The 281,265-nt window shown below is 43.4% G+C and overlaps 2 protein-coding genes across 2 annotated transcripts; both read left to right on the top strand.

Annotated features, from left to right (window-relative positions):
* The first annotated feature begins 31,461 nt into the window (after window positions 1-31,461).
* On the top strand, window positions 31,462-163,132 carry LOC147430004 (L-arabinokinase-like). The gene is made up of 29 exons (XM_086496202.1): window positions 31,462-31,719; window positions 31,835-31,945; window positions 54,302-54,370; window positions 54,448-54,531; window positions 54,606-54,682; window positions 77,329-77,395; window positions 96,056-96,113; window positions 103,523-103,590; window positions 103,671-103,733; window positions 103,924-103,977; window positions 104,065-104,167; window positions 104,388-104,497; window positions 104,687-104,806; window positions 104,887-104,943; window positions 113,099-113,283; window positions 113,371-113,539; window positions 134,818-134,901; window positions 135,002-135,118; window positions 142,856-142,989; window positions 143,064-143,145; window positions 143,211-143,298; window positions 143,792-143,835; window positions 143,898-143,993; window positions 144,075-144,151; window positions 159,827-160,030; window positions 160,100-160,265; window positions 160,365-160,436; window positions 161,297-161,497; window positions 162,726-163,132. Exons 1-29 carry the CDS (start codon window positions 31,624-31,626, stop codon window positions 162,840-162,842), a joined length of 2,973 nt encoding a protein of 990 aa, XP_086352328.1. The 5' UTR covers window positions 31,462-31,623; the 3' UTR covers window positions 162,843-163,132.
* LOC147430005 (uncharacterized) lies at window positions 119,077-119,961 on the top strand. Its single transcript, XM_086496096.1, has one exon. The coding sequence runs from the start codon at window positions 119,077-119,079 to the stop codon at window positions 119,959-119,961; it is 885 nt and encodes a 294-aa protein (XP_086352222.1).
* Window positions 163,133-281,265: the final 118,133 nt, after the last annotated feature.

Consider the following 281,265-nt stretch of genomic DNA (forward strand, 5'->3'; position numbering starts at 1 on the left):
GTGTCTCTCTCTCAATTAAAAATTAAAAAATACTACTGGAAACAGTCCGCGCTGGTAGTTTTTTATAGAGAGCACGACTGGCCATGCTGATGAGAGAGAGAGAGAGAGAGAGAGAGAGAGAGAGAGAGAGAGAGAGAGAGAGAGAGAGAGAGAGAGAGAGAGAGAGAGAGAGAGAGAGAGAGAGAGAGAGAGAGAGAGAGAGAGAGAGAGAGCTAACGAAGGAGACTGATGCAACATGGGTTGCTGTTGGCGCATTGTGTGCACTTGGAATGGCTGCCGCTTGTCTGGAGAATGTACCCCCTTTGCATGCCCGATTTAGCTACACTTCCCATTAGTGCAGGTTTATTTGCCTTCTTGATGGTGTTGCTACTTATTGTGCCATCATGGATGAATGTCTTAGCAAGGCAGATGCCTTCTCTTTCTTGCAGAAGGTGGGTATTGGGCTCTAGGAAGCAGGTGCGAGAATTTCTAAATGAAACCCGCCAACAACGCCGTTGTGTGTGTACTGTGTGTGTGTGTGTGTGTGGGGGGGGGGGGGGGGGGGGGAGAGAGAGAGAAATGCATGTAGCGGCATCTAGCTTGTTGCCTATAACTCGTGCTGTGCAGTCAAAAGAGGGGAGAGAGAGAATGCTCTTCCACAAGGTAAGCTTGGGCTGGGGAACTTGTTCTGCGTCTAGAAGCCATCAAAGTTGAGAGATCCGGCCCGGACTGTTTCCAGTGGTTTTTTTTTCGTTTTTAATAGAGAGAGATGCACATTAATTGATGAGAAAGAGAGGGAGGTGTGAAAAGGCCGAAGAGCAAGAGAGAGCGAGAGAGAGGAGCAGAAGAAGTAGACAGCATGCAGGCTCCTTGACGAGAGGGTACGATCACTAGGGGCCGAGGTGAAGAGAGCATGGGTGGCCATGCTGACGAGAGGGCTCTAGAAGCCAATTCAGCGTTGAGATTTGGTGTAGAGGGGGAAAAAAAACTACTGAAAACAGTCCACGCCGGCGCGGACTGTTTCCAGTAGTTTTTTTTGTCCGTTTTCAATAGAGAGAGATAGGGATACACATTAATTGATCAGAGAGAGAGGGGGTGTCAAAAGCCCGGAGAGAGAGAGCGAGCGAGAGAGACAGAGGAGCAGAAGAAGAAGACAGCGTGCAGGGCAAGCTTCCATAGCCTCACATGCTGGGGAATCTCGAGCTCATTTTTAGGAATCTCTCATGCTCCCGGCACGTTACCACAATAGACAGACGTGGACAAGAAGCGCTATTTCCTAATATTCCAGTAGGTGTTACCCAATTTTAAAAAAGTAATAGGAGACGAATCATGGCAAGATTCCATGCATGCATTAGATATACATTTGATGTCGAATCGGTATGGTACATACTACAGACAAAGAGAATGTTGGCAAGACTTGGTAGGGTAGAGGCATTTACAAAACGTCTAAAAAACTAAAAAAAAAACTTTCAAACAAAAACAGTTTTTTTTATTCCCATCTAGTTACAAAAATTTTCAAAAAAGGGGACTTAGTTTTTGTCTATTCCCTGAAGCAACACATTCCCAAGGTTAAGAAAATGCAAAACGGAACATTTATCATTGAAGATGTATTTCCAAGTGGAGCAATTTAGTTGTCCACTCTAGATGGTGAACCAATGGCTAATTGGATGCCATTTAAAGAAGTATAATTTGTCACTAACCAATGAATTGCTAGAAAAGATGCATGCAGCAAAGCAAAGAAAGATAAAACGACAGCAGGTTATTGATGAAGCCCAAGAGGAAGCTCGGCTTCGAGTACTCAAAAGGAAAGCTGCTCTCATAAAATCAACAAATACCTATTCTTTTGAGTTGCTTTAGCCTCGGCCCACTTGGTCAAATAATCTGTAGCTTAGTATGAACCTTGTCAATGCTTACAATGTTGCACTAGAGTAAGCAAATGTAAATGCTTTCTAAATGAACAATGTTTTTGTCTTATAAGACTAATCCTCTTTTGTGCTTAAATTTAAATAGTATGCATGCTTAGAATCATGTTTGTGATGACAACGTCACTCAAACACCAAGTAGAATTTGTCACTCTACTTCGGGAGTATGATATGGACTAAAGAGCAGACATGCTTGCGGCAACTATGTCTTCCAAGCACCAAATGGACTAGTCATCCATTCTGGAATGATGTCACAGGGTGAAAAGGGATCCTCTACCCACTAAGAAATGTAGACTAATGACTAAGAGGTTATCTCTTCTACCTCATAGTCGAGGACGACTATGATTTCAAGAGAGAGATAATGTCAATATCTAACCAACCCAAATGATTTTCTCATAGTAAATTAATCATTTAATGTGGGAGAATAAATGGAAACGAGGGTTAGAATATAGACATGTGCTTATGGATCTGTCTCAACATGGGACCAAGGTTAAAGGGGTCCAAATGAGAGATGGTTGTTAAAGAGCAATGCTACCTAATGGAGCTTAAAGACCTTAGGGTTATCTTCGTTAAAGACCTCCAAAAGTTAGTGTTAAAAAGTCCTTTGATCTTCGGCAAGCTAGGGGTGCTGACCTTGAGGTGGGAATCCTACCCAAGCATGAGGTGCTTGTGAGCTTGCTAAGTGCCCAAAAGCTTGAGGTGCTTTTCACATGCTTAAATGACTAAGGTTCTTGAAGTGTTCAATTCAAAGATAAACTCTCAAGAGGCATCAATGTTTTTCATGCTTGATTGACTAAGTGCTTGAAGTATTCAATTCAAACCAAATGACTTAAAGCATAAAGGACACATGTTCAAATGATCCTCCACATGTGGCCCTCATGATGTGCTTGAATGCTATTGGATAGGTTTTAAAGGTGTCCAATAAGAATTTAGAAAAATAAAAATGAATAATTAAGTTCTTTCTCTCAAAGAGGACACATGTCCAAATGAAATAAGTAAGTAATACGAGAGAGAGAGAGAGAGAGAGAGAGAGAGAGAGAGAGAGAGAGAGAGGTGGACCAAGCATGAGAGGGGGGTATATTCTCCCACACACACATACACATTCTCTCATTGTGTGAAGTGCAAAGTGCAAGAGCTCCATCTCCTTCTCCAAGCTTATTGAGAAGTGGAGAGCCTACACCAACACTCTTGGCTATGGAATTCAAATCCAACCAAGAGCCGTGCTTCAATGCTTAAGCTTGCCATCTTCTTCATCTTCATTACTATGCTATTATCCTATGCTAATCAATAAGAGTGATGATAAGTGAGGAACTATTTCTTTCTCCTATAAATGATTCTTCTTCCTCTTTCCTACCCTCATTCCCCGCTAGCTTTGTCCACCTTTGAAGGTGTTTGAGGCCTTGGGACTGAGGATTGGGATAGTTAATGCTTTTTGCAAAGTTTATGTTATGCTCGTGATGCATGAAGATTTGTATCTTCATAGTATCACCAAGGTCACAAGGAACACAAAGATTGTATTGTACCAAGTCTCTCTTGATGGGAGAATCTATACAAACGTCTTTTGGAGGGGGGACCGGCTCCAAGTAAATCCGGTCCTCAGCTTTTGTCGTGTTCTTTAATACTCTCTCTATTGCAAAAGTATTGTTCATGCCAAGTTAATTAAAGTACTATGTTCATGTTGCTACCATCAATTCAGTTCACCCACTATGTTCTCAAAGTGAACTCACAAAAATGCTCACTTTAATTTTCTTAATTCCGCTATTCTCAAAGTTCATAGGCCATTTCCATTACAACTAGACACAAATCTAGACTCATGAGATGAACTTGTGGACCTATTCCATATCAAACCAATAGAGACACATCAATTTCCAAAACCAGTTACCTCTACGATAACAACTTCAGTCCAGACTCAGCAATTGGCAAGCCAGTACGGTTCCACTCTTTCAACAGTCACAAGCAACACTCAATCCAGATTCACACATGCCACAAACTGGCCTGGCCAGTCCAATTCTTGAGGAAAAGCCAGTAAGACCAATGCCCTATAACAATCATCAGAGGGAAGATTCCACAATCATTAAGAGAATCCTATCACTAAGAACTATCGAGGCCGGCTAATGCACGAACGACATGTCACAAATGGCATACGAAATCTCAAGAGGAAAGGAGTGGAGAATTTCACGTGTGAAGATAACAATGCGACGAGTGCGCTCTTCTTGACTTTACTCATGCAATCTTGTGCCACTAGCACCCTACCTTACAGAGCTTTGTCCTTCGCCATCAACAACTGCGCAACTGCAGCAACAAACCTCATCACCTCTCACCCCTTATCCCTCAACAATTGTTGTTGCTCTACTTGATATGCCTCAATGTTCCTTCTTTGGATTGCCTACTTCTACAAGTGAGTGCACTTTCTCTACACAAGATTATTCCCTTGAATAGTGCATGGAAAAGAGAAAAATGTTAGAAAAGATGACTAATACCATAAACACCATGTATGCACAAAATGAATCACTATTGGCATCAATAGCTGAAGTAGTCGGTATTGTGGCACACAACAAAATAGGCAAGGCCACAAGACTACCTTCCAACGCAGACATCACCCAATAGGTTCTCAATACCTTTAAGGCTGACAAGGGAACAACATAGGTGAGTGGTGTGTCACTGGAGTTGACCACATAAGAGCTAGCTCGTGTCCTCAAGATACCAGATGCAGCCAAACCCACACCAACCACTGCTGATGAAGTCAATACGTACCTAAAGGAAGATGAACATGCCAAAAATAAGAGGAAGGATTGGGTAGAGGGCATCCCAGTAGCAACAATAGAATGCACACTATTATATAGGTATATTGCTGAAGCAATCAGCTTGAAGAACAACCCAACATATATCTCTGAAAAGTTGTTTGCCATGCTACTAGCCAAGACTATTGACCAAGAGACTAGCATCAACATTAGCCAATTCCTCTATTCGGCAAACTGCTCGCCACCACATTCCAACATTCAAATGGCTTGGGACAAAGTAGCACATGAGAGGACACTAAAGATAACTTTATCATCTTTTGAAGACACCGAAACGTAGAAAATCGGTAAAGGAAAGGGCAAGGTGACAAACGAAACAAAAAGATCAATGCCCAAAACGGACATAGGATCAGTAGTCAAGAAATCAAAAACTTTAGATCTACTTAAGAAGTTTCAAGTATGAACACAAAAACCAGCCATTACATCGACCCTCTAGTAGACATAATTAAAGGGAAAATCAGTGCACCAACAAATCCTAAGAAAAAAAGTTAATTTAGACAAATCTCAACAACTACTATTGTTCCAACTTAGAACACTGCCAAGCCAAATGCGAGCAAAGACCAAGCATCAAGGAGTGCTACAGAGCAAGTTCAGGCCATATACCAAACACCACTACCCATAATCCAATTGGACAAGCTTCAGCGCCTCCATAAGAAACCGCTAAAGAGGAAATTGGTTATGAAGAAACCGGACCAAGCTTTACAACCTTATGCATTTCCCATGATAGTATATGAGACTAATCACATTGACCCCTCACCCAAGGATTTGCAACAACCATTCAATTTGGTTGGAACACCATTGTCAACTCAATCGGGCAAATGATGGAATCCCATGTATCTATCTCCAGTAAAAAGCTGGAAATAGTGAAAGAATAATTACAAAAGACCAAGGGAGAAATGGATATACTGAAAAAAGAGATGACTCAATAAAGGTAAGTCTTTGTTACTAGTTGGAATAGCAACAGAGTGCACAAACAATATCTAGTCTCAAAAAGAAGATTGGCAAGCTCACAACTAAAAATGATATCACCAAAAAAGAAAAGCACGGTGCCCAACAATCGGCCAAGCGCTTCCAATCCATCTTGAATGCAAAATGGATTGATTACAAGAGTTTGCATCAGAATCATGAAGTACTGGAAAAGGCCATCATTGAAAAATACATTCACCATTCTCTTGTCCAGATAGTGTACATTTGTCCTTTCATTGGCACACATCTTCGGGGCATATCATCAATGCCTAATGTGTACAAGGATCCCCCAATGATGGTAAACTTTAGACTTTTAGTAATCAGTGCCTTTTTCTTATTCTAAGACCAGTACTTTGGAAATCCCCCCTTTCAAAGGTAATTATATAGAAATCTTGCCATTCTCGACCTAGTCCATCATGTGCTGAATTCTGGAAAAGTTTAGCATCTATTGGCTCGTCTCATAGAGATGCTCCAGAATGTCCTTATGTACTTTTGGAAAGTGATCGGCACCACAATAAATCTTGCCTTGATTGTGGAAGATCTTGAATTCAAACTTCATCAAAAACATCATCCATCTAATGAGCCTTACTTGAATGATCACTTTGTCAATTAGAAAGCAAAATACATGATGGGTCCACATAGAAATGAAATAACTTTCCCAGTAGATAATTCATGAACATTGTAGCATTGAACACCATTCCTAGTGCTTCTATCTTAGTGGTTGAATAACCTTGTTCAACAAGGCTAAATCTGTGAGACTGACAAAGTAGACTAGGTAGTCCGTCTTTCTATCAGGCGGAGCCAGTATGGCCCCCATCGCCACTCCAGATGTATCAACATGCACATGGAAAATCCCAATTCGGTTGGCAAAGGGTTGGTGTCCTCTTGATCACATCCTTTAAGCATCAAAAGCTCTGATCTCATTTTAGGTCCAGATGAATTTGTTTTCTTTCCAAGTTAGTTCATACAATGGCAAGGCTTTCATTGCAAACATATGAGTAAACCGTCTATAAAAATTGATATAACCCAAAAAAGAGCTTAGCTTAGATAATGTTGTTGGCACTCTGGCCTACTTAACATACTTGACTTTGTCATTAGCCATCTCTCGTTTCTAGAAACAATATGTCCTAGAAACTGCCCCTTCTAGACCATAAACACTGTATTTAGACATATTCTTTTTTCTCTACACCTCTGAAAGACTATCTCCAAAAATAATAAATGAATTTCTTTAGTGGAGAAAATGTTAAAGTCATCCACAAATATGGCCAAAAATGTATGTAGAAACTCTCTGAAAATTTCCATCATGCACCTTTGAAAAGTCGTTGGAGCATTGCACAATCCAAATGGCATTATCAAATACATAAACGCTCCCATTTAGTGATGAATGTAGTTTTTGGCCCTATCTTCAAGTGCAACCCTGAGTTGATTGTAGCCATCATATCCGTCCATAAAACTATACATTTTGTGGCTTGCAATCTCTTCTAACATCATGTCTATAAAGGGAAGTGGAAAAGAATCCTTAATATTTTGTGCATTCAGCTTTTTATAGTCCACACATCTCGTGTACCACAATGTGATATAGAGGGTAGTCATTGTCGGCATACTTCCTTATCGCATTGTGGTGCAACATTTCCTTGTTGCACCACAACAACACATATAGCGTACTCTCCCAAGTTGCTATACTTGTGTCACGTTGTGGCACGACATAGTTTAACATTACCTTAAGCATCATCACCAAGGACCAAAAAATGCAACACTAAGACATAGATAAAAGAACAAGTTGGTATAGATATTGCATAGATTCAAAGCAATTCCTACTTAGAGTGCCATTATGCTTTTAAGATAAGTACAACCAATGACCAATGCACTAGTTTATTTCTTCCTTTCTACTATTCTTCTTTTTTCTTTATCTTTGGTGGTTTCTTTGCACTGTTGTCTCTAAAAGCCTTTGCCTTTTGAGCTGCTTTGTTCTTTTTCTTCAGCTCCTTTGGAACTAGTTTTGACTTGGAGAGGGTTCTTGGACCTCCCTCAGTCTGCCATCAGCCTCTCGAAAAGATTCAATTTCACCTTCTTTTTGTCCTCCATTCTTGTCTTTTGTATAGATCTAGGCGAGGCTACGTTTGTGCACTTAAGGTGCTGTATAGGCATGATGGAGGTCAAGTCATTTATATATCTCACCTAGTCAAGCACGTGTCATATGGTGTGGTTGAGCTTAGGGCGGACATTGTGCCACATTCAATGCACCGATGTTAATGCAATCATTAGGACAACTAAAATAACATGATGGAATTTTTTAGACTTCTATAAATATGAGATTTTCCTTCACCTTCTCGTACTCTCCAATCATAGAGAGAGTCTATCTATTCAATGCCCTCACCTTTGTAGGTTTTCTTGCCTCCTTTCACAAATGGATCCCTTTCAAAAATTGAGATAGATGAGGAGTTGCCATTCTCTAGTGTGTCACCCAAGGACAAGCTCTTCTGTTTTTAAATTAGCCTTCACTAGCAAGAGCAAGATATCAAGCCAATTTTTAACCTGTCTTCTTATCGCAAGAGTGGGTGGATTTTGAAAGACATTTCTTTGTAGAATTTCTTCACACCTACCAACAAAATACAATCACCGGCACATTTGAGCTTGAGGATTCTTGATATGTCCACATGAAGGACATTAGTTTAGAGAGTTCTAAGAAAGATATTTTCTACTGAGGTAGTCTCAAGCTTTCGATGCATTTGTGTAGGAATGACATCAAATGTCATGTACATAATCATAAGTATTGTTTGGCCGAATACTATGTTGGATTCATACTATTTTTGAATGTAAATATAGACGACCACCAACTCACAATGGAGGAGGCAGAGAGTTGTCAATCTTTAGTAATAAGTGATGGGTTGGTCTCACCACCAAGTGCTGCTTTACATATATCAGAGGTTGTACATCTTCCGAGGGGAGCAGGAGCTTTGAAAATTATATCAACCCTACCCTCCCTGTCAGTGATCATCATTATGTAATTCTTAATACATCATGAATGTTTTTAACTTGAGATAGGACTATTTCCTCGCTATAGCTGCCGAGAATCTACAAGAGGATGATAGTATAATTGACCCTATCAATGACAAGTATTCTATCATGGATGCTCATATAATAGTAGGTGAGTTTGTTGAGCAAGTAGAGGTACTAGGATGTAGCGGCACATGCCACAATGCTCTCTATGAATGTAGATCTTAGGGTGATGCAAAAAAGTCTTAAGAATGAGTAAGTTGTGGAGAAGTCCTCCATCAATGTCATTGGTGCACTCCTCATCCTGCTATGGAGAGCTCTCTTGACCTATGTAATGGTGCATTAGTCAATTACAACGATTATTATTTCACCGCTCTCCTATTGGCATTGACTTAATAGGAAACCTCAACATCGAATGGCAATAAGAAAATTGCTTATACCCTCCTCTCGCACATCAGTAAATTTCCCATGCATTAACCGAGTAAGCATATAGGGCCGCATTACATGGCATGCATTAGCACATATTAATACCCATGCACAACACATACCCTAGGGCAATACAATGTCATCCGGGAGGACTCCGACTAGGAGGGGGGAAGCATTCTCAATGCGAACCTGACATAGTTAGAAAGTACTAAAAGGGAATTGTTTTCTTTATTTTTGGGTTTTGTTGCATTTGATTGCAGAAATTTGTTGGTGAAACCAAGTATATATGCCCTTCTCTAATGTGATTCTACAGAGATATGAGGACAATTGTCAGAAATGAGCCTTTAAGTGAGCAATTCTTATGCAAAAAATGAGAAAAACGGAGCAATCCGGCCAAAAATATCACGAATAAGTGTACATAGCCGTTTATTTTGCTATTTTTTATTTATTCAAATTTATTGATTTTTTGAGTTAATTTAGTTATTTTCTTTTTATTTTTATTAATTATCTAGACAAAAACAAAGAAATTTTGAAAAATCAAGTGAGATGGAGACGGAATGATAAAAGAAAAATACGGGAGTGATCAGTAAGTCAAGGGCAACATATGGTGAAGTCTGGGTGCAATTATTGAAAAAAGTTGTGAAAAGCCCGATTTGACCAGTTTTTGGACAAAATGACAAATTTTTCGGAAATGGAGCAAATGGAGAAATTTTTTAGCCTAAAGTGCATTTCACGATGAGATAGGAGCACATGTCATATTTTGTGGAAAGTGGCCTGGGGACCCCCTAATATAAGATATTTTGGGTCCCACTTACTACCTCATTTTCACTATTCACAGTTAGAGAGAGCTTGAGAGACCTAGAGCGTGTGGATCTTCTACGGCTTTGTATGACACTCACAGGACTCCGACGGTGCCAGACATGAGAGGTAGGCTCATTACCATGTACTCTTCTTGTTCTATGACGCAAAAAGCTCACGAAAGCGGCAATGTGGCATCGTCGGGAAGAGACTGAAACGACATTGTAACTCAACAACCGCTAACCTGATAGCTACAAAGCTTGATAGGTAGTTAACCCCAAGCTAGATGAGCATGTCTATGTCCTCCTATGTTAGTTTAGGTCAGCTAGAAAAACCCTAACGTCTCGGAGCCTGCAAAAGTCAATGTGGAACAAGTCATCAGATTGGCGCCAAACTTTATGAGTGGGCGATCCGTGAGGTTATCTACAAACCCGTGTAATTGCCTCCATGTTCAAATTGTTACCATATACATGTGGTAGTGATGTGTGTGAACACACTAGGACCGCCGGGGCATTTTTTCCCTCTTTAGGAGGTTTTTTCCCCCGTGCATTGTATATACGCCCATCACTCTAGGACTATCTATCTTTCCATTGCACACTAAGTAATACACTCTCTATTGTGTGCCTTGATCTTCCTTCGTCTTCTCCAAGCTGTGTGTGTTTCTCTGCAACCCTAATTCCAACAATTGGTATCAGAGAAGGTCACGTCCTCCTGGGCTTAGTCGTCAGCTGCTCCAGCACACGCCTGCTCACTTTCTCCGATTTCAGTGAGCTTTGGCGAGCGTTCGCAGGTTGACAAAACTTTTGGGTAAGCTCAAAGAGCTTGGTCTGCTCAGAATTTTGATTTGGGCTCATTTCGGCCTCCGTTTCCACTACAGGCAGTACTGCACAGGCTATTTCGTCATTTTGTGCAAAATTTCTGTCATTGCCGTTTTCTGCATAACAAGTGCCTTATAGTCTTCTACGGTTTGTGCTATATAGCACAGGTTGTTCCCACTCCGTTTCTCCTATTTTCGGGCAGTTTTCACATCAGGTGCAGTATTTACCATGGCTAACAACAACAACACAGATGTGTTCAAGATGTTTGTTGTTGAGGACAGGTTGGATGGGGACAACTACCCTATGTGGGCTTATATGATGCAACATGTTCTTGTGTCAAAGGGTGTTTGGAACATTGTGCAGGGCATTGATGTACGTCCTGGTTCTGAGGATAAAGGCGATGTTGAGGATGTTGCAGGTCTTGCTGCAAGGATTGCAGCTGTTAGAGTTGTTTTGCCTACGGCAGAACAAGCTCGTTGGGATGTTAAGGATGCGCAGGCTCATACATTGATTGCGTTGTCTGTGAAGGGCACCATTGTTCCTCACATCCGTTCAGCAAAATCTGCAAAACAGGCTTGGGATATTTTAGCAGGTCTTTATGCAAGCCGCAATGAGACTAAAATTGCTTTTCTGTGTAAAGAGCTGGAGGCGAAGATTATGCATGAGGAAGATGATATGGACACTTTCTTGCTAGTGTCAAGGATATCAATGAGCAACTTATTTCTGCAGGTGAAGTCATTTCAGACAGTTCCCTTGTGCAGACTGTTCTTGATGCCTTACCAGATTCCTACCAGACTTTTGCTAGTACTTGGAGACTGATGACCCAAGGAGATCCTGAAGTTTTCAAGTTTGATGCATTATGCACATTGCTGTTGCAAGAGTCACTTTCTAGAAAAAACAGGACTAGCCAGCGTGCAGTCGAACAGGCTTTTATTGCTTCTCAAAGAAAGGGTGGTAACAGTAATGCAGCCACTTCTTATGGTTTTACTGCGAGTGGCAAAAATCCTGTTCCTAATGCTTCTACTGGCAGCACTTCGTCTGGCAATTCTGGTGATAAGGGCAAAAAGAAGATGCGTTGCCATTATTGTAAAGCTAATGATCACTTGATCAAGTTGTGTCCTAAGTTGAAGGCCAAAGAGGCTAAGAAGAAAGAAGGTGGTTCCACTGCAAATGCTGGTTCCACTACAAATGCAGCCATTGTTGAGTCTTCTGTGAAACGAGATTGTGTTGCTGATGTTGATGCAGAATGGGCTTTTAGCACAGAGTGCACTTACAATCTTGCTATCCATTATGCATGCTTGTCAGTTGCTGCAGATTCACATGTGTGGTATTTCGACAATGGTGCTACAAAGCACATTACCTCACATCGTGAATTGTTTACCTCTCTCGAGTCAGTCCCTCATGGGAATTCAGTCACTTGTGCCAACAACGCCTCTTATCCAATTCAGGGAGTTGGAAAGATTGTGCTCACTGCTGCTAATGGCAGTTCCTTCACACTTGTTGATGCAGTTTATGTACTTGGGATCAAGAAGAATCTCTTGTCTGTATCCGCACTTGCTAGACTTGGACTTGTAGTCAACTTTGTGGATGACAGATGTACAGTTCATGATCTCAGTTTTGGTGATGAAATTGTTGCATCTGGGCTTTTGTGTCGTGGGCTGTATAAGCTTACTTTGTATGACAAGTGTGGAAAAATTTTTGCAAATGCTGTTGCAGATGAAAGGGCTATTTCAGATGCAAAACTTTGGCATTCACGTTTTGGTCATCTGACTTTTGCCAGTTTGTTGCGTTTGCAGAAATCTGATATGGTTGCTTCTTTGCCACCTCTTGAAGCACCTGCCAAACATGTTTGTGAAGGCTATATTGTGGGTAAGATGCAGTGTTCTAAATTTCCAAAGGATGGTTCAGTTCAGGCCACATGCAGGTTGCAGCTTGTGCATAGTGATGTTTGTGGGCCCATGCAAACTCCGTCCTTGGGCAATTACCTGTACTTCGTGACTTTCATTGATGATTACTCCAGGCATGCATGGGTATTTCCGCTTAAAGCGAAGTCCGAAGTCTTTATGTGCTTCAAACAATTTCTTGCTATGGCTGAAAATGTCTCGAAATGTACTATGGGCACCCTCTGCTCAGATCGAGGGGGGGAGTATATGTCTCATGAATTTAATGCATTTCTGGCTAGTCGTGGGATAAAATACCAATGTACAGTGCCTTATACGCCTCAGCAAAATGGTGTTGCTGAGAGGAAAAACAGGTCACTGACGGAAATGGCACGATGTATGGTCAAAAGTCAAGCTTTGCCGAATTCTTTTTGGCTTGAGGCCATCATGTGTGCCACTTATGTACTTAACAGGTGTCCTACGAAAGCTTTGCAGTCTATTACTCCATATGAAGCATGGCATGATAGAAAGCCTTCTATTGAGCACATGCGTGTTTTTGGCTGTTTGGCATATGCTTTGGTGCCACAAGTGCAGCGCAGAAAATTGGATGATAAGGCTGTCAAATGTATTTTTGTTGGTTATAGTGCTGAAAGCAAAGGTTACAAGTTGTATCATCCGCAAACAAAAAGTATTCTGGTTTCACGGGATGTAGTGTTTGTGGAAGATTCTGTTCAGCCCTTGCTGTCATGTACTAGAGACAGTAATGTAAGCTCACAGGACAGTTATGACACTTTGTTGCCTCTTTTCAGTGGTGGAAATACGTATGTAAGTTCCAATGAGGCAAATGTACAGCCTATGGGGGTTTCTGAAAATGTTTTAGAACAGCCTATTACTGATGCAGATGTACATGATGTACTTGATGAGGAAAGGGCTGAAAATGAGCAGGCTAGAGGTATGCCAAAATGGCTGGTGCACACTTTGCGTGACAGTAAATTGGATGCACCTTTATCTAGTCGTACTCGTTCAGGCTCTCGCCATGCATCTTATGCATCAGATTGTTATGCCTTGGCTGTGTCTAGTTTACATGATGTTGAGGAGCCTCTGTCTTTTGATGAAGCACAGAATTCAGAAAATTGGATTGCTGCCATGAAATCAGAATATGATGCACTTATAGAGAATGACACATGGACTTTATGTGATTTGCCTCCTGGCAAAAAGGCCATTGGTACGAAGTGGGTTTACAAGTTGAAACGCAAGCCGGATGGTGAGATCGATCGCCATAAGGCTCGACTTGTTGCAAAGGGTTATGCACAACAAAAAGGCATAGATTATGAAGAGACTTTTGCTCCCACTTGTCGTATGACTACTGTGCGTTTTCTATGTGCATTGGCAGCTCATTTTGGTTGGGATGTACATCAATCAGACATTGTTATTGCTTTCTTGAATGGTGACATATTTGAGGAAGTTTATGTAACGCAGCCTCGCGGTTTTGTCATAAAAGGACAAGAGGACAAAGTGTGCAAATGTAACAAGGCTTTGTATGGGATGAAGCAATCTCCTCGTGCTTGGTATGAGAAAGCTGACACTCATTTGGTCAAATAAGGCTTTCGTAACAGTCCACTAGAAAGCACATTGTATGTAAAGCGTGAGGGTGATGTACCTTTCATTGTGGTTCTTTATGTTGATGATTTGCTGATCACTGGACCAAATGAGAGACATATTGCTGAATTTAAGGCTGATTTGAATGCTACTTTCAAGATGAAAGATTTGGGGCTGTTGCATCATTACTTGGGTATACAGGTTAAGCAGTGTGATGGTGGCATTGCCTTGTGTCAGAAAAGTTACATAGAGACATTGCTATGTAAGTTTGGACTTGAGGATTGCAAACCTATTGCCACTCCCATGGAAACAGGTTTGAAGTTGAGTCTACATGATGCTGGCGATCCTGCTGATGTCACTCTTTACCAAACTGCTGTTGGCTGCCTCATTTATGTATGCAACACGAGGCCAGATATTCAGTTTGCAGTCTCGCAGGTCAGCAGATTTATGCATAGCCTTGGGTCTAAGCATTGGCACGTTGTCAAGAGGATTTTCCGCTACCTTAGTGGCACTTTACATCTTGGCTTGTTTTATCCCAAGTGGGGATCATTGCTGCCAGACTTACATGCTTTTTCGGACTCAGATTGGGCTGGTTGTTTTGACACGAGAGTGTCCACAAGTGGTTTTTGTTTCATGCTTGGCAGTTCATGTATATCATGGTTGAGCAAGAAGCAACCTACTGTGGCCACTTCGAGTTGTGAGGCTGAGTACAGGGCAGTCTTCACAGCTACGGTTGAGTGTGTATGGCTCAGACGCCTTATGGCTGATTTGGGTGTTGGACAGGACACTGCCAACACTATCTACAATGATAGTCAGAGCGCATTGGCAGTTGCGAGGAACCCAGTTTTTCATGCTCGCACAAAGCACATTGAGGTGCATTACCACTATGTCAGGGAGAGGCTCTCAGCAGGAGAGATTAGCTTGGCTTATGTGCCAACACAGGACAACCTTGCAGATCTTTTCACAAAGGCATTGTCTCGTGAGAAGCTTGAAGTTTTCCGCAAAGCTTTGGGCTTACTCCCCTTTGTGGACTGATCCTGTCCTCAGGGCATGGCACTTCCCTTTACTCATGTGCCAGCTCTCGTTCACCACATCACTGTAGAGGGGATTTGTTACCATATACATGTGGTAGTGATGTGTGTGAACACACTAGGACCGCCGGGGCATTTTTTCCCTCTTTAGGAGGTTTTTTCCCCCGTGCATTGTATATACGCCCATCACTCTAGGGCTATCTATCTTTCCATTGCACACTAAGTAATACACTCTCTATTGTGTGCCTTGAGCTTCCTTCGTCTTCTCCAAGCTGTGTGTGTTTCTCTGCAACCCTAATTCCAACACAAACTACAAGAAGTAGGTCAAAACATTGAGCTTGGCTTCGAACACGAAAAGCGTCATTTGGCTCCCACGGCCAAGCGGTGCGTCTGTTTGCCACCAAACTTCATGACCATCATCGACATACTATTGAAAACCAAAACATATGGTCAAACATCAAGGAAAATTATCGCCAAACATCTCCTGACAAAAAGATGCAATTTGAGCGACAAATCGCCAAAAATGGTATTCATAAGGCCACAGGCTACACCGAAGCCATGGAAATGTGCCCTACTGCATCTACAAGCTTGGGTGATCAAGCTCAAGAAGAATCATTGTGGAAAGTCATCCCCAAATGCGAAAATCCATTTTAGAGCTTGAAATTACCAAAGAGGAAGTTTCTATGAAAAATATTTGACTTTTTAAGTTGAAAACTAGCAATTAGGTCTTAGGGCACTGGCACACATCGTCCCCATGCATCAAAACCTAAATTTTTGCATTCTAGACATCATACGTGTATGATGTTTGTCTGGCACATTTATACTTGCAAATGTTATTTTTTCCACACCAGCCTCTTCACCATGCATCATACAATTCACCTACTAGTCTCATGCAAATAGGACCACATGAAGTCACCATTTAGCCAAAAACTGCAAAGTTGGAGTCCTTGGGAAAAATATGGACTTATCCATTGGAAAAATGTTCCAAAATCATAGAAACTTGACACAAAGCATGCACATAGCATATACATCATACCCCAATGCTCAAATATCCATTTTACAAATTAGACATCATATACGTATGATGTCTAAACCTGTCATGGAGAGGTTCTGTCAACATTTTGAGTATCCATAACTCATTATCATGTCATATATAGAGTCTACACCAAATTTGGGCATGTTTGGATATGTATTGTTATTATACACCCCATTTTTCAATTTGAAGTGTCTAAAACACCTCCTATGGCCTTGGGCACATGAACACTTGTCCAAATTGATATTTGCACACATCCGAGTAATGTACACATGATTAGAAAGCTATACATCAAGTTTGAGTGCAAAATGCCAACCTTGACATCATACACGTATGATGTTTAGACCCCTTAAATTGAAATTCTACTATGTTTTTGACAACCCCAACACTTTTACCACATCATTATTAGCTTGCCAGTAAATTTTCATCACATTTGGATATCATTTGACGTATATTTACCCACAAGGAGGAAATCTAGACGCACAAATCTCATTCATGGCTTTTGACATACATTTTTAAGCTCAATTTCAAATCTGAGGCTATGGGCATTATGCACATGCTATAATCATCTTGTCTTATGAGTTTCAAGCTATTTGTAGCCGAAAGACATCATACGCGAATGATGTCTCAAAGTGTCAAATTGGTAGTTTAATTAGATTTTGACCTATCTAATGCTCTTATGAGTTTGAAAAGAGTTTCTAAGCCAAAATCTTGCTTATAACATGTTCAACTCCAATTCTAGGCATACATCCATGATGTACATGCTATGAGCTATGCACATATAAAAAATCACCTGATTCTAAGCACTTGGACATCATATGCGTATGATGTCACACAACATAATTCAAGCATAAAAATGCACTTTTGTCAAGTTGCATAGCACGCTTAGGCCCTAATTAGCTTATGTTTCAATTTTGAAGTCATTTGGATAGCTAGAACAAAGAAAATGCTAAATATCTTAAACAATGCTAACTTTTGCACTTTGAGTGCACCCAGGATCAATGGAAGCAGGCAAGTCACCTGTAAAGAGGAAAAGGCCTACCCTAAAGGATATTATGGCAGTACCAGAGCCTTTTACGGTCCCAAATGAAACACTAAAGCAAATTAAAGCTTAGATGGACGAAGCCACTGCAAAAGTTTCCAATTCTATGTCCTCTTTCAATCACAACCACTCATTTTGTGTGGGTGGGTTTGGCCATTGTCCTCTAGCTCCAACTACTTCATATGCAATTTTTGTCAAAATTTTTGCACCATCGATGTATTTTGGCTTGTCTATCCCCAAGCCCACTACCTGCTCATGTATGTAATGGGCGTAGTTCACGTCTTTTGATATTTGTGCCTTTTTCTTAGAGGAAACACATGAGATGCGCATAGAGAAGAAGGGAAAGATTGTATACGCGGCTCAGGTGAAAGCTCGAGACTGTGCAGGAAGATACAATGGAAGAGCCACCAAAGAAGAAGGGAAAGGTTGCAATGATCAAGGAGCAAGGACTGAAAGAGACCAAGAGTAAAAAAGCGGCCTAGATTTGGAGGCTAATAGAACAATTCAAGTCTGAGAGAGCATTGAAAGGAGACCTTGAAGAATACTGGGTGACAAACCCAGAGAAGATATGAGGCACCTCCTCAAGGTTATGAGAAGACTAATTTGATCACTACATTAGGGCATATGAAGAGTCATAAAAATTATAGAACAAAAGAATCTAGAGCCTTTCACAACTGAAGAAGGACATAAGGTTAAGAGAAAGCTGCAAGAATAGCCAAAAGAGCAAGGAGAGAAAGAAACAAAGTCATAGATGGAAGGCGATAGCAGACCAACCCCACCCTCTTCCCCAAGATACACCCAACAACCTTTAAGCCCAAAACCCGGAACATCTCAACGGAAGGATTTTCCAAAGAAGAAATCAGAGCCCAAACCAATGCCGGAGGACAAAGAAAAGGGCAAAAGATGCACCTATGATGACCTCCTCAAAGCTGGATATTCACCTGCGGATGCTTCTGAGGCAATTTATGGAACATCTAACCCACCATGGGCTACGAATAAGGAAGAGAAAGCTGGAAAAAAACCCAGGGACTGAGGTACACAAGAAAGAGCAATGAAAATGCACATATCACCGCCTGTAGTGCCAGGGATGATGCAAATTCCACCCATGCCATGATGCAGACCTCAAGAGAGTCCATGGTGTCCCCCTCCAGTGGGAGTATTGTTCAGTATGGGTCACCAAGTCTCCTTAGCTGGACCATTGCCAGAGTCTACTACCAAAAGTGTGGTGACAGCCAACGAAATAGATGGTAGAGTTGCACACCAAATTTTCTATCGAATCAGGACACGATCTCTCTCTGCAGTGGAAGAGAACAGCATGCTCAAAAGACGAGAAGAGAATATGATGAGAGAGCATGACACTATTGAAAGAGAGTGGAAAGGATATATGCAGAGAGCAGAGAACGCTAAAAGAGAGCAAGAGACACAAAGAAAAGTGTTACAGGAAGCTGAGGCTAAAAGAGAATCACTGACTTTGCAAATAGCTGAAGTGTCCAAGGATATCACAAAGTTGCAAGAGGATAAAGACAAGATGTAAGATGAGCTAGAATCAGCCAGAGTTGAGATCGTGGAGCTAAAGGACAAATTAGTGCTCCAAGACCTCACCATACATAGGCTCAATGGGACCCCAAGGGTGGCTAGAGCAAGCGCAGGAACCGACAACCAGGCTGTACAAGCCTTGGAGGCTCAAATTGCAGTCCTCCAAAGGGAATTAAGGTTAGAACAAAGACAAAGGCTCCACATGGCAGAAGGATCTTTGGCAACAGAAGAAAGACTAAGGAAACAATAGCAAGAGCTCCAGGATGAGAATGACGAGCTAAAAATGCAAATAGAGATTATGTAAGAGCTACTGCTCAATAATGCAAAAGAAGCAACAAAACAATATGGAGAGGTGTAGCAACAACTAGCTGACCTACGACAAGAGGTAGAGAGGGCAAGAGGCCAAACTACAGATCCCGATCCAAGTGACTTTGGAGTCATCACCGAATATGAGCCTCTAGAACTCCGCAAAAGTTCAGAAGAACCTTTGTTGGTGGAGATACCTCCACAAATCCAGGAAGAAGAACACATTTTAACTGCAGAAGAAGAGGCTCGCCTTCGCATTCTAATAGAGAAATCCATTGAAGAAAGTGCAAAAGCTGCCATAGAATGGGAATAGAGGATGCTACATTCCATGGGTGTCCAAAAGCTTGATGCCATTGTGATCAGAGAGGAATGGATGCAGCCATCCCTTTCCTACCCTCTACTCAAATATGAAGTGATGACAATTGAAAAGCGCATCCAAGCAGAGGAGCCAATACCACTCTTTGGTGATATCAAAGATCAAGAGGACTCCAAAAGGATAATGGACTCACAACCTAAATGGCGAAGAGGATGGCTCTCCAAGTATCCAACATACCTTGTATGTCTGGTTGAGATGCCAAAATCAGTAAGGGATAATGTCTCCTTCTACCCTGTGCCCAAATTTAGAACCTGGAAGGATCATTAAAGATTGTTAAAGAAACATCCAAATTGGCTAAATTACCCTAAGCTTCCACAATCTAAGGAAGGAGAGAATAAGTGGAACTTATATGGCAAAACCCCTTACGGGCGCCATTAAGCTTTTCACTGGCTTCCCTGACTTGACTTGTGTAATGCTTAGGAAGATATGTAAAACATTGTTTGCATGCCTCAATGTGTTCACTCCGTCCAAGGCAACGGACTTAACATTACTATCAACGGGCGACACCATCACCAAACTGACCTATGATCTGTCAAAGCAGCCATCCTCGGAGATGTTGCACTTGTTTTATCAAAGAATAATGTTATTGCCAAGCTACCATATCTAAGCATTTGAGAATCCTTCTACATCGGCTTTTTCACTTACGACAGCAGAATCTTCGGCCCTACAATCACAATGGGCAACAACAGATATGAGTCCTATCTTAAGTTGTTAAAGCCACTAGGTTTCCATTGACGGAAACAATAGAAGACTAATAAAAAATCAAAAGACAAGGTCCCAAAGCACTACAAAGACAACGCCTCGACACATGGAAAGATCATGTCGAGGACGACATGGACATGGAGGGGGGGAGTGTTGATAGCTGAACACGAGAAAGCTACACCATTTTTTGTATTATTTAATTTGACGGACTCAATTATAATTATTTTTTGTGACTCAATTGAGTTTCTAGATTGTAACTTATTAAATATACGGATCAACGGAACCCATGGTAGAAATTAGGAGGTAATTTTGATGAGTTAATACCTCCAAGGCTGAGGTATATAAGCCATTTTTTATAATTCTAAGGACAAATTTTGAATTAATCATCTTTTGAGCTTAACTAAGCGTGTCGTGACTATGTATTTTGTGTGAGAGAGTGAGTGAGGTCTTCTTCTACTCTCTACATCCACTACGAAAGCTACATTGTGAAGGTGACAACACCATTGCGTTAGCAATGGTGAGAGATACGCTTCAATGCCAAGCTTGAACGATTCCGGTCTCTTTGCGAAGAGCTCTCTCGCGAGCTTCGAAGTGATTTTTCTCTCTAATCGTGTGTCTGTTTTGTGATTGTTTTATGTCATTGCGTTCACAACGTGTTAAACTACACTTTGGACCTAAGTACATTGAGAATCAGTGACCATTAATTTTTGGTTCTTCATACGCATTTTCCACACCGAGTGTTTGCAGGTAGTAAATTGGGTTAGAGACTTTAGTGTAGTGTCCTCTAGGTGTGTAGAGGTTACTCCTTGAGTTTTGTGACGATTCAATAACGTTAGGTCATGTTTTCAAGAGCATAAACATCATAGATAAGGTAGCAATTTCATATGCATAGTGTGATTTGAGATGATTTCCCTTGGTAGTGATTATCTCTAGAAGGTTGAGTAGGTGACTGACACCCATCCATTTGTTTCCATGTGCCTACGGGTCAAGCACCATCCTTGGTTGACATCTTGTTTGTTGGCCTAATTCTCACTTTGCTAGCAACTGTGAGCAGTGTATCTGTTTGAAAACATCCAGTAACTTAATTACGTTTCCAAGTCATTTTATAAAAGTAGTTTCTTCCCAGCAATGAAGATGATTTAAACTAGCAAGCTTGCGATGAATGTTTCATGCATACATCATCCCTCACCAATTACATTTCCCGCTATCAAGAAGTGATCCTTAACCTTGATACCCTCAACAATTATCAAGAGGTATGCTATTTTCTACAAGGTTTACGCCCAAATGTAAAAGCTAAGATTACTCACTTGTAGCCTAAAACCTTGAAGGATGCCATTTCTGAAGCTTTGGTATATGATGCGGATGAAAAAGGGTTATGAGTGTGATGCTTCAACAAAAAAATTCCACTAATTCTCACAATAATCATTACCATAAATGCAAGGCATCTTTTCATGACTCAAAAGCTATTAAAAAGGCCAATGGCCCTTATGATCCTTTGTCGACTGCAAAATTTGCCAAGGCTAAGAAAGATAATTTGTCTCGAGTGCCATTCAAACAAACACACCAAGCATGATTTTTCATTGAACGCAGGTAACCAGTAGGGAGTAGCGAAGGGCAAAGACAAAGAGACAAACAAAGGTAAGGAAAAAGCTTTACACTCTATTCAATTACTACACTTGAACCCATCTGCAAATTATACTCAGGTGGAAGTTGCTTATTTAATGGAATCACACGAGCGCTTACTTACAACTTCCATGTGACAACAACCAATGGGTTCACATGAATTAGTGCATCTGCATGGCTACATTAATGGGCACAAGGTGTGTGTACTTATTAATGATGGGGCAACCCATAACTTTTTCAATTATTCTTTGGTAAAGCTCATGAAGCTTCCATAGACAAAAAGCACACACAATTATACATTATCTCTTATGCAAGGCCAAACAACATATATATGGGACATGCCACTCAAGGTCTATAGCCATCTTATGAGCGCATCAATTTTTTGGTTATGAACATGTTAGGATATCATGCGGTTCTTGGGCGTGAGTGATTGTATATCCTAAGACCTACTTTAACCATAGTTATCATCATAACAATCAGCAATTTGAAGCTGATGGTAGTCATGTTTTACTATTTGGAGGATGGGATGTCCCTTCTTCTCTCATTATATGTACAACTAACTTGTATTTACTCCAAAAAGAAAATGAATATTTATTTGTGTTATTGCTTCTTTATCTCTCTATATGTGAAGACGAACACTTTGATATATTTTCTCAATGTGATAAATTTGATCAAGTTTTGCACAACTATAAAAATGTTCTCAAATGATTTACCTATTAATTTACCTCCAAGGAAGGAAATACAACATAGTATTGATGTATAGCTAGAACGAGAGCTAGATAGTAAACCTATAAGAAAACCTACATATAGACTTAGTCAGAGTGAAGCTAAAGAATTCGAACACCAACTCTCAGTAAAAGTTTCATTAGACTTAGTTCTTCTCCATAGGCATTCCTAAGGCTTTTGGTGAGGAAGAAGGATGGTTCTATTACGAAGATCGATTTACAATTGTGATATGATCAATTATGAATTAATGCTAGGGATACTCGTGAAACAACTTCTCAAACATGGTTTGAAGATTTTGAATTTCTTGTGCCCTCCCTTTGGGTTGACAAATACTCCAGCTTCATTCATGACACTTTGGGTAAACTTGCAGTTGTTGTTAAGTATTGTTTCAAGGAAGAACACTTAGATAATCTTTCACACATTTTTGGTCTACCTAGGAAGCATATTATATATGCCAAGAAGAGAAAATGTGCATTTATGCAAGTAGAGGTGCAACGTCTTTGTCATATTATCTCCACTGAGTGTCTTTAGATGGATCCTAGCAAAGTCAAGGCTATTTTGAAATAGTGTTCTCCCAAAAAATTAGAAGAGCTTCAAAACTTCTTTGGGCATGGTTGGCTATTACCACAAATACATATAGAATTGTCCAAGGAAGTTGTGCCTATAAACTGACCAATTGAAGGGTCAGGGTCGTCAATTTACTTGGTAATCAAAATAGCACAGTTGCTTTGGTAAGCTTCAGATTGCTTTAGTTACTCCTCCCATATCATAGATTGTCAATCTAACAAAACCTTTTGTTTTATAGACTAATGCTACCATTAAGGCTATTGGTGTAGTACTACTTCAAGAGAGTGGACCAATTGCCTTTGAGAGTAAGCAATTAGATGGTGCTTAGTAGAATTACTTTGAGTATGAGCATGAATGGCATGCCATTATTCATGCCCTTCACAGATGGATGGATTATTTATATGGTGTAGAGTTTGAACTTGTATTTGACCACGAAAGCATTAAGTGATTTACCAATTAAACTAATTTAAAGGGTCGCAAGGCTAGACGGGTAAAGATCCTTCAAGAATATGATTACTCTATATGGTATCTCAAAGGTTGGTACAATGTGGTAGCTGATGATTTAAGGGGGATTTAAGCCACATGCCAGATATTAATGCCCTTTCTTTCATGAAAATTATGAGAAATTTATTGGCCTCTCTTCGAGGGAAATGCGAGCATGATCTGTTATACAAAACAATGTGGAGTCATGTAAAAATTAGCAATCTTTCTCATTCTAATGGGAGTGCATTAGTAAACTCTACAAATGGTTCTACTTTCTCACAAGCATAACTACAATGATGGAAGAATTTCTCTATCGAGGGTGGGTATCTGCTACATAAGGAGAGAGTATGTGTACCCAAGTATGATACTCCCAATGCAGGTTATCATGGTATTCGAAAGACATAACCATTATTATGAAGGCAATTTTGTTGGCTAGGTTTACACAAGGACATATATGGGTACATGATGTATTGCCAAATATGTTAAGTGAAAAAAGCTGAGCATATCAAGGTAGGTGGGCTTTTACAACCATTAGAGATCCCAAATGGAAAATGGGAAATCGTCTCTTTGGATCTCATTATTAGTCTACTTATGACAGTTTGTGGCCATGCCTCTATTTGGGTAGTAGTAGACTGCTTAACCAAGATATGTAGGTTTATTCCTACAAAGAAAACGACCAAGGCTCCATAATTAGCAGGGCTATTTGTGGAAAATTTGTATAAATTACATGGCCTTTCCCTTAATATTGTTAGTGATAGAAATTGAAACTTTGATTGCCATTTTTGGACATAAGTACTCCATAAACTTGAGACTTCTCTTAACTTGAGTACAACCAATCTTCCAAATAGATGGACAACTGAACGAGTAAATCATGTACTAGATGATATGTTACGAGCTTATGTTAATAAAAAGTAGATAGATTGGAAAGACCATCTGTCTATTTTGGAATTCACTTACAATAGTGCAAAGCATGTTTCTATTACGTTTATCCCATTTATGCTAATCTATAGTTATCAACATAGGTCTCTAATGGCCATTGGATTAGCCAATGAACTCATACATTTGGCTAAGGATTTCTTATAGGAACATTTTGATATGTTGAAGATTGCTAAGAGAAATGTTAAACAAGATCAGGACCCTTATAAGAAGTTTACATATGAGAAACAGTGCCAAGTCTCCTTCACAGAGGGAGAGTGGGCCTTTCTCAAGGTTCTAGAGCATTTAGATAGTACGTACTGGAACACAATTGTCATAATTGCGAGATAAAATATAATCATAATCAAACCTTTTCTCATTGAATGAGACACTCCCCCTAAGAAACTTGCAAGGGACTCTTATGCCACCATGAAAGCTAGGGCTCTCTTCACCTAAAGCACTCTCCACCCATATTATTGCATGGACCTTTTTTCTAATACAAGCATTAAGCCCACTTAAGAAATAAATGATGATGTAAAGTAATGGACATGAGCCAAGCAAGTAATTGGTGTAGACAGGGTAAAAGACCTTAAAACAATCGATGGTGCTTCTAGAATATGTTTTTAGATCTCTTATGAGTTTTACAAATTGACAAAGAAGTATTACACAAATTGGATTAAACCCGGAGAAGAGATACACACCACATTTCCTCCATGAATGACATCAATGGCTAGTAAATGTGGTAATTCAACCTTAGGACTAAAGGGCATATGGTATGGATGGGAAGCTCAAGCGACCCATCTACAACTGTCAACTTGGGCTCACTAGGTGCTCACAAAACCATGCACAACTATTCCAACCCCCACAAAATGCTACCCCAAACAAACTTTTTGCAACACAATGAGGAATTTTTGTCCAAAACAACAATATATAACATTGCGCATGGTGCCAGAGAAAGTGGAGAGAGCTCGCTAATTGCAACATACCATAGCTGCTTAAGATTCATCAATATGTGTGACTTTTCACAAAGGTTAGAGCTAAGTCGCACCATGGGTTAGTAGGGTGAATGATTATTAAACAGATGGATATCCATGTTTTTGCACAAATATAGAAGATTTTACTCATAATCTCCACATGTGGAATATGTCTCATGTAAGGATGTCTCAAAAAAGAACATCCTTCCAGCACAAGATGTACTTGGGTGTGGAGATAACTGTAAACACGCAGGCGATGTGTGTGAGAGAGGCCCTCATTATCCATGCTCCACACTGGCTGAACCAAACTCCTTGATTTCCTACACCATGTTGTATCCCATGTGACAACATGTGCCAAATCAAACCCTACAAGTGGGTCTATAACTGCGGAATGCAAAAATTTATTGTGGATACTAGAGTCAAATTTCTTGGCTCTTATGTAACCTTGTCATCATGCTGAAGAGAAAAAATGGATGAAAACATAGAAGTTTATTCATCCAACTTGAAAAAGTAAAGCAAAGCATATGCAAAAATGGAAATAAACCAAATCAGATGCGTACCTAAAGGTTGAACATAGTGTTCACTTACTTGTTCTCAAAGGCACCTACCCAAAATTCTCGCCTACAAAGGCCTTGGAGTTCTATCTGAAAATTAGTGATGTGCAAGTTGTATTGCACATGTAGCCTTAGGTGTTTCCTTTGCAATCCAAAGCCATCGGTTAAAATTGATATTGTCAAACTGCGTGGTTAGACTTTGTAAGGAAACTGCTCAACTAGCAGCCAACAATATCTGAATTCAACTTTGGAAGTTGAAATTATCCACTAGCCTTGGCAACTTATGGACGTCTTTCCTTGAAAGTGCAAGTGTGATGGTTCCAAGAATTGACTATCAACACTTTAATAAGTGATTTAGTAATCACGAGCTGAGTGTTGCCCCAAAACTGTACTCATATATACACTCTTAATGCTATAGATAAAATAGGAGTCCATTGAAGTGGGAATTGCATTCACAAATGGATCTTTTCTTGACCAAAAAATCCATAATCTTGGATTTTGTGAACAGTTGTGGAACAGTCGTGCTGTCTGAAATGATGGTTGTATCTATACACCTTGGTAGAGATAAGCCCTTACGAGTTAAAGACATTAAAAAACTCCAATTGATACTAACACGTAAGGCATGTAGTGCTACAATCATGCACAAAAAATTGCTAATGGTAGGATGCTTGCTTGTCCATTATAATCAATGGGTACTCCATCGAATACAATTGTTCGAGATTGAAAGCAATCACTGATGGAGTACAAACAAATGGCTCTTAGCCATTCCAAACTAGGTGGTAATAGGCGGCTCTTAGCCCTTCCTATTGCCTCTTAGCCCTTCTTGTTACCATATTGACATAAAATCATGCCTAGTTTCACCTTGCCCGCATAGAAGGTGGAAAGAGAGAGAGAGAGAGAGAGAGAGAGAGAGAGAATGCTGGGTTGAGGAAGACCCCTTAGTCTAATGTGTTGTATGTCCCCTGTGTATACCTATGTGCAAACAATGGTTGTGTGGTAGCTTATCCTAGAAGCATACAACAATGTACTGGTACCATGCTCTCGTAGAGAGAGGTACTAGTAAGTCACATCTTGACTCACTTAACTTGTATATGATCCTGACTGTAACAGGGTGCATATGCATGGCACATTGCATGTGAATAAACATAAACACAAAATATTTTAAAACATCAATAACTGAGCTTGTCCTTGATAGAGTCGCTAGTGCTATAGCGAAAGTGTATGCAATGTTGGGTGTCGTACATCCATCATACTAGTATGCAATGCATACATTAAAAAAATTAGAATAATAAGCCATTGGCTTGAATGACTTTCTCAACCATGTGAGCTTCTAGTATACGTGCCTTGCACGATCACATTGGCATAGATACATCACAGTGCGGCATTGCGTAAACTTGGAGGTTATATCCATGTAGTGCCAAAGATACGTGCCACTATCATTGATCTGAAATCAATCGAGAAGACTATGGTACATAATAGAAGCCGTGCTTCACATGAAGTTGGACAAAGCACTTTGCTTTGTACAACGGCTTCTTATGGAGTCAGCCCAAGCACTTTGCTTTGCAAAGCAGAGAGATCTTTTCCAAAATAAAAAACAAACATAACTTGAAATGTACTAACCTTGTCACCCAACTTTGGCCAGGTTTCTGGTAATTTTATCAAATTTGGCTCATAGCCATATGTATTGCTTGAGCGAGTTAGCATATATATCATATACACCCTCATGATTTAAAAACCTGTAGACATCTTGGCAAGTTTCCCCAAGTTTGTATGCTAATAGCATATATCCAAAATTTGGAAACTTCTATGCAAGATGTCCTGAGAGAAGCCTTGCTTCACATAAGTTCATCAAAAAGATGAGAGAAGTATCCTTAGTGCTCATAGCTAACAAGTGGCCTTGTTGACATAGATATGTCAAAGTAGAGAAGAATTGACCTTGTTGAAATTTCATAGAGAATCGGCCTTGCCGAATCGTGCAACTACGAGAAATGATAATGTATCCAATGCGTGGAGCCGTGCTCTTGAAAGATTTACTTCCGTCAAAAAGATATTGTCCAACAAAATCTTGTTCCAGCCTCTTGATTAACACCAGAGGTCTAGACAAGAGATATAGCCTTGCAGCCATATCTCCTAGGAGCCATACCTTGGCATGCATGATCAAAACTAGCAAAAGGCCTTGCCTTTGTAGCAAATTGTGAACTTGCCCATTTTACTTCTCGGCATAAGCCGCGCTTTGTATTAAGATCGGTTCACAAAATCAAGCCTTGCCTGACAATTGTCTTCACACCACTCCTTGGTGTTTGTTAATGCTTAAATAATAACAAAAAAGTTTGCTATGGCAGCACACACGTCTGGTGCATACCATGACCGTTGATCGTATTCTTAAAAAAATGTGTCAACAAGATCGAAAGTTACTGCGTACCTTTTTAATTACTTGCGTTGACTTGCCTCGTCAAGCATTGGCTTGTGTGCCAGATCTGTCGTATTGACAATCAAGCAATAAACACCCTTTGAGCCGTGCTCCACTGGGGACAAGCTTTCATGTTTACCTTGAGTTCAATAAAGCCTTGCTTCTCCACCACCATGCTCGGCATGGATTCTACATAAGTTCCGTTCTTGTCGCCGCCCATAGTTAAAATATTTACTAAAATTATTTGCTTGCTTCAAGTATTGCCCTCCTTGAGAGCTCCACTACACATGGCGGTGCTTTTGAAAAATTCCATATCGAGCCTTGCTCCTTATTCCAAAGTGTGATAACCACAATTGTAAATTATCAAATTCTCGTGTCGAGGTTAGATCTCATACGCTTTATTGCACTCTTGCAATATTTGCCGATATAGAATTACCTTCAAGGTTTTTCCCTTCGACTTGCATGAAAACCGGTAAAAGATTTGATAGCAGGGAAAATTCTGCAACTCAAATATTTTTTGTAGCTCATGGTGCTCTTGGCGGCTACAGTATCGGCCTTGCCGACTATCCCTTGTTGTGTTCCAGTCCCATGAAAGGGGGGGGGGGGGGGGGGGGGGGGGTGTATGCCCCTTAAGGCCTTTTAAGAGTGGCCACCCTTTGACTGTGGGCAGCCCCCAGGTGGAAAAGGAGGAGAAAAATAGCATGGAGGACGGCAACAAATTTGCGTGAGGGAGAATGCCGGACGCAGAGGTCCCTCTGCTGCAAACCAGGGTTCGACCTTGTGTCGAAAAACATTGTGTGCTTCCTTGCGACCCTAACGAGCCTGACCCTGTCTGTTTCTGTGCACCTCAACTTTGCCCGCCTCCTCGGCACTAAAGGCCCTGCACACAATCCTTCCCCCATTCGACTTCCCTACCTAGCTGGAAGCATTGCACACGGCCTTGCTGTGCATGCATGCAAAAAAAGTATGGCTCTCCACGCCCTATGCCCAAAATAGAGCTCTGATACCAATGTGAAGCCCTGGGTGGGACTGCCTAGGAATGATCCTCCCAGCCCCCTGAGCCTCATTCCCTATCCACACTCGTAGCCGACCCCTTGGGCCTGGTCCTTAACCACCGGGCTTTGCCCCTGGCATGACACGACCTTTGCGCCTGCATCTTGATAGGCAATCGCCCCTCGATGGCGGAGTTTGTGCACCCCTACTACTCTTTGCCCTTCTTCGCACGGCACTTGCATGTTTCCCTTAGCGCATCTCGCTCCTCTAAATCTCCCTCAAGCATCTACTTGTGATTCTCAGTTATTTTAGAGTAAACTCTAGCTCCTCTAAATCTCTCCCAAGGATCTGCGCGTGATTCTCAACTATCTTAGAGTAAAATCTCGCTGGTACATCCTACTCCCCTTCACGTACATACTAGCATGAAGTTAAAAAAATTCAATACTTAGAAAGATCCCCCCCAGCCCACATACCTCCCTAGTACGCCTCCCTGCTTTCTGCCACCCCGTCCTCCCTTTCACTTGCTTCTTGCGTCCTATCAAAGCCTCTTCAATCCTCCCTCCACCTTGCCTCTTCCCTCCTCCAAGCACTCGATAACTTGTGTTCATAGAGCACATGAAATAGAATATTTGCCCTTGTTCATAGAGCACATGAGGGAGCGTATTTCCATCAGATAGCCTGCCGCCCGCAATCCTACACAATAGGCCTTTTCCACCACTACTCCATCTTTGCTTTCTATGACCAAGCTCAAGCTTCTCACACACCTGATTTGCATGAGGAGATTATTTCGGAGGTTCCATTGTAGTAAAAAACAGCTCATGCAATTAAGAACAGTTCCACTTCTCTAAACCTCCCAAAGAATGATTAATTCTATTCGTCTAAACCCGGCGAAGAATGATTGAATTGGTTAAAGCAAGCATATGCTAAAGATTCTTACTAACATACATTTCTTTTAAAGCGTCCACACTTTTACTCCCATACTGGCTCTCTAAAACTAAAACCCCCCATTTATTGAAGATACCCAGTGGATATTCTTTGTGCTCCTCCTCCCACTTTCCACGTGAGCATCCCGCCAAACTCAAAGAGAGATAGAGCTCTTCGCAGTGACGCCTTCCTTTCCCTTAGCATGGCCCTCTGTCGCCCTCCCTCATCGTGCTCCTCTATCTCCCCCCAGCTACCTTCGCCAGCTATTCTATGGGCTGCACACACACAACCCTTCCATAGCTAGTCGTCCCCGCCTCAGGCTGGAGCTGGAGAGAGAGAGAGAGAGAGAGAGAGAGAGAGAGAGAGAGAGAACACAATCCCTTTATCCTGCTTGCAGCCCGAGAAAATCATCCCCCTCCCTTCCCGAACCGTGCTCCGAGAGTAGACAACGAGCTCTTGCCATGGCTTAAAAGCCTGCAGTACCCGCCGCCCACTGTCTCTCAAAGAGGCTTCGAGAAAGAATCAAGTGGTTTGTGAAAATCGCACGACAACGAAACACGTGTGGGGAGAGAGAGAGAGAGAGAGAGAGAGAGAGAGAGAGAGAGAGATTCAAAACCAAGACATCATCCCGTTTGGATTTTGAATTTTTCTAAATAGTGCACACATACTCCCATGATCTCCTTGCAACCCTTGGCACCCATCTTTAATGCGGGGTGGAGTAATGGGATCGACGGTCCGGGTTGAGGGGCGGGATCTCGAGGCACACTAAACACGGTTGCACAAAAAGCTAGATGAAGTAAACCTGCCAGCGGAAAAAACGAGGCGCGTTGCTAGGATTTCAACCGATGACCTTGCAGTACGGGTTTAGGGTCACATAGGCTAACCACCTCACCCATGCACGCATCATGTATGCATAGTCGTTTTTATGATCTTATATTGTGAGGTGACATGCATTCCCCAAGTTGTCCAAGTTTAGTGCTCGTCCAGTTTTAGTTTTTGATTTGACTATTACGGTTGCGATCTCGAGGGCTTCCGACGTTACTTAGTGTTGAGGCCTTGCAACGGCAGCGCGTTCGGGCACTTTATGGAATAAAAGCAAGCGGACTTTTTCCGCGATTTTCGCGAGAAAAGGCAGGTCAGCGGTGAAAATCAATTTTGCACGCCTACCTGAGCACGGGCTTGCTCTGTTGTTTGCGCGTGCGCAACTGGATTTGAAGACCGAGGCTTAACGGTCTACTTGCAGCCATGAAGAGCTCTGAACAATTGGAGAAGAAGAAGGCCTTTGTGTTCGCTTATTACGTTACTGGCCATGGCTTTGGGCACGCCACTCGTGTTGTGGAGGTTATCTTTGCCAAGCTGCCTTGATTACTCTTAAGTTCCACACACACACACTCTTTTTCTTACATATGCTCTCCTCGCATTTGCTCTGCCTAAACGCTCCCTCTATCATGTTCAGGTAGTCAAGCACATAATAGCTGCCGGGCACGAAGTGTATGTTGTCACTGGTGCTCCTGGATTCGTCTTCAGAAGCTCGATCGCAGATACAGAAAAACTTCACGTCAGGAAGGTAACAGCAACCAAGTGCAATAGTTTGTTTCTACCCTGATTGTGAGAGAGAGAGAGAGAGAGAGAGAGAGAGAGAGAGAGATTTGTTGATCGGAAGCCACCCTTGCTTAGAGAGAGAACCAATTCTCTATAATCTGAGGCGCTTGCCACCGGCCTAAGAACACCTTCATCGGCTGGCAGTTGAATTGTATGGCAAGGCTTGGTATCGTTTGCCTCTTTGATTCCATGTTGCCACAATGCAGCCAGCTTCTCTCTTTTTGTGCATTGCAACATTGATATCATATCTCTCGTTGGTATGAAGGTATTTGGGAGCAACTTCGTGGTTTCCTTTCCCTCTTTCCATGTGTTGCTCCCTGCCTTGCTTGTTGATCAGTGTTGGCAAGATTAAATTACTAATAGTTCTTCAATTTATGTATCACTCTCTTATTGGACAAGCATTGGTTGGCTGACAAGGCCAACAAGGCTTGGCGGGTCAAAAATTCCCGCTACTTGGTGGAGAAATGTATTGTTTTGAGGCTGACATACTAAACTCAAGAACTATAACTAGAGATTTTGGGAGATGTATCGAGCAGTCTCCTTTTTCAGAAATTTAACTCTGAAGGATGAGGATGAGAGGTACACTTTTGGGTTGCTTTTACCGCTATAGGAGATTGCCTTTTATAAAGGGCTACACTATGCAAGAACTTATGGACCATGCAATAGCTTGCTAAAGGTTGTTTGGTAGACACTTTGTTTGAGAATACTGGTTGGAATTTGCATGAATCTAACCGATCTTGTTTCCACCTGTTTTCTGAACCTTTTTGATATTGATAAACTTGTTTGGATCTGTCTGAACCTTTTGACTTGTTTGGACTTGATAGAGATTATGGAGTCTATAAGATTCGCTTTGAGCGTTTTAGAACCGGTGCAATTGTTGGTTCGAGTCCAAGACTTGTTGTTATTTTGTACTATTGAACAAGAATCCTGTACCTTAGATTTGGCATAGTGGTTGAAGAGAGTTCAGGACGTTTACAGGTAGTCAAACTTAGCTGAATGGTTGGACACACGTTCAGGTTCTATCTTGACGGTTTTTACTGAAGAGTGGCCAGGACTGTGAATTGCATTGCATTTGTGGATCATTAACTCTAGAAATCTCAACTGTAGTGTATCAAAAGTTCTAGCTTGGATGAGCTGACTAGATCGATGGTAATTTCAATGCATCAACTCTTTTTAAACTCTTTTTAAAAGGATGAGGTGGCCAAATAGATTATTGCTCTAATGTATAAAGAGTTCCGAAAGGATGAAATATGTGGAACTGGATCTTCTATAGATGCATGCTGGTATGATCATTGGCATGCTTGCAAGAAGTGTGTTTGCTTAAGGATTGAATTTGTAATGGGGGGCGTGTAGCGCAGATAATGTGTCGTGCTCTCTACAGTGGGTGGTCCTCAGTGCAATGTGCGTGACAATCTCACTCAAACAGACTGAAAAGAAAGAAAACAATAGACATCAACAGAGCTCACAAAGGGCACAACAGCAGACCAGAACATATGACTCGACTATCTCAAAGACTGATACAGACTCTGGCGTGGCAGCACACTCAGCTCCAGCCCAGGACTCACAGGTACAATGGGGGTGTCGAGGCTCAGATGTGCCGGGATGGTGAATCAGTGCTCTGTGTATAGACTCTCTGCTCTCGACGACGATGCTGGACCTGAGGTGAAGAAGATCATCGTGATGGCCAACCGCTACTACTCATATGTACCACCATAAAGAGCCACCAACGGCTCATAAATGTCAGCCATGTGGTGACCTGGCCACGATGTCCACGAGACCACCATCGGTACCCTGCCATGTGTCACTCCCAGCCCAGAGGAACCTCAGTATGATTGCCTAATCCAAGAATCCCAATTGGCAAAACAAAATAAAGCTCCACAGAAAAGAGATATGCTCATTTTGGATCCAGCGCATCTTTATCCTCCATAACCTTAGTGAGAGGAAAATGAACTGGTCCATCCTTGCAGATGAACCTTGCAACACTTTCTAAACAGCATTCCTCTTTAATGAGAGATACCCATAAGGTGGAGTTACACCGCAAATAAGATTAAGCTCCATAGTGATGGCAGAACGAAAAGTTTTAAGAGCAACATGATGGCAACCAGGTGAATTCTTGAAAGCCACATGGAAACAGCCAAAAGCTCTGATGTGATTCGATTACAGGAAGCTGCTTGCTCTCCCCTTTGTGTCGCTAGCCCGAGGAATCAAGGGAACAAGGCCCAAGGCACGAGGCCCGCTTGATTGCTAAATTACAGGTCTCCGGCTCCTAACCCGAAGGGGCGAGGTGGCCTTGGTGAGAAAAGGGAGCGAGGGGTAAGGGGAGTAGGGCGAGGGGGACTAGGACGAGGGGTGGTGAGGGGGGCGAGGAGGCTGGGTAGGGGCGAGGGAATGTGAGGGGGAGGGTAGGGGCGAGGGGGGCTGGGTAGGGGGGTGGGTAGGGGCGAGAGGGGGAGGGTAGGGGCGAGGGGGAGTGAGGGGCGAGGGGGGCTTGGTAGGGGCGAGGGGGGAGAGGGGAGGGTAGGGGCGAGAGGGGAGGGTAGGGGCGAGGGTAAGTGAGGGGGAGGGTAAGGGCGAGGGGGAAGGGGGAGGGGAGAGGAGGGGGAGGGTAGGGGCGAGGGGGTGGGTAGGGGCAAGGGCGAGGGGGAGGGTAGGGGCGAGAGGGGGTGGGTAGGGACGAGGGGAAGTGAGGGTGTGGGTAGGGGCAAGGGCGAGGGGGAGGGACTAGGGGCGAGGGCGAGGGGAAGTGAGGGGGAGGGTAGGGGCGAGGGGAAGTGAGGGGGTGGGTAGGGGCGAGGGCGAGGGCGAGGGGGAGGGACTAGGGGCGAGGGAGGGACGAGGGCAAGGGCGAGTGGGTAGGGGGCGAGAGGGATAGAACAGGGGGGGGGGAGGGGGAGGGAAGGGGGCGAGGGCAGGGAGGGGGTGGGGTGAATAGGGCGAGAGCTGGGCAATGGAGAGGGATAGACAAGGGGGACGAGGAGTGGCGGGGGATGATGGAGCTGCTCTCCTCCACCAGCCTGCATTTATCGTTTAAGCTTTAAGCTTCTTGCTACAATCTGCAGCTTTAGAAGCGGCCTGTGAGTTATACTGAGCTTCACCATCACTTACCGTTACTGATTGTCACAAACATACGGAAGCGTAAACTGACTTTTAATTGTACTTCAAATACTCAAGAGAATTGAAGAGAGAGAGAAAAAGCTTGACACTTCATTGGGGACCAGAAGATGGGCTGGTCCCCCCCCATAAAGAGAATATCTTTATTACTAAGGGAGAATCTTTACAAGCACAGGAACGGGGCGAAAGCCCGTCCTCTATTCTTTCTTGTCCTTTTTCTGCTTCTGACTGAGAGAGCTTCCGTATTTTTGAGACAGTGGTATCAGAGCAAGGTCATCTCTCTCTTCCTTAAGGGATTGACGACTCTTCGCACACTGCAGAAATGGGAGGATGCGAGATAGAGTTCTCTCTCCTTCAACAACAGGTCGAAGAGTTGCAAAAAGATCTCTCCCATCCAGAAGTCCAAAAGATTCTCCATACTCTACCGATGGGGTCAGGAGAAAATACCGATGGGGTCAGGAGAAATCCCGCAGAACCCAAAGGCGCCAGAACTAAGGAAAGATCCTTTGATTGGAACCTCCCGCATGCACGAGAGGCACAGGAAACCTCCAAAACGTCATGTGCGGTTTAACCCAAAGGTTCAAGAGCAGGATGCCCCTGATTCCCCTCAGTTCTCTTTCATGAAGGATCTGGATGACATCGTTGCTCCGGAAGACATGTTTCTTGATGATCCGTCGCAGCAAGAAGTGCATTCAAGGGAAAAGACTCCTGTCCATAAGGAGTCTAAGCATAGAAAGAAGGAGCACCATAAGACGAAGCACCACAGGTAGAAAACATTCAAGTCGGGAGACAAAGATGTGAAATTCGACACCTACAATGGGCGGCGTGATAATGACAAAGCGTTGGCTTTCATCCGCCAATTCGAAGTTGCATTTGTTGAAGGGAATTTTAAAGAAAGATCCAAGCTTCGCCATGTTAGTATGTACCTGAAAGGCACCGCCAGCAGTTGGTGGTTAACCCTTATCCTGGAAGATCGCAAACCCCAAGATTGGATTGCTTTCAAGAAGGAGTTCTATGCACAGTTCCTTCCTCCAGACTATGAGGAAGAGGTAAAGAAAGAATGGGATTGACTTTCACAATCGGAGAACGAAACTGTTCCACGCTATGTGGATAGGTTTTGGGACGTTCTCTTGAAAGTCACTCCATTCAAGAAGATTGACGAGTCGGAGAAGATGCGCAAGTTTGAAGCAGGTTTGCATGAAGCCTTGCAAAAGGCTATGAAGCTTTACCCTCGAGGTAACTTGCAGATACTTATGGAATCAGCCCGTATAGCTGATGGAATACATGACAAAGGTACTCCCAAGAAGATGGAGCAAAGCACTTACCATGCCAAGCAGAAGGCTCTCCATGAGCAGTCTACCTCTACTTCTTCTTCTCAAAAGAAGAAAAGAACCGCCTCCGAAGCAGAAGCAAAGCCAAATCAGCCCAAGAAAGGGAGATATCTCTCTCCTGCTGAGTTGCGAACTTACATTAGTGAAGGAAGATGCTTCAAGTGTGGACAAGTTGGTCATGTGAAGGGTGGTTGTCCCACCAAACCTCCACAACCACCCTCTTTCAATGCAGTCCCAGATGTACAGGGAAATACAACCAAGGATGGAAAAGAAAGAGCTCTTCTTAAAGCATGGGGTAGCATCAACAACCAACGGGCTCTCATTTTGTTTGACCCTGGCAGTACAGACAACTTCATCTCTACCAAGCTAGCTGATGACCTGAACTTGCAGCCCGATCGTTTTGGAGTTTCTATTCAAGCACAATCCGCTTTCAAAGGGCAGAACTCAAACTCTACTCCAATCATAGGGAAGTTGAATCTAAAGGTCGATGACTACAAAGATCAAGAGTCTTTCTTACTAGCTTCACTTGAAGGATGCGATGTTATCTTGGGAATGCCTTGGCACTACAAGATGCATCCCATTCCGGACTATGTTCAGAAAACCTTATCCTTCGCTCATAAAGGAAAGGAGTATCTTGTACTTGCAGATGTAGGTGATTGGCGTATTCCCATCGCCAATCACATTGCCATCAAGAAAGAAATGAAAAAGTGTATTTCAGCGTACTTGATTTTTGCAAGAGAGAGAGATGTGTCTGTTTCACAACTTTCTTCCTCTTTAGAGCAAAAAAGACTTAAGTTATTAGAAAGATATAAAGATTGCTTTGCAGATGAACTTCCAAATGAACTCCCACCTTCGCGACCTGAGGATCATACAATTGATTTGATCCCAGGAAGTTCTCCTCCAAATCAGCCCCCTTATCGAGTTAGTCTAATGCAGCAAGAGGAAATTCTCAAGCAGGTTAACGAACTTTTGAGAAGGGCTTAATAAAGCCTAGTACTTCTCCATATTGTTCACCTGTCTTGCTAGTACAGAAAAAGGATGACACATTCCGCATGTGCATAGACTATAAATCTCTAATTAAGATCACAATCAAGAATCGATTTCCAATCCCTCGGATTTACGACATTCTTGACAAGTTACAAGGAGCAAGTATTTTTAGTTGTATAGACTTGAAGAGTGGTTATCATCAAATCCGCATAGCTCCTCAAGATGTGCATAAGACTTCATTTAGAACAACCTTCGGGTTGTATGAATTCTTAGTGATGCCTTTTGGACTCACTAATGCACCAGCCACATTCAACAGAATGATGGATAGAATCTTCCACTCATATAGAAGCTTCACAGGCGTTTTCTTTGATGACGTCTTAATCTTCTCAGAGATGGAAGACGAACACTATAAGCATCTCGTCTTAGTGTTTGAAGAATTACGCAAACACAAATTATTTGTGAATGCTAAGAAGAGTGAGTTCTTTCTAAAAGAAATCCACTATTTGGGCCATATAGTATCTCACAATCAGGTGAGAATGGACCCTGATAAGATTCAAGCAGTTGTAGAATGGCCTACGCCAACTACAATACATGATGTACGAAGTTTCCTTGGCCTCTGTTCTATTATCGGCGTTTCATTCGAGCTTTTGCCGCGATAGCAGGTCCCCTCCATGACCTGACAAAGAAGCGGATTCCATTCCATTGGGGATCTGGACAAAAACAAGCTTTTGAAAAGCTCAAGTATCTACTCAGTCACGGACCTGTTCTCACCGTCCCTGATCTTCGCAAACCTTTCGAGGTATACTGCGATGCATCTGGAGATTGTGTAGGAGCAGTTTTGAACCAAGAGGGTCACGCGATAGCCTATGAAAGTCGGCGCCTTAAAGATGCAGAGTTGCATGTCTCCATATACGAGAAAGAGCTAATGGCAGTAATTCATGCTCTTTCCATTTGGAAACACTATCTATTAGGAGCTGATTTTATTATCAAGACAGATCATCAAAGTCTTCGCTACTTTCTCACACAGAGAAAGTTATCAGAAAAGCAGATGAGATGGGCCAACTTTCTTTCAATGTTCCATTTTCAGATTTTACACACTTCTGGAACAAAGAATGCAGGTGCAGATGCTCTCTCCAGGCGTCCAAAGATCAATGCACTAACAACAATTTATCATGAGGAACTAGAATTTCTCAGCGAGATGTATCCTCAAGATCCAGACTTTGCCACAATTTGGGCAGATCTTCAAGCTGGTGACTCAAGGCCACCTTATTCCATCAGGGATAATACGCTCTATCGTCAACAAGCAATATGCATAGCTCAGCCCTTACGACAGAAGGTGATGGATGAAGCACATAATTCTCCTTATGCCGGGCATCGGGGAATTGCTTCCACCACTAGTGCCCTCGAAAGGTATTTCTTTTGGCCAACACTCCGTGCGGACATTGAAAAACATGTACGTGAGTGTTTAGTCTGCCAAAAAGTAAAATATGACAGACATAAAGTTTATGGCAAGCTTCAGCCACTCTCTGTGCCTAACACGCCATGGGAAAGTATTGCCATGGATTTTATTACGGATCTTCCTCGATCCAAGAATGGAAATGATGCAATCTGGACTATAGTAGACAGATTTAGTAAGCTAGCACATTTTCTTCCAGTAAAGAAGACGATCAAAGCTGATCACATGGCTAGAATATTTCTAGCTCAGATTTTTAAATACCATGGATTGCCAAAGACTATTGTCAGCGATAGAGATCCCCGCATGACTAGTCTATTTTGGCAAGCATTGTTTGAAAACTTGGGAACTAAGCTTGACCTTTCATCAGCTTATCATCCTCAAACAGATGGTCAAAGCGAAATCGCTAATGCCACTGTTTTAGATCTCCTCAAGTGCTATGTTTCCGAATGACAATCCGAATGGGAACAGTACTTACCAATAGTTGAGTTTGCGTATAATAATACCATACATTCCTCAACTGGTAAAGCTCCCTTTGAAATTATTTATGGGAAGCCACTCTTACTTCCTATTATGGTTACCAAAGAAAACATCTTTGCCGTAGATGAATTTGTGCACAATATTGATATTGCCCATCAACAAATAAAGCAAGCGATTCTTCGTACTCAAGAGCAACAGAAGAGAAAAGCGGACAAGCACAGAAGGAATCTCAATCTAGAAAAAGGACAATATGTCCTGCGTCGGTTTGAGAAAGCTAGATTGAAAAAGCGGGTCGGACAAGGGAAAGTTGTCAAACTTTCCCATAGATTTTACGGCCCTTTCAAAATTACAGATAAAGTCAATGACGTGACTTTCAGCTTGGATTTGCCTTCTCACTGGCGCATCCATAGTGCTTTTCATGTCAGTCTTCTCCGACCATATGTTGGACCTCCTCCAGTGGCGCCAGTACAAGAAGATCCTCCAGAAGTCGAAGAGACTGAGGAAATCCTTCAACCTGAACAGATAATACACCACTCGGAGAGACAACTCAAGTCGGGGAGTCTACATCGGAAGTATTTAGTCAAGTTCAAGAATTACACTCCTTTAGATGCAAAGTGGATGACTGCGTCCGATCTTAAGGACTACCCAGACATCTTGCACAGTTATGTTGACGCTCTACAGTTGAGGTCAAGTGTTTAGAACCAAGAGGGATGTAACTATGTCAGACTTTGTAAATAATTAATTTATTTACGAGAAAAGAATTATCTAATTAGTTGCGTGCACATCAGAATAGATCTAGCAGTTTGTGGGGCCTCAGGTGCGCCCAAGTTTGGGCCAGAGCACCTCAGGGAGAGCCTAGCAAAAAAATACATGATACCACTGTCACAAAAATACGGAAACGTAAACTGACTTTTAATTGTACTTCAAATACTCAAGAGAATTGAAGAGAGAGAGAAAAAGCTTGACACTTCATTGGGGACCAGAAGATGGGCTGGTCCCCCCCCCCATAAAGAGAATATCTTTATTACTAAGGGAGAATCTTTACAAGCGGGGCGAAAGCACGTCCTCTATTCTTTCTTGTCCTTTTTCTGCTTCTGACTGAGAGAGTAGAAGAACTGCTCTCTGACTACTGAGAGGATCTATCCTCTTCTGCGAGATTTTGGGAAGCTCTCGTAGGGGAGAGTCTACCTTCCACAAAACTCATCGGAAGCTCTCACGAATGAGGGTCTATCTTCCGCTAACTGTGCCACTTTGGACGTAATCATTCCTGCAATCAACCAACCACAGAAACATGCAAAACACACACACACACGCTTGCTGTAATTTTTTGCACATAACCAGAAATTGTTACCTAAGCGCGTTCCAAACTTGGTGTATGTGTAGAGTAGGTAGTGGGGAATGAGATTCTATTAAGACTTTGCTGAAATTCACCCTAATTCAAGTGATTAGGGGCTGAAAACAGGGAATTTGTAGCAGTTAGACAAGGGAGAAAGAGAGTTTTCTACTACTTTACGCGATGAAACTTCTCCCAAAGCTGCATGCAACCATGAGAGGCCATGTTCTAGGTGATGGGTGCTCAGCTTGGGGGGGTAGTGCATTGCCAACCTGGCAAGAGGAGGAGGGGCTGCTCTCTTATAGCCTCCCAGAAGAGGGGGCGCTAGCATGAAGAGAGGGAGAGAGAGAGAGAGATATTGCATGGGAAAGTGTGCCACTTGGCACACTTACTTTAAAATTTAAAAACCATTCAACTTTTGACTTTAAAAATCCTATGCTAGTTAATCAAATGTGCAATTAAGTGCACAACTGCACACATAGATGCAACAAATGAAAACTTTATTTGCTCCCTAGTGCATTGCCGTACCAGCAATGCTCTGGCATTACCTGTTCGCACTTGTTTGGCCATTTGGTCCAGTGCAAAATCATTTAAGAATACTTTTAACTAACTTATCCTAAGGCCGTAAAATAATCAGGTCTTAGGGTTATTATTCTAAGGACCCCATCTCATTCCTGTGCTTGCACTAGCGCGCGCAATTTTTTCTGAGCGTGAAATCTGAGGCTACTATCTATCCCTTTATTGAAGACCCGATTTCCCAATCACTAGGGCTTCAGGGTATTTTTCTGTTAGGGTCTCCCTGAGGTGCTCTGGCCCAAACTTGGGCGCACCTGAGGCCCCAGAAACTGCTAGATCTATTCTGATGTGCACACAACTAATTAGATAATTCTTTTCTCGTAAATAAATTAATTATTTACAAAGTCTGACATAGTTACACTGATTGCAACCCAAAGTCAACATGAGAAAGGATATGCCAAGGTGACACCGCCCTACCGCACAGGCGCTCATCATGCTTGTCCCTGTGAAAAGCGACAATTTCATCTGCTGAACAATAGAATGGAGGAACCGGCACCAAAGGAGGATTCTGTAGGAGCCGGCACCAATGGAGGAGGGCCTGCCGCCAGGAGCCTACAGCAGCAGAGGACAACATTGGGGAGAACATTAGTGCCTGCTCTATATTGTTTTGGTGACTCATGTAGATGATGGGAACAACAATGTTCGGTGCTCTTGATGATCTCTTTGCCACAGCTGTGAACCCTAAGGATGTAGGGGCGAGGAGAAGTGAGGGGGAGGGTAGGGGCGAGGGGGTGGGTAGGGGCGAGAGGGGGAGGGTAGGGGCGAGGGGGGTTGGGTAGGGGCGAGAGGGGAGGGTAGGGGCGAGGGTAAGTGAGGGGGAGGGTAGAGGCGAGGGGGAAGGGGGAGGGGAGAGGAGGGGGAGGGTAGGGGCGAGAGGGGAAGTGAGGGTGTGGGTAGGGGCGAGGGTGAGGGGGAGGGACTAGGGGCGAGGGGGAGGGAGAGGGACTAGGGGCGAGGGCGAGGGGAAGTGAGGGGGAGGGTAGGGGCGAGAGGGGGTGGGGAGGGGCGAGGGGAAGTGAGGGGGTGGGTAGGGGCGAGGGCGAGTGGGTAGGGGGCGAGAGGGATAGAACAGGGGGGGGGGGGGGGGGGGGTGAGGGGGAGGGAAGGGGGCGAGGGCAGGGAGGGGGTGGGGTGAATAGGGCGAGAGCTGGACAATGGAGAGGGATAGACAAGGGGGACGACGAGTGGCGGGGGATGATGGAGCTGCTCTCCTCCACCAGCCTGCATTTACCGTTTAAGCTTTAAGCTTCTTGCTACAATCTGCAGCTTTAGAAGTGGCCTGTGAGTTATACTGAGCTTCACCATCACTTACCGTTACTGATTGCAACCCAAAGTCAATATGAGAAAGGATATGCCAAGGCGACACCGCCCTACCGCACAGGCGCTCATCATGCTTGTCCTTGTGAAAAGCGACAATTTCATCTGCTGAACAACAGAATGCAGGAACCGGCACCAATGGAGGAGGGCCTGCCGCCAGGAGTCTACAGCAGCAGGGGACAACATTGGGGAGAACATTAGTGCCTGCTCTATATTGTTTTGGTGACTCTCATGTAGATGATGGGAACAACAATGCTCGGTGCTCTTGATGATCTCTTTGCCACAGCTGTGAACCCTAAGGATGTGTGCATTCTGATTGTGGGTAAGGTCGAGGGGGTAAGGGTAGATAGGTACAAGTAAGGAGCAGACAACTATCATGAGCAAGACAGCTATCATGATCTTGGAATTCATCTTGCAGAACGGGCTCTGAGAAGGGAGTTTGCTAGACACAGAGGAGAGCTTTGTTGTGGTCGGAGAAGCAGACACCAAAGGGGTTGATGTTTGAGGGGGAGCGAACTCCTGTAGAGGAGATTTCTTGCTGCTTCTACGCTTCTTCATAGGCTCAGGTGGCTCATTAGGTTTAGTTACTATGGAAACATTTGAAGAGGGTGTACCTTCAGGCAAAGAGTGAATAGAGACTCCATAACAAGGCATAGGTTTGGTAGCCTCCAGCCACTCCAACAGATCTTTGTCGGACCCTTCAGGTGTAGTAGGCTGTTCTTGTTCAGGGTTGGTTTCCATTGACAAAGAAACTTGTTGCACCACTGGATCCATACCTCCTTCTAAGAGTCCTTCTAAGAGGATGGGTTGCATCGGGGAGCCAGAAGTATGTATCCACATTGCATCGTTTCTGCAATCATGGAGTGCTTTAGTGTGTCGCAGCCATGGTCTTCCAATGAGCAAAGGAAATCCGCCCTTAACCTGGGGAAGACGAACCACAACAAAATCCAAGTTAAAAGTAAAGTCTTGTACCTGCAGAGGCACATTGTCCACTATGCCCACTAGGTAGACTGTCCGCTGGTCGGCCAATGTAATTGTGAAGGGAGCAGGGCGAGTAGGTTGTAGACCTAGAGCTAACATAGTGAACTCAGGCATCAGGTTGATGCCAGATCCACCTATCACTGCTGAGAATTGCCGACCTAAAACGGACACTGTCAGGCGAGGGCTTCTATAATCAATGAGTGGAGCAACGGGATTGGATATCATATAGGACTCTGATGGTCGCACTGGGAGGTGCCCACCACTAGGACGTGCTCCAGGATAAAGGGACTGAATAACAGCAAGGGTGTCACTTCTAAAATTTGCATCTAGCCGCAACATGTCATAGAGGGACACTTGTTGGAAAGAGTTCTTCAAGATTGTCTCTGCTGTAAGCTTCTCTTTTTCTACCTGTTGTTCCTTTGGTACCTTGATCTTCTGTAGATCGGAAACTGCTTCATCAATATCGGAGAGCAAAGATTTGGATTCTTTGATGGCACTGGGGGATGGCTTGTTAACAGCTGCAGGCAGGGTATCTATTGGTGTGAGATTGTGTGGGGGAGTTGAACTTGATGGAATGCTAAGATCGAGAGTGGCTCTCTGGGCCCGGGTGAGGACGCCCGATGGCTCCTCTGCCAATTGCGGCGGCTTATTTAGAGGGGTAACCACGTGGGTAGAAGGGGGCGGCTGAGAAACAATGCTCACTGCTATCAAGTTGAGCTTGGGAAAGGCAAACTCATTGTGGCTTTGACTTGAGTTCGAAGCCGTGGATGCACGAAGTTTAGGGCAATCCTTACTGGCAATGACGGCAAGGATGGGACCCTTCTGACAGGGGGCATTTGCTTTGGTAATGCCCATATTCCTTGCATCTGTAGCACAAAATGGGCCGATTCAAAGGGCGAGTCGAAGGGCGAGGTGGACCTTGCTCTTGGTGCATTGAGTTGGAGGTGGAGGCATAGAAGCTTTGAGGTGATGAGGGAGCAAGGGTATGATAAAAGCTCTGAGACGGAAAAGTACTTGGCATACCTTGCACAGGAGGGGCCACAAGGCGAAACCATGTTGGATGCAGGTGCTGGCCCTTGTTGAAGAGTAGGACCAAGACTTTGCTGTATTTGTCGCAATCCCTTGAGGTAGTAACAGTTCTTGTCCTCATGTCCAGATTTTTCACAGAAGTGGCAGTAAACCCGAAGGGGGCACTCCTGTGGAGGGTGCCCTGGAGAGCGGCATGAGCTACACCAAACCGTAGCCTTAGTCTCTTGCTGACCCTTGAGCTCTTCTAGCTCGCGCTTGAGCTGTTCCAATGCCTCTAAATGTGGAGGCTTCTCATGTCTAAGAGAGCTGTTCCAATGCCTCTAAATGTGGAGGCTTTTCATGTCTAAGAGAGAAGGACCTCTCCTCTTGAAGAGCTCGCTGTAACTTTAGGGCTTCCAGTTCCCTGCGTAAAGAAGTTAAAGGATCAGACTTTCCAAAAACACAGAGGGGGTCTCTATGTGAGGAGGGTTGGTGAACAGCTTCCTAGCCCCCTCTATCCTCGTAGCAGCTGCGATGAACTCCTCCAGAGTGGCGTCGGGTCGGAGACTCTCTCGTAGCTTTTGCTGAGAAGTTTTGGGAATCGCCTTCTCCACCCACTTCTTAACCATAAATTCACTTGGTTGCTGGGGAAGCTTGGCAACCATAGACTTGGTTTTCGTTATAAGTTCGGCAAACGTCTCCTCTGGCTGGAGCACCATGTTGGCCAACTCATCCAACACCTTCTCTTGGTAGTCACCTGGCCTGAAAGCTGCACAGAACTGTTGTCTTAAGGCTGCCCAAGTTGCAAAATGGTTCTTTGCAAACTGGCTGTACCATTTGTCTGCTAAGCCATCCAAGGTGGATGGAAAGAGTACCAAATAAGCATCTTCCCTGTTAAGACCACGACCCCTACAGAGAGATACAAACCTCCTTGCATGGTCGTCAGCATCTTCTGAAGAGAGTCCTTTGAATGTAGGGAACTTGATGTTTACCTTAGCCAAAACGCTAGCCAACGGCTCCATGGCCCCTTGCTGAGCCTGTTGCTCAGTAGCCTGCTGTAGCAGAATAAGAGAGAGTTTTACTGGAGAAGGTGATCTGGAAGATGTGGAACCGGAGGGAAGAATGGGTGATGTCGTATGTGGAGGTATGGGTGATGAGGTTGAAGGCATAGTAACAGGGAATGGCCGTTTTTAGGTCTCCGTTCCCCGTTCCCATTCCAAGTTCCCGTTCCGAATTCCCGTTCCGTGTTTCAAACGTGAGTACCCGTAACAGGGAATGGCATTTTGTTCCGCGTTCCCGTTCCCCGTTCCCGTTCCGGTTTCCCGTTCCTGGTAACTATGGTTGAAGGACTTCTAACAGGTTCCAAGGGTCGTCTCCTGTTGTAGTACTTCAGAGGACTCAGGAGTGCGCTTTGACGCTCGACTGACCGCCTTGTAAGGGTCATGCAGGGACCACCAAACCAACCAAGCTTTGGGCAAGAAAATCTTGAAGTGGCTGCAAACTGGTCTAGACTCTACTAGACCAGGCAAGTGACTAGACTAGGCTAGGACGAGGAGGACTAGACTAGGGACGAGGAGGACTAGACCAGGGTCGAGGAGGTCTAGACCAGGGACGTGGACATGTTGGACCAGGGCGAGAGAGGACTAGACCAGTTGAACGAGGGCAAGAGAGGACTAGACCAATTGGACCAGGCGAGAGGAGAACAGTGCAAGGCAAGGTCGGCGAAGCTAGGCAAGGCAAGGTAGACGAAGCTAGATAGACCCAGCTAGCTTCAAGATTTGCACCTCACAGAGTGAGATTTCAGTTGAGGTCCCACCGTGATCGCCAAAATGAGAGCACCTGTAGCGCAAATAATTTGTCGTGCTCTCTACAGTGGGTGGTCCTCAGTGCAATGTGCGTGACAATCTCACTCAAACAGACTGAAAAGAAAGAAAACAATAGACATCGACAGAGCTCACAAAGGGCACAACAGTAGACCAGAACATATGACTCGACTATCTCAAAGATTGATATAGACTCTGGCGCGGCAGCACACTCAGCTCCAGCCCAGGACTCATAGGTACAATGGGGGTGTCGAGGCTCAATTGTGCCGGGAGGGTGAATCAGTGCTCTGTGTATAGACTCTCTGCTCTTGACGACGATGCTGGACCAGAGGTGAAGAAGATCATCCTGATGGCCAACCGCTACTACTCATATGTACCACCATAAAGAGCCACCAACGGCTCATAAATGTCAGCCATGTGGTGACCTGGCCACGACGTCCACTAGACCACCATCGGTACCCTGCCACGTGTCACTCCCAGCCCAGAGGTCCGTCGAGTGGGAACCAGCCTAGACCAACTGTACTAACTGTGTCCTGTGAAAGTGACACTTTAGCCTGCTACAACGCGATTACTATTCTCTTGGGGGGGGGGGGGGGGGGGGGGGGGGGAAGGTATGTCACAACTGTTTAACATGGCATGACTCACATCAGACCGGAGGGGAAGAGGAAGAGCTTACCCTGAAGCTTGCCGGAATAAAGAGGAGCAAAGCCAAGCCAGAGGGAGCAGTTGTATGGCCCGCAAAATGCACGATCACTACGCTCGTTTGGCCAGTCACAGTCTCTCTCCCTCTAGAAAGGTGGTCCATTCCAATCTCTTTGTCAGAGCCAGAATCCTCTACCCGTATTGATTCTCTCTCTCTCTCTCTCTCTCTCTCAAGGTTATGGTGTTTAATACCATCTCTCTCTCTCTCTCTCTCTCTCTCTCTCTCTCTCTCTCAAGGTTATGGTGTTTAATACCACCCCACAGTGGATCAGGAGGTCAACACCTACATTCACATACGGCCAGGAGACTGTGGAGTACATAAACGCTTACACTTACCTTGGAGTCGTTTTCAGCGGACCCACATTCTCACTCAGAAGAGCAGCAGAGACCAGACTGACTAGAGCCCATGCAGCACTGGGTAGATTGGAGAGGATGTGTTCGCAGGTTCAGTTTTAGGAGCCCCGGACGAAGCTCTGGCTCTTTGACACCTTGGTGGCCTCAACATTGCTCTATGGGGCCGAGATATGGGGGCCCTCTTTGGATCACCACGGGAGGTCGGGTCGCACAGACGGATGGGGGAACATGGAGAAACCTCTCGTCTCTATGATCTCGCGGCTCATTAGAGCCAAGGCATCAGTACCACGGGCCATTATCTGCGCAGAGCTAGCGGCCCCCCCACTAGTGGTGGCGGCGCTCACCAGATCAGTCTCCTCCATAAACCGCACATGGGAACTTCCCAGAGACAGATATGCTCGCATAGCACTTGAGTCCTCTCGACAATTAGCCATACAAGGAGATCCAACATGCTGGTATGGGGAGATGACATCATGGTTTCAGGCGCATGGGTTCAACATAGACAGGCTGCCACCATTCTAGTACTCGTTGGATGCACCATCTCTCATTCTTACACGATCGGAGATCACCAAGCTCATCCGCCAAGACCTGACCCAGCTAGACACCAGGAGGACATGGATACAACCAGCACAAGAATTGGGCACGAAGATGGCTTTCTACAGAGACCACGTTCTCCAACTTACGGAAGATGGTTTTGTGACAAGACCAAGATACATGGATACCCACTTGTCTCATGGGATACGATGTGCTATTGGCCAACTACGCACATCGTCTCACCAGCTGCGGATTGAAATTGGGAGATACAACGGAGTACCGGCAGAGGCCAGGACATGCCCCTTGTGTGACATGGAACCGGAGACAGAGTTGCATTATACATGCCGTTGCCCTGTCTACTACGAGATACGAGGCCGCTTCCATTGCTTGTTCAGAGAGGGTTTTGGACCACTCGCAAGAGTAATGGGATACGAAGATCAGAGATGCCCAAGTTTGTTCTTGCTCGACCTGCGCAGACACAGAGAGAGCCTGATGAATGGCAGGGCTAGCCAGTCTCAAAGACGGATCACAGACTTCTTCAGAGCAGACACAGGACAGCCGCAAGAACCACTCCCACAGCAGAGCTCTCCCTCGTCTCACACCAACGGCACATTGATCGACCGAGCGATTGAACTGGGGAAATCCAGGCGCCCACGACTGCGAAGGACTACACAGCACCGACGGAGGCTACGTCAAAAGATTCGGAGCATGCTGGCCAGGCATGCACGACGCCCGATCAGACTACTAACCATGGAGGAAATTGATGAGATTCGCCAACGACCGATGCTAGATTTTTTGTAATAAACCGTGAAGGGGATCGGGGAGCACCACAGATGGAGAGTGAGAGAGAGAAGGAGACACACGACACACAGATATGGGTGGGGAGACTCCAAAGAGTGAGCAGCCCCCTATACACTTATGCTATGTATAAGGTATACAAGTCAGTGGGCGCCCAGACTCTGGGCGGCCGGGCAAGGCACAGACGCCTATACCCCAACAACCTCCCACTTAAAGGCGACTGTGCCTTTAAGCAAGAGAACCTAGTCTAAAGACTACAAAAGGCGAGAGAAAACCGCTCTCAACCGATGCCCACTGGCTGGCTGTGATCGTGTGCATCCGGTTGTCCTGCTCCCGTGTAAGTCCATACACCACCAGACGTACTGCACACGTACTGCAAGTATGTATGCAATACCTGCATATCTCCCTCGTGCACTATACCATCATCAGTCAACAAACGACTGACAATCCCAACTGCAAATGCTCCCACTGCAGCTGCGATATCCGGTCTCAAGATCAACATCTCATACATGAGACCACCGAATGCCGATGCAATGCTAGCGGGCCCTGCTAGCTCTACGGAGCATGCATCAACATATATATCCCTGGCAATAGGCATCTCTGACTGACAAGGCGTGTCAGACACATGCATCTCCTGACTGTCCGCAAAAGACGCATCAACCTGTCGTGCAACCTCAGAGAAAACCAGCTGCTCTAGGTGTCTACTGGAAGACATATCCTGCACAACTATATCCCCATGCTCACTGTCGAGCATAGAAAGGAATGACTGCATAATCGCTGACATCTCAGCCTCCTCTGCAATCATCCACTGCAAACATGACCACTCAATCTGTTGTGACTCACTAGAGCTCTCATGCTCTAACTCTATATGCATAGACTCTTGCACAACGTCCTCCTGTCGTGACTCACTAGAGCAAGACCGCTCTACCTGTCTATCCTGCATAGAAGTATCTCGCACAACTGACTCTCTGCTTTGCTCAGTCACTAGCAAAGCATGCATGTCTGACTCTGTCACCTCTCTGTGTGACTGCTCAAGTCGTGCCCCAGCTGTGTGCACAACGAGCTCACTACTCTGCACTCCATGCAAAGCACCCTGCAGACCGTAAGCAAAAGAGACTCGCCTGCTCTCGCGCTGTCTACCTGGCTGCATGATCACAGAGACAACACTGTCTCTCCCGTGATCCACATGCAATGGGTAGCCTGTACCACTCCTGACACCTCTCGCAATCACTAGCGAACCCAAATGCATCACAAAATCTCGCTCTCGTAGCGAAATCTGACATCCACAATCTCTAAGCTGACCAATCGAGATCAAACTCACTGTCAAATCTGGTACATAGCGCACATGTCGTAACAAGTAAGATGCACCACTCGGTAATGACAGTCTCACATCTCCTGCACCTGCTATCGCATGCACCGATCCATCGGTCAAACGTACACTGCCAAGCATCCCGCTAGAATAGCTACAAAACCATATACGATGCGGCGTGACATGAAACATAGCATCTGCGTCTAGCAACCACTGCGAAGGGAGTGCACTATCCACATGTATAGCATCTCGTGTATAGGTCGAGATAAAAGTGACATCCCCGTCACTAGTATACTCCGACACTACATCTGCCTCAACTGTCAAAGCAACTGAGTCCATGGCATCACTACATACATCTCTGAGACTGCCATGTCTCCTACGATGTCACATACGACGAAAACAACGCCGTCTAACGTGTCCAGAATGACCACAATACCAACATGTCACCTGTCGGCGTACTCGTGAATGTACATGTCTCACACGAGTCCTTGATGACTCAGATCTATCATACATATCATGTAATCTGCGCCAAAGTGCTCTCGAAGTAGTCTCATACATAACAAGAGCATATACAGATTCCGCAAGGTGCAAAGAGAGTGTAGATAGTGCCATCTCCTCTAGCTCCTGCCACTGATCGTCAGACATGTTTGAAGGTCTACCTGCATCACCACTCAATGGTCGATGCAACCCTCGCTGTGTCAATGCATCTAGCATACAATCTCTCCATGCTGCAAAGTCTGATCCATCAAACACGCGCATCTGTGAGAGGTCACAATTTGATCGATCACCTGTCTCTGCCATGAGCACAATGTAGCAAACTAGAAAGCAAAACCACCTCACCAACAACACCTGAAAACTGTCTACCAATATGGCCAGAAACACAATGTAAAACCTGTGAGACACACTCCAAAATAGAGCTCCCGCAATGTCAATACAAGCAATCACACTGAAAACTGTCTACCAATATAGCCAGAAACACAATGTAAAACCTGTGAGACACACTCCAAAATAGAGCTCCCGCAATGCCTCGCATGCTCTAGTATCACACTGCAATCTGTGAGCTAATCACCAAGCCCACACTGTGCGGTATTGATGCATACACACGCACAAATCTCCCACCTGCAGAGAACACCGCACGCAAATGCTGAGTGCAACCTGCAATCTCTACCTAGATCGCATAAATGATACGCATAAAACTCCTGGGAAAATTTCGCCAGAGTTTCGACGCACAATGGCTATCAACACAAAATAACCATTGTCCTGCAAGCTCAATACAATGAGCAATCAATGCGCATCAAACTACACTCAACATACATGGATAAGCTCTGCAAAACTATGGCAAACAATGCTCGAGATCACAAGACTCTCCCACCCGAGAGCAAACCACTGTCTCAAGCAAAGAAAGATACACAACTCCTCACTCTTGCAAGAGTGGATACAAAAACACAAAACTGTGTCCAAACTGACAAAACCTGTCAAAGTGAGAGTAAACACTCGATCACAAACTATGGCGAGAATCTGGGAAAAATCCGACAGAATTTCCCATGAAAACTGAGCAAAAAACTCAAGTACAATCTCTACCATAAACCATAACACTACTCAATGCCAATGAGTAGAAATGCCAAAATGGCTCCACATTTTCACATACAATGGCAATCCGCACTCAACGTACATCAACGGAGTGATTGCGCATAAGCAAACGCCAAAAGATTTGCAATCCGGAAACTTGATCAATGCGAAAACAATGCTCTCAAGAGAGCTTACCGGCACTTGAAAGTGCTCGCCAAAATGCATATATAATGGGCATCAACCATGTGCCATAACCATATGCAAACCATCCTCAAAGACCATGAATCCAAGCACAAAATCACTGCCAAAGTATTTTGTGAAAACCAGTGAAAGAAGCTCCACCTGTGTGCTCCAAAAAACTGCGTCTCTCAAGAGACCGCTGCGGTGGTGTGTAAACGCCTCCGTACTTCGTTGCCCAAGTCTACCAAAAAACCCTCAAACCACAAGCTTAACACAAGCTGCAATTGCATCTTCAGCTCAGAATTTATGCACTCAATTTCAAGCATCTCCCGTGCTTCCAAAAGTGCATCAAACTCGCACACAATGCGACAACAGAAAATCTGGAATTTCTGTATACAGTCAGTCTGAGCTGAATATCAGCAAAACGGTGAGGAATTTGCAAAAAGTTTCTTCTGCAAAGTTGTAGACCGCGTCGAAACGGATGGGCTTTCTAGAGAGAATTCTCAGATCTGCATTCTACAAGGAGAAAAACGAATCTGAAAATGTGCTGCTGCGCACACAGTTTTAGGGCAGCACCTTCACTTACACACAATCTTCCACACTCCTTTCTGAGCTTCCACAAGAGCATACATCACTCTCAACTGAGCTCACAAGCTCCCATTGCATTCTCACAAAGCTTCCAAGCTTTCTTAATCTCTCCACCGTCGAGAGAGAGCGAGCTATCGCCTCGAAACTCTCAAAGCCGTCGTGCTCTCCGCGGTCACCATAGCTCTGATACCAATTGAAGGGGATCGGGGAGCACCACAGACGGAGAGTGAGAGAGAGAAGGAGACACACGACACAGATATGGGTGGGGAGACTCCAAAGAGTGAGCAGCCCCCTATACACTTATGCTATGTATAAGGTATACAAGTCAGTGGGTGCCCAGACTCTGGGCGGCCGGGCAAGGCACAGACGCCTATACCCCAACAAACCGCCCATTTTTGCTTAGTCTTTTGCTTAGCTCACATCGACCAACCTAGGATCCCATAGTATATATCTTTGTTTTGTACTATTGTTAGGTTATTTTTGTTACTCTGACTTTGTATCAGATCCACCACCTTGTAACTTTCTGGTCTCATAGGTCACTATGGCCTTTTGAAGACGTTAATATAACATTTCAAGCCTTTTGAAGACGTTAATATAACATTTCATTTCATTTCATTTCTCTCTCTCGCATATTTTCTCTCTTTGAAAACGAGTTTCCTCTCTCTAAAATTGAATATAAAATAACGTAAAAAAGCGCTTGTCTTCTCTCTTTTCAGGCAAAGGGGGGGGGGGGGGGTTGTTTTTGGAGAGCCCTGCTTTTTCGAGACTTTCTATTGCTGTAGGTTCTGTGGGCCTATAAAAGCGACCCTCTTGGGCATCACTTGCACACACACAGAGATCACTTTCAGATTGACACTGCTTGATTGCATGAGCACTAATTCATGGATTGCAACTCTCCGATCCTTATACGAGAAGAGTTTAATTAGATAAAGAAATACCCGAATGGGGTGCTGACATTGGCAGTTCAGGGTCACCAACTGTGTATAGGGGCATCCTGTTTTGACATCTTCTCTCTCTCCCTCCACTCTCTGTTTCAGTTTACTTATTCAAGTTGTTTAAAGTGATAAAGTGTTTCCAAGTTTTATAGATTATACTTTGTCTTTGTGTTTCTATTTGATCCCCCCCCGGAAGTGATTACAATGGTATCAGAGCTCAGTTGCTTCCTTGCCATCTGCAAATCGAAGCACGATTTTAACAACATGGACAGAGAACATGGAGATCACATGGACAAGACGGAAATCCACTCGGTCCTTCCACCTAGAAGCATCAAGAGGAGACCCATTCTCAGTACATGGTTCGACAATTGGTGTATCTGGCCGAGCAACAAAAGCAAAACTCGACGCATCATCAGATTGATTTGGAGGCTATTTGGGTTCTCTTAATCCTCCTGTTACCCCTGCTTTCCCTTAACAAGATTCTCAGATCTACTCTTCTCTTCCTCCTGGCCTTTCCCCTTGTTACCTCTTCACGCCAGAGCTCCGAACGCAAGAGAACGGACGATCTAATTGAAGCACAGAAACAAGGAGATAGCAGCAGATTGCGGAGCGACGACGACTTAGGAATGAATTCTAAGTGTCATTTATGATTGTTGATGTGGACTGTGCGGCTTGTTTCTTAGCCACTTCAATCCATGCATTTTCCTCATGTTTCACTATGTCATTCCTCCATGCAAGCAATCCTTGTTTTACATGCGTTTTCAAAGTTTGATATCTGGGGATTCAGTAGTTTCTTCTCTCTTTTTATGCAAGCTGTTCTACTTGTGATTTGCATGATGAGTTCTCCATTTTAACTCTGCAATGTCAGCCCTTAGGCCAGGAATAGTTTAACACTTCTCCTGCAAATGCTGACTGCACATACTGACCATCTTATTTGTGTGATATGTCGAAGGTGCTCCTTGATTGTGGGGCTGTACAGTCTGACGCTCTTACAGTTGATCGCTTTGCTTCTTTAGAAAAGGTGTGGAAATCAATTCTGTAACTTAAGTAACTTGGATTCACATCATACACAGACACTGATGTAGTTCTAGTCTGCAGTATCGCCAAACTGCAGTCATTCCTCGTGCCTCAATTTTAGCAAGGGAAGTTGAGTGGCTGCAGCATGTGAAGATAGATCTTGTGGTTAGTTATCTCACTCTATGTTGTGCCTCGCTTTGTATTTCTATATATCTGTCTAACATTGTGTTGTCGAGTAGCTCTCAGACATTGTCCCTGTCGCATGTCGTGCTGCTGCAGAAGCAGGCATTCCATCTGTGTGCATCACAAATTTCAGGTAATACAAACTTAGAGCTTGAAACTTAGTGCTTGGTATCATCTAATGAATTTTTGAAGGTTACATACAGAATATAACTATAAGAAGCCATTTCTTATCAGTTCCATTGCAAAGAGCAAGCCGTTACCGTCTTGAATGGCCTTGCTGGTCTTGTTTCCGTTTCCCATTTCATATGACTATGATCACGACGTAAAACGCGCCTCGTTTTGTGGATTGCTGTCACGGTAGCGCCTTATTGTGCTGATGTGGCAATAGGGATGGGTGGCTGCTATTTGGTCTCCATTTTTGGTGGCGTTGACTGTTGGGTGCTATAGCTTTTAGGTTCAGGCTGCTTTTGGGTGTATGTGCCTTTGTGAGTGTGCCCAGGGGGTCACTCTGGCAGATCATGGTTGCAAGATTGCAAAGCGACTTTCCGACAACTGAATCTGTGATCATGTTAATGGGTATGCCCACTAACTGGTAGTTGCCGGTCACCCGTGCTGGTAGATAGCTCCACTTCTTCAAATCACCGTGCCGTTGCATTGGTGCAGTTCTCTTTGTACAAGTTATCCATTTCGATGATTGATATAGACTACAGAGTTTCATTCCCAATACACAATGTCTTGCCTTTCTCCTCATTGAGGTGCACATTGCACACCAGTACATTGCACAAGTGTGCAACTATTGCACCGTGTTGTTCCCCAGGGAACAACATTTTTGGCAACCACGATGGTGCATTAATGCTGAAACTACGGAGTCCTATGTTAACGTTGTGCATGACACAGCTTCATGTCCAATGCTGCACGTCCTTTAGCAAGAACAGTGGATGGGTGGCGCAAGAACGTATCCGGTTCCCAGAGTCCGAGGAGGAGAGAGATATGGAGGCCGTACTTGAATTTGAAGAGGCACCCGAGAATGATCAAGACCAGCACAATCTCCGTGACGTTTAACACGGCAATGAAGGTTCCACAGAGAATCAAATTGGTCCACCCGCTCCTACATTGCCATTGGTATCTCATCCTAATTCTATCATTAGATGTGTTAAGCCAGGTCACCAGCTGGTTTCCTCCATTCATACACGCGGCATTCCTCGCTGCTCACACCAACCATATCCTTCCCGATTCACTTGTTCTACTAAGAGTCTTCTGAGTCCAAAGAGTCTTCCGAGTCCGAGTCACCCTCGACTCCCCACCTCGGCACACCTCTAAGTTCATGTCACAAAAGGATGACGTGGCAGAAACTGTACGGACAGCAGGCCCGGAATTTACGCTGACAGGTGTCACGTGGTAGCAGTACGGATTTCCGCATAACGCACTGACATGCTGACGTGGTTACTGTACGGAATTCGGCAAATTGTGCTGCTTGCGTTTTAGGGCAGATTTTTGACCAGATGCTTTTGGGACTATTTGCTTTTGAGTTTAGAAGCTTTTGGGGCATCCCTTGTAAGAATAAATAGACCCTTTGGGGCCTCACTCTGCAGAGTATCCGTACGCACAGTCTGAGAGCAGAGGACCTCTTTTCTCACGCATTAATATAATAAAGAAATAGCAAAAGGGGCGCCAAGTTTTGGGGTCAACACCTCTGGGCACGGAACTACGCCGGGCCGTGTCGACTCAAATTTTAAAGTCGTGAAGTATTTTAAGTGATTCTCTCGTGTGTTGTGCCAGATTTCCGACTTGGGGTGCCCAAGTCTGTGACAGTGGTATCAGAGTGTCAGGCGTGTGCTTTTCTCAAAGTATACCGGTCCTATAAAAGAGCAGATAGGGCACTTTGAAAATTGTTATTGAAGAATTTTCGTAGCCGGACCCCGGACATATTAGCCACTCCCACCCTTACTTCATCACGCATCGGGCGCACTCCTGTCTTCATCACTCTGTCTTAAAGGGCATAAGCCATAAAGAATCCCAGATTACATATGGGTTCTCGTGGAGAATTTGACAGAGATAACACCTCTCAACGGGAAGGCAAAGAAAAGTTGATATCCGGCGCGGGAACTGAAGAAAAGAATGAAGAATACGATTTTTTTTTGGCAAGAAAGTTTGCCAGAAGACCTTTAAAATCTCTTCGATGGCTGAGAATTTGGATATGCGACACAAGGCAAAATTGATCCTTTGAACTTCCATAGAAGAATTTTGATTTCTACCATATCAACTGCCCTGGGTAAAAAGAATGGCCTGGTGCAAGGTTTGATGTTGCATTACTTATTCTTTTACTGAGAAAGTAGGCCCATATCTAATGGGCCTACTATACTCATTAGTTATGGTGCCTGGGTAAGGGAGGGCGCGCGTCTGCGCGCGCGCGCACACACACTCACACATGCTACTGTTAATACAAGGATTAAACTCCTTCTGGATATAGGAGTGGCTTGTTGCCATGGCCTCGGTGTAATTAACTGGGGATTAGCCTCAACATCTTGTATTGACCTAGGAAATCTCTTGTAAAAAAAGGGTTTGTATTTACGAGGTGAAATTCTTAATAAGAAATTTGTGGGTGGTTGTTGTACCTAACACGTAGTGAGTTAAGGAAGATAATGGGTTTTAGACGAGCTAGCCCGACTCTGTATAATGTGTCCTCATATGCTTGATGATGTGGTGGCTCCCTCCTGCGGCATCTGTCACAAAGTGATGACGTGGCTACGGACAACAGAAACCCTAAAATTCCTGCAAACCCTAATTTCTGCTAGAAACCCTAATTTCCGAAAATCGCGGAGGCTGAATTTTTTCTTTTTTTTTGGGGAAATTTTGAGCAACGCAAATCTCAGCTTTTTGCTATGATTTGGGAGAAAGAGAGATAAAAAGAGAACTTGCTTTTTACTGACTCTCATTGAGAGAGAGAGAGAATTTGCTTTTGCTTTCAAACTTTTGGGGCTCTGCTTTTGGGCATCCCTTGTAATCTTTAAATTAGTGGTGAGGGCCTCACTTCTGAGAGCATCTGGACGCAGAGTCTGAGAGTGAAACCGTAACCGCTCTCTTGTACTTTGATGATTGATTAATACAAAAAGAAATACCGAAAGGGGCGCCAGTCTTTGGGGCCAATATCTCTACACGGAACTCCGCCGGGCCAGTGCAAATCTATTGTGATCTGTGAATTGTTTGAAGTGGTTATTTGGTGCTGTCGTGATTGATTCTTGACTTGGAGTGTCCAAGTCTGTTATAGTGGTATCAGAGCACGGCCGATTTCTCTTCTAAGGGAAATCCGATCCCAAATTTTTTTTTTTCCGCGGCACCTATGGCTTCACGCAAGGATCAGTCGACTCCCTCTGCATCTGGAGATGCGGGCTGGGATCACAACGAAGATTCAGACAGAGTATGGTCCGGCTCGGCCTACTCAGGCGGAGCAAAGAGAGATGAAGCGTCGTCAATTGATCGGCGATGCAACGAAGATGATGCTCAATTTTGCGAAGGACCCAAAATTTGCAAAATATATGAGCGAGACTTCTTTTCAAGAAGTGCATGATCTGTGGAAGAAAATCACTACACCCACTCTCAAGAAACCTTCAACTCACAAGAAATATTCAGAGAAGGAATTAGAAGAGGTGGTTGATGCACGGATTGCTCAGCTTTTTGACGCGCAAAAGAAAGTCAAAAAGCACGGCAAAAAGCAGAAGAAAAGCATTGACTTCCCGGGATATTTGGGTCGTCAGTCGACTTTTGACAAGGCAAAGAAACAGAAGAAGCGTGTTCGATTTGAAGGAGTACCCAATTCTTCTTCTTCTGACAGTTCTTCTAGCTCTTCAGATTCGAGCAAGAAGACAGAAAAGGTAAAAAGCGAAGCAAGAAGCAACGCTTCGGAAAGGGCAAGAGAAAGACAAAGAAGGCTAAATCTCGCCCAGAGACTGACAGTTCTATTGAGGACTCGTCTACAGACAGCTCAGATTCCGATGACGGAAACTTTTATGCGAACAAGAAGAATTTTTACAAAGCCAACCAGTATGACTTTCTCGAAGATAAAAGCAAGAAAGTCCGAGAGTTTAAGGAAGGTGGCCACTTGATCAAGTTTGATACTTTTTCAGGATACTCAGATGCTTGGAAGGCTTTGTCTTTTATACAGCAGTTTGACATCGCTTTCACGGGAGGACGCTATTCAGAGCACTCCAAGATTCGGAGAGCTGCCTCTTACTCTAAGGGGAATGCTCGTACTTGGTGGTCCACTCTTCTTTTAAACAAGACTGCGCCAGTTAAATGGCTGAAATTTAAGAAGCTTTTTATTTCTTCTGGGTTGACGCAAGAGTATGAACGAGATGTACGAGCTGCTTGGAACCATCTTTGGATGACCAAGAAAGATACAATCAATGCTTATTCTGAAAGATTCTGAAGCTCTTTTCTACCCGCCTCTTCATTCAAGAAGATCTCATTCAGAGAACAGATTGAGCGGTTTACCTTGGGTCTACCTACAGAGATTCGAGATCACTGCTTGGAACAGAAGTCAGCTTCTATTCAGGAGTTGATGAGTCATGCGAAGCGGGGCTTTGCCATTCACTCTGGCAGTCTGACCTAACCCACAGAGGAGGCCATGACACAACGAGCCGAACAGACTTCCGGGAATGAAAGTAGAAAGAAAAAGAGCAACCCAGAGAAAAAGGATGCACGACCCAAGCTTACTCCTGAGGAGAGAGCTTGCTTCATCAGAGAGGGGAAGTGCTTTGGATGCGGGGAACATAGGCATATCTCCACGAAGTGCCCTAAAAAGGCACAGAAAGAACAAAATGATAAAGACGACGACAGGCCTGAGAGTTCGAGAGCAGCTGAGGAACGTGGCAGAAAAGGCAGATAGAAAAGCAGAACTGGTACCACATGGCGTAGGACTTGCATCGAATCAAATGAATGAAAGTACAAACTTTACCGCTTTTTGGGACAAAGTGAAGGATCAGGAAGCTCTTTTGAAGGAGCCATGGCCAACTTCTTTTCACTTGGAATTGGCGGCTCGTATTTGGAATTATGCCCGAGAGACTGACGCCACAGGCAGAGGTAGTTCAACTGGCACCCGGATGGAATGTTGCCATTACACCGAGCATTGGCAAACTTCGTTTGCAATGACAGGGGTGTTCAAGGCACGCGAGTGACGTTCTACTCGGAATCCCTTGGTACCACCAGAACTACGCCGTGGTTGACTACCGGGCCGAGAAAGCGACTTTGACAAATGAAGGGTTCAAAGATTGTACTTGATGAACTGCAGTTTTCTTTACTCATTCTTTTGGTAGAGAACTGAACGATGGATAAAGGTTGAATATGTTTTGACCTGAACAAAAGAACGCCAAGATTTTTCTCCACACTCATGCCGATTGCTTTTTAGAGGGCTTGAAGATCAGACCATTGACCTGATACCTGGAAGCACGTCAGCGAACCGGCCACCTTACCGTGTGAGCCGAGTACAGATTGAAAAGATTATGAACCAAGTGAAAGACCTCTAGGAAAAGGGTCTTGTCCAGCGTGGTACTTCACCGTACTGCTCTCCACTGTTGTTGGATTTGAAGAAAGACTGATCTTGGAGAATGTGCATTGATTATAGAGCTCTCAACAAAATCACCATCAAGAACAGATTTCTAATTCCTAGGATCGATGATATACTCGATAGGTTAGAGGGATCCTCGTGCTTTAGCAGGATTGACTTGAAGAGTGGATATCATCAGATCCGAATCGCGCTGGGAGACGTCTACAAGACAGCCTTTCAGACGACTTTTGGGTTATTTGAGTTTTTGGTGATGCCTTTTGGTTTAACCAATGCTCCTGCGACATTTAACCGGATGATGGATAGGATTTTTCCAGAGCACTGGCTATTTGTTGGCACTTTCTTTGATGATATCATTGTTTTCTCCAAGAATGAGGCAGAACACAGAGATCATTTGCTTTAGAGATACACTTTTTGGGACACTTTGTCTCAGCAGCAGGAGTGCAAGTGGATACGGCCAAGATAGAGACTATACGTGATTGGCCCGATTGGAAGAATGTCCATGAAGTTGGAAGCTTCTTGGGACTGTGTTCGTACTACAGGCAGTTCATACGAAAGTTTGTAGAGGTTGCTTCCCCTTTGCATATCTTGACACAGAAAGGAGTCCCTTTCTCGTGGGGATTCACAGAAGTGACTGCCTTTCAGACATTGAAAGAGAAATTGACTACGGGACCAGTTTTGACTTTGCCGGACTTGCAAAAGTCATTTGAAGTATATTGTGATGCTTGTGGTCGTAGTCTGGGTGCGGTCTTGATGCAAGAAGGCCATGTCATTGCTTACGAGAGCCGATTGTTCTCTAGGCCGGAGATGACGGCACATATATATGAGAAAGAGCTTTTGGCAGTGATCCATGCTCTTACTCAGTGGCGGCACTACCTACTCGGAGCGGATTTTACTGTCTTTACAGACCATCAGAGTTTGCGCTACTTCTTGTCACAGAAGCAGCTTTCGGAAAAGCAGATACGATGGGCGAACATCTTGTCATCGTTTCACTTCCAGATTGTCCATGAGCAGGGACAGAAGAATGTGGTGGCAGATGCTTTGTCTCGGAAGCCGTTGGATTTGGCTATTTCCGCGATACATCATAGGAGCTTCGAGGATATGGTCGATCAGTATGCCACAGATACAGATTTTGTAGATATTTTCACACGGATACGGGATGGGGAGACAATAGCTGGATACTCCCTTCGGGAAGGCTACTTGATGAAAAAGACTATGTTGTGTGTTACACAACCGTTGAGGGAAAAGGTTATGACTGAATGCCACTGTCCACCTTTTACGAGTCACCGCGGCATTGCTACCACCATGAAGGGGGTAGAGAGAGACTTCTTTGGGCCGAGACTCAAAAAGGATGTGGAAGAGTTTGTGTGCAGTTGCTTAGTATGCCAGAAGGTCAATTTTGACAGGCATAAGGCACAGGGATTGTTAAAGCCTTTACCCATACCCACCCGCCCCTGGAAAAGTATTGAAATGGATTTCATTTTTGATCTCCCGAGAACACAGAAAGATCACGATGATTTTCCGATTACATGGCACGTTTGAGACGATTGTCTCCGACAGAGACCCCAGATTTATGAGTTTGTTTTGGAAGGCAATTTGGGAGAACATTGGCACGCAGTTGCAGTTCTCGTCATCGTTCCACTTGCAGATTGACGGGCAATTTGAGATTGCCAATTCAGTGATTTTAGATTTATTGAAGTCTTGTATCTCGGATCAGAAGACTAAATGGAAAACGAACTCACCTTTGGTGGAATTTGCCTACAATAACACGATACACTCTTCGACGGGGAAGACGCCATGTGAGATTGTTGAAAGTGCTGCGAAGGTTCCATCCTTCTTGAGCACGAAAGATTAGATATTTGAAGCGGATGAATATTCGCGAGATTTGGATACGGCTTTTGCCAAGGTTTGCGAGACTTTGCAGGAGTCTCAAGAACAACAGAAAAAGGCAGCGGATCGCCATCGTCGCGACTTGAAATTGAAGGAGGATGATTGGGTGCTCTTACGTTTTGAGAAGGCACGCCTACGAAAGAAAAAGGGAAAGGAGAGGCTTTTTCCAAAGCTTAGTATGCGATACTACGGACCTTTCCAGATCACTAACAAGATAAATGATGTCTCCTTCCGATTGAACTTGCCAGATACTTGGAGGATTCACAATGCATTGCAAGTGAGTCTCTTGAAACCTGTTAAGGGTGATGTGCCTGATGATGGGGAGCCTGATGAGCAACCCGAAGTGGAAGAAAACGAGGAGATCCTTGTTCTTGAACAGATTTTGGCACATAACGATACGAAGAAAGGTAAAGTCCGAAGGCGGTTCTTGGTTAAGTTCAAGAACTTTCCTGCATTTGATGCGAAGTGGATGGAGGAGGAGGACCTAGCAGATACTCCTCGAATTGTGAAACTTTACCTCGATGTTTTGGTTTAGCATAGTCTACTCCAAAAGGAACCCAGAATGCAGCTTGGCAGGAGATCTGGTGCAGTGGGATGCACAAGAGGGGAGTCACTCCGCTCCCTTGTCAACAGATGCCTTGATTTTGATACTAAAGTCACTGATGTCTCTTTGAGCTTCAAGGATACTGAGAGCTGACAGTATTCTGCTCGATGACTTTATGAAATGGAATTCTTGATGATCTCGAATAGACATGGTTGCAATAGGAGTTAGTCAATCGGACATCGATGAGGTCCCGATTGGACCTAGATGTGATTGCTAGCTACATTGCCGATAAATCATGCTCTAAGATCCTAATGAATGTTGAATGTCATGTGATGTCCTGTGATGTTTGGTGATGTCGTGTGATGTCGTGTGATGTGACTGTCGATTTTGTACATGTGCTAGATGTGTATTCCTAGTACGTAGGTACTAACAGTCAGTGTCTGCTAAGACGGTTTATGGATTTTGTCGGTTTTGCAGGCGTAATCGCGGTCGATTACAATGCTTTCAAGAGGGGGGTATGTCACAAAGTGATGACGTGGCTACGGACAACAGAAACCCTAAAATTCATGCAAACCCTAATTTCTGCCAAAAACCCTAATTTCCGGAAATCGTGGAGGCTGATTTTTTTTTTTGAGCGACGCAAATCTCAGTTTTTTGCTATGATTTGGGAGAAAGAGAGAGAAAAAGAGAACTTGCTTTTTACTGACTCTCATTGAGAGAGAGAGAGAATCTGCTTTTGCTTTCAAGCTTTTGGGGCTCTGCTTTTGGGCATCCCTTGTAATCTTTAAATTAGTGGTGAGGGCCTCACTTCTCAGAGCATTTGGACGCAGAGTCTGAGAGTGAAACCCTAACCGCTCTCTTGTACTTTGATGATTGATTAATACAAAAAGAAATACTGAAAGGGGCGCCAGTCTTTGGGGCCAATATCTCTAGGCACGGAACTCCGCTGGGCCAGTGCAAATCTATTGTGATCTGTGAATTGTTTGAATTGGTTATTTGGTGCTGTCGTGATTGATTCTTGACTTGGAGTGTCCAAGTCTGTTATAGCATCTGCTCTACACAGCACCTTCCACAAATATGTACAAATTCCACCCTGTCTGTTCCAACAAACCAAACTTTGCACACCAAATTTGAGACGAGGCCGAAGAAGATAAAAGGGCCGCCCTACTGCTGCCAAAACCTGTTGAAACGAGGATTCAATTGTGAACCCTCTGAAGTCTCACCCCGCACGTTCTTCAACTGAAACCCACACACCCTCACACTGACTCGTACCCACACACACACACACACACCAAAACTAGACAATACGTGAACAGAATACGCTGAAAGATGACTGCACAGGGGGGACTGCTCGCTGCTGCGCAGAGGGCAACACACCCGCAGAGCAGGTCACGTAGATGCAAAAGGAGTAGGGCGCACCACACACACACACACACACACACACACACACACACACACACATACATGCACACACTTTTTTCTGGTAAATGAATTTGATTTATCTATCTGTGGGAAACCTGAAAGAGAGGAAAACCCACCAAAAAGATGTACAAGAAAAGGAACACAAAAGTGTTTGTCTGTACAAAATAGCTAAAAGCATTCATAGGAAAGCTGATGTATCTCTACAGTGATATCACCAACTTCCAAGGCGAACCGTAAAGACTGCCTAAGGGAAAGCTTGAAGAAAGGAAGGGGATCTGCATGAATGCGATGGAACATATAGCCATTACGCTGTCGCCACAGGCTCCAGTACACGCAAAACCTGACCCACATGAAGAAGACTGCAAAGCACTGCAACGCAGGTGAGAAGATACCAAAAACCCAAAACTGCTTATGGAAGACCGTCATGGGAAAACGTAACCGCATACACGCCGATACCCGACGAAGGAAATCTCGAGTAACACAGCAATCCCACAAGAGGTGACAAACATCCTCTTCGGCGGATAAGCAACGGACACAGGATGGAGTCTGAGTCCAGATGCTCTTAGTTGTGAGAGGCCTGTTCACATATTTAAAGGTACAAGGGATGCCAAAAGCACAGCCCCAAAAACTGTCCTAAAAGCTGAAAATCAAAAGCTTGAAGATTTCTTGCTTTTCCACAAGCTCTCTCTCTCTTGAGCCAAAATAAAGCAAAGAGGCTTCTCTCTCTCTCTCTCTCTCTCTCTCTCTCTCTCTCTCTCTCTCTCTCTCGCTCTCTCTCTCAGTAAAATAAAGCAAAAGCTGGGTGTCTCTCTTGCAATTTGCGTAGAAAAGCAAGGCCCAAAAGCTGTCCAAATCTGCCGCAATGTGCGCCGCAAAGCATTTCAGGGTTAGGGTTTCAACAAAATTAGGGTTTTTGATTTTAGGGTTGGGGTTTCTTGCAGAGCGGGCAGCCACGTCATTACTTTGTGACACGCTTACAGTCCCTCATGTCCAGTATTTTAGAGCATTTTTGGCGGACCTCCTCTAGCACGAAGGGTCTTCGGCTTCTATCTATGGACAAGTTGTGTTCTCCCAAGCGGCTTGGAGGGTTAAATATTTTGGACTTGCGACGTCATGTTTTGGCTCGGAAAGCTATGTTGTTGCCAGTTTTGGTGGAGCATCAGCAACCCTGGGCTCTCATGGTCACACGTTTGTGTACGCACTTTGTCACCCCATCCTTTCGTCATTGGAAACCAACTTATTGGGATGTTGTTTTTCTGAAGCTTGAAGAACACATTCTTGGATGTCCCTTTAGTTCTTCTCTCATTGTTGATTGGAAGGTTGTCACTTCGCATTTGGCTTTGCATGGTGGACAATCCTCTATGGGTCACTCCCTTCGTTTGGAGAGTCTGCATTGAAGTAGGGCCTTCGCTTCGATTTTGGTTTGACGGTCTCCTCGCCAAGCGTATTTTCTTTCCCAAAAGGAATCTATAAGGTGCATCAGGTAGTTGATGACTCCGGTTATGTTCTTTTGTTTGCTGATGCGGTGTCCCGCTTTCGGTTGGGTCCTCACTATTCTCCTCTTTGGCGGGAAATTCAAAGGATGCTTGCTGATCACTCACCCATTCCTCCTTTAGATGTGGACTCCCGCTTCTTCGATTGGAATTTGGCTACTACCAGATTGGACTACATTTCAGCTGGCAATGTCTATGCCATCCTTCAGTCTGATGTATGGATTGTGCATCATGGTAATCAGTTGTGGTCGCTTTTCGAGTCATCCTTGTGGTGGGAATACACATTGTCTCGCATTTGGCACAGTCATCTACCTTTGAAGGAACGTGTTTTCTTGTGGCGCTGCTTGGTGGGAGCTCTACTTGTTGGTAGTGTGTTACATGCACGACATATTGCACCTTCCCATTGCCTCAGATGCCTTGAAGCTGAGGAGACCGTGCCACACTTACTGTGGCGTTGTCGCCATTCCAGAGCCTTCATTCGACAAGTGTCGATTGCTCTTCGGTTGCGATTTCCTTCCGGCTTTTTTCACAGACGCTTTTGGCTTTTTGGGGTGCTCTAGTCACCGCAATCTCAGTTTGCGGTGTTCTTTACTTAGGTCAGATTTTGAACTTTGTGGGCCATCTAGCACCATAGGAACTCCTTAATGTTCCAAGGCACGTATGTTGACCCCTTTCCCTATTTCAAATTATCTCTTGGTCAAGCGCTGCATTTCGCTTATGACGCTGGAGACATCACTCTTGATACCTACAGGATTTACTTTGACTGTTTCTAGCCTTCGGAGCCTCATAGTGCTCCGCTTTTTGTATCCCTTTCTTTCTGTGGGTTTTCCTCGCCTTGAGGTTTCCCACCTATAAAATCTATCAAACATGATTTACGAAAAAAAAAAGGTGTGTGTGTCATAACGTACACAGAGCATAGTGCCATTTGCGTACTCCTGATCCAGCAAATCTCGCAATTCATCCTAAGGCATAGCAAGACCACACAAACGTGTGGTGTCATGCGGTGCAAGAAAAGCGACAACCTCAGCAAAGAATAGAAATAAGTAAGCTGCCAAGGGACAGGATCGACGAGATGAAGGAAAACTCTACGTAATGTGGCCTCTCTCTCTCTCCCCCCCCCCCCCCCCCCCCCCCCCCCCCCCCCCCCACCCCCGGCTCCTTTAGAGTACAGACTCAGCAGTCAAATGAGCAAGCTTCACAACAGACTTCAAAGTCTACCTATACAAAAGGTATAATGATTGACAGACCCATTGAGCTTGAGAGAGCTAGACGGCCATGTCAACAAGTGCTACCACGACATCGACGGAGGCTCCATCAAAGGATCAAGATTATTCTAGCAAGGCATGGGAGACGTCCAGTACGATCATTTACCAGCGCGGACATTCACGATATTCTTTAGCGACCAATGCCCCTGTGTGTGTGCGCGCGTATATGGTTGGCTGATTTCTGACCCCTGTCTGACTCTGAAATGATGGAGCTATGTGAAGCTAAAGTGTGTATTCAACAAAATGATAAGAGGAAAATTGCTAAATGGCAGACGTGCACGTCAACAGGCTTTTATGGATAAAGGTTGTGCTTCAAAGAAATTTTTTAAGCATCTGCATCATTCAAGGGTCTCACAGTCAATTAAGCGGGTTATGCTTCCTTCGGGTGCTTGGACTTCTTCGAAGCGGGAACTTGCTGAGGTTATGGTTTCACATTATCGTCAAGTGTTTGCTGCCCCATCTCAGCCATCTTCGGCAGCTTGTCAAGCGCGTGAATTGTTGCTTTCTTATGTTCGTCCAATCCTGTCTTCGCAGGAGGCACAATGCCTTGAGGATCCTTTCTCTGTTTCCAAATTGCATGGTGCCTTGCTTGCATTGGGCCGTTGGAGATCTCCCGGCTGGGACGGACTTACTGTGGAATTTTTCCTATGCTCTTAAACAGCCCCTGCTTTTCATGTTAAATGCGGATGGGAGAAACAGGATCTACCAGTCTCATGGGGGCTTACTTAAATTGTTGCCCAAGCAAGCGCTTTGCGAGCAGTTCTCTCATTGGCGGCCCATAACTTTGATGCCGGTGGTTTACAAGATTTTGGCTAAAATGTTGGTCCACCGCATCAAGGACTATCTGGTTACAGGACTTCATCAGGCTCAGTATGGTTTCATTCCTCGTCGTCAAATCATGGACAATTTGGCTAACGTTATGATTGGCATGGTGTATGCTAAGTACACGCAACAAGATGTGCTGGTCATGCAAGTTGATATTAAAAAGGCCATTGACATTGTGCAATGGGACTTCATTGCTGCCACAATGAGGTGTCTAGGATTTGGTCCTAAATTGGCCAATGTGGTTTATTTCTTGTATGCTTGTAGTACGTCTTCGGGGATCTTGGAAGGGGAATTGACAAAATCGTGGCCGCTTGGTTGTTCGGTTAGGCAAGGTTGCCCCCTTAGCGCTTTGCTGTATGCAATTGCCACTCATCCTTTGTTGATGTATCTTGATCACTTGACCTCTGCACAACGTCTTCATGGTTTGCAGTTACCATCAGGTCATACCTTTATTGGGCAGGCTTATGCGGATGACTCGTTGTTTATGCCCCGCAATCAGCAAAGAGATGTTCAAGTGATTATGGAAGCTTTGGAATGCTCTGTTGTGGCCAGGACAGACTGTTCCTCCGAATGTAATCACTAGGCATTTGGGTTATCCAATTGGATGGAACGTCACTCACATGCAAAAAGTGGACTGGGTTATGCATCGCTTGAATGTTAAACTGCATTACATGAAGCTTTCTACTTGGCTACTGCATGTTCGCTTGCGAATTTGTTAGAGTATCCTTATGGCTTATATTCAGTTCTTTTTGCCATTGTTGCACTGGCCTCGCCATTGTCTTGATTCTCTCATGTCGGCCATTTTGTCTCATTTGTGGCGAACTCATGCTCACAAAAAAGGCCTGTGTCTGATGTTAATGGAAAAACTTTGTACACCAAAGCGCTTTGGTGGTCTGAATATTTGCGTAGGCATGTCCTTGCTAGGAAGGCTATGCTTTTGCCTACACTTACGCAACAATCTCAGCCTTAAACTCTTATGTTTGCACACTTGAGTCAGCATGTGGTTACATCCTCATTTGGTCACTGGCAATCATCCATTTGGGAGGTGGTATTTGGTAAGATGGACGGTCATATTCCTGGATGCCTGCTTTCTTCCACCTTGCTCTCTGCTTGGAAACAAGTTATGATTCATCTATCGTGGAATGCTCGGAGGGAAGGAAATTCACTTTGATTGGAGAGCCTTCATTGGAGCCGAGCCTTTTCTCTTACTTTGGTTGACCGCTTGCCTCGCCAGGCGTATTTTCTCTCCTGCCGTGGCATTCGAGTGGTTGAGGATGTGGTGGATGCAGATGGTTTCACTTTGGAGTTTCCATTTTCCGCTCGCCGCTTTGGATTGGGCATGCATTATCGCCAGTTTTGGAGAGAATTGCAACAAATGTTGATTGATTTTTTGCCCGTTTCACCTTTGGTTGATGGTGATCGCATGTCTGACTGGAATCTTCGCGAAATGCCTTTTCAAGATATTTCTGCCGGTCGCACTCTTGTACTTTGAACTCAGATTAATATAAAAAGAAATACCGAAAGGGGCGCTAGTCTTTGGGGCCAATATCTCTAGGCACGGAACTCCACCGGGCCAGTGTTGAATCAATTGTGAACTGTGAACGGTTTTGAAGTGGTTATTTGGTGCTATCGTGGTAGATTCTTGACTTGGAGTGTCCAAGTTTGTTACAGTGGTATAGAGCACGGCTGATTTCTCTTCGACGGGAAATCCGATCCCAAATTTTTTTTCCCGCGGCACCTATGGCTTCGAGCAAGGATCAGTCGACTCCCTCTGCATCCAGAGATGCGGGAAGGGATCACAACGAAGATTCACGCTAGGAGTATGGCCCGCCTCGGCCTACTCATGTGGAGCGTCAAGAGATGAGCGTCAACGATTGATCGGCGACGCAACAAAGACGATGCTTAATTTTGCCAAGGACCCGAAAATAGCAAAATATATGAGCAAGACCTCTTTGGAGGAGGTGCACACGCAGTGGCAGAAAACCACACCACCCCCAAAACCCGCTCTCAAGAAACCTCCTGTTCCCAAGAAGTATATAGAGAAGGAATTCGAAGAGGTGGTGGATGCACGACTTGCTCAGCTTTTTGACGCGGAAAACAAAGCTGGAAAGCACGGAAAAAAGCAGAAGAAAGGCACTGACTTCCTGGGCTATTTGGGTCGTCGGACGACTTTTGAAAAGGCAAAGGAACAGAAGAAGCATGTTCGATTCAAAGGAGTACCCAATTCTTCTTCTTCTTCTTCTTCTTCTTCTGACAGTTCTTTAAGCTCATCTGACTCGAGCGAAGAAGATAGAAAAGGCGAAAAGCGAAGCAAGAAGCAACGCTTCGGAAAGGGCAAGAAAAATACAAAGAAGTCTAAATCTCGCTCCGTGACTGACAGCTCTACAGAGGACTCGTCTGTAGACAGTTCAGACTCTGATGAGAGCAACTTTTATGCAAAGAAGAAGAATTTTTACAAAGCCAACCAGTATGACTTTCTCGAAGACAAAAGCAAGAAAGTCCGAGAGTTTAAGCAAGGTGGACAGTCAATTAAATTTGACACGTTTTTGGGATATAGAGATGCTTCGAAGGCTTTGTCTTTTGTACAGCAGTTTGACATCGCTTTCGTGGGAGGACGTTACTCAGAGCACTAAGATTCGGAGAGCTGCCTCTTACTTTAAGGGGAATGCTGGAACTTGGTGGTCTTCTATTAAGCAAGACTGCGCCAGTTGAATGGCTGAAATTAAAGAGGCTTTTTATTTCTTCTTGGTTGACTCGATAGTATGAACGGGATATTTAAACCAAGAAAGAGACAGTGGACGCTTATTGCGAGAGATTGTGGAGCTCTTTTCTACACGCTGCTTCATTTAAGAAGATCTCGTTCAAGGAACAGATTGAGCGGTTTACCTTGGGTCTACCTACAGAGATCTGAGATCACTGCTTGGAACAGAAATCAGCTTTTATTGAGGAGTTGATGAGTCATGCGAAACGGGGTTTTGCCATCCACTCTGGCAGTCTGACTTACCCCACTGATGAGATCATGACACAAAGAGCTGAACAGACTTCAGCAAATGAATGTAGAAAGAGAAAGAGAAACTCAGAAAAGAAAGATGCACGACCCAAGCTTACTCCTCGCTTTATCAGGGAGGGGAAGTGCTTTGGATGCGGGGAAACTGGACATATCTCCGCGAAGTGCCCTAAAAAGGCACAGAAAAAATAGAATGACAAGGATGACGAAAGGCCTGAGAGTTTGAGAGCAGCTGAGGAACGTGGAAGAAAAGGCAAGATGAAAACAGGACCGGTTCCAGATTGCGTGGGTACCAATCACAGCACGGTGGACGAGAGTACTGAACTTTGCCGAGCTTGGGGCAAAGTGAGACCAAGAAGCCCTGATCTTCTTTGATGGAGGAGCCAAGGAAAACTTCATTTCACCGGAATTGGCGGCGCGGCTCGAGATCACTCCCGATCGGATGGGACCACTTGCGGAGGTAGTTCTAGCGGCACCCGACAGGGAGGTAGCCGTTACATCTGTCATTGGCAAACTTCGGTTGCATTGTCAAGGGTATTTGGGGCATAACGACTTCTACATAATGTCTTTGGAAGGTTGTGATGTCCTCTTGAGAATTCCCTAGTACCACAAGAACAACGCCGTGGTCGACTATCGGGCGAGGAAAGCAACATTGACTATAGAAAAAGGGCAGAACCATTGTACTCGATATTAAACTTAAGGGCGAGTCTGTCCCTATTGTATCGGCTTCGGCCATTTCAAATTTAATGAAATCCAGTCTGTTTGTTTACTCGATCTTTTTGAAAGAGTTGAGTGATGAGGATAGGACAAGTATATCTGAACTTGATAAAGAACACCAAGATTTTCTCCACTCTCACCACCGAACCGGCCACCTTACCGTGTGAGCCGAGCCCAGAACGAAGAGATTATGAACCAAGTGAAAGACCTCTTGGAAAAGGGTCTTGTCCAGCCTAGTACTTCACCGTATTGCTCTCTAGTGTTGTTGGTTTTGAAGAAAGATGGATCTTGGAGAATGTGCATTGATTATAGAGCTCTCAATAAATTCACCATCAAGAACCGATTTTAGATTCCTAGGATCGATGATATACTCGATAGATTACAGGGATCTTCGTGTTTAGCAGGATTGATTTGAAGAGTGGATATCATCAGATTGAAATTGCGCCAGGAGATGTCTACAAGACAGCCTTTCGGACGACTTTTGGGTTATTTGAGTTTTTGGTGATGTCTTTTGGCTTAACCAATGCTCCGGCGACATTTAAACGGATGATGGACAGGATTTTTCGAGAGTACAGGCTATTTGTTGGCACTTTCTTTGACGACATCATTGTTTTCTCCAAGAATGAGGCAGAACATAGAGATCACCTGCTTCAGGTCTTTCAGGCATTACGAGATCACAAGTTAGTGATTAAAGCGAAGAAAAGTGAATTTTTCCTACCAGAGATACACTTTTTGGGACACATTGTCTCAGTATAGCAGGAGTGCAGATGGACCCGGCCAAGATTGAGACTCTACGTGATTGGCCGGATTTGAAGAATGTCCATGAAGTTAGAAGCTTCTTGGGTTTATGTTCTTACTACTGGCGATTCATTAGAATGTTTGTAGAGGTTGCTTCCCCTTTGCATATCTTGACACACAAAGGAGTCCCTTTCTCGTGGGGACCTACAGAGGTGTCTGGTTTTTAGACTTTGAAAGAGAAATTGACTACAGGACCAGTTTTGACTTTGCCGGATTTGTAGAAGTTATTCGAAGTATATTGTGATGCTTGTGGTCGTACTCAGGGTGCGGTCTTAATGCAAGAAGGCCATGTCTTTGCCTATGAGAGCCGATTGTTTTCAAGGCCGGAATTGACAGCACAGATATATGAGAAAGAGCTTTTGACAGTTATCCATGCTCTTACTCAGTGGCGACATTACCTACTCGGAGCCGATTTTACGATCTTCATTGATTATCAGAGTTTACACTACTTCTTGTCACAGAAGCAGCTATCGAAAAAGCAGATTTGGTGGGCTAACATCTTGTAATAGTTTCACTTCTAGATTGTCCATGTGCAGGAACATAAGAACTTGGTGGCAATGCGTTGTCCCGGAAGTCGTTAGTCTTGGCTATTTCCGCGATTTATCATAGAAGCTTCGAGGACGTAGTCGATCAGTACGCCACCGATCGAGATTTTGCAGATGTATTCTGTCAAATACAGAATGGGGAGGTAGTAGCGGGATATTCCATTCGGGATGGCTACTTGATGAAGAAAACGATGTTGTGCGTTACACAACCGTTGGGGGAAAAGGTTCTAACCAAATGCCACTGTCCACCATTTATGGATCACTGCAGCATTGATACCACCTTGAAAGTTGTAGAGAGATACTTCTTTTGGCCGAGACTCAAGAAGGACGTGGACGATTTTGTACGCAGTTCTTGGTATGCTAGAAGGTCAAGTTTGACAGGCATAAAGCACAGGGATTAATACAGCCTTTACCCATTCCCACCTGCCCTTGGGAAAGTATTGCTATGGATTTCATTTTTGATCTCCCGAAGACACAGAGTGGGCACGACGGTATCTGGACTATTATTGACAGATTTAGCAAGCAAGCTCATTTCATTCCAGTGAAGAAAACAGTCAAGCCCGATCATTTAGCGAGACTGTTCATTGCCCAGATATTCAGATTACATGGCATGCCTGAGACAATAGTCCCTGACAGAGATCCTTGATTCACGAGTTTGTTTTGGAAGGCTATTTGGGAGAACATTGGCACACAGTTGCAGTTCTCGTCATCTTTCCACCCGCAGACAGGTGGGCAATTTGAGATTGCAAATTCAGTTGTACTGGATTTATTGAAGTCATACATTTCTGATTAAAGACTCAATGGGAAAAGTTTTTGCCCTTGGTGGAATTTACCTACAGTAACACAATTCGCTCTTCGACGGGGAAGGTGCCATTTGAGATTATTGAAGGTGCTACGAAGGTTCCACCCTTCCTAAGCATGAAAGATAAGATTTTTGAAGCCGACTAGTATAGGAGGGACTTGGACACTGCTTTTGCCAAGGTCCGGGAGGCTTTAGAGAAATTTGAGGAAAGACACAAGAAGGCAGCAGATCTACACCGTCGCGATTTGAAATTAAAGGAAGACGATTGGGTGCTCTTATGTTTTGAGAAGGCATTCCTGAGAAAGAAAAAGGGAAAGGAGCGGCTTTTTCCAAAGCTTAGCATGAGATACTATGGACCTTTCCAGATAAAAGAAAAGATAATTGATGTCTTCTTTAGATTGAAGTTGCCCGATTCTTGGAGAATTCACAATGCTTTTCATGTGAGTCTCTTGCAGCCTTATAAAGGCAATGTGCCCGATGATGGGGAGCCTGATGAGCAACCCCAAGTGGAGGAAAGCGAGGAGATACTCGTTCCAGAATAGACATTGGCACATAAAGATAGAAAGATAAAAGGTAAAGTGATAAGGCGGTTCTTGGTTAAATTCAAGAAGTATCCCGCATTGGATGCGAAGTGGATGGAGGAGCAGGATTAGCAGATATTCCTCAGATTGTGAACCTTTACCTTGAAGCATTCGGTTTAGCATAGTCTACTCCGATAGAACCCCGATTTCAGCATGTGCGAATCTAGTGCAACTGGTTTGCACAAGAGGGGAGTCACTCGGCTCCTTTGTCAACAGATTGCCCCGATTTTTTGATATAGAGTCACTGATGTCCCTTTGGGTTTGAGGGATACGGCTGAGCTGACAATATTCTGCTGTATGACTTTATGAAATGGAATTCCCGATAATGAAAATGATACTGATTGATTTGTACTTGACTTTGTTTAAGTGCAGGAACTGATAGATGAAATGGCTGCGATATTTCAGTCTCATAAATCTCTATAGACATGATTGCAATATGGATTAGTTAATCGGACATCTGTGAGGTCCCGACTGGATCTAGATGCGATTGCTAAATACATTGCCGATGAATCATGGTCTGAGATTTGGAATGATTTTGAATGTGATTTATCATGTGATGTCCTGTGATGTCAAGTGATGTCCTGTGATGTCTTGTGATGTGACTGTCGATTGTTACATGTGCTAGATGTGTTGTGCCCAATGCGTTGGTACTAACAGTAAGTGTCTGCTAAGACAGTTTATGGCCTGTGTCTGTTTTGCAGGCGTAATCGAGGGTGATTACAATGCTTTCAAAAGGGGGGTATGTCACAAATGGGTGACGTGGTAGACAGTACGGTTCCCCGCAATATGCGCCGATAGGCTGACGTGGTATCTGTACGGAAATCTCGGAAATTGCGACGTAAATTTCGCTGACATGCTGACGTGACAGGCGTACGGACAACAATACGGAAATTCCTGCTTTTGCGTTGATTGAAACTTACGCAGACTGAATTGGCAGCATTTGGATAATTGCTTTATTTTAAAAGCTTTTAAAAGATGAATGCTTTTGGGGCTCTGCTTTTGGGCATCCCTTCTAACCAATAAATAAGTGGGCAGGGCCTCACTTCTTAGAGCATCTGGACGTAGAGTCTGAGAGTGAGCACCCTCCCACTCTCTTGTACTTTGAACAAAGATTAATACAAAAAGAAATACCGAAAGGGGCGCCAGACTTTGGGGCCAATATCTCTAGGCACAGAACTACGCCAGGCCGTGTCGACTCAAGTGTGAATTGTGAATTGTTTTGAAGTGAATCTCTGTTGTGTCGCGGTAGAATCTTGATTTGGGGTGTCCAAGTTTGTTACAGCCCGCCGCCGCTGCCGGTCCTCTCTGCTGGAAAGCTCGTCAGCAATCTGAGCCAGAGAGTGGCCCTGTTGTTTAAAGGCCCTGAGGGCTTCTCAAAAGAAGTTACATGAAAAGCTATTAACTCAAAAGCATTGGTTCCCAAAAGCTACCAGCGCTTCTTGCGGAAATTTCGTACTGACTTGCCGTAAAAAGCGAAATGTCCTACGGTCTGCCATGCCAGCCAGCCAACGCGATTTGCGGAGGGCTTGTACAGCTTCTACGTCAGCACGTTTTATGCAAATCCCTCTCTCTTTTATCTTCTAGTTGTCCCTAGGGCCCCATCGGATGGGTCCCTATAAGTTGGACAACTTATAATCTTGTCATTAGGTCATGACACGTCATAATTTTGTGACAGAGGTCTTCTTCTTTGAACTGCTAGATTGCTTTTTGTGCTTTCTAGACTTTTTCTTGGAACTGCTTTTCTTGCCCTTTCTCCGCTTCTTCCGCTTTTTCTCATCCTCGATTGAACTAGAGGAAGAGGAGTTGTGTGGAAACAAACACGCTTCTTGGATCTACTAGCCACCTCGAAAGTGGGTTTCTGGCCCAAATAAGTGGGGGTAATTTGCTGAAATAACCGAGATAATCCGCTGATTTGGTTTTCTTCCAAGAGTTCATTGTGATTTTTATCAAGTGATTGATCTTCTTGTCAAGAGCTTTGTTAAACTCTTCTTGTGAGTACAACTTCTGCTTTTCTGCACTCAGCCTTGCTTTGTGCTTCATTGTCGACTTGAAAGGAGGGATCTTGCTCTGTAAGTGAACCTCGTCAAGAGTGATTTTTCAGGTGCTTTAAATACTAATGTACTTGATCAATCTTTTCACACACGTGTCAACTTGCAGTTGACATCTGTACTTTGTCTTGTCGGGATACCTCACTGGAAATTTGCCAGTCTCCTGAATCATTGGAAGGAGCCTTGCTTCCGTTGGTTTCTTTTGTTCCCTCGTTGGGTTTTGGGTGTCCTCTTTGTCGGATTCACTGCTAGAACCCATGTGTGCTGTAGAAAGGATTAGATCCTCTGTAGAAGAAGAATTGTCTGAGCTCTGATACCACTGTTACATGCATGCTTGGACTCTCCAAGCGAGAAATCAATAGCAACACATGAACGGAAACTGCAAACAATCGAATTGAACTTAAATAGGCAGAGAGAGAGAGAGAAGAGGAGAGTTGACACGGAACGGCACAAAGGTACAACTCCCTGAGGGTCCAGCTCTCGAGACTCTACATTCAGATGCTCTCTAAGAGTGGCGCCAAGGGATGCTTATAAATTGTACAAGAGATGCCCAAAAGCAGAGGCTCAAAAGCATCTCAATTCTAAAAGCACCTGCTCTCCAAAAGTTGGCGCTAAAACTGATCTCTGTTGTCCGTACATGCCACGTCATCAGTCAGCAGAAATCACAGAAAAATCCGTACAGCTCTGCCACGTCAGCATCAGCCCGCGTTTTTCGGAAATTCAGCCAGTCAGCTGCTTTTCTTTATGCTTGGTCTTTGTAGGGTTTAGGCCCTCGGCCACAAGTTCTCGGGTTTACAGTTTTTAACTATAACCCTATGGTCCTCTCGGCCAATCTTTGGGCATGCCACGTCACAAACTTATGACACTATCACATCAAATTGGAGTTTCTGGGTGATGCACCTAATGGTCAGCAGCTAAATGCTCATTGGCAGCCTGTTAGTGGTGGGCTCTTTAGAGAGCCGCTCGTGTTGACCCTGTTTTCACTATAGAGGAGGCACCACTTTGGATATTGTGGGTATGGCAGGGAAGGAGCCGCAGAAAGAATTTGATTTTTCCATAGGAACTAGATCTATTTTTTAACTTTTGTCATTCACTATATGGTTTGAGAATGGTTTTAATTTTTAGCAGCAAGGTGTTTTCAGACGAGGTGTTTTGTTTTGAAAACTGCTTTAAAACAAAACTGCTTGCGTTGACCTAGGATTTATCTGGTGGTTAAGGTGGTATGCAGTTCTTGATGGTTTTCCTTCCTAATGAGGACCTTTTGTGTTTTGATTCTTTGCAGTTGGGACTTCATTTATGCTGATTATGTGATGGCTGCTGGACATCAGTACAGATCTATTGTGTGGCAGGTATAACTGTCTTTTTGGGTAATAGAAAAGTTATGTAAAACAATCAACTATGTCTATTCTTTGCTTTATGTATAATGTGTACATCATGTAATACTCGAGAGGTTATTGGCAGAACGATGCATTATGAAGAAAGTATTCACAAACAGCCTTAAACAGCTTTATTTGTCCTTTGGAGCAGAATTACCACCTGTACAACGCTCCAACCACACATATTAATACCCAAGAAACACACAAAACCAATTTACACATAAAATCAAAGCTGGTTCTATCGCAAGGTGATGCCATTGCTGGAGCTTGCATGAATGTCACTCGTTGAGGAAATGTTTCCGTGAAATTATGCTCTCCCACTCTTTCTCTTCCTCAGACATGCATACATGCAACCATCTCCTCACACTTGTACACACTCTCTTTGTCACAATCAGATGATGTGGCATAGCCACTGAGCAGGAGTAGAAGAGCAAATAAACAGGAGATGAGAGAGGGACGAAAACCGTAGACGTGTACTCATAAATTGCGTCACAATTACCATTACAAAATGTGGCTCGTACTGCCAGCTGATGATATGTCAGATTCTATGTCAGCTTTTCCAGCAACTAGCAGATGCTTTTGACTTCTTTTTGAGATCACGTTGGGTATAAATCATGGTCACTATGAACGCGTTCCAGCGGAGGTGAAACATTGAAACTTTGAAACTCTTGAAATGTTTTTAGGTGGTCTCGAATGCCCCACATAAAACCTAGGCTGAAATGCCCCTTATCTTTTTACCACAGGTCACAAAGTCCACAGGTCACAAAATTGAGCTGTTTCGGGCAATCTTCTTTTGTATGGGATAAAATGTTTTGTATTGGAACTCTGCATTTCGGAATGAAAGGATTTAGGGGCTGAAACATTTTGTGGTGATGTTACCATAAATTAATGTCCATAGTGCCTGTTGTGACCAGAAAGGGCACCATGTGCCATCGTAAGATAACAACTAGAAACGACTTTAATACTTTAAGCACTTGGACAAAAAGAACACTTTACACTTCAACTGAGGCATGGAGTGGCGGCCTGTAATTTGCGGCACAATTTACCCATGAATATACCAGCGGCGTTTGTGCTTTTGGGTCCACACTTTCAGTGCCTATTCCGGTGATTCTATCCTCTCTTCAAGTCGGGTCCATGGTCGTGCCATGTCATCGCTATGTGGCATACCCCCCATTAGAGAAAGGTAATCGCCCCAAAAGAAATCCGATTCTTGAGCAGACATTGACTTCATGCATACATGCCAATGGCCATCCCCACTAAACAATACATTCTGTAGCATTCAACCACACAAAATTCAGTTCCACAAACAGATTCTATCTAGTCGTCTCATCCTTTTCAAATCTCTTGATATTCCAGAATAGTGATCTTCTTAGTCACTAAATCTGATCTCTGACAAATATCTTGATGCACTAAGACCACTCATCTAGTTTATTTCATCTAAGTCGGAATGGTTGATGCACTAGAGCTTAAAATGCTTCAAAAATGCGATAAATTGCCATGGCCATGTCAATGCAAACGCCATAGATACACAAGCTCTTTCAAAACTACTCAAACATGTGCTCCCATGGCCTTATGCTTTTTACAAAAGGCTAAAACCCTAAAACGCAAAAGTCAATTGCTTTCAAAAACTGGCGGAAAGCTCTTGGTCCACCAAAAGAAGAGACCTTTAGGCCCTCGATTGTCAACAGAGCAATGAGCCGAATACTTAAGGGAGGGTAAATGTTACGGTTACAGAGAACATGGGCATGTTTTAGCCAGATGCCCTAATAAGGCACGAAAAGACAAGTTTGAGAGTTTAAGAGCAGTAGAGGAGCGAGCAAAGAAGGAAAAGACAAAAGCTGGATTGGTAGCAAACTTTGTGGGGACTAACCCTGAGCAAATGGACGAAAATACTGAGCTTTGTAGAGGGTGGGGCAAAGTACCAAAAAGAAAATGACAAGAAAATGTCAAATTTGTCCGACCTTAAGAAGGTACGACAGGAGTTGCTGCAAGCTCAAGCTGATTGCTTCTTAGAAGGCTTACCAGGGGAGTTACGTCCTCAACTTCTGAAGATCACAAGATTGATTTGATTCCACACAATACGCTACCAAACCGCCACCTTACAGAGTAAGCAGAGCCCAAAACAAAGAGATTATCAACCAAGTGAAAGAATCGTTAGAAAAAGGATTGATTCAAACTGATAGCTCGCCATTTTGTTTGCCTATGCTTTTGGTTCTAGAGAAAGATGGATCTTGGAGAATGTGCATTGACTACAGAGCTCTCAATAAAATCACCATCAAGAACACATTCCAGATACCCAGGATCGATGATATACCAGACAGGTTACAAGGTTCTACTTGTTTCAGTAGATTCGACCTAAAAGGTGGCTATCATTAGATCAGGATTGCTCCTGGAGATGTGTACAAGAACGCCTTCAGGACATCCTTTGGATTGTATAAGTATTTGGTGATGCCTTTTGGTCTCACAAATGCTCCTGCAACCTTCAATAGGATGATGATTTTTTGCAAGTACAGGTCATTTGTGGGCACCTTTTTGGACGACGTCACCGTATTTCCAAGAACGAGGCAGAGCATAGACAACATGTGCTTCAGGTATTTCGAGCACTAAGGAAACACAGGCTGGTGGTGAATGGAAATGGAAAGAAACGTGAGTTTTTCTCACTAGAGATTCACTTTCTAGGACACATTGTCTCTGCGGAAGGTGTTAAAATGGATCCGGCCAAGGTTGAGACTATCAGAGAGTGTCCACATTTAGAGAATGTTCATGAGGCTCGCAATTTTCTGGGTTTTTGCTCTCACTATCGGCGGTTCATACAAAAGTTTGCGGAGATTGCTTCCCCTCTGCATGCTTCGACACAGAAAGGGCCATGTAAGATTGCAACCTTTAAGACTCTCAAGCAGAAGTTGACGAGTGGTTCAATATTGCCTTTGCTAGACCTGCAAAAGCCTGTAAAAGCCATTTGAGGTATACTGTGATGCGGCCGCAGCTTAGGAGCGGTCTTGATGCAGGAGGGCCATGTTGTAGCCTACAAGAGTAGAATGTTTTCTAGACCAGAACGGGTTGCACAGATCTATGAGGAGCTGTTGGCAGTCATCCATGCTCTTACACAGTGGCGACAATTCTTACTGGGAGCGGATTTCATACTGTTCACACTGACCATCAGAGTTTACGATATTTCTTGTCTCAGAAACAACTTTCAGACAAGCAGATGCGGTGGGCAAACATCTTGTCACAATTTTACTTTCAGATTGTGCATGTTTAGGGACAGGTGGCGGATGCACTGTCTCGTAAGCCTTTGGTTTTGGCTATTTCAGCAGGTCATCATCACAACTTCGAGGATATGGTAGATCAATACGCCACTGATCCGGATTTTGCATACATCTTTGACCGGTTATAGAGGGGGGAAGCAGTTGCGGGCTATTCACTCAAGAAAGGCTATTTGATGCGGAAGAATTTGTTGTGTATTACACAAGCACTGAGGAATAAGGTTTTCACAGAGTGCCATTGTCCTCCTTTTTCGGGCCACCGAGGCATTGAAACCACCTTGAAAGGTGTGGAGTGGTTTTTCTACTGGCTGAGGATGTGGACGGGTGTGTTTGCAGTTGTTTGATATGCCAAAAATTTAAGTTCAACAGGCATAAGGCAACAGGACTTTTGCAACCTTTACCTATACCTAGTTGACCTTGGGAAAGTGGATTTTATTTTTGATCTTACCAAGACTCAGAGTGGGCACAATAGCATCTGGATAGTCATCAACAAATTTAGCAAGCATGCTCACTTTATTCCAGTCAAGAGGACGGTCATCTCACTAAAGTGTTTGTCTCGCAGATATTTCGACTTCATGGCATGCCTCAGTCTATAGTTTCAGACAGAGATCCCCGTTTTACTAGCTTGTTTTGGAGGACAATCTGTACTCGGTTACAATTCTCGTCCTCTTTCCATTTGCAGAGATCCCCGTTTTACTAGCTTGTTTTGGAGGACAATCTGGGTACTCGGTTACAATTCTCGTTCTCTTTCCATTTGCAGACTGATAGGATTGTGAATTTAGTAGTTTTGGACTTTTTGAAGTCTTATATCTTGGATCAGAAAGCTCAATGGGAGAAGTTTTTGAACTTGGTGGAGTTTGCCTACAACAACACAGTACATGCGTCTATGGGGAAGGCGCCATTTGAAATCATTGAGGGTGCTAAGAAGGTTCTACCTATTCTAAGCACCAAGGATAAGATTTTTGAAGCAGATCAGTATGTTCAGGATGTGGAGACTGCTTTTGCAAAGGTGTACGAGGATCTTGAGAAGTCTCAAGCTAGGCATAAGAAGGCAGCGGACAAGCAGCGATGTAACTTGCAGTTGAAGGAAGACGATTGAGTGCTTGTATGGTTTGAGAGGGCACGCCTACGGAAACAAAAGGGTAAGGAGCAACTTTTTCCAAAGTTGAGTATGACATACTATGTCCCTTTCCAGATTCAAGAAAAGATAAAGGATTTATCCTTCAGATTGAAGTTACGTGATACTTGGAAGATTCACAATGCATTTCATGTGAGTCTGTTGAAAACTTTAAAAGGTGAGGTGCCAGTGGACAGAGAGCGTGAGGAGCAACCTGAAGTGGAAGAGACCGAGGAGATTCTTGTTCGAGAACAGATACTGCCTCACAAGAAAAGGAAAGTGAAAGGAAAAGTGATATGCCAGTATTTGGTTGAGATTCTCGTTCTAGAACAGATACCGGCTCACAAGGAAAGGAAAGTGAAAGGTACAGTGATACGTCGGTATTTGGTTAAGTTTAAGAACTATCTGGTGTCGGATGCGAAATGGAAGGAGGAGGTGTCACAAACGGGAGCGCACACTAATACTCAACAAGCTGAAAATAAATGAACTCTCAACTAAAAGAGTCGGGGGAGAAGATCCACATAGTATTTGGGACCAGAAGATGGGCTGCCCCCGCGCCCCCCCCCCCCCCCCCCCTTAAAGAGAAGCTTTATTAGGGAGAATCTTTCTACAAGCACAAGATGTAACAAACTTGGACACTCCAAGTAAAGATTCTACCGCGACATAGTAGAGATTCACTTCAAAACAGTTCACAGTTCACAATTGATTCGACACGGCCCAGCGGAGTTCTGTGCCTAGAGATATTGGCCCCAAAGACTGGTGCCCCTTTCGGTATTTCTTTTTGTATTAAATCTGTGCTCAAAGCAGAAGGAAGTGGGACGGTCTCGCTCTCAGACTCTAGGTCCAGATGCTGTGCAAAGTGGGAGCCTTGCCCACTTATTTATATGTTTACAAGGGGTGCTAAAAGCAGAGCCCCAAAAGCTTCAAAATCAAAAGCTTCATTTAAAAATAAAGCAAATAGCCCCAAAATCAGCATTGCATAGGATTTCTGCCCAGCTTTTGCGTAGAAAAAGCGTCCATACAGTTGCCCGTAATTCACGGAAAATCCGTACGCTCAGCCACGTCACCTTGTCAGCGCGTTTTGCGGTGGTATTGCCCGAAGTCCGTACAGTGGCCACGTGACACTGTAGCCAGCCGGGGCGGGGGTGTGTGTGTACTGTGGGGCAGCCATGTCACCAGTTTGTGACACAAGAACCGGAGAAAACCCCTCCATTCTAATTCTTAGACTCGATGGTTGTTCCTTCCCGTGAGGGAAATTCCCGAGAGATGAGCTCTCAATTTTGTTCCATCTGTTTCTAGAGTGTGTAGCTCTACAGACTTTTCCGGATTCTGTTCCTGGAATCTCTGAGCATAGGCCGAGGCCTCGTTGCTCCTCCTTTATGGAGGCCGTGCAAAAACACAAACACGAAACAAGAACGTGAATCACAAATTCGTGATTGATACCTGTCGCACCTTGCACGAAAAAACGACCTCCGTGCTCCGTAGTGTCGTGAGATCACTTGAGTCTCCTTCCCTGTAGAGTCTTCCTCCAAGCTAGCGAGGGGGCGTGTGGTGCTTTTATAGCTCCCTGGCCACGACAGGAATAGCCGGTCTTTTTGCAGCATGAATAGCGAAGCCATGTAGCCCTAGGAATAGCCGGAGGAGAGAGAGAGGCCTTGCGGCAGGTTTAGAGAGAGGAGAGAGAAAGTGCTGGCTGTTTTTGCAGCCGTAAGAGGATGCGTTGGTTATTTTTTGATGAGTCCTTTAATTTAAGTGGGCTGCCCACTTATTAAGTGGGCGGCTGGTCAGGACAGAACTCCATAAAAATTTGATTCGTTGTAATCACGTTCCAGGTGTCCCTGGATGCAGTTCTCTAGCACAGATGCAACGCAGACACAGGTTCCTCACGGGAGAGCATTTGCTCTTCCCGGAAAACTCTTAAAAATATTCCGCTTTTTAGAAAAAGCTTCTCAAAACCCACCTTTATTCTTTGTGTCTTTACGTGTATTCCTTTTTCCAGTTCGGGTTTCCAGCCAGACCAACAGAATATTCCCTTTTCGATGCTCCCGTCACCCATCACGTGACGCATCAGGAATATTTGTTTTCCGATCTCTCCTACCAAACTAACGGTACAACCCCTTCCCGATGCTTAATGTCACCCATCATATGGCACATCAGAGTTGTCCGTTCTTGATGGATTTTAATAATTCCCATAGATCTTCAATTCCTAACCTTACGGTTCAAATGCACACATTTAAATATTCTGATTTCAAGAAAAGAGAAATTACTCAGAAAAATAGAAAATAGTCCATTTAGCAACAGGAGGAGGACCTAGCAGATACTCCTCAGATTTTGGAACTTTACCTTTAGGCTTTTGGTCTAGCTTCGATTATTCCAAGAGTTATTGATGATCAGCTGGTTGAATCTGGTGTGGTGCGGATTGCACAAGATGGGAGTTACTCCGCTCGTTTGTCACAGAATACCCAAATGGATTAAAGTCACTAAATTATTTTCAGAGATCAGGGGTACTGATGGGCTGATAGTATTCTAATGTATGACTTTAAGAAATGAAGTACTTCGTATGGCGTAATGGGAATTCCTTAAATGATTTTGATGTATGTGCTCTTCATGTGTGTGATGCTTGAGTGCATGATTGAAAGACGAAATGACTGCAGCAATTTGGTCTTGATTCACCTGAGGGGTGATGTGGATATGATAGTAACAAGATTTAGTCCCGCGACATCCGCTAGAGATTGGTGAGATTTGGATGTGATTGCTAAATACGTTACGATGACCATGATTCTCATCAAAGATCTCGACGAGGATAGTGATGTGAATGTCATGTGACTGTTCAGTGATTGTCGTCTTCGAGTAAGTACTGGATATGTGTTGTCTAGTGCATCGGTACTTAGAGTCAGTGTGAATTGGTTGGCGACTTATGTTGGTTTTGCAGGCATAATCGAGGGAGATTACATTTCTTTCAAGAGGAGGGTATGTCACAAAGTGATGATGTGGCACGACCTAAAGGACAAACTCCGCATAGAAAGAGGTCAAAGCCCCGCTGAAAGATGTAGAAGAAGTCGTGACAACTTGCAGAGCCAACCCGAGAGGCCAATATGAAAGGACACCCAATTTCATAAGTTGTATCAACTTTTTGGGGTACTATCCGATGGGGCCCAAAAGACACAAAGGCTACAAAGACTGGCGTAAAAGATTGATGACGTGGTAGTTGGACGGACCTCCGTGTTTTGCGTTGCTGATGTGGGTGTTGAACTGGCTGCCATATAGAAATTTCGCGATCTCTGTTGTGGTTGAAACTCTGGTAATAGACCTAGATAGTAATTGTGACAGCTAGACCCTCACCGAAGTTAGCTTGTGCACTTTTTGGGTGTATGAGGGGAACGGCCGGGAGTGCCCAACCATTCAGAGGCTTATAAGCAAGGACTTGGAATGAATGCCGGGTCATTCACTTACCCTACGGACAGGATAGTATCCACCTCAAGAGGGCAAGAGTCTTCTAGCGAAGTGAATGAATTAGGGGAACCGGATGAGAGCTCATTGCACGATTCCGGAACAGTAAGAGAATCAGATGGTAGTGCATCTGAGGGTTCTGAGGAACTAGGGGAACCAGATGCAATTGCATCAGAGGAAGAAGAAAGGGGATCAATTGATAGTGCGTCTTAGGGTTCCGATGATTGAGATTGACGTGCCAATGGACAGGTGAGGCTAGTGAGGTTACCCATAGGTCCGAGGGCATAGGAAAGAAAGTAGAGGGAATTAGCTGGTAGATCAGAGAATTCCCCAGATTCAGATTGAGGTGCCAAGGATAGGGAGGCCAGAAGGGCTACCAATAGGTCAAAGGGCACAAGAAAAGAACAGAAAGGTAAGCTAGGTCAAGGGTACTTTTTGGCCCTCGATGCAAAGTGGATGGAGGAAGAGAACCTCGCAAATTCTCTTCTGAGAGAGCTGTACCTTGAAGCTTTTGGTGCATTAGCAGTGTCTATGCCAAACATTACCGATGAATAAGCAGATTGAATCTACTACGCCATCATGATCATATGCTCTCCCAGACCTCTTTCTATCAATGGCCTTCTTCACCATCTCAATGGTGAAAAAGCACATGTCTGTGGGCATGGCTCGAGGGGGTAGGGAAGAGGCTGCTGTTCAAAAACTGTGTACAAAGATGATGCATATTGGCCCCAAGCCTCTGTAGAATTAATGGCAGGAGGGGAGGAGTGCTCATGAAAGAGTCGCCATGCCTCACCTGAGTCTTGACTCAAGAATAGCTCATATAGATCCTGCTCTAGTCGAGTCAAAAAAGCCCTCTTCTTCCGCGAACTAGGCGTCAGAAGGTAATCGTTGATTGTATGTGAGTGATGTCTCCCAAAAGCACCTCCCCCTGAAGCTTGGCTCTAGTCTCGCAGCACTCTTCATCATATCAGCTGTTCTGGGGCATGCTCCCAAAACGTTGTCTTTGTTCTGGCTGGGTGTGCGGGTATGCCTCTGCTGTTGCATCATGCAATGTCTATGTCAGTATAGTAGTAAGCTCCTCCAAAGGTTTCCCTGACTCCTCGATGCACAAGCGTCTGTAGATCCCATCTATGTGGACAGAGTCCGTCTCCGTGTAAAGGTGTAGCGAGTAGGGGCTACTATCAGTGGTATGTGTGCTACACTAAACTGGAAAGAGATGGTCATCGACAGAAGGGCATGATCTACTACCACACCAACATGTCTGGGTCCAACTGTGAGGTCCTGGATACTAGTGATAAAGCTCGGCTCTGCCATGATATAGTCCAATGTGCTGGCTCCATGTCTGTGTGGAAAGCATGTAAAACCTCCCGTAGCGGGAAATCTCTGTAGCCCATTCAAAATGGCCAATCTATGGGCAGTCCCCATGTCTATCAAGTGTCATCCATACTCAGATATGCTCCACATCTTGTGATAATCTAGATAGGCCCATCTCTCTGAAGTATCATAAAATACTATCTGGTGATGGGCAGTCTGATAATGTCATCATCCAAAATAGAAAAGGGGGAGTGTCCTCTAGGTGGTGCATATACTGACGTACCTGGAGCAAGGTAGAGGTATTTTCTTGCCTCTGTCTCAATGTAGAGTCGACACGGCACGACGGAGTTTCGCGCCCAGCAGCACTGGCCCTAAAGACTGGCGCCCCTTTCGGTATTTGTTTATTATTGCTCACAACAAAGTACAACTCCCGTGGGTCCTCAGCTCTTAGACTCTGCATCCATATGCTCTACAGAGTGAGGCCCCAAGGGTCCTTATAAACATTACAAGGGATGCCCAATAGCAGAGCCCCAAAAGAAATATGTTCAAAAGCACTAAACCCCAAAAGCACCTACTCCCAAAAGCTACCAAAAATTGCGGAAATCCGTATAGCCTGCCACGTGGCACAGCCAACGCAAAAGCAAAAAATCTGTACAGCCCTGCCACGTCAGCATGTCAACGCGTTTTACGGAAATCAGCTTCAAGGTTCCAGCTTTCGGCTTTTAGGGGTTTAGGCCCACGGCCTGTGCTCCATAAGTTCTTCAAGTTGGTTCTACTCTTGACCACATTCTGACACTTACAGCCATTATTGAGGAGGGCAGATCACATGAGAGATGGGTCTATTGTAGCTTTGTGGACTTCCGCAAAGCATTTGACACAGTGCCCAGAACTAGATTGATGCGCAGACTAAAGGAGATGGGAGTACCCACATAGCTGATTTGGGGGATCATGGCATTATACAGGTCATTAGTGGGGCATGTACGCTCTCTAGAGGGGTTATCTACATCACTTCACTCCACTATCGGGGTGAAGCAGGGTTTCCCTCTCTCTCCTACTCTATTTGGTATGTATGTGGATGAGTTTTCTATATTGAGAGAGAGGGTAATAGAGGTGCACAACTGGCAGGGACATGGATTCCACTATTGTTATATGCTGTTGATATTGTGTTGATCTCCAACTCTTTGGAGGGGATGTAACGTCACTTGGATGCTTTGCATAGTTTTGCCCACGAGAGTGGTTTGTTTGTCAACCTTGGTAAAACCAAGGTTATGGTGTTTAACACCACCCCACAGTGGACCAGGAGATCAGCACCTACATTCACATATGGCCATGAGATAGTGGAGTATTATCACAAACTAGCTAGGTGCAAGTGAAGGGCCATATGAGTCTCATGCCAATTAATTATAAATTGGTTACTAAGGTGTTGGCTAGTAGAACTAAGGGCTTCTTACATGATAGATTATACCTGGCTCAGATGGCTTCATTCCTCACAAGTAGATGATCAATATTGTGGCCACTATGCTAAGCAAGTTGTGCTAATGCTTCAAGTTGATATTGAGAACGGCTAGCGACATTGTTAATATTCAAGTGGACCATGCTAGTCCTAACAATATGGGAGATGACATCATGGTTTCAGGTACATGGGTTCAACATGTTGGGATTGCCCCCCTTCCAGTACTCATTGGGTGCACCCTCTCCGACTCTTACACAGCCTGAGATCACCAGGCTCATTCACCAGGACATGACTCAGCTAGTTACCAAGACTTGGATACAGCCGGCACAGGAGCTGGGCACGAAGATGGATTTCTATAGAGAGCATCTTCTCCAGCTTACTGAGGATGGTTTTGTGACGAGGCCTAGATACATGGATACCCACTTGTTTCATGGGATACAATGTGCTAGTGGCCAGATACGCACATCTTCACACCAGCTTTGGATCGAGACTGGTAGATACAGCAGAGTACCAGTAGAAGCTAGGACATGTCCCCTATGTCACATGGAGCCTGAGACAGAGTTGCACTACACATGCCATTGCCCAGTTTACTATGAGATACGAGGCCGCTTTCACTGCCGTAGTGCAGATAGTGTGTCGTGCTCTCTACAGTGGGTGCTCCTCAGTGCAATGTGCGTGACAATCTGACTCAAAACAATGACAATCTCACTCAAAACAGACTGAAAGAAGAAACACTAGACAACAATTGAGCTCACAACGACACAACAGCAGCAGACCACAACAAATGACTCGACTATCTCAAAGAACTGATACAGACTCTTGCGTGGCAGCACACTCAGCTCCAGTCCAGGACTCTCGGGTACAATGGGGTGTCGAGGCTCAAATGTGTAGGGATAGTGAAGACATGTTGTGTGTCTAGACTCTATCCTCCCGACGACGACGCTGGACCATATATCCAGAAGATGATCCACCAACGGACCATAAATGTCAGCCACCTAAGCCAATCTCCAAAATGAGTGGTGGTGGTGACCTGGCCACGATGTCCACTAGACCACTGTCTGTAACTTGCCACGTGTCACTGCCCAGCCTAGAGAGTCTGTCCAGTGTGAACCAGACTAGACCAACTGTACTAACTGAGTGTCCTGTGAAAGTGACACTGTAGCCTACTACAGGTTGCCCGCCACAAGACCGCTCACCGTCTCGATGAGAGGAAATAGTCTCGGTGAGAGGAAGGACTGAAAAACTAGGAAATAAAACCATTAGGTACCGCATAGTACATCTTTCTTGAAGCAGGTGCTAGGCCCAACCATGCAAGGAATGATTGCAGTTGGCAAGAGAATTCAACACTTGGAGGAGGAGGTTTCTGTGCTCGAACACAGGATGGCGGATTCTTATGCAAAGATGATGACAGTTCAAGGCTGAATTGGGAGGGAAAGAGGGGGACGAATTGGGAGGGGGACTGAATTGGGAAGGGACTAATTGGGCAGAGGCCCAATTGGGTTTGGGAGTTTGAATTTGGGAGAGGGTTGAATTGGGAAGGGACTAATTGGGCAAAGGGCCAATTGGGGTTGGGAGGGGCAAATTTGGGAGAGGGCTGAATTGGGAAGGGACTAATTGGGCATAGGGCCAATTGGGGTTGGGAGGCGCGAATTTGGGAGAGGGCTGAATTTCGAGGGAAAGAGGGGAACGAATTGGGAGGGTAGGTCGGATTTGGGAGGGGCGAATTTGGGAGAGGGCTGAATTGGGAAGGGACTAATTGGGCAGAGGGCGAATTTGGGGTTGGGAGGGGCAAATTTGGGAGAGGGCTGAATTGGGAAGGGACTAATTGGGCAGAGGGCCAATTGGGGTTGGGAGGGGTGAATTTGGGAGAGGGCTGAATTGGGAGGGAAAGAGGGGAACTAATTGGGAGGGTGGGTCGAATTTGAGAGGGGGGGCTGGATTGGGAGGGAAAGAGGGGAACGAATTGGGAAGGGACTAATTGGGCCGAGGGCCAATTGGGGTTGGGAGGGGCGAATTTGGGAGAGGGCTGAATTGGTGAAAAGGCCGAATAGGAAGAGGGAGTAGGTGGACGAATTGGGAGGGGGGCAAGTTGGGGAGGGGGAAAGGGGGACGAATTGGGGAGGGAGAGGGGGACTAGTTTAAAAGGGGAAGGGGCGAGTTTGGGAGGGTTGGGCGAGTTGGGGAGGGCAAGGGGGACGAGTTGGGGAAAGGGAGGGTAGGGTAGGGTTGAGGGGATAGAGGTAGATAGGGGCGAGGAGGGAGCAAACAACTATAATGAGTAGCGAATCACAGATGATAGCTTTGTTCTGGTTGGAGAAGCAGACACCAATGGGGCTGATGTTTGAGGGGGGGTGAACTCCTGTAGAGGAGATTCCTTCCCGTTTCTATGATTCTTCATAGGCTCATCAAATTCAAAGACTTTCACCAAGGGCGTATTAGGAGCAGCATCTATGACCTTCAATCTTTGAGCTGTCTCAGGCTCATTAGGTTTAGTTACTGTGGAAACATTGGACGAGAGTGCACCTCTAGGCAAGGAGTGAATAGAGACTCCATAACAGGGCATAGATTTGGTAGCCTCCAGCCCCTCTGGCAGATCTTCGTCTGAACCTTAAGGTGTAGTAGGCCGTTTTTGTTCAGGGTTGGTTTCCATTGACAAAGAAACTTGCTACACCACGGGATCCAGATTCCATACCTCCGTCTAAGAGAATGGGTTGCATCGGGGAGCCAGAAGTATGTATCCACATGGCATCATTTCCCCAATCATGAAGTGTTTTAGTGTGTCGAAGCCATGGTCTTCCAATGAGCAAGGGAAATCCGCCCTCAACTTGGGGAAGACGTACCACAACAAAATCCAAGTGAAAAGTAAAGTCTTGTACCTGCAGAGGCACATTGTCCACTATGCCCATTGGGTAGACTGTCCTTTGGTCGGCCAATGTAACTGTGAAGGGAGCAGGGCGAGTAGGCTGTAGACCTAGAGCTAACATAGTGAACTCGGGCATCAGGTTGATGCGAGATCCACCATCCACTATCACTCCTGAGAATTGCTTACCCAAAACGGACACTGTCAGGCGAGAGGGCTTCTATAATCAGTGAGTGGCGCAGCGGGATTGGATATCATATAGGATTCTGATGGTTGCACTGGGAGGTGTCCGCCACTAGGACCTGCTCAAGGGTAAAGTGACTGAATAACAGCAAGGGTGTCACTTCTAAAACTCGCATCTAGTCGCAGCATGTCATAAGAGGGACACTTGTTGGAAGGTGTTCTTCAAGATTGTCTCTGTTGTAAGCTTCTCTTTTTCTACCTGTTGTTCCTCTGGTACCTTGATCTTCTGTTGATCAGAAACTGCTTCCAAGAAAGCTTCATCAAGATCGGAGAGCAAAGATTTGGATTCTTGCTTGCCACTGGGTGATGGCTTGTCAGCGGCTGAAGGCAGGGTATTCACTATTGAGAGAATGTGTGGGGGAGTTGAACGTGTTGGAATACTAAGACCGAGGGCAGCTCTTTGGGCCCGAGTGAGGACACCCGATGGCTCCTCTACCAACTGCAACTTATTTTGAGGGGTAACCACGTGGGTAGAAGGGGGCGACTGAGAAACGGTGCTAACTGCTATCAAATTGAGCTTGGGAAAGGCAAACTCATTCTGGCTTTGACTTGGGTTTGAAGCCGTGGATGCACGAGTTTTAGGGCAATCCTTATTGTAGTGATCCTTCGTTTCGGGGCAATGACGGCAAGGAGGGGACCCTTCGGGCAGAGGGCATTTGCTTTGGTAATGACCATATTCCCCGTATTTGTAACACAAAATGGGCCGATTCAAAGGGCAAGTCGAAGGGCGAGGTGGTCCTTGCTTCTGGTGCATGGAGTTGGAGGTGGAGGCATGGATGTTTTGAGGTGATGAGGGAGCATGGGTATGATAAAAGCTCTCAGACGGAAAAGTACTTGGCATACCTTGCATAGGAGGGGCTGTCAGCAAAGGTGGCATATGGTGTGGATGGCCACGGGGAGAAACCATGTTGGATGCAAGTGCTGGCCCTTGTTGAAGAGTAGGACCAAGACTTTGCTGTATTTGTCGCAATCCCTTGAGGTAGTTACAGTCCTTGTCCTCATGTCCACATTTTTCAGAGAAGTGGCAGTAAACCTGAAGGGGGCATTCTTGTGGAGGGTGCCCTGGAGAGCGGCATGAGCTACACCAAACCGTAGCCTTAATCTCTTGCTCACACTTGAGCTTCTAGCTCGCGCTTGATCTGTTCCAATGCCCCGTGATGTGGAGGCTTCTCCTGTCTAAGAGAGAAGGACCTCTCCTCTTGAAGAGCTCGCTGTAACTTTAGGGCTTCCAGTTCCTTGCGTAAAGAAGTTAATGGATCAGTAGGACTTTTCGAAAACACAAAGGGGGTCTCTATGTGAGGAGAGTTGTTCGTCCCTCGTCCGGCATGGGTCTAGTAGAGTCTAGACGTGTCTTCAACCAGTTATAGGTTTTCTTGCCCAAAGCTTGGTTGGATTGCTGGTCACTGCATGACACATACAAGGCGGTCAGTCAAGCGTCAAAGTGCACTACTGATCCCTTTGAAGTACTACAACAAAAGACGACCCTTGGTACCTAGTAGAAGTCCATCAACCTCAACACCCATACCTCCACATACGACATCACCCATTCCTCCATCTGGTTCCACATCTTCCAGACCACCTTCTCCAGTAAAGCTCTCTCCTATTCTGCTACAGCAGGCTACTGAGCAACAGGCTCAGCAAGGGGCCATGGAGCCGTTGGCTAGCGTTTTGGCCAAGGTAAACATCAAGTTCCCTACATTCAAAGGAATCTCTTTAGAAGATGCTGACGACCATGCAAGGAGGTTTGTATCTCTCTGTAGGGGTCGTGGTGAAGATGCTTATTTGGTACTCTTTCCATCGACCTTGGATGGCTTAAAGACAAATGGTACAGCCAGTTTGCAAAGAACCATTTTGCAACTTGGGCAACCTTAAGACAACAGTTCTGTGTAGCTTTCAGGCCAGGTGACTACTAGGAGAAGGTGTTGGATGAGTTGGCCAACATGGTGCTCCAGCCAGAGGAGACTTTTGCAGAACTTATGACTAAAACCAAGTCTCTGGTTGCCAAGATTCCCCAGCAACCCGGTGAATTTATGGTTAAGAAGTGGGTAGAGAAGGCGCTTCCCAAAACTTCTCAACAAAAACTCCGAGAGAGTCCCGACGCCACTCTGGAGGAGTTCATCGCAGCTACTACTAGGATAGAGGGAGCTAGGAAGCTGTTCAGGAGGGACTAGACCAGGGATGAGGACTGATTGGACGAGGCTAGAAAGACCAGACCAATTGGACCAGGGCGAGAGAGGACCAAACCAAATGGACCAGGGCGAGAGAGGACTAGACCAACAGGCTACACAGTGCCAGGCAAAGTAGGCGAAGCTAGATAAACCCAACTAGCTTCAAGATTTGTACCTCCAGAGAGTGAGACTTCAGTTGAGATCCCACCGTGATCGCCAAAATGAGAGCACCTGTAGCGCACATAGTGTGTCGTGCTCGGGTGCTCCTCAGTGCAATGTGCGTGACAATCTCACTCAAAACAATGACAATCTCACTCAAAACAGTCTGAAACAAGAAACACTAGACAACAACTGAGCTCACGACGACACAGCAGCAGTAGACCACAACAAATGACTCGACTATCTCAAAGAACTGATACAGACTCTGCGTGGCAGCACACTCTGCTCCAGCCCAGGACTCTCAAGTACAATGGGGTGTCGAGGCTCAAGCCCAGGACTCTCAGGTACAATGGGGTGTCGAGGCTCAAATGTGCAGGGATAGTGAAGACGTGCTGTGTGTCTAGATTCTATCCTCCCGACGACGACGCTGGACCATATATCCAGAAGATGATCCACCAACGGTCCATAAATGTCAGCCACCTAAGCCAATCTCCAAAGTGAGTGGTAATGGTGGTGACCTGGCCACGATGTCCACTAGACCACCATCCGTAACCTGCCACGTGTCACTGCCCAGCCCAGAGAGTCCGTCCAGTGTGAACCGGACTAGACCAACTGTACTAATTGAGTGTCCTGTGAAAGTGATTGTAGCCTGCTACAACTGCCTGTCCAGAGAGGGCTTTAGACCACTCTCTACAGAGTCATGGGGTACGGACTGTTTTTGCTCGAGCTGCGCAGACATAGAGAGAGCTTGATGAGAGGAGAGACTAGCCAGTCTCAGAGACGGTTTTGTGACGAGGCCCAGATACATGGATACCCACTTATTTCATGGGATACAATGTGCTAGTGGCCAGATACGCACATCTTCACACCAGCTTCGGATCGAGACTGGTAGATACATCAGAGTACCAGTAGAAGCTAGGACATGTCCCCTATGTCACATGGAGCCTGAGACAGAGTTGCACATGCCATTGCCCAGTTTACTATGAGATACGAGGCCGCTTTCACTGCCTGTCCAGAGAGGGCTTTAAACCACTCTTTAGAGTCATGGGGTATGAGTACCAGAGATGTCTCAGACTGTTTTTGCTCGAGCTGCACAGACATAGAGAGAGCTTGATGAGAGGAGAGACTAGCCAGTCTCAGAGATGGATCACAGACTTTTTTAGAGCAGACACTGGGCAGCCGGAGTAGCTACCACAGCAGAGATCACATTCCCCTCACACCAGAGGCACATTGATCGATCAAGCGACCGAGCTAGGGAGATCCACACGCCCACGACTACGGAGGACTACACAGCATTGACGGAGGTTGCATTAGAGTATTTTGATCACGTTGGCCCAACATGCACGACGCTTGGTCAGACTACTGACCATGGAGGAGATTGATGAGATCCGCCAGCGACCGATGATGGATCTCCTATAGCTCCTTTGAGGATTGTACACCCTGCTTATCTTGTACCAGCCTTCGTATCAACCTTTGTATCAACTTTCACCCATTATATCCCCACACACACACCCACATATGCCCCACACTCCTCAATTAGACCTGACCGCCACTTCCCATGGGGTCAAAGATGGAGGTCTAAAGGAACCACTTCCTACCCCTCTCGGAGGATGGTTTCATCATTAGACCAGTGTTCATGGACCTTTCCCAAGGCATGCAATCTGCCATTGGACAAATTCGCACTTCTTCAGACAGATCGAGGACAGAGACAGGCAAATGGACAGCCACCCCAGTCGAGGAAAAAATCTGTAAGCTTTGCAGGGGAGAGATAGAGATCATGGGGGGGAGGTATCTTTGCCATTTTCGGGAGGATTTCTGGCCCCTCTATTGTGTCATGGAGGAGTATGCGGACTTGGAATGCCTGGGGTACTTTATTTTGGAGCTCGAGATAGTAGTGACGGTGATACACCGCATATCACTACTACGAGACCTGAGCCAGAGGCACCCAGATAGAGAGCAGTGACAGATTTCTTTAGTAGACCAGACCCCACACTTACCAGATCAGCAGTGACACAGCCACTTCGCTGCATACACCTCGCTGTCGAGTCACACTCGATAGAGCTACCACTCTGTTGAGCCCGACAACTGCTCACCAAGGCGACGCCCAAGAGGCCCATAGTGTGGTCAGGTCAGAGCTATACACTGGAGACATACCACCAAATGCCTCAGCAAGACTGCCATGGCCCACCTCACAGCCGAGCTTATGGGATGATCTAGAGGCGTGAGAAGATAGTACGGGATCTCCATATATTTGGCCCTTTTAGTTTCCAGCTCTTACCTTTAGTAGACGTTAGTGTATCTTTCTTTCTTTCTCTCTGTCTCAGTTTGGTACCGGATGGAGCTAGCTAGCCCTTCACAATTATGGTTGTACTCCCCTTTTCCTATAGTTCCATTAGAGTTAGAGCTCCATCCCCCTCACCCTCATATACATATATGCTCTATCCTCTAAAACTCGAATATCTGATGCTTGATATCGTGAAAACTTGTTGGCGCATTCAGACACTTGGTGTATCATCTTGTAGTAGGTTGCATGCTCGGGGATTTTTTTTGTCTTCTGCCTTGTGTTTATCTAGAGCCTTATATGCGTGTTCCTTTGTATGCAGATTGCAGAAGACTACTCGCATGCACAGTTTCTACTCCGTCTTCCTGGATACTGCCCCAGTAAGTAGATTTTAATCGATCATGCATAGATGCTTGCAGCTGGTTTGAACTCGTCTCTGCAAAACCTGGAAATCTATTGCTCCTTCAGCCGAGGAAATCAGAGCATTAAGATCCAATTATTCCATTCTATATACCAAACTTCTAAATGATAGTGTTTACAATCTGGTTGCAATATTAAGTTTAGCTCCTTACTGTGTTTATGGTTTCAAAAATCTTGTCCTTTTTAACGCGTTAAGGCTTAAGAACAACGTTTCTGCTTCAGTGTTTGGTTGAAAACTGGAAATTGACTTCGCAAAGAGTTCATTGATCAAGGATTAATGTCAAGGAAGTGTCACAGATTTCAGCAATAGCTTAATATGATGTATGGCAAGTTGTTTGTGCTAGTCCAGAGTGGGGTGTGTGTGTGTGTGTGTGTGTGTGTGAGGCGGTGGTGTGTAGCGCGTGAAATTGCTGCTCTGTCGCGACCTGCTCCTGCGCGCTGCGGCACTTGCTGTGCCTGCACCAGCGGGGGTGTGTGAGTGTGTGTGTGCCCTCGCTGTCAGGTTCTGCGCGTTCCCTCCAGTACACTCTCAGAAGCCCTGCGCGCACTATTCAGTGATGTACTGCCCCCCCTGCTGCGAGATCGCTGGTCTGCCCTGCACCCTTTGCTGCGAGCAGCCTTCCTCCTGTGCCAGACAGTTTTCATCGCCCCTGGCCTTCTTCGATTTCTGTGCAAGCTGATGGTCAGGCCTGCCTCGATAGTCAGCCTCCTGCGCAGACTCAGTAAATTTGTCGGGTGATGCTATCGGGGTGAAGAATAGTGTTCAGTTGATGTACTGCTGTTGTGGCTTGGGATGTATTTTTCTGTGAATTCTGTACAGAGCTTGGTTTTCTAGATAGTCGGTTTTGTTTGGCGAGGAATTTGATTTATGTTCGACTCTTTGTGCGTCTTCAAGCATCGGAAAGCAATGGAACCTTCGTCGGAGGCCGCTTCCAAGATCAAAGCATACCTATATGAGGACTTTGAGGAGGCTCGACAGGCATGGAATGGTCAGGCGCCCGCTCTTGAGGTGTGCATTCCGGTGCAAGACCTCATGGACCCAATTGCTCAGTACGCTATGAATGCAGTTATTCTCTTTTTCCTAGGGAAAATGCCTACTGTGCAGGATGTCGGGCAATGGGTTGATTTTCTCCTTAAAAGACAAGCAGTTCGTGGTGTCTATTTCGGGGCGCGTGGATTTTATGAAGTTTTGCTCGCAGACATGGAAGCTAGTGGAGCCTCTACTGTTAAGGTTGCTTTGAATGTGGACAAAGGGAAAGGCAAGGCACAACAATTCACTGATTCTAAGAATGGAGCTGCTGCAAAAGGCAAAAATGTTGGACCTGTTGAGGTCAATTCATGGGTGGTGCCAAAAAAATCAGTGAAGATTCGTACACCACTTTCTTTTCGTAATTACGTTCCTTCTGTTAATGCCAACAAGAATGCATCGTTTAAGCAACTTCCATGTAGTGACAATCGCACACTGATTGATGCATGGGACAAAGCGATGCACTCTTACAAAGATGTACTTCTCGGTGAGACTTCCTCCTCAGCTGTGAACCCTGTGGACACGTTTCCTACTTTGTCTCCGAGGCCGGGTCCTCCTATGGATTTAGTGGATGGAGATGTGCCAATGGGCACCTCCACCTTATCACCATGTTTCTTGCGTATTGTACATAGGTTTTTGAATGCAAAGTCAAATTAAATTCATCTCATACAATGTGCGGGGTTTATGTAACCTGGACAAATTACGTGTGACCTGGCACTATGTACATACATTTAGAGCAGACTTAGTTGTATTGCAAGAGCATAATCAACACGAGTTCGCTGGTCAATGTTCCTATTTTACCGGTTATTGGATTGCCTATGTAGGTTTGCATGATTTCTCGGTTTATTGATGCTGGTTCGCCATGAGCTTCAGCCTATTCTGCTATACAATGATGCATGGCAGGTGGATGGTTGTACAATGTTTGTTGAACGGTCGAGTTCATGAATTTGCAGGTATTTATGCATACACGGCCTCTGGGCAAAGAGCTGCTTTATGGCAAGACATTTCATCTCACCCTTGGACTTCTAATGCATTTCTTTGTGGAGATTTCAATAATACCCCTCATTTAAATGACAGCACCACAGGAAAGTCGCATATGTTGCTTGTGGAGAAGCGTGAATGGGATCTTCTTTTTGCCTTTGCGCAAATCATTGATATATGGCGCTGTTTGCATCCTGATGCTTTTGGTTTCACCTTCCAGCATGCCGCTTATTCATCTTATAGAGTACGATGGGATCGTTGGTACTTGCTTAATGGACAACAGTATGAAGAATTTGTATGTGCTATGAGGATAGATTATGCCCTGCCGCTATCAGACCGTTATCCTCTTCTGCTGTCTTTGTCTTTTGGACAGTGTCTTAGTGATCGGCCTCTTTATAGGAAACGCTTGTTGCATGTTAACAATGCCTACCTTACTCATGAAGCTTTCTGACACATGATTGCCGATATAATTCCACCGTTGTTGGCCCATATGCATATTGACTTGGATGCTGCCTGGTATTGTTTTATCATGAGAGTACAAAGTGTCATTTGTGACTATGGTACGTAGTATATGCAACTCATTCGGGGGAATGTCCTTGATGCGAAACGGGTTAGTCAATGCCTACAACAGTTAGCTGATTCCCGGCCCTTGTTTGACTCTGAAATGATGGAGCTATGTGAAGCTAATCTATGTATTCAGCAAAATGATAAGCGGAAAATTGCTAAATGCAGACGCGTGCACGTCAACAGGTTTTAAGGGACAAAGGCTGTGCTTCGAATTTTTTTTGAAGCATCTGCATCATTCAATGGTCTCGCAATAAATTAAGCGGGTTATGCTTCCCTCGGGGGCTTGGACCTCTTCGAAGCGGGAACTTGTAGAGGTTATGGTTTAAAACTATCGTCAAATGTTTGCAACCCAATCTCAGCCATCTTTGGTAGCTTGTCGAGCACGTCAATTGTTGCTTCCTTATGTTCGTCCGATCATGTCTTCGCGGGAGGCACAATGCCTTGAGGATCCTTTCTCTGCTTCTGAATTGCATGGTGTCCTGCTTGCATTGGGCCGTTGGAGATCTCCCGGTTGGGATGGACTTACTGTGGAATTTTTCCTCTCCTTTTGTGATGCTCTTAAACAGCCCCAACTTTTCATGGTAAATGCGGCATGGGAAAAACAGGATTTGCTAGTATCATGGAAAGAGGGTTTACTTAAATTATTGCCCAAGCAAGCACTCTACGAGCAATTCTCTAATTGGCGGCCCATAACTTTGATGCCGGTGATTCACAAGTTATTGGCTAAAATGCTGGTCCATCGCATTAAGAACTGCTTGTTTACAGGACTTCATCAGGCTCAATATGGTTTTATTCCTCATCGTCAAATCGTTGACAATTTGGCAAATGTTTTGATTGGCATGGAGTATGCTAAGTACATGCAACAGGATGTGCGGGTCATGCAAGTTGACATTGAAAAGGCCTTTGACACTGTGCAATGGGATTTTATTGCTGCCACAATGAGGTGTCTCGGGTTTGGTCCTAAATTGGCCAATTTGGTTTATTTCTTGTATACTTGCAGCACGTCTTCGGGGATCCTGGAAGGGGAATTGACCGAATCGTGGCCGCTTGGTTGTTCGGTTAGGCAAGGTTGCCCCCTTAGCACTTTGTTGTATGCTATTGCCACTCATCCTATGTTGATGTATCTTGATCACTTGACATCTTTGCAGTTGCCATTGGGTCATTCAATTATTGGACAGGCTTATGCGGATGACTCGTTGTTTACGCCTAGCAATCAACAGAGCGATGTTCAAGTGATTATGGAAGCTTTGGAATTGTTTGCGATTGCGGCTGGTCTTAAAGTCAACTTCCATAAATCCAAGCTTTTACCACTCCGTTCTTGTGATTGGCATGCTCTGCTGTGGCTAGGAGAGATTGTTCCTCCAAATGTGATCACCAGGCATTTGGGTTATCCGATTGGATGGAACGTCACTCACACGCAAAAAGTAGACTGGGTTATGCAACGCTTGAATGTTAAACTACATTACTGGAAGCTTTCTACTTGGCCACTGCATGTTCGCCTGAGAATCGTTCAGAGTATCCTCATGGCATATGTTCAGTTCTTTTGGCCTCGTCACTGCCTTGACTCTCTCATGTCGCCATATTGTCTCATTTGTGGCGAACTCATGCACACAAAAAAGGCCTGCGTCTAATGTAAATGACAAAACTTTGTACACCAAAGCGCTTTGGTGGTTTGAATATTTTGGACCTGCGTAGGCATGTCTTGGGTAGGAAGGCTATGCTATTGCCTACACTTACGCAACAATCTCAGCCTTGGACTCTTATGTTTGCGCACTTGAGCCAGCAGGTGGTTACGTCCTCGTTTGGTCATTGGCAACCATCTATTTGGGAGGTGGTATTTGGTAAGATGGATGGCCATATTCCTGGATGCCCGCTTGCTTCCATCTTGCTCTCTGCCTGGAAACAGGTTACGAATCATTTATCGTGGAATGCTCGATTCGCTTGGAGAGTCTTCATTGGAGCCGGGCCTTTTCTCTTACCTTGGTTGACCGCTCGCCTCGCCAAGCGTCTTTCCTCTCCTGCCGTGGCATTCGAGTGGTTGAGGATGTGGTGGATGCAGCTGGTTTCACTTTGGAGTTTCCATTTGCCGCTCGCCGTTTTGGATTGGGCATGCATTATCGCCAGTTCTGGAGAGAATTGCAGCGAATGTTGGTGCCCGTTTTCACCTTGGCTGATGGTGATCGCATGTCTGACTGGAATCTTCGGGAAATGCCATTTCAAGTTATATCTGCTGGTCGGGCATATGCTCTTCTTTTGCCTCAACCATGGCTTGCTGATCATTGCAACGCTCTTTGGCACATGCATAAATCAGATATTTGGTGGAGAAGGCTTCTATCTGCATTATGGGAAAGCCGTTTGCCACTGAAGGAGCGTTTGTTTCTTTGGCGTTGTTTACTTGGTGTGCTCCCTGTGGGTACCTTTCTTAGGATGCGCCGCATCCACCCTTCATCCTGTGTCCGCTTCGAAAATCCTGAAACTTTTTGGAATGGTTGTGTTTCGGGAGGTCAATATGGTGTTTTGGTGTTTCCCACATCCCACGGGGCGTTTCAGGGTGTTTCTCGCAGCTAAGAATAGTCTTTAGAAATTCTCCTCTTCATCTCATAGGGTCAAACCGTGAGATGACTATTGAGGAAGTGGGAAAAATCACTCGAAAAGAGATGTCAAGGGGTACATTGAGGTAAAAGAAATTTGAGAGGTTCAATGGTGGTCCAATATGGCTTAGAGGAAATATTGCACAGCTTAGAGGTTGAACAAAATCTAACATGTCTCAGAGGCAATGGATCCATGGCTTAGAGGTTGGAGAGCACGTGTCCTTCAAAAGGACCGTACATTCCCCGCTTCCAACCAATAGAGTGATAGCTATCCCCCCTTTAAGGTAAACAAAGGTAAGTACCATGGGGATAAAGGCTTCTTTAGGAAGCCATGCATAGGGTGGTCTCACCAATAGCCTCTTGTTACATGTTTGAGCTGGAAGGTGCGCCTTAGTAGCTGCCGATTGGGAGGGCCCAGATGCCGAGGTTGTGGCAAAAAGTTGGTGCTTTGTACTTGGCTCACCTTGATTGAGAAGCCACAGGCAAGTCAAGGATGTTACTCGCATGCATAAGAAGCATAAGTCGAAGGTCTCTCTTGTGTGTGTGAGCTGAAGCTAATCACAAACGAAGGCTGAAAATGATCTTGTGTATTGATGCTGGTCCCCCTCAAGGCTGGAGAGCTGAATTCTTATTGACAAGCTGTGTTGCCATCGGAGAGGAAACGATAAATTCAGCCTACAAGTGACATTCCTTCTTTGGCAGAAATCGCTAAGAAATCCGCTGAGGAGAAGGCTTTGAAGATCTCTGATTTGAGGCAATCTTGTACTTTAGATTGCCCTAGGACTTTTATCTTTTGGTGATACCATTTATGGTTGAATCTCTGGTGTATTACTTTGATTCAATTCGACCTTAGGGTCTATGCCCTTGAGGTGATTTTTTAATAGAAAGATTTTAATTTTTGCAAAAAAATAATAACGTGAATACTTATTTCAAAGTTTTAGTAAAGTAAGCTTCTTTAACATATTCTTCCTAAGCCTTTTATGAAAGCATTTTCAAGTGAAGAATGGTTTGTTTACATCTGTTTTTGTTTAGAAACAAATAAGGTGAATTAGAAAAAATTCTGTTTTCTTGTGTCCCTGGCTTTTGTGTTTTTGTGAGTGTTTTATCCTTTCTTATAACTCATAAGTCCAGACTTTTCTGTCCTTATGAATGTAAGGCATATACGAATAGGATTAGCACATGAAGATCCTAGTGCTGGATACGCACGCTGATTGATCTTGCCAGGTCGTGTTTGTGATGCTACAGATAGCCAAAATAGGCCAAGGGGATGAAAAGAAGGAGAGCTTGAGTGTGGAAGAGAAGGCAAATCCTGGTAAGGTGGAGGAGGGAATAGCAATGAGGGCGAACTCTCTCTATACTGCTAATGGATTCAAGAAGGCCAAGGCGATGAATAAGAAGGAAAGCCTGAGCGTGGAAGAGCAGGTGAGACCTGGTAAGGTGGAGGGACTAGCGAAGAGGGTGACCTCTCTCTGTATGACGATCTTGCTCTCCATAGGTGGAGTGCTGAGAAAGTAGAAACCGATGCCCTTTATCAAAAAGGCTGTATTTGCTAAAAGCCAAGCCTTTAAGAGGCTTTAGAATAAAACAAGGCTAATTAAGAGAGACAAATGAGAGATCCCCAAAAGATCTTGAGGATCTTATCTTGAAAGATAATAAGGCTTAGCTGTAATCGTAATAAGCCATTGTTATTGGAAGATTATTCATAGGGATTAAAGACTACCAAATAGGATTTGAGCATCTTACACAATGGATAGATGGCATTAAAAAAAAGGATAAATTAGACTACGCAACCTGCTTTAGGAAATATAGATAAACAAGAGACGACATAGATAGAAATAAATCACTAACCCACGATGAAAACTGATACAACTCATAATGAGGATATATTTCTAACTAATAGGTTTAGCCCTATCTTTATCTAGTAGAACCATATTATTAGAAGTGCCTTTAGGAATGAACGATGCTAACAATCAGCTTAACTTAGGTTTGGGTGCTTGAGCTTTGCTAACCCTGAACACAACTTATCTGTAAAAGCATATTCGGCTAAATAAATTTGTATATTTGATATCCACTGCTGAGTTATTGAGAGAATGAACTGTGGTAGTCTTGGTATCAACCACTGCATTTTGTAGTGAATCCCACGTTGTCATTGAACTTCTTGTAGTTCATTGTCACTAGTAAATGTTTGTCCTTTTTGTTGCAGTGCCAGCATTTCGTGATACAATTGATGTGCCGCTTGTTGTGCGAAAGCCATTAAGATCTAAAGAAGAGGTCTGAAAACAACCCTTACTGCTGCTTTTTAATGACAGAAAGATTAGGTAGTGAAAAGTATAACTTTTAAGTCAGTTCAGGTGAGAAATGAACTTGGAATCAATGAAGGGGAGAAGCTGTTGCTCTTCAACTTTGGAGGCCAGGTATACTCTTAAACCTATTCAACAATACTTGAAGCTATAGGATAGGGGTATATGGAATCATCTTTAATGTGAGCTAGCAAATCTTGTGCCGTACATGGTGGCCATAAGCGTATGTCTGCATTTGATAAGTCTATGTCAACATTTACCTCACAGACATTCTTTTGATGGTCGTATTTTTCACTTTATGCAGGATGCTAACTGGTCACTTGAAGAGGAATTTTTACCCAGGGGCTGGAAGTGTTTGGTATCTATATCTATCTGAGTCAAATGTGGTTTTTTATCATATGCAAGTTATCTGGCTGGTCCTTAGGCAAGTAAATTCGTTTGGAAGGTGTGTGCAGCACCCACAGGGCAGACTTTACCTTCAAACTTTAAAGCTGTTGCGAGTGATGCTTATACCCCAGATCTTATTGCAGCAAGCGACTGCATGCTTGGTATGATGATTACAAATTTAATAGGTTGTACACATTGGTTTACACATATGAACATTAAAGGCTGGCCATCAGCTTTTGGTTGTCCACAGTAAAAATAAAACTTCTCCAATCTCCTATGCCATGCATTCATTAATCCCTTCCTAAGTCTGATCTTCCGTTTGTTTTTTTCTCCTTCTGATGTGAACACAAACCAAATGACTTGTTAGAGACCTATCTGCAGGCAAAATAGGTTATGGGACCACAAGTGAAGCATTGGCATTCAAAGTACCCTTTGTGTTTGTGCGTCGTGACTACTTTAATGAGGAGCCATTCTTAAGAAACATGCTTGAGGTAAGCAAATCACCTCTCAACTTTGTGAAGTAAATCATGTTTTAATGCAGTCAAGAGGGTTTTTAACTTGATCAAGCTATCTGTGTTATATATATTTCTCCTCGCTAAGGATGTTTAAGTTGAAATAGCAATGGCTATCTTTAACTTCCTAGAGCATTTAACCCACCAATCGCCGTTGTCTTTTTGCAGTATCATCATTGTGGAGTAGAGATGATTCGGCGTGATTTTTTGACCGGCTGTTGGTCTCCCTACTTAGCAAAAGCTCTAAAAACTGTCCCATCATATGACGGACCCTTGAATGGTGGAGAGGTGAATAATTTTTTCAAATGGTAACGAGGCCATGCATCAGTTGTGAGTTGTGACTAGAAGGATTTAATGGGTATGTGCAGGTTGTTGCAAGAATAGTGGAGGAAACTGCATCGGGAAACAATCTAGCTTTTCAAAAAGTAAGTTTCCATCCCTTGGTTTACTGAAACCAAGGCAAAAGATGCTCTCTAACAATTCACCGACACAAAGTACACAAAATACCTTCCTCGAGGTTGAGAAGGGCATAATCGTGTGAGAAAGTTGAGGATGCACCCTACCAACATTTTTAAAACATAGACTAGAATACTTCTATTGATGTTGGTGGATTCCCAAGAGAAGAAACTTCTGAGCTATCTGATACACCACTAATCTGGCCACCAAAACGAGGCAATGGCCACAAGAAAATGATGATGACCAAAGCTCTTCTTGCACTTTCGGTAAGAAACGAGGGGACGTTACTGAGCTCAACAGATCGCAACACCTCACAGACTTGAAGTTTGCTTCCCCAGGCATAACACAACCAGTCAATATCGTTAATAGCAAGTGGTGCAGTGCCTCTGAATCTAGGGAGAACCCATCCCCATGTGAAATTTCAGTAAACTGTGGCACCGTGTTTGATAATGTATTTATGCTAATGAATTCCTCGTCAATAAGTTGCATAACTTCGATTGATAGTGCCTCAGCTCCAGCTTGGTACGTTTTGGCATAAGGCAAAATAAAATTTTGCCGAAAAGCTAATGGAAGAAAATTGCATTCATTTTGAAATTAAAGCAGCTATTTCAGCCCCTTACAATTTATATACGCATACCATGGTCATGTTGAGAACAAACGAGCCACACGGTGTCAAGAAGTACGCACTGCAGCAAGAAATTGCGGGGCCTCTGACTGTGAGGGTCGAGCTTTGGAAGCAAAAGAAACACTTAAAAAGTGCAAAAATTCCAGCCATGAAAGACACACTCTAGAAAATAACCAAGATCGACTCAAAACTCTTGTTTGCGTGATGATTTGGTGTAGCCTCGCTCGCAAGCACAGATAGATGCTCTTCGCCCTGATAAAAACCCTAAATTTACGCTTCAATTCTTCATCGCGACCATTTCATGGAAGCTTCAGAACTTCATTACACAAGCCCAAATGGTTACTTTAGGAGATTAAACCCTAATTGGTGGCCTCAGAGCCTCGAACGTGTGGTGGAAACAGCATGGGACTGCCCTAGCACCCTCCCTTGCAATGGTAGTATCTCCTCTGTTAGATATCCAAATGAGTTCATTTTTGGTTCTATAAACTCTCTCCCAACTTGAGCAAGGATGGCACCGTCGTTGCTATGGCATTTTTTTGCCAATTTTTGACCATTTTATAACCATTTTTAGCCTAAAAATGCTCCGCTAAAAGCCCAAACAAGCTTGGAAAAATTCCTAAGTTTGTGGAAGGTTCCTTTGGGCTCAAATTACATGTTGAACCTTAGTTTCCCACTTGTCAAGCACTTTGGACACATCTTTAACAGTCACGCATGAAACCTACTATTTATGGCGAAAATCGCCCGCATTGAACTTTCTAGGAAAAACGAGTGTTCCACTTCGAAACACTTGACATTTGTTCATTTTTAAGCAGATTAGACATGTTTTAATGTGTTAAAACATGCATTAGTGCCACGTCCAAGGCCTCGCCTCCCCGATAAGGTACGCACTCGACTGCAACCGCGGCATCTGTTTTCGCATATATACACTGTAGCATTTGGTCCCACAAATCAAAACCATGAAGAGTAAGGTAAATAATTTATGTTAGAATTATGCACGTGCCATGGCATGACATCGGTCAAATTTATTTTCTTTCTGACAGCAACAAAGTGAGCCTAGAGTTGATTGATTCTTTTAAGAAGCAACAAAACTCTAAAGAAAGGAGTTAAACATAGGAACACTTGTATGCTTGGAGAACAAAGGCTCCAAAAGTCTCACAGGTTTCTAAGGTCATATGGAATTTTTCATACGTTTGCTCATCATCAGTTTGCTGTCTCACAAATGGATGGCAAGCGTTTGCATCATTTTTGAGATACTAAGGCTCATCCTTAGGACATGAGGGGATGCGGCTATGTCTTTTAGAGAGAGAAACAAGATATTGTAGATGTAACAAACTTGGACACTCCAAGTCAGGAACTGGCACGACACAGGAGAGAGAATCACCTTAAACACTTTACACTTAAATCACAGTTCAATTGAGTCAAGCCCAGCGTAGTTCCGTGCCGAGAGAGATTGGCCCCAAAGACTGGCGCCCCTATCAATAACTCTTTTTGTATTCATAATTGAGCAAAGTACAGTTGCCTTTGGGTCGCCTTTAGTCACTTGTTAGCACAAAGTGAGCCAGAGAGATCCCAAGTGACTTATTTGAAGGCCCTTGGCCTTGGGGAAAAGCAGTACATGAAAAGCCTTCAACTCAAAAGCACTTGGCTCCCAAAAACAGGTAGCGCAAAAAGCGGAATTCCGTACGTCCTGCCATATTAGCACAACCAGCGCGATATGCGGAAATGTGTACGGATAGCCACATCAGCAACTCAGCATGAATTGCGGAAATTCGGTACAGCAGCAAACCGCTAGCTCTTTTTAATTCCTAGTGTCCCCTAGGGCCCTGTTAGCAAGTGCCCATAATTTGGGACACTTATTAGCATGCCACGTCATCAATTTGTGACATACACCCCCTCTTGAAAGAGTTGTAATCACCCTCGATAATGCCTGCAAAACAAACAGAGGCCATAAACCAGTTCAATAGACACTGACCCTAAGTACCGACGCACTAGACAAACACAAATCTAGCACTTTCACAAAGATGACTCAATCAGTGCACATTCACATCATGACTTAGTCAGTGCACATTTACATCATATCAATCGCATAAAAATTGATTCCAGATCTTAGCATGATTCTGGCAACGTATTTAGCAATCGCATCTAGATCCATCCCGAACTTCACTAATGTCGGATTAGCTAATTCTTATTGCGATCATGTCTATAGATTCTCAAGACCGAAATGTTGCAGTCATTTCATCTTTCAAACCTGCACTCAAACAAAATCACACGAGAGAGTACAAATCAATCAGATTCAGTTTCGGGAATACCCATTTTGAATATTCATAAAGTTATACAACAAAATATTGTCAGCACAACAATATCCCTGAAATACAATGGGAGAATCAGTGACTCTATTCCATCCAAGTAATCTATGACAAAGGAGCAGAGTGACTCCCCTCTTGTGCAGTCCTGTCTGCACCATAATCAATCGTGCTGATCTGCGGGATCTTTCGGAATAGACGCAGCTAAGACAAAAGCCTCAAGGTAAACTTTCAAAATCTGAGGAGTATCTGCTAGGTCCTCATCCTCCATCCACTTTGCATTCAATGCCGGATAGTTATTAAATTTTACTAAGAACTGCCAAATTACTTTACCTTTCACTTTTCTTTCCTTATGTGCCAGAATTTGTTCTGAAACGAGTATCTTCTTGCTCTTTTCCACTTCGGTTGCTCATCAAACTCCCCATCAACTGACACCTCATCCTTAAAAGGGTTTCAAGAGACTCACATGAAACGCATTGTGAATCTTCCAAAGTGTCTGGCAACTTGAGTTTGAAGGATACATCATTGATCTTTTCTTGAATCTGGAAAGGGCCATAATACCTCATGCTAAGCTTTGGAAAAAGCCGCTCCTTCCCTTTCGTTTCCTTAGATTGCTCCTCAAGCTCCTTGTCAACTGGCACCTCACCCTTGAAAGGTTTCAAGAGACTCACATGAAAAGCATTGTGAATCTTTCTAGTTTCTGGCAACTTCAGTCTGAAGGATAGATCACTGATCTTCTCTTGAATTTGAAAAGGGCCATAGTACCGCATTTTTAGCTTTGGAAAAAGCTGCTCCTTTCCCTTTCGTCTCCTAAGGCATGCCTTCTCAAACGGTAAGAGCACCCAAATCATCCTCCTTTAACTGCAAGTTGCATCGATGTCTATTAATTGCCTTGTTATGCCGTGTTTGATTGATTCCCGGTAGTACACCACTGAACCGGCCACCTTACAGAGTTAGCCAAGCCCAAAATGAAGAAATAATGAACCAAAACAGATCGATGATATACTCGATAGACTTGAGGGTTCTACTTGCCGAATTGATCTGAAGAGTGGTTATCATCAGTTCTAGACACGTTTATAAGACAGTTTTCAGGACGACTTTTGGTTTATACGAATATTTGGTAATGCCATTTGGCCTTACGAATGCACCGGCTACATTCAACCCGTATGATGGACATAATTTTTAGAGAGTACTCATCATTTGTGGGCACCTTCTTTTGACGATAGCATCATCTTCTCCAAGATTCAGGCAGAACACAGACACCACCTATTGCAAAGTCTTCTAGGTATTGTAGAAACATAGATTGGTTATCAACGCCAAAAAGAGCGAATTTTTCCTTTGTGAAATCGGCTCCGAGTAAATAATGCCGCCATTGTGTCTCTTTCTCATATATCTGTGCTACCAACTCTGGCCGTGAAAACATCCTGCTTTCGTTAGCAATGGCATGGCCTTCTTGCATCAAAACTGCTCTGCGACTACGACCACAAGCATCCAATAAACTTCGAATGTCTTTTGCAAGTCTGGCAAAGCCAACACTGGTCCGGTAGTCAATTTTTCTTTGAGCGTCTGAAAAGCAGTCACCTCTGTCGGTCTCCATGTGGAAGGGACTCCTTTTTGAGTCAGTAAATGCAAAGGTGAAGCTATCTCTGCAAACTTCCGAATGAACCACCGCTAATAAGAGAACAAGCCCAAAAAGCTTCGAACTTCGTGAACCTTCTTTAGGTCAGGCCAATCACGAATAGTTTCGATTTTGGCCGGGTCCATTTGCACTCCTTCGTAGACGATGTGCCCCAAGAAATGTATCTCCGGTAAGAGAAACTCACTCTTTTCGACATTGATAACCAATCTATGCTCACGCAATGCCTGAAAGACCTGTAGCAGATGATGTCTGTGTTCTGCCTCATTCTTGGAGAAAACGATAATGTCACCAAAGAAGTGTCCACAAAAGATCGATACTCTCGGAAAATCCTATCCATCATTCAATTAAATGTTGTTGGAGCATTCGTGAGTCCCAAAAGCATCACCAAATTTTCATATAAATCAAAAGTTGTCCAAAAGGCTGTCTTGTAGACATCTCCCAGAGCGATTCGGATCTGGTGATATCCACTTTTCAAATCAATTCGGCTGAAACAAGAGGATCCCTGAAGTCTGTCGAGAATATCGTCGATCCTTGGAATAGGGAATCTGTTCTTGATGGTGATTTTATTGAGAGCTCTGTAATCAATGCACATTCTCCAAGATTCGTCTTTCTTTAGTACTAGCAAAACCAGAGAACAGTAAGGTGACATGCTAGGTTGGATGAGACCCTTTTCTAGAAGTTCGTTTACTTGGTTCATTATTTCTTCATTCTAGGCTCGACTAACTCGATAAGGTGGCCCGTTCGGTGGTGTACTTCAAGAATCAAATCAATCGTATGGTCCTCGGGACGAGATGGAGGTAACTCGCCTGGTAGAAGCAATCAGACTGTGTGCAAAAATTATTCTCGTTCTTTATCCAATTCATACATATTGGTTCTTTGTTCATCATTCAATTCTTTCAAGTAGATCGAGTAAACAAAAAGATTGGATTTCATTAATTTTGAAATGACCGAAGCCGATACAATAGGGACAGAATCGCTCTTCAATTTTACATCAAGCACAATTTTCCTGCCCTTCTCATTCCTCAAAGTCGCTTTTTTTGCCTGATAGTCAACCATGGCGTTGTTCTTGTGGTACCAAGGGATTCCTAGTAGGACTTCACACCCTTCCAAAGGCATGATGTAAAAGTCCTCGTGCCCTAAATACCCTTGACAATGCAAACGAAGTTTGCAAATGACAGGTGTAATGGCAACATCTCGTCCGGATGCCGCTAGAACTGCCTCCACCTGTGGCCCCATTCGGTAGGGCGTAATTCCAAATCGAACCGCCAATTCAGGTGAAATGAAGTTGTCCTTGGCTCCTCCCTCAAAGAAGACGAGGGCTTCCTGATCTCTTACTTTGCCCCATACGCAGCAAAGTTGTGTGCTTTCGTCCATTTGATTCTGGTCTTTCCCCATACAATCTGATACCAGTCCTGCTTTCATCTTTCCTTTCCTGCCACGTTCTTCAGCCGCTTTAGAACTCTGTGGCCCGTCTTCCGAGTGTCCTCGTTGTGCCTTTTTGGGGCACCTTGCAAAGATGTGTCCTTGTTCTCCACTGTCAAAACACTTCCCCTCCTTAAGATAATCTGTTCTCTGTTTCTTGGTCGATCGGGGTCGGCATCCTTCTTTTTCTGAAACTTGTTCTTTCTTCTATTATCATTTGTTGAGTTCTGTCCAGTCCTTGGTGTCGAAACTTGATCAGTGGGGTAAGTCAAGTTACCCAAATGCATAGAAAATCCCCGCTTAGCATGTCCCATCAATTGTTGTATGGACTCGGACTTCTGCTCAAGGCAGTAATCTTGGATCTCTTTGGGAAGTCCACAACAAAACCCCCTAAGCATCCCCCTTGTTGCGTTTCTTCGATTGTTTCTTCGCTTCCCAAAAGTTGGTTGACTCGCCTTTTGAGGACTTCATCAAGTTATTCGTCAGTAAACATCCTTGGAATAGGAGGTTTCTTGAGGGCCGTTTTTAGTGGTGAGTCAATAGCTTTTTGCCAATGTGTATGCACTTTGTCAATCGGGTGCCGGGTCAAAAATTTGGCATAATATGGACCCTTTGCAAATTGGAGCATTTGCTTTGCGCACTCATCAACCTGCTATTGACGTTGCATCTCCATAAGCTTATACTACGTAGGCCAAGGTGGCCCGTATTTGTGATCTGCTAATCCATTAGAATTTTCCATGCTGCCTCCCGTTTTTGAGGTAGCAAGAGAAGTCGTCTGATTCTTGCTAGAATCCATGTGTGTCGCGAGAAAAAGGATCAGATTCCCCGGTAGAAGAGAATCGACTGAGCTCTGATACCATTATAACAAACTTGGACATTCCAAGTCTGGAATCTGGCACGACGCACGAGAATCACCTTAAACACTTCACACTTAAATGACAGTTCAATTGAGTCGACACGGTGCGGCGTAGTTCCTTGCCCAGAGAGATTGGCCCCAAAGATTGGCGTCCCTTTCAGTATTTCCTTTTGTATTAATAATTGAGAAAAGTACAATTGCCCTTGGGTCGCCTCTGCTCACCAGCTTGTCAGTACAAAGTGAGCCAGAGAGAGCCAAAGGGTCTTATTTAACGGCCCTTGGCCTTGGGAAAAAGCAGTACATGGAAAGCATTCAACTCAAAAGCACTTGGCTCCCAAAAATAGGCAGCGCAAAAAGCAGAATTCCGTACGGCTTGCCATGTTAGCACAGCCAGCATGATCTACAAAAATCTGCATAGACAACCACGTCAGCAACTCAGCGTGAATTGCGGAAATTCCGTACAGCAGCAGTCCGCCAGCTCTTTTTAATTCCTAGTGTCCCCCAGGGCCTTGTCGGTAGGTGCGCATAAGTTGGGACACTTTTTAGCATGCCATGTCATCAGTTTGTGACAATAGATATCCTTTTGGAAGGTATTTGTTTCTACCGAGATTATAAACTGTTCAGTGTTGGATATGTACAAACAAACTACGAATCGCATATTTGCAGCCCTGTTAGCATGGCACTGACTAGGATATGGTAATAAAATTTTAGCATCCTTTAGGAGAGGAAGGCAGAGATTTTTGATATATTATGAATATGTCAGGTGGCGCATATTGTGTGCAAGTTGCAGGCTAGTCCTGAGACATGAGTCCAGGAAGCTATTGAAAAACTTCTGGTAGGTTTTATGCACACTCGAGGAGAAAGTGGGGTCATTTAGTGGCTCAGTTCTATGCAAGAGAGCAAATGACAGAGCAGGCTGGTTGACAAGTTCTATTTTTTTGTGAGATGAGTATGGTCAATGAATAAGGAGCACACAGCTCCGTCGTGGCCTCTATTTAACATTCACACGATCTCTCACAAATACTGAGGACTGCATAGCTCCTATCTAACATTTTCTCATAAAGGAGAGAGCAGACTGGTTGATAAGTTCTATTTTGTGCGAAATGAGCGTAATAAGTACACACCTCCATGCTGTCTCCTTTCTGATTCATGCATTTGATTTTAGCTTTTTCTGTGCTTATTCAGATGTTTTCCTTACTTACAACCTCGTAAAGATCCTGTGTTTTTCCTATCATTTGTTTTATTGACAAAAGCTTTCGTGTATTTAATGAATTTACAGAAAAGTGGTGCGGGAAGACTTCAAGATGCTATCGTCTTTGGATTTCAAATGCAAAGGATACCTGGCCAGGAATTAGGTATACCAAAGTGGTATACACATGCTGAAAAAGAATTCACACTTCGTTCAGCTTCTAGTCTTGAGTGCATCACTTCTAGCTTGTCAGAAAAGTCCCTGAAACCTGAAGTGTAAGTCTGTTTAACATTCAAATTGCCTCTGGGGTTACAATAGGACATGCCTTAATGCTGATTTGTCTGCATGTTGCGAATTGACAGGGGGGACTTCGAAGTTCTTTATGGAGATGGCTATAATCTTCTTGATACTACAGCGTTTTTGAAGAGTCTATCAAGCTTAGCAGACATGACAGATGAGAAACGAATAACAATGTCAGAAGCACCATTTTCACGAGAATGGCTTGCGGCGGCAGGACTGTTTGACTGGAAGGTCTGACTGCCTGATCTGTACTTTTAAGGATTAGTAATTTTGGAGTGTTGATCACTTGTTTCAATCAATACTGCAGCATCTATCTGAACGCACATACTAATCAATCAGAAGTATTTGATGAAGTAACATCAACACTTCCCTTCACCCCACCCCGTACCATCCCCCCTTCCCCCCTTTTTAAATGAGGATCTGACTTCTGCACCGGTGGCGTATTGATAGGAGCATATGCCATGCATTCTATGTGTTGGTTGTGAAAGTGGCAATGCATTCTCGAGGCAAGGAGAAAGGGCACATATGCTGCATACTGTGATGGTAGAGTGATTGTTACCGAGTCCCAATGTTCAGGAAAAGTGTCTTAGCTTACAACTTTACCTTTTAGAAACTCCAGAAATGCCTGTTCAAAGCAGAGGGAAAAGGAAAAATGCCCCTTCAGAATAGTTTTAGAAAAAAACGGACCAGAATTTGGAAATTTTGTGTCAGGAGAAAACTTGAAGGGAATTATTTTTCTGAACACTGTTTCTGGCTTTTGATATACTTGGCCAATGAGACCTTACAGATGTTAGCATTTAGAAATTGCCACCACAGGGTATGTGGAGTTGGGGTGGAGAGCGAGGAGCACTATGTATATAGATATCCAGCATATGAGAGCGCACGGGGCTGATATAGAGCCCTTTTGGCAGGACAGCCAGTACTTAAAGCATTATGGGAGTTGAGAGAGTTGAGACACCTTGGTTGCTTCTTAGCTGCCCCAGTTTCACCCACTTACATTCCAAGAGGCGTCACATTAGAGCAGACACCCGAGAGCATAGAGTGGGCCTTCTCAAATCCTGCTGCTTCTGTGGGGACCCTTCACTCCCTACCTGCCTAAGCATGCGATACTACACTCCCAGTTTGGTACCAAATGGAGCTAGCTAGTCCTTCGCATATCATGGTTATACTCCTCTATGCATATATTTCTAGATATTAGAGTTAAAGCTCCATCCCCCCTTGTAACAAACTGCTGACATGTCAAAAGCCCTGAAGAATGGAGTCAACTTGCAGATACTGGCCGAGGGGCCTAAACCCTAAGTAAAGAGGCAGAGCAGCAGGAAATAAAGCAGGGCTCACACACACAGACAAGAACTTGCAAAGCAGGCTGATGACATGGCAGATTTTAAAAACTCACGTTGGCTGATGATGTGGCAGAACTATACGGATTTCCGCTTTTCACATTGGCGGTGCTAACGTGGCATGACTGTACGGATTTCCGTAAATTGCGCTGGCAGCTTTTTGGCTTTGCTTTTGGACTAGATGCTTTTGAGTTTGAAGGCTTTTCACTGTAATTGCTTTTAGTCCAAGGGCCTTTAAATATGAGGTTAGGGCTCATTCTCTTGCATGCTTCTTGAAGAAGGTGCAGAGTCTGGAGTACCGGCTTGTACTGTGTTGATGCAATATAAAGAAATACCGAAAGGGGTGCCAAGATTTGGGGCCAATACTCTCTGGGGTGGAATTCCGCCACTCCGTGTCGCGTGTCATCTCTCTCTTTTAGTTCAGTTGTTATTGAAGTGCTAAAAGTCTGTTCAGTCTGTTCTTTTCTATTGGCACGTGGTGCCCGTGTTGTGACAGTGGTATTAGAGCATCAAGCGTGTGCTTTTCTGAAAGCATACCGGTCCTACCAAGGAACAGACAAAGCAAGATTGCACTTTCAAAAGTTCATTGGAAATTTTAGGTTCGTGCTCCGACCCTGGACTTATTAGCCACTCCCACCCTTACTACATCACGCATCGGGCGCGCTCCGTCTTCACTGCTCATGTCTTACAGGGCATAAGCCATAAAGATCACTTACAAGAGAAGGATCCAAAATTTGTTTCGAGGCAATGCTTTTCTCAGAGGCAGTGCTATGCAGATGTTCATAGCTACGAAGCCGCACACTTCCAAGTACTTGGCAAGAAATTTTTTGCCTGAAGTTGTATGGTTTTTGACATCTTCCTTGGGAGTGCAACTTCTGGCAGAGTGGGGTATCCTAAAATGCTTGCCATGGAAACCCTAGCAGATGATACTTTGAAATTTCTCGACATCTCTCAGTACATGTCTCTTCACGAGTAGATGACCTTGGAGATCCAGTGCGATTGCTATCTTGGGACTACCATTGCCGCCAATGAAAACACTGTTTGACTAAGAGCTGATGGACCATGCTATGCTCGGCTACGACCCTATGGAATGAACCTAACCCTAATTTTTTGGTGTAAGTTTCAGGATGGAAAGTTAGTCGACTTTTCGAGCTCGACTAATGTCGAGATTGCTTTTTAAGTTCGAAATCTGTTTGAGAACTTGTTTGGTGATCCTATTTGAAATGGATGGTATCTGTTTTGAACCTATTTTGGTGCCGATTTGAATTGTTTGACTCTGGTTTTAGTACTGATTTCAATGATTGGTGATTTTACTCCCGGGTAGAGTAGTGAGAAATGATGTTTGAGACTACTTGTTCATACTCATGGCCCGGACCCTTGTGGTTATTTGCGGGGGGGGGGGGGGGGGGGGGGGGTATTGAATGATTGAAAAATGCTGTTTTTTTTAACTCATGGCCTGAACCCTTGTGGTAATTTAGGGGGGGGGGGGGGGAGGGGGGGGGTATGGGGGTATTGTTGTTGTTACTCATGGCCCGGACCTGGATGGTTATGCGGGAGGAGTATTAAGAAGTTTGAGCAGTGGTTACTCTCAACGCCTCCAAACGACGTAGGCTGCGGTGGGGGGCGTTTGGTTGTAGAAAGGCCTCTATATCTCATGGCCCGGACCTTTTTAGGTTATTTGAGGGAGGAGTGATGAGGGAGTCGTTGAACAGCTCATGGCCCGGACCTGTATGGTTATTTGCGGGGGGAGTGTTCATCGGCGGCTTTATGTTTTCATGTCTTGTAACATGCATATGTAAGCATTTGTGCTGCATTGTGATGTGCCAACTACTGAATATTCCTAATTGGATGAGATTGCCTGGGTATGTAATTTTAGTGCATGAAGACACCCGTGGAAGATCGGTACGGTCTGGGTGTAATGGCTAATTTTACTACGCCGGAATATCAAGAGTTCCGAAACTAAATGTCCCTCGGAATGACCCTCAGAAATTTTTGATTTAACTTGAGTTGTTTTTGCAGATATGTTGTAATCGTGGACGATTACTCTCTTTCAAGTAGGGGAGATGTAACAAACTGTTGACGTGTCAAAGCCCTGAAGAATGGAGTCAACTTGTAGATGCTGGCCGAGGGGCCTAAACCCTAAGTAAAGAGGCAGAGCAGCAGGAAATAAAGCAAGGCTCACACACATAGACAAGAACTTGCGAAGCAGGCTGATGATGTGGCATATTTCCAAAAATCATGTTCGCTGATGACGTGGCAGAACTGTACAGATTTCCGCTTTTCACGTTGCGGTGCTGACATGGCAGGACTATACGGATTTTCGTAAATTGCACTGACAGCTTTTTGGCTTGCTTTTGGACCAGATGCTTTTGAGTTTGAAGGCTTTTCACTGTAATTGCTTTTTAGGCCAAGGGCCTTTAAATATGAGGTTAGGGCTCATTCTCTGGCATGCTTCCTGGAGAAGGTGCGGAGTTTGGAGTACCGGCTTGTACTGTGTTGATGCAATATAAAGAACTACCGAAAGGGGCACCAAGGTTTGGGGCCAATACTCTCTGGGGTGGAATTCCGCCACTCCGTGTCGCGTGTCGTCTCTCTCTTTCAGTTCAGTTGCTATTAAAGTGCTAACAGTCTGTTCAGTCTGTTCTTTTCTATTGGCACGTGGTGCCCGTCTTGTGACACCCCTCATCCCTCATACACATGTAGAAAACCCCCATGCCAATATTTTATTTTGTAGTAAGTTATTTTTTAGCACCTCTTTCTTTCTGGATACTAAGAGAACACACACATGTACATTGTTCTCTCTCATAGGCCGATTTAGACGACGTAATTGTCATAAAATGATGACATGGCATGGGCTAACTGATAGAACCCGGCGGAGGGGCCTAAAACCTAATGGAAGAAGCAGAAGAAGTTTTCACCAACTTGCAGGTTCAGGCCAAGGGGCCTAAAGAGGGCTAGGTTTAAAAACCTAACTTTACCAATTGACTGAACATGGCCGAGGGGCCCAAAATCTTTACACAATATAGCGAAGGACCGATATCTGCATCGAGTTGTTGACGTGGCACTGTTGTACGGACTTCTCGGATTTCGCACTGATTACCGAGATTTCGTGTTGACTTTCGATGTTGCATTGTACGAATTTTTGCGTTTTGTGTTGGGGCAGCGGGCCAGGTATTGGGGTCTACTACTTATGGGACTAAGTGCTTTTTATGTAATTTCTAGGGGCCTTTATAAGCGTGCTCAAGGCCTTATTCTTGGCAGATCAGGTTGGGAGCATTACCAAAGAGAGGACCCTCGGGCATTGTACCTTGTGAAGTATAATAATAAAGAAATACCGAGAAGGGGCGCCAGTTTTTGTTGCATCTGGGGTCGGAACTCCGCCGTTGCGTGTTGATTCTCCTCTTCTCTTCTCTATCCCACGGGATACGATGTGCTATTGGTCAGATACGCACATCCTCACATCAGCTAGAGATCAAGATAGGCAGATTTAGAGGAGTACCCAAAAATAGAGCTAGAGATAGAGCTGCATTACATATGTCACTGCCCAGTATACTATGAGATACGAGGCTGCTTTCACTTTCTATTCAAAGAGGGTTTGGGCCACTTTCTAGAGTCATGAGATACCAGGATCAGAGATGCCTCGGATTATACTTACTGGAGATTCGCAAACACAGTGAGGACCTCTTGAAGAGGGGCACAATGAGAGAGATCCAGCGACAACGGAAGATTACAGATTTCTTTCAGTCACACAGACAGAGGAGTTCGAGCAGCCCCCACAGCATAACAACACCAGAGGCATACTGCTTGATCGGGCGATAAGAGTTGGGGTGGTCGCATCGCATCGCCCACGGATGAGAGGGCCCTCTTGATATCAACACAGATTGCAACAGAGGATCCATACCATACTGGCGCGACATAGGAGCCGTCCTGGATACTGATGTATATGTATATGATGCCTCGACTGTTAGAGAGCTCCATTGTATCGGCTAACCCTTTGTATTCCCTTTGTATCAGCTTTCACCCCACCCCTATCCACTATTTTCTTTTCAGTTCTTTGTACTTTTGTTACCCCAGACCTAGTATTAGATTCACCACATGTATCCTTTTGGTCTCATAGGTCATTTTGGCATTTTGAAGACGTTATTATTACATTTCATCTCTCTCTCTCTCTCTCTCTCTCTCTCTCTCTCTCTCTCTCTCATAGTATTTTTTGTTTGTTTTGTTATGTTGTTATTTTGTTACTCTGACTTTGTATCAGATCCACCACATTGTAACTTTCTGGTCTCATAGGTCAGTTTGGCCTTTTGAAGACGATAATATAACATTTCATTTCATTTCATTTCTCTCTCTCTCTCTCTCTCTCTCTCTCTCTCTCTCTCTCTCTAGCCCCTCCCCCTTGAGTGGTTTGCATGCAATGGCATCACCAGTATGAAGAAATCAACTTTTATGACTACTAGCAAGAGGTTAGCAAGCATAGAAAAGGAGATGAAGGCATACAAGACAGAGATGGAAGAGTGGGATATGGAGAAGGTGGTCTTTCTTCAGTGGAAAATCAACGAGACCGAGCTTCGAACTGTGGAGAAAATGGAGCATTGGGCCGAAATCGAAGACCTCAAGAATCAAATTTCAGCCCTCAAGAGAGACCTAGCCGAGGCAAGAGCCAATGGTGGACTAGAAGAGGGAGAAATCCAACCCTCAGTGATAGAAGAACTTAAGATAATCAATGAGCAAATGCAAGCCATTAAGGAAGAGGAGAAACAACAGGAAGCAAAAACATCTTCATGGACAGATATGATTACCAAAACCCATAAGAAAGTGGAGGAAGCGGAGAAGTGGATTTCGGTCGCAAAGAAGGGCAAAGGCAAGGAGGTATCAATCTCCACTCCCACCATCATCAACATGACACTTGAGGAGGAACAACAAAGACGTATGAGAGCCTTGCATGTGAGGGTTACCGGCCTCAACGATCGGGACAAAATCGACGAGGAAGTACAGGAGCTCATGGTACTAATGGGGATGCAAAAAGCGACGCACACAAGAGCATGGAGAGTTGGTAAGAAAAGTGGAGGCACGGGGGAAACATCAAGAGGAAGAGCTCTCATACTGCGCTTCCCCTCTATTGAGGAGAAGGACTTTTTGAGGAGGAGGCCCACTCTCAAAAAGACTGGTGTCTTTTTTGGTGACAATCTCACTCTCTCACGGCTTGCCCACATGCAGGAAGTCATGCCAAAGATTAGGGCCGCAAGAGAAAAGGGGAAGACAACTTTTTACAGAGAAGGAAGAGTGGTCATTATGGAGAGACGCCCTACATGACGGTGCGAGACCTATGGGACCACGCTCAGGATGGCGGTTTGGAACTGTAATGGTTCGTATAGACTTGATGTGGGGGCCTTTGAGGACAGCTTCAGAGACAGAGACATTGTTTTCTACTCAGAGACTCATCAGGCTCTAGGACAATTGATGCCGCATATATCAGGATACAGATGGGAGACAGCTTGCCAAACATGCACCAGATCTGAGCATGGGACTAGAGGATCAGGAGGTGTAGCAGTTCTTTTTAGAGAGAAGCTCCAACCAATACTACAAATAGTTTGGAGAGATGATCAGGCCAGATACATGTGGATGAGGCTGAGGGCAGAGATTGGACGTTTCTTGTACATCGCCATATGCTATTTTCCTCCCAGCACTTCAATATATGCTTCACCCAGAGGATAGTCTCCTTACTCTGTACTTGATGATGATATTTGGGAGTTCTCCAGGGAGGGAGACGTCATACTATTGGGGGATTTCAATGCTCGTACAGGCAGTTCATAGACGGTTTTCTATGACACCTCAGAGGAGATGCTCAGAGAACCAGAGCGAGAGGAGATGGGGCTTGAGAGATGCTCACACGACCGAGAGCATACAGAGTATGGGAGATACCTCAAGGAGATGACGAGTACTCACAGTTTAGCCATACTGAATGGCTTACCGACATTCCCATCATCTACAGGTTTGACTTGTTTTCCACACAGACATGGGGCCAGTATTGTAGACTATGTTCTGACACATCCGAGCTTTATCTCACATTCAAGATTTTACAGTGGAGCTCAGGCCTGTTGGGATAGCAGTAGATCATGCACTTTTAACATTATCAGTCTCCTTTGAGTACAATACATCTCAAGCCTCACGGGGTGGTAGACATCCACACTATACTTTTATACCAGAGACTGACTCAGTCAATGCAGAGGAGATACGTAGACTTTTATGCACATTAGAGCCAGAATACATAGTGGAGGAGATCACATCTATGCTGACAGTGACATTACATGGGGTAGCGACAGAGGCATACCCACACACTCAGCCTGGTCAAAGACGTCGTTCTGGGCACATGCCTCAGAAAAGTTGGTATAATGAGGAGTGTCGACAGAGGAGAGCTTAGATCCAGCGGGAGCTTGCATTGGGAGTGATCACCTATAGACTGTCTCATATTGCTACACGACGACTAGTACGACGGAAGAAGCGAGCTTTCTTGGTCCATATGGAGCAAGATTTATATCAGCTCTTCCTTAGTAGAGATTCAAGAGAGGCTTGGCGTCTATTCCATGAGCAGTCTCCCCCACCAGTGATTACTTCTACGGAGATATGGGGGCAGTATGTAGCATCATTATACATTGTACCTGGACAGCCACCACTACCAGATCCACCACAGCCATGTCCAGCTACGAGCACCTTCTTTACCATTGAGATGGTAAAGGAAGCCATTGACAGGATGAAGACCAGACGGGGCACATGATCATGAGGGTTTGGTAGCAGAGCACATTATACATGCTGGGGACTTGTTGGCAGAGATGCTTGCACAGTTGTTCAACCGTGTCATGTGTGAGGGCTTTCCTGAGTGTTGGAGAGTGTCTACTATTGTACCTATCTTCAAGACGGGAGACCCCACAGTGCCGGGGAACTACCGTACTATCATGGTAGGACACACATTGGCACGGTTGTATGTATCCATCCTTGAGCATAGGCTGAGCAGTTGGGCTGAGATTACGGGCATACGGGCACCTGGACAGGCTGGTTTCAGGAGGGGTTTCTCCACACTGGATCATGTCTTTACACTCAGAGCTATCATTGAGGAGGGTCGAGCACATGGTAGACGGATATATTGCAGCTTTGTGGACTTCCGCAAAGCTTTTGACACAGTACCGAGGGCCAGATTGATGCACCGACTTATGGAATTGGGGGTACCCACATAATTGATATGGGGGCATTGTACAGTTCAGTGAAGGGTCATGTACGCACACCAGAGGGGATATCTGACTTAGTTCACTCCACTATCGGAGTGAAACGGGGATGCCAATTGTCCTCTACTTTATTTGGTATGTATGTTGATGAGGTCTCTGATTATATCGACAGAGGAAGAGATAGAGGTGCTCGGCTTGCAGGGACATGGATCCCTCTTTTATTGTATGCTGACGATATCGTGTTTATATCAGACTCACCAGAGGGTATGCAGAGACATTTGGACGCATTGCATAGTTTTGCAGGGGATAGTGGATTGTCTATCAACCTTGGTAAAGCCAAGGTCATGGTATTTAATACCACGCCACAGTGGGTCAGGAGATCAGCACCTACATTCACATATGGTCAGGACAGTATGGAGTACACTGATGCATACACATATCTTGGGGTGGTCTATAGTGGACGGAGGTTCACTCTGAAAGTGGCAGCAGACGCTAGATTGACTCATGCGTATGCAGCCCTAGGCGGTTTAGAGAGGATTTGTTCGCAGGTTCAGTTCCAGGAACCTCGAACAAAGCTTTGGCTCTTCGACACTTTGGTCGCTTCAGTTATGCACTACGGGGTTCAGGTTTGGGGACTAGGATACCAGGATCTTATCCAGCTTGATACCAGGAGGACATGGATAGAGCCATCACGGGAGTTGGGTATGAAGAGGGCTTTCTATAGAGAGCATCTTCTCCAGCTCACGACATACGGATTTGTCACACGGCCTAGCTACATGGACACACATCTATCTCATGGGTTACGATGTGCCATAGGCCAGATACGCACATCTTCACACCAGCTTGGGATTGAGACAGGTAGATTCAGAGGCATACCAGCAGACAGGAGGATATGTCAATTATGCCATGTAGAGCCAGAGACAGAGTTTCACTTCATATGTCACTGCACAGTCTACTATGAGATTCGGGGACGCTTTCACTGTTTATTCAGAGATGGTTTTGACTCGTTAGATAGAGTCATGAGATATCAGGATCAGAGATGTCTGGGATTATTTCTACTTGAGATACAGAGACATAGAGACTCTCTATTGAGAGGGCATAGACAGAGACAGTCCCATAGACGCATCTCAGATTTCTTTAGTCCGAGTACCACAGAGGCAGAGGGGCCACCGCCACCACAGAGCTCGGTTCCCACCCATACACACACCAGTGGTACTCTCATTGATCGAGCTATAGAGTTGGGGAGATCGAGACGACCACGAATGAGGAGGGGAGCCACGCAACACCGGATTCTAGCACGACACCCGGAGTGTCGATCAGGATAGGCTTTATGCTACTGCTATATTGTATCATGGTGACACTTATCACCACTTTATACCTTTGTGGCATTATACCATTGCTCAGCTTACCAGCCACCCATAGGAGTCGGTAGCATTCCTATCTCAGTTTTTAGTTTGTAGTTTTCTTTGTATATACCCAGACCTGGTACTAGACTCACCATTGTAATCAGTTTGGTCTCATAGGTCATCTTGGCCTTTTGTAGACGTTAATATATCATTTCATTTCATTTCATTTCTCTCTCTTGTGTGATGGAAGAAACGAGCTTACTTGGCCCAGATGGAGCGAGACTTGTATCAGTTGTTCTTGAGTAGAGACTCAGGAGAGGCGTGGCGATTCTTTCATGAGCACTCCCCTTCCCTAGTGATTACTTCTCCTGATGTGTGGGGCCAGTATGCCTCATCGTTATATACGGTCACTGGACAGGACCCCCTTCCAGATCCTAGAGAGTCATGCCCACCTACCAGCACCTTCTTTACCACTGAGATGGTAGAGAGAGCCATTGATAGGATGAGGACGAGCAGGGCATATGATCATGATGGTCTAGTAGCAGAGCACTTTACACATACATGCTAGAGATATGCTAGTAGAGGTTCTTGCAGTGTTGTTCAATCGTGCCATGTGTGAGGGGTTACCTGAGACTTGGAAGTTGTCTACTATTGTGCCTATCTTCAAAGCAGGTGATCCTACAGATCCTGGGATTTACTGCACTATTATGGTTGGGCACACATTGCCACGGTTGTATGCATCCATTCTAGAGTAGCAGTTGAGTAATTGGGCAGAGGGTGAGGGTGTCCGAGCAAAGGGCCAGGCCGGTTTCAGGAGGGGTTTCTCCACTCTTGATCATATTCTGACACTCAAAGCCATAATTGCGGAGGGCAGGTCACATGGGAGACTGATTTATTGTAGCTTTGTGGATTTCCGCAAAGCATTTGACATGGTACGAGAGCTTGATTGATGCGCAGACTGCAGAAGTGGGGGTGCCCATAGTGTTGATTTGGGGGATTATGGCTCTGTATAGATCAGTGATGGGACATGTACGCACTCCGGAGGGGATATCTGATTTAGTTCACTCCACCATTGGGGTGAAACAGGGTTGCCCATTGTCTCCTACTCTATTTGGTATGTATGTTGATGAGGTGTCTGATTACATTGACAGAGAGGGTGATAGAGGTGCCCAGCTGGCAGGGACGTGGATCCCATTGTTGTTATATGCTGATGATATTGTGTTGATCTCTGACTCACCAAAGGGTATGTAGCGATAGTTGGATGCATTACACAAATTTGCAGAGGATAGTGGATTGTCTGTAAACCTTGGTAAAACCAACGTTATGGTGTTTAACACCATACCACAGTGGATCAGGAGATCAGCACCGACTTTCACATATGGTGAAGAGATTGTAGATGTCTTCACTGGGCCGAGGTTTTCTTTGGGGAGAGCCTAGACTGACTAGAGCTTTTGCGGCCTTGGGAGGTTGGAGAGGATGTGTTCGCAGGTTCAGTTCAAGGAACCTCGGACAAAGTTATGGCTCTTTGATACCTTAGTAGCCTCAGCTATGTTGTATGGGGTGCAAACATGGGGACCTTCTGTAGGCCAGGATGGTTAGAGACGTATGGAGAGGCCCTTGGTATCTATGATCTCTCAATTGATCAAAGCCAAGGCCTCCGTACCCCACGCTATCATACGAGCAGAGCTAGCTGCCCCTCCTATGGAGATTGAGGTGCTTGCCAGATTAGTCTCCTTTGTGCACAGCTTGTGGGATACTACTAGAGACAGATATGCTAGACTTGCCCTTGAGTCTTGCAGACAGTTAGCTCTTCAGGGGGACACTTCATGCTGGTATGCACGGATGACATCATGGTTTCAGATGCATGGTTTCACCATGGATAGGCTGCCCCCTTTCCAGTTATCTCTTCGGGCACTCTCGATGTCTCTTACATGGGTGGAGATTGCTAGACTCAATTCATCAGGACGTGATCTAGCTGGATACCAAGAGGACATGGATAGAGCCGCCACAGGAGTTGGGCACGAAGATGGCTTTCTATAGAGAGCATCTTCTCCACCTCACAGGAGATGGGTTTGTGATCGACCCAACTACATGGACACACATATGTCTCATGGTTTGCGGTGTGCCATTGATCAGATACGCACATCCTCACTCAGCTGGAGATTGAGACTGGTAGATTTAGAGGGATACCAACAGACAGCAGGATATGCCGCTTATGCCAGTTAGAGCCAGAGATAGAGCTACATTACATATGTCATTGCAGAGTGTATTATGAGATACGGGGCCGTTTCCATTGCTTATTCGGAGAGGGTTTCGATCTTTTCTCTAGGGTCATGGGTTATGAGGATCTGAGATGTCTTGGGCTATATCTACTTGAGTTACACAGATGTAGAGACACTTTACTTGGGAGAGATAGAGAGAGACAGTCCCAGAGACAGATTACAGATTTCTTTTCACTAGATATGGGACAACCAGAGGAGCAGTTATCATTGCAGAGCTCGTCGTCCCACACTCATTCAACCACTACCGGCACTCTTATCGACCGAGCATTGGAGCTACGGAGATCCAAACGGCCACGATTGAGGAGAGGGGCTACACAGCATCGGAGACTACAACATAGGATGTGAGCCATACTCTCTCAATATCGAGAGTGCAGATGAGGATGGATTCTAGTAGCAGTATTAGATTCACCATTTTGTAACAGATTGGTCTCATAGGTCATTTTGGCCTTTTGAAGACGTTAATATAACATTTCATTTCATTTCATTTCTCTCACATTCGTCTCACACCAAAGGCACACTGATCGACCGAGCGATTGAGCTGGGGAGATCCAGACGCCCACGACTGCGGAGGACTACACAGCATCGACGGAGGCTACATGAGAAGATTCGGATCAATTTGGCCAGGCATGCACGATGCCCGGTCAAACTACTTATGATGGAGGAGATTGATGAGATCCGCCAGCGATCGATGCTGGATCTCTTGTGATTTAGCTTTTTAGCTATCCCAGCGAGCTGCTTTCTTTGCTTAGTTCACATCGAGCAGGTTAGGATTCCATAGTATTTTTGTTTTGTTATGTTGTTATTTTGTTACTCTGACTTTGTATGAGATCCACCACATTGTAACTTTCTGGTCTCATACGTCACTTTGGCCTTTTGAAGATGTTAATATAACATTGCATTTCATTTCATTTCTCCCTCTCTCTCCTTTGTATCAGCTTTCACCCCACCCCTACCCACTATTTTCTTTTCAGTTCTTTGTACTTTTTGTACTCAGACTTGGTATTAGATTCACCACATGTAACCTTTTGGTCTCATAGGTCATTTTGGCCTTTTGAAGATGTTAATATTACATTTGATTTCTCTCTCTCTCTCTCTCTCTCTCTCTCTCTCTCTCTCTCTCTCTCTCTCTCTCTCTCTCTCTCTCTCTCAGACTGACCAGGGGGTACTCCGCACTCGCATGGATGGAGAGACAGTGCCACCAAGCACCGTACGAAGGGGTGGTTTTTTGACACTTTGGTTACACCGGCTCTTATGTATGGGGCAGCCATATGGGGACCTGGCTTGGCAGACTCAATCTGGCCTTTGATAGAGCGCCCACAGGTACTGATGATCTCCAAGATGATCCGCAGCAAGCCGTCCGTTCCACATGATATAGTCATAGCAGAGCTAGCAGTCCCACCTATGCTAGTAGAGGCACTGTTTCAGACGGTTTGCTTGTTACATAGATTACAGAGTATGGATAGGGACCGCATTGCCTATCGAGCACTACAGGCATCACAGTCTATGGCACTGGCAGGAGATGCCTCTTCTTGGTATGCACAGACCAGCGAGTGGTTCACTAGACATGGGCTTGATATAGATCGACTACCACCCCTCCAGTATGACATCCATGCACCTACTTATACTCTCACTCATCAGGAGAGGAATAGGATCATCAGGCAGGAGATTTCGCATATTTACATTGAGAGGACATGGATCAGCCCCAGGCAGCCACTACCGACGATAATGCTCCACTACCATGAGCATTATCTCTAGATATCAGATCAGGGCTTCATAGACACCCCTCAGTATATGCAGAAGTAAATGCCACATCACCTACGGGTAGCCATCGGCCATCTTCGAGTCTCATCACACCAGCTTGAGATTGAGCGGGGCAGAGCCAGAGGCATACCACGAGAGAATCGGACTTGCCCAGTGTGTCAGACAGAGGTGGAGATGGAGGAGCACTTCATGCTACGATGCCAAACTTACTCAGAGCTTAGACAGAGATTTGGGATTGAGGGCACCCTCCAGACATGCATGAGGAGGAGAGACCAGACTCATGTGGGCCGTTTCATCATAGGAGCACTCCACATACATGAGGAGTCTACACGACCACGACCACATGACACTGGAGGTGTTCAGCAGACGATCACTCAGTTTTTCCAGAGAATGACTTCAGGGGATCCCACACCGCCGACGACGACTGGGCTGACACTCGAGCAGGCAACGACTCGGCTGACACTCGAGCAGGCAGAGGCACAGCAAGCACGACGCCGACCCCGGGAGTCAGGATACCGACAGCCCCGTCTATACCAGCAGGATATACTGAGGATCCGTACACTTCATGAGCAACAGTTGGAGAGGGCCCGCTCCACCACACATTGGAGCACCCACTTACATCGGGTTTTTCAGCCCCTCCCTCCCATGTACCACTTTTTATACCCATCACCCATTACACACTACTAGTCAGCTCTGATACGGGTATGCCCTCACACTTTTACTTTCACTCAGCACGAGGTAGTCATTTTCTGCTGTGACAGCGCTACATCCACAGCCATATATTCATATGGTCAGTATCTGCGGTGCCAGAGCCATATATACCCATACCACCACACATTACCATCATACCACCACACTGCACATCCCGGTTCTAGATTAGCTTTCATTTCAACATTTTATTTTCAGTATTTTCTTTTCCGGACACCCGGACTACCACTAGATGTACATTGATTTGTCTCATAGGCTGACTTCGGCCTTTAGAAGACGTAAATAAAGCTTTCTCTCTCTCTCTCTCTCTCTCTCTCTCTCTCTCTCTCTCTCTCTCTCTCTCTCTCTCTCTCTCTCTCTCTCTCTCTCTCAGTTGTTTGCAGTTTTCTTTGACTTGGGAGTGTCCAAGTCTATTACGGAAGTATCAGAGCTCAGAGAAGGGACACCAGTTTTTGGGACTAGTGCATCTTGGCCGAAACTTCGCCATTCCGTGTCGATTCTCCTCTTCTCTCTCTCTCTCTCTCTCTCTCTCTCTCTCTCTCTCTCTCTCTCTCTCTCTCTTTTCAAGTTGAGTTTAGTTGTTTGTAGTTTTCTCACATGTGTTGCTTTAGATCTTTGGCTTGGAATGTCCCAGTCTATTACGGTGGTATCAGAGCTCTTATTCTACGGAGGATCCGATCCCTTTTTCTGCAGCACACATGGATTCTGGTAGTGAATCCAATAGGGAGAAATTTGTTCCACCTACTGACATGAGTGAAGAGACCAACGGAGGTTCTAGCGAGAGCAGGCCAGAAATTGAGAGCAGAGTATGGCACAGTTCTACCAGTTGCCGGTGGTCCCCACAAAATCTGGTACCAGTCATGCTTTTGTCTTTCCTTTTCTTCCGCGCTCGGCTGTTGCTTTGTGACTCTTTGGCTTATCTTCTGGTGGTCCTCTAGTACATCTTCTTTTCAAGAGTTCTGTCCAGCTCTTATCTGCGAGTACAGGTTCCGCTTTTCTGCACTTGTCTATCCTGTTGGCTTTCCTTCTGACTTGAGAGGAGAATCAATGGCCTCACGCCATCTCGAGTCAATCTCATCAATTGGGTAATTCTTCAGGTGTTTCGCAAATCTCAGGTCTCTTGAGTACGTGATCAATCTTTTCACACACGTATCAACCTGCAGTTGACGCTTGTACTCCCTTTAGTACTTAGCATGTTGCTCGAGTGACAATCTTGGGCCGGTTGGTTTCTTTTTGTGTTGTTTGCCCTTCTTCTTGTTACCGTTGAATGAAGTTTTCCCCTTCTGAGCAGATACTGGCCTATCCGAAGGGTACGTTAGTGTGTCGGCATTGCATACCAAATTCCTGCTTGGCCAGGCCCATAAGTAATTAAATGGAGTCAGAATTCTTTTGTAGGAAATATCGCCATATCTCCTTGGGCAACCCGCAGCAAAACCGCTCAACTTGTTGCTGGAAGGTAATTTTTTGAAAAGAAGAGAAAAAGTATCCCAAAACCTTTGGCAATAGTCGGCCAAGGTCTCTTCTTTGGTCATCCTCAGATGACTCCAAGCTGTGATGACATTTTATTCATATTCTTTTGTGAGTCAAGTGGAAGTAAAGACATATTTGAATATTAACCACTTTGTAGGAGCTTCCTTGTACAACAGTACGGTCGACCACCATGTTTGGGCATTCCCTTTCAAATAAGAAAACGCTCTTAGTACTTTAGAATGTTTTGAAAACCGTCTGTCCGAAAAGACAATGTCAAATTGTTGTATGAATGCAAGAGCTCTATGGGTGTCTCTATAGCCTAAAGACGTGTCAAATTTGAGTGCTTGCCCACCCTCTTTAAAATCCTTGGTCTTGTTGCTTTTCTTCTAAAGATGGTCATACTAGTTTATACCGTACTGGTGTCTTCGCCTCTTTCCAAACATTGATTCATCTAAATGAGATTATCAGAGGACAAGGTGTCCTTGTTAGAACTGTTAGAGTGTTGCCAACACTTCCGATATGGGATCTGCTCTTCTTGGTTCACTTGTTCTTCTTGCACTTCTTTCTCTTTTGATTCTTTCTCTGCTTCCGATGCTTTCCGTCCTCCTCGTTGTCGTCGAAGGAAGAGGAACTCTCCGAGCTATTAAAATGTGAAGATAAACTCGGGTCATCCGCAAAGCGCACTCGCTTCTTGGATTTGGTAGTTGCCTTGAGAGCAGATTTCCGAGCCTAATAGCCAGGATAGTTTGTTGTGCGACTCTTCTTTCGAGAGCTGTTGATAGTCTTCATTATTTTATTGACTTGTTGGTCAACAACAGTGTCAGATTTATCTTGTGAGTACATCGTTTGCTTATTTGCACTCGCCTTTGCTTTGTGTTTCATGGCCAACTTGAAAGGTGAGTGAACGGAAGCCTGCCATCACGAATGAATCTCGTCAAGTGGTCGATTCTTCATAAACATACATGGACCCTCGGAGTACTTGAGCATCTGATTAGCGGGGTCCCTAATCAAATGAATGAAAGTACTGAACTTTGCATAGCATGGGGCAAAGTGCGAGACCAGGAAGCTCTCACAAAGTGATGACGTGGCATGACCACCCGAGACAGCCTGCTGGCGTGGATAGGCAGTAGAAATGTCCGGAAATCGCGCGGACAAGATGGTGACGTGGCAGATTGTACAGAAATCCGCTTTTTGCGCTGAGAGCTTTTACTTGCAGATTTTTGACCAGTTGCTTTTGGAACAGTTTGCTTTTGAGTTTAACTGCTTTTGGGACTTTGCTTTTGGCATCCCTTATAAGAATAAATAAGCCCCAAGAGCCTCACTTCTCAAGGCATCTGGATGCAAATTTTGAGAGCAGAGGTCCCACGGGCAGTTGTACTTTGCTCAAGATTTAATAAAATAAAGAAATACGGAAAGGGGCGCCAAGTTTTGGGGCCAATACCTCTGGGCATGGAACTATGCTGGGCAGTGTCGTCTTGAATTAATCTGTGAATTAAAGTTTTGAAGTGAATCTATCTCTCGTGTCACGACATTTTTAGACTTGGGGTGCCCAAGCATGTGACTGTGGTATCAGAGCATCAGGCGTGTGCTTTTCTCAAAGCATACCAGTCCTATCAAAGAGCAAACATGACACTTTGGCAATTGTTATTGAAGAATCTTTGTGTCCCAACCCCGGACTTATTAATCACTCCCACCCTTACTTCATTGCGCATCGAGCGCGCTCCCGTCTTCATCGCTCTGTCTTACAGGGCATAAAGCCATAAAGAATCCCAGATTACATATGGATTCCGAAAAGAATCAGAAGACTCCATTTGCCATCTCCAAAGCGGGAGGCGGTACGGAAAATTCAAGTGGATTAGTAGGGAACGAGTACGAGCCACCTTGGCCTTCACAGTATGAACTCATGGAGATGCAACATCAACAGCAGGTTGACGAGTGCACAAAGCAGATGCTTCAGTTTGCCAAGGATCCACAATATGCCAAATTTTTGACCTGGCACTCGATGGATGAAATGCATACTCATTGGCAGAAAGCCATTGAGTCGCCAATAAAACTGGCAATCAAGAAACCTCTTGTCCCACGGATATTTTCTGAAGATGACCTTGAGGACATTGTTGAAAAGCGAGTCAACCAACTTTTTGGGTCAAAGGAGAAGCAATTGAAGAAACATAACAAGGAGTTGACTTTGTTGGTTACTTGGGCCGAAAATCCTCTTTGGAGAAAGCAAGGAAACAAAAGAAGCGTGTACGCTTTGAAGCATTGTCCAGTTCGTCCTCATCTTCTTCTGACAGCTCGGATAGCTCATCCTTTTCTGACTCGAGTGATGAGGACAGAAAGGGCAAGAAACGATGACGGACTATACGTTATATTAAAAAAGAAAGCACTTTTACAAAGCTAATCAGTATTATTTTCTCCACGACAAGGGCAAGAAGGCCAAGGAATTCAAAGGTGGACAAGTGCTAAAGTTTGAAACCTTTTCAGGGTTTCGAGATGCTCCTAAGGCTTTGCCCTTTATCCAACAATTTGATATAGCATTTTTTGGAGGTCGCTATACAAAGCACTCCAAGATTAGACGGGCAACATCCTTTTTGAAAGGCAATGCACGGACATGGTGGTCCACCCTGTCCACCCTTTTGTTAAGAAAAGAAGCACCGACAAAGTGGCTGAAATTCAAGAAACTTTTTATTTCCTGTGGCTCACTCAAGAGTATGAACGAGATATGAGAACCGGATGGGACCATCTTCGGATGGTCAGGGGTGACACTTTGGATGATTACTGCAAAAGATTTTGGGATACTTTCCTTCCGACCCCTTCTTTCAAGAAGATTCGTTTTAAGGAACAAATTGAGAAGTTTTGTTGTGGACTCCTCAAAGAAATTCGAGACTTTTGTGTTGAGAAGAAGTCAGAGTCCATTCAACAATTGATGGGACATGCTAAGTGAGGAATTGCTATGCATTGGAGTAACTTGACTTACCCACCTGATGAACCTTCAACCAGTCAAAACAGAAACAGACGACTAACAAATACACGAACTCGACTGACTGAAGACCAGAAAGATAAATATTTCAAAGCAAGAGAGTGTTTTGAATGTGGAGAACCAAGACATATCGTTGCACGGTGCCCTATCAAGGCACAAGAATCAGGATGACTAACATAATGGAAACTAGTCTTGCTTGGTGGGCCTCGCTATATAACATCTTCATATTGACGCCTAGTATGGGAAAAACGAGGACATATACAGTATGGCATCGATTGATTAGGTCTAAAGTAAAGATACGCAAGGTGCATTTACTATTGTAATACACTACATGTATTGGCTACCTATGCATTTACTACTTTAATACACCGCACGCATTGGCTAGCAACTGTATGTAAAGAGTTGCATGCATAGCTAACATATGCAGATCTTGAAATATATAATTCTGAAAGTAGCGTGTAAGTAAATTGAATCGAACAAAGTAATGTCCAAAATTCTAAACAAGCAAATGGAAAAAGAGTTAATGCATTGCAACATGAAATGAGGTGCTATACTGACCTACAATGTTGTACTGGCGCTTTTCAGTTGTCCACTCCACAAGCCGATATTTGAGTCAAGCTACAAGAAAGGAATGTGAATAGTTAAACATTACGTCATGTAGTGAAATGTCACAAATTGAAATTGCAAAGTATATAGTGCACATCATGCAGAAGTGCCATACAAAAGTATGGTGGAGAGTTGGCACTGTGGTCTCTCCAAAAAAATTATAAGAAACGGAAGTTGTGCCCTGCCCCATAGCGTTTATGTGTTGTGCCAAGCAAACATGTAGTCATGAGGAGTTGGATACAAATAACGAACCTTGCGTTGTTGTGGAGTTGGTGGGGTATGTACAGTAGGTGTGGTAGTCTAGATCATGCAAAAGCTTCGTTTCTACAAATGCACATCCATGATTGTTGCGAGAGCTGGTGGGGCAAGCGCTGATTTGGAGAACGCTAAAAAGGATGGAAACTGAACCAAAGAAAATACCCTACACCACAGCACACCAGTACTTGCAAGTATTTTCTTCTTGCTGCCTACTGATGAGTCAGCACCAAATGCCAATGCCTGTAGCCCCTGGCTGCCTTGCCCTTCAAGACCGGTAGCGCTGTACGCATGTAGTGCAAACTAGTTGACTGCCGCTTCTACAATATGCCAGGAGTATCATGCATTATGTCCCGTAATTTAGTTACCACCACTATTATTTACTACACCTGTAGCACCGTGACTCCACCAAGCGGCGAGGAAAAATAAAGAGTCACTAGTTGCTGAAGATGCAGAGTCTGAGAGCAGAGGTCCTGCAGGCAGTTTTACTTTACTCAATATTTAATAAAATAAAGAAATACCGAAAGGGGTGCCAGGTTTTGGGGCCAATACCTTTGGGCATGGAACTGCGCTGGGCCATGTCGTCTCGAATTGAATTGTGAATTAAAGTTTTGAAGTGAATCTGTCTCTCGTGTCGTGACAATTTTAGACTTGGGGTGCCCAAGCCCGTGACAAAAGCCCTTATTTTCTTTGATGGAGGAGCCAAGGCCAACTTCAACTGAATTGGCGGCTCGACTTGGAATTACGCCCGAGGAAATGGGGCCACCTGCCGAGGCTGTTCTAGCGGCACTCGGACGGGATGTTGCCAATACACATGTATTGGCAAACTATGTTCGCATCTTGCCTTTGGAAGGGTGTGACGTCCTCCTAGGAATCCCTTGGTTCCACAAGAACAGCGGCTTTTGGCTTTTTGAAGACGTTCAATATAACATTTCATTTCTCTCTCTCTCTCTCTCCCCCCCCGCCCCCCCCCCCAAAAAAAAAAAATCCCCAGCATCCCCATCTGATAATTCAATTCAGATACTTGAAGTAGTCATGTTATGATGCTGCAGTATTCTAGATTCAGTTTCCTCTCTGCAATAGTGGGTGATTGCACCCACACATTAGGGCACACTATACTTGTTGAACATCATCCCTTAGTTGTAAGAGTGAAGCACAGAAATAACCAGACAATAGAAAGGGGTAAAAATGTTTTGACAGCTCGCTGATTGCAGGCTTGTATCCCACTCTGTTGCCTATGGAAACGGGCTTGGGATGCCCAATGCTTATTTTCTCTGAACCCATATTATTTAAACTGAGGAAACAAAGCTGTAGATTTTCTACATGTTCCAGAATTTGGATTACTTTTACGTACATTTTCAAAGCTTCTGTGTAATATCCTCTTTGTCTACCGAGTTGTAGGGTTGCAATAGAAGCCTGGAAGGCTTTTAGCACTATTGGGACATGCTTGAGCACACTTCTCATATACATGTTCACATTTGAATTTTCTATCCTTTTTTTTTTTGCTTGCACATAGGAGGCTAATGTAGCTCTTATGTTTGCAGGAAGATATTTATGTAAGCCGAGCTCCAGGCCGTTTAGATGTTATGGGGGGGATTGGTGACTATTCTGGAAGCTTGGTTCTGCAGGTATCATGTTCTTAAACAAGTTGTTATGAGACTACCATTGAATTATTTCTTCGCTGGTCCATTTCCAAGCAGACTTACAAACTAGTAATTTGCTATGCAGATGCCAATAGGAGAAGCATGCCATGTTGCTGTTCAATTAAGTCATCCTGGAAAGCAGCACCTATGGAAACATGCAATGGCTCGAAAAGGAAGTGACTTGGGACCAGTGATTCAAATTGTAGGTGTTTTGCTACTGCACATTGTTTATATCAACTGCAGATCATATGTGGATCTTTTGTGTGCGCGTTTTGTACTTGTATTGGAGAGTTTGAATTGAGTAGTACAAGCTGTCGTGATCTTATGTTTTGAATCCATCAAGTTGGTAACTTATGATGGTACACTTTTTAGTTCACCAAAATATAAAGACAAAGCAGCCCTTTTCAAGTTCTTTTGCATGGCCAAAAAGTGCAATTACATGACATTTACTAACTTAGATGGTTGCATGTTCGAGTGCCCACTTAATAAAATATTTGATGAGACACAACTTCTGTTGCCCTCTTCAAATGAACCGGATATGACTGCACTCAGCCCTAGAATGCGATAGTCAATAAAGTTTAAGGGAAAGTGTTAAGTGGGTATCCACCAAAGGAAGTACTGTCACCTCGAAAGAAGACTGCACCATTCAAGTCTTCTTGACATGCTTCCTCAATAATTCATTACGTGTGTTTACATTGGAATTGAAACTGAGAAGTAGTAGATGCCTCCGATGACGCTTGTGGACTATCTCAAGATGCTCAACAGTGCTTTGTGGGTGTCTGTCGACCATAAAGTTTTGTGATTTCATAGCACATGGGAGCTCCCACGTGAGAGATATGTGCGACTAGCACTCAAGTGGCCAGTGAGCATGGTACTTCATGTTGGTTTGCGTAGATATCATCTTGGTTTGAGATACATGGATTTAATATGGACAGGCTGCCCCCTTTTCCATATTCCTTGGATGCACCATTTCTCACCCTCACATTCAGAGATTTCCAGGATTATGAGACATGATCTCATTCAACTTGATACTAGAGTCTAGGACGACTTGGCCGTCTCCGTCACATGAGTTGGGGACAAAGATGGCTTATTATCAGGATCATCTCCTCCGCATACACATGATGGCTTTATCTCACGTCCCATGTCTATGGACACCCACCTATCTCATGGAATTAGATGTGTTATTGGTCAGCTACACACCTCATCTCATGAGTTGGAGATGGAGACTGGTCAATATAGAGGTAATACCCCCAGAGGAGAGATTATGCAAGGTTTGCTAGAGAGAGCCAGAGACAGAGGAGCACTATATTTGCCAATGGACAACATACTACGAGATCGGTGGGCGTTATAATTGCTTATGCAGAGAGGTCTTTCGCCTCTTATCCCGCACCATATACTATTATGATCAGAGGTGCCCAGGTTTGTTCTTGCTAGAGATCCGTAGACTCAGAGAGACTACCCTCAGGAGCGGAGGACCTACACATACAAAGGGAGATTACTACTTTTTACAAAGGCACGACTTGGGATGGCCCACACAGGTTACCTAGTCACACGCTCATTGGGGCATCCTTCTTGGTCGAGCCATCCAGCTTGGCTGCTCACAACTACCTAGGATGTGAGGACACGTCATAGATGAGCTCTACATCGGAGGCGATGGAGCATCGTAGAACGAAATAATTCTTCACACAAGGACATGGTTGTCACCTGAGAGGATCTAGGGAAGAAAATGGCTTTCTACAAAGACCATTTTTTGTCACAAACTTCTGACGTTTCAAGCCAGACTTGAGCCGACTTGCAGATCCCGGTCGAGAGGCCTAAACCCTAAGAGTAGAAGCAATAGAAGAAGCAGCAGTAGCAAAAGAAGTCTGACTAACTCACAAAGTCTTGCCGGGTGGCCTAAGTTTAAAAGAAGCTCCCACCAACTTATGGGACCCCGTCCGATGGGGCCCTAGTCACTAGGATAAAAATAAAGCAGCTATAGGGGACATTGAGGCCATACTGCAGAGACCCATGAGAGAGTTCATGGGATGATCACCATTGTATACTTTCTCCATTGTACACTTCATTAGCCCTCATGAGATTGTGCCCCTCCCCATATGTTTTGAAATGATGTGTGATGTACAGATATACGGTAATCGCGAACGATTACTCTTCTTTCAAGTCAGAAACTGACGTGTCAAGCCACTGAACACTTGAGCCGACTTGCAGATCTCGGCTGAGCGGCCTAAACCCTAAGAGTAGAACCAGCATAAGAAGTAGTAGCAGCAAAAGAAGTTTGACCAACTCACAAAGTGTTGCTGGGTGGCCTAAGTTTAAAAGAAGTTTCCACCAACTTATCGGACCCCGTCCGATGAAGCCCTAGTCACTAGGATTAAAAATAAGCAACAAACATGCACTAAAGCCTGGCGTGAAGAATTGATGGCGTGGCAGAGGTTGTACGGACGTGTGCGAAATGCGCTGACTGCTAATGCGCGTTTAGAATTGAATACTTTTCATGTATTGCTTTTGGATAGGCCCAGGGCCTCTAAAGATGACCCATGGCCTCTCACTCTAGTAGTCTACCCACGGGAGATGCAAAGCAGATCCATGGGAGTTGTACTATGTTGAAGCAATATAAAGAAATACCGAAAGGGGCCCCAGGGTTTGGGGCTAGTGCTCTCTTAAGGTAGAACTCCGCCACTCCCTGTCTCGTGTGTCGTGCATCTCTTTCGGTTCAATTGTTATTTGAAGTGCTTAAAAGTTTGTTCAGCTTGTTCTTTTCCGTTGGCACGTGGTGCGCGTCCCCTTACATTATCTCCACAACATCCATCATACAGCCGAGCTACATGGATGAGCATCTCACATGGGGTTCGATGTGCAATAGGTGTGGTATGTATTGTCGTCTTTGTGCAAGTGCTAGATTTGTGTCGTCTAGTGCATCGATACTTAGAGTCAGTGTCTGCTAAACTGGTTTATGGCTTATGTCTGATTTTGTAGGCGTAATCGAGGGCGATTACAATTCTTTCAAGAGGGGGGTATGTCATAAATTTTTGACGTGGCAAGCTAATGACATGGCAAAACTGTACAGACAATCGGGAATTGCGCTGACATGTTGACGTGGCAGCAATATGGATCTCCGCGTTTTGCATTGATATGCCACATGGCAGGCTCTACGGATTTCCGCTGGTTGTTTTTGGGCCAATTGCTTTTGAGTTAGCAGCTTTTCATGTAAGGGCCTTTACATAGAACCCAATGGCCTCTTTCCCTCAGTATGTTGACGAGCATCTGAGCGGAGAGGGCCCGCGGGAGTTGTAACTTTTGCTCAAGCATTAATATAAAAGAAATACCAAAAGGGGCGCCAGATTTTGGGGCCAACACCTCTGGGCAAGGAACTATGCCAGGCCGTTTCGACTCTCTAATTTAAAAGTGTGATAAAATTGTGAAGTATTTTAAGTGATTCTCTCGTGAGACTTGGGTATGGTTGTCACAAATTGATGACATGGCATGACCACCTAGGCTGGGACCTAATGACGTGGACAATCGTACGGATTTTCGCAGATTGCGTTGGCATGCTGGCTTGGCAGCAGTACGGATCTCCACATTTTGCGCTGACATGCCATGTGGTAGGCTGTACGTATTTTCCACGATTTTTGTTGGTTGCTTTTTGGTCTAGTACTTTTGAGTTAGAAGCTTTTCATGTAACTGCTTTTGATTTTGAGGCCAAGGGCCATTAAATAGACTACCCAAGGCCCCTCTTTCCCTTAGTGTAATTGCTTTTGAGTTTGAAGCTTTTTATGTAACTGCTTTTGATTTTGAGGCCAAGGGCCTTCAAAAAGAACCCAAGGCCCCTCTTTCCCTCAATGTGCTGACGAGCAACTGCCTGCGGGAGTTGTAACTTTTGCTCAAGCAATAATATAAAAAGAAATACCGAAAGGGGTGCCAGATTTTGGGGCCAATACCTCTGGTTCGTTCAAACTCTCTCGTCCATGGACAAACCGTAGGGTTTTGTTTGACAATGGTTGTACTCATAATTTTATTGACATTTCTCACCAGCATACTTCCAGTATCTATACAAGCAACTTTCGGCATGTCCATATGATCTTTGATAACGTCCTTGACATGTTCTCATTAGAAAATTACAATTAGGGAGATAATCTCTCCCATTGGACCGCTTCTCGCTAATGGATGCTCATAGCATATCATCTAGCACCTGATTAAATCATTCAGTGTCTCCATCTGTAGTACTGCTATTGAGTCGTGGACCCAATCGTTTAAAGACAGCCCTCGAGAAAGACTGTTGCATTGGGGATTACGATACTCACCCAATTGCTTGACAATCCATATAATCGATATAGATTGTCAGCAAACAACTTGGTTAACTCTGGAGTTTTAAGAGGGGACTTGGTTGGAATAAACTTATAGAGGTTAGTAAACCTTTCACCCATATCGAGTTATGACCTCGTATGGTGGTTGGTAGACCCACGAAAATCTACAAATATTTTGCCCTTCTTGTGACTAAAAAGCTTCATAAGCTCTCAAATGCATGAATTTGCATGCCGTTGCATATATGCCTATGCTAAACACTAGGGCCCATAACAACTAGTGTCCAAGCTTGCATGCCCATGATTGGAGTGGTGTGTACTTGGCAATGCGTGTCATAATAACTAATATCTAATTCTCATAAATGATTTTCTCATGTTAAACTGATCATTTAATATGGAGAAGTGCCAGGGGAGAAAAAGCTAGAATATTGGTTAAGCTGGCAGACCGGCCACAATAGGGATCCAAAGGGGGGGCCATCTGCAAAAGAGCAAGGTGCAACAATGGGCTTTAAAGACCCTAAGGTTCAGCCCATTAAGACTTCCAAAATGCTAAGGTTTTAAATTCAAAGGTTGTGTCCAAAGGTCAAATTGGATGCTTAGTGTGTGTGCCAAAAAGTCTTCAAAGAGTCCTACTTAGGAGGGGGGCAAGCCCTGGAAGTAGGGGATGAGAGAAAAACACACACACACACACACTCACAAGCTTCCCTTGCAGAAGGGGAAAGAGGGACACATGTCAGCTCCCTAGCCTAGATGTCCACAATGTGTTCTCGAATCCTATTGGATGGCCATGGAGGTGGACCAATGAGAATTAGGCTAGAGTAAATCTAGTTTAATTAATTTAAAAACACTTAATAAAAGAACCAATAAGAATTAAGCTCTCTAGAAGACTATTGGACAGTCTCCCAAGGGGTCCAATGAGCATTCAGCAGCCCAATGGCTTGCCTCATTCCTGTTGGCCAGGAGACAAAGGGGTCCAGTGAGAGTTTAGTTGCATTAATTAATTATCCAAAGCTCTCACAAAAGGGGAAAGGGGGACACATGTCAGAAGGCTATCACTTATGCTCTTGAAATTTCATTGGCTAAGCCTGGCATGGACCAATGGGGTGTTAGGATGGGCAAATAGCAAGAGGGGTCGACCAAGAGAGAGAGGGGGCTGATTTTCTGAAGGCATTATTACATACACACACAGACTAGTCCATGTGGAGTAAGAAGACTCTCTCTCTCTCTCTCTCTCTCTCTCTCTCTCTCTCTCTCTCTCTCTCTCTCCCCTTATCAAGCTTTAATGGAAAGCTTATCACCTACTCCAAGCTTGTGAAAAGGGAGGCCTACACCAACAACTCTTGGCTTTGTGATGCAAATCCAACCAAGAGCCAAGCTCCAATGCATGCTCATCTCCTCTACCATGCTAATTACTAAGCTAAGCTATGCTAATATGAGTGATTATGTGAGGAGATGTATATCTTTCTCGTAAGACTACTCCTTCCTTTCAATCTACTCTTATACCCGGCTAGCTCTCACCATCTTCGAAGGTGTGTGAGGTCTTGGGTCTGAGACCGTGAGGGAATTGATGTTGTGTTTGATAAGTGTTTTGCTTAGTGCTTGAAGTTTCCATCTTCATTGCACTAGCTAGTATTGAAGGAACACAAAGAATTGTATTGTAAAATGTCTCTCTTGATGGGAGAAACCATAATACAAAGCCTTTTGGAGGAGGACCGGCTCCATGTAAATCTGGTCCTCAACTGTTTTCAATAGCTTAATTTCTGTCTCTCCACCCAAGCACTCTTGTTATTCTCATTAGGAATATATTCTTATAAAATGCTCACTATGTTCATGCTATTTTCCGCTACACACAATTTACTAGGCCATTAAATGTTACAATGCGCATGGCTAAGTTGATACTCATAGCATACATGAAACTTTGAGGGAATAGATGTGTAAATAACTATTGCAAAAAGAACTAAATACTTACCACTTTGAACCGTAGATTCATAAGAGGCTATATGGAACAATTACTCGGTAGCCTTGCTAAAACATTTGAATGTGAACATGAAGCACATCTAGACGCCATTCTAGGCATGACGTGGTTCTATAGCAAGATAGCTTCTCTATTAGTAAATTATGCATCTCATACTATCTTTTTTGAGCTTGATGATGTGTATCATGTGGTCGAGGGTTCTACATCCTTCGGGACCACCGATTCTCCTGTAAACTTTATTTCAGCAAAAGAGTTTGATACATCGTATCATGATCCTAATGTTGAAGTCTCGGTCTGTGTTGTCAAAGATTCCATCGTTGTTTTTCTTTTCATTGTCATTCCATAAGTTAAAATGTTAGTCAAATGTTGATGAGCTTTCGTCTGAGCATGATGTTCCTTTGTGTGATAATGATGCTATTGTTAAGGGATATTTACATCCTTTTTTGAAAGAGTTTGCTGATGTGTTTCCATCTGATTTACCAAATGGGCTTCCAGGGTCTCATGGGCTCAACCTTGATCACAAGATAGAGCTTTTACCTAGTAGCATGCTGTGTCTCGGCAACCAGCCTGAAAGAGGAATATGAGACGCTAGGCAGCTACAAGCCTATCTTGCGAAAGGTTTTATTGAGCCTAGTAAGTCTCCGTGGTTCTCTCTTGTTCTTCTCGCTAAAATGGATGGTGGTATGCGTTTCTGCGTAGATTACAAGGGTCTTGACAAGGTCACCGTTAAGAATAAATATTTGTTGCCTAGGATGAATGACCTCATGGATCAACTCTCGGGTGTGAGATATTTCACTGAGATCGATCATTGGTCTAGTTACCATCAAATACATATACATCCGCATGATGTCGTGAAAACCGTGTTTTGTACATGGTATGGACATTACTAATTCTGGGTCTTGCCTTTTGGATTGATCAACGCTCCCGCAACTTTTTAGCAAATGATGAAGACCTCTTTTGTCCGTGTGTGGAAATTGTGTGGTTGTGTTCCTCGATGACATACTTATTTACAGTGAGACACTCTAGGAACATTTGCAACACCTTCGGCTTGTCGTACGTATTTTACGACGAGAGAAGTTGTATGCAAAACAATTTAAGTGTGCGTTTTTCTGCACGGAGTTGTTGTATCTCGGTCATGTCATCTTGGTTGATGACATCTGCATTGATCCCAAAAAGGTACCAGTGGTCCTACAATTGTCCCCACCACTTTTTTGTGCTTGGTTAGCCTTGCCAAAGGAATTGTGATTTCTCTTATTTTTGCTACGAACTTGCAATCAAGGATTTTAGAGGCTGTGTGTTATGGGTTTTAGGGTTCAGGTTTTTGCGTCGAGGTAAAAGACAACTGATGATTGTGTCTGTCTGGCCAATTATTGACACACTCTCTCTAGAAAGATGGTCGATTCTTAACTCTTAGTCAAGATTAAATTTCTGTCACTTGATCATTCCAGTTCTCGGACATTCATGCATTGCTTTATCCTATGCACCAATTCTGTTTCCTTATTTCATTTCTGGTAACTACTTTAAAGCCACAACTGTCTTCTATCAAATGCGAAACAATGATTAGTATCAAATATGCTGAGAGCTATTGCAACCAAGAAGTTTACAGTAAATAAAGAAAGAAATTAGATCGTTTCTCTCTGTGCATGATGGCTGGCGATTGCAGGTTTCCCTTGGTGCAGAGCTTTGCAACAGGGCTCCAACTTTTGACATGGACATTGAGGATTTTTTAGATGCTCAAGGAAAACCAATCACCTATGAAGCAGCGAGAGCTTTTTTCGGAAGGGACCCTTCACAAAAGTAGGGCTTTTTATGCTACTTGAAACTTTGATGATACAAAAATTGGAAAATTTTGAAGAGTCCCCTCTTCACAGGTGGGCAGCGTATGTTGCTGGAACAATACTTGTCCTTATGCGAGAAAAAGGGGTTAAATTTCAGGACGGCATAAGCATACTGGTAAGGTAATTTCCTCTGAACATCTTGGGTAAATGCCGCAGCCGGATTTATGTGTTCATGCACAGGTGTCTTCTGCTGTCCCTGAAGGTAAAGGAGTGTCTTCTTCTGCAGCTGTGGAGGTTGCAACCATGTCTGCCTTAATTGCAGCCTATGGTAGGTCTGACATATTTTTATATTCAACTGCTAAACAAATCTTGTGCATCTTGTTCCTTTTTCTGCTGGAGGAAAAACATACCTGACTAAGTACTGGAAAAATGTGTGGAAAAGTAATGATACGAGGGATCATTCTTTCCATGGGATTTCTACATAGAAGCCATTCCTGTAGAATTTAAGAATACCAGTCAACAAAATGCAGGCAGCAGCATCCAAGGATCTGAGATTTAGAAAGAAACTTATTTGAGGGAGTTGCTCATAATTTGTAATCTCCATCATTTTTTTTCCTTTGTAAATCTCTCTGTCATAAGTCTTGAGGAGGGCCTCTTAAGGTTTTACTTGCCTTAAAATCTAGTAGTTGCAAAGCTAAAATACATGTGCAAAAACTTGCCTGATTTGCTACTAACATAGAAGCGTGCAAATTATCGTATGTACAGTTTGTAGGAAAAAAAATTTATTGCGTTATATGAGGTCTATCTGCTTGTGATTTCAGGTTTAAATATTTCCCCAACAGAAACTGCTGTTCTATGCCAAAAGGTTGGTTCAATCTTCAGTCTAAAAGTTCGCTGTGCTGGTCTCTCAAAGCTATTTTCTTGCAGGTAGAAAATCATGTAGTTGGTGCACCCTGTGGGGTGATGGATCAAATGGCCTCAGCTTGTGGGGAAGCTTACAAGTTACTTGCAATGGTTTGCCAGGTATGTCATGTGCATTGTTGTTTGATCATTTATTAGATATTTGCTCCAATATATTCAAGAGGTTATGTTATTTTTGTGTAGCCTGCTGAAGTTAAAGAGCACGTCAACATCCCCACACACATACGTTTCTGGGGGATTGATTCAGGCATTAGGCACAGGTAATTAACTGCCCATAATTTTTTATAAAATCTCAAGTTTGGCTGGTTTCCCACTGCAAAACATGAGTATCATGAAATTTTGATAGGAGGTCTGGTTGGAATCTTATGGTTTTGATGAGAGTATGGACTACACAATACCGAGTCTTGGTTTTATGTGATTATTTCTTTTTACTAGCTACATGGGGCTTCAAATTGGAATGTGACCAAACTTGGGCATTGATACCCTTGTTGGATTGGTTGGGGAAGCAAGGAAATTTCTTATCGATTCTTCTCTATTTCTGACACTATCACTTATGAGAGACTTCGGATTGGAACTTTTGAGACGGCTAGCTTGGGATAGCTGGTAGCTGGCATTGGCCATCTCTCTCCAGTATGGTCACTTTGGATTAATAACTACTGTATGGTACTGCAATCTGCAAACCCTTAATCACCTTAGTACAAAACAATTGATGAACTGAACTGAAGTAAGGTAGAGAGAGGAGATGAGGGAGTAGCATGCTCCTGCTCGACACAGATCGGTGGCCACTGCCGAAGACCCTGATCACTGAAAGAAGGGAGCAACTTGAGTAGGAGGCTATATACAAAACCATTCCAAAGGAGAATGCCACCTCCAATATCCCTCAACATCAAATCATGGCAAGAGCAATTCAATCATTGGATCAACAAGTGTTTAAGTTTGAACTAAAGGAATCTTTAGATAAGAGAAAGCCTCAACAATAAGATGAAGTCAGACCAGCTGTCTAAAATTTTGGGAATATACCAAAATTCAAGAAAGGGGAGCAGGATGTAGTTGATGGGAACCTATCCCTGGAGGAGATAGTCTACATAGAAGTCACTTTTATGAGTTACCTTATGGAATCACCAACAATAAATTTAAGCACAATAGTAAGCTTTCAATGTTAGATCTTCTTCTTCACAATGTAATGTGCTCTTCCGCTTCCTCTCTAGGGCGGAGATTATAAAAACTAGGTACTAAGAAGTATCACAAAAAGCCTGCACCTTTTCAAACTCTCTTCATCGATACACACTTTTTTTCTTTTTTTTTTTTGTAAATCTTTTTGATGGAATTTACAAGTGGGAAACCTCAAAGCGAGGAAAACCCACGAAAAATAAGAGATACAAAAAGTGGAGCACCATGAGGCTATGAGGGCTAGAAACATTCAAAGTAAATCCTATAAGCATCAAGAGTGATGTCCCCAGCATCATAAGCGAAATGCAGCGTTTGACCAAGCAACAATTTGAAATAAGGAAGCGGGTCAGCAATAGTGCCTTGAAACATTAAAGACTTCAGGTGGTGCCAAATGGCCCACAGACACATATGTGTCTGCTGATGCCCCCAAACAGCACGCAAACAATCTGATAATCAGCCACCCATGGAATTCAAAGGAAATGAGAATTTAAAGAGCCTACACCCCCCCCCCCCCTTTCTCAGCTGCACAGCCACGCTCCTGCTCAACACAGATCGGAGGCCATTGTCGAAGCCCTTGGGTATTTCTCATAAATTTAAACACAATAGTAAGCTTCCAATTCTTCCACTTCCTCCCTCGGTGGGTTTCCACTGGAGAGTTCTAAATCTCCAAAAAGGAACTAGGTACTTGAGAGTGACCCCAAAAGCCTGTTCCTTTTTAAACTCATACTCCCATCGATATGCACACATATACCTAAAAGCACACACTCAATCTGATAATCAGCCACCCATAGAATTCAAAGGAAATGAGAATTAAAAAGATGCTGATTCCCTATTTTTATCTCTCTGACCTCCCTCTAATGTAGCCCCAGGGGCACTGTGCTCGCAAGGTTGCCTGGGGTATTGAGTGTTGCAGAAAAATCTGTACAAGTGATTGGTGCGTGATGTGAGTACCTTGGACCATTCCAGTTTCATGTAGTGAAATGTACTCACACCGAGAATGGGGATAATGGCACACTAGAATGAATGATGACCAATGTACATGACTGAGAACTTAATTGGAAATGTAACAACTAAAATACACACAAGAAGTGAAATCTGATCTCAATACACAGCAAGGACCAAGGTGAGGGGTTTTGGGGTTTCTATATTTAGACTGGAAGCGCAATTGATTATTGCGTATCTCCGTCGACTCATATAATTTCTCCCTGGTGGTCCCTACCAAACTCCGATGGCAAGGATCTTTCAAGCCACATTGTAACTTTCTCTATGTGGATTCTCTCCTCTCTTTAGAGGGTGCTGATTTTCTCTCTTCACCTGAATTTTGTTGTTCTCTCTCTCGAGAATAGTTTCCTGTCTCTAGAAAAGTGTAGTTTTATAGTAGGATACCAATGTCGTGCTCTCTATTGTGGTGCTCCTTAGTGCCGTATGCAAGAAACCTCACTCCATAGCACAAACTTGTAAGCGCCCCATGAGACTAAGAGGGCTTATTCGTGGTTCAATACTTAAAGAACTTATCAAAATATGAATCACAACACAAGAAAGAGACAAGAGACAGAATGACGATTGAAGATGCGCAAACCCCCCCAAAGAAAATATATTTCTGCTCAATCCAAGTGTCACAAACTGTTGACATGTCAAGCCACTGAAGAACAGAGCCAACTTGTAGATCCCGGTTGAGAAGCCTAAACCCTAGAAGCATCAGAAGAAGCAAAAGAAGTTACCACCAACTTATGGTACCCCGTCCGATGGGGCCCAAGTGCCACAAAGACAATAAATAAAGTTGGACCCACACACACACACAGAAGCGTTAAAAACTAATGATGTGGCAGCTGTACGGACAGCCTAGAATTTACGCTGACATGATGATGTGGCAGCAATACGGATTCCCGCGTTTTGGGTTGGCAAGTGCTGACATGGCCGGTGTACGGATTTTCGTAATTCACGCTAGCAGCTTTTTGGGCTCAACGCTTTTGGGCGTGATGCTTTTGAGTTTGTAGCTTTTCATGTAATTGCTTTTCATGGGCCAAGGGCCTTTAAATATGAGCCAAGGGCTCATTCTCTGGCATGCTTCCTGGAGAAGGAACATAGTCTGGAGTACCAGCGTCGTACCTAGCTCAAGCAATATAAAGAAATACCGAAAGGGGCGCCAACGTTTGGAGCGAGTTCTCTCTCTTGGCGTGGAACTCTGTCACTCCCCGTCGTCTCGTGTGTCGTGCACTCTCTTTCAATTTAGTTGAAGTACTTAAAGTTGTTCAGTATGTTCTTTTCCATTGGCACGTGGTGCCCGTCCGCGTGACATTTGTATAGAGCTTCAGGCGTGTGCTTTTCTGAAAGCATGCGGGTCCTACCAAAGAGGAGACAGAGCAAGATGGAACTTCCAAAGTTTATTGGAAATCTATATAAAGAAACTTCGTGTCCCAACCCCGGACTTATTAGAAAGCATACCGGTCCTACCAAAGAGCAAACAGAGCAAACAGAGAAAGGTGGCTCTTCCAAAGTTTACTAGAAATTTTAGTAAAGAATCTTCGTGTCCTACTCCCAGACTTATTAGCCACTCCCACCCTTACTTCATCGCACATGGGGCGTGCTCCCGTCTTCATCACTCTGTCTTACAGGGCTTAAGCCATAAAGATCACTTGCAGAGAAGGATCAAAACTTTTTTTTCGAGTTGCTGTTTTTTTAAAAGGTAGTGCCATGAAGTGATGGAAGAAATGGGACTTGCCAAGCTTTCAAGAAAAAATTTTGCCAGAAGTTACATGCCTTCAGACATCTTCCTTCAGAGTGCAGCTTCTGGCAAAGTAGGGTATCTTAAAATGCTTGCCATGCAAACCCTAGCAGATTACAACTTGCAGTCTTTGGACATCTTTCAACAGGTGTCTCTTCTCGAGCTGATAACCTTGGTGGTCTAGTGTGATTGCTATGTCTTGGGACTACCATCACCGCCACAGGGACATTGTCTGTCCAAGAGCTTATGGACCATGCTGCGGTTGGCTACAACCTTATGGAAGAAATCTAACCCTAGTCTTGGTGCAAGTTTCAAGATGGAAATCTAGTTGTCTTTTCGAGCTCGACTGATGTCGAGATTGCTTTTTAAGTTTGAATTTTGTTTGAGAACTTGTTTGGAATTTGTTTGAAATGGATGGTATTTGTTTTAAACCTGTATTGGTGCCGATTTGAATTGTTTCTCTGGTTTTAATGCTAGTTTCAATGATTGGTGATTTTACTCCTTGGTGGAGGAGTGAGAAATGATGTTTCTTGGTCCTCATCATGTCAATGGCTCTCTTTACCATCTCAGTGGTAAAGAAGGTGTTGGTAGGTGGGCATGGCTCTGTAGGATCTGGAAGGGGTCCTGTCCAGGAACCGTATATAACGATGAGGCATACTGGCCCCCACATCAGGAGAAGCAATCACTGGGGGAGGGGAGTGCTCATGAAAGAATCGCCATGGAGCTTGCCTTAAAGAAAACCGGTAAATTTACACAAGTTTTAGTGTAATTACTGGCAAAAGCTCCAAATTTAGACTTGAAAGCCAGGAGAATTGTGCGCATGCTGTTAAGGTGATATGGTGAAGAAACTCTGACGTAGTAGCAATAGCTGCTCCACTGATGGGCCCCCTAGCACATTGCTGAACAGCTGATACAAGTCTCGCTCCATCTGGGCCAAGTAAGCTCGTTTCTTCCATCGCACAAGGCGCAAGGAAGCAATCCGACTCCTAAAAGAAGATCCCTCTAAAGCTGGGCTCTCATCTCTCTACACTCCTTATCATACCAACTATTCTAAGGCATGCTCCCAGAATATCGCCTCCGACCTGGCTGAGTGTGTGGGTATGTCTCTGATGCTGCACAATGAAGTGTCTCAGTCAATAAAGTGGTGCACTCCTCCACTAAGAGGCCAGGAAGAGTTGTGTATAGACGGCTATAGATCTCCTCTATATAAACCGAGTCAATCTCTGGTGTAAATGTATAACGGGTATGTGACCTGCCTCCTGATGTTTGTGCTGTACTATACTAAAATGAAATAGACAATGTCAAAAGTGCATGATTCACTGCTACGCCCACTGGTCTGGCTCCCACTATGAAATATTGAATAAGGAATAAAGCTCGGTTGTGCCATAACATAGTCCACTGTACTGGCCCCCTGTCTGTGTGGAAAGCATGTGAAACCGACTGCTCTAGGAAATTGCTATAAGCCATTAAGTATGGCTAGCCCATGTGCAGCGGTCATCTCCGTGAGGTATCTCCCATACTCCGTGTGCTCTCTGTCATGTGAGCATGTGTCAAGCCCCAACTCACCCACATCCAGTTCTCTAAGCATCTCATCTGAAGTGTTGTAGAAGACTGTCTGAGAGTTTCCCATTTGGGCATTGAAGTCCCCTAGGAGGATGTTATCACCATCCCCATCATCTAGTATAGAGAAAGGCGACGGTCCTCTGGATGCAGCATATACTGACGTACTGGGAGGGAAGTAACTTATGGCAATGTATAGAAATCGGCCTGTGTCAGCTCTTAGCCTCACCCACATGTATCTAGCATGATCATCTCTCCGTACAGTATGTAGTAGTGGCTGTAACTCTTCCCTAAATAGCACTACTACACCTCTTGAACCTCTACTCCCATGCTCAGATCTCGTGACTGTCTTGTGGGCTGTCTCCCATCTGTATCCCACCACATGTGGCATAAGCTATCCAGGGGCTTGATGAGTCTCTAAAAAGAAAGCAATGTCCCTGTCTCTGAAACTGTCCTCAAAGGCACCAACGTCCAACCTCATAGATCCATTACAATTCCAAGTAGCCATCTTCATTGTGGTCCCATAGGTCTCACACCGTCATGTAGAGCGCCGCTCTACAATCACCACCCGACCATCTCTATAAAAGGCCATCTTTCCCTTCTCCCTTGCCGCCGTAATCTCTGGCATTACCTCTCTCATATGCGCAAGCTGTGTGAGAGAGTGAGATCATCACCGAGGAAAATACCTGTCTTCTTGAGAGTAGGCCTCTTTCTCAAGAATTCCTTCTTCTCTTCCAAGGAGGGGAAGTGTAGTATGAGAGCTCTCCCTTTTGAAGATTCTCCCGGGCCATCACTCTTCTGCCACTCTCCATACCTTTGTGTGTGAAGGCTTTTCGACCCCATCATGGATGTGAGGCTTGTGACCTCTTTTTCTGTAACAAACTGCTGACGTGTCGACCTACTGGAGAACGGAGCTACCGGCCGAGGGGCTTAAACCCTAGAAGAAGCAGAAGCAGGAACAAATTTCTGAAAATTGTGTAGCTGCTGAGGACGTGGCATATTTCTGAAAATTGTGCTGGCATCATAATGTGCAAGCTGTACGGAATTCCACGTTTTGCGCTGGTTGATGACGTGGCAGACTGTACGGATTTCCGTAAATTATGCTGGCAGCTTTTGGCTTTGCTTTTTGGACCAGAAGCTTTTGAGTTTTGAAGGCTTTTCATTGTAAGTGCTTTTCAGGCCAAGGAGTTTTGAAGGCTTTTCATTGTAAGTACCTGTCTTCTTGAGAGTAGGCCTCTTTCTCAAGAATTCCTTCTTCTCTTCCAAGGAGGGGAAGTGTAGTATGAGAGCTCTCCCTTTTGAAGATTCTCCCGGGCCATCACTCTTCTGCCACTCTCCATACCTTTGTGTGTGAAGGCTTTTCGACCCCATCATGGATGTGAGGCTTGTGACCTCTTTTTCTGTAACAAACTGCTGACGTGTCGACCTACTGGAGAACGGAGCTGCCGGCCGAGGGGCCTAAACCCTAGAAGAAGCAGAAGCAGGAACAAATTTCTGAAAATTGTGTAGCTGCTGAGGACGTGGCATATTTCTGAAAATTGTGCTGGCATCATAATGTGCAAGCTGTACGGAATTCCACGTTTTGCGCTGGTTGATGACGTGGCAGACTGTACGGATTTCCGTAAATTATGCTGGCAGCTTTTGGCTTTGCTTTTTGGACCAGAAGCTTTTGAGTTTTGAAGGCTTTTCATTGTAAGTGCTTTTTAGGCCAAGGGTCTTTAAATATGACGTCAAGGCTCATTCTCTGGCATGCTTCCTGGAGAAGGTGCAGAGTCTGGAGTACTGGCTTGTATTGTGTTGATGCAATATAAAGAAATACCGAGAGGGGCGCCAAGGTTTGGGGCCAATACTCTCTGGGTGGAATTCCGCCGCTCCGTGTCGCCTATCGTCTCTCTCTTTCAATTTAGTTGTTATTGAAGTGCTAAAAGTCTGTTCAGTCTGTTCTTTTCTATTGGCACGTGGTGCCCGTCTTGTGATAGTGGTATCAGAGCATCAGGCATGTGCTTTTTTGAAAGCATACCGATCCCACAAAAGAGCGGACATAGCAAACCAGAGACTCTCTAGAATTGATTCGAGGTATTTTTGTCCTCCAACTCGGACTTAGTAGCTACTCTCACCCTTACTTCATCGCGCATCGGGCGCACTCCCGTCTTCACCGCTCATGTCTTACAGGGCATAAGCCATTAAGATCACTTGCAAGAGAAGGATCCAAGATTTGTTTCAAGTCATTGTTTTCCTCAAAAAGCAGTGCCATGCAGATGTTGATGTCTACAGCTACAAAGCAGCACAATCCAAGTACTTGGCAAGCTTTCAAGAAAAATTTTGTCCAAAGTTATATGGTTTCTGACATCTTCCTTCGGAGTGCAACTTTTGGCAGAGTGGGGTATCCTGAAATGCTTGCCATGGAAACCCTAGCAGATTATAACTTGAAATTTCTCGACATCTCTCAGTAGATGTCTCTTCACGAGCAGATGACCTTGGAGGTCCAGTACGATTGCTATCTTGGGACTACCATCGCCGCCAAAGAAACACTGTCTGTCCAAGGGCTGATGGACCATGCTGTGCTCGGCTACGATCTCATGGAAGGAACCTAACCCTAATTTTTGGTGCAGGTTTCAAGATGGAAAGTTAGTCGACTTTTCAAGCTCGACTGATGTTGAGATTGATTTTTAAGTTTCAAATCTGTTTGAGAACTTGTTTGGTGATCCTGTTTGGAATTTGTTTGAAATGGATACTATCTGTTTTAAATCTGTCGTGGTGCCGATTTGAATTGTTTGACTTTGGTTTTAATACTGGTTTCAATGATTGGTGATTTTACTCCCGGGTGGAGTAGTGAGAAATAATGTTTGAGAATGCGTGTTCATACTCATGGCTCGGACCCTTGTGGTTATTTGCGGGGGGAGTATTGAATGATTGAAAAGTGTTGTTTTTCTCATGGCCCGGACCCTCGTGGTTATTTACGGGGGCAGTATTGTTGTTGTAACTCCCGGCCCAGACCTGGATGGTTATGCGGGAGGAGTATTAAGAAGTTTGAGCAATGGTTACTCTCAGCACCTCCAAACGACGCAGGCTGCGGTCTAGGGGGCGTTTGGTTGTAAAAGGCCTCTATATCTCCCGGCCCGGACCTTTTTAGGTTATGTGGGAGAAGTGATAAGGGACTCGTTGAATATCTCCCGGCCAGGACCTTGTTAGGTTATGCGTGAGGAGTGTTCATCGGCGGCTTTATGTTTCTGTCTTGTAACATGCATATGTGAGCATTTGTGTTGCATTGTGATGTGCCAACCACTGAACATTCCTAATTGGATAAGATTGCCTGGGTATGTAATTTTAATGCATCAAGACACCCGTGGAAGATCAGTACGGTCTGTGTGTAATGGCTAATTTTACTACGCCGGAATATCAAGAGTTCCAATCTGGACAAAAGGAGAAGCTAACTCCTTAATCAAAAAAAGAGCAAACTGATTGTCCCTCGGAATGTCCCTTGGAATGACCATCGGAAATTTTTTTGAGCTAACTTGAGTTGTTTTGCAGATATGCTGTAATCGCGGACGATTACTCTCTTTCAAGAAGGGGAGATGTAACAAACTGCTGACGTGTCGACCTAATGAAGAACGGAGCTACCGGCCGAGGGGCCTAAACCCTAGAAGAAGCAAAAGCAAGAACAGATTTCTGAAAATTGCGTAGCTGCTAAGGACGTGGCATATTTTCGAAAATTGCGTGGGCATGATGACGTGGCAAGCTATATGGGATTTCGCGTTTTGCGTTGGCTGATGACATGGCAGGCTGTACGGATTTCTGTAAATTATGCTGACAGCTTTTGGCTTTGCTTTTTGGACCAGAAGCTTTTGAGTTTTGAAGGCTTTTCACTGTAAGTGCTTTTCAGGCCAAGGGTCTAAAAATATGAGGTTAGGGCTCATTCTCTAGCATGCTTCCTAAAGAAGGTGCAGAGTCTGGAGTACCGGCTTGTACTGTGTTGATTCAATATAAAGAAATACCGAAAGGGGCGCCAAGGTTTGGGGCCAATACTCTCTAGGATGGAATTCCGCCGCTCCGTGTCGCGTGTCGTCTCTCTCTTTCAGTTCAGTTGTTATTGAAGTGCTAAAAGTCTGTTCAATCTGTTCTTTTCTATTGGCACGTGGTGCCCGTCTTGTGACTAGAAGAAGCAGAAGCAGGAACAGATTTCTGAAAATTACGTAGCTGTTGAGGACATGGCATATTTTCGGAAATTGTGTTGGCATGATGACGTGGCAAGCTGTACGAAATTCCGCGTTTTGCGTTAGCTGATGACGTGGCAGGCTGTATGGATTTTCGTAAATTACGTTGGCAGCTTTTGGCTTTGCTTTTTGGACCAGAAGCTTTTGAGTTTTGAAGGCTTTTCACTGTAAGTGCTTTTCAGGCCAAGGGTCTTTAAATATGAGGTTAGGGCTCATTCTCTGGCATGATTCCTGGAGAAGGTGCATAGTCTAGAGTATCTGCTTGTACTGTGTTGATGCAATATAAAGAAATATCGAAAGCAGCGCGAAGGTTTGGGGCCAATACTCTTTGGGGTGGAATCCTGCTCCTCCGTGTCACGTGTCGTCTCTCTCTTTCAGTTCAGTTGTTATTTAAGTGCTAAAAGTCTATTCAGTCTGTTCTTTTCTATTGGCACATGGTTCCCATCTTGTGACATTTTCCACATTGTTTATGTCCTTGAGGCCGGTTACCCTCACATGTAGAGTTCGCATCCTCCTCCTTTGTTCCTCTTAGAGGATCATGTTAATAAGAGTGGGTATACAAGGAGCTTCCTTACCTTTCCCTTTCTAGGCAACCTCAATCCATTTTTCGGCCTCCTCTACTTTCTTTTGTGTTGCGGAGATGACCACGGCCCATGACTTCTCCTCACCTTCCTTGATAACCCGTATGTCTTCTCTCATGATGTTCAATTCTTCCATCACGGATGGCTGAACTTCACCTTCTTCGAGCTGCCCACTTTTTGCTTGTAGATTTTGGATGATGGATGACCGCTTCCTCCTCGAGCGAAGCGATCCTCCTACACATGCCATCTCTTTCTTCGGTCCATCTTTGAAGAATAGTGCTCCTCTCCTACCTCCACTTTTCCACTTCGTTTCTCCATTCTCTCATTTCCTTCTCTACTGCCGACATCCTCTTCCCTGTCTGCATGAAAGAGGCTTTGTGGGCGGCTCGCGAAGGATGCGTCTTCTTACATGTAGAGGAAGCCGTTGGCACTTCTTGATGCTTCCGATGAGAGAGAGAGAGAGAGAGAGAGAGAGAGAGAGAGAGAGAGTCTAAAACAACAAAAAAATACAAGAAACCCTAAAAAACAGCAAGAAACGCTTGTGAAACCTTATAAAGTAGCAAAACACAGATTTGAAACCCTAAAAACAGCAAGAAACGGCGATGAAACCCTAAAAAACATTAAAAAACAATGACAAAATCCTACAAAAAAAGTGAAAAACAGTTTCAGAACTCTAAAACGGTAAAAAAAACAGTGACAAAACCCTAAAAATAGCCTAAAAGCAATTTCGAAACCCTATAAACAACAAAGAAGAAGTGGCGAAACCCTAAAAATAGTGAGAGACCCATGAGAGAGAGAGAGAGAGAGAAATGAAATGAAATGTTATATTAACGTCTTCAAAAGGCCAAAATGACCTATGAGACCAATCAGTTACAAAATAGTGAATCTAATACCATGTCTGGGTACAAAAGAACTAGAAGTGGAACAAAATACTACTACTACTACTACAATCTAAAACTACGTGAGAGAGAGAGAGAGAGAGAGAGAGAAATGAAATGTTATATTAACGTCTTCAAAAGGTCATAGGTCATAGTGACCTATGAGACCAGAAAGTTACAAGGTGGTGGATCTGATACAAAGTCAGAGTAACAAAATAACAACAGTACAAAACAAAGATATATACTATGGGATCCTAGACTGGTCGATGTGAACTAAGCAAAAATGGGCGGCTTGCTGGGATAGCTGAATCACAGGAGATCTAGCATCGGTCGTTGGCGGATCTCATCAATCTCCTCCATGGTTAGTAGTCTGATCGGGCGTCGTGTATGCCTGGCCAGAGTGCTCCGAATCTTCTGACGTAGCCTCCGTCGATGCTGTGTAGTCCTGCGCAGTCGTAGACGCCTGGATTTCCCCAGTTTAGTCGCTCGGTCGATCAGTGTGCCTCTGGTGTGAGACGAGGGGGAGCTCTGTTGTGGGAGTGGCTCTTGCAGCTGTCCCGTGTCTGCTCTGAAGAAGTTTGTGATCCATCTTTAAGACTGGCTAGCCTCGCCACTCATCAAGCTATCTCTGTGTGTGCGCAGCTCGAGCAAGAACAAACCCAGGCATCTCTGATCCTCGTATCCCATGACTCTTGAGAGTGGTCCAAAACCCTCTCTGAACAAGCAATGGAAGCGGCCTCGTATCTCGTAGTAGGCGGGGCAGCGGCATGTATAATGCAACTCTGTCTCAGGCTCCATGTCACACAAGGGGCATGTCCTGGCCTCTGCTGGTATTCCGTTGTATCTCCCAGTCTCAATCCGCAGCTACTGAGAAGATGTGCATAACTGGCCAATAGCACATCGTATCCCATGAGACAAGTGGGTGTCCATGTATTTGGGTCTCGTCACAAAACCATCCTCCGTAAGCTGGAGAAGGTGGTCTCTGTAGAAAGCCATCTTCGTGCCCAATTCCTGTGCTGGCTGTATCCATGTCCTCCTAGTGTCTAGCTGGGTCAGGTCTTGGCGGATGAGCTTGGTGATCTCTGACTGTGTAAGAGTGACAGATGGTGTATCCAATGAGTACTGGAATGGTGGCAGCCTGTCTATGCTGACCCCATGCGCCTGAAACCATGATGCCATCTCCCCATACCAGCATGTTGTATCTCCTTGCATGGCTAACTGTCGAGAGGACTCGAGTGCAATGCGAGCATATCTGTCTCTAGGAAGTTCCCATGTGCGGTTTATGAAGGAGACTGATCTGGTGAGCGCCTCCACCACTAGTGGGGGGGCCGCTAGCTCTGCTCGGATAATGGCCCGTGGTACTGATGCCTTGGCTCTAATGAGCCGCGAGATCATAGGGACGAGAGGTTTCTCCATGTTCCCCCATCCATCTGTGCGACTCGGCCTCCCGTGGTGATCCAATGAAGGTCCCCATATCTCAGCTCCATAGAGCAATGCTGAAGCCACCAAAGTGTCATAGAGCCAGAGCTTCGTCCGGGGCTCCTGAAACTGAACCTGCGAACACATCTTCTCCAATCTACCCAATGCTGCATGGGCTCTAGTCAGTCTGGTCTCTGCTGTTCTTCTGAGTGAGAATGCAGGTCCGCTAAAAACCAGTCCAAGGTAAGTGTAAGCATCTATGTACTCCACAGTCGTATGTGAATGTAGATGCTGACCTCCTGATCCACTGTGGGGTGATATTAAACACCATAACCTTGGTTTTACCAAGGTTGACAGACAAACCACTTTCGTGGGCAAACCTATGCAAAGCATCCAATTGACGTTGCATTCCCTCTTGAGATTCGGAGATCAACACTATATCATCAGCATATAACAAAAGTGGAATCCATGTCCCTGCCAACTATGCACCTCTATCACCATCGCTCTCAATGTAGTCAGAAACCTCATCCACATACATACCGAAAAGAGTAGGAGAGAGCGGGCAGCCCTGCTTCACCCCAATAGTGGAGTGAACCGGTGTAGAAAGTCCCTCAGGGGTGCGTACATGCCCTACTACTGATCTGTACAATGCCATGATCCCCCAAATGAGCTCTGTGGGTACTCCCATTTCCTGTAATCTGCGCATCAATCTAGCTCTCGGTACTGTGTCAAAAGCTTTGCGGAAGTCCACAAAGCTACAATAGATCCGTCTCCCATGAGATCTGCCATCCTCGATGATGGCCCTGAGTGTCAAGATATGGTCAAGAGTAGAGAAGCCTCTCCTGAACCCTGCCTGCCCAGCTGCACGCATTCCTTCCCTCTCTGTCCATCTACTCAGCTGTTGCTCAAGAATGGATGCATACAACCGTGCCAGTGTGTGTCCAATCATGATAGTGTGATAATTCCCAGGCTCCATGGGGTCTCCTGACTTAAAGATAGGTACAATCGTAGATAGGCTCCAAGTGTCCAGTAGGTCCTCACATATGGCACGGTTAAACATAACTGCTAGAAGCTCTGCTAGTAGGTCTTTGGCATGCATGAAATGCTTAGCGACTAAGCCATCATGATCATATGCTCTCCCAGTCCTCATCCTGTCATAGCTTTCTTCACCATCTCAGCAGTGAAAAAAGCACATGTGTGGGCATGGATCGGGAGGGTTGGGAAGGGGCGGCTGTCCAGGTACTGTGTACAAAGATGATGCGTACTGACCCCAGGTCTCTATGGAGGAAATAGCGGGGGGGAGGGGGGGCTCATGAAAGAGCCGCCACGCCTCACGCGAGTCCTAACTCAAGAATAGCTGGTATAGATCCTACTCGAGCCAGGCCAAAAAAGCCCTCTTCTTCCCCCGTACCAAGGTCGGAAGTCAATCTGTGACTGTTTGTGAGTGACGTCCCCCAAAAGCACCTCCCTCTGATGTCTGGCTCTAGTCTGGCGGCACTCCTCATCGTACCAGCTGTTTTGAGGCATGCTCCCTGATCGGCGTCTCTGCTCAGGCTGGGTGTGTGGGTATGCCTCTGCTGCTGCATCATGTAATTTCTGTGTCAGTATAGGAGTTAGCTTCTCCAGAGGTCGCCCCGGGTCCTCAGTGCATAGGCGTCTGTAGATCCCGTCTATGTATACAGAATCCATCTCCCGTGTGAAGGTGTAGCGAGTAGGGGTTGCTACACGTGGTCTGTGTGCTACACTGAACTGGAAAGATGGTCATCGATGCCAGAGCATGATCCACTGCCACCCCGACCGGTCTGGGCCTGTCATAATAATCAATATCTAATTCTCCTAAATGATTTTCTCATATTAAACTGATCATTTAATGTGGGGAAGTGCCAGGGGAGAAAAAGCTAGAATATTGATTAAGCTAGCAAACCGGCCACAATAGGGATCCAAAGGGGGGGCCATCTGCAAAAGAGCCATGTGCAACAATGGGCTAAAAAGACCCTAAGGTTCAGCCCATTAAAACTTCCAAAATGCTAAGGTTCCAAAATTCAAAGGTTGTGTCCAAAGGTCAACCATAGGGGAAATTGGATGCTTTGTGTATAACTAAAAAGTCTTTGCATATCCCTACATGGGAGGGGGCGAGCCCTTCTTCTAGGGGATGAGAGAGAAAGTCACTCACACACACACACACACACACAGGCTCCCTTTACACAAAGGGAATTAGGGACACATGTCAGCTCCCTAGCCCAGATGCCCACAAGGTGTGCCCAATTCCTATTGGATGGCCTTGGAGGTGGACCAATGAGAATTAGGCTAGAGTAAATCTAGTTTAATTAATTTGAAAACACTTAATAAAAGAACCAATGAGAATTAAGTCTCCTAGAAGACTATTGGACAGTCTCCCAAGGGGTCCAATGAGCATTCAGGAGCCCAATGGCTTGCCTGATTCCTATTGGCCAGGAGGCAAAGGGGTCCAATGAGAGTTTAGTTTAATTATTAAATTACCTAAAGCTCTCACAAAGGGGAAAGGGGGACACATGTCAAAAGGCTATCACTTATGCTGCTTAATAGCCATTGGCTTGACTTGGGGAGGTCTAATGGGGAGCCTGCAAGAGCAATTAGCAAGAGGGCTCGCCCAAGAGAGAGAGGGGGCTGATTTTTGCAAGGCAATTATCACACACACACTCACACAATCTCATGTGTGAAGAAAGAGAAGACTATCTCTTCCCAAGCTTTAATGGAGAGCTCATCACCTACTCCAAGCTTGGGAGATAGAAGCCTACATCAACACACTCTCGTCCCCATACCTGTACCCCATACATCATGGCTGAGGCTACTAAAGTATCAAAGTCATGGATCTACTTTCCCTCCTTGATGGCTACATGCACAAAAAAGGATTCAAGGATACGTAGACTTGCCTGGTTGCAGACCCGAGTTGTCATGCTTTCAAATGTAGCAGTATCCTGGCATGCTTTCCTTGTTGAGGTTTCTTTCCCTCTAAGCCTCCTCTCAACACTGATGTGGTCCCCTCCAAACAGCTCTTGCAAGTTACAGAGTAAGCTCGTCGGCAAAGAAGGTTGGGCAGTTAACTACTCAGACTTTAGCCATTGAAATTAGTTGTACTTTCCACCTTTTATTGATTGCTGCTGCTTTTTATGTTGTTCACTGGCATTTTTCTTACCACCACATGACACGTGGAACTCTCTGGTGCCACCATTCTCTGGAAATCTGTTAGGTAATCAAGGTATAAATCTTTCTAAGCAGGCAGTTGTTCTTAGTGAAGCTTTTCTTTCTGGCGATAAGAGTTAGCAGGCAGCATTATTGTGAGTGTTGAAGAAGGGCTGGGAAACCCATTTGATCACGAGGTTTGACTCTGGGTGCAAAACTTGTGTAGTGTTGGTGGTACGGATTATGGATCAGTTAGAGTTGGCACTTTTATGGGGCGCACAATCATCAAAGCAACTGCTGCAAAACTCGCATCTTCAGCCACTCAAACCAACCTTCCAGAGAATGACACTCCTCTCAAAGAGCATTTCAGTTTGAATTTGCTTCAAGATGAAGGACAGGAAGACTACCTTTGTAATCTATCAACCTACAGGTAGAATCATTGCTTACTTGAAGACATGTTGATAAGACCTTAACCATGACCCGATTTATCTTTTTCCAGATATGAATCCATTTACGCAAAGGCTCTACCGGAGAAGATAAAAGGAGAAGATTTCATCAGCACATATGGTAGCCATAGAGATGAAGTTACAAGCATTAAACCATTTTGCTTTTACCCTGTAAAGGCACCGACTGCACATGCTGTTTATGATAACTTTCGCTCCAAGGTGACAAGCAATTTCATTTTTCTGTCTGTAAATAAGAGTCTTTAACAGTTCCGCCACAGAATTCTCTTCTTCTTACCTTGTTAGTGACCATTGCACCAGGCATTTGCTGTTCTGCTGGAAGCAGCAGCTACCAGTGAGCAACTACAGATGTTGGGGGAGCTTATGTACCAGGTACCCACATTAATCATCTCAATCAGTTGCCTTGATAAACAGTGAAGCAATTTTATTGGCATAGATATTTTGGTGTGTATTAAAATGCTATATCCCATATGCATACCTATGAGTGATATTATAGGCAGAAATGAAATGAAATGTTATATTAACGTCTTCAAAAGGCCAAAAGGACCTAGGGACCAAAAGTTTCAGCCGTGTCAGATGTGATACAATCATCTGAGATGAAGCACAAAAGGAAACATCCTAGATCCTAAACCAATTCCAGTACGATACAATCTCGTGTTACAAGTTATAGGATGGGGGTATAGCAATGAGGACACACTAATAGGGGGGACAAAAAGGATGAGTCATCCCATGAACTCTCGCATAGGCCGCTGCAGCATAGCATCAATCTCCCCCATGGTGAAAAGCAGGGGAGGTCTCACCCGCTCTTGAGCGAACCCTGTATCCTCATATGTGCACGCTGCCTATGCATAGATCTCTGAGGCCTTGAGCGTTAGGAGTGCTCCAGAAAACGATAGAATCAATAAAGGTTCAAATTTATATATTTTTAAACCATTGACCATGTTAGAAATCTTTCTTGCAAATGCTCAATTTCAAAAACGTGACTGCTTAATCAATTATGAAAGATACAAACCCGCAAACGCAAAGTCAGTTATCACCTGTATAAAAGAAGAACAAATGTATGCCACTCAGTTCCATATTTTGGCCATGCGAATCACTTGGTTGAAAAGTTATACTTCAATGATTTTGCACCATGTTTGTGATATAAATCGGGCATGTTTTGATAGTCAAAAAAATGAAAGGTGAATCTGTGCTGAATATTTAAATGATTTTGCTGATGTTTTACATTCCAGTCACACAATAGCTACTCTAATTGCGGGCTGGGATCAGCCGGCACAGACCTCCTAGTGCAACTTGTTCAGCAATCACAGAATTCTTCATTGTCAAGTGGTCAAAATCGTCTGTTTGGGGCAAAGATAACAGGTGGCGGTTGTGGAGGAACTGTCTGTATCATGGGTTGGAACTGCAGACAAACCGCAGTCGAAATCTATAAGGTGCGCCCTCTCTCTGTTGTCATCTCAGAACAAAAATTTAGCCCAATGAGCATGAAGCTGGGTTCTCAACTTGTCCACCTGGTTCAATCTGGCCCAAATTTTCCTGTAATGGTTCATTTATTCATCAATGAAAGATAGTTAAATTAGAAAGGCACAAACCTTCCAAAAGACATGTACAAAGGAATCCATGGGCCTCAACATTCACAAAGAGAGACAAATTGATATTGAGCGAATGAATACAAGCATTATGATTTTGTACTCAAGATTGCGAGTGAAAATGAAGGCATTCCTTCCGCATAAGCCAATCATTTCAGAAGCCCGTCCTCTGAAGAAAGCAAAACCCACACACTCCCATGATTTGACCTAGCAACTTTATTACCAAGAACCGAATGTTTAAGAGAGGTAATTGCTTGTCACCTACAGCCCTAACAAAGACATCAAGACTTGTCCCTGTAACAGAAGTGCAGACCACCATTGGAAGCATTGCCCTTCAAGATCAAAGTGGCTTTCCTGACTTTGGATGCCTCTGTGGAGTTTCCTCCTGAAAAAGCAGCATCAAACTATTGAATAAACTTCCTTAGTTGATCCTGTGTACCATGGAAACTGTCTAATGGAAGAGTGTCTCCTTCTTCCTTGTAGTCTTGCTTTCCACGTGGAGTATTGGTCGAGTGGACCTCCACACAATCTTTCTAGGTTCTCCCAAAAGTGATCCAAGATAATGTCATCCCTTCTGGATACATACGAGGCAATATGTCGTACATTGTCCCTGTTGGTATACCTGAAAACCTGGCAACATGTAGTCTAGCATGTAGTTCCCTTGCACTCCAAGTGACATGCCATTTCCAAAAAACCCTATTTATATCCTGATACAGGTACTCTCAGACCTTCTTATCCATATGTATTTAGGCCAACAGCATCCCCTCTTGCCAATCGAGCATAGGTGGGTACACCACCAATAAATTTGAGAATTCCTTGTATGCTGATGTAAATCTTCAAGATGGCATGCCTTACCACTCTGGGTTGTCTTGGCCTTGGCTGAAGAACCCTCGACTGGATGTTTAGTGCCATGAGTTCTCTTAACTGTAGCCTGCTTTTGGAAATCAGCAAGTACCTTCAAGTCTTTCCACTGCTTGAGCAATATCTTTGATGGCCTTGATGTCTTAGAAAATGTTTTTCAGGGTGCTTATTAGACTAACTTTGGGCCCAAAACCTATCTTTGAATTTGCAGATTCAGGAACTATACAAAGACTCTACAGGTCACTTACCCTTCATTTTTGAAGGGTCCTCTCCTGGTGCGGGGAAGTTTGGTTATCTACGAATTCGACGAAAAGAAGATAGTTTTTAATGTGGGCAGCCTTGTTGGGAATGGTGATATGTATATTACATGAGCACCAAAGCAGGAGGATTGATTTGTCTCATAAGCCGAATTATAATTGATTTGTCTCATAGGCCGATTTCAACCTCTAATAGAGCTTTCTTTCGTATTGGTACCTTCATAACATCAAAAAGCTTGTGAACTAAAATTACCTTCAATAAGTTGTGGTTTCTGGTCTCCTCCTTGTCTTGAGGCTATACATGTAAGGATTCTGATGTCTCCGTACTTGCAAGATTATAGCTCTCATTCTTTGCTTTTAACTTTCTTCTATTGTTACTTTCTTTTAATTTGGAATTCTGTACAATCCACCAACTGATGTCCAAGCATTTATTGCATGTGTAAACAATGCAGAGGTCTAGGAGAACTATCACCTTGGCCAGAAACTTGCTAACAATCTTGAAGCCAAAAACACACGGGTTTCTCTTGATGCTGAGTAGTTTGTTATAGCGCTTATCGGCTCTCTAGAGCACTTTTAAAAAATTGGCATCAATCACAACGTTTGTAAAAGCTGGCAGTGCAGCTACAAACAATATCGAGCGCTTGTTCAATGTGCTCAAGTTGTTTTCAATTGTAAACCTCTGTAAATTTCAATGTCTCAAACGTGGCCCAACATCTGTTGTAATTATAAAAAAAAAGGTGCTCTATCTACTACAAACTTATTGATTGGATTATTCATAAGGGACAAAACATTAGGCTAACTTCAAATAAATATAAACTTACACACTTATTGATTGAATTATTAAAAATGGACAAATCATTAGGCTAATCATTCAACTCAAAGAATGCTATAAAGATACAAGCTACCCATTCATTCCCCTTCTTCCATCGCATAAGCTTTCTACAAATCATTTCTTTTCATTCCCTTTCTTCCATAGCATAAGCTTTCTACAATACTAACTTTTCGACCTACCATGATTTTTCCGCGTGGAAGAGTAAAATTTGGTCAGATAGCGAGAAGGCATACAATGTTTGACATCTTAGCCCATAATCATAGTGCCAACCACTCCTTACTACGAGGCTGAGTATGTCTATATGGTCTACAACTATCTCATAGGTGTCTCGAATAGTCAAGTCACCATGGATGCTCAAACACTAATGCGGATAGAAAACTTTAGGCATGGGATGCTTGAAAGGAATGTAAAGCCTACCAATGCAAACAAGCAGCCAGTACCCCCAAGGGATTCACTAAGGGTTACCGTATGGTAGCACGTGAGTGTTACCATACTCACGAAAGAGAGGGGGGCTTTATAAGGGAGGAAAGGTGCATCTTACAAAGAATTGTTCCATACACGGGTTAAAACAGGATACTACGTAGGGGTTGAAATGCAGCATGCATGTGACGTCCCATTATTATTACCAGTGAATCCGTAGGCAGTAGCCTGATAGTATAAAGGAGTCTTGAAACACCCTATTTTTGGCCGTGCTTTGAACCCCCTACAGGTGATGGCTGTGAACACACATAAAACCTCTTTCATGATCTTGTCATGTATCAAGCTACCAGTACAAGTGCAAGCTTTCAAGGCAAATAGAAAAGAGACTTCCACCATGGTAGACTCTTCATGCATGGCATCATAACATTCAAAAGTAAGAATCTGCCAACCATGCTCCGCATCTGCTCAGCAAGCAGCATGTTGATTTCTGAGCGAGGGTGGCGCATCGTCCTAGGGGTGCATCCGCATTCTTAGATTGCTTCCTCACCCCTCTCAAGAGCATGCTCATGCTGATCCATTTAAATTTCTGAGGCGTGCTCGGCCAAAATAATGGCCTGCCATGTCCACAACTTCCTAAGTTTGGCATCCCTCCTCCAAATCACATTCCATGGTGGGCCACTCTCCCTCTCATGATCGGTGTGACACGACAAGTTTCTGACATTTTTCCAATGTGAGGTGGGGTATAGGGACGTAGAGCCGATAGGCAGAGAGGAAGGGGAAAGGGTACTTGTTGGATTGTCCTATTGTAGAGGGTCAAAACGGTTGCCTGCGGGAACCACTACTTTTGGCCTAGTGCAGGCCGATCTCCAGGGGCGGTAGATCTTTTGCTGAGAGGGAAACCCTTGGACCCTGCAGCATTGCCCATAAGCGCGCGCGCGCGCGCGCGCGCGAGAGAGAGAGAGAGAGAGAGAGAGAGAGAGAGAAGTGCATACCAACTGCAGCGAACTTCGCTTCGCACCTGACTCACATGAACTCTCCAGAAATTCATTTACCAAGTTTTTGTGCCCAAAAATTTGACTTGCTTCTTGGTGGAACACTAAAGTCTAGAATCTGGCGTCTCTCTTCGAGACAAGCTTGAAATCTTGCCAAGATTTTAGAATCCTAGCTGCTGAAAAATACACTAAAGGTCTGTTTTTTGTGAACCCGTATGGTGCGCACATGCACCACTTCGTGACCACAGCCACTAGCATTTCAAATAATGTTATTGGCCCATCGTTATTTTGGTGTATCATGTATGCATCATTTAATGAAGCATAACAACCCCCCAACACACACACACACACACACACACACACACAAAATTCCACAAGATTGGGCCATGGGATAGAAGGCTCATCTCTCACAGATCATGAGGCGGATGTATTGCAAAGAAAAGTCAGACACCGAGCCTCTAGCTATGGTGAGAAGATGTGCTACGTTTAGTCACAAGCCTCTAGCTACACGAGTGAGAGAGAGAATCCATTTGCACACAAATCATGAGCTCTACACTTCAATTGTAAAGCCAAGGAGCTAGTCTGAAACCAGAGCTCAGGGGTTGTTATAAGAGGGAAAAGAGGCTGGCCAGGAGAGACAAGTTTCAAAGCCCAAAGCCTTACATTGGATTTACCTTTTCAAAATAAGGTATTTACCTTTTCTTGCTTGCATATCACATTATGCCATGGTTTCGAATATCGACATGCATCACAGTTTTGATTTTGAAAAGCATACATTAGTTCCACCCCCTATTGCCGCCCCGGTCATCCACTCTCACGTAGGGTGTCTGTACGGCAACCGGGCAAGATGATAGCATAGGACTGCTTGATATGCAAGAATTTAGGGCACTATAACGCGCATGTCTATTTTAGAGTCAAATTTTACATAGTTGAATCCGAATGTGAGCAAAATGTCTGATATGCTTGTGCAATTCATGCAACACTCAGCCAAGGGGCCAGTTAATGAGCGTACTCGAATTTCTTCGATCCCAGTGTCGAAATAAACACACCTCCTATCTGAAGGGGGTGCCCTTCTCTCTAGAAAAGAGGTGGATGACTTGTTAAAGAATACCAAGCCCCCGATTTTTCAAAGAGAGAAAAAGGAGCGCAACAAGTATAATGTGAACATATTTCTGAGCAAATGGGATGGTATTTATGATCTTAGATGCACTCCAGATGCATTCAAGGCACTGCAAACAAATCTAACACTAGAGGGTAAGGCCTATGAACAGTGGTTGTCTTTCAAGAAGAAGGGAATCATACCACAGACATGGGCGGCCTTCGAGGATGTTTTCAAAAAATAATTTTTTCCCACCAATGGAGCGGAAAAAAATTGGACTGCATGTGACAAGTACTCTATACGTCAACATAAGACACTTTCAGAGTATATCTCATACTATCGGAAAGTAATTCTCAAGATGGAGGATCCAGATGCCTTCCAGCAAGTGCATCGACCCATCTGTGGGTTAACACCATATATTTGTTACCATATACATGTGGTAGTGATGTGTGTGAACACACTTAGGACCGTGGGGACATTTTTTCCCTCACTAGGAGGTTTTTTTTCCCGTGCATTGTATATACGCCCATCACTCTAGGGCTATCTTATCTTTCCATTGCACACTAAGTAATACACTCTTTGTTGTGTGCTTTGAGCTTCCTTCGTCTTGTCCACACTGTGTGCGTTTCCCTGCAACCCTATTTCCAACAATTGTTATCATAGCATGTTGCATCCTCCCGGGCTTAATTGCTAGCAGCTCCAGCACACGCTTGCTCACTTTTTCCAGTTTTTGTGAGCTTTGGTGAGCTTCAACAAGTCGACAAATACTTCAGGAAAGCTTGTAAAGCTTGGTCTACTCAGAATTTTCATTAGGGCTCATTTCGGCCTCCGTTTACACGGGTATCAGCGCCATTGTGGTAGCACGGCTGTCAGCCCGCAAAAATGTTTGAGGATATCAGTGCGGTATGCTATCAAGAATTGCCACGTATATAGACGCGTACATAGGAACTATGATAGCCGCGCTTATACCCTCCATGCAATTTATTAAAAATAAGTATCCAAGAATCTCGGATGATTCAAGTCCTCGTATGTGAAGACTTTGCATCATCCAAAGATCCTTGGATATTTTTTTTAATATAAATATCACATTTATTTATTATTTAAGATTTAACAATATCATACAATTTTTGAAACACAAGAAACTTAAAAACAAATTATTTACAAAATTCTTTTTTTGATCGAGAGTTCGCAAAATGTATACAAGGCCTTTTGGCCGAGCATCCAAAATAAAAGTGTAATATTTACAAGGGCTCTTGGTCGGGCGTTCAAAATACGAGGGGATTATGTTGTATAAGGGCTCTTGGCCAAGCGTTCAAAATGTGAGGGGATTGTGTTAGTAAGTTAGTAACCCTCATCGTCATCCTGGTCGTCCTCGCCACCTTGACCGCCCTCGTCGTCCTCACCCTCATTAGCGCCACCTCTTCGAGTTTACACAAATAACAAAGCAGACCACATAATCAATAAACATTAAAATAAGTAAACAACAAAATAATTAATTAATTAGATTTACTTCGTACATGCGCTGTGGTCAAGGTGTCGATGAGAGCGGCAAACGGTTCTTGATTGATGTGGCCTTATTGGAGCATCCACAGGTAGGTACTGTATTCGTCGTTGCGTTTCCAATACTTCACCACCTCCCTTGACACTTGATGTCCTATGATCTTTCCATGTATATCAAGAATTATTTATATTAGTTTGCATCAAGATTATGGTTCAAATAGAAACTAAAAACGTTACTACCACTTTGTTCTTCCAGACATCCTTTCTGCCAGAACCCCAACTCTGAGCTTGTTGTCCTGCCCTTACTTGCCTCTGCTGAGAATGGTCAACTCTTGCAGAGCAAACTCCCACTCTGCATCATGCATATTGGCACCCCTTTTTTGGAGATTAGGGTGTTGGCATTGTTGTTTAGCGGCCTTGCGAACGGTGGACCGTTTATTACGAAGGAAGGTCTTGATAAAACCTTCCATCCATTAGGTGATAAAAGACTGGACCTGGGGATTAGGAAACCGCAGCCGCATTGTATCAAAAATAGACTGCAAGTACTGAGGATCTTGTTGCTCCCACTCAATAAGGCAATTAGTGTAGTTAGAGTGGATCAAGCTCTTCGTGGAAGCGCTTGCCATTGTTTGTGCTAAGGTCGGGGGCACCGTCTTGATGACACCTACAATATAGGCCATCATCATCAGCATCTGGAACGTCCACATCATCAAAAATGTACCCCGGATCTAACGAGTCACTGGACGATCCTCCTCCACCTCCTCCAAAGCAAGCGTCCAAACAAGAGTCTCCCCCCGATCCTCGTCTTTCTGCTGGCTGTCAGTGGACTCTCGTCAGCCCCTAGAGCCACGCGAACTACGTCGCTCACTTTTCCCTAAAGAAGATCGACGACCTCGAGGGCTAGGATGACCTGATGGTCAAAGCGGGGAGGGTTGATGCGAGGGAATCGTAGAAGAGGGTGCTGAGGGAAATGGTGAAGGAAATGTAGTAGTGGGGACTGAGGGATAGGTTGAATGAAATGTCGTTGGGGGGTGCCGAGGGAAAGGGTGAAGGAAAGGTAGTGGGGGCCTACGAGGGGATGGACGAGGGTGAGGGAGAAATCCCATACTGGGACAGTTGATGTGGCATATATGAAGAGAAGATCCCTTGCCAAGCTCGCTCATACTCTTGCCACATGCCCAAGAATGAGGCTATCTAGGGATCCATAGGGACCAAATGAGGAGGAGAAGGAGGAGGAGGGGAGTGGTCATAGGGACCGGAGCTCCCAGAAGAGGAACCCACGGTTGTCCTAAAAGAGCGAAAGAAGTCTTCGTCTTGCCCGGCCATGTCACAACTTAAAAAGAGAGAGAAAAGAAATCAAATACAACCTAAATAGACATGCCAAAACCCCTCTAATAGAGGGGCCAAACTCATGCCGTTTGCTAGGTTTTGCCCCTCTATTAGAGGAGTTTTGGCATGCCTATTTGCATGCAATGGGCAGCCCGTTTGGGCTGCTCATTGCATGCAACTAGACATGCCAAAACCCCTCTAATAGAGGGGCCAAACGGCATTCCGTCTGCTAGGGGTTTTGGACATTGAAGGGGGGAGGCAAAATAGGGCCAAAAAAACATGAGCATGGGGGACAACCCATGGGCTCACATGAGCCTTTACCTCGACCAATTAGGGCGATAAACATAGGGTTTTGGACTAGGGTCAAATAGACTTGCCGTTTGGCCCCTCTATTAGAGGGGTTTTGGCATGTCGTTTTGCATGCAATGGCCTCCCCAAACGGGCTTCCCATTGCATGCAAATAGGTATGCCAAAACCTCTCTAATAGAAGGGCAAAACCCATGCCATAAAAAGCATGAGTTTTGCCCCTCTATTAGAGGGGTATTGGCATGTCTATTTGCATGCAATGGGCTCCCAAACGGGCTGCCCATTGCATGCAAATAGGCATGCCAAAACCTCTTTAATAGAAGGGCAAAACCCATAGCAAACGACGTGAGTTTGGCCCCTTTATTAGAGGGGTTTTGCAATGTCTATTTGCATGCAATGGGCTCCCCAAACGAGCTGCCCATTGCATGCAAAGGCATGCCAAAACCTCTCTAATAGAGGGGCCAAACAACATGCCGTTTGCTAGGGGTTTTGGACATTGAAGGGGGGAGGCAAAAATAGATCCAAAAAAACATGTGCATGGGGGACAACCCATGGGCTCACATGAGCCTTTACCTCGACCAATTAGGGCAATAAACATAGGGTTTTGGACTAGGGGCAAATAGACTTGCCGTTTGGCCCCTCTATTACGGGGGCATTAGGATTTGCATGCAATGGGCTCCCCAAACCGCCTGCCCATTGCATGCAAATAGGCATTCCATAACCTGTTAAATAGAGGGGCCAAAGGGCATGGGGTTAGCCCTTCTATTAGAGGGTTTTGGCATACCTATTTGCATGCAATGGGTAACCCAAACGGGCTACCTATTGTATGCAAATAGGCATGCCAAAACCCCTCTAATAGAATAGCAAAACCCATTCCGTAAAAATCATGAGTTTGGCCTATCTATTAGAGGGCTATTGGCATGTCTATTTGCATGCAATGGGTTCCCCAAACGGGCTGTCTAGGCTACTTGGGCTTGGGCTTGGGCTTGGGGAAAGATCCCAATCCCTTCCTTTCAAGATAAGGTTTTTTTATTTTTTGTTTTGAGTTTTTCTTCAATCCCAAATATCCCGAACATTTTTTTTATTTTTTTTAATGAAATTTAATTTTTTAAATTTTTTTTTCTTGAGGACAATGTGATGGACACTGAGCTCCGACACGTACATAGCAGCTCCTGCGAGCTCTGTCTAACCCCTTTTCACCTAACACAACTAATTAGCAACTAATTAACATTAACTACCTTTGCTAACACACTGTCAAACACATTACACTGCACACTCATAGACAGTCAACTCTACTTCTCACTGTCTACTCTACTTCTCCCTGTCTACATTCACTAACAGATCTACTAATACCTGCTCATTATAGACCTTGCAAAACTAATAAAAACAGTACAATGCAGCACTAACAGAGCTTACAGCCACTTAACAGAAACTCACAAAAACCTGCTAATTTGCCCTTCACAGTCACTTAACAATAACTAACAAAACACTGCAAAAAACAAAAAACAGATGGAAGAAAGGCTTCCAGAGGTAGCACTGAGTGCTCCTCAAGCTTAACGCAAGGCATTCCTCGGTAGCGGCGCCAAACATGTACGCTTTGTCGTATGTGTCGAAACTGGGAACTTGCCTGTGCACTGCGTGCGAGCCTTGAAAGGCTGCAAACACACAAGTAGAAGAGCCTATCAAGCTCAAAGGGGCAGAGGTGTGTCACTCACCGCTCAATGCTTTCGTCGTGAAGGATCCTGTGCTGCAAAGAAGAAGGAGTTGTTGTCAATGTCGCACTCAACCGCCTTGTTACCACCAATGATGCCGCAATGCTCTCTCTCTCTCTCTCTCTCTCTCTCTCTCTCTCTCTCTCTCTCTCTCTCTCTCTCTCTCAAGTATACACACACACACATACACACACCTGTGAGCACACGAAGGAGAAGGAGACAGAGATGAAGCAAGAGCACTTCTTAGCTTACACCTCCAAGAATGAGGATTTTTAGGTCAAATGGACCTTTTATAAGAGTTTGGCCCATTCACACATGGGTGCCCACAGTGGTGGTCGGTCGTTGCAAAACTACTATAAAAATAAGATAAGTGGTGCGTCTCTCATTGGCGACCACCTACACATCTATTGGACTGACAAGCCCGGTCCATGACTCAGTCAAATAAATAATATGCGTCCGTCGAAGGTGATAGGGTTTCCGTGTGAGGGTTAACACCTCTGTTGGACAACTTCCTATATGGTTTTTTTTCTGGATATGCTTATGCTGCCAAAAATTTTACAACCATGATTATGTTCTAAAGTGGTTATGCAGAGTGCCCTTTGTCTCATCTTATCCAATTGCAACAACTCATCCAGTCTCTACTTCAAATTCTGGTGAAAAGTCATTCTATGCTCTATTGCAAGTCCAAGACTGAGAATTGCAAACTCCATTAGAACTACTACCTTCGTCCCATACACCATTTGAAAATGTGTCATGCCAATAGTAACCTTATAGACACTTCTATAGGCCCATAGCAATGTCTAGAGTTTGGAATCCCACCGGTGTGGTTCCTTTTAAACTACCTTTGTAAGAATGGTCTGAATGGTTTTGTTTCCACTTTTTGCCAGACCATTGCACATGGGATAGTTAGGTGTAGATGTTTGGTGCTTAATTGAGAAGATCTCACTGAGTATCTGAATGGTTTCATTGATGAGGTGTGTTTCCTTATCTGAGACAATCTCAATTGGACATCCATATCTGCATATAATATACTCATACAATAATGTAGATGTTGATTCGGCAGTGTTTTCTGGTAAGGCCTTGGCTTCAAGCCACTTGCTAACATAACATGTGGCCATAATAATATACCTGATCTTTCTAGGAGTAACCTTCTTGAATAGCCCCGCCCCATAAAATTGAAACCCCATTTCATGAATATTCCCAATGGATGTATTTAAGTTAGTGGTGTCATATTAGCTGCTATTGGCCTTCTCATTCTCTGGCAAATATCACAGGTCTTGCAGAATGCTCTGACATGTGCCATTATTGTCTACCATCAAAGACCTGCTTGAAGGATCTTCTTATATGTAATTTAAGTCAAAAAATTTCCTCATGCATCTCCATTGTGAGCTTTAAACTTAACACTTGATATAAATGATCTAGAAACCATCATTGAGTTCATCCAATCAAATCTGCAGGATAAAGCCAAGGAGTACACTACTGAACTAGTCAATGAGGCCATTTTTGAGTATTTGAATAGGAAAAAAAATGAAGATGCCGATTATGATAAGGATGAGGATGAGGATGAGCAAGAGATGAAGCAGTAGGCCAACATCATCAGGGAGGAGATGATGATGAGGATGATGATGATGATGATATTCCATAAACATGCTCAACTTCTACAGGAGGCTCAACGCCGGCCAAAGCTCAGATTACAAAAAAGATGTCAACACCGGAGGCCACAAGCCATCTAAAGGTGTTGACTCCTAGCAGCAAAATCCACCGGCCAACTAGCAATATCCTAGACAACAAACTGTAAGCAATTCTCAGACTAACATTGAGCGTAAGAAAACTGTCCTTACTGGGATTTTGAGTCTGATCATACACATTCCACTAAAGTGCTAACACTCAACAAGAGCCTGAGAAAGTAATAAGCACTCAAGATCCAAGAGTTTTTACATGATGAAACTCTCTGTTTGAATCTAGAGAGATTCCAAATGTTGTAAGTGAGGGCCAGGAGGATGGTACATAATTGAAAGGTTATGAGTTACCACAATCAATCAGTTTGTGATTTGCCTCCACATCCAAGTTGTATATAGGTACCGGAAAGAGTCCTAGTGGTGCATCACCACTGATAATGTAGCGCGTGATCTTGTAATGGAAATGGCGTATGAACTTTGCGAATAGCGAAATTAAGAGAATTAGAGTGAGCATTTTTGTGAGATTACTTTGAGAACATAGAGGGTGAACTTAATTGATGGTAGCAACATAAACATAGTACTTAATTAACTTGGCATGAACAATACTTTTGCAAGAGAGAGTATTAGAGAACATGACATAGTTGAGGATCAGATTTACTTGGAGCCGGTCCCCCCTCCAAAAGGCGTTTGTATTATAGATTCTCCCATCAAGAGAGACTTGGTGCAATACAATCTTTGTGTTCCTTGTAACAGCCTTAGTCCCAAGGCCTCAAACACCTTCGAAGGTGGAGAGAGCTAGTGGGGAATGAGGGCAGGGAAGAGGAAGAAGAATCATTAATAGGAGAAAGAAATATTTTCTCACTTATCATCACTCTTCTTACTTGGCATAGCATAATAGCATAGTAATTAAGACGAAGAAGATGGAAATCTTAAGCATTGAAGCATGGATCTTGGTTGGATTTACATTCCATAGCCAAGAGTGTTGGTGTAGGCTCTCAACTTCTCAACAATCTTGGAGAAGGAGATGCAGCTCTTGCATTTTTCACTTCACACCATGAGTGTGTGTGTGTGGGGAGGGGGGGGGGGGGCAGAGTATACCCCCTCATTCTTGGTCCACCCCCACCCAACTCTCTCTCTCTCTCTCTCTCTCTCTCTCTCTCTCTCTCGTATTATTTTTTTTTATCATTTGGACATGTGTTTTCTTTTTTCTCTTTGTGAGAAAGAACTTGATTATTTATTTTTATGCATTTAAATTCTCATTGGACCCCTTTAAAGCCTATCCAATAGGATTCAAGCACATCATGAGGACCGAATGGGGAGGATCTTGACATGTGTCTTTTATGATTCTTAAGATATCATGTTTGAATTGAACACTTCAAGCACCTTAGTCATTTAAGCATGAAAATTTTTTATGCCTCTTGAGAGATCATGTTTGAATTGAACACGTCAAGAATATTAGTCATTTAAGCATGAGAAGCACTTCAAGCTTGGGCAAGGTTCCCACAAACACCTTAGTTAGCAAGCACGACAAGCACGTTATGCTTGGGTAGGATTCCCACCTCAAGGTTAGCCCTAGCTTGCCTAAGGTCAAAGGACTTTTTAACACTAAGTTTGGGAGGTATTTAATGAAGCTAACCCTAAGGTCTTTAAGGTCCATTAGGTAGCATTGCTCTTTAACAGACCATCTCTCATTTGGAGCCCTTTAACTTTGGCCCCGTGTTGAGACAGATCCATAAGCACATGTCTATATTCTAACCCTTGTTCCTGTTTATTCTCCCACATTAAATGACCAGTTTAATAAGATAAAATCATTTGGGTTGGTTAGATATTAGATTTTATGACATTACCTCTCTCTTGAAATCATAATCGTTCTCACTATGAGGTAGAAGAGATAAAGTCTTAGTCTCATTAGTCTACGTTTTTTAGCCAGTAGAGGATCCATTTTCACCCTATGACATCATTCCAGAATGGATGACTAGTCCATTTGGTGCTTAAGAGACGTAGTTGTCGCAAGCATGTCTGCTAACTAAGGTGCTTAAGGTGTTTGTGGGAACCTTGCCCAAGCTTGAGGTGCTTCTCATTCTTAAATGACTAAGGTTCTTGAAGTGTTCAATTCAAACATAATCTCTCAAGATGCATAAAAATTTTCATGCTTAAATGACTAAGGTGCCGAGAAGTGTTCAATTCAAACATGATATTTTAAGAAGCATAAAAGACACATGTCAAGATCCTCCCCATTTGGCTCTCATGATGTGCTTGAATCCTATTGGATAGGATTTAGAGGGGTTCAATTAGAATTTAGATGCATAAAAATAAATAATTAAGTTATTTCTCTCAAAGAGGAAAAAGAGGACGCATGAGAGAGAGAGAGAGAGAGAGGTGGACCAAGCATGAGAGGGGTTATAGTCTCTCTCTCTCTCTCTCTCTCTCTCTCTCTCTCTCTCTCTCTCTCTCTCTCTCACACACACACACACACACACACACACTCATGATGTGAAGTGCAAAGTGCGAGAGCTCCATCTCCTTCCCCAAGATTGTTGAGAAGTTGAGAGCCTACACCAACACTCTTGGCTATGGAATGCAGATCGAACCAAGAGCCATGCTTCAATGCTTAAGCTTGCCATCTTTTTCATCTTCATTACTATGCTATTATGTTATGCTAAGCAAGAAGAGTGATGATAAGTGAGGAACTATTTCTTTCTCCTATGAATGATTCTTCTTCCTCTTCCCTACCCTCATTCCCTGCTAGCTCTCTCCACCTTCGAAGGTATTTGAGGCCTTGGGACTGAGGCTTGGGATAGTTAATGCTTTTTGCAAATTTTATGTTATGCTCGTGATGCACAAAGCTTTCCATCTTCATTGCATCACCTAGGTCACAACACAAATTTTGTATTGTACCAAGTCTCTCTTGATGGGAGAATCTATAATACGACCACCTTTTGGAGGGGGACCAGCTCCAAGTAAATCTGGTTCTCAACTATTGTCATGTTGTCTAATACTCTCTCTTAAAAAAGTATTGTTCATGCCAAGTTAATTAAGTACTATGTTTATGTTGCTACCATCAATTAAGTTCACCCTCTATGTTTTCAAAGTAATCTCACAAAAATGCTCACTCTAATCTTAATTCCGCTATTCTCAAAGTTCATAGGCCATTTCTATTACATTGATATCTTAGCATTTGGTTTCTCTTTTCTTGTTAGAAGAGAGGTCCCTAAGTAGCCTATTATTGAGCCATAATAAGTCCAAAAGGAGCTAGCCCTCGGCAATTCTGCAATATAATTAGACCCACTCCACTACTCTCTATAATTAACCAATTCAAGCCGAGGGTGTAGATACTTAAGTGTTGATTTTCAAAGGCTAAGAGGAGCAGCAACTAAGGTTTTGAATTGCCAAAGAATACACTAAGTAAAAGTAAACACATAAGTATAATTAGCATGGCTGACAATAACCAAGAGAGTGAAATGAACATTGATAACTTTGATTTTGCATAGGAAGGTGCTTATGATGATGCCCCCATGTTTGTCAATTGTCTTTTTACTAGGTTGCAGCAAGCTATGGGCAACCCTGCTTTGCAAGCTGAAGTTACTCAACAATTTCGTTTTCTTAAAAGATTTCCCTTCCTCTCCAAGAGGAGAGAGAGCTTAGGAGGCCTCTTGATGAGACCCCCAAAAGAAGACTCTCTCCCATACGAGAGGAGGAATCCAAAAAACAAGAAAGTAATGAACCCCTAAGTTCTTCTGAAGATGTGGCTCCACGAAGATGGCGGTCTAGATGATCGCCAACTCTTCCCAAGAGGAAACGGTCAACACACAGTCCTTCTCCTCTTCACTCCGAAAGGGAAGAGACGAAACAAAGGAAGAAAAGGTCAAGAAAGAGGTCACCCTCTTCTCCTTCTTCCGACCAAAGCTATGGCTATTCTCCTAAATAATACAAGAGGGGAGGACATCACAAATCATACCCTGCATGGTGAAGGTCACAAAAGCTCAAGAATTTCAAAGAGGGAGGAAAGAGTATCTCTTTTCTCACCTATGATAGCACCTTTGGTGCCACCGACAAAGTATTGGCCTTCATCCAGCAATTTGATGCAGCCTTTGGAGACAAGGTCTTCACGGAGTCCTCCATACCTATGCCATGTAGCTATGCACTTCCAGAAATTGGCTCGTCAGTGGTGGGCTAGCCTTCATGGCAACAGTGAAGCCTCAAAGACATGGAAAACTCTACAAGTTTCCACCATGAAGCAATTCCTTGCAAGCAATGCAAAGGACAAAGTACTTACCGAATGGCACAGTTTGAAACTTCTCTCCCATGAGTCTATTCACAAAAAATATGTGGACAAGTTTTGGGATTTACATCTCAAGGATATTGTCTTCCAAAAAATAGACTTCACCGAGCGAAAGCAGCAATTTTGTGCAGGATTACCTGAAGAAATGGCCGAGTATGTCAACTCCCAACAGCTTGGTACTATCACCGAAGTACTCCACCACGCCATGGTTGCTTCCCGCGTCAATTTCCAACAAGGAGCTAGACGAAATGTCAAGCCCATGGAAAACAAAGACAAAAGTGATGAAAAGGGAAAAATCAATGCCCAAAATTCTTCCCAAGGCAATTCCAATAACAACAACAACAACAATCGATCCAAGGAGAAGGGAGTTTACAAAGGTAAAAACAAACTCTCTACTGAAGATCTTGAATCTTTTCACATGGACCATAAGTGTTTTAAGTGTTGGGGGCAAGGACATGGCTATCGTTCTTGCCCCAAGAGAAATTCTCGCAGTGAGACTCCTAGAGCTTCCACCATCGAAGCTCCAAAAGAGGATGCTCATTGCAAAGGATCGCCTCTCTCCTATGCTTTGGGAAAGTTAAGGGAACATGATGCCTTCATCTTGTTTGACCCTGGCTCTACCCACAACTTCATATCAACGGAGTTGGCCACCAAGTTGGACATTCAAGCTTTTGAGATGGGAGATACTATAGCTGCTGACACAGCTTTCAAGGGACAACAAGCCTCCATTACTCCCTTGATTGGGAAGTTGAGGGTTCATTGTCCAAAGCTATGTCGACAAGAAGACTTTTTAATCTCTCCTCTCCAACATGAGGATGCTATCCTAGAGGCACCATGGTTCAACCGCATGGCTGCCAACATGAAGTTCCGTGAAAGGAGAATCTACTTCACCTACAGGCAAAACGGCATGTACATAGATGCTAATGAGTTGGGGAACCATATCCTTGGTAAATACGCTTGCTTTTGGTATGTCAATGAAAAGCTCTATTTTTGCGTATATGATTTTTGTTAGAGAATGTGTAAATGATTCTAATGCTTTCACAAGTAGCAATGATAATCAAGAGGAATTAGAGTTGTCTAATTTCCTAAATGGATTCCAAGATGTTTTCATTGATGACATCCCTAATGAGCTACCTCCAAAACGAGGGGATGATGACCATGCAATAGAGCTTCTACTAGGAAGCTCATCGGCTAATAAACATCCTTATTGAGCTTCACAAGTTCAACAAGAGGAGATCATGAGGCAAGTGCATGAATCGGTGGAAAAACCCTCTCCATTCTTTTCACCAGTACTTTTAGTGCAAAAGAAAGATGGCACATATCACATGTGTGTCGACTATAGAGCACTAAATAGGGTCAGTATAAAGTAAAATATTTCCCGTGCCGCGGATAGAAGATCTATTTGATAAGTTACAAGTGTTGGCTTGACAAATTCTCCAGCCTCATTCAAACTCACGATGGACAAAAATCTTCAGGCCACTCAAATTCTCTTGAGGAGTACAAGTGACACCTCCAGGTAATTGTTGGCGGATACGGCGCGACGGACGTCAGCATAGCGAGAACTCTAACAAGAATTGTCAGTTAAGGATGAAGCTCGACCCGCAGGTGCGTGGAAGCAAGCATAGGGTGTCAACCTACACTCGACTAACTATCGACTACTTCTTACAGAGGTCTCTACTAAATGTCTAAGTTACAGCCTATTATAGTGCACAGGAGGAGATTTCCTATAACGCTTCCATGAGCCAAATACCCATTAGACGCTCTCAAAACGCTACGAAACTTGAGGGATATCCTATTAACACCAATAGGACACTCTCTCTAAGGTGCGTGACCCAAAACCCTACCCAAAAACACCCGGTGCAGAATCACGTAGGATGTTTGACAGGTTTTTGCAGGTCGACGTTTCTGAAAACTAAGGTGCCGAATATGTAGCTCTACTCAATACGAATGTGTGGATATGCTGAAATGCAAAAACAGACACCGTTTGCTTACCGAATCCCTAGAAATAGCTTGCAGGCCAATCTTGTGAAGTCGGGTCGTACACGTGCAATGTGGGTATTGGCGCGTAGCTCTCTCCGGGGACAGCACGCGGCACTTCTGCATACTTGATTCTGACCACCAGTGTGCGTGTAGCGTCAAGATAAGCTCTCACTCTCTCTCATACACACAATACGTTTCTCACAAACACTTCATAGAATGAACAAGGGGGCGTTTTTTTCATTAAGGTTAAAATTTGGTATATATACCTTCCAAATACAAATCCTCATGTTCCAAAGTGAAATTCTACTCAGTCTAATGGCAAAAAATAATATACAAAATTCAAAACTTCTGCAAGCCCCCAGTATTTACAAGTGAAATTACAGGTTTTTCTTAATCAGAGAATGACTACATAGGATTTCCTTCTTTTTTCATTTCGTCAGTCTTCAGTTGAGTGTGGCCACCAGTCTTTAGCTAACACTCCCCCCCCTCCTAGCTATGTCCCCGACATGACAGTAGAGCCGCTGCTTCAGTGGAGGATGTCGCGCATCTTTAAAACAGACTCATACCATGCATGCTGGGCCACTAATGTTGGTTCAAATATATCTGTGTCGATGGTGAAGAAGCCGGTGTAGAAGGCTTCTTCAAAGGCTTGGAGATGGTATGAGGGGAGGAACATTATTCTTTGGTAGAGGGCATGCATCACCTCATGGGAAGGTTGAGCAGACTGTTCATAAGCACATCTATAAGTGTCCTAGAAGAAGAATATGTTGTTTGTGGCTTGTCCCTGTTTGAAGACTTCAAAGACTGCCAGAAGTGTTTTACATATCTTTCTGAGCATAATGCAAGAGAGGTAAGGCAAGCCAGTGAAGAATTTAATGGCGCATGTTAGGGTTTTCACCATGTATTGCTCACTCATTCTCTTGCCTACCTTCAAGCCTAGCAGCTTCGGGTAGTTGAGCCACGTGGGGTGGCTTCTCTTCAACAATTCATGTTCCTTCCATGTCCGAATCCTTGGTAGAAGGCAAAAGCTGAGGTTGTCTCTGATCATTTTAGGCGCCTCTACCAAATGTACTAAATACTGTGGGTATTTATTGAGCCATGCCTTCCTCCATCTTGGTTGAGATTCTACAATGAGCTTAACACCTTCTGGTTTGGTGATGTCTTCATTGTACAGCGGCACTATAGGCTCCTCTTTAATCCTCTTGTTGATTGTAGCAGCCTCGTATTTTAAAAGTGGATAGGGGAGAGAGGGTTGTAGCCATTCATGTCGAACAACATTTGCATCTAATTTCTGAATGGTCATTGACTTTAATATCCTCTGCTCTCACTGCATTGCTTCTTTGGCGGTGTCTTTTATGGCTGCTTCTATTTCTTTCTGTAGATTGTCCTCTTCTTCTTGTGTCAGATCTCGGGGCTCTTGTAATGGTCCCACGGGAATGTCTTCTTGTATTGTTGTGTCCACCGGATCTGACACATTCTCTATATCAATTCCTTACATAGCAGCCGGCCGATGACTTTGTTGATGTTCTTCACTTGTTTGGCTCTTAAGTTAGTCCAGCTGCTTCTGTAAGTCGTCTTTTGCTAACTGAGCTTGTTTTGTCATAGCTACTAATAGGTCATTAAGTTTTGCATTGACTCTATCAGCTTTTTCTAGCTTCTGTCTTACCTCATCATTCTCTGTCTGCAGCGTCTTTGTATCATCTTCTAGTCTTTTCTGAAGATTAACCAATTCTGCTTTCAATGATTTGTTATCATCTTCCAATCTGCTTTGTATCACCATTGATCCCTCTGCTAGCATCACTCTCTGCCTCTTTTCAAGCATCAGATCTTTTTGAAGTTCTATCATTTGTACTTCAAACACATCTTTATCTTGGCTAGTGCTAGTTGCAGCTGCAGCTCTTGCTCTGCCCAGAGATGCTCTCAACCTCTGAATTGTTTGATCTTTCACTTTGATTCCTTTAGTTCAATCACCTAATCTTGGCTAGCCTCATGTGATATTTCAGCCTTGTCCTTGGTCTCTTTCAAGCTCTCAACCTGTTTTGACTCTTCCGCCTGTAGGGTGAGCTCATCCCTTTCCTTTTCTGCTTCAGTCAGAGCATTGCTGATTTTTGGTATTCTTCTTCAGATTTCATCAGCTTCTAATTGGTTTCTCGGTTTTAGCTTTCTAACTCTTAACATTTCTTCAGTGGTGCTTCTAGTTCAGCTTGCAGTTGTGCCTCGCTGTGCATTTCTCTTGACTTTGCTGCTGAAGTGTTTACACTTCCGCCTTCACCTTTTCTTCACTCAACCTCAGCTCTTCATACTTATTCTCTTTGGCCACTGATCTGGCTCTTAATCCTTGCAGTTTCTGCATCACTTCTTCCCAATCTTCGGCTTGTGGTTGCAAATCCATGGTATCTGTTGCAGTCTCCTTTAGCTCCACCAAACGAGGGCTTAGCGTGTCTTCTTCTGGTTTAGGGGTTGACAGTTGAAAAGCTGTATGAGCTGCCTCTTCTCGGGTGTATCCAACAGCTAGTAGATCCAAGAATATTCCATAGTATTTTGCCTCCGAATCTTGCTTCTCAGGCTTTGGTTCAAATTATTCCTTTTGCTCTTTCTCTTTGTCCTCTTCTTTCTTGGAGTCTTGTTGCTTCTCAGATTTACTTAACTCCTCAGTTTGTTTTGGTTGAGGAGGACTAGGAGGAGGTGGTGATGGTGGAGGACTGGACTTGCAGCTTCATGGTGGGGTTGATGGCTTCTTTTTGAAGTCTCGATCAGCCTTTTTTTTCCTCTCTCGCTCTTCCTGCTCTTCTAACAACTGCCGCCTCACATCAGCAACCTCTTCTTCGGTAAAAGGTATGATTGGAATATTCTCGACCGTCGCATCTAGGATCTCAAAATTCTTTATATAATCTTTGAAGCGATCCCTATTAGTTCTTCGAGAAGATCCAGACATGGCCTCAAGTGAGGGTTTCCATAATTCGTTTAGATCTCCTTTAAGCATTCTTTGGGCTCTGAAACTCTCCATCAGCCTCTCTAGCCGAGCGGCCTTCTGGGATTCTGTCTCTTTTGCTGGCATCTGAATGGTAGCTTTCTTTCCTTTCTTTGGTTGAGTTGGCTCTTCTTCTACTATCTCTAACCTTCTTTTCAGTATGGTGGTTACCGTGGGAGTTGTAGGTTGTTCTTCTTCCTTGTCTTCTGTCAGCTTCAACCACTCATTCTGTGATGGAGAAAGAGGCCACTGGCCCCTAGCATGTAGAGCTTCATATATCACCTTTGTGAGCATCTCCCCTGCTGCAATATATGTAGGATTCTTGGTTCCCATCCTCACAATGTGGTCCTGTAGGTATGCCGCATAATCTATCTCTCTTGGGCTGCTTGTCTTCATTGCCCATGTGAATGTTGTTCCAATTGTTGCAGGTGGCACAGTGTACTTTTGAGGCCTCTTGGTGCAAATATGGAAATATTGGTTGTAAAGTTGGCACATGGTTGCCACCATTGGATCCGCAATATCCTCGAAGGTGTAGTTCTGCTTGGTTTCCTTGTATATCTTCACCTCTTCTCGTCTCTTGTTGACACTGTCTCCAACATTAGAGAGGTTCAAGGCACTTGCAACTACCCCTGGCGTGATTACAATCACTCTGTTCTTTCCTTGCAGATCTGTCACCTTGGCTATGCCATTCTCCTTTATTGTGGTGATGAATTCCCACACTCTCTGAATGTCAATTCCTACTGCCAAAGCCTCAAAATAATTTTGTAAGTCTAACTTTCCCACATAGACACTATTTCTGGCTTTCTCGTGAACTCATTGAGTTCCTGTGGTATCATTGGCAGCTCTATGGCATTGCCCTCTGGGTCTTTGAACATGCCTTGGTATATTCTAAGGTCGTTTGCTTCAAGTACGTTGCTTTGTAACCAAGTGGTAGTGGGCTTTATGGTTCCTGCTGCTATTATAAATGACTCCACCTCATCCAGGTAGTCCTTGTTGGTCATTCTTTTCTTCTTTGCTGGCGACTTAGCGGCTGCCATGGATCCTGTTGCACTCAGTAGCCCAAAGTTAGCGTTCTTTACAGATTAGCGTATAAACTGAGTTTTAACTATCCAATTGACTTGAAAATTGGAACATGAGCTCAAGAGTGACTAAGGATAACCTGCAAGTGAAAACAGTAGGATTTGTGCTGCACAATAAGCCTAAAGACATACTACGTGTAGGATGTCTTTTTCATTAGAATGACTTGAAACTTGACACGATGATAGCTTATGACCTGTAGATCACAGCTATGTGCTTGGATTTTGATTTAGACACCAAAAAGTGAAATTTTGGACTATTTTTGGCTTCTTGGTATACAAATGAGTAGGATGTCCTGTAATGGTATCCAAATGACTTGAAACTTAATATGTAGGCTCCTTGTAGCATGTTGATCACATTCATGATGTCAAACTTTGCTCAGTAAGTCAAAATGACTCTGGAGACATACTACGCGTAGAATGTCTTTTTGCTCAGAATTGCATGAAACTTGTCAGTGTGATAGGGCATAGCTTGTGGATCATCACCATGGTCTTAGATTTGGATTTGGATAAGTTTTGAGAATAGGAAGATCATTTTTTGTGCTTTAGAGTATGAAAAGTCCATTTATGGAGCTATGAGGCCAAAAAGTGATTTGTTTGGCTTGAAACTTGGTGGTTGGGTTTGTATGAATGTGATAAAGATGTTTGAAGATTAAAAAAATCCACTTGCAGGTCATTTCAAGCTTGGAGACATACTACGTGTAGGATGTCTTTTTCATGATTTTGAAGATGTGACCTCATAGTTAGCTTTGACATGTTATGAAGAGTGTGTGGTTCAAGTTTCAGTTGATTTGGATCATTGTTGATAGGTCTATGACCATTTCTTGCCTCTATGCTCTAACTTTGTGTTTTGTGATGCATAAGAGGTCAAACTTGGTCCAAATGGAGTGAAACTTGAGGGATTAGATGTAAATGACATGTAGAGGCTGTGTGTATGGCTGAATGATGAGTTGGGTGCCCAGAAGTGGCCTTGAGACATCCTACACGTAGGATGTCTCCTGTGCATTTTTTTGGAGCAAGTCCTACTACTATGTGCATATGACCTTCCTAAGTCCCCTTTGTGCCTTATTTCAATTAAAAAATCAAATGGTTATAGAAACTCCCTTCTTGGCTTTCAGAGCCTCAAAGGCGATTTCTGACTCTTGGAGCGTTTTTCCACGATGAAATTTCTTGATGATGACCAGTATAGCTTGATAAACCCTTGGGGAACCTTGCCATGTGGTTCTTGTTGGCTTTGGCTTCACCTGAGCTTCGTTTGGCGATTTGTTGCTCTGGAAGCACCCATGATCGCGTTTGCATACCCCCGATGATTTGTAGTGGTCTACCACCATAGGACTTGGTTGTTGAAGGCCTTGGTAAGCCGCTCGTGAAGTTTGGTGGCAAACAGACGTCTTGCTTGGCTATGAGAGCCAAGTGACGCTTTGCATTTCCAATGTCATTTCTGAAGCTTAGGCCAGCTTTCAGTCGCCTTATGGCCATGTGGCCTATGTAGCCTTGTAGAGCTCGTCGAGTAGCTCCTACCCATGAGTTTTGGTATCATTCGGGTCACTTTTGTTGGATTTTCCTCTTTGTGGCCTCTTGCAGGGGTTGAGATAGGGTTTTTTCCGTTGCGTTCTTGCCTCCTTTGGGCATCCAAGATTGGTCTCCTAGGCTAGGGTAAACCTCCTATGAAGTCTTGTTGGTATTGGATTAGCCGTTAGGTGGCTACCTATGCTTACATGCCTCTACCCTGCAAACCTCGTTGGAGTCTATACTAGTCTTGACGACAAAACATCACATATACACGAAGAGCATAAGGTGCTAAGTCTACCTCTCATATTTGGTGGCCGTCGGGTGCCTGTGTGCGGCGTATCAGCAACTGCTGGAAGTCCTGTTCGCTCTAGGTGGCTAGAGCTCTCTCTCACAAATGAAATAGTAGAAATGAGCTCCAAGTGGGGTGAAAAAATCTTATAATGGGGTTCCCCTAACCATTTTTCATGAAATTTAACATGTGCTCCTAACTTTTCACGAAACGCGGTTTAGACTCGAAAAGTTCCTCATTTAAACTCCGTTTGCCCAGTTTCTGAGAATTTTGACGATTCGGTCAAAATTTGGCCACAACACGCCTCCTGCTTCATTCTCATAATTTCACCCACACTGTACCCTGGGTTATCTTATAGTCACTGATCATCCCATCTTTTTTATTTTTCATTATGTTCAGCTTTCAATTGCTTTTTGTATTTTTGAAGTTTTTGTGCCAATAATTAGTAAAATTAAAAAGAAAATTGCAAGGTCAACTCGAAAAAACCCCAAAAATTGAAATAAATCAAAAACTTCACCTTGACACACTATGTACACTCATATGTGATTTTTATGGCCGGATTTCTCCGTTTTACCAATATTTTGTCCCAAAAACGGCTATTTTTACATATATACACACCTATAGAACTCAATTTGGACTTTGGCCTTATATATCTGTAGATTAATGTTGTATAAGGACATATGTACTTAGGTTAGTCCATAAAATTTTGCAATCAAACGTAAACTCCTCAAAAATAGTGAAAACATGCCCTTTTTGCTGCTCTTTACGGTCATGGGGTTCGCATTGAGAATGCCTCCCCCCTCCTAATCGGAGTCCTCCTGGACGACAAGGTATCGCCTCGGGGTATGTGCAATGCATGGGTTAAAATCGTGCTAATGCATGGCCTTGTAACGTGGCCCTACCTGATGTATACTCAGTCCATGCATGGTAAAATTAATGCGGTGCGAGAGGCGGGTATAAGCAAGATGCTTATTGGCATTCGACATTGAGGTTTCCTGTTTGTTCCTGGTTTGGTTGGAAGATTTTCTTTGCAATTAAAATTTGTAATTCTGCCGCTCGTTGTTTGATCGTCTTCTTTGGGAAAGTGGCTTGCTTTGCCGCTACTGTAGATATTGCCGTTGTGATCTCCTTGGATGGGAGTGTCTTGTCCGATGTGGCCATAATCTTTTTCTCTTTTGATTGCCATTTGTAGCTTTGATTTGGAGGCGTTTGGAGGTTTATGGCTTCTTCTTTGGTTGTTTTTGCAGTTCTTTTGATCGGCACCCACATAGATCAATTTGCCAATGTCGGATTTAGGGACTGTCTGGCTGCTTGTGTTGCTTGTAGTGAAGGGAGTTCCTATAGCATCGCTTTGGGGATCCAAATGCGTGTCTCATGAAGTTGGCAATTGAGCATGTTTTTCGGTATCCAGATCTATTTTATGGCCCTGTTCGGTGTTTGTTTAACATTGTTTTTCAGAGGTCGTCCACTATTGCACTGTGGTTTGTAGGCTTGTTCACTTCCATCCTTCCGTACCCATACCTGTTGTTTGCGTATCGCTGACCTTGATCTATTCATTGTCGCTTGTGGTGTCTCATTTTTTGGTTGAGTACGGTGGGCGGTTTCCTGGTTATCCTTCATAGGTATCTTTTGCTGGTTAAGTGGCACCCATATTTTTTGTTCTTTATCAAGTGATTGTGGCACCATTATCTAGTTCTTCGGAGTTGTCTGAGCAAATGATACCACCTGGTGTTGTTGTGCTTGTTAAATTTGACCGTATTCAAACTCCAATCTATCTGCACATTATACTCTTTCTCCCATGGTTGTCCCAACATCATTGGATGTAGTGTGCTCGAATCCTCAACCACATAAAACTTGTGGGGATAAACATATTGATGTATTTGTACATGCAATATCGTCCAGCCCAACATGCTTAATGAATGTGATGTACTGCTTTCCAGTGCTTGTTGAGTAGGATGGAGTTGTTCTTCAAGCTTGAGCTGTTTATAAAATTTGCAAGAAATCAGATTTGCTTGAGCTCCTGAATCAAGAAATGCCGTCGATTCAACTTGGTTGCTACCCATTTTGACTCCGATTATCGGATCCACTGTGTCGTCATTAAAATTCGTTAATCGAATAGCATTTATTTGCAACGGTGATCCCATTTGTTGTTGTTGTCATAAAAGCCTTCTTTTTGCAATGCGTTCTTTTGCTTTTGCTTGTGCTTCTTCTCTTACCCTCTATTTCTCCTTTGTTCGTTGTTTTTCATGATGGATTTGTTGAAGCATATCCCGTGTTATTGGTAAATGATACTTTTTTAACCGCGACACCCACTAATCCAATTTGGCATTTGTTCACCTTCCAATGTCGCAAGTTTGACAGCTCCGCTTTGTGATAAGTCACTGATCACAAAGGGTCCCATCCCTCGCTTTTTTAGTTTTTTGGCATGTTGATTCAAAGTGTAAACAAGTACATAATCACCTGTTTTATACTCTTTCATGCGCACATGCTTGTTGAAAAACTCCTTTTGTCTTCTCTTTTGAGCATAGATCGAAGCTATAGCTCTCAATCGAAGTTCATCTAGCTTTTCAAGATCATCTATTCTTGAAGAGAGTTCATGTCCTGTCCATTCTAAGCGTTTTGCCACTCGTAGAGTCAGAATCAAAAACTCTATGGGCAATATAGCGTTTAGACCAAACACGATGTTGTACGGTGTTGTTCCGATCGATGTTTTATAAGCTACCTTGTATGCCCATAGTGTTGAGTGTAATTGTTGATCCCAGTCTGCCCTTGCTTCTGATACAATTTTAGTCAAAATGGTGCATAGGGTTTTATTTGTGGCCTCAACCTGTCCATTTGCTTGTGCATGATATGGAGTCTTACCAAGCACCGAGCAAACTTTACCGAGCGAACGCAAAAACCGAGCAAAAAAATCCAAGCAAGAGAGAGAGAGAGAGAGAGAGAGAGAGAGAGAGAGAGAGAGAGAGAGAGAGAGGCAACACAAATTAGTAAATCATAGGCTCATAGCATGGTCTATACAAAGCATACAATGAGATTAGTAAACCCTCGTGAGTTTAGAAAACCATATTTTTTAGTGACACATCATTGTGTCGGGCTTCTTCTCAATCTTGTGTTCCTCCACTTTATCTTTGGTTAGGGAAGCTGTCATGAAATGATCTCAACCATATAATATATAAAAACAACATTGAGTTAATAAAAAGTTAGAATAGAAATACCCAATAAACTTTCAATAAAATATACAGAATTCACCCAATAGTGATCACAACCGAATGTACATTGGAATAAATCATTGAAGAATAAACGCATAATTTATTGTCAACTTTCAGCAAGGAAAATTCAATGTCTCCTTGAGGTCCAATCATGCTAGCCTTATTGCTTAATCATGCTACCCACCTGGACATTGCCCTTAACAGTCCCACGCCAACACAAGATAGGTTAGGGTAGTATCTAGGAAGGCCTTGCAATAGGATAATGATATGAAGGATAGGCCTTTGATGATGATACGATCAATAAATGTATAGCAAAAAGAAGATGATCACATTAATTAAAGCTTAGCCATAACATGATTTGTATATCCTAAAGTAAAACTGAAGCCTATGATGCCATTAGAGTCTGCGGCACCTGGACATCACCCTTAAACATCCCGTGTCGGTGCGGAAGCATATAGGGAGATGTTTTAATCATTAAGTGTTTTTGGTCTCGGAAAAAGCCCTCAAATCGGCCACAGCCAAAGTGCAGGTCGAGCAACTCAAGAGCATAGCAACACATTGGGCCAATGCACTAACCTATCCTGCGCCAACGTGCTACTCATTACGACCATGTCAGCAAATTGAAATGGAAATATTTTTTTTCTTTCCAAGCTCTGCAGACAACATGTTTCCTTCTATTTACCCTCCCACACCAACACACGGTACCTAATGGGTTCATGTCCCATGTGAGCATGATTTGCTTTGCAAGCTCCGACAATAGCGTATTTACGCTCCTTAAATTACCAACAGGTCACATAAAATTCATGAACATAGGCGAGAACTTCCCATTTAAATCTCCCCATTTTCAGCCCTTAATACTCCCGCGCCAACGCGATATTACTTTGAGCAATGTCCCATTTGAAGAGCAAGGTAGCTTCAAAATCTACACAGATTGGACGTTCAAAGCACGATCTCCTTCTGTGTCGGGCAATGTCTCATGAAGATATGATTGCCATAAAGACGCTAGGACCTGCAGGATAATAAGAAAACAGAGAATTTCTTGCTGAAATGGAAACCTTAGGCAAGGATAAGCACAAGAACCTCGTTCCACTTCTGGTGTTACCTTCCATTTTTACACCACAGGTGGTAAAGATCAAGAATATTGCACGTTATGCTGTGAAGCCTTGGCTTGGGTACAGGCGAGTTGGTGACGCAAAATTTGAAGCAACTCCACTTTACATTTGTTGCAGCAACTCCTTCCGCGCCGACGCGGTACCGTCTGGGGTAACATCCACGAGGGAGCTCCTCTATTCGCTTTTAGTAATTAAAATATGTGAAGAATACTAAGCCTATTAAAAATTGTAACTTTGAGGTGGCTCCCAACTCATGAACCCACTTGAGTTAGGATTCTCTGAGTTCATGATGCAAGGGATGGGTCCCCGCTAAAAAGGTACCCCCGGGAGGGGGAGCCCTGGCTGTGGGTAGCTCCTTTGCTCCTCCATCCCAGCCTCAAGCCCCAATTTTTTTGCACTCAAGGTGCCATGGGGGCCCCTTGCCTCGTGGAGGTTATGGAGGTTATGCCTCTCCCCGTTTGCCACCTTATTTGCCCGGTTTGAGAGGATGTCTCCCTGCATCAACTGATGTAAGTGTTGTGTATTAGTGATATAATTGGGTGGCTCCCTCACAGTTGATGTAAATTTTTTTGGTAGCCTTGCACCGTTTGGTGAGGGTGATTTTCGTAGTATTATTTCTTATTAATATATCCCACCCTCATATAGGATCCCACCCTCATATAGGAGGGTATTGCTAAAAAAGTAAAAATAAAAAATTTGCATAGTTGAGGAAAGGTTGAGGAGATAAATAGAGGACAAAAAGCATTCTCGGAACTCGAAACCTTTTTTGCGTTAGATTTTTTCATTTTCACACTTGGCATCAAAAAGAGCATTGCTCAAATAAAAACTCACCATTAGCTTCTTTTCCCAAGAGATTGTCCCTCCTGAAAAAAGTAGTCTTTGCGTCACTCATGGCCAAATGTAGTGCAACCTGCAAAATGGGTCGTCATAGCACTATTTTTGGTCTTGAACAACGTAAGCAGAAACTTGTTGGTCATATACTAATTTTGGTCCTACGCTAGACATTATGGCATGTCTTAACTAAAAAAGCAATTTGTGTTACAAGTTTATTTACTTTCACTCGGTAAAATAACATGCTCGGGTTTTTTTGCTCGGTGTATGGATTTCCCCCATGATATGGAGCAGATTTTTTATGTATGACCATGAATTCCTCTAGCAGATATTCAATGACTTCATTAAGAAAATGTGTTCCTCGATCACTGACAATTTCTATTGGTAATCCGTATCTTACAAAGACATTCCCAAATAAAAATTGTGCAATGGTCCTTGCATTTGCTTTTTGTGTCGCTTTGGCTTCAACCCATTTTGTGAGATAGTCCGTAGCAACGATGATATATTGGATATGGGTGCGATACGCAGGGGGTGAAATAGGCCCCATAAAATCAATTTCCCATTTTGCAAATGCCCGTGTTCCCATCATTGGCCGTAGTGGCATCTCATCTCTTTTTATCGGCACTTTAGTGCACTGACATGCATCACAACGCTTTACAAATTCCTCAGCATCCATGTACAATGTAGGCCACCATATCCCCGCGGTTAAGACAATTTTTTTCATCTTATTTCCTGAAAAATGACCTCCACTTCTTCCTCCATATGCGTGTTCTAGAATCAGCAGGTATTCACTTTTACTTGCACAGATTCTAAGTTGATTGTCCTTTCCTCGCTTGTAAAGTTGATTTTCAATTAAACTAAAGTCTCGAGCCTCCAACTCTATAGCCCTTTGTCGTGCTTTTGTTGTGTTTTGAGGAAATGTCCTTGTTGTTAAGAAATCAATGATATATTGACTCCATGCAAGTGCAATGGTTACCTGAAACAATGTTGCGTGATCCACCGGTCGTTTGGCACTACATATAATACATTTGTTAACATAAGCAAGTGTGTCAGCATACATAGTTGGCCAATATACTCCTAAGTGTTTCAACCTTTGGTGTGTTTTCATTGTTAAACAATGAAATGCATAGTCTTGGATGTGTGCTTCAGGAAATGTCCTTGTTGTTAAGAAATCAATGATGTATTGATTCCATGTAGGTGCAATGGTTACCTGAAACAATGACGATTGATCCACCAGTCGTTTGGCACTACATATAATACATTTGTTAACATAAGCATGTGTGTCCGCATACGTAGTTGGCCAATATACTCCTAAGTGTTTCAACCTTTGGTGTGTTTTCATTGTTGAACAATGAAATGCACAGTCTTGGATGTGTGCTTCCTCAAGATAACACTCGAATTCCTCTGGATTTATACATAAGCGTAGAACTTTGTCCGAGCCTAGATGGTATAGTCGTCCCGCAATCAATTGAAAGTTTTTTGTTTGTCAAAATGTTTGTTGTGTGGATTCTTCTTCCTTTTTATCAAAACTACCTCCAAAGGAAAGAATTCTAACGATTTTCTGAGACCATTTGGGTATCATTTCAATATTGAAAAGATAAGCATCAGGTATGTCTTCATCGATTCTTTCAGGAGCTTCTCCGTTGTGTAGCCTTGAAAGATGATCCGCTCGTAGATGCGTTTTACCCTTTTTAACTACCACTGTGAAGTCAAACTCTAGCAATATAATAAACCAGCGCACAATTCTCGCAGTATTGCATGGTTTATTTACTAGATATAGAAGAGCTTGATGATCTGTGAAGAACACAAATTTGTTTGCAAGCAGATAATGCCGAAATTTCTTTACAGCATATATCATTCCTAATCCCTATCTTTCAGTGCTGGTGTAGTTCTTTTCTGCACTATTTAGCTGTCGGCTCGCATAACAAACTAGAAAATCCATTGTTCTGTCTCTCGGTTGAGCCAAAATACTCCCAATTGCATATGCAGAGGCATCAATGTGAACATAGAATATCTTTTCCCAATCTGGTGCTTTAAGTACAGGTACTGATACAAGATTTTCCTTAAGCACTTTGAATGAAGTTTCATACCCCTCAACTGGCTAATAAGCGATATAGTGGTTGTGCAATGACCGCTTACATATATATGAATCTTCAATAATATCCGCAGTGTCCCATGAAAGATTGTACTTGTTTTGCATTAGTAGACATGGGCAAGTTTAGTATGACTCTAATTTTCTCTAGGTCATTAGTTATGCCGCTTGTTGAGACAATATGTCCTAAGATGCGGCCTTGCCTTACCATAAAAATGCACTTTTTCAGGTTGAGATAGATTCGATATGTTCTGCACTTCTCAAATACCTTTTGTAAATGGTCAATGTGTTCTTCTCGAATAAGAGAGTGGACACAGAGATCATCCATATATATTTCTAAGAATATTCTTAGCTTTAAATGCATGAGTCATTAACCTTTGGAAGGTGGCTGGGGCATTGGTTAGGCCAAAAGGCATAACTCTATACGTATAAATGGCCCATTCTGTGGCAAATGCAGTTTTGTGTTGATCCTCTATTGCAATTGCCAATTGATTGTACCCTGCAAACCCATCCAGAAATGAATATTCTTGTTTTCTCGCTACCCTCTCAAGCACATGTTCTATGATTGGCAAGGATAATTATCTCTTATTGTTGCTGCGTTTACCTTTTTGAGGTTCACACACACACGCAAATTTCCGTTCTTTTTGGAGAAAACCACAATGGGTGACACCCAATTTGTATGCTCGATTTCATAGATGAATTCAACATCCTTCAGCTTGTCAATCTCTTCTTTGATTCGTTTAGCAAATGTGTCATTATATGTGTAAGGACGTTGTTTGCTTGGTTTGGCATCTGAATTTAACGGAATTGTATGTTGGCATATCGATGGATCAACTCCCTTGAGGTCTTTGTAAGACCATGCAAACACATCTTTATACTTCTTGAGAAGCTGTGTTAGCATTTCTTCTTCTTCAGGCCCTAAATCAGTTGCTATATAGACAGGCTGAGGCTCTTCGCCTTGTACAGCAAGGTCAATTCATTTTGCATTTTCCGGTCCATCATAAGATTCCTGGTTTATTCTTTCCCTTATTGGTGGTGTCATTATGATTTTTCTGTCTTGGATGGTGAATTTTCGATAGTGGGATGGTACATCCATGTTTTCTTTTTCTGAATCCTCCTTACCTTCACTTTCTGCCTCAGTAGTCCATATCTCTCGTAACGACCGTTAAGTTCTTGGTATTTCTTCTTACGCTCCATTTTGGTCCACTCAAGATTTTTTGTCTTTTCACATTTTGATTGTTGAGATTTTCTTGAATTTGTTTCCGTTTTAGTTTTCCGTGCTTGTTTTATGTCCTCATGTGTCCTTTTCCCTCGAACTCTTGAGAATCTCCCTGATATTTTGTCTTTTACACAATCCTCTGCCTTGGCTAGCATTAGATAGTGCGTTTTGTCTTTTATCTTGGGCATCAGGTTTTCTCTAACCTTGTTTTCTGCTCTCTTTTTTTCTGTAGTGTTCCTATCGTGTAGGGTGTTGATTTGCAAAATCATAAAACTTGATATCTGCGGTTGTTTCCCTACTCTCGCTTGAGCTGTCTGAACACTCATTATCTGCATCGTTACTTAATTCCAGATACGCAGAGAAGTCATAAAACTCTTCTTGTTCTGGTGAGTCTACATTCTCTTCTCCTACTGGTACAAGGTTTACCATGTAATAGGGGAGCACCTCATAGCCATCCTTATCGCAAAATTTTGTTGTTGGGCTATCTGTAATGGCACAGACATCCAACATTGCTAGTATGTGTTCCCATTCCATAGGTTCTAATGCATCTTTGGGAAAAGGTTACGGAATATAATCCTTGTCTTCAATAGATCTTTAAAGTCCTAGAGGTTTTTCCATGAACCCATCTGCCAGTTCTAATTTCATTCTGTTTGCTCTCAAAGCCGATTTTCCCCATTTTTTCTAGATTTCTTTTGTGGCGATAGCGACTCCCGCTCCACTGTCAAGAATAGCCTTGGATACTACTCCGTGGTATTCTACTGGTAGTGTGGTATTTCCATCTTCTCCTTCACAATACTCTCCAACCTTGTTTAAAGGTACAGGCCTAGTGTTCAGTTGAGGCTTGTCCAATTCTTTGATCCCTTCTTGAATTCTCGAGGTAGGGTCTTTTACTCCAAATTTTTTTAAGCATTTGCCTACTATGGTCCACATGTTTGGTCGTAACCTCAGGAGTTCGGCTAACATGATTGTGCATGCCACCGGGGTGGACAGTAACTCAATCAACCCTTTTGAATCCATTATTCTTTTGGGAGAAAGTCTTTGGGATGGGATTGCTCTCACTTCAGACTTAGCTTCATACTCCCCTAGGTAAGAGGGTAGAGTTTTTAGCGAGTCAGGTTGGCTACTCCCGGAGCTAATTGACCCCTAGTCCCCCTCTTGTGAATGCATATCAAAGTTCATTTGTGATCTTGCCTCAATTCTTCAATGGGAGGTAAGATCTCATTTTTATCCTTCTCAGTGCGATTTAGTTGGTGGTTCACCCTGTTAGCTTCATTTGCTTCCCAGATTTTCTTCCACAGGTCATCTAGACTGTCACACTCTTTTCCATCCCCACAGATGTTTTAGGTTGGAAACCATCAAATGTCTTATCAGTTGTATTTGGCACTATGATAGGTTCTCGCTTAAACTCTGAGGCAGTCGTGAGTCCCTCCATTGTGTCCGCTTGTTTCTCTAGAGTTGGTGTGATAGGGGTTGGAGTTGGCACCTCGTGCCAACTTGCAAGTTTACTAGGTGGGTTTTCTATCAAGGATTGGGTTGTTTCAATCATCTTCTGACACACTTCCAACCTCTGTTTTTCTAGTTCAGCATATGGATAAGTCATCCATCTTTGCTCTTGGTTTTGGTTGTTTTTGAGTCTGGCTTCGTATGCTTTTAAAAGTACATCAAGCTGCTCATTTACTTTTTCTACCAGTACTGATCCTCTCGATCCTGCACTTTTGGGTTCCACTATTTCCTTGGGTCCTATGGTTACAGCACTGTGTGAACTTAAACTAGTTAGATCCTTTAATCGCTCCAATCTATCCTTTGTGTGTTTTAGCTCCGGATAGAGCCGTTTGCTCTCGTTCCTTCTTGGCTTTCATACGAGCCTTTCTAGCTTTCTAAGTGCTTCATTGATTTTTCATTTCTGCACTAGGGCATCGGTCTTTGTCTCTTCAATTATGGGTTTGTTTGTCCTTCTTTGAGCTTGTGCCCGTGTGACTACCTGAATAGGTATTACTGTTTCATTTTCTGACCCCCCACTGGATGGCACTGCTTTCAGCATGTTTAAAGTAGTTTTTGCTCCTTTGCTCGAGTTCTTAGGGCAATCAGGAATCAAGTGAGTAATTCCACACTCGGTGCAATACGCATTGACTCTAATGATTTCATCGTGAGGACACTCCCTTAGCCAATGATCTCCGCCACACTTGTAGCAGGGTCCCTTTGGCTGTTGAGGTACTCCTTGAGCTCCTCTCTATTGATAAGCATGCCTCTGCCCGCCCATGCCTCCATTGGCTATGAAAAACATTGTTCGTTCATCCAAGCTGTATCTTCCTTCTCGTGCAGCCTGGGTAGTTGTTGGTGGTCCCGTACTTCCAATCATGCTCCAAGGTTCTTGCATCTTAGGTTTTTCAGGTGGATAATAGACAGGATTTGCTGCATATCCATTGGGATATTTGTAATATGCACACATGGGCACCAAAACCTTCTCTTCTGGTTCGTTTATCGTTGGTGCATACCTTATGCCGACCGGTCTTGCTCCTGGTAGGGGTGGTTGTTGCCCCAATACTGGTTGGGATCTTTCAACTCCTATAGGTCCTGGTAGGTTACCCGTTGTATACCTAGGCATCGGTGGGATTTGAGGAGATGCTACTTGAGCTTGGGGAGCATAAGGTCGCTCTCTCACATATCCCTTGTTATAATAACATTCCTCCATCACATGGTTTGTCCATTTTTGTTCAATTGCACACCACTTTGGCTGCTTAGCCTGAGGCTTGTGGCATACATATTAATTTTTTTTAGCACTTTTTCCACCAACTGCTCCTGGCTTACAGCTACTTCTCCTTTCTGTGCTGCCTTAGTGGACTTACTTCCACTTTGTTGTGAGGATGAATCGTCATCAAGATCCTTGAATTCACCCTCCTTGTAGACCGCACAATTATCTACAAGGTAAAGAGCTTCCTTAGTTAACTCATTTAACGTTGTGGTCCTCTTCATATGTAAGTCCTTATGGAGATCTGTGTTTCTCAGTCCTTGAATAAATATAAGCATAAGTCTAGACTAGGTTGGTAGCTCTTCCACAGGGCAGAACTTCACATATCTCTTTAGTCGTAGGGCTGCCTTTCGAACAGATTCTCCTTCCTTCTGTTTGAATTTATGGATTTGTGAGACTGTATTATGAGCTATTCCCCTTTGTGAGAATTCCTCAATAAACTCGTCAAAAACCTCCTCCATAGACTCAAAATCTCTACGCTCCACAGAATCAAACCAAGTGGCTGCATCCTCTTCTAGGGTATGTCCAAACCCCGCAAATTGAGTAGAAAAATCCAAAACTTCTTCAGCTCTAATTACACGCACGAAGACTGCTACATGATCCCTAGGATCTCTATTTCTTGAGTATTTCTTGTGTACCCATTTTTGCACCTGAGAAGGTCTAATTCTACGATGGTCTACAAATCTCATCATTGGTTCTCCTCGTCCTCCTTGATATGGCTCTTCTGGCCTTCAGTAGTGGGAGGGTTCCTCTCCCAGAGGTGCTCCTAAGCCATAATTTTTTATGGTTCTTGCAAGAGGTGGTTCATCTCTTTGAACTCGTTCTCTTTGTTCTCGTTCTATGGGTTGTCTTCCGGGCTCTGCCGACTCTTGAGTTTTTGGCTTACTCTCACCTTGGTAATGTGAATGGAGTGGTGGTTCTTGTAAATCTCTTAGCCCTCGTGTGGCTGGATAACAACCTCTGTTTAGGTCTTGTTGGGCTGTTGCATTTTGTTGAAGCCATGCCTGCAATGATGGTTGGGTTGCCTGCTGGTTTTGATTGTGTTGAAAGTTTGCTGCCTGCCGATTAGAATGTGATGTTGCATCGTACTCTTCTGAATATGGATTTGTAGACTTGCTAGGGGTATAGGTGGACCTTGGTACTTCTTCGGGCGCATATGTTGATGTTTTTGGAACTGTTGCCTTATCTACCTCCTCTGGCAGAATTTGTTCGTATTCTCGCCCGTACCTGTCAACAAAAATGATATCCTTCCCCATAGCAATTTCATAAGAGAACAAGTAAAGAACCTTGTCATCGCTTAATTCATTTGGGTAGGTTTCTTTGCATCGAAAATAAGAGACTACTCCCTCGCTCTCATGCTTGTATATTCCCACATTCTCATTATAGGTAGAGACTCTGGTTGTTTTTTTACCATACATAAAATGAGCTCCAAGTCAATCAATTTTAGGAGGCGGCTCTTGAGTTACTGAGACCATTTTTCCTTTTGCCACATTATCTCCATACCTGTTGTAATCCTCAGGGTTCCTAACTATCAGATAGTGGTTCCCCTTTTCATCTCGGAACCTATATCCGTCATCATGGACTTGAATTATCTCCAGTCTCTGAGAAGGCCGTTCCTCTATACAAATACACTTGCGTCCCCGATAGTCAGAATAAACTAGGGCTCCCCGAGAGTTTGTTCCTTCTTAGAAGATTATAGTGAACTTGGCCTTGTTCAAAGGGTTTTGGGAGGTACTTCCTCCTAACATCGGTCCTTCACCGGAGAAGCCTCCTGGCTGTTGACCACCCATCATGAAGAAGGACTAGTCTGATGAAGTGTCAGTATCACTACCTTCCTCAATGATTGGGGCTAATGGATTTAGCCTTGCCTGAGTTACACTCTCCTCACTGGATACTAAGCACCCTGATCATATGCCACTTTTTGGTCTCTCGAAATGTGTCTTCCTGATCTTAAATTCATCAAACTTAGCAATGCAATTTATCACAAATCCAACCACTCACTTGGCAAAGGATCAGGTTCTGCACAACTTCTTGCTTTGCTGCCGAGTATACCTGTACACAAGCGTTTAATTTTGGCAATCGAATCAAAGAATTTAACCCGTTAGAGGTGGTCTTAGTAATGATTGGTGTAACTGGAGTGTTAGTCCCAACCACTACTGTACTCTATACACTTATGATGTTCTTGATTAGGTCCACTAATCTTGAACTGTACACCACCTACATGTTTGTCAGTCTAGAGGTAACGTCTTAATTCTCGTCTTTGCTCCATAAATAGGTCAAAAAAAGTCCAATTTCACTTCTGGAAGAAGTTCTGGAACCCTTAAGTCAATTAAAACCTCCTTGCATGTCCATAGTATAATATTGTCCTAAAATAACCCTGTAGACATCCTACGCGTAGGATGTCCTTTTACTCTGTTTCAGATAAAATTTGCAAGGTAGCTTTTCCTTGATGTGCTGAGCTCACAGCTTTTCTCACTTTTTGGTTTGGACACCTATAAGCTAGTCAACCGATCAGAAATCTGTTCCAGAAGCCTAATGTTCGTTCTGATGAATTCACCAGTCAAATCAACTCCAAATTGGACCAAGCTTGTTTAGGAAGTTTGTCCAAGGCTATATCAGAGCCTGGTATGTCTCAAATATAATTTTGGGCCTTGTAATCATGCATTAGACATACTACGCGTAGGATGTCTTTTGCATCAAAATTTAACCCAACTTGGCCCACAACTTTTCCTTGATGTGCTGAGCTCCCTGGTGTGTTTAGATTTGTGTTTGAATGTCAAAAGACCCCAAACTTAGCTATTCTAGCCTTTTTCTTGTCAAAAATGCTAAAATCTGCTTAAACCCTAACTTTCTCACCCAATTGAGATGAAACCTTTCACATGCACTCAATAAATCATGTAGATCATGCACATGAAGACATCCTATGGTCTTGGTCTCAAAATTAGCCTTGGCACAATGTGGGTAGGATGTCTGGCAATTCGTGTCTTTTGGCCACAATCTGTCAAGATATGGTCAATCTTCCACTTTCTAGTGAAAATAGGGTAAAACCTACCTTCTAAACACTCTAGTCAACCTAGATCCTCAAAATTCCTGCCAGATCACCCTGTAGACATATTACGCGTAGGATGTCTACTGTCTTAGAATGTAATTTTTCTCTATCTGTGGGCTTTCGTATGCTCTGTAGATCTCTCAGCAATAATCACAGAAACTTTTGGACTTCAATTTAGCTTCTAGATACAATTCACCGTCTTTTATAGTTCTTCGATGAGCCTAACAGCAAATATAACATGCATGAAGTGCTCCAAATCATAAATCATGATGTCCTACTTACCCTACTCCTGCTCATCATGTGAGATGGTGATTTTGGTGTCTCGGATGCTTCCTGGCCTCCCACAGACTCTCAAGCTATCTTCTCACCGCATCTACCACTCCAAATCCTACTCTCCACTCCACAACCTAACTCCTATCTAACACTACCTAAGACGGACGATCCAGGCCAGCCATACGCTCCCTTGAGGTGCTTGAAGTCAGCCAAGAGCCTACAAAGGAGGGGGCGAGCCCTAGAAGTAGGAGATGATAGAGAACACTCATTGCACACTCCCAAGAGGTACCCCTTATACAAGAGGGATATAGGACACATGTCAAACCCCTACCCATGTTGCCCTCATGGTGTGCCGCTGGATCCTATTGGATATCCCTTAAAGAGGTCCAATGAGAATTTAGTTCAATTAAATAATTATCTACGCATTATTCAAGCCCTCTCTACCAAAGGGGAAAGGAGGACACTTGTCCTACAGCTACCTCTATTTCTTGAAATGACCTAAGCTTGTGAATGGCTAGGCTTGAGATGAGCGAATGAGTTTGCATCAAGAGCTAGAAGAAGGGGTCGACCCAAGCAAGGACGGGGTCAGCTTGTGCATATACACCCTCTCACACACTCATACACACTCTTATTCTCATTGTGTGTTGAGTAAGAACACCATTTCCTTCTCCAATCTTGAGAACTTGAGAGCCTACACCAACAACTCTTGGCTATGGAATGCAAATCCAACAAGGAGCCATGCTCCAAAGTGCAATCTTGCCATCTTCTTCATCTCCATTACTATGCTACTATGCTATGCTAAGCTACAAGAGTAATAACAAGTGAGGAGATTACTTCTTTCTCATATGTTACTTCTGCTTCCTCTTCCCTTCCCTCACTCCCTTCTAGCTCTCTCCACCTTTGAAGGTATTTGAGGTCTTGGGATTGAGGCTGGGAATATGTTAATACTTTTTCAAGTTAATTAAGGGCATAATTTTGGTGTATGGAGTCTACCATCTTCATTGCACCAACAAGGTCTCAAGGAACACAAGCTTGTATTGTACCAGGTCTCTTAATGGGGAATTCTATAATAGAAAATCCTTTTGGAGAAGGACTGAATCCACATAAATTCCGTCCTCAAATGTTGTCAATTTCTCTAATCCCTTCTCTCTCTCTTTTACAAGTATTGTTCATGCCAAGCTAATTAGGTGCAATGTTCATTTTGATACCTTTAATCAATTACTCTTCTTATGCTCTTTAAGAATTGTCTTAAAGAAAATGATAACTATTGTTATTTCAATTTCTGCTACAGTCAATGTTAAAGCCATATTCCATTACAGTATAAACCAAGACATAGTCACCTGATTTAAATTCTTTTGATCGTACATGCTTTTCAAAGAACTCTTTCTGTCGTCTTTTACTAGCATAGATAGATGCTACTGCTTTAAGATAAAGCTCATCTAGCTTTTCTAGGTCATCTAATCGAGAAGACAACTCATGACATGTCCACTCTAATTGTTTAGCTACTCTCAAGGTTGGGATTAAGAATTAAATAGGCAGAATGGCATTAAGACCAAACACCATATTATAAGGTGTTGTTCCGATGGATGTCTTATAGGCCACTCTATATGCCCATAAAGTAGAGTGTAACTTTTGGTTCCAATCTATCCTTGATCTGCCAAAATTTTAGTCAATATTGTGCAAAGTGTTTTATTAGTAGCTTCAACATGTCCATTGGCTTGAGGGTGATATGGAGTAGACTTCTTATGACTGATAATGAATTCCTCAAGAAGATTTTCAATAACTTCATTTATGAAATGTGTGCTTCTATCACTGACAATTTCTATGGGTAATCCATATCCTACAAAGACATTTTTGTACAAAAACTGTGCAGTGGTTTTGGCATCTACTCTCTGTGTGGATTTGCTTCAACCCACTTTGTGAGATAGTCCATGGAAACAATGATATAATGGGCATGGGATCTGTATACGATTGGTGAGATCAGTCCCACGAAATCTAATCCCCAATTAGCAAATGCCTTGCTCCCATCATTGGCTGTAATGGAATCTCATCTCTTTTTATAGGTTGGTGCGTTGGTGCAGCCAAAGTTGGTTGACCATAGAAGATGGCATGGGCAGGTATGTGCATGCTAGCATAAGCATGGCAAAGGGCTATAGCAACTACAAAGATCCTGGGCAGACAGGTAGTGCTGATATGTATGGCTAATGCGGTTTACAAGCCAAGAAAGAATCCAAGAGGGGCTAATTTGAGGAGCAGATGAATGAGGTTCAAGATGCAATCTTTGGGCCTAAAAATGTAGAGCTTGAAGTGCTAAAGGAGCAGGTCTAGACGGCTCATCAAAAAGAGCTACGAAGCCCAAGATATTGGAGTTTGAAGGTGCAGTGCATTGTAGATCCTTTCCGAGCAGGGCAAGTGGGGACAGGTGGCCCAAGTGGATGTCAATGTATAGATGCGTAGTGCTTGATTTATGGAGCATACCCGTCTTTTCATATTGCAGATCAGAGCTATGGATTGCAGGATATGACCATTTGAAGTTTTGCAAGGGGGGCCGGGTTGGTGCCCACCTGATCACACAAGAAGGCGTGCCATGTGGAATTTTTTGGGCCTTGACAAAGTTTAGAAGGTTATAAGCAGTGTACAGAGCTAACAAGAATTCACTTCTTGTCAAACGGAGCCCGGAGCGGAAAGTTGTAGCAGTTGGGGTGCAGTTGCTCGGAGTTGGCTACAGATGATTTTCTCACTTTTTGCGGCCTCGGTTCGGGGTCTTGGGGAATCTTGAAGTGCAGCAAGGTCGTGGAGGAGCAAAGCCAATCATGTGAGCTTTCGGCTGGATTTTGCCGCTCGGCAATCTGATCGTCAGATGACAATTGGCAGGCAGGGTAAGCAGGGGAAAAAGTTAGATTGTATGGGGGGGTTTTATGAAAGTGTTTTTTTATTTTTTTAGAGGCTTGGGGAGGCCGCCACATGGCAGACAGAATACCCCACATGCGTGGACAAAGCGGTGGATGCAGGGGTACATGTATTGGTCCATGAGCCTCTTGTGAAGCGAAGGAAGGAGAGAGAGCTCCCGGATCAGTGATGGCGATTCTCCTGTGTTGCTATGTTGGCCGTGTGTGCTCGCGCAGTCAAGCAAAGCCGTGCCATTTTGGCTGGTGGTGGCCAGCACTGGATGAGCGGCAAGTGGAGGTGACATGGAAGTCCATAAGCAACCTATCCCGCACCCACCTTTTTGAAAACAAAGTGCACCCCCCCCCCCCCCCCCCCCCCCCCAGCGATATCGTTAGTGGTGAGGTGAGGGGATGGGTCCCGCGACAGCAAACAGGGCATGAAACAAGAGGGTGTCCCACGGTGGTCAAACGAGAGGCAAAGAGAGACTCTCAAGGGTCAATCCCACAAGAGTGGAGGAGAGAGAGAGAGAGAGAGAGAGAGAGAGAGAGAGAGAGAGAGAGAGAGAGAGAGAGAGAGAGAGAGTTCAAAGGGGCCTAAAGGGAGAGTTCAAAAAGCTAGGGGGCAGTTCCAAGCGAGCAACATGGCGATGTGTACCCCATGCAAGTGCTTCTAAAGGGGAAATAGACCAAGTATATGCAAGGCAAAAAATTAATAATGCAAGCTAAAAGATTGCACGAGTTGGAGAGCTCACCTTTTCTCTTTTTTGGACTTGGCCCCTCCATAAAAGGATGTGAACGTGATATTGAAAGGGCTTTTCGCCAATGTTGCTTTTGGCCGGCAACATCTCCAAGTGATTTTTCAAGCATTGAGGGAGAACAAGCTTTTTCTCAACCAAAAGAAAGCGAATTTTTCCTTCAAGAGATTCCATACCTCGATCATATTATCTCTCAAGATGGTATCTGTATGGATCCATGGAAGTTAGAGTTAATAAAAGCATGGCCTAATCCAAGGAATCTACATGAGTTAAGAAGCTTTATTGGTATGTGCGCATACTATACACGCTTCATAGAAAAATTTTCTCAAATAGCAGGACCACTACATGACTTAACTAAGAAGAATGTTAAGTACGTATGGACTGCTAAGGAGAAGAATGCTTTTGATAAGCTCAAAGAAAAGCTTACCTCCCAACCAGTCCTCATGATTCTAGATCTCTCAAAGTCATTTGAGGTCCAATGTGATGCTTGTGGTGATTGCCGTCGAGTATTTTTGCTTCAAGAAGGGCGTGCCATAGCATATGAGAGTCGAAGAGCTTTTTTTCTCTTAGAGCTTGGGCCATAAGAGTTTTTTTGGCCGAGGGTTGTGTCAACTCAAAGAATCAATTGTACATGGTTGTGTAAATGCAGGAAATCCATCATTGCTGCCTCTTGGCGCCATTCCCCTGTGCCCCTTCTCTTCTCTCCTTGTGTGCGTGTGTTTGCGCGCGTGTGTCGGCGTGTGTTGCCCCCTGAGATTTGTCGTGCAAAGAGGGATAGAGAGAGGTTGGTTTGAATTGGGCAGAGTGGAATGGTTAGGTCTGTTTGGTGCATTGCATGGTGTGTGTGCGTATGGTCATGTGCAAGCGATGGTTTGCTTGCGGATAGTGTCGAGTTTTAAAGGCGAACTTTAGTGGATTGGGGTGTTGTGTATACCTTAGGCTATAGTGAAGCATTGTGTTATGTGCTGGGCGTGTTCCCCTTTCCCCCTCTCCATCTTCTGGTGCCCCCATGGAGGAGCTGTCTAATGCTCCGATTTGAGGTTGGTTTTTAGCCGACAAAGTGGTTGGCTGATTGTCAAGGTGTTCGGTGGTTGAATGTGAAGCTGGCAGACATGGTGGAGCCAGGTTTTGGCCCCATATTTATGGGCATTGAAGATCCCGAGGATTGGTTAGCAGATTTCAAGTTATGGTTGTTGTCAATGCATATGTTGATGGATGCAAAAAAGTTACAGATGGTGTCGTTGTTGATGCGCGGACGTGCCAAGGTTTGGTTCAATGGTTTAAAGAATAGTGATCAAGGATCATGGTAGAGGCTATAAAATCAATTTTTGGAGCAGTTTCATGAGGTGATTACTATAGAGGAAGCTGGTGCAAAGCTGAAGGCGGTACGCCAGGATGTGAGTAAGGATTTCTCCATTTTTCTTAAGCAGTTTGAAGCCGATTGGAAGCAGTTAGAGGTTGCTACTGCGGTAAAAAGCAATCAATATTTGAAGCTGTCAAAGCTATTAGAGTGCTTGCATCCGAGGATTAGAGAAAAGGTGGGAGATGGTGATGATACATATGGAGACATGGTCTATCTGGCCAAGATGAAGAGCCTAAAAGTAAAGTGGAAGCTGGAGTGCGTGTTGAAGCCGGCATATTATGTGCCTGCTCTACAGAGGTAGCAAAGTGTTCTTTGGTCCAACCAAAGGTGATTCCAATTGTTCAAAGTGCAGAGCCTATTGACGTAATGCCTACTGTTGGTTATGTTCCAAGGAGATTTCCGGTTTGTGATATGCATGTGCCGACGGTGGACGAGCTTGTCAACGAGGAGAAGCTCCATGTCAAGGTGAACCAGGGTGCAAAAGCGGTCATAGTTTTCAAGGTTCCATTGCAAATTAATCAGATAAAGCCTGTTCTTGTGGAAAGTTTGCATGAAAGGCAAGCAGAGTGCAATCAAGTTGTAGATACGGAGGGTTCAGAAGCAGGTGGAGAAAGTGTGCAAAGCCATGGAGATGGTCAAGCTTTTGTGGAGCAAAAAGGGGATGAAGATGCGAATACGGAGTCGTTATATGATGTTGTTGATGATGAAGATATAAGCTCGAGCTGCTGGGAGACAAGTGAAGAGGATAGAGTAGATGAGTCCACATCCTATGGCGAGGAGACGAACTCTGAGGAACCTGAGCTCGTAAAGGTAAAGCTACCTTATTATTTGTTTGATGATATAGTGATAGCCAATGTTCAAGAAGAACAGGGAACAAAGCAAGCCATTGTGCTTAATGAAGACCAAGTGGAGCGGTGCAGGACTACAAGGGATGACAAGCAAGTAAAGGTGGTGTGTGGTGCCATGCTAGCGGCCATGCTGATGAAAGTAGAAGTGGAATGTGCCACGGTGGTACAACAGGTGCAAATTATTTCCAGGAGGGATAGAGGAGTCATGCCTAAGGAGGGAGACGAGGATGATGCAATAGAGAACGAGTTTCTCTCTTCCTCGGTGGAGCATGATGTAGTAAGAGAGCAAATGATTGAAGAGCATGTGGTTGAAGTTGATAAGCACGTGGTGTTGATTGACCTTCAAGGGCCAGTAGAAGAGGAAGGGCTCGATGATGATGGAATCAAGTGTATGGCCAAAGAGAAGGTTGTGTTGCCAAAGACGATGGAGATTCTGATGCAACAGACATGTCCAGTGGTGGAGAAAGGAAAATCCCAGACAATGGTCTTGCTTCCATTGAAGGTATGTGAGCTATGGTTGATGAATATGATGGTAGATACAGCTATAGGGTGGATAGTTCAGCAGGTGCATGGGTCTATGGTTGAGGCCTCCGCGGGGAAGCTATGTGATGCAGGGGGTGGTGCAACCCACTTGAACGTTTGGCAGTAGGCAAAATAAGACTATGTATATTTGGTTTTGGTTTTCTCATAGTATGTGCCAGGTTTTGCAATTAGAAGTGGAATAAAGCACTTTTTTGGTTGAGCATGAATGCTCAAATAGGGGGTGGGAAATGATGGTGCAGCCAAAGTTGGTCGACCATAGAAGATGGCATGGGCAGGTATGTGCAGGCTAGCAGAAGCATGGGGCAAAGGGTTAGAGCAACTACAAAAATCCTGGGCAGACAGGTAGCAGCGGATATGTATGGCTCATGCGGTTTATAAGCCAAGAAAGGCTCCAAGAGGGGCTAATTTGAGGAGTAGATGAAGGAGGTTCAAGATCAAATCTTTGGGCCTAAAAATGTAGAGCTTGAAGTGTTGAAGGAGCGGGTCCAGATGGCTCATCAAACAGAGCTACGGAGCCCAAGCTATTGGAGTGTGAAGGTGCAATGCATTGCAGATCCTTGCCGGGCCGGGCAACTAGGGACGGGTGGCCCAAGTGGATGTCACTGTATAGACACATAGTGCTTGAGTTATTGAGCATACCCATCTTTTCAGATTGCAGATCAGAGCTATGGATTGCAAGATATGGCCATTTGAAGTTTTGTCGAGGGGCCCGACGTGATCGCACCGGAAGGCATGCCATCTGGCATTTTTTGGGCCTTGATAGAGTTTGAGAAGGTGATATGTGGTTTATGGAGCCAACAAGAATTGACTACTTGTCAAACAGAGCTCGGAACGGAAAGTTGTAGCAGTTGGGGTGCAGTTGCTTGGAGTTGGCTATCTACTAATGATTTTCTCACTTTTTGCGGCCTCGGTTCGGGGTCTTGGGGAATCTTAAAGTGCGGCAAGGTTGTGGAGGAGCAAAGCAAATCGTGTGAGCTTTTGGCCGGATTTTGCGGCCCGGCAATCGGATCATCAGGTGACAGTTGGCAGGCAGGATAAGCAGGGAAAAAAGTTGGATTGTATGGGGGGTCTTTATGAAAGTGTTTTTGAGTTGTTTTTTAAAAGCTAGGGGGGGCTCTCAAGAGGACGTCGCGTGGTAGGCAGAATACCCCACATATATGGACATAGTGGTGGATGTGGGGGTACATGTACTGGTCCTTGAGCCTCTTATGGAGAGAAGGAAGGAGAGAGATCTCCTAGAGGGCTCAGCGATGGCGGTTCTGCTGTGTCACTGTGTTGGTCATGCGTGCTGGCCCAGTCAGGCAAAGCCGGACGGTTTTGGCTGGCGAAGGCTCGTGCTGGCAGCGACTGGTGGCTCTGGATGAGTGGCAGGCAGAGGTGACAATGGTAGTCCATAAGCAACCTGTCCCGCACCCACCTTTTTGAAAACAAAGTGCACCCCCCCCCCCCCCCCCCAGCAATATCCCTAGTGGTGAGGTTAGGGGATGGGTCCCGCAGTAGCAGATAGGGCATGAAACAGGAAGGGTGTCCCATGGCGGTCAAACGAGAGACAAAGAGAGACTCTCAAGGGGCAGTCCCACACCATCGGAGGAGGAGAGAGAGAGAGAGAGAGAGAGAGAGAGAGAGAGAGAGAGAGAGAGAGAGTTCAAAGGGGCCTAAAGGGAGAGTTCAAAAAGCTAGGGGCAGTTCCAAGAGGGCAACATGGCGATGTGTACCCATGTGAGTTCTTCTAAAAGGGGAAATAGACCAAGTATATGCAAGGCAAAAAAAATATTGATGCAAGCTAAAAGATGACTGCACGAGCTGGAGATCTCACATTTTTTCTTTTTTCGGACTTGGCCCCCCCTATAAAAGGATGTGAACGTGATATTAAAAGGGCTTTTTGTCAATGTTGCTTTTGGCCATTTGAGCTTTTTTGCTCTTGGAGCTTGGGCCATAAGAGTTTTTTTGGCCGAGGGTTGTGCAGGCTCAGAGAATCAGTTGTACATGGTTGTGTAAATGCAAGAAATCCATCATTGTTGTCTCTTAGCGTCATTTCCCCTGTGCCCCTTCTCTTCTCTGCTTGTGTGCGTGTGTTTCAGGGCGTGTGTCGGCGTGCGTGTCCCTCCCCCAAGATTTGTCGTGCAAAGAGGGATAGAGAGAGGCTATGTGCGTGTGAAAGGATATGAATTGGGCAGAGTGGAATGGCTGGGTCTGTTTGGTGCATTGCAAGGCGTGTGTGCATATGGTCATGTGCAGGCGATGGTTTGCTTGAGGATAGTGTCGAGTTTTGAAGGTGAACTCTAGTGGATTGGGGCATTGTGTATACCCTGGGCTATAGTGAGGCATTGTGTTCTGTGCTGGGTGTGTTCCCCTTTGACAATCATCACATCGTTTAACATATTCTTTCACATCCATATGCAATGTTGGCCACCATATTCCAATAGTTTAAGACACTTTTAATTTTCTTATTTCTTGAGAAATGGCCTCCACTAATTCCTTCATGTGCTTGCACTAGGATAGAAATATATTCAGTTTCTATTACACATATCCTTGGTTGGTTATCCTTTTCTCTTTTGTAAAGTTGATTTTCAATTAAGGTGAAGTCTCTAGCCTCCAATTCAATGGATCTTTGTCTGGCATGTGTTATGTTTTCATAGAATGTCCTTGTTGTTAAGTAGTCAATTATATTGACTCCATTAAGGTGCAATTGTTACTTGAATAATGTGGCATAGTCCACAGGTGGATTGTTCTTGCATGTAGCACAATTCATGACATATCTATGTACATCTGTATGCATATCTGGCCAATACACTCCAAGTTTCTTTAAGCGTTGATGTGTCTTCTTTTGGGAACAATGGAAGGCTATGCCCTATACATGGGCTTCCATGAGATAACATTCATATTCCTTTGGACTTATGCATAATCACAATATTTTGTCTGAACCTAGATGGTACAAGCATCCTCATATAAGCTAAAAGTTCTTAGCTTGTGTGATTGTTTGTTGCTTAAGGTTCTGTTTAGTCCTATCAAATGCGCCTCCATAGGTCAAAAGTGTGACTATTTCTTGAGACCATTTAGGACCCATCTCAATGTTAAAGAGGTATGCATCAGATATGTCATCATCTACCCCTTCAGGTGCTTTTCCATTTGGTAACCTAGAGAGGTAATCCATTCTAAGGTGTGTTCTGCCTTTCTTAACCACTATCATAAAGTCAGACTCTAGCAATATAATGAGTCAAAAAACGATTCTCCTTGTATTGCAAGGTTTTTTTACTAGATACAAGAGGGCCTAATGGTCTATGAAGAAAACAAATTTTTTGCTCAAAAGCTAATGCCTAAATTTCTTTACGGCACATACCTAATCCCTCTCTTTTTGTGGTTGTGTAGTTCTTCTTTGCACCATTCAACTGTCTACTAGCATAGTAGACTAGGAAACCTATTGTATCTTCTCCTGGTTGAGCCAAGATACAGCGTATTAAAAATGTCGAGGCATCTATGTGGACATGGAATATTTTATCCCAATCAGTTCTTTAATATTGGTGTTGATATAAGCGCATCCTTAAGTTTCTTGAATGAATCCTCACACTCTTAAGTCCAATCAAAGACAACTATTTACCCATACAGGTGTTGTAAAATGATTGCAAACATGTATATGAACCAGCGATAGTGCCCACAATGTCCCATGAAGTACTGCACTTGCTTGGTAGTAGTTGGCCTTGGCATTTCTACAATTACCTTGATCTTGTCAAGATCGGTAGAGATACCATTTTTTAGAGACGACATGTCCTAAGATTCTGCCTTTTCCTACTACCATGAAGACGCATTTTTAAGGATTTAGGGAGATTCTATAAGTCGTGCACCTCAAATCATCTAAGATGCTCAATGTGTTATGTCCTAAGAATAGAGTGAAAACAAATATCAGCCATGTATATCTCCAAGAATATCCATAGGTATTCTTTGAAGGTGTGTGTCATTAGTCTTTGGAATGTGGCAGGGGCATTGGTTAAGACAAAAGGAATCACTATGTGAGAATATATTCCCCATTCCATAGCAAAGGAGGTCTTGTACTGGTCTTCTACCATGATAGAGCTAATTGGTTGTAACCTTAGAATTTGTCTAGGAAGGAGTAGGCTTTCTTCACATCCACTCTCTTGAGCACATGTTCCATGATTGGTAAGGGATAGTTATCCCTAATTGTTGCATCATTCACATTTTTGAGATTTACACATACACGTAATTTCCCATTTTTCTTGGGGACAACCACAATGGGTGACACCCAATCTGTGTTCAATTTCATAAATGAACTCCACCTCTTCAAGTTTGTCGATCTCCTGTTTGATTTGTTTGGCAAATGTATCATTGTAGGTATAGGGACATTGTCTGCAGGGCTTGGCATTAGGCTTCAAGGGGATTGTATGTTGACATAACAATGGATCCACTCCTTTGTCCTTATATGACCAAGCAAAAACATCTCTATACTCCTTGAGGACTCTGATGAGCATCTCTTTTTCTTATGTGCTCAAATTTTTGGCTATGTAGACCGGTCTCGCATCCTCTCCGGGTCCTGCTAGGTCTACTTGTTTGGCATTTTCAGGGCCATCATATGATTCATTTCCTTTTTCCTCCCTTATTAGCTGAGTCATCACTATTTTCGTGTCCTAGATGGTGAATTTTCTGTAGTAGGAACCGACACACATCTTTTCATTTTTTGTGCTCTCTTCCTCTTTGCTTTCTATCTCCGTAGTCCATACTTCACTCAATGTCTTCTTAAGTTCTTGGTATTTCTTCTTACACTCCACTCTTGTCCACTTTGGTTCCTTGAACTCATCCTTTCTTGGTTCTTTTGGTTTCTTATGTTTTGTTTCCTTTCTAGTGTTTCGAGCTTGTTTCCTCAAGCTCCTAATGCTTTTCTTTGTTTTTGTGTCCTCAGTTTTTGTGAATCATCCTGAGATTTTGTCTTTTACACAATCTTTAACTTTTACAAGCATTAAGAATTGTGTTTTTCCTTTCACTTTTGGCATCGGATTTTCTCTGGCCATGTTTAAAGCTCTCTTCTTCTTATAGTGTTGTTGCCATCTAGGTTTTTGGTTTGGAAAGTCATAAAACCTGGCATCCGCTATGATCTCCTCTTGATCACTTGGGTTGTCAAAGCAGTCATTGTTTGCATCGTTGTCAAATTCAAAATGCTTGGGATATTCGTAGAACAACTCTTCCTCCTCTTTTTCATCGTGCTCTATTGTTTTTTGTTCAATTGAGGCTTGACACTCATCTCTTTCTTTAATTGCAGTGACCATGTAATATGGTATCACATCATAGCCATCCTTGTTACAAAACTTTTTCGTGGAACTGTCTTCAATGGCACACACATCCAAGGTTGCCAGAATGTAGTCCCATTCAAAAGGCTCTAGTGCTTCTTTGGGCAAGGGTTCTAGGATATAATCTTTGTCTTCAAAAGCCCTTTCTTGGATACATTCTTCTCGTTTTAAGCTACCGCAATCTGAAGCTCTGCACATCCATAGCCATTTGGACTATCCTAGCCATGCTGGAAGTTCAAATCCTACTAATTTAATTGAATAACTATGGTCTTTCAATTTTATCATGGTTGTAATCTCCACATTTCTTAGGTAAATATGGTCATACCCCAATCTTGGACCATTTTCAAATGTCTCATGAATGGTCTTCCAAGTATGATGTCATAGTTGTTTTTCTTTCCAAAATCAGCAAAGGAAAATGTATGCTCATATTTGATTCCGCGAGAGGTGACAACTATTTTCCCTAGAAGTCCTAGGGGTTTCTCCGTATATCCATCTGCGACTTGTAGTTTCATTCTGGTTGCTCTCAAAGTAGGTTTTTCCCATTTCCTCCATGTTTCTTTTGTAGGAATGGCTACCCCAGCCCCACTATCAAGAGTTTCCATGGTAGTGACATAAATTCCATAGGAAGATTCTTGTTGCCCTCTTCTCCCTCACAGTATTCCCCAACTTTGTCTAATGGTACATGCATGGTGTTTAGGTGAGGATTTTCAAGTTCTTGGATTTCCTCTTCAATTCGTGACGAAGGGTCCTTCTTACCATACTTTTCTAGACAATCTCCTACCATAGTCCACATGCTAGGTCCTCAACATAATACCTCAGCTAACGGTATTGTATCAATCTTGACTTTTTCTCACACCTCCTCATGCAAGAAGTCCAAAAACTTACTCAAATTAATAAAACCAGCATTTTCAACAACAATTACCTTAATCAACCTTCCCCAAAGGACTTTGAATGATTGAACATCCCATGTGAATGCTTGAAAATCCCCTTCCAAGATTTTCTTTAACCCATCAATCTTCCTCTTCACTTAATCCAGTTGCGCATAACCCACAAACTTGCTTTGAAAAATCAATTCTAGGGCTTCACAATTGGTTTTTTCTTTGTTTGGTAGACCATCGAACCATCGCTTTGCTTTTCCATGAACCAGGAGCAGGAAAACTCGCGCCACACCTTCTTCCCTTGACACATTGCTTTCCAACAGTCCACCTATGCTTGCATATTGAAGCAGCAGGGGATCTTGGCTGAAGGTAGCTTGGTTTGCATTGTTTGTTTTTGCAGAAAGTGATTGACAAGCTTCATGTGCAAATGTCTGTTCTTGCAGTGCAATGAATGCATATTACAACCAACAAGTTGTTGACGAAATTTTGGTCTAGGAGATCATTTCTTGGACTACACTTATTGTAATTATGTCCAACATGGGCATGGCAAAGAAGCTCTATGTTCTTTTTATCCTATGCAAACTTAGAGCCTCTCTCCATTTAATATCTCCTATAGTTGTAGATTGAATGCATGTGGTAATATGCAAGAATTTGTGATATATTATTTGATATCAATTCTTTATAGGGATAAATAGCGCTTCAAAGGATTTAAAAAAAAAACTTTTGAAATTATAAACATATTTGGATGAGCTTCCATTTGCGATCTGATCTCGTGGACTGCATTGATTGCATAATATGCTTAAAAGTGAAGGGTTGAATAGGTATGTGTTATTTGCATTTTGAAGGTCTATTTGTAGACGCTATCAACTAGATTGCATCTTAAACCATGTCAAACTATCAAAAAATTGACGTGGGCAAAATGGTCATGATGAGGTGTACCATGTGAGTGTATATTTGCACATTTGTTCTCTCTCTCTCTCTCTCTCTCTCTCTCTCTCTCTCTCTCTCTCTCTCTCTCTCTCTCTCTCTCTCTCTCTCTCTCTCTCTCTCTCTCTCTCAAAACCATTGCTAAAGGCGATGGAGTGCGACAAACAGGCCATTAGGCTAGTTTGGTACAATACAATAGAAAATTGTAAGCCTTGCCACATGTCTTGGTTTTAGAAATTTTTGGAGGGGGGAGAGAGAGAGAGAGAGAGAGAGAGAGAGAGAGAGTATCATATAAAGAGTTTGTGTGTGAGTGCACGAATGCGGTGCATGTATATGTGTGTGTGTGTGTGTGTGTGTGTGTGTGTGTGTGTGTGTGTGGGGGGGGGGGGGGGGGGGGAGAGAGAGAGAGAGAGAGATTTCATTATCATCCTCGGAGGTCAAATAGGACCTATGGGACCAAGAAAACATACATGATTGGACCTCTTACCAGAGGAGTACATAGAGAATCATGACTACTGTGGATACAACAAAAATTATGACATATGTCACTTAGGGGGGAAGAGGGAGAAAGTGGCTTGGGAGTTTTCGAAGCCCGAAATTCCTCGACGATGGCCTTGCCGCCTCAGTAGATAGCCCATTTGCCAGTTGATCGCGCTTCTCGAACGTCTTGGAGTTCTTGTTTCTTCACTTTGAGTTGGGCAGGGGTCAAGGGGCAGGGGTCAAAACCTCACTGATCCATACTTTGCTACCCTTGAGAAATCATCCTTGGTGTAGAAGTGCTATACGTGCCTCTTTGGTTTTTAAGACAAGGATGCCTTGGTTGGTGCGATTGTCATGGTGAACCTCTTTGATTGTGTTGGGGTCAAACTTGGTTGGGTGAATGGCTTGGTTGAGCTTGTCTAGTGTCGAGGTGTAGTCGTCGCTCTCTCCCCACCAAGTGGAGGGCAAGCCACCAATTTGGACAGAGAGTGCTAGTCCTCCCCGTTGGCAGTGTTCTTGCATCATTCTTCTACTTTGGAGGAGATGGTGATGGTTGCTTGTTGAGCTTCGGTGGCAAGTTTGGCCACGCTTGCGATGAGGGTGTGCTCGATGTCGTTTGCTTTGGTGAGAAGTTGCTCGTTGTCGACTTGATTTTGGGAATCCAAGGAGGAGAGGCGAGTCTCAAGGGCTGAGAGAGAGAGAGAGAACACATGATGTGGGTGGAGCAGCTCACCACAATGTGTGAGAGATCATTTTATTCTTCTATCTAGTACAAAATAAGGTGTGTACAAGTGATGGGTAGTCGGATGCCTCTGGCGTGTTTGGTTGGGTAAGAGACACACCGCTTTTACCCCAACAATCTCTCACTTGAAGGCAACTATGTCAATAAGTGGTACTACTATATGACCTAGTAGTATGTACATGAGGTATAGGGAGGAAACTCGTCTCAACCTATGCCCATTGGCTCTCTCAAAGTTAGTGCATGCTGCCATATAGTCTCTGGCAGTGTGCAGAAGCATATATCCCTGCTAGACTTAGCATGCATGTCTTGCATGTATCCTATAATGCATTGCTACCTGATGCATCATGCTAGTGTCATTCATTGCTCGTCTGACAACCCCAACTACAAATGCTCCCACTATAGTTGTTATGTTAGGGTCTCAACACTAAGAGGTTGTACATAAGAGTCCCAAAGGCTGATGACAAATGTGTAATCTCTACCAAAATATCCATGTCAATTGCATAAGCACTATGTGTAGTGACCTCTTCCAATCTATCTGCCATAATAGGTATCTCAACACTCATTACATCACCACTAGAATTAGTAATGCATGTGTGTGTCAATCCTGACTCCAAGGTAGTCATTACTCCCTCATAGTCCGTAGGGACTCTATCCACGTTTCCTTGCATCACATATCAGCCTCTAGCATGAGCATGTCAAAGAACTCCATATCACTCATCTCCATGGTAGGAGGCATCTTTTTTCTAAGAGCATGGCTACTCTAACTCTGCATCTACAGACATGTCGTGCTCAAAACTCTAGAGCTCATCCATGAAAGATATGTGTGAAGTCTCTCGTTGACATGAGTATAATGTAATTGAGATTATACCATCTCGCACCTCAAATAAATGCATAGGGTAGACCAATCCAATCTTCACTCCTCTCACAATGACTAGAAAACCACAACGCATTTGGAAGAACTTCTCTTTAAGTAGTACCTGACATCCACTATCTCTCAAGAATCTCATTGAGATCAACATTGTTTTGGTCATAAATTACAAACCGCTATGAATTAGCCTGAACCCTTTATACAAGAGATAACACACATCATTTAGAACATTTTATTTGTATGGTGTCATGTGAAAAACACGCACGAGCTAAGAGATATGGTAAAAAAACAGCTTGCTGCCCACTGCACGACCAAAATTTTTGACTCCAGGCTCCTTGGAGAACCATTGTATAGATTCACCGGATAGGAAAACCCACTTAACCAATTGAAAATCTTGATGAAACTTGATGATAAATGAATTTAGGTCTCCGTTATCACCTCAGGAATGACAGTTATTAACGCTCCATAACCAGTTTTACCTACACGTGTAGGGGTGCTACCAAGGGGGGTACCATATGACGTCGTGAGTTAACGAGCTGTTTTTATACGTTTTATGGTTTGTTATGGTGAGTTGATTTCAACTATTAGATGGCCATAGACTTATGTGGGATTATATGGTTAAACATCATGAACCGCATAGACAAATATGACTAAAGTGGCTTTCTTTTGGGGTTACCGTTAGTTGTGTGAGTACCATATGGTGATGTGATAAAGTGATAGTCTATATTATGGAGCTGAGCTTGATGCATTGGTTTGAGGTCAAATACTTTCAATTGCATGTTTTGCATGCTCCCGAAAATGCCAAAAAGTCATTTTTTGCATATGTGTGAAGTTATGGTTTATGGTTGACCTATAGGTCGGAGCTGTTTTGAATTATGTTTCATATCCATACAAGCAAGAAAGAGTTTGCACCTCCCGTTGTGAGTTCACCACCTACAACAATGTTGCAAATAAAATCATGGGAGAGTACCTTACCACCCTTGCAACTAGATGAAATGCATAGGGCGGTCGAAAACTATTGGTTAAAGCCTTCACCTATAACAAATTGGAACAACTGGTTTCAAAGGGTGACGACATCATTTCAAACAGTATGATCTACCCAAGGAAGGGGGAGTGTTTGCTGACAGTCATCATTCACTCACTCCCCTCTCAACCTTTCTCCCCGAATTCTTAATCTCCAATCTTAGGGAATGTATATATAAATTCTTATACTCACAAAAACAAGATAAAAAAGTAAAACAGCAAGAGCCGTAACACAAAATCATAAAAACACATTATGCACAAGAACACGACCCTTGTAATATTTGCACTATAACCATCATCTATTTACGTGTACAGATATGGCTAGTACGCTAGAGTCATCCACTCCTGCCTTGCGTGAGAGGTACCCTCGTTACTTTTCACAAATGTTTCACATGGTCTTTCCGATACTTGCATGTGAATGGGATTTGGTAGGTACGCTAGCATGTGAGAGGAATTTCAAAGGGGTTAGAATGGCTGATACGTCTCTTGACCATGTCTGATCCATACTTAGTAGAGAGCGTTTCTCCCATTGCACAAGCCTACCCTTTTGACCAAGATGACTATAGGCATCTAGTGACCTTCTTAGTAAACATGGGTATCTATGAAGAAGAAGAAGATTTACATGACTACATTGATGGAACATATGGTCTCATGGATGATGACTTTCTTTATCTTGACGACGAGGATAGGGGTTTAGCCTTAGGGTTTCCCCCCAATCTCTACAATATTCTATTCCCTTGACTCTTTAGGGGGAGTGCAAATAATTAGGTTAGGGTTCCTTATGTTTTTTAATTGTGTTCAATAAGTGTTGGTACCTTTTCCCACTGATGTGTCTCCTAGAGGTATTCTTTGTGTTTCCTAGTGTGTACAGGAACGTGTTGCTGTGGTTACGATTTGGACCTTCATGGGATCTTTCTCTCGTTCACACTTCAAATCAAGCGCGACCATCAACACAAACAGGTGTTTCTTGTCCATTAGCATTGCCCCTTATCTTTTTTGCATCCATGTTTGGTTGCTTTGATTGTGATTGGTAGCATAATATTCAGTGCCTTTGTTTAGTATCAAACATTTAATTCAATGTAATTTTTGTCATAATCACTTGTCTAGGTTTAAAAATCAAGCAGTCCAACTAAGCTAGTTTGACCAAGCTAGGTGTTAGAGATCTTCTCTTAATACCATGGGGAATGCCTTCCTAATAATTAATGGTTACTTAGGTTCTTAATCCGATTTAGGCAGCATTGTGTGAAATGTACTAGGGCTTTCTAGTGGGCTTAGTCCCTATTAACCTTGAGCTTAAGTATTATAAAGGGAGTTTATTAGTGTGATGAGCCTCGAGAGGTGTAATAGTGTTATATGACCCCCCAAAGTTACAAAATTAAAATTCTAAAAACGAACAAACAAAAAACCAAATTACCACAATGTAAAATCTTAAGCTGGAAGAGAAATCTCAGCTTGATTTGGTACTTCATTCACATGTATCGCCTATGGTACTAGAGTCCTAGAGGTTCCCAGTGTGGACGCTTTTCCTTGAAAAGCAAAAAACCCAAGGCATACAAAATAAGCACACACATCAAAATTGAATCACTGTGAAAAGACTTTGGGGGGTCAAAGAAAAGGTAATGAGTCAGGCGATGATTTCATGAGAAATTCCTTTTATCGTAGCTTAACTACAAGGTCTTCTAGGTATAGCCTCTAGTCACCCCTCGGACATGAAATACTTGGCTCTCGCGATTAAACAGCTTAATTGACCAGAGAAAATTGAGAAGCTTGCCCATTGTATTAATAGTTGATCTTTAGTACCTTTTGATCCTTAAATTAACGACCGAGACTTGTTTAATTTCTTATCTTTACAACTGTTTATGTGTTTGATTATATTGCAATTTAATGTTTATTGCTGACAAATGGTTTGAAATTTTGTTACCAATCAAATTGTCTGCCTACAACTGCATATGCTTTTTAATTATATATGAGAATGCAATTACTATGCCAATGTTGTTTGATTTTGTAGTGGCTGAAGAAGGCTAAGGACATTCATCTCAAATGCTCTTCCACCTCGACGAACGAGCTTCAACTCAATAGCTTCCGAGGACGGAATCTACATCAAGAAGGGGGGCATGTTAACCCTCACGGCTCACGGACACCCTATCACCTACGACGGATGTTGTATTATTTACTTGGTAGAGTTAGGTACCAGGCTTGTCGGTCCAATAGGAAAAGGGTAAGAGTGATCGTCGATGAGAGGCACACTCTAACTGGAACATTCAAGGGATTAGTTGGCTAAGCATGGGTGCCCAAGTGTGAATGGGGCGAGCTCATATAAAAGTCAACTAAACCTAAAATTCACTGATTCTCTCATTTGTGCAATTGAAGAGTGCTCTTGCTCCATCTCCATCTTCTTCTTCTTCACCTCTTTGTGTGTGTGTATGCGTGAGAGAGAGGCAGAGAGAGAGAGAGAGAGAGTGTGATTGAGCATTGCGACGGCGGCACGGCGGCGGTGAAGCGGTTGAGCGCAGCGCGGCGGCGTGCCGTTCGTCTTCATGGTGAGGAATCCTCCACGACAGCAAGCGTAGAGCGGTGAGTGACACACCATGGCCATCTTTGAGCTTACTAGTTTAGGCTTGTTGTGTTCTTGGAGCCATTTGTGGCTCGCACACAGTGTATCGGCAAGTTCCTTGCATTGACACGTGCGACATACGCGCACACCTTCATAGGGATCTTGATGAGGATGTTTACATGAAACAACAAAAGGGTTTTCAAATCAAACTTGAGAAGCATAGGAGGGCAAAATCATTGTGTAGGTTGTGTAAGGCATTTTATGGCTTAAAACAAGGCTCAAGGTAGTGGTACATGAAGTTTGACAAGTACATGCAATTCCAAGGGTATGAAACAAACCAATAAGATCATTTCTTGTATACCCAGAAGTTAAGCTATGGTTCATTCTTAACCACTTACGGGCACCCTATCACCTTTGATGCACACCGTATCACTTTATTTGAGTCATGGATGGATGGTCCTATAGGTGCGTAGGTGATCGCCGATGAAAGGTGCACCACTTATCTCATTTTTACATTATTTTTGCTATGATCGACCATTATGGGCGTCCATGTGTGAATGGGTCAGATTCAAATAAAAGGTCCATTTTGACCTAAATCCTCATTCTTGAGGTGCATGCTAAAGAAGTGCTCTTGCTCTACCTCTACCTTCTTCTCCATCGTGTGCTCATGAGTGTGTGTGTGTGTGTGTGTGTGTGTGTGTGTGTGTGTGTGTGTGTGTGTGTGTGTGTGTGTGTGTGTGTGTGTGTGTGTGTGTGTGTGTGAGTGATCGAGCATTGTGGCAGCATCGGAATCGGCGAGGTAATTGAGCATCGTGACAACGGCTCCCTCTTCTTTGCGGCACGGAATCCTTCACGATAGCAAGCATCAAGTGGTGAGTGACACATTATTTCCCCCTCCTTTGAGCTTACTAGAATAGTTTGGTTGTGTGCTTGTAGCCACTCATGGCTAGCACACAGTGTTTGGCAAGTCCCCAAACCTCTGACACGTGCGGTAAAAGCGCATATTTTTGGCATCGTTGTCAGGGAATGCCCTACACTAAGCTCGAGGAGCACTCAATGCTGCCATTCACTTTTGTCCTTTTGGGTTTTTTTTGAGTTTGGATTAGATCTGTTAGTGTTGCAATGCACACATTTTAGCAGGTTTTGTTAGATCTGTTTAAGCTTTGTAATGTGAAAGTTTTAGCATGTGTGTTACTGTTAGTAGCTATGTAATGTGCAGGGTTTTTGCAGTGGGCAGGGAGCAGTGAGCAGGTTGTTAGTTCTGTTAGTGTTGTAGTGTGTAGTGTGCAGTGTTAATTAATAATAATTAGCTATAGGTAGTTTTGAGAGAGCTACAAGGTGTAGTTGTGCACTTGTTAGGCAGGCTCTATGCATGTGACCTCGACGCCCACGTAGCACAACCTTATCCATTCCACCAAAAAGTTCTTTTTCAAATAATAATAGTAAATTTTAAAAAAATGAAAAATAATCAAAAAAACGCACGAAAAAACTTTGCTTAGATTAAAAGGAAGGGATCGAGATCATTCCCCAAGCCCAAGCCCAAGCCCAGGCCTCAGTCCTTAGTCTTATGATATAGTATAAACACTACTATACATATATAGACTACCCCTTCAAGAGCAGTGGAGAGCATGTGGGACAAGTCCTCCACCTTTCCCTTTACACTTACACCCTTGGACTTAATAATTTTAGTCTTCTTCCTAACTAGAAAAAGATTGTTTCTAGGATTTTGAGGGCTTTAAGTAACCGAATAGGGGGCGGTAAAGCACGGCACTTCCCTCTTACCAACACACTCATTTTAAGCTATCTCACTCTATATTATGTATCATAATTACTAATATCTAGTTCTCCTAAATGATTTTCTCATGTTAAACTGATCATTTAATATGGGGAAATACCAGGGGAGAAAAAACTAGAATATTGGTTAGGCTGGTAGACCGGTCACAATAGGGATCCAAAGGAGTAAAAAGAGGGATCCAAAGGGGGGCCATCTGCAAAAGCATCAATGGGCTTCAAAGACCCTGAGGTTCAGTCCATTAAGACTTCCAAAATGCTAAGGTTCCAACATTAAATCAAATCTTCAATGGTCAAACCTTAGGGAGAATTGGATGCTTGTGGGAAGACTCAAAAGTCTTCCCACATCCCTATCCACGAAGGGGACGAGCCCTTTTGTAGGGAATGAGAGAGAAACTCACACACACTCATCCAAGCTCCCTCTACACAAAGGGCATAGAGGACACATGTCAGCTTCCTACCCCAGTTGCCCCCAAGGTGCACTCAAATCCTATTGGGCCATAGAGGTGGACCAATGAGAATTAGGCTAGAGTAAATTTATTTTAACTCATTTAAAACACTTGATAAGAGAACCAATAGAAATTAAGCTCTCTAGAAGACTATTGGACAATCTCCCAAGGGTTCTAATGAGCATTCAGCAGCCCAATGGCTTGCCTGATTCCTATTGGCCAAAAGATTAAGAGGTCCAATGAGAGTTTAATTGAATTATTTAAATACCTAAATCTCTCACAAAAGGGAAAGGGGGACACATGTCACAAGGCTATCACTTATGCTTCTTAATTGTCATTGGCTAAGCTTTACAGGGGCCAATAGGATGCCAGCATGAGCAAATAGCAAGAGGGGTCGACCAAGAGAGAGGGGGGTTGATTTTTGCAAGGCATTATCACACACACACACACACACACACACACTCACACAATCTCATGTGTGAAGTAAAGAAGACTATCTCCTTCTCAAGCTTTAATGGAAAGATCATCATCTACTCCAAGCTTGTGAGAAGGGAGGCCTACACCAACAATTCTTGGCTTTGTGATGCAAATCGAACCAAGCGCCAATCTCCAATGCATGCTCATCTCCTCTACCATGCTAATTACTAAGCTATGCTAAGCTATTAAGAGTGATTATGTAAGAGACATACTTATTTGTCATAAGAATACTCCTTCTTCCTCTCGATCTACTCTCATACCCCGCTAGCTCTCACCATCTTCGCAGGTGTGTGAGGTCTTGGGTTTGAGACCATGAGGAATTGATGTTGTGTTTCCAAGTGTAAGCTTGGTGCTTGAAGCTTCCATTTTCATTGCACCAGCAAGTTATTGAAGGAACACAAAGTATTGTATTGTAAAATGCCTCCCTTGACTGTGGAAACCTATAATACAAAGCCTTTTGTAGGGGGGACCGGCTCCATGTAAATCCGGTCCTCAATTGTTGTCAATAGCTTAATTTCTCTCTCTTTTTGAAGTGTTGTTCATGCCTATCTAGCTAGGTGTTATGCTTTTATTGCTCTCTCCATCCAAGCACTCTTGCTATGCTCATTAGGAATCTATTCTTAATGAAATGCCCACTATGTCTATGTTATTTTTTGCTATACACAAATTACTAGATCATTAAATGTTACATTGGTATCAGAGCACAAGGTTTCTCTTTTCTTGCTTAAGAAGAGAGGTCCTCAAGCTAACTATAAATGGTTGGTATTATTAATTGCAATTGAGTAAGTAGAATAGGGATTTTTCAACCTTGCAGTGTGCCTGCTTCATGCAGATAACGAGGCGTCACCATCGAGAGCTATGGTCTTAACAGTGGAGTCCTACGGGGCTTGCCTATGGCTTAACCACTATTGAGATATTAGAATCTTGACAGGAGCCGGTACTATTTTGGTGGTCAAAGACCCTCTCTTTTATTTCTTGCAATTAATGATATTTGAGCCATGGGTACAGGAGCTTGAGTGCTTTTTTAAAGGGGTTAAGAGGAGTAGCAATCCTAGGGCTTGAAGTGCCAAAGTACACTTAAAAATTTACACCTAAAAGTTGTTACAATGGCTAACAATAGTAAAGAGAGTGAAATTAATGTTGACTGCCTTGATTTCGCTAATGAACAGGCTACTTATGATGTCCATATGCTTGTTAATTACCTTGTTACTAGGCTTCAACAAGCCATGGGCAATCCATCCCTCCAAAGTGAAGTGCAACGGCAGCTACGTGCTCATGGGATTCTCCAAACTCCCCACCAAGAAGAGAGATTACCTAGGAAGCCTCCTTGTGAGACTTCCAGAACAGGCCTCTTTCCGATAAGGAAAGAAAAAGAGGATCCGTACGAAGGGCTCAAAAATCTACTACTTGACAATGCATATCCTTCCCAAAGGAGAAATCAAGTTTCAATGGTAGAGCCCCCACCAAAAGAATGAGAAAGAAGTGAGTCTCCTGCCACCTCGGTGGAGATGGCTCCACGAAGACGGCGGGCAAAACGCTCTCCAACACCCCCTAAACGGAGAAGACCATTGCACACTTCTCTACACCATAATTCTAAGAGGGATGAGAGAAAACAAGAGAATAAAAAGGCGAGAAAGAGATCACCGTCTTCTTCATCCTCTTTCTCTTATGAATAAAGTGATGGTGCAGACAAGGAGCAACAAGGGAAGAAAAAGGCGAGAAATAGGTCAACCTCTTCTCCATCCTCCTCAAATTCTTCCTCTTCTGAAGAAAGTGATGGTGCAGCTTTCGAACCACCAAAAATAAGAGGCCATAGGAAATCCTATGCCGCATGGAAGAGTCCATCCAAGCTCAAAAAGTTCAAAGAGGGAGAAAAGAACATCTCTTTCCTTACCTACAATGGCACCTTTGGTGCTACGGACAAAGTTTTGGCCTTCATCCAACAATTCAATGATATGGCGTTTGGAGATGAGGGCTTCACAAAGTCCTCTAAGCTACGCCATGTAGCTATGCATTTTCAAAAGTCCGTCAGGAAATAGTGGTCTAGCCTATGGGAAAACGGTGAAGCTCCACGAACATGGAAAGATTTAAGAGCTTGCATCATGAAGCAGTTATTGGCTACCGATGCCAAAGACAAATTACTCACCGAATGGCGAATCTTAAAGCTCTCTCCCTACGAATCTATTCACAAATATGTAGACAAGTTTTTGGATTTACATCTCAAAGCCATTGTCTTCAAAAAGATGGATTTTGGAGAGCAAAAACAACAATTTTGTGCGGGTTTAACTGAAGATATGGCGGAGTATGTCAACTCCCAAAGGCCACACACCATATCTGCGGTCATACACCATATCATGGTGGCTTCATAAATCAATTTCCAACAAGGGGCTAAGAGAAATCTTAAGCCCACGGAGAACAAGGACCGTAATGATATCGAGCCCAAGGGGAAGGACAATGTCCAAAAGTCTCCTTAAGGTAACGCCAACAACAACAGAGCTACGAAGAAGGGAGTTTATAAAGGCAAAAATAAACTCTCTCCTGAAGAGCTTGACTGTTATCATAAAGATAACCACTAATTCAAGTGCGGGGAGCAAGGGCATGCCTGTCATGCTTGCCCCCACAAGAATACATGAAATGAGCCTCCTAGAGCTACCTTGGTCGAAATCCAAGAAGAGGATACTCACCACAAAGGATCTCCTCTATGCCATGCTTGGGGAAAGGTAAAAGAACATGATGCTTTTATTCTCTAAACTCCCTGAAAGGCAAATCTAGTTTAGGTTCAGGGAAAAAGATATGTACATAGATGCTAAGGAGTTGGGTAACACCATACCCATTGTACATACACAAGCTTTCAATAAGTCAATAAAGAGCTCTATTTCCGTGTACATGATTTTTGTTAAAGATTCTTAAAATGAACCTAATGCTTTAGCAAAAGAAAATATAAACAGTCACAAGGAATTAGAGTTATCCAATTTTCTCAAGGGATTTGAAGATGTTTTTATTGACGATGTCCCTTGTGAACTACCTCCTAAACGAGGCAATGATGACCATGCAATTGAACTTCTTCTAGAAGTTCACCGCCTAATAAACCTCCTTATAGACTTTCCCAAGCTCAACAAGAGGAGATTATGCGGCAATTGCATGAGTTAAATGACAAGGGCATGGTTAGGCCTAGCTCATCTCCATTTTGTTCACCCCTGTTATTAGTGCAAAAGAAAGACGGCACATATCGTATGTGTGTGGACTATAGAGATCTAAATAGGATCACTTCCACGGGTAGAAGACCTATTTGATAAGCTACAAGGGTTGACCTACTTCAGTAGGATTGACCTAAAAAGTGGCTACAATCAAATAAGGATAGTTGATCAAGACATTGTAAAGACGGCATTTTGCACTACGTTTGGTCTTTACGAATACATTGTCATGCCTTTTGGCTTGACCAATGCACCAGTCACATTTAACCGTTTGATGGAGAAGCTATTTATGCCTCATCGAACCTTTACTATAGTGTTCTTTGATGATATAATCATCTACTCTAATTCACTAGACGAACACAAGCAACATCTCCAGGTAATATTTCAAGTCTTATGAGAGAATAAACTTTATATTAATCGAAAGAAAAGTGAGTTTTTCTTACAAGAGATTCAGTATTTAGGTCACATTATCTCTCAAGATGGCATCCAAATGGGTCCATCAAAGCTAGAGGTAATAAAAGGATGGCCTAATCCAAGAAATCTACATGAACTAAGAAGCTTTATAGGTATGTGTGCATACTATAGACGCTTCATAGAAAAGTTCTCACAAATTGCGGGACCATTACATGACCTAACAAAGAAAAACGTTAGGTATACATGGTCTGCCAAGGAGAACAATGCTTTCGAAAAGCTTAAAGAAAATCTTATCTCTCAACCTGTGCTTACTCTGCCGGATCTCTCAAAGCCATTTGAGGTCCAATGTGACGCTTATGGTGATTGCCTTGGAGCTGTTTTTCTCCAAGAAGGGCATGCCATAGCCTATGAAAGTTGAAGGCTCGACCTTGTTGAGCAAGCTCTAGGCATATATGAAAAGGAAATCCTTGCAGTTCTACATGCCTTAGACTCGTGGAAGCACTATTTATTGACTCCTTTCATTCTGCGGATGGATCACCAAAGCCTTAAGTACTTCATGACACAAACCAAGCTCTTTAACAAACAAATGAAGTGGGCAAACTTCCTTTCACAATTTCATTTTCATATTGCTCACATTGTTGGCAAGCATAATCAAGTAGCCGATGCACTTTCAAGATGGCCGAGAGTGAATGCGGTTTCCATAGCAACTCACTATAATAGATGAGTACACTATTGATCTCGATTTTAGAGATGTGATTTCAGACGAAGAAAGAGGAACCATTTACCTTACAAGATGGTTATCTTCTCTATGGCAATAGACTATGCATTACTAACTCACTACGTAAGAAAGTAATGTATGAATCTCATGCTCCTCCTTGTGCGGGGCATAGAGGGATTTAGTCTACCCTAAAAGGGATAGAAACATATTTCTATTAGCCTCCCATGACAGCAAACATAAAAGAGTATGTTTCTAAATGTGTGGTATGCCAAAAGACAAAGTTTGATATAGGGAAGCAATCTGGATTGCTTCAACCTTTGCCAATCCCTAATTCACCATGGGAGAGAATATCCATGGATTTTATCTTTGGATTTCCTAAGTCTATCCATGCAAATACGGGAATATGGACGATAGTAGATAGGCTCAGCAAACAAGCTCATTTTATACCTGTCAAAACGACTATTAAAGCCCATCAAATGGCAACCCTCTTCATATCACAAATCTTCAAGTACCATGGCGTGCCAATGTCCATAGTGACTAGTAATTTTTGGAAGGGTCTCTTTGAGAATTCAGGGACAAGGCTAAAGTTCTCTTCGGCCTATCACCCGCAAATGGATGGCTAAAGTGAAATAGCTAACGTAACAATTCTTGATCTACTAAAATCCTATGTAATTGAAGTAGCTCAAAGGCCTTAATGGGAGAAGTACTTACCCTTAGTGGAGTATGCCTACAATAATATTGTACATACCTCCAAGGAAAAAGCACCTTTTGAGGTAATTCAAGGAAGATCCAAAAGTCCCCTGCTACTTAAGGTACATGGGAAGATTTTCGCTCTGCAGACGAGTATAGCCGAGACCTACAAGAATATTTTCAAAAGATTAAGGATGTTATCTCTATCTCACAGCAAAGGCAAAAGGCTATTGCTTATAAGCATAGAAGAGCTCAAGCCTTTAAACAAAATGATTGGGTCTTGCTTAAGTTTCCCAAGGCTCGACTAAGGCACACAACGGGCAAGAAGCCTACGGGACACAAAAAGTACTATGCTAAACTAGCAAAAAGGTACTATGGTCCCTTTCAGATCCTTAGGCCGATCAATGAGATGACCTATCAACTCAAGTTTCCCAGTCATTGGCGTATACACAATGCTTTCCATGTGACCCTACTAAAGCCTTACAAAGGAGAGCCACTTCAAGAACCAACTATTGAAGACACACCGAAGATCGAGGACCAAGAAGAGGTGTCGTAATCCAAGTCCATTCTCCAACATGAAGACAAGGTATTGAGAGGCGGTAAGATTATCCGACGGTATCTTATTAAGTTTAAGAACTATCCTTTTGAAGATGCTATATGGATGCAAGGCATACAATTAAAGGATAACATAAACCTTTTCAATTCTTACAATGCTTCCCTAGAGTAAGCAAATGTAAAAATGTTTAAAATGAACAAAGTTTTTGTCTTATAAGAGTCTCTTTTTCTTTATTGTGCACAAATGTTAAGAAGCATGCATGCTTAGGATCAAGTTTGTGGAGACGACATCTTCCAAACACCAAGTAGAGCTTGTCACTCTACTATGGAAGATTGATAGGACTAATGCACAGACATGCTTGCGGTAGCTTAGGCTCTCAAGCACCCAATGGATTAGTCATCCATTCTGGAACGATGTCGAAGGGTAAAATAGGGTCCTCTACCCGTTAGAAAAAGGACTAATAACTAGGCTTTATCTTCTCTACCTCATAGTCAAGGACGACTATGATTTCAAGAGAGAGGTAATGTTATAATAACTAATATATAATTCTCCAGAATGATTTTCTCATGTTAAACTGATCCAGAGTAGGGATCCAAAGGAGTAACAAGCGTGATCCAAAGGGGGGGCCATTTGCAAAAGAGCAATGTGCATCAATAGGCTTCAAAGACCCTACGGTTTAGTCCATTAAGACATCCAAAATGCTAAGGTTCCAAAATTAAATCAAATCTTCAATGGTCAAACCTAGGGAGAATTCGATTCTTGTGGGAAGACTCAAAAGTCTTCCCACATCCCTATCGAGGAGGGGCTGAGCCCTTTTTGTAGGGGATGAGAGAGACACTCACACACACTCACCCAAGCTCCCTTTACACAAACGGCATAGAAGACACATGTCAGCTTCCTACCCCAGTTGCCCCCAAAGTGCACTCAAATCCTATTGGGCCATAGATGTGGACCAATGAGAATTAGGCTAGAGTAAATTTAGTCTAATTCATTTAAAAACACTTGATAAAAGAACCAATAGAATTAAGCTCTCTAGAACACTATTGGACAATCTCCCAAGGGGTCCAATGAGCATTCAGCAGCCCAATGGCTTGCCTGATTCCTATTGTCCAGAAGACTAAGAGTTACAATGAGAGTTTAATTGGATTATTTAAATACCTAAAACTCTCACAAAAGGGGAAAGGGGGACACATGTCACAAGGCTATCACTTATGCTTCTTAATTGTCATTGGCTAAACTTTGCAGGGGCCAATAGGATGCCATGAGCAAATAGCAAGAGGGGTTGACCAAGAGAGAGAGAGGGGGCTGATTTTTATCGCACACACACTCACACAATCTCATGTGTGAAGTAAAGAAGACTATCTCCTTCTCAAGCTTTAATGGAAAGCTCATCATCTACTCCAAGCTTGTGAGAAAGGAGGCCTACACCAACAACTCTTGGCTTTGTGATGCAAATCCAACCAAGAGCCAAGATCCAATGCATGCTCATCTCCTCTACCATGCTAATTACTAAGCTATGCTAAGCTATTAAAAGTGATTATGTGAGGAGACCTACTTCTTTCTCATAAGAATACTCCTTCTTCCTCTCAATCTACTCTCATACCCCGCTAGCTCTTCGAAGGTGTGTGAGGTCTTGGGTCTGAGACCATGAGGGAATTGATGTTGTGTTTTCAAGTGTAATCTTGGTGCTTGAAGCTTCCGTCTTCATTGCACTAGCAAGTTATTGAAGGAACAAAAAGTATTGTATTGTAAAATCTCTCCCTTGATGGGGAAAACCTATAATACAAAGCCTTTTGGAGGGGGGACCGGCTCCATGTAAATTCGGTCCTCAATTGTTGTCAATAGCTTAATTTCTCTCTCTTTTTGAAGTATTGTTCATGCCTATCTAACTAGGTGTTATGATTTTGTTGCTCTCTCCATCCAAGCACTCTTACTATGCTCATTAGGAATCTATTCTTAATGAAATTCTCACTATGTCTATGTTATTTTTTGCTAAACACAAGCTACTAGATCATTAAATGTTACATTATGTGGCTTGGTCAGAAAAAAAGACCAAAAAAACAAAAAAATTAAGAGTAAATTTGGGTCGCTAAACACCCAAAAAAAACTTAGTGAGCGGCCTTCACAGGCACTCACCAATACTTCTAGGGTGTTGAGGTCGCATGCACCTATGCTCTGGTCATGTGCTAGAGGACGATCGTATAGATGTGTCTCCGTTTACGCGGGCACCCATTAGGCTCTAGGCCCTCAACTGGAACCCAAGGTAGTACCACTCAGGACCCACATATTGCATCTAGTGACTCTTTTTCTGACTACAACGTCATGGAAGGTTACCCAATGCCCAATCCCAATAGTTCAAGCCAAGACATACAAGCAATGGGCCCACTGTCTAAGCCAAGCGTGTTTAGCCGCTTGAAAGAGACTCTTAGTAGAGCCACTTGCTCCAAACATGGAGCTAGTAATGTAAATGAAGGGTGTGGGTAAGTAAATTCACCATTGATGATCAATGTAGACCCCATGCTCCTAAAGAGTGTGCATGTGAATGCTCCATTCACTGCACACCCTGACTCTTTAGAGCTATTCTCCTCCGAGGTTATATTACCTGATGGTAGAAGCCTTGCCAAAGTGCAAGAGGTTGAGCGATATATCATTGCAGCTAGGGAAAAGGAAATCAAAAGCTTACACAAGGCAGATAAACGGAGAGAGCTAAAGGCGAAGGCCCCTATGTCAACATCCATGCTAGTCGAGCAATTGAGTACTCCTGAATTAGCAACCACTGAGGGTCAAACCATAGAGAGCCACATTGCATCTAGTTCAAAGGACACCCCTAGCACCTCAATCCTAGATGGAGCGTTTCTAAATGAAAATTGGGAGTATGAACTACAAACAAAGACTTTAACCAACCTATAGACAGGTCACACCCATCACGTGGATTGATTAGATGTCCTACAATCCACATCGGGTGCTACTAGCATAGAGGAGCAACAACAAATAGTTTGTGATGTCATCCATAGGATTATTGAGCTAGAGAAGCAGAACAAAGGGATCCACATGCCTTCAATCAGTCTCATGAGATTCTTGGATACAAGAAAGGCTAAGCAACCAACTTTATCACAAATGGAGACTCCCTTGGTAAGTTCAATGGATCCTCCATATGTTGTTTCGCCAGGGGTCTCAGTACAATCTGAGCCCACAAATGATAGCTTTACCTTTCCAAGTTTAGCTCATCTTTCTCTTGATGACACCACGGATACCATGCCTACCTCAGTGATGGGCATGAAAAAACACGTCATGGACCTCATTTATTAGTAAAGAGCCGCTACATGGTGGCCCAATGCCTACGATAGTACCTACAAGTGTGTATCAATCATATGCACCTACAAACCCTCATGCTCATGTAGCTCCTACCCCTCCCATTGTTTCAATAACTTATGCTCTATGACCACAACATCCAAGTCCTTATTTCAATGAGACTATATCAGCATTAGCATGTCACATCCAAAGCAGCAAAGTCATACCCCATTTCAAAGACCAACACAGGGGTTGGTGACAACCCCCTATATATGAACGATGCTAAAGAGGCTTCTAATTCGAATGAGAACATGGAGACTAAAACGGTCACTAGGAAAGAAACAAACAAGGAAGATCATCATGAGCCACAATGGCCAAGACCCAAGGAACCCAAGAAGAAGATATTAACTTACCCAAACCCTATAGAGGAGATCGAGCAAGTCAAGCAATTAATGAGTTTGGTAGAAGAGACCCAAAGGGATCTAGAGCCAACACCTAGGCAAATCCCGAATACAAACAATGTATTCCCTACGCGAAATCAACCTCACAAAGACCATAGACTACTAGCCATACCTAGTGTCATCCAAGAAGAAAGTGACTTTAAGTCATTGGGAAGTGGGTGTAGTCCCTTCTTGTTGGAGAAAATGTTTACAGAGGGATTACCTGACCCTATCAAAGAAATGGAGATCCCATCTTCCCCATGTCAAGGGATTGAAGCCCAAAAAGTGCCATTAAATATTGTCAAATTGATGGATTTCATAGCTTCAGAAGTTAGAACCACCATCATGTCCAAGCTATATGGAGACACCGAGCTATTCTTAGCACTTTGAGCTTTTCTCAATGGAGAAATGAAAGTCGGGCTACCACAATTTGCACAAATGGATGGAGCTAGGGAGGTGCCAATAGAGGAGGAACACTTAGATCCACAACCCAACCTAGATGAGAACTCTGTTGTTGAAATACCTATTAACAAGTTGGGACAATACTTTGAAGGCGATGAATCCAATGCAAACATACCAATCACAACCAAGGGATTAATTGTGAACGGAATCCTTGATGGTGGCATTGGGGTTAGCATTGTAACTAAAAATTGCTAGGAATCTATGGAAAGACCTCACCTTGGGACTACAAACATAGTGGTAAAGATGGCCAATGGGACTATTGTTAAACCTATTGGGATGCTAAAAGATCTCAAGATCAAGATCCTTGGACACAAAATAAGGCATACCTCCATTCTTATGGATTTTTCCAAGCACACTATCATTCGAGATGATCTTAGGATGTCCTTTCATGAGGGAAGCAAAAATGGTGCATGACTGGTCTAAAAACCATGTTTACTTTCTCTGTCATTTGAGTTGATCTTGTAATTGGTCGAGCACATCCTCTAGGAAAGAGATTTATAATTGATCATAGATCTGACACCACAATTCACTCAGCCCCATTGCAGTATTGTTGCACGTGTAAAAAGGACACTGATGTTGGGAAAGATTCCCCTTATATGGATGTTCTACCTAGGATTACTGAGTCTCACAATGTGGATTGGGTCCACCTAGAAGCAACCATAGACGCTTGGGGAAATAGGAGGACAACCTAGATAACACATGAGGGGGATGAAAGCCACAACTTGTGCCTTTAAATATGATAGGAGCAATGCATATAGCTCGCGGGACCTACAAGGGTGAAGGCTTGATTGACACTAAAACCAGTAGCATCTCAAAATACCATAGCTCACATGATTTGGATTCTAGATCATCAATTGAAATTGACTCTAAGGATGGAGAATTTGAATTGAATACTGGCACAAATATGGAGACAAACCATTCAAGGCCCAGTGGTACCCTAGATGAAAATCTATTTTGGAGAGGAGAAGACACAAGTAGCGATTCATCTAGCCACTCTACACTAGAGACCAGCCATAATTAAAAAAATTAGACAAGAGGAGTAAGCAATATAAGAGGCAACGATATTGAGAAAATGTGTGTGCTAGGATAAATGAAAATAAATCTACCACAGAATGGCTTAATTATGTGGGGGCATGCAATGCTCATCAAAAGTTGGTAGATAATTGGGTGAATACCTTCAAGGTGTCATGTGGTGCAGTCCACAACCCATTGACATCGCACATGTAGAAGCTACAGAGAAGCCAAAGTTGAGCCGTACTATAAGGAGATGACAAAATCAAGAGCTAGCTCAACAAGAAAAGGAAGGGGAAGAGAAATCACAGTCCACAAAACAACAAGACCACACATATTTACATCCTGCACCCGAGCATTTCAAATCCTACACCACGGAGGAGCGTAAGGTTGTGTATACAAAGGCCCAGAAAACACCTATCGATGGAAGTAATGGAGTCTAGGATGGTCTAGTGATAGTTAAGGAAATAGATTTAGCAAACCCAGATGAGGAGTCCAAACCTGTTTTCATTGCCCAAGATATGACAGAGACTGAGGAATATGTACTTAAGGAGATTCTCAAGGAAATCAAGGATAGATTTTCTTGGACATATCATGATATGAAAGGTGTTCCACCTCCCGTGGTGCAACACACAATTCCCATGAATAACGTGGCTAAACCAGTCCAGCAACGACCCTACCCAATGAATCCTAAGTATGCAAAGATTGAAAAGCTTGTCAAATGGAGATTCATATACCCTACCGAGCACTCAGAATGGATGTCTCCACCAATAGTTATTGTGCCAAAAAAGAATGGAATACTTAGAGTGTGCGTGGATCTCAAGAAGGTCAATGCCACCACTAGGAGAGACCATTACCCCTTGCCATATTCGGAACATGTGCTTGAAAGAGTTGCGGGGAAGGAAGCTTATAGCTTTTTAGATGGGTACTCTGGCTACAATCAAATTACAATTGCACTAGAGGACCAAGCTAAAACTTCTTTTATAACCAAATTTGGAGTGTTCGCATTTTGTGTTATGGTTTTTGGCTTAACCAATGCCCCTGCTACCTTCCAAAGATTAATAAACAATGCTTTTAGGGAATATTTGAGGGAGTTTTGTGAAGCTTTCTTAGATGACCTTTGTGTTTATTCTTCTTGGAAATAACATCTATCATGTTTACGAAAAGTGTTTGAAAAGTGCAGACTGTATCGCATCTCATTAAACCCTTTCAAATGCCAATTTTCGGTTAAACATGGAGTCATTATAGGGCATATGGTGTCCAAAAAAGGGATTTCGACAAATGGGAGCAAAATTAAAGCCATTTCCAATTTGCCACCACCTACAAACCCCTCTTCATCTTCTAGTGTCCCCCATGGAGGAGCACACTGATTGCTCCTTGGTGATATGTTTGTGATCAAATATGTGGCAAATATCGGGTCTCATTTTCAATGGTGATGAAGATGGGAACACAGTGGCTTGCGGATTTTGAGTTTTTTATGCTCTCATTGCGGATGTGAAGTGATGAAGCGAAGGTGCAGTTGGTGCCATTGGTGATGCGATGTAAAGCGATGGCTGGTTTGACGGTCTGGGAGCAGTAGATAAGCAGGATTGGATTGGTTTTTGAGAGCAGTTTTTGTGCAGGTTTTCAAGGGTAGTGTCAGTTGTTGAAGTAGATGTGAGGATCAAATGCCTACATTTTCTAGCAATGACGGGGTGTTCTATGGACCAATCAAGGGTGGTGCCAAATGTGTAAAGTGCGGAGCCGGCCAAGATAAGGCCTATGATCGATTTTGTTCCTTGGGAGCTGTATGTTTGTGGGGTGCCTATGCGAGTGGTGGAAGATCTTGTCAACGAGGATAAGCCCCTTGTAAAAAAAAAACATGTTTGTTGAGGAGCCAGCTGATGTCGAAATTCAAGAGGAACGTGAAGAGGTGAAGCATGTTCTTGTTGAATGTTTGTATGAAAGGGTACCAAAGTGTGGCCAAGTTGCAGATGCCAAGAGCCTGGAAGTGGGTGAAGAGTATGTGCAGAGGTAGGATGATGGTCAAGCTCTTGTGGAGCAGTAAGAAGGGGAAGATATTGATACCAAATCAACCTATGGTGAAGAGGGCAAGAGCACCGGCTCAAGCTTTTGGGCGACAAGCGAGGAGGATGGGGCGGATGATTCCACATCGTGTGCAAGCAGATTGATTTTATGATTCAATGCTGGTAAGAGTGAAGCTACCATGTTGTATGTCTAATGATATGGTGATCAACAATGCAAAAGAAGAGCAGGTTGAAGAGTCGGAGATGATGCATGGGGATATACAACCAAATATGCCGTGTCACACCATGTTGATGGCCATGCTAATGAGAGTTGTGGTGGAGATCATTGTAGTGATGCAATTAGCTCATAGATGTGTAGAGAAGGAGAAGGCCACATCTATGGAGAGCTAGGTTAGCCTACAAAGTCGACAGGAGGGTAGCAATGAAGTGGATACCAAGTGAGTTGGGCACTCTTCTTGTGCTCATGGCGTGTTGTTGCGGTTGCCTATACAGATTGTGGTGGTAATGCCTTGGATAGGGGTTCTTTTGATTAGTTATGCATTGAAGATGAAGTCGATTGGGGATTTGATGATCCTATGAATGAAATGGATGAAGAGACGCAGGTGCTCGCTGGGAAAGCTTCGGCTAGGATACAGGCGATGCGAGGGTTTGCCCCTCCACAGGTGAAGGTTCCTTTGGGAGAGAAATTGTCTGCTACTACGGTTGTGCATGCGGAGGTAGCTATGGAGGAGTACTGGTGTCAACCGCAATGCCCTTTAGAGGAGATTTCTTTCATGGAGATTGTTGCCCTACATGGTTGGAAGGGAGGATCAGGTACGTATATGTCTGATGATAGTGATGGTATTTTTGGTGATGCTTTGTTTGAAGTGGGCGGTATTCCGATGGGTGCTCAAAGTAGTGAAGGTAGGCCATGGTTAGCTTAGGTGCATGATGGGCTATATGCTTTGGTGCAACACTATGGAAAGGTGTTGCAAGTGGATGGGTGTGATCAATGCTAACTGTTTGACCCACGTGGTAACCATGCTGTTTGACCCAGGTGGTAGCCATGCTGTGAAGCAGGGGGTTGGAAAATCCGCTTGAGAAAAGGGGGTGGGTTGCTGAGGTCAGTTTTGGTACATATGGTAGGTGTTTTGTGGTGTACAGATTGTTCGATGGAATTAGGAGGACTTTGGACTCACTTTTGGGCCCTATAAAAAGTGCCACATCATCTTAGAGAGAGAAAATGAAAATGTTAAAAAATATATTTTAGGTGATGCTTTTTTGCACCAACAAACAGCCCAAATGGCATTCAATGTTAGGTAGCCATCGCCTACTTTTCTTGTCCTTTGTTCTCTTTTCAAGAATCTAAATAATCGTATGACTAATGATTTGAAACACAAATTTACAAGCATTCCCTCCAAAAACATAAGCTACAGGAACTCTATCAACTTTAAACATGGGACTACACTCATTTCAAACGCGAGCTTCCAAGCCTGCGCTGCCAAAACTTGAGATATTTTGTTAGTCATAGGAATGGACAACACTTCTTTTTTTATATGAAAACATCAATTTGAACTTGCAATCCTCAACCCCTTCATCTTCAAAGAAAGAACAGACATCATCTTCATGTTGATGTATTGCAAGAGTACGCACCATTGCAGAAACATAGGAAGGAGTCCTTTCTTATCCCAACGGGAGAAGGACAAACAAGGAACATCATTTGGATTTTTGGACCGATGGGTCTATTTACCCAAAGGATCCTACAAAAAATGTGGCACCTCCCTTTGCTAATATCATTAACCTTTTACATTTCACAGGCGATGGCAAGGATGGGCCATTGGGATACACTGAACATTTGGAAATGCGAGGATTGAATGCAGAAAAGCAAATAGACCTCCTAGCGATGGAGAACATGTAGCTAAAGAAACTTAATGAAGCATGCACTCAGAAGATTTCATCAAATAGAGAGACAATTCAAAGCCTTGAGAAGAAGATCACAAGTTTGTGTATGAAAGACATCGTACTTGGGTGTCAGAAAAGAAAACAAGATCTATGTAACATAGAGAATATGAAGATTGGTAGTGGTGGCGGCCTGAAAAAATGAATACGAGCTTTAAGGTAACTCAAAGTTTGGTTATGCTTTTGTATCACATATATGCTTTACACTTTCTTATTTATTGATCATGACGCGTGGTGCTTTCTTTGCATGTCTTTGCTAAATTCAAACTCGAACGGAGTAGGTTCCAATGCCGAAGTAGGTTCTAATGCTAGAGTAGGTTCCAATGTCGGTGTGCATTATAGTCTTCTAGTTCCAAAACATGCAGTTGAAGAGATGATAACTCAAAAATTTGATAAATTGAAAGGGAGGCTCCTTACCTCTTTCATGAAGGAGAATCAGCTGGAGCCCATAAAAGTGCAAGCAATACTTGATGAGAGTGGCACCTCGCACATGGGATACATGGCTCTCTTCAAAGCATTAGCTAAAAAGTCTCAAAATAAATTATAGAGAGGATCATTGCTTCCAAAGCCATCGCATGCAAAGCCATCGCATGTAAAGGTTGCACTGGACACGTAAACGATAAGGTGTTTGAGAAACTTGGATCACCATTCCATATTGAAGCAACGTTCATAGCCAAGGGAGGAGAGAGATATAGTATAGCAAGTATAACAACCTCTTTGTTGATCTTGAAGCATTGCAAAGCTATGAAGTTCACTTCTTTGATATGAGTCAAGCGGAGTGGAATGGAGTTCTCAAGGTTGCTTTGAAGCTCAACGAGTGTGAGGTCCTAAAGAACAGGAAGCTAGAGAGAGCCACCACTACCCTCATTAACAAAGCTTTGGATTCATCAATAACCAAAGAGAACCCATCATATTTCAACGTGCAAGTGCAAAAATAATCTTCTAATGCCAGGTTCATTTGAGGTATATTGGGTTCAATCTATAATAACAAAAATATTGCATGTATGGTTCTTAGCTTTATGTTCCTTTTTTTATATAAAAGTCGATAAAGAAGATTTTGAAATCCTCCATTGGGTTTTTAGTCAAACCCAAATTCCTTCTATCATCAGTGACCAAAGAAACAGAGGTGTGCTTTCAGTGGAAGGATTTGGTGACTATAAGGTTGAATGGCACATGGTAGGTGACTTAAAGACTCTGAAGTGCATGTACAACGTAACACACAATGCATCTGTGGCAAATCCATGTTAATATTTCATGGCCAATGCATGATCTCTTGAGAGTGTGCAATGGAGTAGAGCTCCCAAGAGACATCTTCAAAATAAATCTTTTCAGCCAATGCTTGATACTCCTCTATGTAGAGTTCACATTTGTACACTTCATGCACTCTGCAGAATAATTGAAAAAGTGGTTCATTTGTACATATGTTTTGCATGGACCTTAAAGCAAGTGAGTGAGTCAAAAGGAGTCATCAAAGCATTAGAGGAAGTGCTCTCAGACATTGGTTTGCATGGATGAAACATCAAAATCAAAGAAGACCCTAAGATGTATCAAGGTCATTACAAGGTACCATTGAAAGCGTCGATAGGTGGCGTGAAGGCCAAAAGGTTTCTTGGGCTTAGCCTCAAAGAGTGTGATAGAGAGGAGAAGAGAAACCTGTTCAACAAATGGAAACAGTTACATATAGTGGTTAGAGACAATGGTGGTGGTGTGGCAATCCAAAATCACAAGGCAAACGTGTGGAAATCACTTGATAAAATCTTCCACTGCGTTGATCAGCATTTGTGGGACGAAAGTAAGCTCACATCATTTCAAGCAGCCTTGCTGGATTGGAAGAAGGAATACCTGGCAAGGTGGGGTAGGCAGCATATCACTCATTACATGGTGAGTTAGCATGTTCCATATGCAAATAACATATTATCCATAAATCCCTACTCTACTCACCATTTTTTTTTCCAATGCAACACATACTGTTTAACCATGGTCTACATTTTGCCAAAACATATGGCTCGTTGTCAATATGTTCCAGACAAGGCATCGAAAAGACCCACTACATGGCAAGAACACGTTACTTTAACCATACCATACATGGAGAAGGCAAAGATAGAGCCAATAGCCTATTAGAGTTACATCAATGGACTTATAGACAACTTTACATAGAGAAAATCAGAAGGAGCTTCTTAAGAGCTGTTAACCCTCACGGCTCACGGACACCCTATCACCTATGAGACGGACGTTGTAACCTACGGTGGACATTGTATTATTTATTTGGTAGAGTCAGGTACCGGGCTTGTTTGTCCAATAGGAAAAGGGTAAGAGTGATCGCCGATGAGAGGCGCACTCTAACAGGGACATTCAAGGGATTAGTTGGCTAAGCATGGGCGCCCAAGTGTGAATGGGGTGAGCTCATATAAAAGCCAACTAACCCTAAAATTCACTCATTCTCTCATTTGTGCAATAGAAGAGTGCTCTTGCTCCATCTCCATCTCCATCTTCTTCTTCTTCACCTCCTTGTGTGTGTGTGTGTATGTGTGTGTGTGTGAGAGAGAGAGAGAGTACGATCGAGCATTGCGGCGGCATGACGGCGGTGAAGCGGTTGAGCGCGACGTAGCGGCGTCTCCTTCTTCTTCGCGGCGAGGAACCCTCCACGGCAGGAGCATAGAGCGGTGAGTGACACACCATTGCCCTCTTTTGAGCTTACTAGTTAAGCTAGTTGTGTGCTTGGAGCCGTCTGTGGCTCGCACACAGTGTTAGGCAAGTCCCTTGCTTCGACAGTGCGGCAAGGAGCGCACATTTTTGGCGCCGCTACCGGGGAATCGCCCTGCACTAAGCCCAAGAGGCACTTTGTGCTTCTTCTATGAGTTGTTTGTAGTAGGAAAGAAGAGGAAGAGGAAGAGGAATGAGTTATTTTTCTGCAAGTTGTTAATTTCTGTATTGTCTGCAAGTTCTGTGATTTCTGCATAATCTTGTGTTTTCTGTTTGCACACAGTCTTTGCACAATTAGTAGTCGTTAGCTTGTTCGCAGTGAATGAGTAAGTAGGTAGACAATTAGCAATTTCTGTTTGCACACAGTCTGTACACAGTTTTCTGTTAAGGTTTGCCTGCACACAGTCTTTGCATAGTAAGGTAGTGAGAGAGGAAGTAGGTGGACAGTTAGCTCATTGTCAGTAAGCAGTTAGCAGAGTGATTAACAGATTAGTTAGTAGATTAGTTAGTGGTTAGCAGCACTGCTAGTAAGTAGATAAGGTAGTGAGCTGTGAGCTGTCAACAGAGAGGTTAGGTAGGTGTTGACAGTGTGTGTGGTCAAGAAAGGGTCACCTAAACTGCGCGCGGTCATCGCCTTTAAAAATAAAAAATAAAAAAAAATTTAAAAAAAACCGAAAATATTAAGCGTGAGTGACTGGGGGGCTACACTAAAATTTTGATCGGGATCGGGATCATTTCCCCAAGCCCAAGCCCAAGCCGGAAAAAAAAAATTTTAAAAAAAACTAAAAATATTAAGCGTGAGTGACTGGTGGGCTACACTAAAATTTTGTTCGGGATCGGGATCATTTCCCCAAGCCCAAGCCCAGGCCCAAGCCTCAGTCCTATGATATAAACTAAACTCACTCTTATATATATACCCTACCCCCTCAAGAGGGAATGAGAGCATGTTGGGCAAGTCCTCCACTCTCCTCCCTTCTCTTCCCACTTGCACCCTTAGACTTTCTAATTTGGGCCTAGTCCCCTACTAGAAATTGACGGTTTTAGGGATTCCGAGGGCATAAAGTGACCAAACGGAGGGCTGTAAAGCATGGCACGTCCCTCTGACCGAGACGCTCGTTTTGAGCTATCATACGTTCTATTCTATAGCTGGGTCACAAAAAAAGGACCAAAAAATCAAAAAAAAATAAGAAAAGACTTGGGTTGCAAAACACCCAAAAATACTAGGTGAGCAGCCTTCACGGGCACTCACTGACACTTCTAGGGGATCCAAGTCATATGAACCTACGCTCTGGACGAGTGTTAGAGCACGAGCATATTGGTAGTGCCTCCATTTATGCGGGCACCCATTATTCCTCCACCCTAGGTTCTGGACCTTCGGTCGGGACTCAAGGTAGCGCGACCCAAGATCCTCATATCGCGTCTAGTGATTCTTCCTCTGACTACGAAGTCATGGAGGGGTATCCTACACTAAACCTTGATAGTTCAAGTCAAGACATGCATGCCATGGGCCCACGGCCCAGGTCTAGCGTGTTTAGCCGCTTAAAAGAGACCCTTAGTAGAGCTACTCGCTCCAAACATGCGGTTAATGAAATAAATGAAGGGAGTGGGGAAGTAAATTCGTCATTCATTTCTAAAATAGACCCTATGCTTCTTGAGAGTGTGCATGTGAATGTTCCATCCACTGCACCTCTTGATCCTTTAGGACTATCTCCCTCTGAGGTTCTACTACCCGATGGTAGGAGTCTTGCCGAAGTACAAGAGATCGAACGCTATATGCAAGCAACAAGGGAGAGGGAAATTGAGAACCTACAAAGGCTAGAACAAAGTCGAGCCCTGAAAGCAAAGGCTCCTATGACAACAATCATGCCAGCCGAGCAACCGAGTGCTCCCAAGGTAGCAGTCACGGAGGGGCAAGCGATGGGGAGCAATAATGCTTCCACTTCGAGGGAAACCTCCAGCACGCCAGGCCTAGATGGGATATTCCTAAACAAAAATTGGGAGTATGACCTACAAGCAGAAGCTTTAACTGATCGGTACACAGGACACACCTATCATGTGGGTTGGTTAGATGTTCTACAATCCACATCGGGTGCTACTAGCATAGATGAGCAACAACAGAAAGTCTGTGATGTCCTCCATAGGATTGTCGAGTTAGAAAGAGAGAACACAGGGATCAACATGCCTTCAACAAGCCTAATGAGATTCTTGGATACGGGAAAGGCCAACCAACCAACCCTATCACAAATGGAGACTCCCTCAGTGAGCCCCATTGATCCTCCATATGTTGTTTCGCCAGGAGCCTCAGTACAATCTGAGCCCACAAGTAGCAGCTTTACCTTCCCAGATCTAGCTCATCTTTCTCTTAATGACACTACGGCTACCATGCATATCCCAGTGGTGAGCATGACAAGAAATACACCATGGAGTTCATTTGTTAACACTGCGCCGATGCCTAGTAGCACAGTGCCCCCAACTATACCTACATGTATGTATCAATCATGTGCACCTATCGTACCTCAGCCTCATGTAGCTCCTACACCTCCGATTATTCCAAGAGCTTACAATCCACAATGGCATTATCCAAGCTCTTATACAAGTGGAGCCATGCCATTTAATAATAACATGCCATATGAGGCACCCCCTATGCCTAGGGCCACGCCTGTAAACTTTGGACCACCGTCTGGTACACCACCATATGAAATATGGGACCCAAGAGCCGCGCGTATGCCAAGGCCAAGGCCAACTCCCATCTCACATGTGGTCCCAGGAGCACATACACCCATTATACCTGCTCAAATAGGAGATTTGGCAGCATTTTCTCAAACTATCGGTCGCTCTATTGCGGAAAACATGCGTAGTGCACCTGATAGAGAGCCTAGGAGCAAGGCAGATCAAGTAGCTAAGCTCACACAGAAATTCAATGGAGACGGAGATGCTAGAAAGCATATGGAAGTCTTTGAACATGTGTGCGATTCCTTGGAAGAGCACAATGAGCTACATAAGTGTAAGGCTTTGAGTTTGACCCTAAGCGGAAAGGCTGGAGATTGGTATAGAACCTTAAGAGTAGAAGAGAAAACGATCTACTCTACTCTTAGGAGATTTTTCTTGAAAGAGCACATATGAGAGGGAGTACTTTGGGGTGTAGCCTCTCAACTCCAGAAAGCCCAATGAGAAGAAGGTGAATCCGTGAGAGACTTCATTAGTCGCCTAAAGAATTTGAATTCTCGATGCAATCCAAACGAGCGATTCAACAACAACCAATTGCTCGATAGATTCATTAGGGGACTACGACATGAAAGTATCTATAATGGCCTAGTCATTAGAGATATCACTACTTGGGAAGTGGTCACCATGAATGCAATCCAATTGGAGGATAATTTAATGATTGCAGGAGAAAGAGTGTCTGCCGAGCCGAAGTCTAGTAGCTCGCAAGCGTCAGGGCATGAGCCAATGAAGATAAAGCCAATCGTGAAAGAGAAAACGATATCTGAGATGACTTTGGCAGATCTCACCAAGGCCATCCAAGAAAGCCTTAGGGATAATCATGCTCCACAAAACACTCATATGTATCCAAGAAGGGAGCAACAATGGTGCTCAATTTGCTTGGGCCCACATACTACGAGTGAATGCCCTACTTTCAGAGTAAAGTTTAACGGGACTTGTAGCGCGTGTGGTAGGTATGGCCATCAAGCGAAGGATTGCCTAATGCTTAAACGCATCATGGAAAATAGACCGCCTATAGCTTGGGCAGACTCACCTCGAGTTCCTGCATTGATGCCTACCCCACCCATGGAGCAACAGTTGCCATTACAGCACATGGTCCCTAGAACCCAAAATGTGGTCCAAACCACACCGTTGCCACCTCCAGTGCTAGGACCGCAACCCCCTCATCCAAGAGTTACACCTATGAACCAAATAGGTTGCGAGTCATCTAGTACTTATGTAGATTGCGAAGAGGACATAGACATGCTTGAGGAGTGTCCCATGTACTATATGGAAGACCATTGGGGACAAATCAAACCGGTATATCAAGCTACTGCGCTAGCAGCAAGAGGCCAAAACATTAATAGTTTTGCCAGGAGACCACCTCTTCAGTGCTACGAATGTGGTAAACCACATCGAGTAGTTGAGTGCCCCATTAGAATGCAAAAGAATGCTGCACTAATGCAAACAAGTCAAGGGAGTGCATTGGCAATGCCAATACTCACTTGTAATCGTTGTGGCATAGATCATTTGATCGCACAGTGTCCTAACAATCCAAACGCACCAAAAATCACACCATTGAACTTAATAGAGATTGTTGATGGGACACCACCAACTATAAACATAGTACCAGTAAACGCACTCACACGATCGATGCTCCAAAAACAAAATTATATTCTTGAGGAAAGAGACACGGCATCAATTGCTCAATCTCAGAAAAAGAAAAAAACACGAAGAAAGAGATCGCAAAAAGCAGCGAAGTCATACCCCAGCTCAAAGACCAACATAGGGACCGGTGATGACCCCGTATATATGAACGACGCTGAAGAAGATTCTGATTCAGGTGAAACCATGGAGACCAAAACGACCACTAACATAGAAACCAACAAGGAAGATCTTCATGAGCCACAATGGCCAGGATCCAAAAAGAAGATAGGAACTTACCCAAACCCTACAGAGGAGATTGAGCGAGTCAAGCATTTAAGGAGTTTGGTAGGAGATACCCAAAGGGATCTAGAACCAGCACCTAGGAAGATCCAGATTATAGACATCGTGTTCCCTACACAACCACAACCTCACCAAGTCCATAGACCCTTGGACATACCTAGTGTCATCCAAGAAGAAAGTGACTTAAAGTCATGGGAAAGTGGGCGTACTCACTTCTTGATGGAAAGAATGTTTACAGAGGGACTACCTGATCCTATCGAAGAAATGGAGATCCCATCTTCCCCACTTCAAGGGACTCAAGGCCAAAAGGTGCCGTTAAACATTGCCAAATTGATGGATTTCATGTCTTCAGAAGTTAGAACCACCATCATGTCCAAACTATATAAAGACCCCGAGCTAGTCTCAGCTCTTCGAGTCTTCCTCAATGGAGAATTACAGTCTGGATTACCGCAGTTTGCACATATGAACAAACCTGACTCGGTAATGAATGATGAGGAACATTTAGCACCACCATCTGACCTAGCGGGACATGAATCTGTAATTGAAATACCCGTTAACAAGTTGGGGCAATACTTTGAAGGTGATGAATCTAATGCTAGTCTACCAATCACTACTAAAGGATTAACTGTAAAGGGGGTCCTTGACGGTGGTGCGGGAGTCATCATGGTGACAAAGAGTTGTTGGGAGTCTATGGGGAGACCTCACCTTGAAGCCACAAGCGTAGTGGTAAAAATGGCTAATGGATCTATTGTTACGCCTATTGGAATGCTAAAGGATCTCAGGATCAAGGTCTTGGGACACAAGGTAAGGCAGACTTTCATTGTTATGGATTTTTCCAAGCATCCTATGTTATTTGAGATGATCTTAGGGCGTCCATTCATGAGGGAAGCAAAAATGGTGCATGACTGGTCCAAAAACCACGTCTACTTACAGTTCCAAGACTCTGTCATTCGAGTTGATCTTTTAAGTGGTCGAACTCATCCTCTAGGAAATAAATTCATCATTGATAATCGATCAGACACAACAATTCACTCAGCTCCATTACAGTATTGTTACACGTGTAACGAAGACACGGATATTGGGGAGAACTCTCCTTATATGGATATCCTACTCGGAATGGCTGAGTCAGACAATGTCGATTGGGTACACCTAGCGGCAACTATAGATACATGGGGAGCTAGAGGAACAACCTGGGTAACACCAGATGGGTAAGAGATACCACACATTGCACCAATAAACATGTTAGGTGTAGCGCATGTAACATCCGATGATAAGAAAGAGGCACACCTACCTGAGAGTCAAACCGATGATTTCTCAAAGGCTTCAGGCCAATACACATCAGAAACGGAATCTCAGGGAGAAATGGATTCAGAACCTGAGGAAACATCGAGTGAACCAAGTATAGAAACTAAACACTCAAGGCCTAGTACGACCATCAATGGTAATTTATATGAGAGTGAAGAAGATACAAGCGAAGACCTATCAGGCGAGTCGAGTTCAAACATTTACCAAAATCAAAACCTTAACAAGAAACAAAGGTCATATAAGAGACGAGGATATCGAGCAAATGTGAGAGCTAGGATAAACAAGGAAAGATCTACTGCAGAATGGCTTAGCTATCTAGGGGCATGTGATGCTCATCGAAAGCTAGTAGAAAATTGGGGTGAACATCTCCAGAGTGTCATGTGGTGCAGCCCGCGACCCATTGACCTCGTTCAATTGGAGGTTACAGAGCCGAAATTGAGTCGAACTATAAGAAGACGTCAAAACCGAGAGTCAGCACAACAACAAAAGGAGGCAGAACTAAAAGAAAGGTCCCTGTCAGGACAAGAGCCTGCTGACTTACATACGGCTCCTGAACATTTTAAATCTTATACCACGGGGGAGCGAAAGGTTGTGTATGCCAAAGCCCAACGAATACCTACCAATGGAAGCAGTGGAGTCTATGATGGTCCAGCGGTAGTTAAAGAGATAGAATTAGCAGAAGCAGGTGAGGAGTCTAAACCAGTCTTTATTGCTCAAGACCTTACCGAAACTGAAGAGGCTGTACTTAAGGAGCTCCTCAAGGAATACAAGGATATCTTTGCTTGGACATATCATGACATGAAGGGCGTTCCACCTTCTGTGGTGCAACATACAATTCCCATGATCAACATTGCTAAACCCGTCCAGCAACGACCCTATCCAATGAATCCTAAGTACGCCAAAATTGTACAAGAGGAGATTGAAAAACTTATCCAATGTGGATGCATATACCCTATTGAGCACTCATAATGGGTTCTCCAATAGTCATTGTGCCAAAAAAGAATGGGAAACTAAGAGTGTGCGTGGACCTCAAGAAAGTTAATGCAGCTACTAGGAGAGATCATTATCCCTTGCCATATTCAGAACATGTGCTTGAAAGAGTTGCGGGCAAGGAAGCTTATAGCTTTTTAGATGGGTACTCTGGTTACAATCAAATCACAATTGCATTAGAGGACCAAGCTAAAACTGCTTTTATCACAGAGTTTGGAGTGTTTGCATTTCATGTTATGGCTTTTGGCTTAACAAATGCGTTTAAAGAATTTCTAAGGGAGTTTTGTGAAGCTTTCCTAGACGACCTTTGTGTTTATTCTTCTTGGGAGAAGCATTTGTTATATCTACGAAAAATATTTGAAAGGTGCAGATTTTATCGCATCTCATTGAACCCTTTCAAATGCCAATTTTGGGTTAAGCATGGAGTCATTCTAGGGCATATAGTGTCCAAGAACGGGATATCCACAGATGAGAGTAAGATTAAAGCCATTGCCGATTTGCCACCACCTACGAACTATAAAGGAGTTCAAAGATTTATGGGCCATGTTGGTTATTATCGAAGGTTTATTTTAAACTTTGCTGAGATAGCGCATCCATTGTACAAGCTTCTTATCGAGTTTCACTGGACAAAAGAATGTCATCAATCTTATGAGTTATTAAAGAAGGCCCTAACAAGTGCTCCAATCCTGCGAACACCTGATTGGAATGTACCTTTTCATGTGCATATTGATGCATCAAACTTTGCTATTGGGTGTGTTCTAACTCAACCAGGAGAACATAAATTGGACTACCCTATTAGCTTTGCAAGTCGCCAATTAAATGATGCCGAGATGAACTACACTACTACAAAGCGCGAAGGTCTAGCTATGATTTACACAGTAAAGAAATTTCGCTATTACCTTCTTGCTACCAAGTTTGTGTTTTATGTTGATCATCAAGCATTGCTATATTTGGTAAACAATCCATGTTCCACAGGTCGAATTACACAATGGTTGTTAATTCTTCTTGAGTTTGACTTCACCGTTGTTGTGAGGCCTAGGAGGAAACATGTCATGGCGGATCATTTATCTCGTATCCCTAATGGAGAAGCTCCTACAGGGGTTGATGATGAATTGCTTGATACTCCTTTGTTCATTGTTGAGACAATGCCTGAATGGAGTGAAAAGATTGTTAACTTCTTAGTTAATGGTTTTCCACCCAAAGAGCTGTGAAAAGATATAGCTCGAAAATTAATCAAGGAATGCGAACCCTATTGCTTACTGGCTGGAACTCTCTATAAGAGAGGAAAAGATGATGTTCTTAGATGCTGTGCCCGCGAGGATGAGTATTTATATATTCTACAAGAGGCACACATGGGCGTAGCTGGTGGTCACTTTTCAGGAAAGTTGACTGCCCGAAAGATCTTACAGTCAGGCTATTGGTGGCCCACTCTGTTTAAGGATGCATCACTTTTTTCAAAGGGATGTGATGAATGCCAATGCTTCAAGAAGCCACAAAGAAGGGATAGGATGCCTCTACATCCCATCAAGGTAACCCAACCATTTGAAAAGTGGGGCTTAGACTTTGGACCGATTAGTCCGGCTGCACGTAACACGCAATCACGATATATCATTGTGGCTACCGACTATGTAACCAAATGGGATGAAGCAAAAGCAACACGAAAGGCGAATGCAAAAACAACAGCTAAGTTCCTCTTTGAGAACATTGTCACACGTTTTGGATGCCCTTTTGAACTTGTGAGTGACAATGGAACTCATTTTATAAATGAAGTAATAAAAGAACTCACATCAAACTTCATGATATCTCACCACAAGTCTACACCCTATTATCCCCAAGCAAATGGCCAAGCTGAGAGTACCAACAAAACTCTCATCTCCATTTTGAACAAAGACAGTTGAGGCTCATCGCACTGATTGGGACCTAAAGCTTACATCAGCTTTATGGGCTTATCGTACTGCGTATAAAGTTGCTATTAATTGCACACCGTTTAAGATGGTGTATGGCCAAGAAGAAGTTATGCCATGGGAGTTTGTCATTCCTAGTCTTCGAGTAGCTTCTCAAGAAGGTTGGGATGGTAACCCCTTAGTTGAGCGATTATATATCCTGGAAAGGCTAGATGAAGAGAGGTAATTAGCTGTGCGAAATGCTCTAGTGGAGAAGGATAGGAGAAAGAAGTGGTTTGATAGCCATTTAAAGGATAAAGACATCAAGGTTGGTGATAAAGTTCTTATGTACGGGGTACATAATGAAAAGAAGAAATTGAAATACGCTAGTAAGGGACCATATCGAGTGTGTGAAATTACCCCGCAAGGTACCATTTGTGTGGAGACTCTAGATGGATTTGAAACCATTGGATTCCTTAATGGGAGTAAATTCAAAAGATGTTATGATCCTCTAAGCCAGGAAGAGTTGCAAGCCATCCATCAAAAGAAGGCTGCCAAGGAACAAGCAGAGCTTAGAAAAATCCAAGCAAGAGTTGAGGCTCGAGAACGACAACAACGTCTTAGACGCCAACGAGAGGCTAATCTGGGAATCACGCAAGCATTTTTCGAGGACACAGATGACGACTCATTAGAATCTGAGCCACCCCTACGATACCCAATTGAGCTAAATAGCCCCTATGGGAAAGTACTATACAATGCCTTATTAGATACGGGAGCTAAACACAATTTGTTATCCTATGGAGTTTGGTGTCAATTAGGGAAACCGAACCTATCCCCGAGTACGATGCAAGTCAAGGGAATTAATAAAAAGAAAATTGCTATTCTTGGAGTCCTTCAGACCCCTGTTGTCTATAACAATGGAAGCATAGCACAGAGGTTTCTAGTCATGCCCGCGGGAGCTATGGAAGGCAACGTAAACCTGGGATGCACGTGGATGTTGGCAACCAAATGCACTATTGATTGGGATACTGGTAGTGTCACGACGCGACCACCGACTCTTACCCCTATCATTCAAGCAAAGTCACCTACGTTGCAAACTCTAGCAAAGTTGAAGGATAGCCAACATTCACAAGCCAAGGTGGTTAACTCGTCTTTGCCGGCTACCCATGAGCCTAGCACTTCAACACTTGTAGTTGCAGCAAGCAGTAATATTGCAAGTACTCAACCTGCTCAACCTAAGAGTACATATCAATGGGTCCCCAAGGCCTTACTTCCAACTACCTCAACCCTCCCATCCATTCCAAGAAAAAATTTCCCTAGAAAACCAAGAGCGCACCCTAGGAGAGTCAAGACCAAATCACGATGGATTCCAAAACGACTATTAGAATCCCAAGGCTACTATGATGGAAATGACCAAATTTGGGTACCTAAATGTAAAATGTGTCCTTCCCTATCGACAACAATTCCATATGAGTCAAACAGTATAACGCTAAAGCCAATGGCAGACCGTGGGAAGGGAAAGATCACAGAATGCTACACACCTAGTCCAGAGCTAGTTTGGGCTCCAAGGCAAAACCAATTTATTCCACCTAGCTCAGGAAGGGGGGAGTTCCATGAAGCTTCTAGCTCCTCATGTAATACATCCATAAAGGTAAAAGCTTCTACACAACCTCCACCTACAATAGTGGACCTCCATGAAGCTACAAAGGAATCCACACCTTCCAGTGTTCAAGAATCACCTGATGAACCACTTCAAGTTCGATCCTGGGAGAGTACCTTACCACCCTTGCAACTCGACGAGGCACCTAAGGTAATAGAAAACTAATGGCAAAAATCTTCACCTATAACAACTTGGAACAACTGGTTTCAAAGGGTGACGACATCATTTCAAACGGTATGATCTACCCAAGGAAGGGGGGAGTGTTTGTGGACATCCATTATTCACTTGCTTCCCTCTCAACCTTTCTCTCTGACCTCTTAATCTCCAATCTTAGGGAATGTATATATAAAGCCTTATACTCACAAAAACAAGATAAAAAAGTAAAAGAGCAAGAGCCATAACACAAAATCATAAAAACAAATTATGCACAAGAACACGACCCTTGTAATATTTGCACTCTAACCATCATCTATTTGCGTGTACAGATATGGCTAGTACGCTAGAGTCATCCACTCCTGCCTTGGGTGAGAGGTACCCTCGTTACTTTTCACAAATATTTCACATGGTCTTTTCAGTGCTTGCATGTGAATGGGATTTGATAGGTACGCTAGCATGTGAGAGCAATTTTGAGGAGTTAGAATGGCTGATACGTCTCTTGACCACGTCTGATCCATACTTAGTAGAGAGCGTTTCTCCCATTGCACAAGCCTACCCTTTTGACCAAGATGACTATAGGCGTCTAGTGACCTTCTTAGTAAACATGGGCACCTATGATGAAGAAGAAAATTTAGAGGACTACACGGATGGCACATATGGTCTCATGGATGATGACTTTGTTTATCTCGACGACGAGGATAGGGGTTTAGCCTTAGGGTTTCCCCCCAACCTCTACAATATCCTATTCCCTTGACTCTCTAGGGGGAGTGCAAATAATTAGGTTAGGGTTCCTTATGTTTTTTGTTGTGTTCAATAAGTGTTGGTACCTTTTCCCACTAATGTGCCTCCTAGACGTATTCTTTGTGTTTCTTAGTGTGTACAGGAACGTGTTGCTGTTGTTAAGATTTGGACCTTCATGGAATCTTTATCTCGACTCACTCTTCAAATCAAGCGCGACCATCAACACAAAAAGGTGTTTCTTGTCCATTCGCATTGCCCCTTATTTTTTTGCATCTATGATTGTCTACTTTGATTGGGATTGGTAGCATAATATCCAGCACATTTGCTTAGTATCAAACATTAAATCAATGTAATTCTTTGTCATAATCACTTGTCTAGGTTTAAAAATCAAGCAAGTTCGACTAAGCTAGTTTGACCAAGCTAGGTGCTAGAGATCTTCTCTTAATACCATGGGGAATGCCTTCCTAATAATTAATGGTTACTTAGGTTCTTAATCCGATTTAGGCAGCATTGTGTGAAATGTACTAGGGCTTTCTAGTGGGCTTGACCCTATTGACCTTTAGCTTAAGTATTATAAAGGGAGTTTACTAGTGTGATGAGCCCGGGGAGGGTAACAGTGTTATATGACCCCCCAAAGTTACACAATTAAAATGATGAAAATGAACAAATAAAAAATCAAAGTGCCACAATGTAAAATCTTAAGCTGGAAGACAAATCTCAGCTTGATTGGGTACTTCACTCACATGTATCGCCTATGGTACTAGAGCCCTAGAGGTTCCCAGTGTGGGCGCTTTTCCTTGAAAAGCAAAAAACCCAAGGCATACAAAATAAGCACACACATCAAAATTGAATCACTGTGACAAGACTTTGGGGGGTCAAAGCAAAGGTAATCAGTCAGGCGATGATTTCATGAGAAATTCCTTTTATCGTAGCTTAACTACAAGGTCCTCTAGGTATAGACTCTAGTCAGCCCTCGAACATGAAATACTTGGCTCTCGCGATTAAACAACTTAATTAACCAGAGAAAATTAAGAAGCTTATCCATGGTATTAATAGTTGATCTCTAGTGCCTTTCGACCGTTAAATTAGGGACCCCAGACTTGTTTAATTTTTTACCTTTACATCTGTTTATGCATTTGATTACATTGCAATTTAATGCTTATTGCTGACAAATTGTTTAAAATTCTGTTACCAATCAATTGTCTTCCTAGAATTGCATATGCGTTTTAATCGCTTATGAGAATGCAATTACTGTGCAATGTTGTTTGATTTTGCAGTGACTGAAGAAGGCTAAGGACATTCATCTCAAATGCTCTTCCACCTCGACCAACGAGCTTCAACTCAATAGCTTCCGAGCATGGAATATACATCAGGAAGGGGGGCATGTTAACCCTCACGGCTCACGGACACCCTATCACCTACGAGACGGACGTTGTAACCTACGGTGGACATTGTATTATTTATTTGGTAGAGTCAGGTATCGGGCTTGTCGGTCCAATAGGAAAAGGGTAAGAGTGATCGCCGATGAGAGGCGCACTCTAACTGGGACATTCAAGGGATTAGTTGGCTAAGCATGGGAGCCCAAGTGTGAATGGGGTGAGCTCATATAAAAGCCAACTAAACCTAAAATTCACTCATTCTCTCATTTGTGCAATAGAAGAGTGCTCTTGCTCCATCTCCATCTCCATCTTCTTCTTCTTCACCTCCTTGTGTGTGTGTGTGTATGTGAGAGAGAGAGAGAGAGAGAGAGAGAGTACGATCGAGCATTGCGGTGGCACGACGGCGGTGAAGCGGTTGAGCGCGACGTAGCGGCGTCTCCTTCTTCTTCGCGGCGAGGAATCCTCCACGGCAAGAGCATAGAGCGGTGAGTGACACACCATTTCCCTCTTTTGAGCTTACTAGTTAAGCTAGTTGTGTGCTTGGAGCCGTCTGTGGCTCGCACACAGTGTTAGGCAAGTCCCTTGCTTCGACAGTGCGGCAAGGAACGCACAAGAGCTCAAAAATTACACGCTCTTTACAACTCATCCACAAAGAGAGGAAGCAAAGGGCTTGGGGAAAGTCAAATGCGGGGAAGCGCCATGCGAGGTGGCGACAATCACAACTTACACCAATGGACTTATAGACGACTTATACATGGAGCAAGGCAGAAGGAGCTTCTTAAGAGCTCAAAAATTACACGTTCTTTACAACTCATCCACAAAGAGAGGAAGCAAAGGGCTTTGCAAAACTCAAATAGAGGGGGGCGCCATGCGAGGTGGCGACAATCACAAGTTTCGAGCGAGAGAAGATGGGCATGATCCTGTCGTTTTTATTATCTTCGCTACACCCCCTTCTTCCTCACCGTGTACCTCTTTGATGTGCACGCCCCTTAGCCAAACTCTTTTTCCTATTGATGGCAGTATCCCTGCTGGCATCAAGCATCTTCTATCCCTTAAAAATACCCTTTTATTGTATGGATACAAGCTCTCTGGGTCTCCGACTCCTGTCGCCAGACCATGAGCTTTGTACGACATGAAGTAGGGGGCCGTGAGTGCTTGGCACCATACCCGATACCAAAAACGCGTAGAGCAAACTGCTTCTCTATCAAGATTATCCTTTTTGCGTTCACAGTGGCAAGGGATACCCACCACACAATATTGTAATAAATTTCATTGCAAACAAAGGGATCTTTGCATTGTCCTCGGAGTATTCCTTGTGGTATATTATGATCTACCAAACAATATCAAAACATTCAAGGGTTATCGTACAATAGTGTCAAGTACTTGAATTTTTTCTACAAACCTTTTTGTTGTTAAAATGCCCAATTTAGTGAGACAACGCCGCATCCTTGCCTTGCACTCCAGTGACAAGTGATTGCCTTGAGCCTCCTGCTCTTCTAAGGAAACGATCATCATACACAAGCACCTGTCAACAATCAGATTGATCTCAATATTGCATCATTGGGACATGGGCAAAACCATTCGCATGCCTAAAAGAAATTACCATCTGATTCTCGTCAATTTCCAACATGAACCTTCCCCATAAGTGAATTGAGTGGCTATCTGCCAGCTGGGCCAGAGGTGCCACAAGGATACCTATGTTTTCTAAGCCAAAGTTATCTTGTGGTTGATTGGAGCTGGTCCTCTGCTAGCAATTCGACTTCTCCATACTTTGCTTTGTTGAATATCTTTGATCAGTTGACCCCCTGAAGCGAATTGTGTGTCGTGGATAGATGTGTCAGGCAAGGAGATACTTGTCCACTCCGTCTTCCACAAATCCATGTCTGTCTCACAAAAAATTTTATTTGCAACTAGGCAGTAGTCCTCCCGTATATTCAGATCATGCATAATATTTGTGAGGAGAATGTAGTGAATGTTGTCGGCCATAGAAAAACTAGGAGCGCAATTTCAGAGGCAAAGACCCTTCCTCATTTGGGCTTTCCTGCTTGCGTCCAAGTGTTGCATTCGCAATAGAAGCAAGAGTTAAGCTTGCATAAAATGTCTCCTTCAATGCCTCTACTCGCTCTTCTTCTAGGTCAAATTGTAACTCCACGTCCTCTACCGCTTCCTCCTGCGCCAATGGGCAACTACCAAAATTTGACGACTCAAAAGTCTCTAACTCACCATCCGTCAACACATATAGCACACAAACTCATGGTTTAATTCCACTAAGTGAAACTTTTAACGGTGCCTAGGACATCTTTCTTTGACAGGCAATGCATTGGAGGGACACTTTTCCAGACATTGATTCAACCTTCTTGCAGCACGCTTCTCAGTGTCAAGATCGGTTGGGTGCACAAATCACATGCCATCAATTTCCAGGGAGCTATCACAAATGACTGCTTTGTACTGTTGCAAATGCATTTGTAGGTACTCAATTGAGCAATCAACAGTCCACTGTGTACAAAACTCTACATTAAACATTTTTGATAGCTCTGGTGCACGATGATGAGCACGGGTGATGTATAGGAACATGCACAATTTTTATTCACATGTATCCTCCCCTACATTGTCCGTCTCTAGGATTGAACGGCATTTGGGGCTAGAACCAAGCAAATATGGAGCCTTGGGATTCCCTTAAGGTATTTATTTGCTTGGTTCTAACCCGCTTTTTCAGTACAACCGATGACATGGTAAGAGTCAGAACCAAGAGAGTAAGGGCCTGAAGAATCCCCCAGGGACCATATTCGCTTGGTTCGGACCAACATGATCATCAAGGTACAATCCATGATGTACCCACGCCCATTTGGGGACTTGCATGGTCCCACATAAGGATGCCCCTCATAGTGGCCTCTCTTCTCTCCTTTGGAAGTGAAAAGTCCACAACAGGGATGCCCTTCCATAACTCCTCCAGCTACCCAATGAGGGACTCGAGGTAAACATCCATATTTGCCACTTTGTACATCCCTGACGCAAACAAAGAGAGAAGTGTACTGCCCTTCTTGGTAGTCTCCCATGGTGGAATATTGTAGTTGATGATCACCATGGGCCAAGTGCTCCATGATGTAGACTTGGTGCCAAAGGGATTGACACCGTCACTTGCCAGCCCAAGCCTCAAGTGACAAGGCTCTAGCTCCTCGAACTCCGATCAATGAGTCTTGATGTGCCTCCATGCTGATGAATTGGCAGGGACATGCATCATCCCATCATTTGAGCAGTGGTTGGCATGCCATGTGAGAAGCTCCACTGTAGACCTGCTTTTAAACATGTGAGAAGCTCCACTGTAGACCTGTTGATGAATTGGCAGGGACATGCATCATCCCATCATTTGAGCAGTGGTTGGCATGCCATGTGAGAAGCTCCACTGTAGACCTGCTTTTAAACATGTGTTGAATCCAAAGGATAAGTGGAAAATGTTTCAATACCTTGCGAGGTAGGTGCACCTCACTCACTCCGGTCTTGTAGCGTGCTTCCCCGCACACGGGACATGAGGTAGTATATGCGTGCTCATTGAGGTATAGTATGCAATCATTGAGATACTCGTGGATATGCTCATACTCCATGCCAAGTGCAGTGACATATGAACGTGTTCGTCCATCATCTGGAGGCATGTGGTGATCTTTAGGAATCATTTTGCCCATCAAATTACAACGAAACAAAAAATTAGTACGTATAAATGCAATGGCGGAAATACAAGAATTTCTAATTTGCAAAAATGTGTAAATAGGACTTACCCAAGAAGTGCATCTACACTTCCATTGCTCCAACCAGATTTTGCTTGCAAGCTGAGGACCTCCAATGATGCTCGAAGCACTGAGTATTGGGCACGATTGTAAAGAGGTGTTTGGGTACTCAATAGCAACGTGTCATCCATTGCATATGCTTGTTTAGTGCAAGGTCTACAATCCTCCTCGCACATGTTGGCTTCATGTGCCAACAACTCATACACCATGTAGAACATGTGCTCGTTGTCCTTAAATTTGAAGTGCCTCTGAGACGTCTGTTGAGGTGATGTCAAAGTGGAGCTAGTGCCACAACCCAAGACTCCTTCCATGCCTTCCCTCAGGGATTCTTGCCACTATATTTCAGCCTTGTGAGTCTCTCTACCACCACTGAACATGGACCAATGGGGTGCATCCTCAAGCGATGGGAGGGCTGCACTTCCATCAACTCTAGCGCTTTTCGAAGAGCAAAAAAGCCCTTCATTCTCCACATGCTCTAAGACAATGCGCTTCAAGTGAGAGATTGCCTATTTGCACTTGGCACAAGGACAAGAAAGATAGTCCTTGAGCCACCGATCACATTCGGGACCATTCGGAGGGCCACGATCATCCCAATTGTCCTGCACACACATGAATGAGAGAGTGGTTAATTCAAGAGATTTATTAAAAATCACATGTGCTCTAAAAAGTGAACGATTAGTAGATTAGGTGTCAGTTAGATTTTCAATAGGAAAATTGAGAGAAATGACTAAAATTATATTTAAATAAAGTACAATGAGTAGAAACAAAAGAGCAAAAATTTAAAAGTTTTAAAAACAATACTCAAAATATAATTTTAAAAGATGCAATGAGTAAGAAAAGAATGAGAGGGAGAAAAATAATCAAAGAAGGTACTAAAGGGGGTGAAAAATTAGAGTGGGGAATGCAAAAAGACTGCAACATCAGATACTTTTCTAAACGTTGGATTTTTTCGAACGCGATAATTTTTGCGGTAATATCCATGATAATAACTGGAGATCATAAAAAAGAAACACAACAATGTATGCCATGTTTTTTGGGCATACCTTGCTCTTGAAACATTGCTGCCATCACACCTAGTGCTTCTCCCTCTCCCTCTCAAAATCTGTCTCCCTCTCTCCCCCTCTCTCTCTCTCTCTCTCTCTCTCTCTCTCTCTCACACACACACAAACACACACACACACACACACACACACACACACACACACACACACACACAACCACTCTTTGTTGGAGTGCTACATCATCATCGTTGGAGAGTAAAGGGTGGACCGTGAGAAGAAAGCGTGGAATTGCAAGAAGAAATGATCATGTGAAGGCTCTACAGAAGAGAATGGCAAGAAGATACAACCGCAAACATAGTGCAAGAGGTAAGCTTCTTTACCAACCCTCCACCGGCCCTAGGAGGAGATGCACAATGAACCTGCTTGCTGCTACATGCTTTTATTCCATATGGAATTTTCCATTTCATATTATGGACTCCCCCCTCCCCCGCCCCCCACCTCGCCGAGTAGGGGCCTCATCCCTTCATCCGCATGGATTGGCCCGTTTGGCACAGTTCATGCATGGTCGCTTGTGCTGGTCGTGGCCCTCGACTTCACTACGTGCATTTCCCCTATCATGAGTAGTAGAGAGTACATCAAGCCTTGCACTCTATCATAATAATAATAGTAATAACCTAATAATAATTCTTTTAAAAATTAGTCACGATTCGAACATCATAGCCGCGTATTAGCACATTGTTTGGGAATGTGGATGAGTGGTCAGATTATGATGGTCCCTACATTGACCAAGCTTTAGAGATAATGAGGGTCAGATAGTCTACAAGATGCCATTAAAACTTGGAAGTCTTTGTGAAAGCTAATTGAAAGGCTCCACACATGACATCCAAACTAGATGCTGTGTCCATTAAAATCCTACGTGTTAGGTAGAATATACTGGAGTCGTCAACTAGCAAAAGTAGGGTGCAAGGATGTGGTTATCAATCTATGACATGCTTATGGCAAGGTCAGCGTCTTTGTTAATGTATGCAAGAGAGCTCGCGGTGGAAGTCTCACGTATATGCTGCATTGGCAGTCCAATGGAGCATCCATGTGCACGCGAGGGGGTGGTGGTTATGGTGGGTAATGCAAGGGTTCATTTCAAACCCCATGTATGACCCCTTTGAGCGAGAAATGACTTCTTCAACTTGCACAACGAACTCAAAAAATGGGAGTACTGGATCATGTTCTAATACTATAGAAAAAATACCTAGAATTTTAAAGAAAACGAGTGTTGCATTAACTTTCAAAAAGCCAATTGCTCAATTATTCAACAAGATGAAGTCATAGGGATTAGACGATTTGCACATAGACGTTGAAATTCCTTGCAGTTTTCCTGTATCTCTAGTGACTAGGTGCCAAGAAAATAATTTTGATGCACAATACAAAGGAAACAAAGTTGATTGCAAAACCACGACAGTACACAGGCCTATTTTTAGTAAAAAGATTATTCGTGGAATATGGACACTTCCTTTTCTCTAGCGCTCATTGTTGGCCTCTAACGGAAGCTCTGAACAAGCACCTCAAAGTGTGTAGAGTTCCAAGCAAGGTAGTAAAATGATAGTTTTCTATGACAATAGCATGATTGAGCTCAAGGTGGATGTTAAGACACAGGTTGTTTTGCAAGATGCAAACCTATCATCATCGATAGTATATTTTCCTTTGGATGTTCAATCAAACGTCATCAAGGTATGTCTACATGCTAGGAATACATTTCGTCTTTGGTTGCAAAATATGTTCTTTTGGCAAAAATCTGTTATGTTCTTCATGCCGCCAATAGCCCTCAACCTTCCCTTGAAATCGAGGGCCCATAAATTTCATTGGGTATTATGTGATAGCATTTGATGATATTGACACTCAAACTCGCTCAGCTTTGGTGTCGCTCAAGAATATGCGCTCGGCTTTGGTGTTCCCTCCTTGTGGGACTTGTTGTGAATGTGTAATTAGCTTGTAGGCATTTGCTTGTTTGATGTGTGATTAAGAAAAGAGCAAAAGGAGAGAGAGGAAAAGGGAGGGAGAAAGAGAGATTAGTGTAGATTTAATGCATAACGTTAAGTTAGTGTTGAAGTAGATAGAGAAAAGAAATGAAATCTTTTTTTTATGTTTAATGTTGTGTTATATTAGAGTGAAAAATGTCCTATTCAAAAGATGTGTAATTTTAAAAAAAGAAAAAAATGAAAGAAGGACCAAAAAAATTAAACATTAAACAAAGACCTAAAAAAAGGGGAGAGAGAGAGAGAGAGAGAGAGAGAGAGAGAGAGAGAGAGAGAGAGAGAGAGTTAAAAATAGAGAGAAAAGGAGGGCAAGAGAGAGAGAGAGAGAGAGAGAGAGAGAGAGAGAGAGAGAGAGAAGATATAGGATAGAATATAGAGAGATAGAAAGAGAGGGATGTAGAGCATAGATAGAGAGAGGGAGATAGAAAGGGTAGAGAGAGAGAGAGAGAGAGAGTAGAAAGAGAGATAGGGAGAGGGAGAGTAGATAGAGAGGATATAATAGAGAGAGAGAGAGAGAGAGAGAGATAGGGAGATGGTAGAGAGAGAGAAAGAGAGAGAGGATAGAATAGAGAGAGAGAGAGAGTAGAGAGAAAGAGATAGAGATATGTATCTAGATAGAGAGATTAGTACATAGAGAAATAGAGGGAAAGGGAAAGAGGGAGAGAATAGAGAGAGTAGTGATGGGAATGGGATCGTGCTAGCTAGGGTGGATGAAAGAGAAACATCATGCACACAAGTGAGTGTGTGTACGCTAGATTATCACTCAAGAAAATTAGGCTCCAAGATGAATTAACTTGGAGTCATAAACACGATCTTGAGTAGTTGCTAAGCCATCACAAGCTCACCATAAACAAGAGAGATGTAATGCCAAATGGAATTGGTTTGTTTATTCATGAGATGTGCTCTAAGTAGCTCTACAACCTTGCACCAATAGATGTGGGATAATTCCACATTTTCCCTCCTTGACTCATACTCTACTGACTTTAGGACAAATCTCACACCTTATAATCCTCCCCTTGAGGTTTGGACTAGGACAATACAATGAAGGTTCTTTATCCACTAAGGATGACACATGGTATCCACATAGGATGACAATAAAAGAGGAATCCTCCCCTTGAACTTTGGGCTACAACTTGATGAAGAAAGACAACACCCCAATCCAAGAGCGCAGACAACATATATCCCCAATCCAGGAGACAAATAGCATAACACTCCAATCTAGGAGCCACACTCCAATCCAAAAGCAAAAACAACGCTCTAATCCAAGAGCAAAATCCTTAAAAATGTTTTCTTTGCTCTACCCAAGAGCACCTTTGTCTTCTTCAATGTTTTGTCTTCAACTGCTTCATGGTCTTTGTCTTTGTATCCATGTCCTCCCCTTGAATGGGCACCTTTGTCGGCATCTTTATTCTTCTTTTCTTCATCTCCACATTGATGGCCTTCATGATCTTCAATCTTCATGTTCTCCTCCACTTGAATGATGAGCTCTCCTATGGACTTGAAGCTCTTCCTACATTGCTTGGTCTTCTTCATCTTTATGGGATGCTCGATGTGAAAATTTCATAAATGCTTTGGGAGAAAACCTTTAACCTTTGTGAAGCTCCTCTTCAGTGGGGTGAAGCCCCTCTTCACAATAGTTTCCTTTGGTTGATTCATAGGATGCCAGTGCATGGATGCTAGTGCAATGGGTGCAATGGGGGGTCTTACCAGTTGAAAAGACTCTCTTCAAGGCAGTGTCTACCCATGTTTATTACAATATGCAAATCTTTAATGCAAAGGTGCAAAAATGGTAATTACAATGGTCTAAGTGAGCATGTAGTGTTGTCCTGGTTCGGCTTCTCTACAGGTGTGGCCGGCCGTGGGAATAGGTTCCTTGGTAGGTGGTTGTAGGAAAAAGGGCATGGGAAAGGGGCCCTTTGATGGCGGAGCTTACGGGGCTGCCGAGTACCAAACTCGGGAACTCCCGTTCACGGACCCAAAAGCCTCAATAGGCTTAACTTCATGTAGTTTGGCATCCAGGCGACGAGTAAGAGTGTGCTCGTAGTGTAAGAAACCTTCCTTGTGGACCTGCCTGAGGCCCAAAGGCCAATTTGATATGGGGTTTGGATTCCGCCCAGCTTGCCCGATTGTGGATATTTTCTTTGAATGCATGGAAATCATCGCTTACGGACCCGCCTTAAGTTAAAAGCTCAATTTGATGCAATTTCACGTCCGCATGTGATCCTCAATGTGAGGCTTGACCCCACAACCGCACAAGCCAATAATAGTGTGCCCAAGTTAGGCTAGCCAACAAGCCCACGAGATTTGAAAGGTTTACGCGAAAAAGAAAATTTATGCTCAGTTCGGCAGGGGTGCACACACAAACTACACACACACACACACACACACACACACACACACCTAATAATAGCATAAAAATGGTGATGGGGTAGAGGGGGCTCCCGACTTCCAAATGGAGAGCTTGAGGAGTCTGTGGAAAGCTTGCAAAGAGCACTTCAAAGACTATGTGACCAATGTGACGAGAAAGCGAAGTTGTTGAAATTAATTGAAGGTGCAAATTAGTAAAAAATCATCACTAAGTGCAACCTAAATACAAATGCAATAGCTTGCTTGATGATGCTTAACTAGTGAGCTTATTAGAGGGGAAATTGAAGACGAGAGCGCACTAAGAGAATGCAATCATGCACTCATCGAATGCAAAGATCCTACGACTCTTAATCAAGCTTGACCTAGCTATGGAGGGTAGTGGCTCAATTGGACTTCACAATGAACTTGCCCACACATACCTTAATCATGACTTGATTAGAGAGAAGTGAATCCTAATGGAAATTATCCCATAAAAGCCTAGTAACAAACCTAGCTAGCATATCCTAGAGCTCTGATACCACTTGATGGGAATGGGGCACACAAGTGAGTGCCTGTAGGCTAGATTATCACTCAAGAAAATTAGGTTCCAAGGTGAATTAACTTGGACTCATAAAAACACGATCTTGAGTAGTTGCTAAGCAATCACAAGATCGTTATAAACAAGAGAGATGTAATGCAAAATGGAATTGGTTTGTTTATTCATGAGATAAGCTTTAAGTAGCTCTATAGCCTTGCACCAATACATGTGGGATAATTCCACCTTTTTCCTCCTTGACTCATCCTATACTGACTCTAGGACAAAGCTTGCACCTTACAAGTAGATAGAGAGAGGGAGAGGTAGAGAGTAGAGAAAGAGGATAGAATATATATATATATATATATATATATATATATATATATATATATATATATAGAGAGAGAGAGAGAGAGAGAGAGAGACTGAGAAATACAGTAGAATAGAGAGAGGGAGAGGGAAAGAGAGAGTAGATAGAGAGAGGGAGAGGGAGAGGAAAAGAGAGGATAGAGAGAGGGAAAGAGAGGAAAAGATAGGGGGGAGAGAGAGAGAGAGAGAGAGAGAGAGGGAAAGAGAGCGAGAGATAGAGATATATATATATATATATATATATGGGAAGTGGGGGAGAGAGAGAGAGAGAGAGAGAGGTAGAGGCAGAGCTAAACCCTAAACAAAAAGAGAGAGTACCCCATTTTTCAAAAGCTCTAGCCACCATCATTGGTCTTAAAGGCATGCTATCTACACGGGTTGGCATTTTTGCTCGTTGACAAGCATCACACCTTCGAACATATTCTTTGGCATCTGCAAAAAGTGTTGGCCACCATATGCCTGCCATTAAGATTGCTCTTGCGGTGGTCTCACTGGAGAAGTGATCTCCAGCTAATCCAGCATGTGCTTGTTCTATAATGGGAATATATTCATCTTCATTTGCACAAAGACGTTACCTCTCTGATACAATTGGTTTTCGATAAGATCATAGTCCCGTGCTTCACTTTCAATTGCTCTTTGACGGCGTTTACTCGTATCCTCAGGAAATGTTCGGCTCAATAAGTAAGTAACTAGATAGTTACTCCACTTAGGAACATGTGACATTTGGAACAATGTTACATGAGGTATGGGTGTTTGTTTTTGACATTGAGGACAATCTTTCACAAAAGAATGAACATCACTCCTCATAGTTGGCCAATATACTCCAAGTCTCAAGATCCTTTGCATAGTTTGGTCTTCCGCAAAGTGAAGTCCTACTATGGTTATATGTGTTTGACTTAGGTATTGGGTTTTCTCCTCAGGATTAATGCACAACAACAATATTCCATCTCGATTTATTTTGTATAGCCTACAAGCTAGTAATTGATACATAGCCGATTGCTCAATAAATTCGATTGTAATAGGAAGTGGTATTTACGAATCCACTTAAGCTATGTGTGCGCGTATGTCGCACGTGTCAATGCAAGGAACTTGCCGATACACCGTGTGCGAGCCACAAATGGCTCCAAGCACACAACAAGCCTAAACTAGTAAGCTCAAAGATGACGATGGTGTGTCACTCACCGCTCTATGCTTGCTTCGTGGAGGATTCCTCGCCGCAAAGAAGAGGGAGACGCCGCTACGCCGCGCTCAACCACCTCGCCGCCGTCGTGCTGCCACAATGCTCTCTCTCTCTCTCTCTCTCTCTCTCTCTCTCTCTCTCTCTCTCTCTCTCTCTCTCTCTCTCTCTCTTTCACGCATACACACACACAAGGAGATGAAGAAGAAGAAGATGGAGATGGAGAAAGAGCACTCTTCAATTGCACAAATGAGAGAATGAGTGAATTTTAGGTTTAGTTGAATTTTATATGACCTCATCCCATTCACACTTGGGCACCCATGCTTAGCCAACTAATCCCTTGAATGTTCCAGTTAGAGTGCGCCTCTCATCAGCGATCACTCTTACCCTTTTCCTATTGGACCGACAAGCCTGGTATCTGACTCTACCAAGTAAATAATACAACGTCCGTCGTAGGTGATATGGTGTCTGTGAGCCGTGAGGGTTAACATACCCCCCTTCCTGATGTAGATTCCGTCCTCGAAAGCTATTGAGTTGAAGCTCGTTTGTCGAGGTGGAAGAGCATTTGAGATGAATGTCTTTAGCCTTCTTCAGTCTGCAAAATCAAAAAACATTGGCACAGTAACTGCATTCTCATATAGAATTAAAAAGCATATGCAGTTGTAGGCAGACAATGTGATTGGTAACAACTTTTAAACCATTTGTCAGCAATAAACATTAAATTGCAATATAATCAAATGCATAAACAGATCTAAAGGTAAAAAATGAAACAAGTCTGGGGTCGTTAATTTAACGGTCGAAAGGCACTAAAGATCGACTATTAATACCATGGGTAAGCTTCTTAATTTTCTCTGGTTAATTAAGTTGTTTAATCGCGAGAGCCAAGTATTTCATGTTCGAGAGCTGACTAGAGGCTATACCTAGAAGACCTTGTAGTTAAGCTACAATAAAAGGAATTTCTCATGAAATCATCGCCTAACTGATTACCTTTTCTTTGACCCCCCAAAAGTCTTTTCTCATTGATTTACTTTTGATGTGTGTGCTTATTTTGTATGCCTTGGGTTTTTGCTTTTCAAGGAAAAGCGCCCACTCTGGGAACCTCTAGGGCTCTAGTACCATAGGCGATACATGTGAATGAAGTACCAAATCAAGCTGAGGTTTCTCTTCCAGCTTAAGATTTTACATTGTGGCACTTTGATTTTTTGTTTGTTCATTTTCAGCATTTTAATTTTGTAACTTTGGGGGGTCATATAACACTATTACACCTCCCCAGGCTCATCACACTAGTAAACTCCCTTTATAATACTTAAGCTAAAGGTCAATAGGGTCAAGCCCCCTAGAAAGCCCTGGTACATTTCACACAATGCTGCCTAAATCGGATTAAGAACCTAAGTAACCATTGATTATTAGGAAGGCATTCCCCATGGTATTAAGAGAAGATCTCTAACACCTAACTTGGTCAAACTACCTTAGTCGGACTGCTTGATTTTTAAACCTAGACAAGTGATTATGACAAAAAAATTACATTGAATTTAATGTTTGATACTTAACAAAAGCACTGAATATTATGCTACCAATCACAATTAAAGCAAACAAACATAGATGCAAAAAAGATAAGGGGCAATGGTAATGGACAAGAAACACCTGTTTGTGTTGATGATCGTGCTTGATTTGAAAAGTGAGTCAAGATAAAGATTCCATGAAGGTCCAAATCCTAACAACAGCAACACGCTCCTGTACACACTAAGAAACACAAGGAATACCTCTAGGAGGCACATCAGTGGGAAAAGGTACCAACACTTATTGAACACAACCAAAAAACATAAGGAACCCTAACCTAATTATTTGCACTCCCCCTAGAGAGTCAAGGGAATAGGATATTGTAGAGATTGGGGGGAAACCCTAAGGCTAAACCTCTATCCTCGTCGAGAAAATAAACAAAGTCATCATAAATGAGATCATATGTGCCATCTGTGTAGTCATGTAAATCTTCTTCTTCATCATAGGTACCCATGTTCACTAAGAAGGTCACTAGACTCCTATAGTCATCTGAGTCAAAAGGGTAGGCTTGTGCAATGGGAGAAACGCTCTCTACTAAGTATGGACAGTCGTGGTCAAGAGACGTATCAACCACTCTAACTCCTCAAAATTCCTCTCACATACCTACCAAATCCCATTCACATGCAAGCATCGGAAAGACCAAGTGAAACATTTGTGAAAAATAACGAGGGTACCTCTCACCCAAGGCAGGAGTGGATGACTCTAGCATACTAGCCATATATGTACACGCAAATAGATGATGGTTAGAGTGCAAATATTACAAGGGTCGTGTTCTTGTGAGTAATGTGTTTTTATGATTTTTTGTTATGGTTCTTGCTCTTTTACTTTTTTATCTTGTTTTTGTGAGTATAAGGCTTTATATATACATTCCCTACGATTGGAGATTAAGAGGTCAGGGAGGAAGGTTGAGAGGGAAGCAAGTGAATGATGGATGTCAGCAAACACTCCCCCCTTCCTTGGGTAGATCATACCTTTTGGAATGATGTCGTCACCTTTTGAAACCAATTGTTCCAAGTTGTTATGGGTCAAGGCTTTAACCAATAGTTTTCGACCGCCCTATGCATTTCATCTAGTTGCAAGGGTCGTAAGGTACTCTCCCATGATTTTATTTGCAACATTGTTGTAGGTGGTGAACTTACAACGGGGGGTGCAAACTCTTTCTTGCTTGTATGGATATGTACAATGGTAGGTGGAGGTTGTGTCGAAGCTTCTATTTCTGTATAGGAACTACATGAAGAGCAAGAAACTTCATCTGATTTCCCTGTTCCTGAGCTAGGTGGAACAAATCGTCTTTTCTTCGGTACCCAAACTAGCTCTGGAGCGGGTGTGTAGCATTCTATAATATTTTTCTTTCCACGATCGTTGATTCGTTTCGGAGCTACAGGATTGGGCTCACATGTGTCCGGTGACAAGTAAGAGCACAATCTACCTTTTGGCACCCAGATTTGATAATTTCCTTGATAGTAGCCTTGGGATTCTAATAGTTTTTTAGGAATCCAATGCCACGTTTCGTTACATTTCTTGGAGTGAGTGGGACGTTTCTTACAAGGCTTCTATTTTTTAGCACTAGTTAAGGTCGCTAAAGATGCTTTAGGGACCCACTTGTATGTTTTCTTTGCTATATTAGGATGAGTCTTGTCAAAGCTACATGCATTGCTTCTAGCATATTTAAGGGTACGGGCATTTCATCCCCCTCAGGTGTTACCCAGGTCGTCCCTCTATTTCCCCAAGTGTATATGGTTGTTGCTAGGTGGACCCAATCCACATTGTCTAACTCAATCATCCCAGGTAGTACGTCCATATAAGGAGAATCTTTCCCAACATCAGTGTCCGCTTTACACGTGTAACAATATTGCAATGGGGCCGAGTGAACTATGGTGTCAGATCTATGATCAATTATAAACCTGTTTCCTAGAGGATGCGCTCGACCAGTTACAAGATCCACTCTAATGACAGAATCTTGGAACTGTAGGTAAACATGGTTTTTAGACCAGTCATGCACCATTTTTGCTTCCCTCATAAAAGGACGTCCTAAGATCATCTCCGATGCCATAGTATGTTTGGAGAAATCCATAACAATGAAGGTAATCCTTATTTTATGTCCAAAGACCTTGATCTTGAGATCTTCTAGGATCCTAATAGGTTTAACAATAGACCCATTGGCCATCTTCACTACTATGGTTGTGGTCGCAAGGTGAGGTCTTCCCATAGTTTTCGAGCAATTTTTAGTCACAATGCTAACCCCAGCGCCACCATCAAGGATTCCCTTCACAGTTAATCCCTTAGTAGTGATTGGTATGGTTGCATTGGATTCATCACCCTCAAAGTATTGTGCCAACTTGTTAACAGGTATTTCTAACAAGGTTCTCATGTAGGTTGGGTTGTGGGTCTAAGTGTTCCTCTTCTATTCGCATCTCCCCAGCTCCATCCATCTATGCAAATTGTGGTAGCCCAAACTTTAGTTCTCCATTGAGGAAGGCTCGAAGAGCTGAGACTAGCTCAGGGTCTTTATATACTTTGGACATGATGGTGGTTCTAACTTCTGAAGACATGAAATCCATCAATTTGGCAATGTTTAACGGCACCTTTTGGACTTCAGTCCCTTGACGTGGGGAAGATGGGATCTCCATTTCTTCGATAGGATCAAGTAGTCCCTCTGTAAACATTCTTTCCATCAAGAAGTGAGTACGCCCACTTTCCTATGACTTTAAGTCACTTTCTTCTTGGATGACACTAGGTATGGCTAAGGGTCTATGGACTTGGTGAGGTTGGTGTTGCATAGGGAAGACGGTGTCTATAATCTGGATCTGCCTAGGTGCTGGTTCTAGATCCCTTTGGGTATCTTCTACCAAACTCCTTAATTGTTTGACTCGCTCAATCTCCTCTGTAGGGCTTGGATAAGTTCCTATCTTCTTCTTGGATCCTGGCCATTGTGGCTCATGAAGATCTTCCTTGTTGGTTTCTATCTTAGTGGTCGTTTTGGTTTCCATGGTTTCTCCTGAATCAGAATCCTCTTCAACGTCATTCATATATACGGGGTTGTCACCAGTCCCTATGTTGGTATTTGAATTGGGGTCTGACTTCGCTGCTTTTTGCGATCTCTTTCTTCGTGTTTTCTTCTTTTTCTGAGATTGGGCAATTGATGCCGTGTCTCTTTCCTCAAGAATATAATTTTGTTTTTGGAGCATCGATCGTGTGAGTACGTTTATCGATACCATAGGTGTACTTTGTGATGGCTCCTCGGTAACTTCAATCAAATTTAATGGCATGATCTTCGATGCATTTGGATTATTTGGACATTGGGCAATCAAATGATCTATGCCACATCGATTACACATGAGTATCGGCATTGTAGACGTGCTCGCTTGATTGGTTTGCATTAGTGTGGCGTTCTTTTGTAGCCTAATAGGACACTCGGCTACACGATGTGGACCTCCACACTCATAGCATTGAAGAGGTGGTCTTTTAGCAGTGTAATTGATATTTTGGCCTCTTGCCGCAAGAGCAGCTACTTGATATACAGGTTTGACTTGTCCCCAATAGTCTTCCATGTAGTATTGTGGACTTTCTTCAAGCACAACCATCCCATAGGCAATATTAGGATCTATATCTTCCTCACAGCCTTCCAAACAAGCAATAGATGACTCACAACCCACTTGATTCACAAAAGTGATTCTCGGATGTGGTGGTTGCGGTCCTAGCACTGGAGGTGGTAAGGGTGTTGTTTGAACAACATTTTGGGCCCTAGGGACCATGTGTTGTGCTATTTGTTCAAGAGGTGGGGCCGGCATCAATGCAGGCACTCGAGGTGTGTCTGTCCATAGGTTGGTCTATTGGCCATTGCGCGCTTAAATACTATGCAATCCTTAGCTTGATGACTATACCTCCCATAGGCATTGCAATTCCCATTGAATTTTACTCTAAAAGTAGGGCATTCAATGGTACTATGCGGTCCATAGCATATTGAGCACCATTGTTGCTCCCTTCTTGGATACATATGATTGTTTTACGGAGCACGATTGTGTCTAAGACTCTCTTGAATAGCCTTGGTGAGATCTACTAAAGTCATCTTAGATATCTTTGGATCCTTAGCAATAGGCTTTAGGGTCATTGGTTGATGCCCCGATGCTTGTGAGCTAATAGATTTAGACTCAACAGACACTCTTTCTCCTTGAATCATTAAATTATCCTCCAATGGATCGCATTGGTGGTGACTGCTTCCCAAGTGGTGATACCTCTAATGACTAAGCCATTGTAGATATCCTCATGTTGTAATCCCCTAATGAATCTATCAAGCAATTGGTTATTGTTGAAGCGCTCATTTGGATTACATCGAGAATTCAAATGCTTCAAGCAACTAATAAAGTCTCTCACCGACTCTCCTTCCTCTCGTTGGGCTTTCTGGAGCTGAGAGGCTACACCCCAAAGCACTCCCTCTCGTATGTATTCTTTTAAGAACAGTCTCCTAAGAGTAGGGTAAAAATCGTTTTTTCTTCCACCCTTAGGGTTCTATACCAATCCCCAACCTTTCCACTTAAGGTTAGGCTTAAAGCATTGCTCTTATGTAGGCCATTGTGTTCTCCTAGAGAATCGCATATTTGTTCAAACACTTTGATATGCTTTGTCACATCCCCATCTCCACTAAATTTTTGTATGAGCTTGGCTATTTTGTATTGCCTTACTTCTAGGCTCTCTATCAGGCGCGTTACGCATATTCTTAGCAATTGATCGACCGATAGCTTGAGCAAATGTTGCCAAGTCACCTAAGTGAGCACGCACCGTGGGTGGAGGTGCTCGAGAGACTACATGTGGAGTAGGTATTGGCATTGGGTTTGGCGCATAGGAAGCCCTTGGGTTCCACGTTGGGTACGATGTTGTGCCATGTGGTGGTCCATAGTTCATATGTGTGGCCCTAGGCATAGCAGACGTCGGATGTGACATGTTAATGCTAGCCGGTATAGTCCCATGGAAATAAGAACTTGGGTGTGGTGGTTGTGGAGCATAGGTAGTTGAAACAATGGGAGGGGTAGGGACTACATGAGTACGAGGACCCATGGGTGTATACGATTGGTACACACTTGTAGGTATTGTTGCAGGCATTGAGCTACCATGTAGCAGTGCTTTACTAACAAATGAGATCCATGGTGTGTTTCTTGGCATGCCCATCATTGGGGTAGGCATAGTAGTCGTGGTGTCATCAAGGGAAAGATGAGCTAAACTTGGAAAGGAAAAGCTATCACTTGTGGGCTCAGATTGCACTGAGACCCCTGGCGAAACAACATATGGACGATCCATCGAACTTACCGAGGGAGTTTCCATTTGCGATAAGGTCGGTTGTTTAGCCTTTCCTGTATCCAAGAATCTCATGAGACCCATTGAAGGCATGTTGATCCCCTTTTTTTGTCTCTCTAACTCAATGACCCTATGGATGACCTCACAAACTCTTTGTTGTTGATCCTCCACACTAGTAGCACCCATTGTGGATTGTAGGATATCTAACCAACCCACGTGATAGGTGTGACCTGTGTATAGGTCGGTCAGAGTTTCCGTTTGTAGTTCGTACTCCCAGTTCTCATTTAAGAACACTCCATCTAGGATTGAGGTGCTAGGGGTGTCCTTTGAGCTAGATGCAATGTTGCTTTCTAGGGGTTGGCCCTTAGCGGTTGCTAAGTCAGGAGCACTCGATTGCTCTCTTAGCAAGGATATTGACATAGGGGCTTTCACTTTTAACTCTCTTCGTTGTTCCGCCTTGCGTAAGCTCTCGATTTCCTTTTCCTTTGCTGCAAGGATATATCGCCCAACCTCTTGCACTTCTGCAAGGCTTCTACCATCGGGTAATATGACCTCGGAGGGAAATAACTCAAAAGAGTCAGGAGGTGCAGTGAATGAAGTATTCACGTGCACATTCTCTAAGGGTATAGGGTCTACGTTGGTCACGAATGGAGAATTTACTTCCCCACCTCCCTCATTTACATCATTAGCTCCATGTTCGGAGCGAGTGGCTCTACTAAAGGTTTCCTTCAGGCGGCTAAGCACGCTCGACACGGACCGCGGGCCCATGGCATGCATGTCTTGGCTTGAGCTATCGGGATTAGGCATTGGAAAACCCTCCATGACGTCGTAGTCAGAGGAAGAGTCTATAGCCGCTATGTTTGGGTCTTGGTTTGTACTACCTTGGGTCCCCGTCGAGGGCCCGGAACCTAAAGTAGGTGGATATTGAGAACTCGCCTAAGTCGAAATTCTCTCTAGTTGCTCCATCTCTAGCACACAACCAGAGCGCAGATGCATGTGCCTTTGGCACCCTACAAGCGTCAGCGAATAACCTCGAAGTTTAACCGCTTACCTTTTTTAAGCGTCCGTTTTTACTCGTGTTTTTTACGTTTTTAATGTTTGATTTTTTTTATTAAAGTGTGTGATAGCTCGAAATGAGCGTATCACTTAGAGGGTCGTTGGGTGCTTTACAACACAATATTCAGGCATCTGAAGTTCCGTTGGTCCTCAAAAAATCGATTTTTAGCTACGTGTGAAGCTAAAATTTGTAATTTTAAAAAGCGACTGAGGCCTAAGCTTGAGCGTGAGCTTGGGCTTGGGTCAAGGAGATATTCCCGATCCCGGTCCTACCTTAAAAAAATTTTGTTATTTTTTTAAGATTTATTTTTTTAAAGGATAAGGTCGTCGCGGCTTGCACGAGAGCACACACACACTCTATCTACCTACTTCTAACTAATACACCTACTATTACACACTAACACACTCCATTAGCTCTCACAGATCTACTTCCTACTTACTGTACACAGAAAACTAACAACCTTAATACACAGAGAATAAACACAGTACCTTTGAAAACTCCATTAACAAAGAAAACTAACAACCTTAATACAAAGAGAATAAACACAGTACCTTTGAAAACTCCATTAACAAAAAAAAAAACCCAGTATAACACAAAATCCTTCTTCTCAACACACACACCCTCCTTCCTTACCTTTCCTACAATTGAAATTGCACCACACAAAGTGCCATTCAAGCTTAGTGTATGGCATTCCCCGGCAACGGCGCCAAAAATATGCGCGTATGTCGCACGTGTCAATGCAAGGAACTTGCCAATACACGGTGTGCGAGCCACAAATGGCTCCAAGCACACAACAAGCCTAAACTAGTAAGCTCAAAGATGGCGATGGTGTGTCACTCACCGCTCTACGCTTACTTCGTGGAGGATTCCTCGCCGCGAAGAAGAGAGAGATGCCGCTACGCCGCGCTCAACCGCCTCGCCGCCGTCGTGCCGCCGCAATGCTCGATCACACAAATCTCTCTTCTCTCTCTCTCTCTATCTCTCTCTCTCTCTCTCTCTCTCTCTCTCTCTCTCTCTCTCACGCATACACACACACACAATTAGATGAAGAAGAAGAAGATGGAGATGGAGCAAGAGCACTCTTCAATTGCACAAATGAGAGAATGAGTGAATTTTAGGTTTAGTTGACTTTTATATGAGCTCGCCCCATTCACACTTGGGCGCCCATGCTTAGCCAACTAATCCCTTGAATGTTCCAGTTAGAGTGCGCCTCTCATCGGCGATCACTCTTACCCTTTTCCTATTGGACCGACAAGCTCGGTACCTGACTCTACCAAGTAAATAATACAACGTCCGTCGTAGGTGATATGGTGTCTATGAGTCGTGAGGGTTAACACTATGGTCATCAATGATACCATATTTTTCGACCATCGAGGTATCATATCAACGGAGAACAGATATACATCTAGTAGATCATCGTCTACTCCTTTAGGTGGTTCTCGTGAAACAATCCTTGACAAATGATCTGCTCTTTTATGAGTAGTGCCCTTTTTTACAACTACAGTGAAATCATTCCAGAAGAATGATGAATCATCTCACTATTCTTCCTGTGTTGCATGGCTTATTGACCAAGTACAATAAGGCTTGGTGTTCCACAAAGAATACAAATTTGTTTGCTAATAGGTAATGTCTATACTTTTTTACAACATAGATCATTCCTAATCCTTCCCTTTATGTGGTGGTATAATTCTTTTTTGCCATGTTCAAATGTCGGCTAGCATAAGAAATAGGAAAATCAATTTTCCCGTGTCCTGGTTGAGCTAGTATACATCCGATGGCAAGATTGGAAGCATCTACATGTATGTGGAATATCTTATTCCAATCTAGTGCTTTCAATATTGGAGCTGAGGTGAGAGCTTGCTTAAGCTTCATGAAGGATTCTTCACACTCATCAGTCCATTCAAAGTGTGTAATCAAGCTATACATGGGTTTTGCAATTATAGCGTACATGTAAATGAACCATCTGTAATATCCACAATGTCCCATGAAGGCTTGAACCCCTTTGACTGTTGTTTTTCTAGACAAATTAGCAATAACATGAATTTTGTCCATATCAGTAGCTATGCCATTTTTAGACACTATACGTCCAAGAATTTTTCTTTGTCTATCCATAAATGTGCACTTTTCAGGATTTAAGTAAATCCAATAAAGTTACATTTTTCGAATACCTTGTTGAGGTGTTCGAAATGATCAACCTAGATTGATGAATGTACGCATAGATCATCCATGTATACTTCTAAGAAATTCCTAAGATATTCTTTAAAAGCATGGCTCATCAATCTTTGAAAGGTGACAAGAGCATTAGTTAACCCAAAAGGCATAACCCGATAGGCAAAAATACCCCATTCCATTGCAAAGATAGTTTTATGCTGATCTTTTGAGTCAACCAAAAGTTGATTGTATCCCGAAAGCCATCTAAAAAGTTGTAAGCTTCTTTACCTGCAACTCGTTCTAAAACATGCTCAGTGAGATAGGAAGGGGAAAGTTGTCTCTAATGTAGCTGCATTCACTTTCTTGAGGTTGATACACACCTGTAGTTTTTCATTTTTCTTGGGTACTACCACAATTGGAGACATCCAATCTGTGTGCTCAATTTCATAAATGAATTCGGATTCCTTTAGTTTTTCAATCTCTTCTTTGATCTTTCTAGCAAATGTTTCATTATATGTGTATGTCCTTTGTCTACTTGGTTTCACATCGTCTCTCATGGGTAGGGTATGTTGACAGATCCTTATAAGACCAAGCAAAGATATCTCGGTATTCTTTTAGTAAGGTTAACAAAAGCTCTTCTTCTTCTTCTATCAGGTCATTTGCAATGTAAGCAGGTCTAGGCTCTTCCCCTGGCTTGGCTAGATCTATCTTTTATGCATTTTCACCATAGGACTTGCCTTGTTTTCGTAGTTCCTTGACAGGTTGTTCGACTATGATTTTCCGATCTTGGATAGTATATTTCTTGTAATGGGAGTCTTCAATATGAAGGGTTGAAATCATTTGTATGGGAATTATGTCATTGCCATCCTCATTACAAAATTGAGTAGGCATAGACGTGTTTACACATACATCCATTGTTGCTAAGATTAAGTCCACTCAAATGGTTCAAACAAATGCTCGGGAAAGGGTTTGGGTATATAGGCTTCATCTGTGCAATCCCTTTCTAAGGTACATTCTTCTGTTTTTAAGCTCCCGTTTTCTGAAGCTCCACACATCCAAATAGGAGTGTCTTTGTTCAACCAAGATGGAAGCTTAGTTTCAGCCAAAGAGACTGAATCAAACTCTTGTATGGGCGTTTTCATGACATCTCTATAAGTGTGATCTTTTAAATTAACCCTTGTTATTGATCCCACTTGCTTCAAGTATAGATAACTGTTTCCCCAATCCTGGATGAGTTGTACTTGTCACATGAAAGGTCTTCCCAATATGATTTCGTAATGGAGTTTCTTTCCAAAGCCTACTATGGAAAAAGTGTGTTAATATTCAATCCCACAGGAATTAACTATCACTTTTTCAATGAGTCCTAAGGGTCTTTCGATATATCCATCAGCCAATTGCAATTTCATTTGAGTTTGTCTAATGGCTGGTTGTCCCCAGGATTCCCATACTGCTTTCGTGGCCATGGCTATGCCTACCCCACTATCAAGTATTGCCATGGTTTCTATATCATTATACCTCACTAGAAGGGTCGTGTTTCCTTCTTCCCCTTCGTAGTATTCTCTGACTTTGTTCATTGGAACATATCGAATCTCTTTGTTATCCATTTCATGTTTCAATTATCCCAAAAAAAATTGCAATTAGCCCTGTTATTCCCACCTTCTCTAGAGTTTTCTATAGATCATTCCATAAATATGGCCTGATTTTCAACGGTTCTCCTAAAGTAAGAGTGCATTGGATGGGTGTAGACATGATTGAATGAATGTTGTTTACTTCTAGGGTCTGTTATGCTCTTTTTACTTGAGTGGTTTTACACACTATGGATTCATCTTTGTTATCTCCCAAGTAAGAGGGTAGTGTTTTCAAGGTCAATGGTTTAGACATTCCTGAAGCTTCAGATCCACAATACCCATACAAGGATCCTACATCCATGTTCATATCAGGAGGTAGATTGTCTAACCAAACTTCCTCTATAGGAGCTGCCTTCAGAGTTAGGCTCCCATCATTGATCTCTCTAACTTTTCCCCATAAGTGTCCTGGCCAATCTTCTTCTACGAATGAAATTTCGTCTAAAGCATCTTCATTGTCCAGCACTATAAATTCTGGATCTTTTGTTTCAAGGTGGGGTTCTACCACCACTTTGGATTTTTCTTTATTGGTTCCTTCCACAAGCTCCTCATGTTTTGTCATACTTTCGAGCTTGGGTTTTTGTTTTTCCAGCATTTCTTGCATGATTCTTACCAAATTTTGATAAGCTTCAAGCTTAGTTGCTTCCATGTCTGGAGAAGGATAGTTCTTCCATTTGTTTTCCATGTTTTGGCTTGCTTTAAGTCCTGCTTGGTAAGCTTCCAAGGCTGCATTAATAGGCTCAAAAAATTTATCAACCGAAATTGATCCTCCAGATTTCACGGTGGTTTCTTTGATTTCACTTCCAGTTTCTTTCACCTTTTTTTATAATAGCTTTTTTGCTTTCTCCTTGATTTCAGCCCGTTGTTTCTGTTTTCTCATCTCATACCTTTTGTTTCTGCTTCTTTTGGTCTTTTGAGAGGAAATTTTTATATTCTCCAAACCGTCCAAGGAGTTATGTTTCTTTTTCTTAGCCTGGGCTCTGGTGATTACCTTGATTGGAACAATCGGTTCGCTCTCAGATGAGCTACTAGGTATCACTTAAACTATTTCACTACTGTTTTACCCTTGTTTAAAAGATTTTCTGTGACAATCCTCTGGGAAGTATCCTTCATTTTTGCAACATTGTATGCAATAAGCTTCAACTGGCTTGAGGGTTTTGTCACACTCTAGGCATTCATTTTTCCAATGATCATTTGCACCACATTTATGACAATTTTCAATTCTTGGCTTGATCATGGGTCTTAGCATAGGAGGTCTAACACCTTGATTAGCCACATAATACATTGGTGCAAGCTCTGGTGGAGTATAAGTCACAGGTTCTTCCATTGGTGGTGGGTGTGAATTATACCAATCTCCTTCTACCATTACTGTAGATGGACTAGGCTTAGCATAGGGATGTAAGATGCACTAGTGCTTATTCATCTATGACTCCCTTTAGATGCATGTACTTTACAGGCACCCGGATATGGAGGTTGTTGGCCCAACACAGGTTGAGGTCTTTCCATACCCATCGATGGTCTTTGAGCTGGGGCCATATTAAATTGATATCTGTACATGGGTTGTCCTTGTGATCTCATAGGTACGTATTGAACATTCCGATCATACTTTGGTAGGTAATAGCACTCATTGGTCTCATGGTTGGTCCATTTATCCTCGATTGCACACCATTTCTACGGCCTAATTGGTTGTCCCTGTTGAGGTATCCCTTGTCCTGGTCCCCTCATAGGTGCTTTTTGCATGTTATTCATCATGTCATTCATCCTTTGGAGCATGTCTTCTATGGTTGAAAGCGGTGCTGCAGAGCAGCCATTCCCACTTGTGTTGGTTTGGTGGATGTTGTTTTCTTCCTTTGGTTATCCTTAGGGACATCTTCTTCGTTGAAAATATCACAATTGTCTCCTAAGTCAATAGCATCTGACACACACTCTTCTAGGGTTGTCTGCTTCTTGCTATATAGTATACATGAAGTTCTCTCTAGAAACAATGATACTAGTCTTTCTTCTATAGGTGTCTCTAGCTCTAAGCATCTTGCAATGTATTGTTTCATTCAAGTTGCACAATCCCTAACAGACTCACCTTGTTTCTGTTTAAAGTTGTAGATTTGAGCTACCGTATTGTGTTTGATCTCCGTTTTGGAAAAGCAACTACAAATCCTTGAGCTAATGTATTTGAGTCCATGATTGACCTTGGTGACATGCTTTGGAACCATGTCAATGCTTTTCCTTCTAATGTCATTCCAAACCCCTCGAATGGAGTATGGAAATCAAATATTCGTTCTGCTCTTAGCAATTGTTTAAAGCTTGCTAAGTGGTCATATGGATCCTTAGATCCTTTGTATTTTTTGACCCATTTCTGGAAATCAGCTGGTCTGACACGTCTATTTGGTTCCGGTCTCCTGGCAGTTGGTCCCGTTCCAAGTCCTTCAAATCAGTCTGTTGGAAATAGTGACTCATGTAGTCCTGGACTGGCTTAAGTGTCACCCGGTTTTTTACGTGATGAAGTGGTTTCTGGTTTCTTAACGTTACTCTCAGAAGATGTCTCACGGTGTTCATCTCTTGGAATAGTTTTTGGTCCTTGGCCCAATATCCAATCCCTTATGGAGTATCCTTGGTATTTGGTTTGTTCCACCTCCCCAGGAGTCATCATAACAAAGTTGTTGTTATAACAATCCCTAAACAGGTAGGTCGGTAGATCTGTTGAATCCTTATCTTTGATCTTGAAGATATAGATGATCTTCATGGGTGTTAGTTGTCCTGATTTGGTATGCGAAAATCCATAGAAGATCTTTGACGTTTCTATCCTCCCAACAATAGACCCCGGTCCTAGGATTATCCGTACTAAGCCGTTTCAAAGGCTTCAAATCAACTTGATTGTATCCCTCGAATTCTAAAGTAAGTGGTCCTTCTTTTGCTGCTACATCTAGAATTATGGTATTTACTTCTAACCCCCACTTGCTTATCACATCAGGGTTTTCAACTTGTAAATACTGAGTTTTGTTTCTATCCATGTACATTTTTCCTTGTTTGTTTGCCTTGATTTTCTCTTCGAACTCAATACCATGGTCATCAATGCAAATAGCATACTCTTCGTTAGAAACCAGGTAAAGCTGAGCTCCATGGTGACTAGTCTTATAAAAAGAGAGTATATGCTTATAGCGCATTGTCGTTCCGATTTTTGAGTGGGAGTCGAATAGGAAGACATTTCAGATGTTGAATCTGAAAAAGTGTCTGAGACTTCTTCAAGGATAGTGTGCAAGGGATTGCCTTGGTTCACACTTTCTTCGGTGGATACTCTACTGGAGGTTTCTCCAAATATGCCTTGGTTTCCTAGTACACGACCAGATCTAAGGTTCATATAGACTTGTGAAGCCCTGGATAGAGTACTTACCATCATATTGACTTGTTGTTAACTTCTTCCACTTGACTTGATTGCAACTTCCGTCAAGCTACCAATTCCTTGTCTGTAACCTGATTCTTGTATCAATTTTGATCAAGTTAGCTATTCTTTCACAAAGGCTGTATAGTTCTTGCTAACTATTGTGACTGGTCTATGTGTATCACTCCAAATAGAGCTAAGTGAGGCAGGAGTTGAGACTTTCAGATATCACTTTTGCAAAAAGCCAAAGGACTAATCTGCAACCTGGAAACTGAGTGAACATGTACAACTTTGGATCCGATTAGACCCAAAATTGCCCGATGGCTTTGTATTATGTTGGTCTAACACTGTACAAGTTCAAAATTCAAAAATAGTCTCTCTGTGTAGCAGTAGTAAATAATCGCGATTATTTACTTTTGTTAATTTTTTGCACTTTTTGGCTTGGTTTGCCAAGTATACAACCTGTTAAGGTCCTTGGACAAGTTTCACCAAGTTTGGACAAAATATGTTCAACTTTAGCAATTGTTTCGTGTCCGCAGACTCGGTTTTCAAGAATTTGGTTTAAGTCTCACTTTTGTGATCCAAATTTCACCAAAATTGATTTGTGTGGTCTACTTGATATGGTTGACCTTGTGGTATACTCAAATATGCAAGATTATCAATTTTTGTAGCAGATGTAAATAATCGTAATTATTTACTCCATCTATTTTTTTAACAAGTTTTTGTCCCAATCTTGACACAAATCTGTTAAGCACCTCAACTTAATCTCCCTAGCCAAGTTTCATCAAGTTTGGACAATTTTTGTTCAAATGGTCATCAGTTTTGTGTCCACGGACTGACTTTACAAATTTGGTCACAATTTCCAATCCAATGATCCAAATCTCACCAAATTTGGTTTGTGGGCTTAGTACAACATGGTAAGGCCAGTGGTATGCTAACTTGGTCAAAAAAGTTGAAAAACAGGACAGAAGTAAATAATCGCGATTATTTACTTATGGCAAATTTTTGCATCTTTTTTATCAATTAAGTATGTACACATGTCTATCACATCAATATAAGCCTATGAATCAAGTTTTATTGAGTTTGAACAAAATTTTTCCCAAATTACACTCAAGTTCTCGAAAGTCAGTATAGACTTTAGTTTTTACCCAATTTTTGGTCAGTTTGGTGATCCAAATTCTATGTGCCTTTACAAAAGTTATTTGCACACATGCATAGAGTCACTAGTATCAACCTTGGTCAGTTTTGAGCTGAAAGTAAATAATCGTGATTATTTACTTTAGGCCCAAAATGAACACTTTCTTGAACTTTTTCATTGGACAGTCTTTTCATGAGCTATTTTAAGCCTCTGAGTCAAGTTAAAACTTAATTTGGCCTAAAATGTCAAGAAAAAGTAAATAATCTGAGTTTTTATAAACTCTTGAAATTTTTACCTCAATGTGTCCTTGAGCTTACCCACTGTTCATACAACTTTTAAAGCATACTCTCCAGTCGGATTGAGTGGTTGGCAGCCTTTTCGTGCTATTTCTGGCCGTAGACCTCAAATTCTGCAACTTCACATAACAACTCACAATTGATTCTTTTGGAGAGAGAAATGTTTTGAAGTCCACCTTGGATTCTCCTTACCCTACTCCTAGGTTCTACTACAATGGGGTTGTGGAAAGTGTTCACAAACACTCGTTTTCTTGTTTTTTATGGTTTTCTGAGCCTTGATCTTAAGACTTGTCTTGTCTATCAATCATTCTCAAAACCCTACTCTAATTCTACAATCCTGCAATCCTAAAGGCACTCAGCAAGTACAATTACTTCCAAGCTACCTCTACACAACAAAAGACGACAATCTTAAGCTATACGATTTCTAAAAGAAAGTTTTTACTCTAGGAGATCCTAGAGGAAGTTAAAGGATAACTTCACAAGATGCTCATGCTTTTCCCTAGTTTGGGTCTCTTCGATCCTCGGCAACAGCGCCAAATGTGGGACAGGTGTCTAATCTCACTCCTATCTTATTGCAGATGTAGCGAGAACCACGATTAAATTGTCAATCCATAGGACAAAGCTGACTCGACTAGTGCATAGAGGCTACAAGAGGTTTGTCAATCTCTTGGAAAGCAACAAAAAACTTGCATCCAACTCAAGCTACACTTAAGTGACTAAAATCACCAAAAACCAATCGCTCATCGACAAACAAATCACATTTGTTACACTATCAAATGGCATCCAAACGTAATGAAACTTCTAGGACATGTTTATAAGACCTAAGCACACATGCTTATGGTCTCAAGTCCCGTTTTAGGTCAAGTGCAAAAATCGTGATTATTAACAGCAATGGAATTTTGACCTAGTCGTTTTTTATCCAAAATGCATCTAAATGCTTAGCAATGATGCCCCAATACCCCGCATATGCTTAGTTTTTATTTTGAAGTGTAATTCCTACTTATGATGAATTTAGGTTGCGGGTCGGCGATGCCAAAAGCTACAAAATACTGTGAAATGCTTACGTCAATGCGTAGAGCTCTTACCTATGGTTGCAACGCAACAGACACGACTGCAATGTGACAACCGGGAGGGAGTAGGAAGCGCAAGAAGGAGAGAAGTGAGCATCATTAGCTCACGGTGTGTATTTCATTTTCCAAAAACTTTTTTACAATAACTTACAAAAATTGGCTTTTATACCTTAGCCAAGGTTTTTGGTGGTCAAAACTAATAATTTGGGAGCTCTAAAGATAGGTAAAGACAGGTTGATAAATTTGGAATCTTGTAGCCCCGACTCATCAATTACAAAGTTTATCCGAAAAATAGGAGTTACAATATTTCCAATTCATCAAAATAATAAATGCTTTTACAATGAGAGCTCCGAAAAATGGTATCCGAGTTAACTTGCTGCTAACAGCATCCTAAAGGGAGAGAGTGGACTTCAAGGTTTTGCAGAGCATCAAAAGCAACCAAGATTTGTCCCAAGACTTGCTTGAAAGGTCCCCACATTTGACCGCCAAGGAAAATTGCAATATCAAATGATATTGTGGGGAATGATTGTTGTAATCGCTCAAAGAAATGTTTTTTATCGTATTGACAAAATCATTGAAATCAAAAGGCTCTACAGTTCCAAAACATCAACGTAATTGCTTCTCTTTAACACTATGTAGATAAAAACAATAGCTTCAATGGCGCTTTTTTTGTGTGCTTGTGATAGCTTTGCCTCTGACATGGCTATTAAAACAAACAATGATATATTAACAAAGAGAGAATAGATCAAACATGCTAAAATAGGTAGACATGTTTTCTAATACCAATGTTGAATATTTAGACATATCTAAAGTGAAAGATTTATTGCACCAAATGAAATATATACAATTTTAAATGATTATGATCTTTGAATAAGAAATTATTATCGATAATTGAATAAATGTACAATCAATCTACCTGTAATGTAGTTGAAGATAACAATTTTAAAGACAAATCACTAAAAGTTTACGTCATAAAAAATTAGTCCAATTGTGTGAGTTTACAACTCTAACACAAGAGTGGACACTACTATTTTAACAATTGAAATATTGAACAATCAATCTAGTCTCTAACACAACACCCCAGT

This window comes from Adiantum capillus-veneris, chromosome 22 (genome assembly GCF_014529385.1).
Source record: "Adiantum capillus-veneris isolate H3 chromosome 22, ASM1452938v2, whole genome shotgun sequence".
NCBI lineage: Eukaryota > Viridiplantae > Streptophyta > Polypodiopsida > Polypodiales > Pteridaceae > Adiantum > Adiantum capillus-veneris.

Coding starts and splice junctions, on each gene's coding strand:
- LOC147430004 (XM_086496202.1), top strand. CDS start 31,624: ATGAAGAGCTCTGAACAATTGGAGAAGAAGAAGGCCTTTGTGTTCGCT. Junction 54,683..77,328: donor GTGTGCATCACAAATTTCAG/GTAATACAAACT, acceptor GATTCTTTGCAG/TTGGGACTTCATTTATGCTG. Junction 143,146..143,210: donor AGGACGGCATAAGCATACTG/GTAAGGTAATTT, acceptor GTTCATGCACAG/GTGTCTTCTGCTGTCCCTGA.
- LOC147430005 (XM_086496096.1), top strand. CDS start 119,077: ATGAAGAAATCAACTTTTATGACTACTAGCAAGAGGTTAGCAAGCATA.